General features: G+C 42.8%; 6 protein-coding genes, 1 non-coding gene and 1 pseudogene across 8 annotated transcripts; 3 read left to right on the top strand and 5 right to left on the bottom strand.

Moving 5' to 3' along the window:
• Positions 1–5401: 5401 nt before the first annotated feature.
• LOC128832520 (transmembrane protein 68-like) lies at positions 5402–19851 on the top strand (annotated as a pseudogene).
• Positions 19852–23063: 3212 nt separating this feature from the next.
• On the top strand, positions 23064–62499 carry TGS1 (trimethylguanosine synthase 1). Its single transcript, XM_054018439.1, has 13 exons — positions 23064–23759; positions 25748–25812; positions 27417–27598; positions 30368–31235; positions 33354–33474; positions 34225–34311; positions 35163–35337; positions 37958–38303; positions 39613–39792; positions 40844–40987; positions 43052–43270; positions 44229–44305; positions 62182–62499. Exons 1-13 carry the CDS (start codon positions 23659–23661, stop codon positions 62296–62298), a joined length of 2682 nt encoding a protein of 893 aa, XP_053874414.1. The 5' UTR covers positions 23064–23658; the 3' UTR covers positions 62299–62499.
• A 45941-nt stretch (positions 62500–108440) lies between these two features.
• On the top strand, positions 108441–199178 carry LYN (LYN proto-oncogene, Src family tyrosine kinase). Of its 2 annotated transcripts, none has more exons than XM_054018430.1 (13): positions 108441–108696; positions 144306–144379; positions 146072–146120; positions 146212–146317; positions 146712–146810; positions 146919–147022; positions 148685–148834; positions 150849–151001; positions 171435–171617; positions 172495–172571; positions 185682–185835; positions 187309–187440; positions 198283–199178. In XM_054018430.1, exons 2-13 carry the CDS (start codon positions 144311–144313, stop codon positions 198483–198485), a joined length of 1479 nt encoding a protein of 492 aa, XP_053874405.1. In that variant the 5' UTR covers positions 108441–108696; positions 144306–144310; the 3' UTR covers positions 198486–199178. The 2 variants fall into 2 exon arrangements, with proteins under 2 accessions (XP_053874405.1, XP_053874404.1); XM_054018429.1 differs by having other exon boundaries at positions 108442–108696; positions 144306–144442.
• A 3460-nt stretch (positions 199179–202638) lies between these two features.
• Positions 202639–226764, bottom strand: LOC128831255 (kinesin-like protein KIF20A). The gene is made up of 14 exons (XM_054017569.1): positions 226714–226764; positions 224384–224492; positions 223600–223791; positions 223404–223515; positions 220800–220871; positions 217412–217558; positions 216612–216777; positions 214939–215112; positions 213618–213757; positions 210729–210894; positions 210035–210152; positions 209888–209955; positions 207795–207914; positions 202639–203547 (listed from the first exon to the last, which is right to left on the bottom strand). Exons 1-14 carry the CDS (start codon positions 226762–226764, stop codon positions 203272–203274), a joined length of 1911 nt encoding a protein of 636 aa, XP_053873544.1. The 3' UTR covers positions 202639–203271.
• An 84-nt stretch (positions 226765–226848) lies between these two features.
• Positions 226849–232405, bottom strand: LOC128831254 (kinesin-like protein KIF20A). The gene is made up of 6 exons (XM_054017568.1): positions 232253–232405; positions 230897–230971; positions 229225–229344; positions 228037–228175; positions 227750–227938; positions 226849–226907 (listed from the first exon to the last, which is right to left on the bottom strand). Exons 1-6 carry the CDS (start codon positions 232394–232396, stop codon positions 226849–226851), a joined length of 726 nt encoding a protein of 241 aa, XP_053873543.1. The 5' UTR covers positions 232397–232405.
• Positions 232406–239966: 7561 nt separating this feature from the next.
• RPS20 (ribosomal protein S20) lies at positions 239967–244287 on the bottom strand. Its single transcript, XM_054018017.1, has 4 exons — positions 244167–244287; positions 241315–241414; positions 240631–240704; positions 239967–240190 (listed from the first exon to the last, which is right to left on the bottom strand). Exons 1-4 carry the CDS (start codon positions 244167–244169, stop codon positions 240008–240010), a joined length of 360 nt encoding a protein of 119 aa, XP_053873992.1. The 5' UTR covers positions 244170–244287; the 3' UTR covers positions 239967–240007.
• Positions 240777–240841, bottom strand: LOC128833299 (small nucleolar RNA U54). Its single transcript, XR_008444187.1, has one exon. It is a non-coding gene; the product is annotated as a small nucleolar RNA U54 (small nucleolar RNA).
• Positions 244288–273376: 29089 nt separating the features above from the next.
• On the bottom strand, positions 273377–274426 carry MOS (MOS proto-oncogene, serine/threonine kinase). The gene has a single exon (XM_054016650.1). The coding sequence runs from the start codon at positions 274424–274426 to the stop codon at positions 273377–273379; it is 1050 nt and encodes a 349-aa protein (XP_053872625.1).
• Between the last annotated feature and the right edge of the window lie 13932 nt (positions 274427–288358).

Here is a 288358-nt window from a genome sequence, read left to right as displayed (position 1 = left end):
CTTGTAAGCTTCCTTTTTGTGTTTAAGCTCACCGAAGATTTCACTGTTAAGCCAAGCTGGTCGCCTGCCATATTTGCTATTTTTTCTGCACATCGGGGTGGTTTGTTGCTGCACCCTCAATAAGGCTTCTTTAAAATACAGCCTCTCCAGTTGTAGACTTCCAGCTTTCTTTGGGAGTTTTAAATAACAAAAATCATATCTTTTTTTGGTGGGGGGGAGGGAGGAAAGGAGGACAGGAAGGGAACCCCTTCCCCCTCAAACCACTCCACTCCAAACTAAACAAGTCAAAAAGAAGCAAAACTCCCCAGTAGGCAACTTCAATCCAAATAATTAAAGGAAATGGAAAGGTTCGTTAAACTGAGAGAAATCCATTGGAGATACTTATGTAGGAGCAAGATTTTATAATTGTACTATGAGAATTAATGTATGATTTGATTTTATCCTGTCAGCCACCCTTTTTGAATAGCAGCAATGAATGACAGACCAGAACAATCCTTATGACTGATTACGGTCATCCTTTTGTTTTAGGATAAGTTATAATGTCTACTATGATTTCCTATATGTATTACATATTAGGCACTCTAGTTAAATATACATTTCTTTGTTGTAAGGTTTTAGTAAGTAAGAGACAGAATCTTGTATTGTGTCTATGATAAATAGATTAGAGAAATGTTGAGGGCCTGAAGCCCCAATGTGAATTGTTTTCGTTATAAGATTTAGCAAGGCTTGATTTACAATGTATCCTGCTGAATATAAAATGCTGTCTGTATACCTTTGAAGGTTTCTGGAAGAGATTGTTTGTGTGAATGAGGAATGCATGCATCAGGAAAAGATAAGGTGTGAAAGCCATCACAAATGTCCAAATGGTCAAGAAAAAGTGAGAGACTTGGAAAGACCAGGAGACAATCAGAAAGCATTCATTGTACCCGATGCTAAACAGGTTAGCAGCATTGACGACCTCAGAGGTGAGGCAGGCACCCCCGGAGGCGAGACAACAAATAGAAGATAACAATGGGAAGCCCGACAATAACCATCAAATGATAACACCACTTAAGGACTAATGATTATAGGATAACATTGCAAAATACATGGACTCAAATGGAAATTTACAACTATAAAGCTGGGGTGTTTTGCCATGAAACTCTGGGTTCAGTCCTGCAAAACCTTGGAGCATCGGATCGCGACCGACAAGAGCCCAGCTCCTCACTCATGCTCAATCTAACTGGCCATTAGATTGACTCGAGCTACAACAGACTGGTAACTATAAACATCAACTGGCAGGACTCTGTGTGTGTGTATGGATGTGTGTGTGTGCATGTGTATGACTAAAAAGCATATGCTAACTGCTGTATTCTCAATAAATGCAGTGTTTTTACCTTCTCCTCTATAAAGATCCCGTGTGCTTTGTATGAGCATAACACTTAACCACATGATAGCAGACAACTTTATCCTGACATAAAAAGTTAGAGCTTGTGTAACATTAGGAGCACACAGTGGAAAACTGATTATAGTTGGAAATTATCTACTTTATAGAGGGAGTCAGCATCAGCACAAAATTGGTTTTATATCTGTTTCCCCTTGCTGATGGGAGAAAGACAGCCCATTCCAGACTAGATAAAACATAGATATGTTTTAAGAAAGTTATATAATTATTTCATGTATGTATTTTGTAATATCTTGTGGGGAGAAAAATTTTAATTTTTACAAGTAAAAGTTACAGTAAATTATGTAGTTTTTAATATTTGTACAACAAAATATGTAAATTTAAACATACTGGTCATCTTTCCAAGTCAGTTGACCCAGGCTCTGAGACTCGGCACTACGGGTTTTCTTTGAGGTGTTAGACATACAGCCTACTGCTCTCAAGGAGCCAGGAGCCACAGCTCCAGGGGGGATACGTTTCTAGTACAAGAATCAGAACTGCTGAGGTACACATCAGGGGTGTGGCTTTTTCCTACAACTGAGTAATGTAGTTATACTGACAAAATCTCCTAGTGGAGACCATACCTGAATCAGTGCAAACTTGTGTTTAGAAAAAAGCCTTTGTTTCATAAAAAGTAATGGACTGTTCAACACTGATATATTTACAGAAGGATATCTCCTATTTCACCTACCTTTCTAGTGGATGTAATAACAGCTAGGAAAGTAAATTTTAAAGATAAACCTGCTTTAAAAAATATGCAATTTTGAGCTCTGCACCACCCAATATAACCGATGCCTGTCCATTCTGACCATACCACTGTGCACAGGGCTTGCTTTAGGAATTCAAGGAGGGCTGATGAGCAGGGCTCCAAGTCTCATGAATCTCACATGATATTCATACATTCAGCAGCATTGTCAGACCTTCCTGTATTCCAGCTGGGATGTCACACTTGTCTTGCAGTCCTATGGGATTTCCTCTGTAGTACTTCATCCCACACACCAGGGGATGCTGTGGCAGTGCACAGCTACAGGTAACCAGGTGCCCCCTTTGTTTCCTCTCATGCTGATGTCGGGTTCTCTGCTGGATTGCAGCCGCCAGCCAGCCATGCAGCAAGTGGGGAGGGGCGTCTGTACACCCATGGCCGGCAACGGTGAGGAGAGCACAGGCCTCGCCAGCACCTGACTCCCAGCCTGATGCTCACGCCCCCCACCCAACAGTCCTGACACCCCCCACCCAACCACCCTGACACCCCCCAACTGCCCTGACACCCCCCAACTGCCCCAACATCCCTAACTGCCTGGACACCCCCACCCAACCACCCCGACACCCTCCAACTGCCTTAACACCCCCCTCCCAACTGCCCCAACACCCCCCAACTGCCCTGACACCTCCAACTGCCCTGACACCCCCTACCCAACCGCCCCGACACCCCCCAACTGCCCTGACACCCCCAACTTCCCCAACACCCCCCCAACCGCCCCGACACCCCCAACTGCCCTGACACCCCCAACTTCCGCAACACCCCCCCAACCGCCCCGACACCCCCAACTACCCTGAAACCTCCCAACTGCCCTGACATCCCCCAACTGCCCCGACACCCGATCTCCCTGACATCTCCCACCCACCTGTCCTGACACCCCACTGCCCCAACACCCCCCACCCAACTGCCACCAACACCCCCATCTGACTGCTATCAACACCCCTATCCGATTGCCCCTAACACCCCCATCCCACTGCCCCGACACCCAACTGCCCCAACACCCCCACCCAACTGCCCTGACACCCCACGGTCCTGACACACCCCCATCACCTATTCTGACACCCGACTGCCCCCGACACTCCCCACCCAACTGTCCCAACACCCAACTGCCCCGACACCCCTCACCCAACTGCCCCAACAACCACCTACCCGACTGCCCCCGACACTCCCATCCAACTATCCTGACACCCAACTGCCCCAACACTCCACCCACCCAAATGCCCTTGACACCTCTACCCAACTGCCCTGGCACCTCCACCCAACTGCCCCAGCACCCCCCCAACTGCCCCGGCACTTCCACCCAACTGCCCCAGCACTCCCCCCACCCAACTGCCCTGGCACCCCCTAACTTCCAGACACCTCCACCCAACTGTTTCCCCATGCAACACCCCAATACTCCTACCCAATTGCCCTGACATCCCCACCCCTCTGCCCTAACACCCCCACCCACCTGTCCTGAAACCCAACTGCCCCGGCATCCCCCATCCAACTGCCCCAAAACCCCACCCAACTGCTACCCACCAGACCCTCCCAATGTCCTGACACCCCCATCTAACTACTCTCCCCCTAATTGTCCCAATGCACCCACCCATCACTTGACACCCACACCCATCACTCAAGTGTTCCACCAGATACCCCCACCCAACTGCTCCAACAGACAACCACATCCATCCCATCCACCACCAGACACCCCCAATCCATCTGTCCCGACATTCCCACATACCACCCAACACCCCCACACAACTGCCCCAACATCCTCACACACCATGAGACATTCTCTACCCACCACCCCCACCCAAATACCCTGACACCCCTACCCATCCCACCCACAACCAGACAGCCCCCAACCAGCTGTCCCAGAACCCACCACCACACACAGCCCCATCCAACCGCTCAAACACTGCCAACACAGGCTGCCCCCAAAAAACCCCACCCCTATCTGCACCAACACCCAGAGGCCACTCAAGTCAATCTGGCACCCTACACAAAACTTCACTGTGCCACCCCCCTCCTTCACCTCCTTCTTCATAGGCTTTGGGCAGCAGATTTGGCCTGGCCGCACTTCCACCATGACAGATGAGTGGCCAGGCCAAATTTGAGTGCCCAGAAATCTGCTGCCCTAGGCAGCTGCCTAGTTTGCCTTCAGCTAAAGTGGCCTCTGCCAGCACCCCCCACCCAACTGCCTAACTACCCCAACAGCCACCACTCAGACCACCCTACTACCCCAGGCACCATTCACTCAGCTGTCCCAATACCCCCATCCCACCCATCTGCCCTAGTCTTCTGCCATCTAGCCCACAACTACACAAGCCCCACCCAAGCAGCCCACCACATCCAACTGTCCCACTGCCCCAACACTCCTTCCCCACAACTGCCCCAGGCACTTTCCCACCCAGCCCACTAACATCCCCCCCACCAATCTGCCTCAAGATCCGCTCACCCAGCCCACTGCCAGTCATTCTCACATGCTAACCAACTGCCCCTCCATACTTCCAGTGATCCTAGCATTGTCTGTTCTTTTGTTTGCTTCTCTCACAACTATCTCCCACACTTCCCATGTATGTAACTCCATCCCCAAACTGTACCTTATGACTATTCATTACCTTCTCTTTCAAAACCCTCTCTAACACCCACTTCTTCTGTGAAAGCTACAAGAAATTACCAACTAATTAAGGTTAGGTTGGGGGCATTAGAGTATAATTGATGTGTATTTATCTATTATTTTTAAATAACAAAAACCTATGTATATAATATATATAAACATGAAACATATTTTGTAAATCACTTGTAGTCTTAGGCTCTTATCCTGACAATGCTTATGAACATGCTTAACTTTAAGCATATGAGTATTCCTATTGAAGTCAAGCATACATTTGTGGGATCAGAGCTTTGGACTGGAAGCTGCTTGGGGCAGAGACAATGTCTTAATATGTGCTTAATTACAGTGCCCAGTACAATGGGACACTATCTAATATAAATAAAAAATAACACATATTTATATGTAACCATAGTATTAGCCATATATCAAAGTCCTAGTTTATATAGGACAGTCAGTTAATGTTAAGAACCCCATTTAAATGAACTAAAAATGTGTGGAACTTATCTGCTAGTAGTAAGAATAAAGGATAATGTCATCTTTTCCTAGTGGAAAAGCTAAGAAAGCTGCCTTGACTATGAAGTTTTGGACTTAGATTGTTTCATTCTCTTTTTAACAGGAGATGCTAAGCAGAAGTAAATCCAGTATTTCAGAGCAGAAACTTGTAAACTATACGACCTATCTGACTTACATATTGGAAGAATTGACTGGTCTGGAGTACCTTAAGACTATCTGGATTAGGTGTTCTACTTCTTGTTGCTGTTAATTCCATTTATAATGCTGCTTGCATTTCATATCGTTCTGTTTGGTGTTCTCTACCTTTCCAGTCTTCTCCTTCATGTTTACAAGAGAAAGAATGACCTAAAGGGGGATTATTCCAGTAAATTATGGGACAATGGCAGGCAAATGGTGACATGCCTCTGGGACTTGTATGGAAAGTTATGGCATGGTAAGCAAGATTTTTTTTTCTTTAAACATGAATCCAAGCCCTCTTATATGAAGTGACGGCACTAAAGAAAAGTGGTTCTCCATCTAGCCCACAACTACACAAGCCCCACCCAAGTGCCCCACCACATCCAACTGTCCCACTGCCTCTGGTTCTCCAAACAAATACTAGCTGGTTACTTCCTACCCCACTTTGCCATGCTGGCTGCTCCTTTAACTATTCCAGAGCAAGTTCGCTGGCTGGTTCAGTGTGACAAGGTCTTTTTTATGATAAAAAAAAATTCTGTATCAATGCCCTGTCATTCATTCAGACATTTGTGTTCCAAACGGATGCTTAAGCCTTTCAATATTGTGAACACTCACTGCTATATTTGAATTGACATCTCTTTCCCTGAGAAACTAAATATTACAGAATTGAGAAGGAGCATTTAACAGTCCTAGGGCTAATATGGTATCCCTCCAGTACTGCCTTTTACAGATCGTGCCCCATTGCATTAGCTTAATATTTCGAAGGACACCAATTCTTGGGTGATCTAGTAGTATCTAGCTTTGCAGCTGTATGCCTTCCAGGTGCAGGTATGGATATCTTGCTGAGTTTGCTTATGGGGAGTAGAACACCAGCCATCCAAGTTGGGAAGTATGTAATAGGTGGTACAAACACTTTGAGCCCCAAAGAAAGGTGCTCTTGGACCTGGTTCACCACACCAAACCCCCATTTCTGTAAAAAGCAAGGCAATGTCCACCTAGATCTCTTTGCCTCCCCTGATGAATGGCTAACCCGCCCCCCCCTCCCCCGCCATCTTGTTCATGATTCCCAGAACTCCAGGTCTCTCAGGCAGGATCTGTTCTGGTCATAGGGTCATATTCATGTTTCCTATCCTTCCCCATTTCACTGAATCATAAAGGCTACAGCCCATTGAGCAGATGCCTTTATAATAGCTATTGTGAAGCCAAGACAGTTTGCTGTGCAGGTTTATTTCCCTCTTACACAGTTCCTTCGGTAACAACATCACCTTATAATCAACATTACCTTGATATCAGTGACATGGCAAATGAGAAGTTAATCTTTGGTGCAGTTTCCTTTATGACTTCTTGCTGGTATCTAGTAAGGAACTTATGTTAAATCACAGCATGACTGGTAGAAAACTAATTGCACTTTATGTATTTCACAGGTTATGAGCTTCATGGTGTGGAAAAAATCCCAGAAGGACCAGGGCTGATTGTTTATTACCATGGTGCCACTCCTATTGACTATTTGTACTTTATGGCTAGATTATGTAACCAGAAGGGCAGACTCTGCCACTCAGTAGCTGATCACTTCACCTTTAAAATACCAGGTAAAGCACTTTCATTGTACTGGGCAGGTGAAGGGAAGGGAGGAGAGTTAGAAATATTTTAAATTCAAAGATACTTGGTGAAATTCACACATTAATACTAGAGATACATACATTAGTACAGGCATTCAGATTGTTTTCCAGTATGTATTACAAAAAATAGTGTAATTTCAAATGTTTGAGGAAATCTGATGTCTCCTGAAGTTCATAATAGCTATTGGTTCACAGATTTCAAAAAAATTTGCATGTGACATTAACATAAAGAAGAGGCAGTGTTCTTTCTTCTGTTAAGTATCCCACTTAATATTTTTGGTATAATTAAGGCTGTTGTAAGTGAAAAGAATGCATTATTAAACTAGTTTTATTATTGACTTTCAAAGTTGTAAACTTAATATATAAATAGGGCCCAACGAATTCATGGCTATGAAAAACACGTCACAGCCCATGAAATCTTGTCTTTTGTGTACTTTTACCCTATACTATATAGATTTCACAGCGGAGACAGTGTTTCTCAAACTGGGGGTCCCAAACCAAAAGCGGGTTTTTGGGGGGGTCATAAGGTTAATGTAGATGGGGCAGCCCAGCTCTGAAGGCAGCAACGCAGAAATAAGGGTGGCATGGCATGGTATAGTATTGCCACCCTTACTTCTGCGCTGCCTTCAGAGCTGAGTGGCCAGAGAGTGGCAGCTTCTGGTTGGGCACCCAGCTCCAAAGGCAGTGCCTTGCCAGCAGCAGCGCAGAAGTAATATCATACTATGTCACACTTATTTCTGCGCTGCTGCCTTCAGAGCTGGGTGGCCGGAGAGTGGAAGCTGCTGGCTGAGGGCCCAGCTCTGAAGGCAGCAGCGCAGAAGTAAAGGTGGCAATACCATGCCATGTCATCCTTACTTCTGTGCTGCTGCTGGTGGCGGCGCTGCCTTCAGAACTGGGCTCCCAGCCAGCAGCTGCCGCTCTCCAGCCGCCCAGCTCTGAAGGCAGCACCACTGCCAGCAGCAGCAGAGAAGTAAGGGTATCAATAGCCAACCCCCCTACAATAGCCTTGTGACCCCCTGCACAACCTCCTTATGTGTCAGGACCCCTACAGTTATAACACCATGAAATTTCAAATTTAAATATCGGAAATCATGACATTTATAATTTTTAAAGTCTTATGACCATGAAATTGACCAAAGTGGACCATGAATTTGGTAGGGCCCTATATATAAACTATTCTAATAAATAAACTTTCTGTATCACCATGATAAAATGTTATATTTTACTTATGTAGGAATATGTCATATGTATCAACATTCCTCCCCTTAAGACATCTGTCCTCCAAGTGTACATATTAACTGTTCTATTTCTATTCTATTATTCTACTCTATTCTATAGAGGTTTTTATACTGCACTCATCACTGTAGTATCTGAGTGCCTTCCAGTAGTGCATTAAGCCACGTGACTACGTGTCTGTCACATGTTGTTTCTTCTCTCATCCTCTCCCCAGAGGGAGAAATGTGTGCAGCGGAGTGTCTTGTTTTGGTAGGGTGTGACTTTTTAATATATATATATATATATATATATATAATCTGAGGTCGTGTATATATATATATATATATATATATATATATATATATATATATATATATATATATATACACATGTTACTGTGTGTTTATATTAGAGAAGGCGAAGTCAAAGAAATGCACCTTGCACCTGAATTGATGATGTTTATGATGGTCCTTAGTTCCTGGGGGAGTTCATTCCAACATCTCAGACTCCCCCCAGAGAAAGTTTTGTCTCATGCACAGACAAGTTTTACTCTTATTGTTGAGAGTTCCATTGTGCCAGAGGTGTGCAGTCATCAGCCATGGTCTTCATTCCAGAACTTTAGATGGTTTTTCACATATCCTGGGCCCAAGTCATGGAGTTCTTTGAAGATCAGGACTGAGACCTTGAACTTGATTCAATATTCTATTGGAAGTCATTATAGAGGGTGAAGGACAGATTTGATATCTTCCCAGTAGGCTGTGTTGCTGAAGAGATGCACTGTGGCATTCTGTACTAGCTGGAGTTTCCTAAATGCTGAAGGTTTCATGCCCGGGTATATTGCATTTCTGTTAACCAACCAGGAGGTGATGAAGGCATGAATAACTGAGGCCAGGTCTTCATAGAATCATAGAACTGTAGGGCTGGAAGGGACCTTGAGAGATCATCAAGTGCAGCACCCTGTGCTAAGGCAGGACTAAGTTAGCCTAGACCATCCCTGACAGGTGTTTGTCCAACCTGTTCTTAAAAACCTCCAGTAATGGGGATTCCACAACCTCCCTTGGAAACCTATTCCAAAACTTAATGACCCCTATCGTTAGAAATTTTTTCCTAATATCTAACTTAAATCTCCTTTGCTGCAGATAATTCATTACCTCTTGTCTTACCTTGAGTGGACATGTAGAACAGTTGATCACTGTCCTATTTGCAACAGTCCTTAACATATTTGAAGACTATTGCCAGGTCTCCTCCTCAGTCTTCTTTTCTTAAGACTAAACATGCCCAGTCTTTTTAACCTTCCTCATAGGTCAGGTTTTCTAAGCCTTTTATCATTTTTGTTGCTCTCCTCTGGACTCATTCTAATTTATTCATATCTTTCCTAAAGTGTGGTATCCAGAACTGGACCCAGTTATCCAGCTGAGGCCGCACCAATGCCAAGTAGTGGTGGCCAGTTACCTCCCATTTCTTACATATGAAACTCCTGTTAATACACCCTTTTCAAAACGGCATCACATTGTTCACTCATATTCAATTTGTGATGCACTATAAGCCCCAGATCTTTTTCAGCAGTCTTTCGAAACCACCAGTAATACAGTAGAGAGGAATTTACCTGGCAATTTTTTATGTATGTCAGCACTTTTTCTGGAATAGGTATATTTCAAGATTTCTTGTATTGTATCTTTCAAGTGATGTTCTAAAAGACATCAGCTTGCACTGATCAGGGATGCTCACTACCAAATTCCTCTGGTAGTATTCCATCCACCTTAGCTATTTTATTCATTGTAGGACAAAGGCCTCTCTTAGCAGTAATCTTGTCCATCATACTATCGTATACTGTACAACAGAAGCAACACGTGGTGGGGCATGTGGGGGTCACATGCCCCCACAGATTGCTAAGTCACATGGTGCAGCCAGGCCCCCTCCCTGAGGGGCAGCTGAGCCAGTGAGCTGCACCAGGCAGGGAGAAGCAAAGGTGGAGGAACAGCCTGGGAGCTGCAGGGAGGGTCTGTTGCTTTCTGGGTGGGGGTGCAGCCTCAGGAGACATGACTCCAGCTGTTCTATGGTTGTGCCCTCCTGCCCCCATCCACAGGCACAGGCCATCTCTGCTGTTTTATACCATATAGGTTCTTATACTGACCTCACCGCCATAGTATCTAAGCGCCTTCCAGTAATGCATTAAGTGGTATGACTAACATCGCTTGTAGTTTGTCACATTTATTCTCTCACACTCTTTTCGGGGGGGGATTTTGTGTACAGTGTAGCGTTCTGTTGCAGTAGGGGTTTTTGTTGTTTCTTTTTTTTTTTTTTTTTTTTAATCTCCACAGTACTATGTTGTTTATGCTAGAGAAAGCAAGGTGGAAGAAATGCACCTTATACTTGGTGCTGAAGACGGGGAGGTCTGTGATGGCCCTTAGTTCCTATGAGAGTCCCTTCTACAGTCTCAGACCAGCCCTCGAGAAAGCCTGGTCTGCACAGATGAACTTTACCTTTAAGGTGGAACGTTTCATTGTGCTGAGGAGTGACATTGCTGACCATAGTCTTCAGCCAGGCCATTGAGCACCTTGAAGATAAGAACTGAGATCTTGAATGTGACTTGATATTCTATGGGAAGCCAGTGTAGAAAGTGGAGGATAGGTTTGATGTGATCACTGTAGCCCATGTTGCTGAGGAGATGTGCTGGAGCATTCCGTACTAGTTGAATTTCCCTAAGGACTGATGGCTTCATGCCCAGGTTGTAGCCAGAATTTTTGCTATAGTTTGAAAGTGCAAATGCCTTTCCATACAATGGTGGCTGAACATGTCAGAGTGTCAGTGCCAATAATATCAGAGGATTTTGTTATGCTAGACTTGTTGCTATTGACTATAACAAAATGTCTTGTCTGATCGATATTTAAAGTATAGCCAACTTTGGTTGAATGTGAGGACTAAAGGGGCAGATTGTGTGGACTACCAATAGGTGGCTTATTCAATTTGTCTTCGTTACTACCCTGGGTTTCTGGTCATCCCAGGTACTGATGTCTGGATAAGAAACATCCAGTTCATACAACTTTCCAATTTTATATAAACAAAAATCAAACAATAACATAAAATATAAACAAATCAAATTAAGATTGGTCCGTTGATACTAACCTGATTCATCTAATTATCAAGTTAATTACTGCCAAATACAATAATTCCTTATCCGCTTTATCTAATAATTTGGGAAGGTGGCAGACCTTTTTTAGCTATCAGCCCCAAAATAATAGGGTACTGTCAATCTCAAGGTCTATTGATATTACAATAAAAAAGCTATGTTAAAAGAACATTAAGGTTGAAAAATCAAGCAGTCAAAAGTTAGGAAATGTCAGAATTAAGGTTGCTCATGCAACGTTACTTTGTCCCCCTTATGCGTACGCATTATGATACAATCTCTAATTACATGATCATCTACTATTTTTCCACAAGACCTCTGCCTTATTCAGTGCACAAGATAGACTACACTCTGAAAATGCATTAGAGTTGTGTAGGCTGTTGGTTGTAAAACCCTGGCACTATTTGTTGCAAATGTTGGAAGGTGTGTTGTAAAAGAGGCAGAGCGCTGCAGAAAGAGAAGGGATGGTCTCATGGTTAAGGCAGCTGAATACCACTCTGGAGAATTAGATTCTATCCCTGCCTCTGCCACAGAGTTCCTATGTGATTCTGGGCAAGTCATTTAAACCAAACTTTTCACTAATTGTGTGTTTTGCATTTTCTGGGTGCCCAGCTTGAGATCCTAGGGCTGATTTGCAAAATTGCTGAGCATTCACAGCTGCAACTGAAGTCAATGGGAGCTGTGCTGTGAACATATAAAGTGATATAGAATGCTAAATACTCTGAAAAATCAGGCCATATCTTTTCCAAATTGGGCACTTCAAATTAGTGGACACTTCGGAGCTTAATTTCTCTGTACCTCTGTTCCTCATCTGTAAAATGAGGATAATAATAGTGCCTCATCTCACAGGATTATTATGAAGATATATTCTTCAAATTCTGTGCAGCACTCAGATACTGAAGTGATGAATGCCTGGGATGGGTATACAAACCTGGGACTGGCCAAGTGAGGGTTAATGAAAAGCTCTGGGCCAGACTGTTCAACCCCACCTCAATCTTCAATGAGTGGGATGGCCTAAAAGGGAGAACCATAGCTCAGGTAGTGGTGTATGTGGGAGAAGAGCATCTCCCAGAGAAGAGTTTGGTTAAGAGCAGGGATTGCCCAAACAATTACTTCCCGCTGGAGCCCTCTGAGGGGAAGGTGGGCCTGATGCAGAATGATTACTTTGGCACTATTACCAATAACTCACCCGTGGGGGCTGCACAGGCCTATGACCTGCCAGAGGCTTCCTGAAGGAAAAGAATCTTCTTGTGTGTTTGGTTGTTTTCCTTTGGATCTTTGATAGCCCAGGAAAGAACGGACTTCTGCGGGATTCAGTCAGAGGGCTGAGTCTCCCACACCCAGACCCATGCTGTTGACCACCCAGGCATTGCTGACCAGAGGCTGGGTGTATTCAACATACTGTCATACCCCAAGGGGGTGCTATGGGAGACCAACCCCAATGGCAATGCCATGAATTTTCCAAGGGCTTTTTTTATAATGTTGTATTCAGAGCAGGGTCTGAAGAATGCATGATGAGTAAGTCATGTGGCCATTAATTGAATGATGACACAGCTAAAACAAAATACTGAATAATTACCTATCCAATGAGTACCGTCTATCCTGTACATGCTGAGGCAGGAGTCCTATGGAAAAAAATAGTTTGTGGTCACATAATTCAAGCCTGTATCATAAGTATACTCATGGTGGGGGGCAAATTAAGGTTTCAGAGGCATCCTTAAGTGTGGCATTTCTTTACTAGTGCTTGACTTTGCAAACTTAGCATTTTTTGTATGTAACTCCCTGAAGTTTTAAAAATGCACAGTTCAAAATAAATAGAAATTTCATCATAAGTCATCAAATTCTGCACATAGGTCATCAGCATGGTTGGATCCTTCAGATCTACAGCATAGACTTCTGCCACTTGAGCTAACAGAGGAACTGATAGCAGTAGTAGGTTGTCATCCTTTAAGTGGACAAGCCACTAGAGGGAAATGAGACATACATTTAGCCAGAGGGTTTTAGAGATATTTACTGACAGCAGAGACATATTGAGACTCAGGAATTTGACATTTCAGTCCAGGTTTTGGTGAGGAGTGTGTTATAGTAGTAACAGATCCTTCTACGCCTAGCCTGAAACCTTCTACTTCTGTTCCCTCCAGCCTGGCCTTTCCCCAACCTTCTCCTCCACCTTCCAGCCTGTTTCAGTCCTCCCTCTGGGCTCCCTTTCCATCCTAGCTACTGTCTCTCTCTCTTTATATTTTGGTTCTCATTGACTATCAGCAATTCAACCTTAACAAAATTCCCTAACACAAATCTGGGTGAAAGGTTAGACTAATGCTATCAGAAAAAAGGTCTGTCACTCTTACAAATCATGGCTTAGGGTTCAGTTTTCACATGCAGGCATATCTGCTTCACATGATGTTTAGCCACTTTTTTTTTTTTTAGGTTCTTAATGTAAGGTGATCTAGAGTTCCATTATAATGTAAACTGGACATATTTTTTACAGGTATTAAACTGCTTTTGGATATTTTTGGTGTGATGCATGGTGGAAGAGAAGAATGTGTTCAAATTCTGAAGAATGGCCACTTATTGGGTGTCTCGCCAGGCGGAGTTCGAGAAGCATTCTTTAGTGATGAAAACTACAACCTCTTGTGGGGTAATCGCAAAGGCTTTGCTCAGGTGGCTATAGATGCAAAGGTGGTAAGTACCACCTCCTGCATGTATATACAGATGTATTTTCTATCTTGAACATGGGATCCAAAGACTAACAAAATAATTCTTTTCAAGTATTTTTTATAAGATAATGGATTTATCTTGCCCTCAGTGTCAGAGGGTGCTTCTTCAGCTACCCCATGAGCAGTGCTGACTAGCTTGTTTTTGTGGCCTCTCACTCAAAAACACACACACAATCTGTTTCTCTTCCACCACATGAACCTTTAATCCTTGCTTTCTAAACAGTATTGGACATAGCACAGGTATTGAGCAGGAGGAGCCTGTCACAAAGCTTTCTTCACCCTCTGAGATTTTCACGACTGCCTGTTCCTCCCAAATATATATCCACCCAGTTACTGAGCCAGTTGTCTCATAAGCCCAGCAGCTATCACCAAGGGTCAGTAATCCCTGCTAGGAATGTGTTGATTGACCCAGTCAAACCTGTACTGCAGCACCTTCAGTGAACAGGGGTCTACACCCAGCACTCAGTCATGATCAGTCACACAATCTGTACCTCTATGTTAACCCCTTTAACAAGAATATGATAAATTTTGTACAAAGTATGCCCTGTCAGGCATGATTTGAAAACTCATAATTTGCTGATCATTATTGTCCTAGTAAAATATGTGTGGCAACGTTGCATGTCAAGTTATAAGATTGCTCTGTATGGTATCACTGACATTCCACGTCTGGGGAGCAGCCACAAACCAGTTCCTCAGAGACAAAAGGCTAGCCAACGCCTCAGCTGGGTGTCAACAAAATCAAATGGACCATCACCTGGTTAAGTGGCCATTCTTTGGCAGGAAAGAGGATGCAGGCGAAAATTTACATCTTGACAAAAAAACAGCTGGGGGTTCCCATCCACCCAGACTTTGTCTCCTGAACCTCAGCTGGAGATGATCCTCAAAGAGGAGAAAGAACTATAAGAAAGGAGAGCAGCTGCGCCAAATTATCTCTCCCTTTCTCTCTAACCATCCACAACACCTGAAGAAAAAAGGAAATAGCTTTGAACCGGGAGAGGGATCCTGACTGAAAGAAATTCAGCCAGTAAAACTGCTGAAATGTGGTGAGAGAAACCTTGGCTTTGAATTCACTTAGCTTGTTAAGTTAGGCATTGGTCGCATTATACTTCTATTTTCTTGTAACCAATTCTGAGTTTTATGCCTCATTACTTGTAGTCACTTAAAATCTATCTCTTTGTAGTTAATAAATTTGTTTTATTGTTTTATCTAAACCAGTGTGTTTGGGATAATGGGATTTGTGCATATCATCCCATTATAGGATGATATACTTTATAGGAGCTTGTATTGTCAATGAAAGAGGTGGGCAGTACAAGACATACATTTCTGGGAAAGTCTGGGACTGGGAACTTGCTGGTGTTTTGCTGCAGTGTAATGTATGGGTGGCTGGCTATAGCACTCATACACTATAACTGGGAGTAATTTACATGCTGGAGGCTGTGTATGAGCAGACAGGAAGTGGTAACTCACACAGTAAAGCAGTTTAAAAAGCACCGGAGGGTAGAGAACTGAGGGGATACAGCTGTTCATGGACCAGATTACACCCTGGGTAATGTCAGTGACATAAATAAATTCAAACTTAGTTAACATTTTTATTTTCATAATATCAAACCTGAACAGAGATAGCAACATATCTTGAAAAATACACAACCACAACTCTGTGGCAAGCACACCAGCAGTCTTGTCAAACTCTGAGACTGCTCTTGTGAACACAAGAGCAATTTGAATAGAGCATTTTAGTGTTTCAATTGATCGTCTCCAACTAAGTAATATATTACTTATCTGTAAAGCAATAGTCTCATTTGTTATATATGTTATATATATATGAGAACCTATATAAAATGTCATCTGGTATTATCTCATACCACTATGCAGCTTTGGGAGAAAATACTTCCTGTACCAGAATACTTCTTGTACAATAAGCATAGCAAAATTTACCTGCCCCTAACGAAACAGCACTGAGGAGAGTGTTATTTTGTATGCTTCAGTCAAAGATCCCTCTCAGCAGTCAGTAGGGAGGCTAACCAACCAAAGGCAGACAGTAGTGGATAGGGAGTAGTGATGGAGAGCTCATTTTTTTCTCCCCACCTCATGTCACCTATATCGGTTCTTCTAAAATTGCAGAATCTGTGCAAATTTCCTTTAGGACTTTTGCTTCATTTGGTTTGCCTACCTGCAAGATTTTGCAGCCAATAATATATCTGGATGTTTTTTGATCTTACTATTTTAGGCAAAATTACAAAAAAGCAAACAAAATCCACCAGGATTGTGTCTCTTTGGAACGGTTCTGCACTATTTATAGAATCTGTTCTTTCTGCTTCTAAATTTTATGCTGATAACCAGTGTTGTTTTAGTGTTTGTGTACTTTGGGACCCTATCCAACACCCCTTGAAGTCAATGGAAAGATTCTTATTGAGAATCTCCCCTTTTAAGTTAGATCAGGCCCATGGTACATAACTAGCTGTAGTTTTTCTAAACAAACACATGACTTCTTTCATTTACTAATAAAAATTTACCAGTTTCATTTCAATTTAGTGAGATGGTAACATTTGCTATGATTATGTGATAGATGGAACGCCTCTCTAGTTCAGAGATGATGAAGGATTTTAAAAAAATTAGACTGAAATGTTGTCCAAATCCTCACCACTTCTTTTTTCTCGTTTATTAGCCCATCATCCCTATGTTCACACAGAATCTTCGGGAAGGATATAGGACACTTGGAAAAATATGTAAGATATAATCCATATGTATCCCTTCAAGTTTAGATTTTTTTTAATATGTGCAATATCTACTATATGTCAGAAATAAACCTGTAAATCTATGGAGACTTCTGTTTTAACTCTGGCAACTGTTTTTTTTATTGTATTAATAAGGGTGCATATCAAATATGTATGAGGTAAAGCAAGGGTAAGTAAAGGGTTTGTTTCCCCACCACCACCCAAGATTCTATGCCGTGCAAATTGTCTTGCTTATTTTGTCATGGCCTTGGTAAAATACTCTTGGCACTTTGCAAACTATTATTTGGATTCAGCGACTCAGCTAGCTTCTAACCTATTGCTCACCATTTACAATTTTTTTTTAAACTCACAGGGTCATTTAGGTGGCTTTATGAATATTCTCGATTGCCAGTAGTTCCTCTATATGGAGGGTTCCCAGTCAAATTTCGCACATATATTGGCGATCCCATACCATATGATCCAAATGTAACTGCTGCAGAACTAGCTGAAAAGGTAATTTGATTTTCTGAATAGTCAAATCTCCAGTTTTCTATATTTAAATTGTTGCTTTTCAAGGGTAAAAGGCAAAAATAAAATGTCTGTTTTCGTTTTTTATAAAGTAAAACTGTTTTATAGTCATCTGTCATCTGTTACATAGTGAACTATTGCTCCCTAACAGATGCCAGTGGCTGTAATTGGTAACTGGTGGCTGCCATCGGCTCCTGACCTCATTGTCTTAAATTGTCATAATTCTCCATAGATTTGTACATTGTTTTAATTACAGCTGGTAAAAAAATTATGATGGCACAGTTTTGTGACAGGAAATGCTGATCCAACTAAATCAAAAACTTTTGCGGGAATGTGTTGATTTCATAAAAAAAATTGGACACAAAATTACCAAAGCAACTAATTTTGACTTGATTGTTTTGAGATATATATGATTGTGCTGATGTTTCTGAAAAATGGTTCCTGGAAATTTTTGCTTTGCAGGAAAGTTTGAAACTTCTATTTTCTTCATTCCAATTGGGACAAAAGGTAGTTTTGAAATGTCCCAATTTCCTGTGGAATGGAAATTGTGGTTTCAACCAGCTCTAGTTTTAATCTCAAAACTCTCCTCCCTGCCGTTCTCCCTCAATAATTTACACCAGAGGTTTCCAAGCAGTGATACACGGACTACGTGCTGGTTTTTTATGGAGAGCTAGCACCAGTGCTAGTTGGACTTGTTACCAGCTGCTAAATTACAATGAAAGAAGTAAACATTTCATTAAAAGCTTTCCTCATTTCTTTTCCATGGAAGCAATTAGCTTGTCACAGGGATGCTATCTGCTTCCAAAAGAGAAGGGAGGTGATTCACATAATCATGACTCAGAGTGAAAGGGTTTGGGAAACCTATTCTATACTATTCAGTGGAGTGGGAAACGTGTCAGTCAGTTTCAGGCAACTTGAATACTGTCAGCAGGTAACTGGCCTCTTTAAAGGGAGATGGGGCCAGCCCCACCTGTGCAATAATGAATTAGCAGCTTCCCACACTGAAGGGTGGAGACAAGGAAGCCAGCTGATGCTCTGTTAAACACCTGAGCCTTATAAAAAGACAGAGGCATCAGTCTGGGAGTGGAACTACACAGGGCAGAAATAGGCAAAGGTTTCGTAACAACTCAGCATACTGACACATCTACTATTTAAATCCTACCTCTCAACCTCATGAATGCATATCAGAGCCCTTCAAAATGTGTAGCAAAGGATCAGAATCTATAGTCTCTTTTTGCCTTCAAAAACAGACAATCACACCTCTGAAAACATTTTTCAGTTGTTAATATATGGACCTACTGAATTCCAGCATTCCCAGTCTTTACTGTCTACCACTCAGTTTCTCCCTTAAATATTTCAGTTTTTCCTCCGAGGTAGCCTCTTCTGCCTGGGGAAAAACTCCCTGATAAAATCTGATCAGCCGCTACCTCAGCCTTCTTCAAAATCCTCCTTAAAACTCTCCACTGCCACAATGCTTACAAAAGCCAGCATGCTAATCATAGCTAGTTACAGAATGGTAGCCGTGTTAGTCTGTATCAGCAAAAAGAATGAGGTGCCACAAGTACTCCTTGTTCTCATAGCTAGTTAGATGACAAGCTGTGATTATTATTCTTCTCCTATGCTTTTCCTACACCCTTCCTATAAAACCAATTAAAAAAAAACAATCCTACAATGCACGTAACTATAAGCAAAGATGAGCCAATTCTTCATGTTATTCATTTGGCTTTGTGCATATCCCCATCCCCTATCCTTCACGTGTTTGTCTCTTTAGATAAGAAGTCAGGGAAAGGGCTCTCTCTTTTTCTGTTTGTACAGGTCTCAATAATGATTGGGGCCTTTGCGTACTACCATAGTATAAATATTTGTTGTATGGAAGTAAAAATTGTTAGAGCCATCTGTAGTAGTAAATAATCTGAATATATATTATTGTATCTTCCCTTCAGATAGTCAGTAAATTCAGTACAGCCATGGTCTTCTCCCCTCCAGACTTTCCCAGCCTTCCTTTACTTAATTTCTTCCTCCATTCTCTCGCTAGGTTATTTGCTTGTGTGCTTAGCTAACATTGGGCATGACCAGGATATAGGGCCAAATCCTGCAGTGAGCTCCCCAAAGGCACACCCCATTGCAGGATTGGGGTTATAGTCAAATATACTGGGGGCTTTTAATACCTAAATATGAAATACTTTCTCATCATGAGTTTTAAAGGATATTGAGGGGGATTCCTCCCTTCCCGCTCCTAACAGCATTTTCCACAAATTATTAAAAATATGTATTGTTAGCAAGCATGATAGTGAGTCTATGAGCTGCAGTGTTCTTATAAAGAAGTAAAATTCTCTGTTTCTTCCCCTTAACAGGCAAAGACTGCAATCCAATCTCTAAGAGACAGGCACCAAAAAACACCAGGAAATATACTAAGAGCTCTATTGGAACGATTCGATAAACATCAGAAAGATGACTAGTGTGTTTAAATATACTGAAACATTTACGCATTTGCTAGTAAAAGATCTTTACAATTGCATGTGTTACTGTAACTTGTGATTTCTTTTAAGAAGCATTATTGTTAATTCTTCAATAATTATTGCTGTGTCTCACCTGATGTGCTCTGGACATAAACAGTACCTTTCCTACCAGCAGAAACAGGCTTAAAAAAAAAAAGAAAAGTTTTTTTTGATGTTGATTTCCCCATATAAAGTAGATCACTTCCAGCTATAGTTGGTTTCTCCCCTTTGCTAAAGGCTTGTCTACCCAGGGAAACTTTCTGGATTAGCTCCACTTGTGGATGCTCTATTCTAGAATAAAAGTCACTTTGTTCCAGAATAATTTGTGTGCTGAATGCTAAATAAGTATGATGAGCAGACTAAAACTTAGCAAGTATGTTTGAAACAGCACTTGGTTGGCTAATGCTCTTCTGCTCATATTTCTCCATTATTACTGTTGTAATGCGTTTTACTGTGATGTAATTTATGTTGCAGAAAATGTTCCTTGCTGTGAATTTCTAGTTTGTAATTTATTTGTCTTTGACTTAAACTTGAAGGGTCAGAATTTAAGCAGTGAAGAGCAATATTCTTTATGCAGAAATCACAAGAATCTTAACTATATACACTTGTCTGTTTGCAATCAAGGGAAGCCAGGTACCCATATAATGACAGAAAATACATTAGATGGAAAGTATCCAATTATCCTATTGCTCTATGGAGATTTTACCCAAACAAGTAGGAATGACAACTGCCCCTACCCCTGGTCTGCCAAAATGGTTATTAAAACCAAATTTTTGATTTAACATTAATTTTTAAATGTTATCCACCATAAAGGTGTCTGTCTTCTTGTGGCTCAGTTTTGCATTCCTGTGTACCCATGAATGAATGAGTTTGGGTTGAAAAAGAAGGAAGATCAAGGCCTTGCTGTTCCTTTGTAATGTATTTAAAACAAAGAAAGTGATTTACAGTGTTTCTTTCCAGTTTCTATTATCAAACTTAAATGTGCAAATCATTTATATCCGGCTTTTGTGCACAGGGAATCAAATGCTTAACCATTCAAAATGTTTGAATATATGACAGATCAAACAGTTCCTGCAAAGCATTTTGAAATAATTGGGTTTTTGTCCCTTTTTGCTTCTTTGAGGTATAGACGCTTTAGAAGAGTTAATTTTACCAAAAAAGATTTTGGATCTATTGTTTTTTTTTAACCTTAGAAAGATCATAAAATGTAAATTCTGGTTTTGCTGGAGAACTTTTAGAGGATATCGGATGTGTTCTGTGAGTTCTTCATTGAGAGTTTGGGGTGTTCCTTTGTTGGAGTGTTTCCATTATGTTTTTATATAGGTGCTAGCAAAAAGAACAAACAGCTCCCCAACCCTGCCCCAGTGCTTTAACCAGTTTGACTTAAAAACCTTTCCCTGCTCAGCTTCCAGTGTCCTGTGATGTCAACATATTACTTCTCCAATACTGATCCATTTTGCCTTTATTTTACACAGCCATTGATTGTTAGTATCTATTAATTTTTATGCCCTAAAATTGCAGACAAATGTTTATTCTGTTGTCCTTTGAAATTTAATCTTCATGTACTAACCACTTGATGAAAATGGTAAGAGTAAAATCTTATTGAGCAAAATTAGAAATCATTTGTCTTTTAGTACAAGGTGTTTTATTTAGTATTTAAAATGTGTCCACTGAGTTTGAAAAGTCAGTGGTCATTTTGCATGAAAACAAATGCACCTCAGAAATCTTTAGATGTTGTGTCTTCTTCAAAATCTTTCCACACTTCTTTAAAGTGTGGAAACAGAACAGTGTCCTGGTGTCAAAATCAAATGCAATAACTCTTCTCTCAGTGTTAAATGTACTTGTTTAGTCATTCAAATCAATTTTGTATGTACAATAGATAAAGCCCTAAATAAAAAAGTTTCAGTTGGAGCCAGAACTGATTCACTTCCATTGAATTTATTTTATATGCATCATATGTGGATTTCTTCTCTAGATCATATACCGTGCCATTTACCAAATGTCATCCCCAATGATCACTCATTTTTCCACTAAAAATCCTGATCCAAAGCCCACTGAAGTCAATGGAAGTCTTTCCATTAATTTCAATGGATTTTGGATTAGGCCTTAAATGCACTTTTGAGTTAATCATGAGCAGTGTACCTCTCCTATACCTTCAAGTGGTCAAGAGTAAGTAGCATGCTGCTTACCCTACAAGGACACTAGAGGTGAGTCATAGCCTCTCTTCAAGTAGACCTGCTAACTCATGTTGAAAACTGAAAATTTCCTTGTCTTCCCTAGGATTTTACCCTGAGTTAGTTAACTCAAGTTTAGCACATGCCTTTTTTCCCTGAGTGAAGACAAGGTCTTAGATGTCAGAGTAGGGCTAGCCCATGTGAAAAAGGGAGTTGGCAACTTCCCTAATTTTCCTTTCCTCCCACTCAGCTTAGTAATACATTCTGTCCCTTGGCTGCTTCATTTCCTTATCTAAAAGATGTCCGTTTCTGCACAATTGTGACCAACGAGGGAGAAGTAAACAGGTAGCTAACATTCCACAGGGACAGAACAATGATGAAAAAAATGGCCTTTTTGATGAGTGACTATACTGGTCCCAAGACAGTTGAATGTGATGTATTTGGTCATCTATTTAGCCTGTGGTTTCTACCATATTAGAGTTGAGCCTTGAGTTAGGCATCACATGTCTGCTAGGAAATGGACAACTACACAGCCCCTAAATTAGGAGGAGGTGATATGAGGGAGCATCTCTTTGGCAGAGGCCCCCAGATATGCTGCTGCCTATCCATTGAAAGAGTGTAGCATATGCTCCCTCTGGGTGCTGGCCAGCTGCCCCCTCTGATGAGGCTAGAGCTGCTGTCCCCTTGGAACTGTCATTGCACTCAGTGCCAGGGATGGAAATGAGGCAGGCTCAGCATGGTGTAGTGGGAACATGTCCCCCTCCAGTCTGGTTAAAGCGTTGTGCACCATCTAACTTAAAGCTTTTAGGAAGGAAAAAATACACCATAAATATAAAGAGAGAAGATAAAATACCTATAACAAATGCAGAAATCACCAAGAGAGACCAACGTGTACTTAAAAGGCACAAAGAAGAACAGAAACAATGTGTTTGAAATATACTGTATACAAAAGGGATAAACAGGCCAGACACCTCTGCCCACTTAAGAGGACTCCGGTACTAGAACAGCACCTTATCTCAGGAGAGGAAATCACTAGTGTAGGGACTTGAGAAGCCTCGTTCAACAGTGTTCAGATAATAGAAGAACTTGTTGCTAACAGAAGAGCCTGGTAGCAATTGCCGCGCGGGAGCGAGTCTGGCAGGAAAGCAGCGCGCTGGGGGGACAATTTCCGAGGAGTGGAAGGCGGCCACCAGCTTCATCTCCTAGTGCCCGGGGGGCCGGGACACGGACTCTGCCCCAAGGGCCAGCAGGGCGCCCCGCGCTGCACATAACGCGGGAAGTGCCGGTAACGAAAGGCTCAGCCGGGCATTTTCCCAGCCGACGCCAGGGAGCCCAAGCGCGGCTCCCCCGTCGGCCCTGAGCCACGAAGAACACGCTCCTGCGACTCCGCCCGGACCCCATTGGGTGCGACTCCCGACCCCGCTGAGGCCGCTTCCGGCGGAAGGAACGCGGCGCCATTGCGTGCGCAGCGCCCCCGCTTCAAGCTCGGGCTTTCCCGCGGCCGCCGCCAGACTTGCACAGCAGCGCGTGCCTGGAGCCCTGGGGAGCGGCGCGTGACAGCTGCGCCCCGCCTTTCCCGTTGGCCGCGTGCGGGATGCCGTACGAGCCGCGGAGCCGCCTAGTGGCGGAGTTGCTGCTGCAGGCGGACGAGGGAGCTGGCAGCATCCTGTGCCTCTGTTCCCGGGCCTTTGTGGAGTGAGTACGGGCCCTTCCCCGGGGGGGGCTCAGCTCTCTGGGCGGGCCTGGTAACTAGCGCTAATGCAGGGCCTGCCTCTTTCCAGGGGGTGGGTCTCTCCCTGTGCACTGGGAGCACCGGAGCGTCACCTCTCTAGTGGGTGTCACCAGAAATGTCAGGTCAGCAGGGGAGATACCTGTGTGCTCCACAGCAGGGCTGGGCATTGGACCGGTCCAAAAATAATTGCTCAATGAATTGGCCAAATATTGGTCCAATATTTTCAGAGTGTCAAAATGATAACATGTTTAAAATTGCTGTCATATTAGAACAGTAACAAAAAAGAGCAAGTATCAGAGGGGTAGCCGTGTTAGTCTGGAGCTGTAAAAAGCAACAGAGAGTCCTGTGGCACCTTTAAGACATACCATGTATGTAAATGTTCATTTTCATTATCTGATGCCACCAGCAGACGGTTGATTTTTCTTTTTTGGTGGTTCGACTTCTCTAGTTTCTGCATTGGAGTGTTGCTCTTTTAAGACATCTGAAAGCAAGCTCCACAGCTTGTCCCGCTCAGGTTTTGGAAGACACTTCAGATTCTTAAACCTTGGGTCGAATACTGTACTTATCTTTAGAAAGCTCACGTTGGTACCGTCTTTGCATTTTGTGAAATCTGCAGTGAAAGTATTCTTAAAATGAACAACATGTGCTGGGTCATCATCCGAGACTGCTGTAACAGGAAATATATGGCAGTACGCGGGTGAAACAGAGCAGGGGATATACAATTCTCCCCCAAAGCAGTCAGTCACAAATTTAATTAACACTTATTTTTTAATGAGCATCATCAGCAAGGAAGCATGTCCTCTGGAATGGTGGCTGAAGCATGAAGGGGTATATGAATATTTAGCATATCTGGCACGTAAATACCTTGCAATGTTGGCTACAAAAGCGCCATGCAAGTGCCTGTTCTCACTTTCTGATGACATTGCAAATAAGAAGAGGGAAGCATTATCTCCTGTAAATGTAAACAAACTTGTTTGTCTTAGCGATTGGCTGAACAAGAAGTAGGATTGAGTGGACTTGTAGGCTCTGAAGTTTTACATTATTTTGTTTTTGAATGCAGTTATGTAACAAAAAAAATCTACATTTGTAAATTGCACTTTCACGACAAAGAGATTGCACTACAGCACTTGTATGAAGTGAATTGAAAAATACTATTTCTTTTATCATTTTTACAGTGCAAATATTTGTGAGCAAAATAATATACACTTTGATTTCAATTACAACACAGAATATAATATATATGAAAATGTAGAAAAACATGCAAAATATTTAATAAATTTCAATTGATATTCTGTTGTTTAACAGTGCAATTAAAACTGGGATTAATCGCGATTAATTTTTTTGAGTTAATTGCGTGAGTTAACTGCGATTAATCGACAGCCCTAATTAAGACATTTATGTAGGCTTGCTAACAGACACCATCATGCAATCAAAAGTGTAGTCTGCCACCTACATCAGGGCATTTGTGCTGGAAGATCTGACAATATTTGACTGGTCAAATAGTAGACAGTCAAGTGACTGATCAGTTGACCATCTTGCCTAGCCTACTGTAAAATGTGAGCAAGACAGGATGATGCTAGCAATGAGCTTGGCATTTTGTTAGGGGCAGCATTGGGGGTAACAAAGCATATTCCACTCAGCACCCTCTCAGAAGAAATCGGAGCACTTGGGCCCTGATAATGCCATGAATGACCATTGATCTTGCAAGGGGTACCCCGTGAACAGTTCATTGCGGAATTGGGGCATTAGATTTTCCCTCTATCTAGCAGGTGGAGGAGGCCCTTATTTCTCAGCCAGTCTTTACAGCTCCTTCTTGTTCTTGCTGAATTTTTCTGTGATTCGTCAGTGATGTTGCCTTCTCATGGTTCTTGTGTTGTTTTTCTGTTTCTTTGTATGCCCATGATGATGATGATGTGTTTTAATGTTTGGGGTTTTTTCATTTGTTTTATAGGGATCGAAAATTATACAAATTAGGACTAAAGGGGTTTTATGGTAAAGAAGACTATGACAGTACAGGTAAAGTATGCTTGATAATTAAAGACACCAAGGTTCATTTTAGTTCAAGTGGCTAAATTAATTACTAATTATGTAGTAAATATGTGCTTTGTGATAATATGTGTAATTATGAAAACAAGTGATTACATTAGTTATTCAGGGTGCGGTAGTGCTGTATAGTTGCTAACCCATAATCATACACTCATTTCTCATCCATTTCTCAATGCTTTTGCTAAGAGGACCTGCCCTGCATAAGGATAACATAATTATAAGTGTACATTGTGTTCTGGCAACTGTAACTTCCTCTGCTCTGATTGGCTACCATCCTTAGCACTCCCCATCAAGATGCCTACGTGAACATGATTCCCTTCACATCTGATTTCCTCCTTACTATCCTGTCACTCCTACCCAGCCCAGATATTAAATATTTTGTAAAGGAAAAGCTCTACTTAGAGAGGAGGCTAAACTTTCCACATACATTGAGAAAGGACAACAAAGTGGAGATTGAAAGAACGTGGAATTGTCAGAGTGGTGGGGGTCAGAAACGGAGGCAATCATATTTGTTTTAGGTATATGGATGAATTCTGGGGCCAGTCACCAACCAAAGCATAGAGGTGAAAGGAGAGAGAGCACATTTTAGTAGATGAACTTGAAGATGATCCTTGTTATCTGCATAATAAATATATTCTGGGCTAAAACTATGATTTTTTTAAATGCTTAAGAATCAATTTTCTCTACAGAATTACAAATGTCTGCGTTTAGCCAGCCTCATTAATATGCAGTGTCTACTTTGGCAATGATTTTTGTAGCGCTAAACAAATTTGTAATTATGTCAATTTTTTTTTTAAATGTAAAGACTGAGAGAAGAGCAAATGGTGACTTGATAGCTATCTGTATCCTTTTTGAGAAGATTTAGTGACATTCTTGGCATGCCATGTTGTGTAAAATTGTATGATCTTTGTTACCCCATTTATGCTACATTTGTAAAGTTGCTGACTATTTCCATGGTTTAACGATATACCAAAAGAAGTCCTGTGAAATGTTTACTTTCTGTACTCTCTCCCTTGCTTTTAGATTTTTGGCCAGATACTATCAGGCAGCATGTGTTTTATAAATATTTAAACAGCTGGGACTTGATTTTCATACTGGGTCTTCATGTTGTAGGCACAAAATTGTGCCTGTAGCGAATTGCACCCACAATTCTGTGTCCCCACTCCATTCACGCTTTTTCCTGGGAATTTATTTTTAGTGCAGTTCATTACAGGGGCAAAAATTGTGCAGGCAAAAACCAAGGCCCTTATTCTGTTATAATTAATTGAAATAATGACATCGTTCAAAAGTTCAGAATTCATGAGTGTATTTCTTGGCTGCTGTGTTTAAAAAAAGTCAGCAAAACTAGTCACTTCAGATGAGTTGGAGATAATTGGTTTTGCCGCAATGATCAACTAACGCAAGAGATGGAGAAGGCTGTGCCTACTAAGCTTTCAAATGTTGTTATGGAATGTAACAGGGGAAAGAAACTTGCGGTGCAGATCTCCTGATTCTCCATCAGAAAGATATAGAGCAGAGCTGGGTAGGATTGAAACCAATTTATGAAATTGTAAATTAATATAACTTGTTTATAGGAGAGGAGCAAACAGAGGAAGAGAAGGAGGGGAATCATCATCATCCCAATGTGGCAAAAAATTCAAACAACAATCATTCTTTGGTCCTGGAAGAGGATGAACTGGACTCAGAGGCTGAACTCATGAGAAGTATGGGGTTACCACTTCAGTTCGGAGGACTGTCAGCTCACAAGGAATTTGTGGTAAACCTCAGTTTACTGTGCTTTTTATGCGTCTGTATTTCCAGACTCTGGACTATGAAAGTAAATTGAACTCTGTCTGATGTGGGTCTCTCTGTATTTGCGAGAAGGAGCTGGTCCACAGAGCAAGTTGTAGGACTAGAAACTGATTAATTTCTTGAATGAACCAGTTTGTGAATAAACTGATCAAAACACATTATTAAAAACAGTGGTACACAAACTATGGGACAAAGAAATTGAATGGGAAATGAATACACACTACTTTTAATTTATAGAACACCGGTAAGAGTGGTGCTTTACAAAGTGTATGTTAAAATAAAGAATGGTATGAGGGCTGTGAAGGAAGTAACATCAGTGAAAGACTGGTATTCGTTCTCTGGAACCAACTTCTTGATGGTCCAGCTTTTGCCTCTGAAGTGACCACACACAATCTGAAGAGCAGGTTTGAGTTTAAGTAACTCTCGTGTTTGACTTTTTTCAGATTCATAATAGGAAAGTTTTGTTCTAAAATATAGGTACTTCCAAAGATATTTGTACAGATAACAACCCCATTAGGTAACTCTGGATGTCTTTTATCCAGCAGGTGTTAAGAAAAAATGAGTAAGGTTTGCAAAATTTGGATCACAGCATTTCAGTTCTAGCTGAACTTTGACAGCAACTGAAAATGGGTTTCCAATTTAACAACTTGAACACCGCTTGTTCTTTTGAAAGTCTCAGCCATTGATGCAAATGAACTTTGAAGCTCCTTTCCTCAGCACTATAAAGCTGAGTGAAGCTGACTGTGATTCAGAAATAAGTTTGGGGATGTACTTCTGTGCAGGATAAGGGTTTTTTTTTTTAGCTGTTGGCCCTAGTAAATTGTACTCAGTGTAAAAGAGGATTATTCTCTTTCCATCTTACTGCCAACTTGTGACAAGGTGGTAGCTCACCCCAGCGGCACCTCCTCCTGGTCGTCTTGCCTTTGTTAGGTGCGCGGACTTGCGTTGCTCCCAACGTATGGTGTCCTCTTCTGGAACACTGTCCTCCGACAGTGTCTCTTTGTCCATTCACACCCCCTTCCGGGGCGGGGGGTGTAATCAACAGCCCCACGCCTTCAACCCGATCCTTGCAGTCCCGGATCTGGCGTGGTTCCGGCCGGCCGCTCCCTGTGGCCTAGGGCTGTGAGTAGGGCACCACAGCACACAAAAGGGAAAAAGGGGGTGGGGGGACTCAGGCCCGCCCACTACTCTGAGTCCCGGTCCAGAGGCCCTCTGGTGACAGTCTCGCTGTCCTCCTTCTCCTTCCTCCTCCGACTACTCCTCTGGACCGCTTCCCCAACGGCCCTTCTCTGTGTTAGGCCTCCTCCTTCCAGGCCTGCCGCCTGGCAGGCTATGGAGAAGAGCCTTCTCCCACTCTCTTAAGCCGGCCTGCACTGCACTGCGCTGCGCTGTCCATGGAGCTGGCCTCCCAGCTCTGGAGCCAGACCTTCCCCTCTGAAGGCCTAGGACAGACTGACTGCTCTCACTCGGAGCGGCCTTTTATATGGCTAAGACGGGCCCTGATTGGCTGGCCCCAATCTGCCCTCTGATTGGCTCCCAGTAAGCCCTTCTCTGATTGGCTGCGCATCTACGCAGGCGTCTGGGCCTGCCGCAGCCCACCCTCTCTGGGCGTGGGGCAGTCGCCCCACCACACAAATTAATAATTTCATGGATTTAGCCAAAGATCCACTGTCAGGCACTAGTGAAACAATTTCTTGATCTCTGTCGATGGCTTTTAAAAATGACTACAGGCCAAATTCACTGCTTATGTAAACAAGCATTCCTGCGCCAAAGTGAATGGAGTTTCATTTTTTTATACCAATGATGAGTTTAATACTAAGTTGACCATCTTATTACTTTTTTCCTCCTATTAGTTGTTTCCCTGTCTCTTCACCTTCACCATTGGATAGTTTTGTCAGGTTTACCTTGTATCTTGGGCAGCAAATGGAAGGGTTATTTGCTGTGGCAGAAGTTCATTTCTTTCCCTGCTCCCCTCCAAAAGCTTCCTTAGTATCTTCTACCAGTGATCTCATGAGTAAGGCTACGATTTTGTCATGGATATTTTTAATAAAAGTAATGGACAGGTCATCGGCAATAAACATGGAAGCCATGACCTGTCCCTGACTTTCACTAAAAATAGCTATGACAAAATGGGGAGGGAGGAGGGTCCAGCACCCTACCCCACTGAATGCAGGGGCGGGGAGCAGTGGCTCCCTGCCTAGTGGCTGGGAGCTGGGGACGGGGGTGGGGGGAATCCTCTGTTACCCTGCAGGGCTGGGAGCTCAGGGATCCCGTCACTGCCTATGGTGGCTGGGAGCTCTGGGGGTCCTCCACCGCCCGCTGGAGCTGGGGAGTTCCAGGGGTCCCCTGTGGTGGCTGGGGCACTCTGGGGGGGAACCCTACTGCCTGCCGGGGCTGGGATGCTCCGGGGAGTCCCCCTGCCCTGCAGGACTGGGAGTTGAGGGGGAGGCCGCCACCCATGGCAGCTGGGAGCTGCGGAGAGTCCCCCAATGCCGCAGTGTCACAGAGGTTGCGGAAAGTCACAGAATCTGTGACTTCCGCGACCTCCATGACATACTCGTAGCTTTACTCATGAGGAAAAAATACTTGCATTAGCCTTCTGAGTAATGAGAGGAGGGCAGAAGCAGGAATGTCTCTGAAGACCGAACAAGGAGGAAAGAATAAATTCTCCCTTGTGAGTTACTTGGTTCTGGGCATTTTTTAAAAACACATTTTATTTCTCTTTGATTTTTAGGCATCAGAAAATTCCAGAAAGAGAAATAAGATAGTGAAGAAGAAAAAGAAGAAAAAGTTGCAGCAAAAGCACTTGAATGAGATCATGCGGGAAACCTGGGAAGAAGATTGTGAAGACCATAACCAGTCTTTTTCAGATGATCCAGCTTTACATACAGAACAAACTGAGGGAAAAAAAACATGCCAGCTTCCGAATGAGGACAACTGTGAAAATAGAGATTGCCCTATTAATGATGCTTTACCCAGTGAGATGAAAGAGAAATGGGAAAAATATTGGAGTGAGTATGGAGAAGGTCTTCTGTGGCAAAGTTGGCTGGAGAAGCAGATGGAAGTAGAATTGTCTGAGAATGTACCTACGTCTGAGCCTTGGAACTCTCCTGACACCAAGGAAAAGTGGAAGCAGCATTATAGCGAACTATACTGGTATTACTGGGAACAATTTCAGTACTGGGCAAGTCAAGGATGGACTGTTGACAGCCCACATGATGATGGCACAGAAATCAACGCGTTTAAACTCGAAACAGATCCTCCAGGAGAAGTAGACTGTGTTAGTACAGATGCTGTATCTCATCAAGTGCTGGACTCACAACTTTCTTCTTATCCTCCCTCCAACATCAGTTGTAAAGAAAACCCTAGTTCATGTGATGAGCACCATAATAAAATCCTCTCTGGGCTTAGTAACATAAATCTGGATCTGGAGGAAGCGGAGGAGAGCAAATTAGCCCTAACAATAATTTATGACAGCCATCAAAATCTGAGTTCAACTAGTAGTACAAGGCAGTGTCCTTGTGTTTCCAGCCAGAAGGAATCAGGCAATGGAGGAACCAGGAAAAGTGCATCTTCTGAAAATAAAAGCGCAAACCAGTCAGGTCCGTATAGGATTAGCTAATATTGATTCTGGTAATATTTCTCCAGATGGATTTATATAACACAAGAACTGACCTTAGCCCTGTCTCTGTTACTCAGTTTAACCCTGGGAATTGAGTATTTTGTAGAATGATTAACAACTAAGGGTACGTCTTCACTTACCGGAGGGTCCGGCGGCAGGCAATCGATGTTCTGGGATCGATTTATCGCGTCTGGTTAAGACGCGATAAATCGATCCCGGATCGATCCCGGAAGTGCTCGCCGAGAGGAGTACGCGGCATCGACGGGGGAGCCTTCCTGCCGCGTCTGGACCCGCGGTAAGTTCGGACTAAGGTACTTCAAATTCAGCTACGTTATTAACGTAGCTGAATTTGCGTACCTTAGTCCGAAGTGGGGACTTAGTGGGGACCAGGCCTAAATTTTATTTTCTTATGTCTAATTAACTCAAGCCTCATCTCTCTCCTCTTAGACCTTATTATTGAACATATTCTTTGGATAAAAGTGTTTTTAATGGAATATCTCTTTTTTTATAAATCTCTGGATGTACTAGAGAAGTGGTGGGATAACAGTATTAGTGCTTCATCATTTTAAGTTTTTCTGCTGTGCAGCTGCTATACTATTTATATACAGGAAAAGCGGTATTATCTGGCACTTTACAAACCAGAAAGCTCTATAAACTGGCATTTCGGGAGGGGTTGTGGGGTGTGGGCTCTGGGAGGGAGTTTGGGTGCAGGAGGGGTTTTGGGGTGTTGGATCTGGGAACTCCCACCCTCTTAATTAACTGGATTTTTTGACTTAATGGCACCCCTCATTTCCCCAACATGCCGGATAACAAAGCTTTTACTGTAAAAACACAGACCAATTGGCTTCCTCCTAGTATATATCTCACTCAGTAGGTTGGAGTAAATAGAACAGAAATAGATGTTTTAATAAATCTGGCCTGTGAAAGATCAATTTTGAAGGAAAGTCCTTATAACCATGCAATCCTTTCTTCACTCCATCTTCTCATGTCTGCCCCAAAATACTGTACCTGAACATCTGTTTTTGTTTGATTCAATATATGTAATATCACAAGGCATCCATTTGCTTACTGCACTGTAAACTATTAGGTGTGAACAAATCAAGTTGGTGGTACTATATAAGCCAGATGGGCAAACTACGGCCCGCGGGCCACATCCGGCCCATCAAACCATTTAATCTGATCCTCAGCTCCTGCCAGGGAGCGGGGTTGGGGGCTTACCCCGCTCCGCGTGGCTCCCAGAAAGCAGCCGGCATGACCCCCCCAGGCTCCTACATAGTACACGGATCCCAGCCAATGGGAGCTGCAAGGGCGGTGCCTGCGGTTAAGGCAGCACACAGAACCGCCTAGCTGTGCTTCGGAGCCGGAGGGCGGGACATGCTTACAGGAGCTGCTTGCCTTGTGCCTGCCTGCGCTCCCCAGAGGCAGCCCGTATAACCCTTTTGTACTGCTCTGTGGTTTCTTCTGCTTAAGAGGAGGGGTGGAATATGCAAGACCAGCAGAGGCTGAGGTGTTAGGAGGTTGATGCAGAAACCTGTAGTAGCCACTGCTGAGGACTGTAGATAGCGGACAGATTTTCCCCCTTCTCCTGGCAGCTTCACAGAAACACCAGAGGCAGGAGATTGGAGCCAACTCTCAGCAGCCTCCCCCATCCTTCCTTTCCTTCTTTATCCCCTCTATTCTCCTTAAATTGCTGCCCCTAGCCCTGGGACTGCCAGTGAGTTGTTTGAGTGCTGCTGTGAGCTCTTTAGCCAATGTCACTGCCAGGGCCGGCTCCAGGCACCAGCCTACCAAGCATGTGCTTGGGGCGGCACACGGAGGGGGGCGGCGCTCACCCGGGGAGAGCGGAGCCACAACGGGCTTGCCGCCCTCCCCAGTGCTCCGGCCGGCCAGGGAGAGCGGGGCCGCAGCCGGGCTCTCCACCCTCCTCCTGGCGCTCTGGCCGGTCGGGGAGAGTGGAGCCGCGGGGGGCTCGCCGCCCTCCCCGTGGCGCTCCGGCCGGCTGGGGAGAGCGGGGCCACGGCCGGGCTCTCCGCCCTCCCCCCGGCACTCCGTTTTTATGCCTCTTTAGATTTACAGTGCCATTTTTATGCCTCTTTAGAGTTACAGGAGCCATCTAGACCAAATTCAAATGACAAAAGAGGATCATACAACAGTGATAAGAAAGAAGACGAAGAAGAGGATGAGCCACCTGAATATAAACATGCCAAACTCAAGAGGAGGCAAGTAATAAATTAGTTTTTTCTATTTCTAAAATCCGTTTCTGTGTGTTCCTGTGTATTAGAATGGCTCCCAGCACAACGGGGCCCTGATCCTAATTGGATCAGTTGGCTATTCCTGCAACGCAAATAATAATAATTGGCTTTCCTGCCTCCTTATCTTCCCATCTGACAGCATGGAGCTTCTATGTTGGTTGGAGGTCTCTCTTTCTTTATTCCAAGGAAAGAATTTAGAGCCCCTGACTTCCAAACTCTATGGGAGGTATATACACACTTATGTCACCAGATTGTTAAATTAGATGGGATGCACCTTCTGTTGAGAATGGACTTGTTTATTTGTAATTGGCATAAAAACCTGCTTTTTTATTTTTGGGGATGGTAAGAGAAGGAATGGGAACAATATTAAGTAGTTACTAGTTTAGGTGGTATTGCTAATGTGTTAATATCGTTCCAGTAGCATAAGAACAAGAAATGCTTATGCCTTGAGATAGAAAAAGCCTATTGTCTCCATTCATATGGATAGATTGCCCTTGACTAGCTTGTGACTTGGAGGATATAAATACTTACTGATGTGTATATTAAAACTTCATTAATACTTGGGTTTCTTCATGATGTAGCCTTTAAAACCCAGAAGATAAGAGTACAGGCTGTGGAGTCTGCCAGTGTTAATGGGAATTTTCCTCTCTTACTAGGAACTGTAATAAAAATGGTAACTTTTTACAGAAAGTAACTGGTATCTGGGTTTCTTTATAGCCATGAACTGGATGCAGATGAAAATCCTGTTGCAGATCCTGAGGAAACCTGTTCTCTTCTGGGATTCAAGCATGGTACAGGACAAAAGTAATGACTTATAAGCAAATTCAGTGTTCCTCTCTCCCTCTCCCCCCGCCCTCCGAAAATTAGCTCCTTTTACGCACTAGCTTCCCCATAACTATTATTTTCAAGTGTACCAGCAATCTCTGTTCCTTTTGACTATTAAGTTATTTGAAGGTTATTTTGAAAATTAGTGTTTGTGCTTAATAAAACTGTAGGTTTATCTTTGGGTGATTGTAGAGGTGGAAAGGAGGGATGCAAAGTGTTAAAGGTGAATTAGAGAATAATAAAAGTGCTTTGAAGTGAAGGTAACAAATAACAAAGGTTTAACTTAGATGGCATCCTAAAGTATAATTCATGTTTTGCATGTGGTTTTATAGATATCTCGGTTTTGTGAAATTATGAATTAGTCTCTTAAATTCTCTGCTCCTGAGGGCTCTTATTGTTAATCAGCTTTTAAAAGTTTAGTGTCCAGTTAGGAGCCAGATAGGAACTTATTGTGCCTTCATTATATTAGGACAAAGCCACTGTCCTGTTAATGCAGATGTTGACAGTGTTTTATTTCATCATGAAAACAGTTTCCATTGGCTCATGGCATGGTCTACAAACTTGCGGAGGAGGATGTTTTAGTTTGGCTCCATCCAGTATGGAGTCCATTTTACTTGTAAGATAAGGTGTCATTAACACACATTGTGTAATATGCAAATATTTTAATTTTATGGGGAGAGCTGGATAGTTAAATTTGTATTTAGGCTGAAAAGTGTAATTTTAAGATAATGTTTGGCCTGTTAACCCTGACAGTCTCTCTCTAACATTTCATAACAGTTGAATCCCACATATTTAAACTTCTGTTCTTAATCAATAATTTTTGATTGCAGATATGGGGGAATTTCAAACTTTAGCTGCAGAAAGGTCCAGTATTTGGAGAAAAATGCAAAGCTCAAATCCCAGTTCTTGGACATGCGCAAACCAGTCAAGAGCAAAAACAAACACATCTTCTTCACAGAAGAGTCAGAAATGTTGTCTTGCCAAAAAAGTACAACTTTGAGTAAGGTATAAGTATTTCTTATAAGTTTATTTATTAGCACTGGTATAGCAAAGCACCCTAACCACAGTACCATAGATGTATCCGTGTTTGTTCTGATAACTATTATTGAACTGTGAAAACGGGAATGTTTAGGTCAGTAAAGATCAAATGAATGCACATTATTAAGCATCAACCTGGGTCTCTTTATTGCTTACACATCTTTCTTTAGTAAAAAGCACTCTAGTCAGGAAGCATATCAAAACAGTGAAAGACTCTTCATGAGTTGTTTTGAAGAATGTCATCTTAACAGCCAACTTATATAAACAGCTTTCGTTACCTCTAGATTCCTCATTTGTTCAGTAATGTGTATATATGTTTCTAATTATAGACCAATGGTGGGTAACCTGTGGCCCGCGCCGGATGCAGACCATCAGGGTAATCTGATTGCGGGCCGCGAGATATTTTGCTGATGTTGACCATCCGCAGGCACCACCATCTCCAGCTCCCAGTGGCTGCGGTTCTATGTTCCCAGTCAGTGGGATCTGTGGGACGCGGTGCCTGCAGGCGAAGGGGCCACAGGGATGTGCTGGCTGCCGCTTCTCACAGCTCCCATTGGCTGGGAACAGAGAACCGTGGCCACTGGGAACTGTGGGGGGCGGTGCCTGCGGTGTCAGCAAAATGTCTCGCGGCCTGCAATCAGATTACCCTGATGGGCTGCGTGCGTTGCCCACCACTGTTATAGATCGTTGAATTACCTGCATTTTGAAATACATGCATTTCAAAATGCAAACACATGCATTAATAGTGAGGAAAAAATATTTGTATGCTATAGTGAATTGTATACACCTGCATAACTTTTTATTGCACATAAAAATACCCCCCAAAAGCTTTATCCATTCTCCTGTCCATCACCAGGACATTTGCTATATCGTTGCTGTGATCACCCAAATCATTGGTTTAGGTTTCAGCCTGACTCAACAGAAGCTACTAGATTGTTCACTATTATAGACTGTAGCAATTGATTTTTAGTCATCACTTTTTCTCCCTTGTTATATTATTTTGATAACTTCAGTATTCTTGTTGGGTTTGTTTACCTGTACCTACTTTAATGTAATCTCAATCTTAACAGATTTTTTGCGTAGGAATTAGTAACATATTTAGAGAAACTTGTTATACAAGTGATTTTTCTAGTTAACAGCCTCCTTTTTAAGATCTGTTATCTCACATTCTTCTAGGGCTCATGGGATTTCCAACTCTCCTATTGCAAAATTTATTTTCCACACTGGTGGGTAGTGGTGTGTTGGACCTTAAACTTGTCACTAAACTCACTGATCTAAGACTGAGTATTGCCCACCCTGCACCTGAGGCCAGTGTAATTCTGGGGAAAATTCCACTTTGGGGGGATTAAGAAAGAAATATGTGGCTATTTGAAAATAACGGTATACTTCCTACGGTTTACATGAGGAGGTCTGTCTCCTGCTGATGTAAGCCCAGTCTTGCAAAGACAATAGCGGTAATGTTAAGGTTAACCATATGTGGAGATCTTTGAAGGATCAGGGCTCCAACTGTTAACATTAGATAAGGCGTTCTGGTAGTTTTTCTCCAGGGCATTTCACATTGAAGATTTCGCTCTCTCTCTCTCTCTCTCTCTCTCTCTCTCTTCTAAAGAGAGAATAAACTTATTTTGATGGAATTTCCTACTACACACAGCCTTCCTTAGGTACAATTCAGCGGAAGAGGCAGCTAACGTGGAGCTAATTTACATGCACTTTGCAGCCTTCTTTAAATGCAGTTCACAGGATGAGACAGTTAACTAAAAAGCTGTAAATCTGGCCTACATATGCCAGAAAGTTTTTCATATTATTCTTTGTTTTCATCTCTAATGAATTCTGTGAAATTGGATTATTGTACTACTTATATGAATTAATTGCATGGATTTTGTCTCCTGCATACACACAGAATGCGTATCTAAAGTTGTAAAGGAAAATTTGTGTTGTTATTTAGTATTTGGAGAATTAGTCTGATCATATATTGATTCATTGGCCCAAAGAAGCAGTTTGCACATTCACTTTTAACTGTGCAAGCTTAAGATTTTCAACAGTTTTTTTTAGGGTATATAATACGTTAATATGAACTATTGCTATATCAGTGGAAGAGAGTTTTAAACTAGTGGTTCTCAACCGGGGTACACATACCCTTGGGGATACGCAGAGGTCTTCTAGGGGGTACATCAACTCATTTACCTAGTTTTACAACAGGCTACATAAAAAGCACTAGCGAAGTCAGTACAAACTAAAATTTCATATAGACAATGAATGACTTGTTTATACTTCTCTGTATACTATACGCAGAAGTGCAAGTACAATATTTATATTCCAGTTGATTTATTTTATAATTATATGGTAAAAATAAGAAAAACTAAGCAATTTTTCATTAATAGTGTGCTGTGACACTTTTGTATTTTCATGTCAGATTTTTGTAAGCAAGTAGCTTTTAAATGAGGTGAAACTTGGGGGTACACAAGACAAATCAGACTTCTGAAAGGGTTACAGTAGTCTGGAAAGGTTGAGAGCCACTGGTTTAAACTACCTTGTTTCATCGTGATGATGGTGCAATCTAATTATTTGTGATACTTGACAATTCCAGGTAGAGAAGTTCCTAAAACAGGTTAGTGAACCTGTGGAGGAGACTATATCCCAGGAATCCTTTGCTCAGGATAAGATGCTGGGCTCCTCTACAAGCAGTGACTCAGAGGAACAGGAAAGTTCACAAAGTAATAATCTCAATGTGAAAAAGCATGACCCGCTATCTTCCAGCATTGTTAGTTATGAACTTGGAACAAATAACCTTGAAGAAAAGGAGAAGGAAGACGCAACAGCAAGTGGCTCTATCTCTCAGAGCTCAGGAAGACAGGAATGTCATTCTGGGCGACAGCTAGTTGCTCTGGATATTCCAGATTATCTTCAGGTAGAAACAGAAAGTGTGAGTCAAGGTACGTACAGTTTTTAATAACTGGAGGCAAATTGGTTATAAACTTTATCCTGTAAGGTTTCTTTACCAGTCTATTTGTCATTTTATATTTACTTTAAGAATATAGTAAGTTTCATTAAGTTTTCAGTCAAAAACTTGCAAACTGAGATTTGGTTTGTGCAATGCCAGTGCAGGTGAAGGTGGCTTTGGCATTTCTCTGAATAAATTCTGACCTTGCCACTGTTTTTAATAATGATTCTTTGGGGCTTGTAATGAACAACAGTTTGACAATCTTCTTTACTCCCAGTGAACTCCCTCATTGCTGCATTGTTTCAGTAGTGAGGGAGAGTCTTTAGTAGGGATTGATTCAATCAAAACAAATGTCTGGATTGTCAGAGTTTGGGTTCTTGGATATGTTATTGCACTGAGCCTCAAGAAACATATAATGTGTCAATACTAACATTACTTTATTTTCTAGAAAAAAAAAATCCAGTATTTTATGAGCCTTTTTTTTTTATTATTTAACACTTACTATGCTCCAAAGGAATAGGATTACTGAGGATTCCATATACATTCCATTGTTCCTGTGGTTGCAGTTTTACTTATTTTAATATAAGATTAGTAGTACATAATTCTTCTGTGTAGATCAGCTTTGATTTCTGGTTTAAATACAAAGCATAATTCAGTTGCTTATACTTGGTCACTAAATTGCCCTCTGATTTGGATTACAGTTGTTAATTATGCAGTGTCAACTATATTGCCATCTGCTGAAAAGAATGGTAAATCTGCTGAGATTCACCCCTTTGCCAGTTAACTAGTCAGCTTAACAGCTAAGTCAGGGGCAATAAGTACAGGAACCAAGCAGCCAAGATAACTAGACTTGACATTGGTGAGCAGGAGGGTTTGACGCTGTGGCGGGGGTGCAGATCAGAGAAGCTTGTCGGGGTGGTGCTCCAACTGTAAATTCACCCCAAGTTCCTAATGCCACTCTGAGCTCTCATTCTCTTCCCTTTGACCTACCAATCCAAACCCACCGCAAGACACTTCATCAGTATTCCCCTTTCTGTCTTAATAATGGGTTTGTGGCCTAGCTATATCCGTACTGGAAATTTGGTATGGAACCACTGCAGCCTGCACAAACGTAACCATGAGTGTCTCTAGCTCAGGTTACCAACCTGCAGAATTCTGCAAATGACCGCATATGTAATCCAGCAGTGTGCTTAGATAGGGCATTATAATAGTTGCCATATATTTACTTACATGCTACAGGCCTCACCCTTGAAATGAGGGATTTCTGTTTTGATGCTAACTTTGTAATTTGGTGTTTTCAGTTGTAGCTGAACCAACTGAAAGAAGAAATACCCAAAAGAAAAAAAAGAAGAAAAAAAAGAATAGAACGACACCACCATCTTTTCCTGCTGAGATTGCCGCTGATCCTGAGCTGGCCAAATACTGGGCACAGCGTTACAGACTGTTTTCTCGGTTTGATGAGGGGATTAAATTAGATAGAGGTATGTTATTAGCTGGCGCGTGCAAACATTGCAGTGTAAAGGTATTTAAACCTGCACTTTCATCATCTGATAAGAAAAAACAAAGCAGAAGTGAATAATAATTTAATCATTGTGGCATGTATGAACAAATGTATAGTGATCTGGTGCAGATCAGCATAGCTCATTGATTTCAATAGAGCTATGTTGATCTCTGCTGAGGATCTGCCACATATGTCAGACCTGATCTTTTCTGAAAATTGAGCTGTCTGTAATTATACCATATTCTGTTTGATTAATTCGTGTCAGCAGTGGTCTTCAGAAATCAGATGGCAAAAGGTGTAATCTGTATATGGCCAAATAAACTTCCGATGTTGAAATATGCTGATTACATGTCATGTTTGCATATTAAATGTTCTAAATTTAGTCAGTTGCTAAAATACAGCTTTACATAGATCAGTATGGGTTCTCCAAGGAAAAAAGTCATAAATTTGCAGAAAGACTAGTGATTGTATAACAACTTCTTGTGATTTTTTTATCATCTTATTTCAAGCAGCCCCCATTTTCAAGCGGTCCCCATGTAAATATAAGGAGAAATATTAGGCATACAGAACTTCAGTTATAAAGACCCATGTTCTGTCTTCTCTACCATTTTATTTCAGCTCTGTTTTAATTTTAACATAAATTCTGGATCTGCTGTATATTTGTTTGTAACATAATGGTGTTGTTGTGACTTAAGTAGAAACCATTATCTTTTCATCACAGTATTGTAGGGCTTGATCCTACAAGGTGCTGAGCACTTTGGCTCAATCTAGCACTGAAGTATATGTTTAGCTGTAATTACATGAGTAGGCTGACTTTAGTGGGACTACTCCTGGACTTAAAGTAAACTGCTGTATCGAATTAGTATTCAGAACCTTACAGGGTCAATCCCATAATTCCCTAGTAAAATGCATGGTGCCAAAATTGCTGGGCTTAATTTAATGTTCAGCCTCTGTTTAGTTCTTTTGAATGATTGATTTTGGAAACAATTGACAAATTTTCTCTCCGTCCCTTCCCACACTGCCTCCATCAGAGGGTTGGTTTTCTGTTACACCTGAGAAGATTGCTAAGCATATTGCAAGCCGTGTCAGGCAGTCCTTCAACTGTGATATAGTAGTGGATGCGTTCTGTGGAGTTGGAGGAAATGCTATTCAGTTTGCCTTGGCATCAAAAAGAGGTAATCATCTATTTGTATACAGTGATTTCCCCACCCCATCCCCTGTTCTCTCTATCAGTAGTCTTGATACCGGATTTCTACATGTGTTTTACCTTATTCATTATGTTCTACTGCGATATATACTATTGATGAATTTTTTTACTCCAGCATAAGCATGTCAATCTTTTTGTTTATATATTTGAAAAAAACAGGACTGCTCTTGTGTTTCTGCCATGCATATTTTAATCAGTTTATTTTAGCCAAAGATGATCACTTGTTGCATTATTCAAAGTTATTTTATTTATCACGTTTTAGTAAAATAGCTAATTTGTATGATGTGTATATCCCAAGCCCAAGTAGACTCCCATAGCTCTGTAAGGATTGGGCTGGAATAATTTAATATAAAAATAAATAACACAGGGACTACAGTACTGATTAAAATTAAAATGAATAATACAAATTAATGAAGACACTCCATTTTTAATTTGAATGAAGCTGCTGCAATATTTTCAGTCTCCCACATCAGAGTGGTGCAGAATCTAAAGAATTTGCTGTGGAAGTTAGGTTCAGCTTGTGACAGACTTCCTGGGACAATGCCTGTGACAAACTAAGGGACATCATTGACTGGCTCTGAGAAAAGTGCCATCTAGTCTCCCCTCGCCAAAAAGAGAGAAAAAGAATTTGGGAGGAAATGCTCTTCACTCCAACAGTTTAAGAAAAACAGTGTATAAGAGATGTTCCCAAGAATAGTTTTTCTCAAGAAATCATTTATCAGGTTTAATAATCCCACAGTCCCCAAGAATCTTTTAGGTTTTTTTTTTTTTTTTTTCCATTCAGTTGATCTGATTCTGATGAGGCACAGAAAATTAAGCTAATCAGCAGTGTATGTCAGAAGAGCAGTTTACAGCTTCTTGTTTCCATGACAACTATGCAGTATGCAATTGTGTGCCACTTATAAGCACATTACATATGGTCTATAAAATACTGCCAATAATAGGAGCACATGCTGGTGCAGCTAAGCCAGTTCCTGCAAAGTAATGTTAATCTATAATAAGTGTATTTTTACATTGATAATTTATTGCTACTGCACTAATGGAGTGAAAGCAACTTCTTCAGTGAAAACATATAATACTCCACATTCTGCTCCATGGAATCTCTCACTAAACGTTCATGGGTGCAAAGCAGATTCATATTCTAGTGCTGAATATTTTCTGGGGAAGGCAGATTATGATGTGATCTATGCTAAATTTGGCAGTTCACATTCAGTTATTTCTGTAACTATTCTTTTCATCTAAACTTAGTTTTTTTCTTTATATTTTGTGACTGAGTTTTGTGTAAATGTTTATACTGTATCATAACAGCTCTCATGCTGTACCAGGTGCACATAGTTTCAGTTTACTTTTCAGAAGAGTTATTGATTAGTATCATCTCTTGCAGCCTGTCTTTCATTTATTCTTGGGGTGAGATCAGCTGCCAGCCAAGGAGTTTGAGCCATGTATCCTAGGGGGTTCTGCTGGTGTCAAGGAAAGGAAAGGAGTCTTTGCCCTCCCAGAATGCATTACCTACCAGGACTCCAGCCCAGTGTTGAGTTGGTAGATCAACATAGTAGCAGATGCACAGTTCCAAATACCCCAGCTCAGGAATGCACAGGGAGCCATTACAGAACTGTGCTTCACAGCATGCAGGGTATGTTCAACCACAGCCAGCTTTCCCAGATCTCACCTGCTTTCCCTCCTTCCTGCAGTGTGAAACTCTACTGTTTCTGCAGCATCTGGGAACCCCTGCTTTCCAGTGTTGGAGGGTAAGAATTTGCCCCTTTGAGGAAATACAGTCTGGTGTGCTTTAGCAACAAGATTGAGATAATTGGCTATTGGTATATGACAAAAAGTATACATATTTATAGAAGTCCCGACTGGGAACACAAAATTAGTGGGTTTATAAATGCGTTATGCACCTAAGAACTACAATATAGCACCTTAACCAAAAGAACATCTTGTTTTGGCAAACAATATGGACATCTGTCCAATGGCTTTGTCAGCTTGTGTTTCATAGTGTTAATTCTTTTTCCTTTCATCTTCTTTTCAGTGATTGCGATCGATATTGACCCTGTTAAGATCAGTCTTGCCCACAATAATGCAGAAGTGTATGGAGTATCTGATCAGATAGACTTCATATGTGGAGACTTCATGTTGCTGGCTTCTCATATAAAAGCAGATGTTGTGTTCCTCAGCCCTCCGTGGGGGGGTCCTGACTATGCCACGGCAGAAATCTTTGATGTTAGAACAATGATATCGCCTGATGGATATCCTTTCAAAGTCGTATGCTCACAGCAATAGCTCTCACACATTAAGAAGAGCTTTACTTCTTTTAGCTTCAGGAATATTCACTTCAGGAATAGAACAATGCATGATTCTTTGGTTCTATCTTGTTCTGTTGTTACTTTGGGCTCCTTTGAACTTGATTTGGAATTGCAGGTGCAAAATGCTTGAAAATCAGGCCTTAAATGTGTGAGGTTGGATACCCAAAAATTGAGGTGCTCAGAATTAGTGGACACACGAAACTTGGTCCTTAGTGATTTGCCCATGCAGAGAGTCGTGTTAGAGCTGGGGTTAATGCTCAGGAGCATCTACCTTCAAGATCGGTGTGCAGTGGATTTAGATCACGTGTCTCCAAAAATTATCAAAAAACAATTGTTGATATTGCTTTTGATTTTTCTTCTTTCAATTAAAAAAAACAAACTATGAAGTATATTTGTTTGAAAACATGATCTTGTTGCTTAGGATTTTTCATATGTTCCCTGCCTCTATTTTCTTTCTTGAGGCCATGATCTTATGTGACATGATCATCTTCACATTAATCAGTTGTGGTGTTGCAACCAGAGGGTTATGTGTGTGTGTGTGTAACTTTCAATCTTTTATATATGTGTGATTAATTAGAAGGATCAAGCCAGAATATGGGATAGAAAATAGCTAGCAAATGAAAAATGTGTGACAGTTTTAACAGGTACTATTTTCATTTTAAGAAACAATGTTAGTGAAACTCTTAAACATGAAACACTTCATAACATCTGGGCAAATTTATGGAATGTGAAGAGTTTATCCATTTTGGTAGTGCTAGGTCTGACATTTCAAAAGAGTATCTAATGTGTAGCACCAATAGACTAAGTAGAAGAATGTAATGTCTCTAATCACTAGATGGGGGATATTATAACCTAGCAAATGAACCCATGTCAAGCTTTTTTTTCCTTTACTGGCCTCTACATTTGAAATTTTCAAGCTGTCCCAGAAGATCACAAACAACATTGTGTATTTCCTGCCACGCAATGCTGACATTGACCAGGTAAGTTATCATTCACAAGTAGCTTTTCAGAAGCAACTTTTCTGATATAAATTTATCTTTTAACCTTATTCAAATGAATCAGTTGTTGTAGTAGAGGCCTGTAGTTAATAACTTCTACCTTTACAACATATCTTAACATATTGGGAAACTGGATAGTGAATAACTCATGTCAGTTTGTTTTTCCTTACTGCATTCTAGAACAACAGTACGTTACTCTCTCAATTTTGTGTGCCGCTCTCCTCCAAACTCCTATCCTTCTGGCAGGGTGTTAACTAATGCTTCTTCATATCAATCAAACCAGTTATAGCATGTGTCTTTAACCAGCGCTGGACTTGAGGAGAGTTGTTGAATAACAAAGCTCAGTGTTCAGATTTTCAGTACATAAAGAAAGCTGAAGAAAATCATTATACATCCTGGAATACCAACTTGAGTAGCATCTTAGGTAATGTACAAAGTAAACAATGTTTTTGGGCTCTAGAATATCAGTGTGCTGCTAGAAGCAGAGCTGACATTAGTTACCTATACAATTGCTTGTTCACATATAGGCAGCATGTAACCCAGATCAGACTAGATGATCACAATGATTCCTTCTGGCCTCGGAATCTGTGAATCATAAAAGAAGCCTTGGGCAGAATCAGGAATAGAATCCAACCCTCTTCTGTCTCACGCTACTGCCTTAACCTCAAGAGAACATCCATACTCTTCTTACAACTCTCTCTCATTTGCTGTCCATCCTGTGCACTGAATGAGGCATGCCTCTTGTAGAACAAACAGTTTTTAACTACATCCTCATATACTATTATGATGCATGGTGGCTGAACCATTTGAGCTGAAACTTTAAAATAAAATACACCTCTACCCCGATATAACGCGACCCGATATGACACAAATTCTGATATAACGTGGTAAAGCAGTGCTCCGGCGGGGCGGGGCTGCGCACTCCGGCGGATCAAAGCAAGTTCGATATAACGTGGTTTCACCTATAACGCGGTAAGATTTTTTGGCTCCCGAGGACAGCATTATATTGGGGTACAGGTGTATTCACCTTGAGACAAAGGGCAAGCATGGAAAACTTCTGGCTGAAAAATTAAGCTTTGGGCGAGTTTTACGAGCAGTTGAAAATGGAATCGTAGAGTGTTAGGCTCCCTCAACTATAGGCATCACTACCAGTTCTGCCTGTAATGTGAAAAGGTCTGTGGTAAGTGTGACCCGAGGTGCCTAGGGTAGCCCACACTGAAAATGCCACGGTCAGAGCAGGCTGCAAAAAGGAGAGTAGATTCTAACTGATGGTTAACACTGTAGTTAGATTCACCAATCAATCACAAACTGTGCTCCTGATCCCCCACACTGGTTATTAAGAAGCTGAAAAAAAGAAATCACACAGCCCCCTTTATTGCATTCCAGTCTGTGGCTCCCAGTCAGCAAATAGGTCCAGTAAAGTGAGAAGTTATTTAAAACTCTGTTCTAAACTGTATTTAAAACTGTATAAAATATTCTTCTGATCCCCAGAGGACCAGATATTATATTACCCGATCAATACTAGTTTAGATCTTACCCAGAATACCTCTCTGCCAGCCAATCCTTTAGTATCTAAAACGGGTCGGCAACCTTTCAGAAGTGGTGTGCCGAGTCTTCATTTATTCACGCTGATTTAAGGTTCGTGTGCCAGTAATACATTTTAACGTTTTTATTAGGTCTCTTTCTATAAGTCTGTAATATATAACTAAAGTATTGTTGTATGTAAAGTAAATAAGGTTTTTAAAATGTTTAAGAAGCTTCATTTAAAATTAAATTAAAGTGCAGAGCCCCCCAAACCAGTGGCCAGGACCTGGGCAGCGTGAGTGCCACTGAAAATCAGCTCGCATGCTGCCTTCGGCACACGTGCCATAGGTTGCCTACCCCTGATCTAAAACAAAGGTTTATTAGAAAAGAAAAGAACAAGAAGAGAATTGTTAAATGGTCAAAGCAATCAGAGAAGCAGGATTGAAGACAAAATGGAGGTGATACCAGGGCCGGTGCAAGGATATTTTGCGCCCTAGGCAAAACTTCCACCTTGCCCCCCCGCCCCCTTACACATCGATTCATTGAGGGACAAATCCCAACGAGCCTTTATAGACCCTAGGGGCCAGCCGTGCCCAGGGGCTGCTTCCCAGAGCAGGTTCCCCCCTCCCCAACCCCTGAACTCCCCTGGAGAGTGCACAGCGCCCCCACGAGCCCTCCCTACCCCACCCCGGTGGCCCCCTCCCCGAGTCCACTCACTGGCTTTGCTGGGTTTGGGCCGCTTTGGCAGCGAGGAGCCGCCTTCCGGAGAGCCAGAGCGTCCTGCTTGCGGGGGCGGTGAGCCCCAGCCATGGAGGAGCCGGCGAGGTGCAGGGGGGCAGCAGCCCTGCAAAGGCAGCGGTGCCGCTAGTGGGGAGCAGCCGCGCCCACCGCCCCTCCTGCCCAGGCTGCGGCCCGGCGCCCCCTCCCCGGGGGCTCCTGCAGGCTGCAGTGGATGCATGCGGGCACCAGCCCCCATGCGCCCCCCGGCACTTCCCTCACCGCGCTCGGGCTCTGCGGCTCCTGGGCATGTGAGCCACTACCTCTGGGGTGCAGGGGCCCGAAGCCTGCTCCAGGAGGGGCAGCGGCGGCTCACACGGCCAGGAGCCGCAGAACCCGAGTGTGGTGAGCATGCCCGGGCTGCGGCCTGGCTGCCCCCTACGCCCCCGAAGGCTCCTGCAGCAGATACATGCGGGCGACGGCCCCCGTGCGCCCCCAGGTCCCACCTCCCCGCGCTCGGGCTCTGCAGCTCCTGGGAGCAGGCTCAGGGCCCCTGCGGCGGCGGCTCGCATGCCCAGGAGCTGCAGAGCCCGAGAGCAGCAAGGGGAAAGCCGGGGGGTGCATGGGGGCCACCGCCCACATGCATCTGCTGCAGCCTGCAGGAGCCCCTGGGTGCGGGCACTGGGCCACAGCCTGGGCAGGAGGGGTGGGGGGTACAGCTGCTTCCCGCTAGCGGCGCCGACGCCTTTGCAGGGCTGCCCCCTCCCACTCCCCCGCGCCACGCTGGCTCCTCCATGGCTGGGGCTCGCTGCCCCCACAAGCCAACGCTCTGGCTCTCCGGTGCCTCCAAAACGCGGCTCCTCCCTGCCGAGCCAGGGCACCGCTTTTTGGCGCCCCCAAGCACTTGGCGCCCTAGGCGAACACCTAGTTCGCCTAGTGGTTGCACCGGCCCTGGGTGATGCAGCTCCCTTTTTGTAAAAGCCACATGGCAAAGGATATATCCTCTGTCCCAAACACAAGCTCACAGCACATGGGCATGGTAAAGCTCTTGGGAGTCCCCTGTGCACAAACATGTCCAAACATGTCCTGCTGACTCAAAGGCATAGCCCCTGGTTTCTCTCAATGGGGTCATTATACAGCTGATTGCCCCTGATGGGCTATCAAACAGGCTAGATAGTGCTGATACCAGTGTCTGAGGGTGTCACCCAGAAACACAGCACAGGTTTGAAATGCAGATATTGTATCGTATCGTATCTCCTAGAGCTGGAAGGGACCTTGAAAGGTCATCGAGTCCAGCCCCCTGCCTTCACTAGCAGGACCAAGTACTGATTTTGCCCCAAATTGCCCCCTCAAGGATTGAACTCACAACCCTGGGTTTAGCAGGCCAATGCTCAAACCACTGAGCTATCCCTCAGATATATTATGTGTATTTATAACTCATGATACAAAGATGATACATGCATATAAACCAGATTATCTCACTTAGCAAATTATAACTTTGCCACTGATATCTTATATGGCATATCTTGTAAGATTCATTGCAATTTTGTAATATTGGTATCAATAATGTAAATGGTCACCCATATTCCATACAGTGTTACAGTAAGTACTAATGCAGAAGGATTATTCCAGAAAAATTGTGCCCATCCCAGTTTGTAAACAGCAGGTTTTTTTAGAATGTTTTGTTCAGGATATAAGAAAACAAATGGTTTTTAGTTTTCATTGCTCCTTCCCCTCACTACTTAAATAACATTACAGTTGTTTAGTCCTGGAGTGTACAAGGTGGCAAAACACAAAAAAGGAAAAGAAGTAGAATAGGCAGTCGCATCCCTCGAGAACTTCTTATGAGATTTGTCATACAGGATCAGGTCATTGGTCCTTCAAGTCTGGTATCTTGCCTACAGGAGCGGCCAATTCCTGATTTTATTTATTTTATTAACTAGAGAAAGGAGGGAAAAAATCCATAATGTACCAAGCCAATTTGTGCTATGTTGTACATGGCCAGCACATGGAGAATATTTGATAAGCAGTATTAATTCTACATGCATATATGGAAGATAACCTTTGTTGTTTGGCACACTAGTGGAGTAGACTAGCCCTTGATAAGGTGCAATTAATCAAATTGTTTCTCTTCAGTTCATTCTTCTATTTCTAGAGGGAGCAGTAGTATTAATAAAACATGTGGAAAAGTGTTAAAGAAACTGTTTTGGTTTTTTGAAATCCCATCAAATTTACCTGCCTATGATTGTGTTCTTGTTACAAGAATAATTTTTCATGTGTTGCATTTTTAGGTCAAATTGAAGATGAACAGCCCCAGTAAAATATAAAAGACCTGTTTTTAACTTTTTTTTAAAAAGGTTCTTTCTATCTGTGCTAATTATAAATCTTAATTTCCTTGTTTTTAAGCACTCTTTATGGCTGTCGATTAATCACAGTTAACTCATACAATTAACTCAAAAGAATTAATCACGATTAATTGCAGTTTTAATCGCACTGTTAAACAGTAGAATACCAATTGAAATTTATTAAATATTTTGGATGTTTTTCTACCCTTTCATACATATTGTATTCTGGGTTGTAATTGAAATCAAAGAGTATATTATTTTTGCTTACAAATATTTGCACGGTAAAAATGATAAAAGAAATAGTATTTCAGTTCATCTGATACAAGTACTGTAGTGCAATCTCTTTGTCATGAAAGTGCAACTTACAAATGTAGATTTTTTTTGTTACATAACTGCACTCAAAATCAAAACAATTTAAAACTTCAGAGTCTACAAGTCCACCCAGTCCTACTTCTTGTTCAACCAATCGCTAAGACAGACAAGTTTGTTTACATTTACAGGAGATAATGCTGTCCTTTTCTTGTTTGCAATGTCACCAGAAAGTGAGAACGGGCATTTGCATGACACTTTTGTAACTGGCATTGCAAGGTATTTACGTGCCAGATATGTGAAACGTTCGTGCCCCTTCATGCTTTGGCCACCATTCCAGAGGACATGCTTCCATGCTGCTGACACTCGTTAAAAAAATAACAAGTTAATTAAATTTGTGACTGAACTGGTGACAATTGTATGTCCCCTGCTCTGTTTTACCCACATTCTGCCATACAGTTCATGTTATAGCAGTCTTGGATGGTGACCCAGCACATGTTGTTCATTTTAAGAACATTTTCACTGCAGATTTGACAAAACACAAAGAAGGTGCCAATGTGAGATTTCTAAAGATAGCTACAGCACTCGACCCAAGGTTTATGAATCTGAAGTGCCTTCCAAAATCTAAGAGGGACGAGGTATGGAGCATGCTTTCAGAAGTCTGAAAAGAACAACCCTCCGATGTGGAAACTACAGAAACTGAACCACCAAAAAAGAAAATCAACCTTCCACTGGTGGCATCTGACTCAGATAATGAAAATGAACATGTGTTGGTCCACAATGCTTTGGATGGTTATCGAGCAGGACAGCATGGACTCATGTTCCCGAGAATGGTGGTTGAAGCATGAAGGGACATATGAATCTTTAGCGCATGTGGCACGTAAATATCTTGCGACTCCGGCTACAACAGTGCCATGAGAATGCCTGTTCTCACTATCAGGGCAGCATTATCTCCTGCAAATGTAAGCAAGCTTGTTTGTCTGAGTGATTGGCTGAACATCAAGAACTAGGACTGAGTGGACTTGTAGGTGCTAAAGTTTTACATTGTTTTATTTTTGAATGCAGGGGGGTTTTGTACATAATTCTACATTTTTAAGTTCAACTTTCATGATAAAAAGATTGCACTACAGTACTTGTAATAGGTGAATTGAAAAATACTATTTTTGTTTTTTTACAGTGCAAATACTTGTAATCAAAAATAAATATAAAGTGAGCGCTGTGCACTTTGTATTCTGTGTTGTAATTGAAATCAGTATATTTGAAAATGTAGAAAACATCCAAAAATATTTAAATAAATGGTATTCAATTATTGTTTAACAGTGCAATTAATCACAATTAATTTTTTTAATCGCTTGACAGCCCTACACTCTTTGTATGTGTGACATACTGCATGTGCTAAATCTCCTTGCATCAGGGTTTTAATGCACCGAGTACATTTTCTCTTAAAAAAAATAATAAAAAAAAAATCCAGAACTAGCATTTTCAAAGTATCAAAACTATCAATCAAACGATTTAACAACGCTTGAATTGAGAGGTCATTTTAATTGGTTGCTAGTTGTACGTTTACATACCATGGCACAAAATTTCACCTGGAAAAACTCTTCCGGAGAGACAAGTTTAAAGAAAAGGATTAGAGTCACAGCTTTAAAGAGACTTCCTTGTTCTCTTTAGAGTATTTGTTTTGTTTGTTTTACAGTTTTCAAAATCAAGCACAGTGGGAACTCTGTGAACATTCAGATAGCTGAAGAAACCCCACTAACTTCTCCTGGTGACTTTTTCACTTACAATATTTTTTCAAACCAAGTAGTAAAACCATCAGGATCAGGAGCAGAACTTGCCCCAAGGTAGTAGTGCTGGCTCTTTTCATAGCTTGTTTTTTCTTAGGAGATTTTGCTACTCTCTCTTGAAATGTTGCAACCTTTTATATTTGCTAAGAAAGAGCATATTGTTGTGCATATTGTACTTCTGGGGGAACTCTGTGCCGAAAAAATTTAAATTCTGCACATTATTTGAGAATTCTGCATATTCTATTTATGAAAATAACACAATATAATCATGCGAGTTACTAATTATTTTGTTAATTTATTTCAAAATATCTGTCAGCAAGTATGTCTGTAACAATGCAGACAAAAAAAAAAAAGATTTTTTTGACAAATAGATTCCTTACTATGTATATTAATACGGAACTTTGTACAATTCATTTAAATTACAATATAGAACTGTATTTCCTGCACCTGTCAGAAGCAGTGCAAAGGCTTGCCGGAGTCAGGGGTAACAGAGGAGCTGAGGGAGAGGGAAGGAGCCTAGGAGTGAACCTGGAGGGTGTTGGGTGTGGGTGGGAGGTTTTTCTTTGGGGGAGAGGAGATGGGATTGTTAGGGTGTTAGGAAGCTGTCCAATGCAGACCCTGTCTGACCCCAAGTTTCTCCCCTTCAGTCAGGCATGTCTTCCCCATCCCTTCATCCCCAGAGGTGTCTGTAGCTCCCCTCCCCCATCCCCAGACTTAATGCTGTCACCCCACTAGCTCCTGAGCCAATGCTCCAGGCTGTCTTCCCCCCACTTGCCATTCTGAACCCCAGTCTGTGACATCCCCTCCCAGCAGCCCTGTGTGCCCCACTCTGTTCTAACCTGGATCCGTGGGCAGGGGTCAGTGATGAATTTTGCTCCTGGGGGAATTCTGCAACACTGGGCATAGAATTTTGCATTTTCCCATATGAAATACATTTAGCCTAAGAAGTGCTGCAGTTCTGCCTTTTACCCACCAGAGGCCACTATGGCACTAGAACAGCTGGCACGAACACAGCCTGGTGGGCAAAAGACGGAACTGCAGCACTTCTTAGGCTAAATGTTTTTTATGCAGGAAAATACAAAATTATGTGAGACAGATGAATTCTGTGCATCCGCAGATGCACAGAATTCCCCCAGGAGTAATATTGACCTGTTTTCCTTTCTCTCAGACTGTTAATACCTTTGCTAAGAGTTGACCTAGGTTGGAGGAGATGCTCTTTCTGGTACACACATATATGGTCTGACTCTTGCGCTTCATCTACACTGGACTTTCATCGCTAAACTTTTGTCGTTCAGGGGTGTGAAAAAAATGCACACACCCTAAATGACACAAATTTTACTGACGAAAGAGTAGCTACACTGTGCACCTTTTAGCGGCACAGCTGTGCCGCTAAAAGGTGCATAATGTAGACATAACCTTAGAAGGAGAACTTATCACAGTTAGGTCCTAACATGACACATTCATGAGGTTTCTGTCCAGTGTTATTTTAAACAACACAAAAGTTAACTTTGAGACATCTATTCTATCATTAAATGGTAAAAATGAAATTGGTTTTGTGGAGTGGCCCTCCTCATATGTTCTACTGAAATCCTGCAGGTGACACCTCTGATTAAAACTGTGTAGGATGTTTAACCTGGCAAAAAGAGAGAGAATTGGAATAGCTTTAATAAAATGATGGGAGAACACCTAGTGCAAATCACCCACAGGGGGTAAAATTGGTTTTCCAATTCAAGTATCAACTTACTTAATATGATTTTTTTACCAGCCCAACCAATATTGTTAGAGGCTAGTTACCAAGAAACTTGTGGAATTTGGATTATCACTAGCCACTCTTGACTCTGCTTAATTAGCTTCCATGATACTATATTCTGAGCACTTGAGTATCCTATTTTTAATTTTAAAAATAATCAAGTTGCATACAAGGTCAGTAGTTATGAGTGAATATTTACTTTAGAAAACACATTTTTTTTCCCTTTTAGCAAAAAGACCGTTTATAATATGCGTTACCATGAATTGTCCTTATTTCTTAACAGGGTCTCTTTTCAGTTCTGTAAATAAGGCATGCAATTATAAAACAGTTAAAAACAACTGTTACAAAGTGCCCTTAGTCCAGTAAACAATTTTCACAGGTTAAAATCATTTGGGTCAAGTTTTGAGAGAGTATCTATTTTTGGGAGCCTCTGTTTTTGGGTGCTCAGCTTGAGATCTTGAAATCTGATTTTCAGAAAGTGCTAAGCATTCACCTTCTGAAAATTGGGTCCCTTTAAGGGAAAGGTTCTCCAACTGTGCTCGCCCACTCCTCCCCCCCCCCCCCCGGAATATATTCTGGGGGAGAGGGCGTGAGAAGTGTTACGGGGGGGGGTGTACTTTACCCAAAGCAATGAATAATTATCCAAGCTGATTCGTCCAGACATATCAGGTTCCTCAGCTGGGGCTGTGCATTTTGATGGATTTCTGTTAAGCTTGCACAGCGTTATACAAAGTTGTTGCCATCTATATGTTAATCCGTTTGCTAGGACGGGGTGTGCACATTTAATTGTAAGCATCGACCACAAGCAGTTTTGCTTTTCCTCTTATTCCAATGGATCATTGGCTCTGTTTGAATCAATGCCTTACTGTTTTTAATATTTAGTGAGAGTTGCATTTTGATTTTTTGTTTATCTGTATATGTACTTATGTGGCCGGGGGGGGTAAACTACTACAGACACAAAGAAGGGGGGCATGAGCAAATAAGTTTGAGAATCACTGCTTTAAGGTGTTTCAAATTGGAGACCCAAAATCACTAGTCCCTTTGGAAAATCTTGATCTCAGCATACAATAATTAACCTGCTGTAAATTGTCTTCCTATCACTGGATTTTATTCAACCTACTCCACATTATTTCAGCAAAGGTGATTGCAATCTTTAACTATCAAGACTAATAACAATTCTGGGTTAGCAACCATGAAAGCACCCTTGTTATTCCCAACAAGCAAACTTTCATTGGCCTTCTAAAGTAATATGCACTGATTATTTTCAACAGTGGTTCTCCTCTCCCCTCTCCCCTCAATGAAAATGTTATGGGGGTGAGAGAGGGAGCAGGATTCTTTTCAGAAAACATTAGTAATAATGATTTCCCATTTTCCCTTCTTTGTTACAAATGGTGAGGGTGAAGGTAGCCTCAAAGCAGAGTACAAATGGTGATTTATGTTAAACCATTATATTGCTTCACAGAGCTCTCTATTAGAGCTTTTTAGCTGATAGTTAGGAGATAAGTTTTCTCAGCATGCGTCTGTTAGGATCGTAAGGATGAGCATAGTATATTCCTCCATAAAGGTTAAGCCACAGATGGATTTTCCATACAAAAGACATTTTCCCAAATAACTTTGTGTAGCTTTGCTATCTTTTAAGCTGTATAGAAAGCCAGTTTATCCAGATATTTTCCACATCTAGCTGTAATTCCTTACTTCCTTGGCAACTACTAGTGCCCTCCCATTCCTTCTATGGTCTCCTTGCTCCCTCTATAGTTTCCCTTAACATCTCTGCAGCTTTCACCATCTTCAGAAAAAAAATTATATTCTAGAAGGAAATAATGGGGTAAGTGGGTTTTGCCCATCGTGACAGGGCCATGCTCTGTCCTGATGCCCCAGAAACTGCTCAGACCCACTTTCTTCTTGTATGTAGGCTGCATTTTATTCTAAACCCAATCACCAGCCCCAGTACAGTGCAACATCACAGTTTTAACCTCTGCTTCTTTCAGCCCTTCTTTGCTAGGGTCCTAAAAGGAGAGGAGGTCTCCCTCTCTCTAAGGAGAGCCTTCATTCTAGGCTCAGCTAGCCATGTCCTCCTTCCCCCACATAACACTTCCTTCTTGGCTTTTATCAGGTGGTTCAGGTCTAATTGTTGAGGTCTAATTAGTTCCTTACCTCCCTAGCCTCTCCTTCTGATTAGCTAATTATTCAATCAGCCATTACTAGGGGAACCAATTCAGGCTACAGTGGTCAGAGTGCTGCCCCACCTGTCACATCTCAGCACTCTGTCTAACCATCAAGTTAGTCTTAACTGGCTTTGAGTGCACTGCTTCGAATAATGTGGAGTCTACGCTCGCACTGCATTGACCAAAGTAGATTGACCATGGCTCTGTGCTGCTCAGGGAGGTGCTTTCACTGTCTCTCTGTCATGGGATGCTTATGTTAGCCGGAGACAAATTTTGAACATAGACACATGCATAAATAGGTTGACGCAAGGCGACTTACATCGACCTAACTTTGTAGTGCAGAACAGGCTTAGATCTCCCAGTCTTATTACTCAAATAATTTCACTTAAAATAGATTATTTTGATATTAAGCCATATGGAGCAGAGATTGTCTTCTTGTTCCATGTTTGTACAGTACCTAGCACAAAGGGGGTCTTGATCTATAATTGGGGCCCCTGGGTGCTATGTTAATACAACTAATATATAATAATTGGTGGTGAATTATGTGGAGTTACACTCTGTAAGTGATTGACATTAGGATCAATCATGTTAGGTCTAGAAACATATTTTTCATGAAAGTTTTTGCAAAGATTAGAGTGTATTTATCTACATCCCAAGAGGCTTCTTATTTGGTTTGAAAAAATAAAATTAGGTGGCTTGTTCTCTTGCAAAAGCAGCAGGGTACAAAAAACTTCAGATATGGTCTTTCACCTTTATGATATTATCCTAATAAGCCAAATCAATCAAGATAGTATTGAGCTTCTATATGATATGTTAAGACTAGGCAATACAGGGTATAATGATATTGTTAAAACCTGTCCATAAAAACTACAAACAAAATGTCTTATATTGTTCAAACAAAAAGGAAACCAGTAAAAACTAATTTGAGAATCAAAGTGGGTTCCAGACAGAAACAAATCTCTCTGTAAATTGAGTAAACATGTGGTTTCAGAGGGAAAATGCTTATACGTTAAATTGGGAGGCCAGAATGTAACTCTTTCCTGGGGTTCTGAAGGGTTTCAGGTATGTTGCCTTTGTGCTGATGATTCATATTGTCCACTAAAGATCTTCTGAGCTTCAGCAAGTTAAGATCTTCTTAACTTGCTGTTTGCTATTTACGTTGTAAGATATTTGCACCAGCTGTTTATCAGTAAATATTGAAGTATCTAAAAAATAGTGGTGTGAAATATTCATCAAGAGCAGGGTGGACTTTTGCTTTTAACCATAAAGAGTCTATTTTAATTTCTATATCAGTGGCTTCCCAATGATATTTTAACAGAACTTTGGCTTCCATAAACTGAAATGTTGTGTTGTTGTTTTTTATTAAGAGGAAAGGTCTTTTCCTGTTAGTTGCCACAAAAACATTCATCAAAAATTCTTCTCTTCAGCTGAGTTTTTTGGTACAGCATATTAGTTTAATACTACAGAAGAAAAGGAGCAGTGCTACTTCTGTTTTTTGGGGAACATCTAATGACTTGTGCTTTAGCTTTTAGCACTTAAGCAAATCTCATTTCACTTTAACTCTGCTTTATAAAAAAAATATTAAACTTCACAAGCAATTAGATAAGGTGAGGAAAAATGAACACAAAAAACTTTACTGGAAGGGGAGCTATTAATTGGTGATTTGTTGGCCAAATGAATCATCATTGTGTAAAGCTGACAGAGCCAACAAAATACTCATGTTTGGAATAATAACCGGAACAGCACGACAAAAATTCTCAGGATGATGGTTTATAAGATGGCTGCAGATAAGTTATTACTCAGTGGCTGCACGGGAGTTCCCTCTGAATTTAAGGAAAAGATTTAGGCAAACTGCCCAGGTGTCAGCTAAAGTCTTGTGCAAAATAAAATCCAATTCTGTTTCATTAAATGTGCAGTGAAAGCAGGATTTCTTTTACAAGCATAAACCAAGACTGTAGCTGTCCACAGCATTTCACTTCACATTTTCCATGGCAACATTAATCTCTAAAGCATGAAATATCAAATTCTAGGCATGCACCCACTGCATTTTTTCATAGAATATTTTTCCATAGAGTTTAAGTCTAGAAAGGACCATCACATCATTTTGTATGACCACCAGTATATCACAAGCCATTACATTTCCTCCATATACCCCTATATTAAGCCCAAAGGCTTTTCTTAGAATAAGGCATTTCAGTCCTCAGGAGACTAAACTGGCAGAGAACAGGACAGACTAAAGTATCACCAATGCTTGAGGCCCCTGTAATGACAGGAAATTGATTAGGTCAGAGATGTCTGCATGATCCCAGCACGCAAACCACACCCCACAATGCAGGGGAAGGAGGAGAAACTTCCAGGGGTCCTGCTAGTCCTTCCCAACCTAAGTCTGGCAATCAGTATGTGAGCAAGACGCACCATCCAGGCATCTAGAAAGAGGAATTTCTGAATACCTTAGGAGCACTGGTCCATCCTGTACGGTGTCCTGTCTTCAGCTGTGGCCAATCCCTGATGCTTCAGAGGAAGGGGAGAACAAATAAACCCAGAACACACCTAGCCAATTATGTGTTGGGGGAAAAATTCCTTCCTGACCCCTGCAGACAACCCGCTGAAGCATGAGATTTGATTATAGCAGGGGTCGGCAACGTTCGGCACGCAGCTCGCCAGGGTAAGCAACCTGGCGGGCCGGGCCAGTTTTATTTACCTGCTGACGCGGCAGGTTCGGCCAATCGCGGTCCCTACTGGCCGCAGTTCGCCGTCCCAGGCCAATGGGGCGGCGAGAAGCGGCGCCGGCGAACGATGTGCTGGCTGCGGCTTCTTGCCACCCCCATTGGCCCGGGACGGCGAACCACGGCCAGTGGGGGCCGCGATCGGCCAAATCTGCCGCGTCAGCAGGTAAATAAAACTGGCCCGGCCCGCCAGAGTGCTTACCCTGGCGAGCCGTGTGCCGAACGTTTCCGACCCCTGGATTATAGTCTCTCTCATGACCTACCAGGCATAGACAATAATGTTAAGTAGCTTAACCCAGCTTTCAGATGTTGTATGACATGCATTTCTATCTCTGTAGCTTTGTGAGGAGCTGGTCCTTAAAACTGCTGCTGATCCCTTTGGTTAGCATTGCTTTTTAGACAAGGTCCAAGACATAGCAAAGTAGGATGACCAGATGTCCCGATTTTATAGGGACAGTCCCACTTTTGGGATCTTTTACAACTTCCCTTCCGAATAGTTAAAGGCAAAGAGTGAGAGACAGGGAGATTTTATGTTAATTTGAATGTGCACTGATTGGCATAGGAGAAGAACTTAGATTCATAGATTTTGCCAGGTAACTATACTTACTGTATTTTGCTTTTAAAATGCATCTCCTCTATAAAACAAACTCAGCTTCTCTAGTATTTAATGAAGACTCAAGACAAAATAGAAAGAATCACAGGATCAGTTCTGGATTTGCTAAATTTCAAGGTGCTTGGATCTGGGATTTTGGTTTGGGCTTATCTCAGTTTTTAAATGACACGAGTTTTGAGGGGATCCCATATGTACACCTGTACCTCAATATAACGCAACCCGATATAACACAAATTCGAATATAATGCTGTAAAGCAGTGCTCTGGGGGTGCGGGGCTGCACACTCCGGTGGATCAAAGCAAGTTCGATGTAACGCGGTTTCACCTATAACGCAGTAAGATTTTTTGGCTCCTAAGGACAGCGTTATTCGAGGTAGAGGTGTAGTTGTCATTCTTCATTGGGTCTTTAAAGTATTTACATGAAAAATGCTGCCTAAAAGGATAGCGAGTAATCGGAATTTCGTTGTATTCTGTGTAAAGCCCAAAGCATTTAAAGAATATCATCTTTCCTTAATAGGTTAGGATTTTTGTTCGCTTCTAGGTTGTTGGAATATTAATTTTAATTTTCTATCTACATATTGTATAAATTGACATGGGTGCCATAGCACAGTTGTAAGACTGATTCTTTAGAGAAAGCAAAATGGCAGTGTGAGCAATCAAAGAAGTTGGGCATTTTAGGGGAGTCTATGCATTGTAAGTCCAGCTAGTGGAGGAAATTGATGCCTAGATTAGCTGTTTTAAGGAATTTAGGTCTGAAGAAAGTAGGAGAAAAAGAAGAGGACAGAGAAACATTCCATGATGGATCGTGTACTCTCAGCATATATAGTAAGTTTGCACATTACCTTAATTGCTAACCTAAAAAGAGCCATAATTTTTAATCATTGTCTAAGATAACGTAGCTATCCAGATCTACTTTCGTGCTCATATTTCCTTTTTCACATCCCCTTATATTATTTAAAATGTAACTACAGTAGAAAGGAGAAATGTCAGAAAATTCGGGTTGGTTTTTTTTAAATAATTTTACTAAGAATAATGGGAGGTGCATATTGATATTTCTAAGAATAATGGGAGATGAAAGAACAGAATGTTTTGAAATAACAAAGGGGGGAATAGGGATTGAGGAAGGCAGTAATTGAAGTTTTTAAAAGCATTTGTTAATTACTGTGTAGTTAGTCTTGTGTAATGCTGTGTTTTTTTCCCCTCTATAACTGTCAGGGTTCATTGAACCCTGCTGATTAGAATTGCTGGCAAGTATCTTGTATGTAATTACATCTCCAGTACTTTGTACGGGAACATAACTGGAAAATGTTCTTAGATTTTTTTCCTGCATGCAGGTTGTTCCATATGAGCGAGCAGCACTTCTGTACTGAATTCTGTTTGTTTCTCTGGACCTCCCCTCAACAAAAAGAAGGTTGAGGAATTAGCATAGAGTGTGGGTGGGATTTGAGCAGACAACCTGTGTAGTTCATGGCATTCTGGAATCTTGAGACTTTTATACTACATTTTGTTTAATTTCCCTATATTGTTTAAACTTATATATTTAATTGGCTTAACGGAATCTTGTCACACTTTGTTTAAAGTATTTTTAGTGGTTGAATGAAATTGTAACTATACTCATCCTCGATCTAATAGTATGAAACTATAAATAGCCACACACAGTGTAATTGTTCAAATGTGCTTCAGTATGTGCTATCTTTCTTCAACGCATATGTCCTGCATTTCAGCTAAGTCCAACATTTTATTTTTCTTTGTATTGATACACTGTTGTGTAGTTTCCATTTGGCTTACTAGGAAGCTGAAAAAATTAAAGAAATCAGTCTTTTTTTTTTGACTTTATCAAACACTTTTATTAAATGCTTCTGTTGTTTAGTAGGAATTCATTAGTCATGCACAGAAACATTTCTGTAAATTCTATTCCTAAGTGTGTTGAAATTATATTGAAATGCCTTTTTGCTGGCATTGTGTAGGTACCTGCTCTCATACTGAGTAGTCTCTTCCAAAATATTTATGTATTAATTTAAACAAATCTAATTATAAAACATACGTATTCCAACACTGTTGAAGGGATGATTACTGCTTTTTCTTATACAGAATTCTTAAAGAAGAGTAGCACAAAACTAACCTCCCTAAATTTGTTTTGCCCTTAGATGTTAACAACTTTGCCATTAAAACTTCAAGTAAGAAAAAATAAGTCAGAACATTTAACATTCCTGACCACTTGCCAAATTCAGATTCTTGTGCTATTTATAAATACTTCAGTCAGCTTCTGCTTTTTTGCCTTAAGTGTTAGGTTGCATTTTGACAAGAACAGTGTCTTTTCTTATTAACATTAAACTGTGGGATGAAAAAGCTTTTAATGCTTTTGTTTTTGTCTGCTGCTGTAAGTAAGAAAATAAATGTCTGTTTCAGATTAATATGTAGTCATTGATTTGAATAAAAAAGTTCACAAGTAGAATTTAAATTAATGTTATTTCCTCTCTATTACAGTAGCTGGTTTTTTACTAATACAAAAATAAGAGGAAGTTCAGCATGTTTAAATATAAACTCACGTATAAGTCTCAAAGGAGTTTAGAAGAGGTAACAGTGCATACTTAATTTTGCATTTTAGCAGCTGCTGCCATGGACTTCTTGGTCTAAAGGTCAGTTGAAATTTACTGCAGGCTTGCAGTCCATGACCTTCACATTTTAGTCAGCATAGAATCACTTTGTACCTTTGCTTTCTTGGGAGCAATTTGAATGCAAAACTGAGGCAAAGACAGTAAAGTATATCAGTTTATCACATTGGGTGCCACCCAGTCGTTGAACCGCTGCAGGCAGACTGCAGCACATGCGTGGAACCACACTGAAATCAAGGAGGCCTTGCATCGGCACAGCTGCCTGCCCATGCACATTGCCAGATCAGGGTCTTCAAGGGTACCTTTGCTTTTTTTTCTTTAAAGATACATTTTCAATTATCTTCCCTATATTTTTTCTTTCCTTCCTGTGGTAGTGCATCACAAGTACTGCTGTAATAAACAAGTATTTCCGATTGCTCACACTTGACACAATGGTACTGCTGCATACTGTAAATATAAAGTAGGAAGAACACAATTGCTGAATGCTATCGTCCTAGAATGAGAGCACCTGCTGCACCAAGTTCACTTTGCTACTGGCCTGTAAATATTCCTTTAAAATTAGTGGAGCATTAAGGATGTGCAAAGCATAGTAACTGAACATCAGTAGATTCAGTAGACGTTTTGTCATTGACTTCAATGGGACTAGGATTTCTATCTGGAACATTCAACAGCAGCCAGTCAGTTTGCTAGCTGTTTTATTCTAAACATTGTGTGAGACTTTAAAATAAAAAAAAAAAAAAGTGTCTAGTCAAGGGTTTTTTTGTGACACGTTTTTCTCATCCCATATTTTTTCTTGAGCAGTCAACTCCCGTGCAATCTTTCATCCTTTCCTTGATTCTTAAGATTTAGCCCTGATAATCTATAAAATTTCAGGACTGTCTGGCATTTTGGTGCCTTACTGTTGCTGTTTGCTGCAAGTGAGATGGGCGAACTGCAGTGCTCTCAAAACACTGAGGGTCCTGTACCTCAGAATTAACATTTATGGTAACCTGTTTTAAATAACACTGAAGTGTGAAACAATAGCAGGCATTTTTCCACATATGTAGTCCTACTGTTTTAATAGCTATGAAGGGGGGAGATTTTTCAGAGGCACAAATGGCACATAGACACTAATCAGCCATTGTTTTGTTGTTTGTTCGTTTGTTTAAATATTTAGGGGGAGATTTTTCAGTGTTACTGAGGAATGTGTCCCCGTTTTAATAGTAGCAAAGAAAACACTTTTGATGATGTTTGGTTTTGTGAGATGAATGAAAGACATGTTTTGAAATTGCTTGTTTTTCTGTTTTTATTTGTTTTTATTCTTTTTAGGTTGCTTCCTTAGCTGGGCCAGGAGGTCAAGTTGAAATAGAACAAAATTTTCTCAATAACAAATTGAAGACAATAACTGTTTATTTTGGTGACCTAATCAGACGAGATGTATCCTGAACTCAGTGCATATATACCCAAGTAAGAAATGGATCATGGTGTTTTAGACTTCCTAATAATATAGACTTGATTTCCCTTTGTCTCTAATTGTTGGCTTTGGTTAAATTTCTTCTGTTTAATTTTTTTCTCCTTTCATTTTTTGTTTAGAGAAATATGTTTTCATCCTGTTCGTTGCAAATATGTCAATAAAATACTTTTATAATAAAATTTTCGACATTGATGTATTTCTTTAATTAAAATAACAAAAGAAACTTTAGTAGTTTTCATTACCAAAGATCTTATTGTAAATCTAGGGAAAGCTGCCTTCAGAATGATACATGTCACAATACCAGTCTAAGAGGAGTTCAAGGCTCTGTTCAAATATGCATGCAGAACCTAAATTATATTTTATAATAGGTATTTTTGTGTTTATCAGTTTTCCAAACCTGCATAATATTCAAAACAAATTGAGAGATATCTAGTACTTAGTACAAACGAATTCCAGAAACAAATAATGAAAATGGAGTTTCTCTGGGGAAAAAAAAAAATTAATTTATAAAAATCTATGGTCCATGCTTAAATAATTAAACATAATAAGCTACTATATGGGAAAACCTACCAAAGACTTACCAAAGTCAGAGTTAAGCAGCTCTCAGTTCAGCTGGAAAACATTTATGTGGTCATTGTTCCTCATGCTAGGGTCCACAGACCTGTTACCAGGAGTATTTCAGCCTGCTTGAGGCTTGTGGGCAGGACCAGATTTGTCAGTCCCTGGCAGCAGGGCAATAGCCTTCCCCCTGAAATTCCCTCCCGTCTATTTGCCTTCCCCGTGGCTGGTTGTTCACCCAGCTCTTGCTGCTGCAGAACCTTTCTGAAGGAAATTCCAAACTTTATTTCAAATTTCTAACTAGCAGTGTGACTCACTGATGTGTCTGTCTAATTCCCATTTGTGTCCCTGGGCTCCGTTTTGCTTTCTGGGAAAACTGTCCCCTAACTCAGCTTCCCCTTCTGTGGCTGGGGCCCCTGCAGGCTTCAGAGAGAAAAGCCATAAGCATAAGGAAAGATCCATGTCTTATTCCCCTTTATTAAATGTCTCATTGGGGAGCTCAGCTGACTCTGTGGGCAGAGTGCGGTCCCAAACCAGGTAGGGTTGGGCCCTCTGCCGTGGGAAGGGAAAGAGCCAAGCAGGACTGGAAATGAACTGGTTCCAGGGCAAGCAACTCCCCTCCCCCAACTCTGAGGGGAGAGAATCTAGAAGGGCAGTGTGCCCGATAGAAGATTGCACCTGAGTCCCTATAAACCACACCAGCAGCCACATTCTGTGGAGCTCATCCATCTACTCCCCCTTCCCTCAGGCTGTAGATGGAGGGCACTGGACACCCCATGGAATGCTGCCAATGCCAGGAAGTGTGGTAAGGGGCCTTTGGGTCCAACTCTGTCAGCAACTCTTGTCAGGCCCAACATACTCACTACACTTGCCACACTGTTGTCATAATCTGTATCTAAAAAGATGTCACGTAAGGCCCTGGTTCTCAACCAGGGGTCTGGGCCCCCTAGGGGCCCACGAGCAAGTTTCAGGGGGTCCGCCAAGCAGGGCTAGTGTTATATTCACTGGGGGCCAGGGCCGAAAGCCTAAGCCCTGCCGCGCAGAGCTGAAGCCTCTGAGCCCCACCACCCAGGGCTGAAGCAGACGCCTAAGCAACTTAGCTGTGGTGTGGGGCCCTGGGCAATTGCCCTGCTTGCTGTCCCTTAATGCCGCCCTGGCTTTTATATGCAGAAAACAACTTGTGGCACAGGTGGGCTCTGGAGTTTTTATAACATGTTGGAAGGTAGGGCTACCATATGTCCGGATTTCCCCGGACATGTCCGGCTTTTCGTTCTATAAATAGCCGTCCGGGGGGGATTTTTAAAAATCTAAAAATGTCCGGGATTTCCCCAGTCGGCTATTTATAGATCGAAAAGCAGCGGCCAAGTGCCGCTGGGCAGCCAAAGCCCCTTCCCGGCTCCTCCCATCCCCTGCAGCCTTACCACTCCGCTGGCCCCGCAGCTATCTTCCCCCTCCTCCCCTCCCCTGAACGCTCCGCCCCCTGCTCCCCTGATTCCCGCGAAGCTCGAAATGAAGCAGGGGCAGGCCGGCGGCAGCAGCAGGTAAGCTGGGGGGGAGGAGGAGGAGAGCTCCGGGGAGGCGCGGCCCTGGCCAAGCGGCGCCCGGCAGCCCCAGCAGCACCGGCCAGGACCCGACCCGCGCCCCAGCACCCCCGGACCCGGCCCGGCCCAGGCCCCAGCAGCGCCGGCCCCAGCACTCCCGGACCCGGCCCGGGCCCCAGCAGCGCCGGCCCCAGCACCCCCGGACCCGGCCCGGCCCAGGCCCCAGCAGCGCCGGCCCCAGCACCCCCGGACCCGGCCCGGGCCCCAGCAGCGCCGGCCCCAGCACCCCCGGACCCGGCCCAGGCCCCAGCAGTGCCGGCCCCAACACCCCCGGACCCGGCCCAGGCCCCAGCAGCGCCGGCCCCAACACCCCCGGCCCCGGCCTGGCCCAGGCCCCAGCAGCGCCGGCCCCAGCACCCCCGGACCCGGCCCGGCCCAGGCCCCAGCAGCGCCAGCCTGGCCCGGGCCCCAGCACCCCCGGCCCGGGCCCCAGCACCCCCGGCCCGGACCCCAGCAGCGCCGGCCCCAGCACCCCCGGCCCGGCCCCCAGCACGCCCGGCCCGGGCCCCAGCACGCCAGCACCGCCGGCCCGGCTCGGGCCCCAGCACCCCCGGCCCGGACCCGGCCCGGGCCCCAGCAGCGCCGGCTGAGCACCTCCGGCCCGACCCCAAGCCCTGCAACCCCGGCCGGAGCGCAGCCCGATTCCTGGGCTCTTTAAAGCTGGCCCTGGTCAGGGGACATGGAGGGGGGGTTGGATGGGTCGGGAGTTTTGGGGGGGGGGGCTACCAGGGGGGCAAGGGTGTGGAGAGGGGTTGCGACAGTCATGGACAGGGAGTGGGGGGGTTAGATGGGTCTGGAGGGGCTGTCAGGGGGCCAGGGGTGTGGAGAGGGTTTGGGACAGTCAGGGACAGGGAGCAGGGGGGGTTAGATGGGTCTGGGGTTCTGGGAGGGCTGTCAGGGGGCAGGGGTGTGGAGAGTGGTCGAGGCAGGCAGGTAGCAGAGGGGGTTGGATGGGTCAGGAGTTCTGGGGGTCCTGTCGGGGGCAGGGAGCAGTTGGATAGGGCATGGGAGTCACCAGGGGTCTGTCTGGGGGCAGGGGTTTGAATATGGGGTGGGAGTGTGGATAAGGGTCGGGGCAGTCAGGGGACAGGTAGGGTAGTAGGGCATTTTCAGGAGGGGGCAGTCAGGGGACAAGAAGCAGGGGGGCTTAGATAAGCGGTGGGATCCTAGGGGGCAGTTAGTGGCAGGGGTCCCAGGAGGGGGCAGTCAGGGGACAAGGAGCGGGGGGTTGGGGGTTCTGAGGGGGGCAATCAGGGGGTGGGAAGTGGGAGGGAGTGGATGGGGGTGGAGCTGGGGCGGGGCTAGAGCGGGGCTCCTCCCCCCCCCCAGTGTCCTCTTTTTTGCTTGTAGAAATATGGTAACCCTATTGGAAGGGCCTCAGAAAGAAAAAGTTGAGAACCCCTGATGTGAGGTATCCTTTACATACTAGTAACACACTGGTTCTGAAAATCTTTGTGTGGTATATTTACAGGGTGTGTACAAAGGTATAAATATGTGCTAGAATTATGTTCTTAAAATGTATGGCAAGCAATGCATAAGCCAGGTCTACCCTAGACAAAAGAATGTGTATTTGCTTGTCTGACCAGCCTGGTCATCAGGCAGAGACAATGAAGGGGGACACACTAGGCAAACAAAGCTATCAAGGGGGGAGGAAAAAGCATAATGTCTGCACCCCAGCAGGAAAGAGAAACTTTGTCTGGGATTACTTGTCAAAGTACCTTTGACAATGGCTTACTAGAATATAAAAAAGAGATAGAACCCCATCATTATTGGTCACCTAAGGAATCAAAAAACCCAAGCACTTTGAATTCCATGTGTGGGTCCTGGCTAAAGAACGGGCCAGCCATTCTGGAAGAATGACTGTGGTGAGACAAACTGCTTTGAACAAAAGACACTGAGTTTTAGTCTTAGAAGCATATTTTTACTTTTGTTTGTAACCATTTCTGTCTTTATACTTGGTATCACTTAAACCTATGTCTTTGTTAATAAAACTTGTTTTACATTTATCATAAGCCAGCTTGATGGAAGTAGAGGGTTTGTCAATCCTGTTAATAAGCTGCTGTGTACTGTCTCTTTAAAAGAGAAGTGAACTTGACAAGGTTTTGTGGGTGCTACAGTAAGAGGGGCTGAGTGTGACAAAGAAAGATTTTTGGGAAGAACTCAGGGCTTGGGGGAGGGTGTTGGTGTCACCCTGCAAGCTGGTGGAAGTCAGAGTGAGGCCATTGTGCTATGTGCACACTACTGGTGTCAGGGCTCTGAACCAAAACTGCACAGCACAGAGGCACCCAGTTACAAAACCCCTTTCTGGTCTGGGTTGAACCTCACGATATCAGAGGAACAAATTCCAGAAAGACTAAATAAATGCTGGTTCCTTTGTTCACCTTAATGTAGTGCAACATGGTAAATAATTCTCAGTGAATAGTCCCCCTGCTCACCTTTGAGTGCAGTATGGCAGATTAATAGAGAAAAGACTAAGCAAGAGAGCTGTGCTAATTCCGCTGGGTTCACAGAGATTAGCTGTGTATAGTACATCAGTAGATCGTCTGCAGGTAACACAAGTCAGTACTATGGAAACCAGTGCTAGGGGAATTTTGGATAGCTATTGCAAAAAGCTTTATAGCCTAAATAAATAAAGAAGAGAGAAAACCCCAGTTTAGTCTACGCTACCAATAGGAGCATATCCTTGGTGTCTCTGAAAAGAAGGGGGGAGCTAAGAGGTTGCCACAAATATGAATCAAGTATCAGGGGGTAGCCATGTCAATCTGTATCTACAAAAACAACAAGGAGTCTGGTGGCACCTTAAAGACTAACAGATTTATTTGGTCATAAGCTTTCGTGGGTAAAAACCTCACTTCTTCAGATGCATACAGTGAAAGTTACAGATGCAGGCATTATATACTGACACATGGAGAGAAGGGAGTTACTTCGCAAGTGGAGAACCAGTATTGACAGGGCCAATTCAATCAGGGTGGATATAGTCCACTCCCAATAATAGATGAGAAGGTGTCAATTCCAGGAGAGGAAAAGCTGCTTCTGTAATGAGCTAGCCACTCCCAGTCCCTATTCAAGCCCAGATTAATGGTGTTAAATTTGCAAATGAATTTTAGTTCTGCTGTTTCTCTTTGAAGTCTGTTTCTGAAGTTTTTTTGTTCACTAATAGTGACTTTTAAATCTGTAATAGAATGACCAGGGAGATTGAAGTGTTCACTTACTGGCTTTTGTATGTTACCATTCCTGATGTCCTATTTGTGTCCATTTATTCTTTTGTGGAGGGACTGTCTGGTTTGACCTTGGGAGGCAGGCCAGTCCTCGCTTACAGACAACCCCCCAACCTGAAGCAAATACTCACCAGCAACTACACACCACACCACAGAAACACCAACCCAGGAACCAATCCCTGTAGCAAACCTTGTTGCCTACTCTGTCCCCATATCTACTCTGGCGACACCATCAGAGGACCCAACCACATCAGCCACTCCATTAAGGGCTCATTCACCTGCACATCTACTAATGTTATATATGCCATCATGTGCCAGCAATGCCCCTCTGCCATGTGCATTGGCCAAACCGGGCAGTCCCTCTTGCTGTGTGACTCCTCGACGATACCCTGGGTCAGCATATTCTGCAGTTCCTGCCACACTGTTGCCCACGTTTTCCTGGGTATTGGTCACACATTCTTCCATGGTTTTCATCCGGGTTTGGTTTCTATATGGTGAGACACCAGGTGAGGCCAACCTTGGGTTGCAGAAAATACATCAATTCCTCAGCACCTTCCCATCCATATCTGCTGGTCCTGTTCAAGTAGTAACTCTTATCTGATTGTTACTGTCTATGCGTGGGGAACCATCATAGCCTGGGGACTGAACTCAGGAGGGAATGGAATGACAAGGAGTCCCTCCTGTTCTTTCCACACTTGATATATTTAAGTAGTGTGACACTGTACAGAATATGGGTGACCATTTATGATATTGTTGATACCAATATTATAAAATTGCAAGGAATATGACCAGATATGTCATGTAAGGTATCTGAAAATGTTATGATTTGTCAAGTATGATGATTTTGTTTATACGTTTGTATCACCTTTGTATTATGACCCCATTAACCTGCAGTGAAACCACGGATTTTTTTGTCCCTTCTTTTGGGCTCTGGATTCCACCACCCAGATCTGCCCTGAATTGCAGTTCATGTATAGGCAATCCCATTGGAAGTGGCCCAGTTGTCCACACATGAAGCAGTTGCTAGACAATGTAGGGCCTCTGTTGCTTGTCTCCCGCATTGAACGGTGTTCCTGTGGAAGTGCCTCTAAACTAGGCTGGAGCCTCCCTCCTGTTTTATCTCTCTGTGGGGTTGAATTCCCAAGGGCAGTCTCTGGTCAGTTGGCCATCCCAACCTTGGATTGGGAAGCCAGGTTTCTCTTGCACCTCCCCTCCTTGCCCTTCCTCTGCATTGATCATGGTTGAGCTAGGTTCCACTTTTGGTATTTCCCGGACCAGGTGCAGCAGACTGCATGTAATTTTGTCAGTGTCACTGCTTTTGGAAGACTCTATGGTTGGTGTCACACCACCAACTTCCATACTCTGGGTGGGAGAATTTGGAGAAACTGCTCCAGCTTGACCCTTTTTGCCACCTGCACCCCTCTTTTATTTCTTCAGGCCAGAGCAACCACCAGCAGTGTTCCTTTGGAGTCTGGGCTACCACCTGGGCCCGAGGACACCCGCTCGAATTTTCCACCAATTTTGTAGTGGTGGAGTTTGATAGCTAGCCGGCTTAGTGGTCAGACCGTGGTTTCACGTTTCTTTTCAGTCTGCCCTTGGGACAGAGGCCTCGGTCTCTCCTGTGTGTCCCTCTTTCTCTCAAGACGGGGGCAGCATGGTTGGGGGACCCAGGCCCTCCCACTCCACCAGATCCTGACCCAGGACCCTGTTCCCAGTATCCAGACTGCTCATTGGTCCACCAAGTTACACTCTTCCCCCCCCCTCCACCCCGCCCCCAAGTCACTTCCTATCGGTCTGTGGCGCCTCCATTTGGGGCATGGTCAGCCTTAGTAGTACCTGCTTTGTCTGCCAGGGGACAACATCATCCCATTCTTTGGGGCCTCTCGTAGGTTCTTGGCTCCAAAGAAGTGTGGGAGGAAATATGGACCACTGCTCCCAGAGTGGCCTTACCAAGGCTGCAATTGCTGTGCTACAACTCTAGGCATCAGCCTCATTTCCTGGTGCAGCCTGTAATTCTTTCCTTCCTCTCACTGGGCTTCCAGCTATAGAGGGGCAGTGCCTCCCTGACCCAGTACCACGCCATGCCTTGCTCTGGATTAGTGTGGGGTCTGTAAACCCCGTCACATGGACAAAATTTATTTCTCAGTGTTTCCTTAATTACTACCTCATTGTCTTGACTGCAGGAGTTTGGAGTGGGAAACAATTGCATGACCTATCAGCTAGCAGTAACACTGGTATCTGCTGAAGTAAATCAATTGTGTAGCATAGTAAAATCTGCCAGTAGGATCTGGGATTCATGAGGATATAATTGGAGATCTGAGCTAAATGCAAACAAAACAATGGTATCTTTGCAAGTGTGTGTCAGGTTAGGAAAGCCTACAGTACATTGTTTAAACATTTTTATAATTTAAAAACAAATGACAGAAATAAATGCTGTAAAACAGTACTTGGAAATTATATTAGCTTCATTCATTTTTTACTTGTCAAATGCATTAAGATGTCAAGTAATATATTCAGCTCAGTGAAGGGTATAATCTATTCATACAGTATGCAAGTGTGACACTGTACAAAGTCAGTCAGGTGCAGAACCCTCAAAACTCCTCAAATAGCCACATATTTTTTCCACCAACCCTCTCCCCATTTCTAGGACATGGCCACCTAGAAGAGGGCCTAATCTGGTGTTATGGGACCTGCAAAAAGGCAACTAGATTTGTCTGTAACTGCAGGGAGTTCTTTACATTGACTAATAAAAGATCTAGGATATTGACCTCAGAGGTTTACAAAGACGTGGCCAAAGCCTAAGCTATGGCCAAGCAGTGGTCAGGGAAGTTGAGGAAGTGGGAGCAAAGATGTCCTTTGCATACCCTAATCCTGGGTTCATTCACCCACTGGTCTGGTTTCCAGCATAAAGAAGAGGTGCTCTTCCTTATGCTGGCTTTCAAAGACAACCCCGCTCCACCCCACCCCACCCCGAGCTGTTCCAGCAGCTAAGAATTGCCATGGCCGTGCCTGTTCTCCTCAGCCCTACCTTGACACAGGTGACTAGGAAGGATAGGGGGTGATCTAGGAGGTGCTACAGCAAGTATACTCCACCCAAGGATTCCCTGAAACTGGAGGGGAGATTGTCCAGTGACCTGCTGAGCTGTGCAAAACAGCTGTAATAATGTAGAGTAAGATCTGGCCATTTGACTATTCTTCCTATTAACCTGGCAGTTAACCCTGAATTGTTGTGTATCTTTAACATTTACTCTTTCTTTTAGCTAATGTAACAATAGTAGTGTTGTCTACCAGTTATATCTGGTCTCTGGGGAGCAGGGCTCCTGGCTCTGCAATCAGCTCTTTAGGTGCCTTTGTACAAGTCAAACACAAATGAATTTTCAAATGCCTTCCTTTTGGCAGTCAGTGGAGGTTTTGGCCAGCCACTCTGTGGTTCTCTGAAAATGGGGAGTTTTAAAGCAGTTCTAGCTACCCGTTTTTGTTGAAAATCTGCTGTACTGTATGCATGCTATGTGGGTGTGCAGCCAGTGACATATTCAAAAACTCACCAGTATATGATTTTGGGGTCTTCTGACACGCATTCTCCTTCTCCCTAAATGTCACAAGTCCTTCCCCTCCCCTTCCAAAGTCACCCCAGACAATACAACAGCTTTCTCATGGGGACACCTGTGGTCTATGGGGACAGCACGATGAACGCATCAACAGCTGGATGGAAAGAAATTCATCATAAACATGGTCTGTAAGGTGGTAATAAAGCATTTTCCCCATTCTTTGTCCTAACACTGTAAAAGCAGAATGTGCAGTAAAGAGACGGATGCTTCTCTGCGTTTATACCACAGATTGATACACTTTGAATAAATTACCCTTGTCACATCTTAGGACACTGCCATCTAGACCTCTGAGGACTTGTCACTTTTTTGTGCCAGGACAACCAGCAGTTCTTATTCTGGTAAATAGCTTTAGTCCCCACTCAGCTTTACTGTGAAACAGAGTCATGGTTTGAGAGCAGGACAGGTCCCAATGGCTTAATTATCTTGTACCAGGTGCTGTGACCTAGACAGCTGACAAGTAGGGCAAAGGTGGTAACTAACTGCATGGTATAAATTCTTGATATATAAGTACTTCATATTAAACTCTCCTCAGAAAAGGTTAAATGCAGAAAGCCTTGCCCAGCAACTCTACAAGAGCTGATTACAGCAATCACACCTGGATAGGGGATTGTGTGGATTACACACTCTCTGGCAGGGCCGGCTCCAGGGTTTTGGCCGCCCCAAGCAGCCAAAAAAAAAAAAAAAAACGTCGCAATCGCTATCTGCAGCGGCAATTCGGTGGGAGGTCCTACGCTCCGAGCCGGAGTGAGGGACCATCCGCCGAATTACCGCCAAATTGCTGGACATGCCGCCCCTCTCCGGAGTGGCCGCCCCAAGCACCTGCTTGACAAGCTGGTGCCTCGAGTCGGCCCTGCTCTCTGGTCCAGATGTAGACTCAGAGAAGCCAGTTCCAATGGACATTAGTTATCACTGAGCCTAACGGTGGAGTTCCTTTTTACTATAGAACAGTTGGACCAGTGGAAGGGGGTATGTTCCTGGCAAACAAGTAGTTAATTACAACTCAGGCTCAAGCAGATGCTCCAAGGAGGGGTCAAGAAAACAAGTGTTCCAAGAGCAGGAAGTTGGAGGTTTCCTGGGAGAAGGCCAAGAGTCTGGGTAAGAAACCTTGTGCTGAGAAATAATCTTTAAATTGGTTTTTTTTTATTATTATTATTATGCAATTCTCCCTGGGAATGGGATCAACCTTGTTTTTAATGCTGAATTGCAATGTACAAGGGGTTAATGCCCCAAGCATTCACCACAAGTACAACTAGTGAAGCCTTGTGTAATGAACAACAATTTCCATGTGACTATGCTATGTGACTTATGGCACAGGGCTTTCCCATCTGAGTATATGGGGGAGCAGGCAGGATGCAGAAACAAATTGTATGGTGAGAGCAGGGCACAGAGACCCAGCTCCTAGAAGGAGCTGCTTGCTGGCTAACACTGAGCACAGTGGTGCCTGGGCTGTGGCAAAGAATCCAAGATGACTCTGTAATATCAGCTATGCCTGGTTTAGTAAAGTGACCTTTAGAAGTGACTATCAGTTTGATCACCATGGACCATGTAGTTTTCTAAGAGAGACAATTGAACCAAAAAGCGTAGCCAGCTGGGAACTTGTGAACAGAAATGAGCTGCAATGAGGATATACGGCCCTGGTGAAGAAACTCCAAGTGTCAGGAGTGAGAATGTGTAGCTCTGCTTGCTGGGTCTCCTGGCAGCCTATGAGCACAGCTGAGCTGCAGCAGGGGCTCCTGATTGATGACACTGCCTGATTGCTGGAGGGAGTCAGCAACTACTGCTCTCTCACCTGCAGCTGTGCTCTCCTGTGGGCCTGCCTTGCTCTAGTCCTAATCCTGCCTTGTTTGTAGCCTTGCTCCTGTTCTGCTCTGGCTTCCTGAATCCAACTCTGACCCCTGGCTTTGGTTCCTGACTCCGGCTCTGGTTACTGGCTGCCTGGCTCTTGCTCCAATCACTAGGCCTAACAGCCTACATCCTGGTTTGTGACTCCAAGGACCAATGCCAACCACCCTAGCAGTCAGCTGGTTGGATGAAGAATGAAAACAACTAACCTGCATGGGTAAAACAGATTCTTTAAAACTCCTCCCTCCTTTGTTTGTAGTTCAGAGGCTCATAGAGGAGAGTTCAGATTATTCCTGCTAGAATGATACAACCTTTGAGGGGAAAGATTGGGGGCAGGGGCATATTTGGACCACTTTAAAGTGGTGGCTTTTATGTTGGAGGCTGCCATTTTGTACAGCAGACTCTTAATTCGCAACTATAAACTCATGCCAGTGTCATCTTCTAATAAATAAAACAAAACACTGGACACAATCCACACCGTACTAAGCGAATGCTGGGGGCAGGGATGTGGAGGGAGGTCTCTCTGTCTCTCTCCTGCAGGTCTCTTTTTTTTTTTGGACAGGTTGCCTTTTGCTTTAGATCATTCCTGAAGTCATTTAATCTCCATCAGCAGCGTTAGCTATTCATGGCTATCAAATAGCGAGAGGCAAAGCCAGCATCACTACCAATTATATAACAAAGCTTATCACAGGAAAACAGTGCCATAGTTCAATGTCAGTCATATATATTCAATAAAAACCACCACTGAGTGACTCACACAAGTAGATGTAAACAACACACAATTTACAGCAAACTATTCTTCTTCACTCCTGGGAAGGAAAATACAGAATAGGGTGAAAGTTTTCAAAATATTAATATATTTAACGACTTGTTACAGAAATCTGATTATTCTACCTTGATGTCAGTGGACTTATGCCAGGGATGATTCTGGCTCAATATGCATATTCTGGTAGCTAAAAAGAGTGTCCTGATTCGGTCACCCAAGGGCTCCAGACTTGCCACACTCTTGCAAATGCTGATACCAGGCACTAAATTATGCTGGATATAGCAGGTGATTACATGTCTAGTTTGGGTTTTCACATAAAACCTACCACTGTTATGTTTAAATGCTATGGCAGCTAATGGCCCATCTCCTCCCTTATCTGACTGGGGCAGATCCCTAGGTGTTCATGTGCATTGTCCTATGTGTATAATTATTCCTGTCTATGCATGCTTGGAGCAGGAGTGGGGGAGAGAAGGGAGCTTTGGAGTGATGCCAATGAGGTTGAGACTTTACACATAATTCAGAAAAGAAATTATGCAACCAAATCTAGATTAACAAAGAAGTGGAGCAAGTAGGGCAAAACTGTTTTGAAGTGATAAATTAACATTACATGTTACGCTGTTTGCACATCTGGGCTGATGAGTACAGCAGGGGTGGGTAGTGTACCATTATGCTCGGGAGAAGCTAGTCACATGGCCTGATGTATTCAGTGTGTATATATGGCTGGTGGCCAACCAGGCTGTTTACCCTATCAGTCCAAAGAATACTGTAAATGTGACCAATGTCAACCAGCTGGCCAGTCAGGAAGGACAGATGGGGAGCACAAAGTGTAAAAACATTTCTCATGGAAATAAATGGACTGCTAGTTTGTCCACAGCCGGAAACTCACAAATCACAAACCTTGTGTGAGGCTACAGAAATACTAGCATATGCAGTTCCACTTAGTCTCCTCAGCCAAACCAATGGTCAGTACTAGGTGCTGATCTCCATTATAGCAGCATAAATCCAGAGTAACTCACTGGGCCCGATTCTGGAGCCTTACCAAACTGCTCTTAATGCAGGACTGACAGAAGAGGTTGGAGGAGGGCAAAACTGGCTTTACACCTGTGACCCTGGGTGCCTAGGGCCGCCCTCACTGGAAATGCCAAGGTCCGAGCAGGCTGCAAAAGGGAGAGCAGATATTCCTAAAACTGGTGGAAAACACTGAAGTTAATCTCCCCAACCAGTCACAAACGGTGCTTCTGATCCCCACACTGATTATCAAGAAGCCAAAAAAAGAACTCACACAGCCTCCTTTATTGCATTCCAGTTCTCTGGCTCCCAATCAGCACCTAGATCCAGTAAAGTGAGAAGTTCTTTAAAAAAACCTCTGCTCACATATACAAAATGTTCTTCTGACTCCAAAGGGTCAGCCACGTTACCAGATCAGTATAGGTTTGGATCTTACCCAAAATACCAGGCTGCCAGCCAATCTTTTAGTGCCTAAAACTGTAAGTTTATTATAAAGAAAAAACAAGAAGAGAGATGTTAAATGGTAAAGCAATCACATAAATACAAGAATTCAAAGTCCATGTATCAGATTCTCACCAATATTGGTGAGTTTGCTGGCTTGAAGAAAGTCCCTCTGGAACACATCCACAGCTTCGATGGGTCATTCAGTCCATTGTTCAGAGCTTCGTTTGTAGAAAGGTTACTCCAGAGGTAAGAAGCAGGACTGAAGACAAAATGGAGATGATGCAGTTGCCTTTTATATTCCTTTTGCCATGTGGCTTGTACTTCCTTTGTTCCAAACCCAAGCTGTCTAGCACATGGCATGGAAAAACCTTAGAGTTCTGTCCATTTGCATGCCCCTACATAAAGTAGGGTTCATTGTACGGTTGATGTCCCTTGATGGGCCATCAAGCAGGCCTAGTGCTGATGCCAATCTGCCTCGGGGTGTCACCCGGAAACACAGCACAAGTTTGGAAATACAGATATACTGTATATATCTATAACTCATAATACAAAGGTGATACAAAAATATGAACAAGATCATCATATTTGGCAAATCTTAACATTTCCACAGATATCTTACATGGCATACCTGGTCAGATTCCTTGCAATTTTACAATATTGGTATTTATAATATCCTAATGTGTCCCCCAGATTCCATACAGCATCACAACATATTCCTGGCAGCTTCTAGTTTTTTGGGGGGTTGGTTGGAGGCAGGTTCAGCTCATGCATTAAGTTCCGACACCCAAAGATGGCTCTGAGTCTATTCCTGGAGCTGGAAATACTAGAATACACTGGATGTGGCTGGAGCACCTTTGTAAGCCCTATGACCACAGGGAAAGGGACACTGAGAGGGTGGGTGGCACAGACTCGTTCTACTCTACCTACAGATTACTCTTGGGGGAAGGGAGATTCCCAGGTAGCTGTTCAAGCAGACTTCCTGGCTGCTTTGCACTGCCCATAAATTACTCTAGATTTTCATCGGCGCAGTGGAGATCAGAATCCATCCAAAGAAACTTATAGGGCCAGGTTTTGAGCCTAAGCAAGATTTATTGTTCTCTCATCTGGGCCCAGAGGAGATGGGAGAAGCCTGAGAGCCCTTACAAACATCTTAATGGGACACCAAGTGTCAAGTGCTTATAAAGGCAGATGTTGGACAGTTTATAATTACTTGGAACAAGAACAAGTTTCCAGCCTGTTTCCTGTTTGAAGCCAAAATGTGATAGTCTCTTCATTTTACTTGCTTCACTCCATACCTCTGAACTAGCCCTGACCTAACCTTGACTGCTTTTCCTAGTCTAGGCACATCCATGTGGGGTTAGGTTTTCCCTTCCTAATCTAAACTTACTTTAAATGTGTGTGTGACATAGGTATCTTGCATGTAAACACTCACCTTGCTATGCTCATGTTTAATTCCCAAGAGTACCTAAGATTTATGTATGTGGTGAGGAGAAAATAGATTCATTAGTGTCAGATCAGACTGCTGACTGATAGCAGAAGAGACCTGTAGTCTCTCTCAGTTCAGAGTGAAACTATCAAATATGCTTACTTTGTATTTGTATTGATGTAACATCTAGAATCTCCCGTCGGAATTAGTGGCCCATACTCCCATGTGTACAAACACAACCCCTGCCTTGATGGGTTCTAGGGTTGCCAATTCTGGTTGGACGTATTCCTGGAAGTTCCATCACATGACATAATATTTAATTTAAAATTAATCTTTAATTCCTGGAGACTCCAGGACAATCCTGGAGGGTTGGCAACTCTATATTAGCCTGAAATAGCAGCATGAATCACATTCAAGGCTCACGTGCAACTCAGAGGGTAAACCATTCAAAGCAACTGGTGTTCTCTTCTTTATGTGATATCTTAATCCAGCAACAACAAAAAGTTCAGATTTAGTTGCGGATGGTAGAATGAGCTAATTAGAACAACATCATCATAGAGTTGCAGCCCGTCTCACCAGGTCTGGATTTGGTTTATAGTGTTTTGATCAGTGATTCATTTTATGGTGAGCACATGCCTGTTGTTGTGCATCATCTATGCGGAGTTTGTCATGTTTTTTAATGCTTTCTGTAGCGGAGCTCTTTAAATGACACTTGGGTGCGGAAGTTTGTCAGGGTTCTGGATTAGTGGAGAGGTTTTATACACAGATTAGTGCAGTGCAGGAGCTCAGTCTTCTAGTGGGTGGTTTTTGTTTTTGTTAAAATTTGCTTGGATCAGATAGTGTAATCATTTCTTTACAGTAATTGGTATTCTGAGTTTACTTCTGCAGCTTGAGATCCATTCAGTTGCCTGTATAAGCAGTGGGGGCTGGTTGCCACATGTGTAAAGCTTTTAGGTCTCTTCCCTAAATAGTCTGTAATGTCCCGTTTTTAATTTATTGCATCCCACAGAGATCTATTTCTATCTTGTCTTTTCTGCTACTTTTTGTTGACAATAGTCTTGGTGATTCATTTACTACACCTCTACCTTGATATAACGCAGTCCTCGGGAGCCAAAAAATCTTACCGTGTTATAGGTGAAACCGTGTTATATTGAACTTGCTTTGATCCTCCGGAGTGCGCAGCCCCGCCCCCCCGGAGCACTGCTTTACCGCGTTATATCAGAATTTATGTTATATTGAGTCGCGTTATATTGAGGTAGAGGTTTTATTTTATCTTCCATCCATTTTTACACTATTTTTCTGTGTATTTGAAATAACACTTTCATTTCAGTGAAGAAGGGGTTACCAGCCTTTGGCATGTGCCAATTCAACCTCTTGTGAGGTGGTGTTGAGTTTACTCTAACCTGCTTTAACGAGAGGCTCCTGTGCTGGGCCCTCATGCAATACTATTCCATTTCCTATTCAGAGGTGCATGCATTACACAATGCATCTTAGCCTACTCCAAATCCCAGTAGGGTAAGTATGAGACACTTCAGCTAATTGTCAGACTGCTACTGAGCAATCTAAAATGTACTGTAATTAGCACTCAAGTAACTGAAATGGTGAGCCCTGGGCTAGCACGACTGAACTCTTAACTGATAAAGTTGCTTGAAAAGACTGTATTTGGCAAACATAAAAGTAGGCAAGGTACAGTGTGAGATGGCTGGGGAAACATTGTACTAGTCAACACACATTTGGGTGTAAACACCAAGGATGGAGAGGATTTATTCAATGGGCAACGTAGTAGTAAAAGAATGGAACTAAGAAAATAAAAATGTATCTGACTAGCAGGAAAACTGTATTGTTTTGTGCTGGGGAATGGTTTCCAAAGGGAAGATGTCCTATCACTTGGGGAATTCAAAAAAATAGACTAAACCAAGCACTAGCAAATGTTTTGTAGGGAACATTCCTACTTTGATCCTGGAGAGATGGACTGTGTGGTGTTTTTTTTTGTTTGGTTGGTTTTTTTAAACCTTATGTGCATTTTATTATCATCTCCTATATGTGCATGGGGATAAATTTCTATAGGGCCTCCAAATTATGATGTTGTCCTGCCCTATTTAATTAGATTGGGGTAATGCACTTTGTGCAGGGCTATGCCTTGAGACTGTTCACAAGCTGAAGCTAATGCAGAATGATGCAGCCCACTTCTTAAGTAGAGTTCCATTTGCAGAGCATGTTAGACCAGTGCTCCGTGACCAGCACTGCTTTCCAGTAAGCTTCCTACAGAATTCTGGGCCTTGGTTTTGGCCTGTGATTTCCTGCTGGATTGCCTGTCTCCCCATGATATACTGAACAGAGCTGGAGTTCCCTCAGTAAATAGGAGGGAGCTGCTGGCAAGATATTCTCTGCAAGGTGTCCTCAAGTTTGGAACTTGCTCCCCACCCTTGGTTTGCCAGAGCCCAGGTTAGTTAAGCAGTGTGCCCGGAAGGTTATCTTTGCTGAGAAGGATGTGGGTAGAGCTAGATATACTTAGGGGCTTTTGTTTATGTGGTGTGTTACTTTATGGGACAGGTACCCAAAGCACTAGGTGGATGCTTATTTTTAAAAAATGTGAAGTAATAGTAAATAATATGTAACTGCTATGGCATTCTGGGAAGCCCTGAAGAAAAGCTCCGTGTAAGCTCACAGCTTGTATCTCTCACCAACAGAAGTTGGTCCAACAAAAGATATTACCTCACTCACTCAGTCTCTCTAATGATAAGCTCAACACTTCTTCCCATGTTTGGCTGTTCTTAGGAGTCCTCCCTCAGGACTGCTCAGCTCACACTTTAGGTCCCCTGATCTCTGCAAATTGCTTCCATCCCTCACTTATATGCAGGTGGCACATGCCTCAGTGAGTCAACAGAAGCCCTTTAACTGTCTTCCATCAGGAGCCATACTTGCTAACCAAGTTATATTTCCCAAAAACACTACCAGCCTGTTACCCAACTACAATTTCAGTTATCACTATAGATCTAATGAATAATATGATGGGGGGAGGGGAGAAGGTTTAATTAAAATGTTTCTGTATCACGGAGGATGATTTCTTTCAAGATTATATATAGCTCAATGTTTTGAAGTTGTACTTTGAAAGTTTTGAGTGGAAACTTATACAGTAGGTGCTGTTTTTCCTGGCAGTGAGTCAATAGGCGACGCTTGCTGTTTTTATTACTCTATGGAGTAAGGAGCTCTGAAGTTTGCCCTGCTGTGAAACACTCAGTGTCTTCTGACTGGCAGCAATAATCCCTTGCTGGGTTGCTGTATCATTTGTAAGTGCTTGAGCACATTGTGATTTCTGAAAAACAGGATAATGGGGAATCATCAAACTTTTCATGTACACAAAAACAAACGATTGTCTGTGTATGAGACATTTCAGCCCATGAGATTATTTATCTGGAAAGTGTCTGAAAAGAGGAAGACTGACTGAGTCTTAACTGTAGTACAGACTAACACGGCTGCTACTCTGAAACCTGTTAACTGTAGTATTGTTACATTGCAGAGTACTTTTTGTATAAGAATGGCTTTTTTAAAAAAAAAAGCCAATCTTGTATGAGTGTGGCAGCAAAGTCTAGTGCACAGGGCACTGGACAAGCAGTCAGGAGAATGGGTTTCTATTCTTGGTTCTGCCACTGACCTGCATGTGACCTTAGACAAGTCACTTCACCGCTCTGTGCACCTCTTTGCCCTCCCACCTTTTGTCTGTCTTGTCTATTAAGACTGTAATCTCATTGTCTCATACTGTTTTGTCCAATGCCTAGCACAATGAAGCCCTGACCAGGAATAGGGTTTATTATAATACAACTAATTAACATGCTATAACACACAAAATTACATTGACCGCAATGAGAAATGTTAGCATAATGATTGCTATGTAAGATATCTCAAATAATTTGATTATTTTAAGAGTATGTCATCATTTGTGTATGCCCAAATCCATAGGAAGGGGTGATATCAGTAATACAGAGGCAGGGCCAGGGGAAAAATAGACTGTGTTCAAATTGTAACTAAAAATTACAGGGGAAGTGGGCAGCAGCTTGTCAGCAGATATGCTAGCATGGACGATATGTATGTGGATTCAGTGGCTGGCAATCCCTGCATATTGGTTATGCAGAGGCAGCAGCCACTATTCCAGCTCACGGGTTGGATTAGCAGCCGCACAGGAATTACAGTGAAACCCCATAGCCCTCTGCACAGACTAAGGGTATGTCTGTACTACCCGCTGGATCTGCGGGCAGCAATCAATCCAGCGGGGGTTGATTTATCGCATCTAGTCTAGATGAAGTTGTGTAACTAAGGCCTTGTCTACACTACGAGAGTAGTTCGATTTTACTTAAATCGAATTTTTGGAATCGATATTGCAAAGTTGAACGTGTGTGTCCACACTAAGGACAGTAATTCGACTTTGTGAGTCCACACTAACGGGGAAAGCGTCGACATTGGAAGCTGTGCACTGTGGGCAGCTATCCCACAGTTCCCGGAGTCCCCGCTGCCCATTGGAATTCTGGGTGGAGCCGCAAATGCCTTCTGGGTAAAAAAAATGTGTCCAGGGTGCTTTTGGGTAACTGTCGTCATCCGTCCATCACTCCCGCCCTCCCTCCCTGAAAGCGCCGGCGGGAAATCAGTTCGCGCACTTTTCTAGTCAGTGACAGCGCGGACGCCACAGCACTGCGAGCATGGAGCACACTGCGACCATCGCTGCAGTTGTGGCCGCTCTCAACGCCTCGCAGCTTATCATACACCTTTCCCTGAGGCAGATGCAGATAAGTCAGGCGAGGAGGCTACGTCACCGCGGTGATGGCCTGAAGTCTGAGAGTAGCACAGACCTCTCAGAAAGCAGGGGACCCAGCGCCGAGGACATCACGGTGGCAATGGGTCATGTTGATGCCGTGGAACGGCGATTCTGGGCACGGGAAACAAGCACTGAGTGGTGGGACCGCATAGTGCTGCAGGTCTGGGATGAATCCCAGTGGCTGCAAAACTTTCGCATGCGGAAGGGAAGTTTCCTGGAACTTTGTGAGTTGCTGTCCCCTGCCCTGAAGCGCAATGACACCCGGATGCGAGCAGCCCTGACTGTCCAGAAGCGAGTGACCATAGCCCTCTGGAAGCTTGCAACGCCAGACAGCTACCGGTCAGTCGCGAACCAGTTTGGGGTGGGCAAATCTACCGTGGGGGTTGTTGTGATGCAAGTAGCCAAGGCAATCGTTGATGTACTGCTGTCAAAGGTAGTGACCCTGGGAAACGTGGAGGCGATCATAGATGGCTTCGCAGCGATGGGATTCCCAAACTGCGGTGGGGCCATAGATGGAACTCACATCCCTATCCTGGCACCGGACCACCAGGCCAGCCAGTACATTAACAGAAAGGGCTACTTTTCCATGGTGCTGCAAGCACTGGTGGACCACAGGGGACGTTTTACCAACATCTACGTCGGATGGCCGGGCAAGGTTCATGACGCTCGTGTTTTCAGGAACTCTGGTCTGTTTAGACGGCTGCAGCAAGGTATTTACTTCCCGGACCACAAAATAACTGTTGGGGATGTGGAGATGCCTATAGTCATCCTCGGGGACCCAGCCTACCCGCTAATGCCCTGGCTCATGAAGCCCTATACTGGCGCCCTGGACAGTGAAAAAGAACTCTTCAACTACCGGCTGAGCAAGTGCAGAATGGTGGTGGAGTGTGCTTTTGGCCGTCTCAAGGGGAGATGGAGAAGCTTGCTGACTCGCTGTGATCTCAGCGAAACCAATATCCCCATTGTTATAGCAGCTTGCTGTGTGCTCCACAATCTCTGTGAGAGCAAGGGGGAGACCTTTATGGCGGGGTGGGAGGTTGAGGCAAATAGCCTGGCTTCTGATTACGCACAGCCAGACAGCCGGGCGATTAGAAGAGACCAGCGGGACGCGCTGTGCATCCGGGAGGCTTTGAAAGCTAGGTTCCTGAGTGAGCAGGGTAACCTGTGACTGTAAAGTTTGTGTACAGAGAAGCCGAACCTGCCCCCGTTTCTTTACCCAGTTAATGTTGACTATCCTCTCCAGTTACATACCCCCTTCACCCCCCCTTCCAACACACGTTTCGAAATAAAATCAGTTCTACTTTGTTAATGAACACCGTTTTCTTTACTACTGTTTTCGTGGGAATTTTTTAAAACTGGGACGCAGATTGTGGTGCGGAGCGGGTGTAGTGTAGTGACGCAAAGAAAGCTTCTAAACTCAAGGATTGACAGGCTCCGCTGTGGTGGGCTGGTTCTTTCAACGGAGCCTGTCACCCCTCCTGATCGGGACTGTGTGTATGGGGGGGCTAAGTGACTTTGTGGCAGGGGGAGGACGGTTACAGATCTCCTGCTGCGTGGCTCTGTGATCCTGCATAAGGACCGCCGCTTAAGATCTGTAACTGCCCTCCCCCACCACAAAGTCACAGAGCAACCCGCCCCCCACTACAGAACATGAAAACCACCTCCCAGACTGACCAGGGCAACTAGTCACTGCACTGTGTATGTGCCCTGCTGCTGTACCTGCCCCCGCCTATGTACCCTGCCAAAGGTGACTGTCCTGTCCAATTACCATCCCCCTTTCCCCCACTCCTCCAAAAGAACATGATGGAAACATTAGTTAACAGAAACATATTTTTTATTATCAACTACACATGGAACTGGGAGGTGAAACTTGGACGGGGGCTTGTGTCAGGCGGGAAGGAAAGAACTTGTCAAATTTTGGGGAATGAGAGCCTTCTGCTACTAGAGCTCTCTGCAGGGGTGGAGTGAGAGTTTGCATGGACTCTGCCGCCTCTCCTTCTGTGCACTTTGGGTGAGGGGGGTATGGGACTTGGTGGCGGGGGAGGGCGGTTAGAGATGGACTGCAGTGGGGCTCTGTCCTCCTGCCTCCGTTCCTGCAGAACATCCACAAGGCGCCGGAGCGTGTCCGTTTGCTCCCTCAGTAGTCCAAGCAGGGTTTGAGTCGCCTGCTGGTCTTCCTGCCGCCACCTCTCCTCCCGATCCATGTTTGCTTGGTGCATTTGGGACAAGTTCTCCCGCCACTGGGTCTGCTGTGCTGCCTGGGCTCGGGAGCAGGCCATAAGCTCTGAGAACATGTCCTCCCGTGTCCTCTTCTTCCTATGCCTAATCCTCGCTAGCCTCTGGGAGTGTGATGCCAGGCTAGGTTGTGAGACAGTCGCAGATGGGGCTGTGGGAATGGGAAAAAGGGAGTGAATTCCTCAGAAAGATAAATGTAGTTGTGAACAAAGAACATAGTCTTTCTCTGTGAACAAGACCATGCACAGCACCTATCACATGCGCACTCAGCACAAGGTCGAATTCTCGGCCTTTGCATTCAGTGCCTGGGGTCTTGCACAGCACATTTGAGAAGCGTGTCAGGACAACGGAATTTCTGTTGCAGGCAGACATGGTAAGCCGTAGACTTGTGGCAGCTTAAAACTTTAATATTAGCAATGGCCTCATTTCACATTGAAATCAATGTCGGTCCCTGCTGCCAGCAATCCGGCAAGCAGGAACTCTGCTCCTGTCCCACACCCTCGCGGCTGTCCCCGGGAACGATCCCTTTCAGCTGCCCCTCTCCCGCCTCCACCGCGTGGCTGCAAACCAGCGGTTACAGTTCTGTAAAGGAACGGTAAAGCAGTCCCAACACTAACATTCCCCTACCTCATTCAAAGCAGGTCACCATGAGCGACATCACCCTCATGAGGATCTCTGACAGCGAGAAAGAGAGAATGCTCCGGGAAAGCCTCCAAAGACCAGGGCCGTATGCCGCCCTGCTGTGCAGAGCAATGATTCCCGAGTACTTGCTTGTCTCGTGGCGCGGCAACGTGTCGTACTACGGAGGACCCAATAAGGCCGCTCTCCCCAGGAACCTAATGCAACGGATTTCCAATTACCTCCAGGAGAGCTTCCTCGAGATGTCACAGGAGGATTTCTGCTCCATCCCCGGACATATAGACCGCATTTTACTCTAGCTGCTGTAGCAGTGACTAAACAGTAGAGCGGCTTGGGCAGGACAATCATGCAAAACTGGACATTGCTAGATTTTTTTTCAATAGTTGCACTGCCCATGACTGAACCGTTAAGCGCCTAGGGCAAACTAATCATGAGAAACCCATTTTTTTAATTGTTAATATTCCTGTTCTGTTAAAAATAAATGTTTAGATGTTTACAACACTTACTGGCTGATCCTTCCCCAGATTCTGTGTCCGGGGTAACGGCTGGGGACGGTTGGTAGGGGATCTCTGTAAGGGTGATGAAGAGATCCTGGCTGTCGGGGAAATCAGCGTTGTGAGCGCTGTCGACTGCCTCGTCCTCCTCTTCTCCTTCCTCATCTTCCCCGTCCGCTAAAATGTCCGAGGATCCGGCCGTGGACAATATCCCATCCTCAGAGTCCACGGTCACTGGTGGGGTAGTGGTGGCGGCCGCACCTAGGATGGAATGCAGTGCCTCGTAGAAACGGGATGTCTGGGGATGGGATCCGGAGCGTCCGTTTGCCTCTTTGGTCTTCTGGTAGCCTTGTCTCAGCTCCTTGATTTTCACGCGGCACTGCGTTGCATCCCGGCTGTATCCTCTCTCTGACATGTCTTTAGAGATCTTCTCGTAGATCTTTGCATTCCGTTTCTTGGAGCGCAGCTCGGAAAGCACGGACTCATCGCCCCACACAGCGATGAGATCCAAGACTTCCCGATCAGTCCATGCTGGGGCCCTCTTTCTATTCTGAGATTGCACGGCCATCACTGCTGGAGAGCTCTGCATCATTGCCAGTGCTGCTGAGCTTGCCACAATGTCCAGACAGGAAATGAGATTCAAACTGGCCAGACAGGAAAAGGAATTCAAATTCAAATTTTCCCGGGGCTTTTCCTGTGTGGCTGTTCAGAGCATCCGAGCTCGTACTGCTGTCCAGAGCGTCAACAGAGTGGTGCACTGTGGGATAGCTCCCGGAGCTATTAGCGTCGATTTCCATCCACACCTAGCCTAATTCGACATGGCCATGTCGAATTTAGCGCTACTCCCCTCGTCGGGGAGGAGTACAGAAGTCGAATTAAAGAGACCTCTATGTCGAACTAAATACCTTCGCGGTGTGGACGGGTGCAGGGTTAATTCGATGTAACGGCGCTAACTTCGACATAAACGCCTAGTGTAGACCAGGCCTTAGATCGCTTCCCCCACCCTAGTGTAGACCAGGCCTAAGGGAGTAGATTCTGAGCCATTAGTTTCTTAGCCAAAGTTCATTTACAAGGGCTTCATGTTTGTTATCAGGGTCGTGAAACTCACTTTGGAAGAAGAGGACAGGAGTAATTGGTGACTATGTCAGCAAAGTTTCCCCTCTATTCATCTCCTCATCAAAATCTTTGTTGTCCTGATATAATGCTTTCAGCACCTGAGGTGAATAGTGAATGCATGTTATATCATTTAAAGAAGTAATGGGCCAGCTCCCTCATTCCTTGCTCACTTAAAACTCCCATTAACTTCAATGAAAGTTTTGGTGTATGAGAAATGCTGGCTCAGTTTAAGCAGATGTTAGCCACAGTGATATTCAAGGATATGCATTGAGCACTATATCTGAGGGGAGAATAAAGACCCCTGTGACAGAAACCCAAAAATTAATTACTGCCAGCTGTATTTCCGGTTAATCTCTCCAGTGTCAAATGCTACTATTCTGAAGAAATTCTGCCATCCAGTAATAATATGCAGCATTGAGTGCTAAAATAATTCAGCCTGTCCAGCAGATATTATTCATAGTTTACTGACTTGTGCAGGAAAGCCATGGATGCTAGTTTTCCATGTAGTGATGGGCAGGCTTTATGGCAAGTTGGAAAAGAAACCATGAGATTTCCCATTCTCTTGTGCTTTGCAGCCCCCTATGCTTGGTCAGTCAGTCACCTAAGACTGAGTTTAGTGCTTATGAAAGGAGGTGGCATGACAGCCCTGAAAATGGATCTACACTTAAAGCATGGATGGGGCAGTGTAAGCTTCATATGTGCCTCAATTATGTTTTTGCATAGGAAACACGAGTAGGGAATGAAGTCCACTCTAGGTCCATTCATTCCTTGTCATCTCTGAGGTTGTCAAGAAGGATGGCACTTGTGGTCATGGTTTTTCATGGATATGGACTTTTGTATTGAACTACACGGAGGCCATCAATTCCTTCCATATATGCTGCTAAACAGCCATGAAACCACAATTACTCCTGGTTGCAATTGACCCGAGCAGGATTTGAACTGGTGACCTAGAGGTAAAAGACACACATTCCCATTACTAACCCAGAACACTTCCAGCCCGCTCTACTCATAGGAATTACTACTCCTTCCTGGACAATAACTTACAAGTACATAATGCTTTTCATTCAAAAGCTCCTCAAGTGTTTTACTGTTTGTACACATTCAGCACCACTAGCACACAGCATACGGCCCAACACTAGGAAACAGACTTTGGCTAAACATACTAGGACACCAATCCTCCCCTTTCAAATAGAGCTGGTCAGCGTGCAGGTGGTTCTACAGACAAATTTGATTTTGCAGCAAAAAATTGTGGCTGACAACCAATTTTTCAGAAATGATTCTGAAATTTTCAAAAATTCAGAAATGCTGCTGAGGCGCCTCATGGGAGTTGTAGTTTGGGTGTCTCATGTGCCAGGATGAACCAAGGTCTCCTCTCTTGCTGAGCTCTTTGGTTCATCGTGGGAGTGAGATGGGCACTATGCATCATGGGAGATGTAATCCACCTGGGGAGCCCAGCCCACAGAGGAGAATGGGGGTGTGAGGCATCCCAATCACAGCCCCCAAGAGCCACAGCAGCATTTATGAAGGGAAGTTTTCAACAAAAAGTTTTTGGTTTTCAGCTGCAGTGTTTTGAATGGTCTGAGTCTTTTGTTTCCCCCTCTCCCCCAAAGTTGTAATTGTTGCATGGAAAGCAGACTTTTTTTGTGAAAAGTTTAGTCGAGGGACGTGGGGGGAAAAAGATGGAAAATTTTCAGCCAGCCCTACTTGCAAAAGCTGCCACGTGATCTCTAATGTCTATTCAGGGCCAACAGGGCCTTGGTATTTAAAATATTCATCCTAGCAAGGTCCCAACAAGATAGATGGGCTGATACAGGACTGAAAACAACTTCAGCTGAGTTGTGTGGAGATGCTTCTGTATGCTTTATTATGTGTTGCCAATGTTTTAATAATGGGCTTCCACATATACTTTCTCCCTTAGAGGAAAGATGGCCCTGTGATTAAGGAATTGGACTGTGACTAAGTAGATCTGAGTTCTCTTCAGTTTTGCCGAAGACCTCCTAATTTGACTTTGGGAAAGTCACTTAATCTCTTGCTGCCTCCATTCTCTCTCTCTCTTTTCCCGCCTCTCTTCATAAAGTGGGGACAATGATATTTTCTTTGTCTTGTCTATTTAGATAACAAACTCTTTGGGACAGGGACTGTTTCTTACTACATGTACATACGGTGCCTAGTACAATGGAGCCTTGATCTTGACTTAGCTGGTGCTTCTAGGTGCTACTGCAACTACAACAAATAATAATTAGCCTTTAATAACCCCCGTGTCCCCAGGTTGCAGGTGCTTTCATGAGGGAATGAGAGGGACTAGGAAATCATTCATTATTGTTTCTTTCCCATTTAAACAAAAATACTTTTTCGTAACCACAACCAAAGAAGGAAACAATACCACTGAGCAAACATACTTAAATTACACACGTCAGCAGGAGATGTTTATACTTAGTCCCTAAAAATTGTACTGAGTTGAAAATTTTCCAAAATGATCCTGACTTTAGGCACCCATGAAGAGCGAGTATGCCTTTGGAATCCACTAGCTTGCACCACATAGCAGATATGTGTGCACGCATTTAAAGGGGCCAATAAAAGTGGATTCCAAAGTGGATTACTTGTTCTTCAGAAGTGTCAGCAGAGGTGAGGGGGGTGGGATTGAGCCACAGAAATAAGTTATGTATCAGAGGGGTAGCTGTGTTAGTCTGGATCTGTAAAAAGCGACAAAGAGTCCTGTGGCACCTTATAGACTAACAGAAGTATTGGAGCATAAGCTTTCGTGGGTGACATGTCGTCGCGAAGTGGATATTCACCCACGAAAGCTTATGCTCCAATACTTCTGTTAGTCTATAAGGTGCCACAGGACTCTTGTCCCTTTTTAGAGATAAGTTATGTCTGCAAGAGATGATTTAGTAGTAGCTACTACATCAGAGGCCAGAAAATCAGCCCCAATCCATCCTTCTTTACTGTGGTAGAATTTAACAAGACTCCCTGCAGCATATACTGTCTGTGTGAGGCAGAGCAGGAACAGCTGATGATTGCATTGATGAAGGGTGGCAGTCTGCAGGTGTGTAGCATTCCTGCACCAGCAGCCAGATGGGAGGGGAGAGAAAAACAGGGGGGTGGATAGGGTTGGAGGGGGATGCAGAAAAAGGTGGAGGAGGGAGGAGAGAAGAAACAAAATCCCCATCTTCCTGCAGTCCTGTACAATCTCCCTCAAACCTCTGGCTAGAATTCTTCAGCTTTGTTGCTGACTACTAGGTGCCCATCCATTAGTTTTCCTCTGAATGCAATTGCAAAGGAGTTTAGACTTGCTTACAATTCTATCAATGTGGGTATTACCACTGCCGTATTCATTTTCTTCTTTAAAAAATAAACTCTATTAAAACAAAGAGCAGGTTAACCCTTTAAGTTACAGACAAAGAGTACATTCTTGGTCAATGTTTTTGTTTCTCTCCCCCCCCCCCCCCCCCGCCCCAAGCTGGACATCATAGTTTGCTTTCAGACGATGCATGTAACTGGAGTTTTGGAAGACACAGATGCATGTCATGTCAAGCGATATTATTCTGGGTTATCATAAAGTATGTTGTTCAAGACATAATAAGTTCCCTTATTCTTTTCTCATACCGCATTAGCTTTAGGACTTCTCCAGTTAGCAAAGTTTTGTATTTTAAAACTTGAATACTTCATATTTTCAGGAAGAAATTTTAAAAGGAAACATACACAATAGTTTCCGATCATCAAATTTTTTGGGTGAGTCATGCGCCTGCCTAGCTAGATAAATGCACAGGACATCCTGTAGCTGTTGTACAGTTTTTCTTTAACTTATAACACTTAAAAAAAAAAAGTAACACAAATAGTGAATCAATGCAGAGATGAGGGCAATGGAATCACACCCCCATCCCAGGACTGTGCACCCTTCTCCACTTGAATCTCCTTGCAGGAGGAGGAGGTCAGTCAACCCTGTAATGTGGCTATACCACCCCAGTCCCTGCACCCATGCAGCGCACTCCGGGAATGTGCATGTGTGTAGTGTGGGGACAAGGACATTTATATGTGGTATCTCCCTGGCAAGCAACGGAGAATCCAAAGACAAATGCAACGGGAGGGAGATGAGAGAGGCTGTGTTCACTTTTCTGTGCCCTCCCCTCCTGCTGAACTGTGGAAGAGATTTCAGAGACAACCAAAGGGGAGGGAGTCTGCAGTTGTATGTCTTTCCTGGAGTTCTGCTGGCAAGGAACCAATAAGAGATCAGAGGGCCCCTGAGGACATGTGGATGTATAAGATGTCTGTGCCAGGGGTTCTCAAACTGGGGGTTGGGACCCCTCAGGGGGTCGCAAGGTTATTACATGGGGGGGGTCACAAGCTGTCAGCCTCCACCCCAAACCCCGCTTTGCCTCCAGCATTTATAATTGTGTTAAATTAAAAACATTTTTTGTATATTTATAAGGGGGGGTGGGTCACACTCAGAGGCTTGCTGTGTGAAAGGAGTCACTAGTACTAAAGTTTGAGAGCCACTGGTCTATGCCAATGATTCAGTCCCCTCGCAGATCTTGTCAAATGTGTGTGTTTGGGGGGAATCCATGGATTTATAGAATCGTAGAAATGTAGGACTTGAAAGAGACCTTGAGAGGTCCCTTTAGAAGCTAAGCTCCTTGTTTCTTCTGTGTAAGGAAGAGAATCCCTACCCCAGTGGGAGAATCTACAGGAGATTCTGTGAAGCGGATGTTAGCGTTTTCCATCTATGTAAGCCTTTCTCTGGATGCTGTTAAACAAGATATTGTCTCATGCACCCAATAGGGGTAGGGGGGAAAGGGCAAACTCTAAGAATTTCATCCACATACCTGGTTTATGTATACATAACAGAGGAAGGAGAAAAACACCATGACAAGAAAATATCTTCCTCATTCCAAACCGACTGCAAATACAAATAGTTTTGAACTTCACATCAACAGAAATCCAGCTACCAGTATTTCCTCAAGGCCTTGCAGAAAATAACTGGCATCAGGCAGATGATGATCTAGTCAGAGATTTTTGTAATAGATTTGAGGCACAAGTAGCTTTCATTTATGTATAACACGATGTCAAAAAATTAGATAAGCTGTCTCATAAATAAAATGGTGATTTAAGAGGGGCAATTACAGAAGAGTGTCTAACTATAAAGGTTTTCCTCCATGCCATCTACTTATATCACTGCTGTGAATGTTACTGTCAAAGAACACCAGGAATTTGTCATCTTAATATGCAGTTTAAATGCTTCCTCTCTCAAGTGGTGTTGTGCCCACCTTTGAGTTACAGGAAACAGTATCAATAGGTGGGAATGATTGTTTCCCAGTACGTCCAGGGAGAGATGTTGTGTGTAATGTGTGTTTCTATCTGTTGGCCTTTATTGATAAGTGGCTGTTTTATCTTGAATCTTGGGGGGAGGATTCATCCAAAAATACCATCATATCAATAGCTGCTGATTTGTTAACAGTTTGCCAAGCTACCACCTACCTCTGCCATGATGCCGGCAAGTCACTACTCATGGGCATTGGTTAGGCCGCTTGTAAGCCAGTGGTCTGAATGAGCTCTCTCTTGCCATCTATTGTCATATCCCTAGACCAGGAGTTCTCTGGGGAAGGGATTCTTTGTTTTTATTGTTTGTACAGTGTCTAGTACAATGGGGCCCTGACTCCTGACTGAGACATCAAGGTCCTACCGCAGTAATAAACGATATGTGGAGAAGGAGTTTTAAACAGATTATCCTGAGCAGGACCAGCTCCAGGCACCAGCAGAGGAAGCATGTGCCTGGGGCAGCACATGCTAAGGGGCGGCATTCCGTCCATTCTTGGGGTGGCACAGTCCGAGCGGCTTTTTTTCTTTTCTTAGGGAGTTCGGGCGGCAATCCGAGCAGCTTTTTTTTTTTTTTTTGCTTGGGCGGCAAAAATGGTAGAGCCGGCCCTGATCTTGAATGAGTGATATTGGTTTCCTAACTTCTCACTAACAAGAGAAGATCCACTGAGGAATTTCCTTCTGGCCTTAATGCAGCCTCCCTCAGAGCTTTTCCCCTCTCTGCTCTTCTTCTCGTTCCCTTTGTTCATCTACCACCAACCTCCATCCAGTCCGCTCATATTGTGTCACAGTCTTCTTCTATCTGGGACAGCCTTGTCAGCTTCATTATCTCCGTTTGTCTTCAAACCTCATCTTAAGATTTACCTTTCTTTTCCCTCTTAATTTTTCCTCACACTATTCTTAACCCTCTGTGTTAGTTCTGTAAAGTCTTGTGAAAGACACTAAAGGAAAAACTTGTACCCTATTTCAGATGGTATTTTTTCATAAGATTACTTATCCAGCTGGCTGTGAATGTTTTATTGGTTACTATACTGGCACTTTCATTATGCTCTCATCATTTAATAGGTCTAATCACACAAATCATTAATTCTCTTTATACATCAGAGAGCACCTAACAAAACTGGTTTAGGAATGTGTTTATGAACAAAAGATTCAGGCTGCTTGTATGCAGTGGTGACCTGAAAGTAATCTAATTGGCTCACAAAAAATAAGCATGTTTCCTTGTTCCTTAAGGGAAAAAAGCTTCTAAAAATTGTCATGCATGTCACACACAATGCAGATTATTTAAAAAAAAAAGCGTATGGTGTGATGGGCTTCTCACAGCTATTACATTTCTTCTAGAAAGGCACCATTCTTCAGTGCACCTAGAATATACAGAAGCACATCATGCATGCAGTACATCTCTACCCCGATATAACGCGACCCAATATAATACGAAATCGGATATCATGCGGTAAAGCAGTGCTTCGAGGGGGCAGGGCTGCACACTCCGGCGGATCAAAGCAAGTTCAATATGATGCGGTTTCACCTATAATGCGGTAAGATTTTTTGGCTACTGAGGACAGCGTTATATTGGGGTAGAGGTGTATACACAGAACTTCAGGTGTTTATGCCTTCAGAATTTTGTGAATTGTTTTAGTGTAACATATATGATAGCATATACACTGCTAGGGCTACTGCTTAGTCCAGTTAACAAACAGTTATTACCACCTGATGGTTGGTTGGCTTATGTGAAATAAACTGTCACTGCCCAGGTCCCAGAGGTCAATGCAAACCACCATCATGACTGGCAGCTTTGTTAACAGTCTAAGCAGAGAGACCAACAGCACAGAGACTGAATTGTACTCTTGTTCCAAGAGATGGCCCCAACATGAGGCATCTCAGTGGAGAAGCTTGGAGCTTCGCTCTCCAGGGCTGTTAATCCAACATCATTCATAAGTGGGTATTAAGATTTGCCTTCCATTTTGTGGAATTCTTCCAGGTGCTGTTCACTTCTGCAGAGTGTCCAGTCAAGCTCAACTAGTCCCTGACAAAGCCTGTTAGCATTGGTGTAGGAGTGCACCAGGCCTGCCCCTTGTCTGGAGAACTCTATGCTATCACCATTGAGTCCTTTATCCATTTCCTCTGAAAGAGGATAGTGGGATTGGTGCTCTGAAAAGCAGACTTGCAGGTGTCCCTGTAAGCATGTAGGCCAATGACATGATTCCTGTGGCCCAGGAGCAGGGAGACTGGAAGCAGGTGGAGACTTGCTATGCATTCACAAGGCTCCTCCACCAAACCTCTGAGCTGTCTATCTTTATTCCAGGCCCTGAAAGTTTATTTCAACAACCAAGTGCATGATGGCTACTGGGAGGAAGACCCAACTTCCTGCACAGGTGGTGGAGGTTGTCTTAATGCACCAGATGTTGGTCCTTGCTGATGTTACTTTAATGAGAGACCTCCAGGTCTCTGGCAGGCAGGACTAGGTGGACCCTATGGTGCTTACCCAGTGCATGGGGTTGTCCACTCAGCCCATGTACCACATCGTGTGCTCCAGAGATGAAAACTGCCGTACCTCCCTGCTTTTCACAAGTGAGTCCTGCAAGAAAGTGCTTCCTGCCAGCCCTGTGCCATGATCCCTCCTGACCATCCCAGCCAGCTTAATGATAGTCTGCACCATACCTAGATACCATCTCTAGGTGCTCACACCCCAGGCAGTGCATTTCCTTGTCTTCATGTCCCGCCCGGATATCAAGTGGTGGGATGTTCTACACCTGCGAGGGTGAGGAACCTTGGTGCGCCATCCTCTATTCCACCCCAGTACCTCAGCGAGCTAGGGATATTAGTTAGCAGCTCCTGCATGCAGTGAGGAACATGGGCATGTGGCTGGTGTGGTTCAGATGTTCCCCAAACCTCTCCTTTTCTTAGACTGATGGAGACCCTGGCATATGCTTGTCACCAGTGCACTATGTTGCAGCTCCTCTAGAACCTCCTGCTGAGGTTCTAGGTGGTCTTTTCCCCATGTCTTCATTGAAGCACCCCTCATCTATGTACCACAAAGTCATGATTGCTCCTCCTGGCACGGGCCACCAAGATGGACATATCACCATCAGTTTAGGAGGAGGAAGCTCTGCAACTCTTGTGTACCCAGGCAAAGTTCCTCTGGCCAGCATCCACTAACTGATTGGACTCCTTCATGGAGCAGTGAGTTCTGTTTGGGGTTCTCTGCTTGGTATCTCCGTCCAATAACCTCATTTTGAATTTACGACCTGCATTCCCATTCCTGTGTGTTTCATTTGTTGTCCCCTGTAAACACGTGGCCTCCTCCCAGGCACTCCCTTGTGGCTCCAGGGCAGCCCTGAAAGTGGCTCCTTGCCTCAGTTTCCCTCTTCATTCTTCAAATAAACTCAGTACAACCTTCCCAGTCTCCAGCCTCACTCTAGTCCCTCTATCTTGCTCTGCCCTGTTTCCTTCACTGTTTTTAGGATTCCAGTTCCTGCCTGGAGACATCAGCAGGATCAGCCCTCCATCATTTGCCCAGCCTTCAGCCCTCTCTGGCCCCCAGCCAGCAGACATTTCCTTCTGCTGGTCTCAGCTTTCAGCACTTTCTGGCCAGGGCTCTCTGGCCTGGAGAAGTTTGTGGGTGACCTCCTGACTGCCTTCACCATTCCGATCTGGCTCCACTGCTCAAGCAGGGAACTCACCACTCTCTCCTTCAGGGGCATTTCCTCCCTTAAGCTCTCAGCTGAGCCCAGCTCTTCTCTTCCTCTGAGCTCTTTTTATTCTCTCCCTTACTAGACTCTGGACCCCATCCTAATTTCTGTGGGCCCTCCCACCACCGCCTCCTAAGATTCAAACAGGTCAATATCATTAATAATAAAATACCTAGCTCCCATATAGCACTTCTATCAGCAGCTCTCAAAGCCCTTCAGAATCTTTAATGTAATTATCCTCACACACCTGTGTGAGGTAGAGAAGTGTTGTTATCCCCATTTCACAGATGGGGAACTATGGCACAGGCAGGCTCAGTGATTTGCCCAACCTCATAAAGGAAGTCTGGGGTAGAGCAGGGACTTGAACCCAGGTCTCTAAAATCCTAGGCTTGTCCACTAACCACTTACCTATACTTTCTCATTCAGAAGTGCAAAAGTCACAAAAACTTTGAAAAAAAAAATCACCCAAGAATTTAAATATAGCAAACACTCTCATTAGGTACATCTTGACCTTTATTTAAACAAATAGTGCTAACCTTGTTTGCATGCCTTACAGGATATAATTCTAAATTACCATAGCTGTGTGATCACTAGAATTAGTCAATACTGGACTCTTGCCAAAACTACAATTAGTAATTCCATTCAAGGACCCATGCTTTGTTGACTAAAGCAAGGGTATAGTTGCTTGGCGTTCAGTCTTTAAGTGCAACACAGATATTTTGCTCTGGCAGGAACTGACCACAGCAAAAGTTTAAACCCCTGTAATTAATGGTGTCCCTTTTCGTATGCTGTACCTTAATTGTACACTTGTATGAAAACATAACTAACATTTCCTTATTAGAACAATGAATTTAATCATTTACTAAAGCGCAACTTTGGAAATCAAGATCATGTTTCCAAAAATGTTTTTCAGACCCTAAAGAGCTGGGTGGAGTTTGCACATGGTGGGACATGTGCTATGCATAGGCTGACCACTGTATCAGGGCCTGATTAGAGGCGTGACTTCACACCAAACATCCTGTTTGTGGCTCTTACCATATGGGGTGCTGTTGCTGCATGATAGATTTCTCCGCATGTCCAACCTGCAGGTCAGTTAGGAGTCAATGTAACTTCTGCTCCTACTGTAAAGTGGGTGACTAGTGGGTATTAGAAGGAGCCAATGAGCAATTGCAGCACATGGTGCATTAGCGACACCCTGATCAGAAGCCTTGTATGGGACCCACTTTGGTTCTAGCTTGGGGCTAAGTGGAGCATATCTGCTGCTGATTGATGGCAAGTGGGGGCAAAAGGGATGAATGAAGGTTGAACATGGAAAGGGAGAAAGGAAAACTTATTTAGGAAGTGGCCTGGAGGAGGGCCAAAGTAGATTATGTGGCACAAAGGCCACCCAGGAGAAAAATGGTGTGAGAAGGAAGTGGACCAGGGGGGAAGGAATCGATTGTCACAGAGAGGTAAAAGGTTGAGGAGGATGGGATGAGGGGAAAGAAAAGTTAATTTGAAGGAAAACAGAGCCTGAAACCTGAGGAAGCAAGGTTGGCATGTGCAGAAGAAGAAAGTGGAGGGGAAAAGAACAAAATAAAGGAGCCACAGTAGTCCAGTTTCATCCCTGTTGAAACTCTGCTATAATGTATGAGTTAAACCAGTGAAGAGTTTGGCTCACTAAGTATGGTCCTGCTGAGACATAGGGATAAGGTCAACCTGGATCTTTTTGAAAATGGCTAATCTAACAGGGTGTGTGACATGTGAGGTTATACAGTCTAGTCATAAGATCATCTGATACAGATGTTTTCATTCAGCCTTTTTTCCTCTCTCACAAAGATAGTTAAATTAGGTAACACAAACAGATGTGGCGGTGGCATGGAGGAACACCCAAGATCTGATTCCTTAGCTTTCTGTCTTGCAGCAGACATGGTCGTGAGCTTGTTGTGTGGTCAATTGTCTATTTACTAGCAAAAACTTTAAAGAATTCTGAGCCACATGTGAGGTGCAGAAGGCAGCCCTACCACTTAGTGCAACAACTGTCACTTGGCAGTTCCTTGGTTGTCAGTGCTGTTTAACAGTAGCTGTCACTACTAGTAATAAATGTCTTCTACTGCAGTGGGAGAGTTGTGAACTATTCCTCTGATCATGAGCTTGACAGACCCACTGGTTGTTGCTCAGTAACCCCCTCAGCATGCTTGACAGATACTGATTTGACACTTCAAGGCGTGCAACTACTTCAGAGGTCTGGTTACGTCTATCTGTGACAGCATTTTGCATTTATGCAAAGACGGTGGGAAAGCATAACGAGGCTTTAAGGAACATCACTGAGCTACGGGACATCATCTCTGACTGTCTGAGCAGTCTGCACATTTTCAAAGGCCTCGGACTTTAAACCAAAAAAAAAAAAAAAAGAAAGAAAGAAAAGTGTGTAACAATCCACCAGTCTAACCTGTGACAGAATTTCTGGGATTCTTTGACAGTTTTCCTCTGTTACGTTATAACTCAGCCAAGCAGATATTTACCCTGAACAATAGGCTGCAGATTACGAGACACAGACACCTGGTATTTTTCTGACCAATCAGTGTGTTTGTTATAATAAACTGGAGAAAATGTCAGCTGTTGATGAGTCCTATAGTCTACATCCAAATCAATGTACATTTAATAAAAAGCATTTAGAAATCCTTGAGAAGAATGAAAATAATTCATAACTTTTAAAATGTTCTTTCCAGCCTAAATCCACAGTTGAGGGGAAGACTAACCGTCTGACTGCAGTATTTATGAAACCAAGAACTATGAAAACAAGTGGGGCTAGATTCTCTGCCCTGCTCTACCCCATTCAAGTTCCTCCTGAGACCCAAAAAGGATGGAATCTAGCCCTAGCTCCTTTGCTGGGGATATCATCCATGTTAGGGGAGTCTCTCGTGGGTGTAGTCATGCTAGCCAGCTCCTATGCCAACCTCCCTGAAGCCCTCTGCCAAATGGCTTTGATGGAAAGTCAAGAGGTAGGGAGGAGTAGTGGTCGGAGCTGTGCCTTGACTATAGTAAGTTGGAATATAGTCCTTTAGGGTCCTTTGCCTGCTGGTACAAGTTAGAGCAGTTTCCAGGCCAAAGAATGGCTCCTTGATGCCACCTCTGTGTTCAGCAGAGAATCTGGCTCACAGTAATATTATCTGTTCACTTTTAGCAGAAGCAGTAGAATTGGAAAAACTTAGGCAAACTAGATTAGCCAAGAGGTTTTAGTTTATTTGAAATGTATATAATGCATATGACAAGTTTTCAAAGAGGGGCTCAAACATTTTATGCTCAAAAAAATGCATGTCTGGCCATGAAACCCCACAGCTGCATGTACACCAATATCAGTGCTCCCCATAATTTTATATCTTCCCTTGGCATATGTGGGGTTTTGCACAGTGCATTTGTGGACACCCCGGTTACACTTTGAATATTTGATCCTTTGAGTTTCTCTTTTTATAATGAGTAAACAGATTTACCAAAAGGAGGGCAGGAAATCTGCTAGTTGGTTATGCCAATAATTTCATCCCAGTAGTGTGTAATGTGTGACCTCTTTGTGGAAAGCTGGAATGAATTGAATCTAACTTTAAAATATAATCCACAGAGAGAGCGAGTCAGCATATTTGCCAGTTAGAAACCTATGTATAGCAGACATTAATTTAGTTGCTCAAGTACCTCTTGGAGTATGAATAAGTCACACATCTTCGACAAAGGCCTCAAACTGGAAAATAAGGAGTTCTTTTTATCTTTGTAACCCTTCTGCCAGGTGGAGCAACAAAGGCAAGGTTCAATATCTAGGGGTTCATCTTTACCATACAAACAGAACCTGCTTGAGGCCTCACCTAGTATTCTGGAAAAATTACACACACACCCCTACCTCTAAGAGGCAATACTCCCCCAGTTGCAAGCACTGAGTCTGTGTATAGTAAAGAGAACTTCTTTAATAAAAAGGAACCCAGCATTAACTTGGGAAAACATCACAAACATGATTTGAAAGCACATGATCATGTGAAATCACCCACCTCAGAGTACATTGGGCAGTGTCCTTTGCCTCAGTTTCTCACTTTGCAATGTGAAACTCCAACAACAGATGTTCCTTTAACATATTACTCCCCTCTCCCTCCACTGAACCCCACTCACAGTTGCTGTCCTTGGTCAGTGAAGACCCAGAGTTCAGAGATACAGTCACTTGACCTCCCACCATAGAGTGTTGAGCGATGCCTCAGCTGCTGTGCCGTTCACTCTACCACCACACTCTGCTTCTGCTGTCTTGCTGCTGCAACAGCATGTTGTGAGGTGCCACTACTTAACCCAGCTCTCGGTGATTTCAGAGGATAGTGGGGAACCTCATTGCTAGTGCAGGCTGTTTCATTGCAACACTGTCCCACAGCAGGTCTAAGACTCACTGTCACTTGGTTGCCAGTGACTTCAACTCTACTGATCACTGAATAAAACAAGGACTCTCAATTGAGTCTCACCAGCTCTGTCTTTAAACAGTGGAAAGGGGAGAGTCAAATGGTGTCTAGGGTTAGGTCTACACTGGGGCGGGGGGGAGAATAGCGTAGCTGAAGTCGGCATATCTTAGGTTGATTTACCTGGCCGTGAGGACGGCAGTGAGTTGACCACTGCTGCTCCCCCATAGACTCTGCTTCCGCCTCTCGCTGCGGTGGAGTTACGGAGTCGATGGCAGAGCGATTGGGGAATCGATTTTATCCCGTCTACACTAGTAGACAGGTAGTGTAGACGTACCTTAAGACTCCTTAGACAGAGCCCATACCAGTAGGAGGAAAAAGCTGTACCCACACTCTCTCTGGGATTTGGCATCCCTACGGCCCTTGCTTAGCGAGTGAGTTTCTCTTTAGGGGGAATCCCTCAGTCAGGACAGGCTAAGTACAGTTCTGCTGTCCTTTACTCATAAAAATAAGGATAACATTTCATTACCCCTGCACTCAACACTAAAGTTACTTGTAACCCAATACCAGCCAAAATTGATCACTTTGGCAAAGCAGCTCTCTCTCCTGCATACCTAAGCTATTTAGGAGTGTTTATGCAAATATGGTCTGTTCCTGAAGTCCTTTCACACATTACCACCACCCTAGCTCAAGGATGTCAGGGAAAACTCACTCAGACCCTGCTTACATCTTCTTATGCACATCATGAGTGACATATGAATACCCCTTGGATACAGCTAGTTTCCTCTGTTTCTTAGAATTATATTCATGTGAACCAAGAAACGCAGGGATCCACTCCTTAGTTTCTAATGGATCCCAGGTGTGGCATCAATTTTTTTTATGGTATCCCTGTTCTACCAAAGACTCTTCAGTTAATCTGACATGCCTAGAAAAAGGCAAGTTGTATGTACTGTAGGACATGTGCAGGCAGCTTCCTCTTTCTTTAGGTCTATTTCACTAGTGCCATGCCACCAAAGCCTAGCTCATGGCAAGAGCTTTTAAAGCTGGCTGCTGGTGCTGGAGGGATTGCTTCAGATAACCAACAGGCTATCCACTCACTTTGGAGCGGGAAGAAATAAACATGAAGAATTCCTGGCCAACAAAAAAGATGGGGGAAGTTGAATCCAATATTAAACATACCCACAAAATCACAATCTAACCAAGAAGCTAGCTTTTTCCTCAAACCTCAGAACTAGGGTCGGTCCCGGTAAGCATTTTTCTATTAGGGAGGAGTGGTACAAAGGTAACTAGAATTAACAAGGTGAAATAATGATGTGCATTAGGAACATTTCAACACAATGAAATCTAAAAGGCTGTGGATTAGTCCCACCATTGTCTGTGGGAAAGACGCCAACTTTTCCTGCTTTAACCATGTAGAGTGTATATAATTTTAGTCTGTCTGATGTTCAAAAAGAGATTGAGTCAATATATAGATTTTTTTCCTCCCTGAAGTATTTAAAAATGGAGTCATTTTAACTTCTTAGAGCATTGGTCCAGAATATGAACTAGTAGGCTGCAAATTTCCATTAAAAATAATCAAAGCCATTTTAGAGTAATGGGAGTACAAATTAACAGCTGGAAAACTAACTGTTTATACTCCTAACCTTTTAAAAACAGCTAAATAGATTCACTCCCCACCACTACTGATTTTTACCTAGAAAAAAAAATCTGTCTGATAGTCACTGCAGAATATCCATGCAAGTGTGTGTGTGTGTGTGTGTGTGTGTGTGTGTGTGTGTGTGTGTGTGTGTGTGTGTGTGTGTGTGTGTGTGTGTGTGTGTGTTATCCCCATAGTGTTCAAGCTTGAAAATAACATTTCTTTACTAGATTATTTTTCTCTTTTCTGTTTTCTTGCTTGTCAAATATCTCCTCTGTCATATCAACGGCACATTTAGGAATAGTATTTGTAAATGGTCTTGTGCTTTTTGTTAGCTCGATGGCCTCCTCTAAGATAGCCACACCAAAATTTTTGCCATGGAAGAAAAAAAATGCCAAAATACATTGCTCTTGCCTCTTATCTTTCGTATTAAAAGAGGGGGAAGAAAAAGAAATCTTGGGGAAAGACTGGATTTTTTTTTAAATTGAAATCCAGAAGACATTTTCTATCAGACTATGAAAACTGATTGATTATAAAACAGGCTAACAATCTGGACATAAACTACTTGATAATTCTTCAATTAAAAATAAAACTAGGAGAAATAATGCAACCATTAACCATGCAAATGGTGGATTTTCTACAGGAAAAAACGTTTCCACTTGTTGGCACTGTTGGACTCAGATTTCAAACCCCTAGCTCAGTCTCCCTCTCTCCAAACCCATTCATTTTAATGTACCCTTTTATTGAAGCCCAATCCACAAATTGAGATATGCAAGTACTTCATCAGATTTGCTGACCTCTTTATGAGAGGTTCTTTAAGCCAATTTTATTTTCCACTCTGCCTTTCATTTAATAGCATGTTTTAACTGTCGTCCTTACATTTCCAAGTGCTCTGCATTGCTTCTGACTGCCTGTACTCTTATGAAGACCTTTCAATCTTTGCACTTTTGTTCAATACAATGATTTTCCCTCCTTTTTAAATTAAAGGACTAGCCAGTCTAAGTGATCTCCCTCAAATTATTGCTTTGCCTATTCCACATATGGTACTATCACTAATATCCTATGTGTTATTCAGTTTTCCATATTCAAGGACACCCGCAGAAGGCCCTCAGATGTTCTGGTGATAGAGGGGCGATATAAGACCTTAGACAGACCTTTTCAATTTTTTTTTTTTTTTTTTTTGCCTGTATTCAGGTTCTATATTGTCCAGTACGTTCCTTCTTTTTCTTCCCTGCAGCGTGTACATTAGCCCATAAAGCGACATAATGTGGACAATAATAATATCACTATCCCCTTTTTTCACACCTTATATAAATGTTTACAGTCTGGGGGCTTAATCCAAAGTCTATGGGAGTCTTACCAGTGACATCCAGACCATCAAAACATAAAATCTATTCTGGAAAACGAACACTGACTCCTCAAATATGACAAAGCGACAAAGAGTCCTGTGGCACCTTATAGACTAATAGACGTATTAGAGCATAAGCTTTCGTGGGTGAATACCCACTTCGTCAGACGCATGTAGTGGAAATTTCCAGAGGCAGGTATAAATATGCAGGCAAGAATCAGGATAATGAGGTTAGTTCAATCAGGGAGGATGAGGCCCTCTTCTAGAAGTTGAGGTGTGAACACCAAGGGAGGAGAAACTGCTTTTGTAGTTGGCTAGCCATTCACAGTCTTTGTTTAATCCTGAGCTGATGGTGTCAAATTTGCAAATGAACTGCATCTACTCAGGACACTCCCTACACTAACACAGGAACAAATCAACATACCTTTAGAGCCCCAACCGGGGTTATTCTATCTACTACCCAAGATTCACAAACCTGGAAATCCTGGACGCCACATCATCTCTGGAATTGGCACGCTCACTGAAGGACTGTCCGGATATGTGGACTCTCTACTCAGACCCTATGCAACCAGCATTCCCAGCTATCTCCGTGACACCACTGATTTCCTGAGAAAACTACAATGCATTGGTGATCTTCCAGAAAATACCATCCTAGCCACCATGGATGTGGAGGCTCTCTACACAAACATCCCACACACAGATGGAATACAAGCTGTCAGGAACAGTATCCCTGATGATGACACAGCACAACTGGTTGCTGAGCTCTGTGACTTTATCATCACGCACAATTATTTCAAATTTGGTGACAATATATACCTCCAGACCAGTGGTACTGCTATGGGCACCCGCATGGCCCCACAATATGTCAACATTTTTTGGCTGACCTGGAACAATGCTTTCTCAGCTCTCGTCCACTCACACCCGTTCTCTACCTAAGCTACATTGAGGACATCACCATCTGGACCCATGGGAAGGAGACTCTGGAAGAATTCCATCATGATTTCAACATCTTCCACCCCACCATCAACCTCAGCCTAGACCAATCTACACGGGAGGTTCACTTCCTAGACACCATGGTACAAATAAGTGACGGTCAAGTTACCACCACCCTATACCGAAAACCCACCGACCGCTATGCCTACCTTCATGTCTCCAGCTTCCATCCTGGACACACCACACGATCCATCGTCTACAGCCAAGCGCTGAGGTACAACTGCATTTGCTCCAACCCCTCAGACAGAGACCAACACCTACAAGATCTTCAAGCATTCTCAAAACTACGATACCCGCACAAGGAAATAAGGAAACAAATCAGCAGAGCCAGACGTGTACCCAGAAGCCTCCTGCTGCAAGACAAGCCCAAGAAAGAAACCAACAGAACTCTACTGGCCATCACCTACAGTCCTCAGCTAAAACCTCTCCAACGCACCATCAGTGATCTATAACCCATCCTGGACAACGATCCCTCACTTTCACAGGCCTTGGGAGGCAGGCCAGTCCTCGCCCACAGACAACTTGCCAACCTTAAGCATATTCTCACCAGCAACCACACACCACACCATAGTAGCTCTAACTCAGGAACCAATCCATGCAACAAACCTCGATGCCAACTCTGCCCACATATTTACACCAGTGACACCATCACAGAACCTAACCAGATCAGCCACATCACCGGTTCATTCACCTGCACGTCCACCAATGTCATATACGCCATCATGTACCAGCAATGCCTCTCTGCTATGTACATCAGTCAAACTGGACAATCCCTACGTAAAAGGATAAATGGACACAAGTCAGATATCAGGAATGGCAATATACAAAAACCTGTAGAACACTTCAACCTCCCTGGACACACAATAGCAGATTTAAAGGTAGCCATCCTGCAGCAAAAAAACTTCAGGACCAGAGTTCAAAGAGAAACTGCTGAACTTCAGTTCATTTGCAAATTTGACCTCATCAGCCCAGGATTAAACAAAGACTGTGAATGGCTAGCCAACTACAAAAGCAGTTTCTCCTCCCTTGGTGTTCACACCTCAACTTCTAGAAGAGAGCCTCATCCTCCCTGATTGAACTAACTTCGTTATCTTTAGACTGATTCTTGCCTGCATATTTATACCTGCCTCTGGAAATTTCCACTACATGCGTCTGATGAAGTGGGTATTCACCCACGAAAGCTTATGCTCCAATATGTCTGTTAGTCTATAAGGTGCCACAGGACTCTTTATCACTTTTTACAGATCCAGACTAACATGGCTACCACTCTGAGGCTACGTCCTCACTACGGGGGTGGGTGGGTGTCGATTTAAGATATGCAAATTCAGCTACGCTTCGACGTATTGAAGCCGACTTACCCCGCTGTGAGGACGGGGGCAAATCGACCTCCGCAGCTCCCCCGTTGATGGCGCTTACTTCTACCTCTGCTGGTGGAGTACAAGAGTCAATTCAGGGTTTGATTGTCGCTTCCCGACGAGATGCGATAATTCGATCCCCGAGAGATCGATTTCTACCCGCCAATTCAGGCGGGTAGTGTAGACGTAGCCTTATACTCAAATATGACAGTCTTTCTCTCCAGCATTTCAGTGGTAGATTTGGGGTATCTCTTTTCATGTTTTCTGACCTACACAAGTTGTTTTATTATTTAGACTTTTTGACTAGCTTCAGATGGGAGACCCAATTAAAGTGCACCGTCACCAATAAAATGCCCCTGAGATGCAGAGTTGGCCTGAACAAAAAAATTATTAAAGTGTTTTCATGTGGTGAATATGTTTGTATAGGCAGTTTCTTGCCTAGCTATAGTTCCTGAGATAGATATGCATCTACCTTCTTTATCTTTTACTTGAACTGGGAAGATTTTTCTGCTAAGGATAACCACACATCTTTTTACTTTTCTTACAAAACACAGAATATATATCCCAAATCCAACCGCTTTTCATGTTAGTCAAATCTTCTTGAAAAGATGTTTCTTGTTGATAGAACTATGGAAACGTAGGGGCTGGAAGGGTCCGCAACAGGTCATCTAGTCGAGCCCCCTGCACAGAGGCAGGACAAAATATCATTCCCGATAGGTGTTCGTCTAACCTATTTGTTAAAATGACAGGGATTCTACAACTGCCCTTCCGTTGATGCCATGGTAGCATAGATGCCGCCTAGAGGGCCCTAGCTGTGCTGCTGCAGTGTAGACATACCCTGGGTGGCAGTATAGATGTCAGGGATAAACATCAGCCCCAAATTTTGAGTTTCTGCATTCTTGTGCTAAGTGAAGGTATGGAGGAGAGGAGGCAAAGGTGGCTTTAAGACACCTGTATTTCAGCATCATTAGGGAACTGATTTGGACCTGCTTGAACTTTATGCTCAGACTGCAATTACCTTCCAGGGACCAAGCAACAGAAAATAGCTGGAGCTCAGTGTGGTCCGGATATATCCCCTCTCGTTGGTGCTTTCTGTTGGCTGAGTGTGATGCTGCAAGCTGTCCTGCCCCAGGAGCCTCCCATAGGTTGTTGACCTCTTTAGGTGGATCTTCAGTACTTCAGCCCTCTGGCCAAGTCACACAGTCTAAAATGGATTAACCATTCCAGAGTAGCAAAAGTCCCACAAACTGTCGGCCCTCACCAGGGTCTTCAGCCTCATTTCTGGACCCTTTAAATCCAGCCCTGTGCTTGGGCTTCTAAAGGAGATTTGTCCCCTTCTCGGGGCTTAAACCACTTACCCAGTGACTGTGAGGGAACCCAGGCCTGCCCACTACTTCAGGTCCCAACCTAGGGACCCTATAATAACAACCATGTACCACTGCTACTATTCCCTGGGGCTTTTCCCACCTTTTCTCTTCACCCTTACCTCAGGGCTGTGTCTCTCAGATCCTCCTCCTCCTCCTCACTGAATGCAAGTGCCACCAGAACCTGTCTTCCAGGTCTCTCTCAAGCACCCTTCCTTGCTCCTCTGGTCCCAGCCAGAGACTGAAATGCTCAGCCCCTGCACCTCCTTTTATCTGAGCCTGTTGGCCTCTGACTGGCTGTTTCTATGCGGCCTCTCTAGACAGGCCTGACAGACCCACCTTAGCTGCTTCTTTCTTGGGGCACAATGTGGTAGGACCATGGGGTCCTCAAAGAGGCCTCAAAGAGACTGGTACACCCTGTCACACCCCCTCCCTCCAGTTCACTACCCTGACACACATACGCATGCACATACACACAACATGTGGCTAAGGACTATGTCATAGATTGGCATGGACTTGCTCCTCCAACTGTACACCAGCAGGTAGGCCCCAGACTCAAGGGGCTCAAGCTGTGGAGCTAAAAATAGTGCTGTTGTTTGGGGTCTTGTTTGGCCTCCAACCTGAACCCAAACAACTACACTACTATTCTATAGCCCTGCAACCCCAGCCTGGTGAGCCTGAGTCAGCTGACCCAGGCCAGCCACTGCCATGCTGAAGGTCTTCTATTGCAGTATAGATGTACCCCTGGAGGCTACTCTACCTAGCGTTGAGGGCTGAACAGGCCCTTAGCTAGCTTCAAAATCGGAGAACTGCAAAGAAGGCATAAAGGTACCTTTGTTTCACATTGTGTCCTGCACCTAATACTGCTACTCCCAAGATTTGGGCCCGCTGTAGTCAATACCCCAATTTAGTGCTCTGCTTCTGAAATTCTGACTTTGAATTCTCATCACTTTTAATATTATTTAATCTTTTATGCTCAGAAGTCGGTTACTCAGTAAGTAGACTTATGCCTTTCTCCACTTTTAAAGTTTGAGTTGCAGCTTCTGGATTTCTTGTCCAGACCTCCCTGCTTGGGGCTTGATGGTCTCTAGGGGCTGATTCCACATCAGAACAATCGTCTAGTGAATCCTAATTAAAAATTGGTAATTTTACCTTTGGGCTCCTTTCCAAGCCTGCTTCTTGTACATCTTAGAAATTGCCATGTTTAAATATTTGGCAGGGTTGATGGTGGATTTCTAGTGCCCGTCATCAGAGCCCTCTGCCTTATTGGGACATGTGACATCCCTCTCAGATCTTTCAATATATTTTTTATTTCTTATTAATAAATAAGAGCGTATTATGGGAGCAGGAGTTTCTACTCATGCTGATGAAGGAAGCAGATTAGGACTCTGACCAGTCTTGGACATAACAAGCAGAATCATGATCAAAGCAGAAATGTTTCTGTCCTATTACCCACCATAGCCACCTCTTACATTTTTCCCTTCAGATTCATAAGATGTTGGAGCAAGGACTGCCATTTACTATATGTGTGTACAGCACCTAGCACAATGGGATGCTCTGCTGGTTAGCCTCTAGCTATTACTGCAATAGTAGTGTTTAATAGTGTTAACAGTGCGGCCCTGCTCAGGCATACCTCACAAGTTTCCCTGGCTCAGGAGGGACAGTCATTACACTTCAGCAAAATATTTAACTTGCATTCCTTCTAAACTCTCCCGGACTCCTATATGCTCCAGTGGAGCTAAAATAGTTTATTATCCACCAGGTGAGAAAGGGAATAGGAGAAACTGCCTGGACTTCCCTTACTGCCGCCTCCCCCCATGTGTGTGCCTCCTCCTCTCATTTAATAGGTAGAAAGAGTGAGGGAAATAGATGGTTGTGAGGGTCTCTAAGAGCAGAGCACAGCCAGAGGAAGGGAGGGTTGAGGGCTGCTCTAGTTAAAATGAAACCAGCCAACAGTAATGATCTTCCTCCTCCTGAAATCCCTTCTCATTTACTCCGTAGTTTATTGCTGGTGGAAATCTCTCTGGGGATCTTGTTTGTGTCTCTGCTTCATCCCCTCCTATGAAACTCTCATCCATTGTTTTGATTTGTTAATCAAAAACTGAACAATACGTTTTATTTTTATTAAAAATCCTCCCTTCTCTTCCCCCCCCCCCCATACCCTTTACTGATATTTATGCAAATCTCCTAATACCAGGAAGTAAACTGAAAACTCTCAGCCAACCCACTGAAACCAAGCGAAGTTCCTTTTCTGCAGCGCACAGGGTGGCCTCAGGCAGACTAGCGGCTTGGCTGCTCTGGAGTCTTTATCCCTCTCTCTCTCTCCCAGCTGCAAAATCCTGTGGTCTTCAAAAAAATCAAGCGTGTAGCTTTTCCTCTTCCCGAGGATAATCAGCTAATTTAACTCTGAACTACACCCTAGCTCCTACCCCACCTCTGTGGCTGAAGTAACCGTGGAGTTTACTTGCTGCTTCCAAAGTTTCACACTCAGGGAAGTAAGTGTCTTTCTTTTGTCTCCTAATTTGGAAGTGGGTAGCTTGTTCGGGCTACTGTGGCCAGCGGTAATTTCTGTGATCCTTTCAGACCAGTGGGGAATGTAGGGAACAGCCCTGCGCTGGCAGGGTACGGATTAATGGGACTTCCTCTTTAATTCATACAAATCATGGGCTTCCGACATTCCTAGAGTTTGTCAGAGGGAACGCGTGCTTCTCTCTGGTGATGAGAGGAAAGACGTCTTGGAACCTTTTTGGCAACTGCCCCTGTTGCTTTGGTAACAGTTTTTTCCCACCTGGATTTACCTTGCAGATCAGAGGGACTAGACACTTGTTCATAATAGACACTTGTTTGTCTGTTGCATAAAACAGCTTATCACAGGAGGTTGGGTTTTAGTTATTTTTTATTGTTGTTAGCGCTCATATAACACACTGTCTTTAATTACATTGGAATTTTTGAGATTTAACCTGCCCTATTGGCATACCAATCATTTTAGGGAAAGCTAGTCTATAAATACTTGTTGACATCTTCCTCTAGTCTGCTCCCCCCTCCCCCCCCCCCCAAAAAAAATGAAGAGAAAAGCAAAGTTTTCAGGCAGGAGAAAGAAGGGGCTGATTGAGGGCATTCTAGAATTATTACTGAATTAGCTAAAGGGTGATGATTGATTTGTCAGGTCATGGAACCTGATCTCTCTAATTCATTGAAGTGAACAAGAAATATTAAATGAACCATGTGTTAAGGATATAGCCAGTTCAAAAGAGGAAGTGTGACACTAATGGGCAGCTTGTGTTTCTACCCCTTCAGGGAACAGTTCTTTGAACCTCAGATACAATTTATAGTACATCACTTAAAAGGAAGTGAGAGTTCTTTTCAGACTGGTTAGCTTTTCCTTTAGCTCAGGGGAAGGGGTGTAGTTGCAGTCTAAGCTTTCCTGTATAGTTCAGCTTTTAAGGAAATACAGCAATTTATTTGAGAAAAACACTTTAAAAAGGGATTACAGATGATGGTTTGTTTTGATCTTCAAGGCTATATTGTCTTCAGATAATCTTGACTATTCCTAATTAAAAACAAACAAAAAAGTTGGAATGCCAGAAGAATTTTCTTAGTCACTGTCACAAGCCAAGACAATAGACTTGGTTTAACTAAGAGAGAAAATATGGCCTCTGGATATTCTGTGTTTAAACTCTGGATTTTAAACCTACAAGTGTATAGTAAAGTAATTCCTGGAGCATCTTCAAATTAAAACTGCTTCCTCTTAGCTAGATATTAAAGTGTGCTCCTGCTTTGAAAAAAATGAAAATGGTATTGTGATTGTTCCATGTTTAATGTCTCTCACTGGCTTCCAGTCCAAGTCTGCTCAGTTTCTAAAACAAACAAACAAACAAAGAAAAAACACTTTTTACTTTAAACTGCCAGACCTGCAAATTCTGTCTAGAATCTGAAAGTCAAGCTGGTTCTTTCTCGGTCGAACATCAGACAGTTCCTGTTTTTTCTCAAGCAAGAATAAAATTCAGCTCAATAGTTAAAACTAGTTTGTCATTAAAGTAAGCAGATATGATGACTCTGAATACACAGAGGGAACAAAAAAGTTACAGTAGAAGTTGCTTTCATTTCTCACAATGGAAGAGCACTTTAGATATTTTTTTCAGCCAAAAACTAAACAAACACTCTTCTCTCCCACACTTCCTGAAATCCCCTATCTCATCCCATCCCACCATTTTAAAACAGCACAAATTGAGGGGGAACTTTTTACCCTTGTACAGTATGATTCCTGCACGACCCTTGGAATGCCTGAACGCTGGATGCAAATAGTTGTAATGTAATATCTGTTGGTAGATAAATTGTGGAACACTTGCCAAATTATTATAAAAAATATGCAATATAGAACTATTTTAACAAAATAAAGATTAAATTGTGTTGGGGAGCCTAGTTTTCAAGAAGGGATAATCAAATTGCTTTAATGTGAATCTTTCCTGTTCTAGTACTGGATGCAGAGCAGATGTGATAGTTTTATAAGTTTAATAAAGTGGGGACTTCACATCTTTATAATAGGTAGTGACAACATTGCAACTATGGACTGGAAGAGCCAAAGAATTTTCTCAGTAAAAGTAGAAACAGGATGAAAATCTGACTGATAATGCTCTAACAGGAGTGTATGGAATCACAGGAGACAATTAAAATTCATGGATTCTGGAGCCAATAGTTTCACATTCTGTTGACCTATTCCAAGATTGATTTAGAGGCTGCTGGAGGTCCCATCTCTTGAATGACACGAAACTAAGGTCCTCCTGGCCACCTGTGGCCAGTAAAGATTACATGGCACAAGACGAGAGGCATTGTACTTGGTGTTCTGGCTAACGTGCAACTTGGGGAGTAGCATTCTACCTAAAGATACCCTTAGATATATTAGATAATGTACTCTTCATGTCTTTTCACATGGGAATGCTGCACTAGGGTTGTGGAGAGTTGAATAGCTAATCCCAGAAGTCATTGCATTTTTGTGGTGGAAAAGAGGTGTGTGTTTCATACTTCATTTTGAGTATTTAAGTGTTTTGATCTTTAGGATGAGAAGTACTCACTTTGGGCCAGATAGTACCTCACCCAGAGGTGGGTATATGGAAGGCAGCAAGCACCTTTCCCCTCTTTATGTGGCCTGTTTAAGGGTCAGACATAATTGTAGCCCCTTTGCTCAGGGAAACTCAGGGTCTCCTCCCTCTTATTTTTTTTTCTCCTATATGAGTTGATGCTGCTCCTGTGAAGCTGGGCCAGTGCAGCTGGTGGGCAGGCAAAGGGTGATGGTGAGTAGAGGGGGGGGGGGCGGTGTAAACTCCACCTAATGCAAGGGTGAGACAGGATTCCTTGCAGCAGCCCCCCTGAGGTAGCATGGTGCTATGCTGCCCCCAACATGAGGCCAAGCCTTGATAGTATCAATAAGCCCCAACTCCGTGTGAGACGGTATTGCTATAAAGTAGAAGAAAAAGAAGAAAATCCATAGGGTGTGTTTTGTAGAATTCCTGCTGATAACTCATACTCATAGTGCAGATATTTCCATGAAAAAGTGCTGAGCACTTGTTTGAAACATTATGCTAGAGATCTATTCTTCACCTCTGTCTGAGGACTTTCAGCTACCCATAACCCCAAGCCAGATCGTGCCTCTAGATGATAATAGCCACATGGAGTGGGAAGGAAGCTCCCCAAGAATTGCTTCATGGCGCTTTTTCCTGTGTTCTTCAGTCAGGAGAATGGAGGGTCTGGCCCCACAAATCCTGAGGATCTCACAGGGTTCATGTGGAATGGGCTGGACTTCCACTTGAGGCCAGGGAATCAAGTAGTATAAATGTATTTAAGCACAACCTTAACAAAACAACAACTCTGTATGAAATTGGCTAATGCCCCTTTAGGCTTTTGAGTAACCAAATGCCCTTTTGTGAAATAGTAGGGTTGGGTGGGGTTTTTTTGTTTTGTTTTTTGTGCTGATCATGCTCCTGATGCCATCAGTGACTGCAAGTTTTTTCCCCCCACAAGAGTTTCTACCCTTCTCCAAAACATAGTTATGTATTTATGGATATAGCTGGCAAACACCTTCCAGACAAAATAAGATCAGAAGCAGGTCACGGCCAAGTGAATTATGTAAATTATTTTTAACAACATACGAGTTTTTTAGATCAACCCCACTGCTGCAATTGTCAGTACTCATACATGATGTAGTAACCTATTAACTATTTCAAAAATGTTTTAACAACATTCCAATGATGGCATTGAACATTTTTAGTTAAATTGTCCTTCAGAGAAGGATGGGAAATGCAGTGATCTTTTTAGCCTCATTCAACTATGCTTCCGTTAAATTTGATGTCTAAAGATAGTCAGTCTCAACAATCTTCAGCATCTTTCTTGAAGATTACTATCCTAGCATAAATATAGAGGCAGAATCAGTCTTGTGTGGTGTTTGTATGACAGATATGAGAGCTGCTTGGTCTGATATTCATAATGAACCTCTATTTAATGTCCAGACCTAAAGAACTACTCATAGGGATCGGGATGCTAAATACATTACTGTGGGAAATAGCCTCTACCCTCATGGATAGAGATGACATTTTGACAGAAGCACTTGGCGGGGAGATGAGAGTACTGCCAAATTCAGTGTTTGGGGAGGAGGAGGAGAACAGCATTATTTGAAATGAAGACCTTCAACCTATGTATCCTATATGTTAGGACTGTATTGTCTGTCTTATTTAGACTGCAAGCACCTGGGGTAACTATAATGTATTCCTTTGTACAGCATTGAGTACCCCATCATACACTGTCCCAGGTATAATGATAACTCCCAGTCTAAGCAACATGTTCTCCTGCCTCTGAGGCCTTTGGTACACATAACGTAAGGTCAACACTGCTCTTCCTGTCTAAGCTGTGGGTGATATACTAAAAAACTCACACCCACTTTGCTCACTTACATCTTCAAGTTCTATTTTTCCTTTATACATTCTTTTGATTGACCCCATCGTCTCAGTAACAATAACAATTGGATTTTTTTAGTTCTTCTGAAGAATACCAGTTACAATATAGTCATTTTGTGAAATATTGAGCTGAACCATGCTACAGTACATACTAGGAATTAGTGTGCATGGTCAGGGCCGGCTCTGGCTTTTTGGCCGCCCCAAGCAAAAAAAAAAAAAAACAGGGCAGCCAGAACGGCAAAGCAAAAAACAAAAAACCAAAAAAAAACCTGCGGTGCGGCCAGAGTGTGGGTGCAGGGGGACCGGCTGGGGGGTGGGGGGGGCGGGAGGGGGAGGGAGCGGCCAGGAGAGAGAGAGAGAAGGGGGCGGCCAGGGCTACAGCAGGGGTGCTGCCACGCGGCCCCTCCCGCTGCGCCACCTCCTGCAGCGAGGGCTCCGCTCCGGTCGGCGGGGAGGGAAGGAAGAGGACTGCCCTGCAGGGCGCTCTGGTTCTCCGTGCTGCCGCCCCCTACAGGGCGGCCGGAGCGGAACAAGAACAATAACAAAAAAAAAAGGCAGCTGTGCCGCCCTAGGATTGGGCGGAATGCCGCCTCCAACAATCTGCCGCCCCAAGCACCAGCTTGCTCAGCTGGTGCCTGGAGCCAGCCCTGTGCATGGTACATTTGCACTCTGAGCTTGGCATTTTCTGTAATTTTGTTTACATTATCTACATCCGTTTATTTACAATTCAGACTCGATATACATACAAAGGGGACTGATTATATCTGGGAAATGTGTTTTCCATCTTCTTTAGTATTTGATTAGTTGAAAGCAATTCAGGGACTTCAGCAAATGTACATATTGGCACAACAACCCTACTGTTCATGTGTTCTGGTGTGTGTGGTTTTCATTGTGTACTTTTAGTGCTTTTTACATCTTATTCATTGTTTGGTGCAGGCACACCCATCTAGACCTGTTTGAGCAATAGACTTTTGACCATGCTTCATATGCTAGACTTTTTTATTAGACAAACGCTGGAACAATAAGGTTCTGCAGAAGATAATGTAGAAATATATTCTTTCCCTCTCTGTATACTGTAGTATGTGACTGCATTATGGCCTTCCAACAAAATAAATACTAAAGAGCAACAAGTGCCATTCCCATGGATACATGTATAATTAATTTATAATGGTGAAATTTGTAAATCCACAGATCTGTATTACTGCTGCTTTTGACTCCTATCGTTCAGATTAGATCTTGGTAAAGAAAATATTCAAGCATAAGTTTTCCAGTGGTATAAAATTGAACGGGAAAAGATGACAATAAAACTAGTATATCTGCCATATTTATCTGAAGTGAACGTTCTCAAACCATGCCATCAGCAGGACCTGGAGCATCATGGAGATTATGCCTGTAAGGTCCAAATGGAAGGGACTGTACTACGCTGGAGCAGCCCCTACACACCCATCTTAGCAGACTGGGAGTGGCCTGGCCAGCCCTTTGCATAATAGGTTGAGTGCTTTTGTGTAATGGTGATTCAAGTATGAGAGGAAAGGAGATGGGGAACATAGTTTAAGATGACTGCCAGGATTTGAGTCTTTGTCACTGAGGAAGTGAAAATTTCTTTGGTCAATACTCAGGAAGGGGAGGGAGGAGAAAGAGGAAATTCATCATTTGGATTCGTGGGGCTCAGCTGTTTCAATACAAATTGCAAAAATTATTTGAATCTGCAGACAGCAGGATAACACAACATGCAAATTAAATTCAAAATAGGCTTTTGAAACTGCAAAATACTAAGGAACTTCTAAACTCTAGGCAGAGGCTAGACAGAAGTTCTTATAGTGCTGGAGGGGGATTTGGAGATTTTGTTCCCCCTTTGCTTCTCAGTGTGTCCCCTGCTCTTTACACCTTGTTTTTGTCACCATTCTGTGCTCTCCATCTTCTTTTTCCTCATTCTGACCTTGCAAGTAGCCTGGCAGCTCTTCTTCTCTCTGTTGTATCAGTTCCCCCACATTGCCTGAAAAATATGATCGAAGCAGGGAGACCAGCACCGATCTGGGGAGCATTAGCATTCATTAAGCAGAGAGGGGAGCCCATCTATTCTTGGTGCTTGGCTGTCCACTCTGACTAGTTTTTAGCACAGTGGCTGATTGAAGTGGCTGAAGGAGAGGGGTTGACTTGCAGTGTGCAGCATTCCCATGCTGCTGGCAGGGCCAGGGGAAGCAGAGATCAGCAGTGTTATCACTAAGGCTGATGAAATGCATGTGCCTTGCTGTAGAACTTGTGACAGAATCAGTGTGCTGTAGTGGAACTCTATCCTCTCTGCCATGGTACCTATCAATACTGCTTGCTTAGCATCCTTAGTGCTGTGCTGCTTTGAGTCTTTTTATGAGTTGATTTTATTTTTTTTTTCTTGAAAAACTACATCACCCGTTTGCTTTTACCCAGCTATAGCGGTCAGGGCCGGCTTTAGAAAGAGGGGGGCCCGATTCCCGGGGGTGGGGCTTGCCGCAAGCCCCGCCCCCAGGAATCGGGCCGCGTTCCGGCTGGAGCTCCGGCCAGGGTCGCGGGGCTTGGGTCTGGCCCGGAGCCGAGCCGCGGGGTCCAGGCCAGGCCGGAGCCGAGCTGGGTCAGAGTCGCTGAGGCTGGGGGTGCTCGACCGGGGCCGGGCCGGCGCACTCGGCCAGAACTGGGACCAGAGTGAGCTGCTTGGCCGGGGCTGGACTGGGCCGCGCCACGCCTCACTGGAGCCCTTCTCGCGCCCCCCGCCACCCCAGCTTACCTGGTGCTGCCAGCCTGCCTGCCCGCCCCTGCTTCTTTTCAGACTTCCCGCGAACCTCTGATTTGCGGGAAGCAGGGGAGGGGGAGGAGCAGGGGGCGGAGTGTTCAGGAGAGGGGAGGAGGGAGAAGTGAGCTGGGGGTGGGGTGGAGAGCTGCTGCGCGGGGCCCTCTTAGCGCGGGGCCCGATTCAGCCGAATCGGCTGAATCGGCCTAAAGCCGGCCCTGATAGCAGTGACCTCTTTCTGCTGTCTCTCTTGGTGTTTTTTTGTTTTTAAACTCTTTCCCCATTCCTGGTCTATTATTTTTCTTTCCCATCTGTCTTGGTCTTTTATCCTCTTATGGCCTGTCTACAGTACAGGTAACTCATCTGACACAGTTACAAGCGTTCTTGATTTATACCCCACACTGCAGCTCCCCTCTCCTCTCCTCCCCAACCTTATCGACCAAGTTTGTGTATTAACATCTACCATACTGCCTTATTCTATGTGTATCACATCTGTGCAGCAATTCCAAAGCCCCACAGAAGGGGATAAGGGGCCTGAAGGAGGTTTCATCTTGTGTGACCCTGCACCCTAAGATGACCTAAGGAGAAAGGGAGACCAACCAAACCAGTGACACAGTCATGATGAAGAGGTCCTAGTGACACTGCAAGCAGACTGTGCACTGAACCTGTTACAGAAAGGTAGCTATGTGCCATTATAGCCACTGGTAAGGGCAGAACACTTTCAACGGGGTATTAACCATGTTGTGTGAAGGCACAAGCCAACTTTGGAGCCAACCGTAGCCTGGACTATTTATAAGCTGTTAAAAACTGTGTGCAGACAGACAAGGCTTTGTCCAATGTCTGCTGCCTCTCCTATTTCCCTCCTATTGCTTCCCCCTTCAGGAGTTGCTCTGGTAAGTTTTGCTTTACTTGTTCACAGTATTTTCTGTCCTCAGGGCAAAGTGAAACTTACCAAAGCCGGTAATTGCCCTGTGAAGTCAGCTGCTGTTTTACAGTGCCAGCACCCTGAGAAGCTGTTACTGGGAAGGGGAAAAAGAGGAAAAGCAGCAACAAGCAGAAAAAGCACTGATATGATGTGGGAGAGCTGAAGAAAGGTGTCTTATATGAGACACTTCTGCTTCAGTGGGGAGGTTGGCATATCTGGCTGTATTATTCATTATTTTTATTACCATAGTGCCTAGGAGATGTAGTCGTGAACCAGAACCCCATGGTGCTAGGCACTGTACAAACACAGAACAAATAGGTGCAAAAATAAGCATAACTGAATTAAGTAAGAACGTATGAAATAAACATTGGGAACATTAGACTTTTCTGTGACAATAATGACATTAGGCTGTATTTGATTATGTACAGCAGAGTTTTCAAATACACTTGAGAAATGTGTAACTTTATTTTCACTTGAAATTGAGCTGATTTTTTTGTAAACGTTTGAATGCAAGTTTTAATGTTCTAAAACCAGACTAAATTAGAAAAGTTATTCTAATGGAAATACACCCGACCCTTCACTGCTCAGTGACATAACCGGCTGCCTGTAATGTATTAGTTACTGGAAAGCATGCAGGGCAAACTCTTGCTCTGTGTTGCTTAAAATCTTGCTTTAAATTGCTAGGGGCACTAAGTGGAGTAAATAGGCAGAAGGAGTGTCTTCTGCCCCAATGGCACCTGCATACAAACAGGGAAAGCTTTCAGGTGAGTGCTTCCCTTAGCCTTGTTATGCCCCTACTAGTTCTCTGCAGTCCTGTCATATGACAGAATCATAGAAAGAGCCACTTTCTTCTAACACTGAATATGGAATATTTTTAATAATCACAAAATTGGTATTATCCCTATCACTAATCTGTCTCATTGCTTCTGCCTAGAATCTTCCCAGTCCTGCCTAGCTTCTTGGTACAGATTTAAAGAAACAGTAGACATAGGCCTGGTCTCCACTTAAAAGTTAGATTGACATAGCTATGGTGCTCAGGGATGTGAAAAAATCACATCTCCGAGCACCATAGCTACGCCGACCTAACCCCCAGTGTACATATGGTTAGTCAATAGAAGAATTCTTTTATTGACCTAGGTAATGCCACTCGGAGAGGTTACCTACAGGGATGGAAAACCTCCTTCCATTGCTGTAGGAAGCATTTATGCTACGGAGCAGGATGGTGCGAGAACTGTGTCGCTCCAGAGCCGGTAGTGTGGAGATAACCATATTCTCAAAGAGGCATGTTCTACTTGCTTGGAGGCATGATCAGGTCCCTAAAACCTACTTTGCAGGTTCCTGGCCTTCTTAATAGTTAGCTTATTGGAGATGCTACAAAACTACCTTTAAACAAAATAAATAATATAATCAAATGTTAACAGTCTCAAAATATTTTTATCACCAAACAAACAAAAAAACCCTTAACCCATTCCTAAAGTTTTACTCTTTAACCTTTTGATTAGTTGTTTTTGTGGAAAAACAAAAAGTTTCCAGTAACTCTACTAGTAACAGCTTTCAGCTGGCCTTCCATTTCAGAACTTACTGTTTACGAAGTATGTAATGCATAGGGAAAGTGTCAAAGTTGATTCAGAAACTAAAATCAATTTGTATCAGGAAAACTTTTAAAGAAAATTCTTCAGAATACTTAGTCATTTTCTAGCATGTCTGGAAAGAAAAAGTCCTTTCTTTTGCACTTAGTTGTCAAAGCAAAAGTAGTAGTGAGGTACCTCCTGTGCTATTGTACGGACAGGCCTTTGCTCCTTCAAACACAGGAAATGTCAACCCTCTGAATGTCTGAAAAAGACCAGTGATGTCAAATTCATTTGGAGGAGAGGGCTAGATTCCATGTTTAACAATTATCTGTGGGCAGCAATATAAACTCAGGATTTCTGTCACTGCCCTGGTAAACCCACCTGCTGGACACTCACTAAGCTACTGTGTTTAGGTCCCACCACGTGGGACCCTCTTAAGCTTGCCTTTCCCTGGTTTAAATAAGATCCACCATTATCTCTTTCTTTGGCCTTGCTGATATCTTCCTGAGCACAGACTCGTTTTGACCACGGCCGGCTCCAGGCACAAGCTTAACAAGCAGGTGCTTGGGGCGGCCACTCCGGAGGGGGGCGGCGCGTCCAGCCATTCGGCGGCAGGTCCCTCACTCCGGCTCGGAGTGAAGAACCTCCCGCCGAATTGCCACCACTGATCGCGATTGCGATCACGGCTTTTTTGGGGGGGCAGGGCTGCTTGGGGCAGCAAAAACCCTGGAGCTGGCCCTGGTTTTGACTGTCTGTAAACCATTCATGGAAGCGGGATCTTACAGTCCAACTGCCCAGGTCCCCAAATTCACTGAAGTTTGAAGTTTATTAATATAGCTTAGTAGGGTTGTGGCTCTGGGCAGGGGGGGAGGGGTTCAGTGTGTGGGAGGGGTCTCCGAGCTGGGGCAGGAGGTTGGGGTGTGGGGTATGTGTGGGTGCAGGTTCTGGGAGGGAGTTTGGATGTGGGAGGGGACTCAGAGCTGGGGCAGGGGGTTGGGGCGCTCGCTCTGGGCAGCGCTTACCTCAAGTGGCTCCCAGGAAGTGGCAACATGTCCCTCTGGCTCCTAGGCGAAGGGGTGGCCAGGAGGCTCTGCGCGCTGCCCCTCTGTCTGCACATGCAACCCCTGCAGCTCCCATTGGCCGCGGTTCCCAGCTAATGGGAGCTGCGGAGCCGGTGCTTGGGGCATTGCTTGCGCCATGGCAGGGGCAGCGTGGGAGCTCCCCAGCTACCTCTGTGCCTACAAGTTGGAGGGACATGCCAGCCACGTCTAGGAGCCGGCTGCTGCAGCCAATCCCACCCTTTCCTAAAGCCGAAAGTTGTGAGTGCTCTGGTTTATGGCTTACCTCTTCAGAGATGTGATAGTTGAAGCACATAACTCACAGGAATTTGTAAAGATTTCTAACACAATTACTCTTTACTATAGATAGCCCAAGAGATATACAGATCTAGACAAAACAGTAAAACACCTATGTGCCTTTACTTGTTTCAGTTTCCTTATTACTCTTGATTGTTCTTTGGATTTTGCTCATAGTCCTCTAGAGTGTCCAGGATCACTTTTCCTGCACGTGGCTTCTCCTCCAAATTGTCTCTCTCCCCCATGCAGCCAGCTTTTTTCTTCCTTGGTCCTGCAATCAAAAATGACCCCTCAATTAAAAAAGCATGCCCCTTTTGTTCTTCCCTGCCCAAAGCCTCCTGTGTCTTTTTAAACCAGCGTTGTCACCTCTCTCCCTTTTGTTCCCGTTAGGTATTTTTCACTCTCCACTCCCCACTTTCTGCAGATAAACTTGGTTAAACTAGTTTTCCAGCTCAGGCACCCTTCTTAGCATATCCATTATTTGGGCAGTGCCTAATTGTTAAGGTTAACCTCTTTGTTTGTTGCTTATCTTCTTCCAGATAGGCTGGGTGATATGTGTTAAGGGAGCTCATTAGCTTATAACTGACTCACTACACACTGAGGCAATTAATGACAGAGCAATTTCATAAAATTAGAATTAATGAATTGTAGGTAGACAGATTCCTCAAATTGTCATATTTCCTACTCCCTTTCTGTAGCTTTCACTCTATGCATCCGAAGAAGTGAGGTTTTTACTCACGAAAGCTTATGCCCAAATAAATCTGTTAGTCTTTAAGGTGCCACCAGACTCTTTGTTGTTTTTGTAGATACAGACTAACACGGCTACCCCCTGATACTCTATCTTGGCTCTCTCACTGGAGCCAATAGGAAGTTTGTACAGAGAACAAGAGGCAAATACTGCCTTTACATAGTAACTAAACTTTTATTTGTTCAGTACCTTATTGTCACACTCAGTAAGAAATTCTGCTCCCCTTTAGGCCACCACTATTTCTGCCCGTTGTTTCTCAACCTTCCCCATCTTCCTTTACCTGTTTCGCTCCCTCTGCTCTGTCTTTTTATGTATCTAATCTATTCTTCCCTCTACATTTCCTTCCCAGCAGCAACCCCAGTTCTGATGCTTGAGGACTTGTGATTCAGGGGGGAGGGATAGCTCAGTGGTTTGAGCATTGGCCTGCTAAACCCAGGGTTGTGAATTCAATCCTTGAGGGGGCCACTTAGGGATCTGGGGCAAAATCAGTATTTGGTCCTGCTAGTGAAGGCAGGGGGCTGGACTCAATGACCTTTCAAGGTCCCTTCCAGCTCTAGGATATGGGATATCTCCATTAATTAAAAAAAAAAAAAAAAGTTAAAAAAAGCTATAAAACTCACTCTCTTTATGTACCCTTGCAATGCAAACTCGAGGATTAAGCCTGCAAACACTACTGAGCCTACTTTACTATTAAGGCCCTGCTCCTGCAATTTGTTGTGGGTAGGCAGACTGCAACTAATGAATTGCAGGACTGGGCCTAAGTCAATGGGACTATTTGTTGTAGTAAGTGATTGCAGGAATAGGCCCCTCGAGCACAAAAAATCATCCAAATCAATACAAGCTATTACAATAGCATTGAATCCAATCATCATAGCTTGTGAAAATGGAAATAAAAATATTCAAAGACTGAAAACAAGAAATGGCCAGTCACATTCAAAATCGTAACAGTGGAGTATTAAGGCCGATTCATATTAAATCCATCTGACATATGAGTGCTCTAGTTTCTGCAAATGGGAAAAGAATTAGCATCTTCCAATGCAAGAGAGAAACATGTGTGATCATTACATTAAATCCTGAATCTGGCTGGAGAGAGTTCCATGTAATTCAGAACTATATTTCAGAGCCCTTTATTTTAACCTAGCAAAACCTCGTGTGTAGTTTCGTAAGCCTTTTGTAAAAGCCAGGTTTTGTGCTTGCTAACTAGCCTGCCAGACTCGAGGCACCAGAAATTTGCTGTCCTTTTGACCTGCCTTTATGGCTATTTAATAATAAAACTTGGCACTTAACACAGTTTTGCAAACATTAATCACCATAAAATAGTGGAGGTCCTATATCTAGTGATTGGAGCCTGGGACTGAGTCACAGCTCTTGGATTTTATTTCTAGGTCTGCTAATGACTCCATAAGTGACCGTGTACTTCACCCGTTTGTGCCTCCATTTGCCTGACTGTGAAAAGGGTGCAATAATACTTACTCCCCTGAGGATGGCTGTGAGAGTTAGGAGTAAAACCAGCCGCCTCTTTCTTCCTTCTCCACCACCATGGAAGGCTCTTGTGCAGTGGAGATGATGTGGGAGGATTGCTGTCCACCTACCCCCAGCACATCTCACCAGCACCTGGCTGGGCATTGCTTTGCAAGCGCGGGTAGAGCTGGGTATGGGTGGGAGATACACAGGCTGTGTGCACATTCATTCTTAAATCCCAACTCTTAAAGAATTTCAGGGGGTTTGTTTTAATATTTTGTTGTCCTTTGTCTCATTTGGCTACATTTGTACTGAACTGGTGGCTGAGACAACTTCCAAAAGATCATTACAGCTTACTTAGCTGAGATAAACAAGTTATCAACCTAAGCAGGCTACTGTCTCATGCTTTCAAGGGATTATTATAAACACAGTTTAAAGTTGTGCAAAAAATGAGCTTTTTACAAATTAACTCCCCTAAAAAGTCATCATATGGAGCTCAATCTTCCTCCAATAGAATTCAAGGGGAGTTTTGCCATTGACATCAATGGGGGTGAGATCAGGTGCCTCTAACTTGAAAGCTTGCACAGTTAGTCAATACTCTGTATATTTATGTTATCAGTAACAAGATGGAAATTGCATGAGATCTTTTCTCTATGGTTGTGTAACTTACGGTCACCAGATTCAGCACTGTCGTATTTTCAACTACTTTTCCGGTTTCCTCCTAAAACAATTCTGATTTGCAAAATCAAATCAGAGTTCACAGAGTTCCAACAGGAATTGCAATCTAAAATAATGGTGTTAGTTTAGTTCAAACTAGACAACTTAGGCCAAAATGTTCAAACCTGAGTGTCTCTTGTTAGGGTCCTAAATCCATATTGGGCACATAAATACAATGTCCTGAGCTTCAGAAGTGTTGAGCATGCCATTGACGTCAATATAGTTTTACTGAGAAGCCATATAAAGAGGTCCACTAGAAAATGAAAGCGCCTTCCCCTTGTCTATAATAGAATTATATGTTGGATTTTATTTTCAGGTGTGATTGTTTTTGCTTTTTGAAGTGGGTGAAAGAGTTTGAGAATTTTTCATTTGCTAAATCTATCAATCTGAATGTCACTTTCAGCTCTAAGTACTTTACGTATTTATAAATAGAGATTTGACAAAATAGGTTTTCTGCAGGCTTATTTCTTTTTGACCCCAGCATGTCTTTCATTAAGCCTTCCATTAAAGAATCCATCATGGACATTCTTCAAGGAATTTTCCTCCTTCGTGTCATCACTGGCATGTCATGATGTAGCTTGATGATATTTAATGGGCCCCATATCCATTTTCAGATAGCTGTGGAGCACTCCTTGCAGGAAGCAAGTTCATTCCAAGAAAATAAAAATTATCCTAGAAAAGACACGGTGGGTAACCTATCAGAGATCTCATACACTGAAGTAAGAACAGATGACGGATTTGCAGTAGTGTCCATTAAGGATCCACCCTAATGAATAGTCAAAGAGAGCACTCCCTGAGACATGTGCAGGTGCCATATTTGGTTGGATTGAAAATTTTGGGACCCATAGATACAAATTTACATACACACTCATGAAGGGAGGAGAGGGTTCATTTTAATCATCACTTAAGGTGCAAGCTGATAATGCTCCCCTGAGCATTGACTAGGCCACAGGTCTTACTAGCTTGGTCTACGTAGGAGGGGTGAGTAAAATGGGTGAAGAAACTTCTTGCTTAATCCTCCCTTCCATCCATTCTTCTTGTAACAATGAGGCCAAGTTTCAAATAAATCCAGACAAAAGCTTTATATTTGTTGGAATCAATACCAATGTTTTGCATGTTTATAAATTAGGCATTTTGCCCTGGTATAAATATTGTAGATGCGCAAAGTTAAACTACATCCTGCACTGGGAGGGTGTGCATGCGTGCGTGGGAGTGTGCATGCTTGCATGGTGGGATGGGGTGGCCAACCTGTGGCTCTTCAGAAGCGGCTCCTTGTATAGGCACCGACTCCAGGGCCTGGAGTTACAGGCGCCAACTTTCCAATGTGCCGGAAGGGGATCACTGATAAACCCCTGGCTCTGCCACAGGTCCTGCCCCCACTCCACCCCTTCCCATCCCATCCCTCCCCTGAGCCTGCCATGCCCTCGCTCCTCCCCCACCCCTCCAGAGCCTCCTGCATGCCACGAAACAGCTGCTGACGTATTACTGTGGTTCTTTGGCAATGTACATTGGTAAATTCTGGCTCCTTCTCAAGCTCAGGTTGGCCACCCCTGGGGTAGGGGTTTCAGCACTGTAATTCGGACAGAATAAAGAACAGACTGTGTGAAAGAGAACCAGCATTAAGTTCACTTTAAGCAGGAAGTGCTTAAGTTTCCACAGAAACTTCAAGGAGCTCTATCCATCCACCTTCCTATAGAGTAGTGGTTCTTCAACCAGGAGTATATGTACCCCTGGGGGGTACGCAGAGGTCGTCCAGGGGTACATCAACTCAGTTAGATATATACTTAGTTTCACAACAGGCTACATAAAAAGCACTAGCGAAGTCAGTACAAACTAAAATTTCATACAGACAGAATGAGAAAGTAAGCAATTTTTCAGTAATAGTGTGCTGTGACACATTTGTGTTTTTATGTCTGATTTTTGTAAGCAAGAAGTTTTTAAGTGAGGTAAAACTTGGGGTATGCAAGACAAATCAGACTCCTGAAAGAGATAGAGTGGTCTGGAAAGGTTGAGAACCACTGCTACAGAGGAATAGTTTATTGCTACTGGTATTTCATGAAGTACTCTCAAGTTCTACAGAACACCACAGTGCCTTAAGGCCCATAAATTGTGATTTCTGTGGCCAATTTGTCACAATGATGATTAGTTTAAACATTTAAAAAAAAAATAAGGACCATCTCGTGAACCCCTTAGTCCCATTGGTGAGTATTTACATGCATAAATCTCAGTGTGACTTCTTGTATGTTTAGGTGTTCACCAATAGGAGTAAGGTATTTGCAATTACAGCCAGATTCCAGTCTGGATAATCCAGTGCCAGGAATTTACTTTTCAATCTCAGTTGGAAATGAAGTTCTCAACCTAATCAGTTGTGTAATGTTGCTGTGTGCCACTAAATACAGCTTTATTTCACTTCAGTGCTGGATGCATTTTAGTGGTGGGGGAAGTGATTCCATGTGTGTGTAAAGTGTAGTTTGTATGGCACTTTAATTCTGTAAAGTGCTTTGGGATCTTTCCTAAACTTTGTTAGTATGATGATACAATTTTGTTTTTACCCGTAGTCCATTTTATCTGATCCTTTTAGAAGATTCGGCTAAAGTTGTTAATTCTGTTATGACAAATTAATATCTTATTTCCCCTTCCTTCCTCTTCAAGAACATTAAATACAAAGGAAAAAAGTGTTTAAAAAAAAAAGGTGCAATTGCCTAGAGACTAGTGAAACTGATTAATTCATTGGTGCTATTGATTCAAAATCCTGGAGGATGCAGTTCAGGCAAAGAATTGCAATAAAATAAAGCGTGATTACATCAGAAAACAGATGTTAGCTTATCATAAAACAAGTTTAATATTGGTGCCAGAAATGACTACATAAAGCTGGAACATGTTCCTAATTCTTTAAGTCCATAATTCATAAAATCCATTATGTAATTCTTTACGAATTTCTATAATGTTAAAATGGCAGCCTCTCTGCGGAGTGATGTTATTTTAATATTTTATTAAAATAAACAAGGAAAAGCTGAATGTATGATTTCATATAAATTCAGTCATCCTTCCCTTGAATTAAAGCTACTTTTATTTCATTTCAAAATAATCTTTCCATCTTTCAAATTGTAGTAATGACATGATTATAGGTCCTATTTAATATACTCCTTGTTTATGTTTTGACTGGATAAGGAATGATATGAGGCCAACTTTCTAATGAGTCTCAACAAAAGGTGAGAGGGATTTATGGAAAGCCAAAGGAGTTTTGCCTGGGAAGGAGTTTTCTTTAGGTCCTTGTAAGAGTTAGGCTAGGTCTACACTACCCGCCTGAATCGGCGGGTAGAAATCGATCTCTCGGGGATCGAATTATCACGTCTCGTCGGGATGCGACAATCGATCCCCGAATCGACGCTCTTACTCCACCAGCAGAGGTGGAAGTAAGCGCCGTCGACGGGGAGCCGCGGAGGTTGATTTTGCCGCCGTCCTCACAGCAGGGTAAGTCGGCTCCGATAGGTCGAATTCAGCTACGCTATTCGCGTAGCTGAATTTGCGTATCTTAAATCGACCCCCCCCGTAGTGAAGACCTGCCCTTACTTTCCCGTAGATGGTCTTGTTATTGATTTCTATTATGGTAGTGCCTAAGTGTCCTAACCAAGATCGGGATCCCATTTTGCTTGGTACTATATAAACATAAAGTACGTGTATGAGTACTCTGCAGTCAGGAGCTGTGAATGCAGAACTTGTAGAAATACCTGAGTTTACTGTGATCAAAACTAGTTCAAGTAGCAACAGCAGTGAAGTTGTGGCAGCATGGGCAGAGGTCACCTGAGTACATACTGAGGGTCGTCACTGGCTGGGCTAGCCTGTGGAGCCACTTCACTGCTATTGTTACGCAAGCTAGTTTTGAGCTAGCTAGAAAGATAGCTCAGGTATGTCTACAAATGTCGCAATCACACCACCCAGTTGCACGGTAGCGGGGAGAGAGTCCCTGTCCCAAAGAAGAACTGTAATTTTAGATGCAAAGCTCTCTTAATAATTAGTGTCCCAAATGTGCACATAGCTTCTGCTGGTAGTGTCCCTTACATACAAGACATAGTTGGAAAACTAAGTCAGTCTTTGAAATGAAAATCATTTATTTTATTGTGTGTTGAATGAATTGTGAGCATTATAGTGCACACACCTTTGCTGCTTTATGTGTGATAGAGGTTTTCTGGTTTATAAATAGAAATTATATTTCACTTCCTGATTCACTAATGAATAATCCTCTGTCTATGCTATGTTCCCATGAACTGTTCTTTGCTCTGTTCCTTTTTAACTGCTAAAAACTCCAATTTCAGCAATCTTCAGCTTCTTCCTATGTGCAACATTGCTCAACTCCAGGTTATGCAAGCTTAAAAAAATATTTAGCAGTCCAGTGGCTCCTTTTACCTTAGTAAGCACAGTGGAGGACAGCCTTCCACTGTAAATATTTGATCAGGCTTTTTATGAGCAAATGAGTGATTTGTTAAGAATGATAAGACTATAGCTTGAATCTTTATTGTTTTGTATACTGAGCTTTATCATATCCTCCATGCTGCCTAGAAATACATAGTAAATTATCAGAGGGGTAGCCGTGTTAGTCTGTATCCACAAAAACAACGAGGAGTCCGGTGGCACCTTAAAGACTAACAGATTTATTTGGGCATAAACTTTCATGGGTAAAAAAACCTCACTTCTTCAGGTGCATAGTAAATTGTGGTCCCTGCCCCAGACAGCTTACAATAAAAAGGCCCTATCTTGTTCCCAATGGAGTCAGTATGAATTTGCCATTGGCACAGGATTGAATTTAAATGAAATGATACTGTCGAGTCAACAGGAAGAACTTTGGTTTGCAATCAGTGCATATATCATTGGGAGATCATCATGGAAAAACGAAGTGTTTAGATATTGTAGTGATGGGTTTTATGCAAGTATCAAATAATTGAGTAGACAGATTTGTTATTTTAAAGGTCCGTAACATGGGAATTTTGGATTTTGACTTGAATGTAGGCAAGTTTAACAAAATCCCATGGTACCTTCATAATTTATTATTTCTCAACCTATATAATCCTTTACTTTAATGGAGTTACACTAGGAATTAATATGTCCCATTGTTTTTGGCTAGCTCCAAACATATGCATATTAAAATATAATTTGGTTTCATCTCATTTTTCCCAGATAAAGATTAGGAAAAGTGCAAGAATTTTAGAAATGTTGTTGTCAGAAGGGAGACCAGGTACAGCAATGGACTTGAGAAAGACTCTAATTCTCACTAAGCCCTGGTCTACACTACGGGTTTAGGTCGACTTTAGCAGCGTTAAACCGAATTAAGCCTGGACACGTCCACACAACGAGGCCCTTTCTTTCGAATTAAAGGGCCCTTTAAACCGGTTTCTTTACACCACCTCCGACGAGGGGATTAGCGATAAAACCGGCCTTTGCGGGTCGGAATTGGGGTAGTGTGGACGGAATTCGATGTTATTGGCCTCCGGGAGCTATCCCACAGTGCTTCATTGTGACCGCTCTGGACAGCGCTCTCAACTCAGATGCACTGACCAGGTAGACAGGAAAAGACCCGCGAAGGTTTGAATTTCATTTCCTGTTTGCCCAGCGTGGAGAGCACAGGTGACCACGCAGAGCTCATCAGCACAGGTAACCGTCATGGAGTCCTCCCAGGATCGCAAAAGAGCTCCAGCATGGACCGAACGGGAGGTACGAGATCTGCTCGCCATATGGGGAGATGAAGCAGTGATAGCTGAACTCCGTAGCAGTAAAAGAAATGGAAAAGTATTAGAAAAGATCTCCAAGGCCATGAAGGACCGAGGCCATAACAGGGACACACAGCAGTGCCGCGTGAAAATTAAGGAGCTAAGGCAAGCCTACCACAAAGCCAGAGAAGCAAACGGAAGGTCCGGGGCAGAGCCGCAAACTTGCCGCTACTACGCGGAGCTGCATGCGATCCTAGGGGGTGCAGCCACCACTACCCCAACCGTGTGCTATGACTCTCTCACTGGAGAAACACACAGGGAAGACGGTTCGGGGAACGAGGAAGATGACGATGGAGGTACTGTAGGTAGCTCACAGCAGCAAGGAAGCGGAGAAACCGGTTTCCCCAACAGCCAGGATATGTTTGTGACCCTGGACCTGGAACCAGTAACCCCCGAACTCACCCAAGACCCTCAGGGCACACAGGAGACCTCTGGTGAGTGTAACTTTGTAAATATTTGTAAACATTACAAAAAAAAAGCAAGCAAGTCTGTTAACGTGTATGGGGATGGGGCGGAAATCCTCCAGGGACATCTCCAGAAAGCTCTCCTGGTTGAAATGGGGTGATTTTATTAAGGGGGACATTCAGAGGCGCCCGTTCCTGCTCTTCTGACCAGAAATGTTCCCCGCTGTTAACCACGCGGTGGGGGGGAGGGGTGAAGTGATCATCCCAGAGAATCGTGTGTGTGTGTGTGGGGGGGGGTGGTTTACTTGTGTTTGTGCCGCATGTTAACCGGGAAACCGCAGCCCCCTCCTTTTACATTGAAACCCCATTTTAAATGGACAACCCAATTCATCCTTGATATGGGAAATGCGCTGCTGTTTGCAACCTTTCCCGCATGTTAAGAAGGTTAAAAAAGCCAAAACACTGTGGCCTACGATGGCTGCCTGCAAGCCGAAATATGCGACCTTGTAATGAAAGAGTGTACCCATTGTTCCCTAAAATGTGTCCTTTTTAACCACCTCTCCCTTCTCCTCCACCAGCTGCAAATGTTTCTCCTTCGCAGAGGCTCGTGAACATTAGAAAGAGAAAACGTAAGACGAGGGACGAGATGTTCACGGAGCTGCAGATGTCCGCCCAGGCTGATAGAGCACAGCAGAATGCGTGGAGGCAGTCAATGACGGAGATGAGAAAAGCCCAATATGAACGAGAGGAGAGGTGGCGGGCTGAATCGCGGGAAGAACAGAGCAAGTGGCGGGCTGAAGACGATAGGTGGCGTCAGCTTGCAGACAGACGGCAAGAGGCAATGCTCCGTCTGCTGGAGCATCAAAGTGATATGCTCGAGCGTATGGTTGAGTTGCAGGAAAGGCAGCAGGAGCAGAGACCGCCGCTACAGCCCCTGTGTAACCAACAGCCCTCCTCCCCAAGTTCCATAGCCTCCTCACCCAGACGCCCAAGAACACGGTGGGGGGGCCTCCGTCCACCCAGTCACTCCACCCCAGATGATCGCCAAAGCATCAGAAGGCTGGCCTTCAATAAGAGTTAAAGTTTTAAAATGCAGTGTGTCCTTTTCCATCCCTCCTCCCCCACCCATCCCAGGCTACCTTGGCAATTATCCCCCTACCTCTGTAAGGAACTAATAAAGAATGCATGAATGTGAAAAAACAATGACTTTATTGCCTCTGCAAGGGGGAGGGGAGGGTGGGGTGGGGTGGTTGGTTTACAGGGAAGTAGAGTGAACCGGGTCGGGGGGGGGGGTTGGAGGGTTCATCAAGGAGAAACAAACAGAAGTTTCACACAGTAGCCTGGCCAGTCACAAAACTCGTTTTCAAAGCTTCTCTGATGCGCACCGCGCCCTGCTGTGCTCCTCTAACCGCCCTGGTGTCTGGCTGCGCGTAATCAGCGGCCAGGCGAGTTGCCTCAACCTCCCACCCCGCCATAAAGGTCTCCCCCTTACTCTCACAGATATTGTGGAGCGCACAGCAAGCAGCAATAACAATAGGGATATTCTTTTCGCTGAGGTCTGAGCGAGTCAGTAAGCTGCGCCAGCGCGCTTTTAAACGTCCAAATGCACATTCCACCACCATTCGGCACTTGCTCAGCCTGTAGTTGAACAGGTCCTGACTCCTGTCCAGGCTGCCTGTGTACGGCTTCATGAGCCATGGCATTAAGGGGTAGGCTGGGTCCCCAAGGATCACGATAGGCATTTCAACATCCCCAATGGTCACTTTCTGGTCCGGGAAGAAAGTCCCTTCCTCCAGCTTTCGAAACAGAGCAGAGTTCCTGAAGACGCGAGCATCATGTACCTTTCCCGGCCATCCCACGTTGATGTTGGTGAAACGTCCCTTGTGATCCACCAGGGCTTGCAGCAGCATTGAAAAGTACCCCTTGCGGTTTACGTAGTCGGTGGCTTGGTGCTCCGGTGACAAGATAGGGATATGGGTTCCGTCTATGGCCCCGCCACAGTTTGGGAATCCCATTTCAGCAAAACCATCCACTATTGACTGCACGTTGCCCAGAGTCACTACCCTTGCTATCACCAGGTCTTTCATTGCCCTGGCAAATTGGATCACAGCAGCCCCCACCGTAGATTTGCCCACTCCAAATTGATTCCCGACTGACCGGTAGCTGTCTGGCGTTGCAAGCTTCCACAGGGCTATCGCCACTCGCTTCTCAACTGTGAGGGCTGCTCTCATCTTGGTATTCTGGCGCTTCAGGGCAGGGGAAAGCAAGTCACAAAGTTCCATGAAAGTGGCCTTACGCATGCGAAAGTTTCGCAGCCACTGGGAATCGTCCCATACCTGCAGCACGATGCGATCCCACCAGTCTGTGCTTGTTTCCCGGGCCCAGAATCGGCGTTCCACGGTATCAACCTGCCCCAGTGACACCATGATTTCCACATTGCTGGGGCCTGTGCCTTGTGAGAGGTCTATGGCCATGTCAATTTCCTCATCACTCTCGTCGCCGTGCTGCAATCGCCTCCTCGCCTGGTCCGGGTTTCGCCTTGGCATGTTCTGGCTCTGCATATACTCCAGGACAATGCGCGTGGTGTTCATAGTGCTCATAATTGCCGCGGTGATCTGAGCGGGCTCCATGATCCCAGTGCTAGCTATGGCGCCTGGTCAGAAAAAAGGCGCGAAAGTAGTATCTGATGGACCAGGAGAAGGAGGGCGGGAGGGAGGGAGGGAGGGAGGGAGGGCCAAGTGACGACATGGCGTACAGGTACAGGAACAGGGAGAAACACAAACAACTGTCACACAGAATGGTCCCCCCAAAGATTAAACTGGAAACCCTGGGCTTAGCAGGCCGTTGATTTCACGGAGGAAGGGGAAGCAAATGAACACAGAATAAATCTATTTTTTACATCTTAAGGTGGCAGCCGACGCTGCAGCATGAGTGACAGCCATACCAGTATGATGATGATGGGTACCAATCATAATATACCATCATCTGCCAAAAGGCAAGGGGCTGCTGCTGTGTAGCAATGCAGCCCCATGTCTGCCAGCCCCACGTCCGCCAGCACCCAGCATCGCCCTCGGCCTCTTCTGGGTGCTTAGCAGACAATATTGGGCAATTGGCAGAAAATAGTACATTATGACTGGTAACCGTCATCATCGAGACAGTAGCATGTCTGCCCAGGTGGCCATGATTGACAGCCACTCCAGTACGACGACGACGGGTACCAGTCATAATATACCATCGCCTGGAAGGGGCTGGTGCAATGCAGCCCTACGGCTGCCAGCCCCACGGCTATCACTCATGCTACACCGTCTACTGCCAAAAGGCAGTTAGCAGCTGCTGCTGTGTAGCAATGCAGTCCCACGTCTGCCGGCACCCAGAGGACATATGGTGACGGTGAGCTCAGCTGTGCTGAGCGGGCTCCATGTTGTCTGCACAGGTAACCCAGGTAACCCAGGTAAAAAGGCGCGAATCTATTGTCTGCCGTTGCTGTGACGGGGGAGGGAGGGGCCTGACGACATGTACCCAGAACCGCCCGCGACACTGTTTTGCATCATCCGGGCATTGGGATCTCAACCCAGAATTCAAAGAAAAGGCGTGAACCGCTTCGCGGCTCGAGCTGTGGCGCAAACGTAGTATCTGACGGCCTAGGGGAAGGAGGGAGGGGGGCCGAGTGACGACATGGCGTACAGGCACAGGGAATTAAAATAAAGAACGGTGGCTGTGCATCAGGGAGAGACACAAACAACTGTCACAGACTGGTCCCCCCCAAAGATTAAACTGAAAACCCTGGGTTTAGCAGGCCGTTGATTTGACGGAGGGAGGGGGAAGCAAATGAATACAGAGAAAATCTATTTTTTACATCTTAAGACGACGGTGCAGCGTGACTGATAGCCCTCGGCATCTTTCTGGGTGCTTGGCAGCAAATACGGGGCGGTGTATGACGATGGTCTTCAGGCCTATTGCACGAGCTGCTGCTCAGGGAAGACTCTGCTAATGTGCGATGACCCGACTTGTAATAGGCCGGCTAACAGTCATAATACACCATTTACTGCCAAAAGGCAAGCCCCACGGCTGCCAGCACCCAGATCGCCGATGAAGGCTACCAGTCTACTGCACCGTCTACCGCCAAAAGGCAGTTAGCAGCTGCTGCTGTGTAGCAATGCAGTCCCACGTCTGCCGGCACCAAGAGGATATATGGTGACGGTGAGCTCAGCTGTGCTGAGCGGGCTCCATGTTGTCTGCACAGGTAACCCAGGTAACTAACCCAGATAAAAGGGCGCGAATCTATTGTCTGCCGTTGCTGTGACGGGGGAGGGAGGGGCCTGACGACATGTACCCAGAACCGCCCGCGACACTGTTTTGCATCATCCGGGCATTGGGATCTCAACCCAGAATTCCAAGGGGCGGCGGAGACTGCGGGAACTGTGGGATAGCTGTGGGATAGCTACCCATAGTGCAATGCTCCGGAAGTCGACGCTAGCCTCGTACTGTGGACGCGGTCTGCCGACTAGAGCACCTAGAGCATTTTATTGTGTGGACATACACAATCGGCTGTATACAACCGATTTCAATAAAACCGGCTTCTATAAATTCGAACTAATTTCGTAGTGTAGACATACCCTAAGGTTGCCAAGTGTCTGGTTTTTGACTAGAAAGTCCAGTTGAAAAGGGAACCTGGCAGTCCAATGAGGCAGAAGGAGGCATTGGATCATTAACCTGCACCAACCCCTGCTCAGCCAGGGCCACTTCCTCCTACCTGCAGACAGGCTCTGCATCAGCTCCTGTCCCAGTCCTGGAGCAGAGGGAGCCCAGCTGGGGGACGTGGGGAAGAGGTGGAGACAATCTAGTGACAAGTGTGGTGGGGAGAGCAGCAAGTGATGGGGAGGGGGAAAGAGGAGCGGGTGGGGGGCAGGGCCTGGGGAAGAGGCAGAGCAGGGGCGGGGCCTTGGGATGAAGTGGCGGGGTGGGAGGGCAGGGCCTCAGGGGGGGTCTGGTTTTCAGCCAATAGAAAGTTGGCAACCCTACTTCTCACATCAGTGGGACTGATGTCACAGGGAAAAGGTTCTTGGGACCAATTCAGATCTCATTTAAAATGGTGCAAATTCATTAATTTCAAGGGAGCAGCCCATACTTGCACCAGGTCTGTATGGTGTCTTTGTTCATTGTTCTTCACACATATTAGTATAAGCTATAAGAGGTCTGAGTATGGTTCTCTGCCTGGTAAAGTTTGAGTAGAGTTCAGCCTTCACTAACACTTCACATGTTGAATGGACTGCTTGTGGGGCAGGGGGATGGGAGAAGCATGATAGCCTTGGAAATGCAGTGCCCTTCAGTGTGGTGTTCTATGGTGCATGTGTGTCTGCCAGGTAAGGGATTGGATTAAAATGAGGAGGGAATATGAGGGTGGTGGGCTGGACCAATGAATTAAATAAAGAGGGGACTAAAATAGATGACAGGAAATGAATAATATATGCATAAGGATTTCAGCAGAAAGTCAGTCTATGTTCCAGAGGCAATGTTCTGGAAACTAGTGTAAAAGGGAGATGTGGGAAAGGAAACAAGGTTAGGGTGAAGATTGACTCAAAGGTTTCTGGGCTTGGGAGCCCAGGGAATGTCCTGAGTTAATGAGAATGGAATCAGAGACGTGCAGTAGGCCAAAAATCCTTTTTATGAGCAGTGGTGGAATATAGAATCATAGAAATGTAGGGATGGAAAGGATCTCGAGAAATCATCTAGTCCAGCCCCCTGCGCGGAGGCAGGACCAAGTAAACTTAGGCTGGGCAAGCGCCTGTCAGGGATGGTCTATTTCCAATGATTCCAAAACCTCTATTGGAAGCCTATTTCAGAACTTAACCCTTGCAGTCAGAAAATTTTTCCTAATATCCATACTGTCTTTATTGAATTTCATCTTGTTGAATTGAAACAAATTCTCCAATTTGTCAAGGTTCTTTTGAATTCGAATTCTGTCCTCCTCCAAAGTTCTTGCAAGTCCTCCCAGGTTGGTGTCATCTGCATATTTTATAAGCATTCTCTTAGTTACTCAAGTCATTAATGAAAATATTGAATAGTAACAGACTCGGGACTGACACCTGCTGGACCTCACTAGAGAGACACTCCCAGTTTGACAGAGAACTATTCATAACTACTCTTGGAGTGTGGTCTTTCAACCAGTTGTGTATCCACCTTATAGTAACCTAATCTAGACTTCATTTCCCTAGTTTGCTTATGAGAATGTCATGTGGGATTGTGTGAAAATCTTTACTAAAATCAAGGTTATCACAACTACTGCTTCCCGCACCATCCACTAGGCCAGAAACCCTGTCAAAGAAGGAAATTAGGTTGGTTTGGCATGATTTGCTCTTGACAAATCCATGCAGGCTATTCCTTATAACCTTATTATCCTCTAGGTCAGATGTGGACAAACTATGGCCCACGGGTCACATCCGCCCTGTGGGACCGTCCTGCCCGTCCCCTGAGCTCCCGGCCGGGCAGCCTAGTCCATGGCCCCTCTTCCACTGTCCCCCCTTCCCCGCAGCCATGCCGCCGTGCGGGCCGCACTCTGGTCCGCTGCTCCCGCTGGGCAGGGTGGGGAGCGCAGCTGGCTCTGGCTGGGTGTCATGGCTGCGAGCTCCTGCTGCTGGTAAGGGGATGGGGAGCGGGGGGGGGGTTGGGTAAGGGAGCGGGAGGTCCTAGGGGGCAGTCAGGGAGGAGGGGGCGGTTGGATGGGGAGGAGGTTCTGGGGGGGTGGTCAGGGGATGGGGAACAGGGAGGGTTGGGAGTGGGAGTCCCGGGGGGCCTGTCAGGGGACGGGGATGTGGATAGGGGTCAGGAGAGCAGTCAGGGGACAGGGAGCAGGAGGGGTTGGATAAGGGGGTGGGATCCCGGGAAGCAGTTAGGTGTGGGGGGTCCCAGGAGGGGGTGGTCAGGGGACGAGGAGCAGGGGGGTGGATGGGTTGGGGATTCTGAGGGGGGTAGTCAGGGGGCAGGAAGTGAGAGGGGGCAGATAGGGGGTGGGGGCCAGGCTGTTTGGGGAGGCACAGCCTTCCCTACCCAGCCCTCCGTACAGTTGTGCAACCCCGGTGTGGCCCTCGGGCCAAAAAGTTTGCCCACCCCTGCTCTAGGTGCTTACAAACTGTGGCCTTGGCTACACTTGCGGATTCACAGCACTGCCGCGGCAGCGCTGTAAAGCGTGAGTGTAGTCGCGCCGCCAGCGCTGCGAGAGCTCTCTCGCAGCGCTGCAAGTACTCCACCTCTCCGAGGGGAATAGCTTGCAGTGCTGCGAGCGAGCGTGCAGCGCTGCAGGCGCTGATTACACTGGCGCTTTACAGCGCTGCACTTGCTGCGCTCAGGGGGGGTGTTTTTTCACACCCCTGAGCGCAGCAAGTGCAGCGCTGTGAATTGCCAGTGTAGCCAAGGCCTGTGTGTTTAACAGTTTGTTCCAGTATCTTTCCAGGGATCAAAGTTAGGCTGATTTGGTCTATAATTGTTTGGGTCATCTTTGTTCCCCTTTTTAAAGATAGGTACTATGTTTGTTTGCCCTTCTCTTGTCCTCTGGGACCTCACCCATTTTCCATGAGTTCTCGAACATAATTGCTAACATTTTTGAGATTGCTTCAGCTAGCTCCTCAGGTACTCTAGAATGAATTTCATCACACTCTGCTGATTTGAATACATCTAAATATTCTTTAACCAGTTCTTTTCCTATTTTCCCTTGTGTTCCTTCCCCCTTCTTGTTAATATTAGTTGTGTTGAGTATCTGGTCACCATTACCCTTTTTTTTTTTTAAGGCAAGCAAAACAGGCATTAAATGCCTCAGCCTTCTTGATGTAATCTATTATTAGCTTTCCTTCCGTGCTAAGTAGAGGACCTACGCTTTCCTTCATCTTTCTCTTGCTCATAGCATATTTAAAGAAATCTTCTTATGCCTTTTATGGCAACTGACTTGAATAAACAAAAACCTAAATGTTTTTTAAGATTTGAATTCATGAATCCCCAAATTTACTCCCTCCCTCTGCCCCCCCCCTTCTAGCTAACATTGTTTCTTACCGTTGTGTTAGCCAGAGCCCCTGCCCTCATCATGACCAGCAGGTTTAAAAGTATGCTGCCAGATCCAAGTAAATCTATGCTGAGCCCTAGTGCTGTGATTTAAATTTTTCTGCTGTGTTCTCTGGAGGCAGATATGCTACAGCAGGGGTCGGCAACCTTTCAGAAGTGGTGTGCCGAGTCTTCATTTATTCACTCTAATTTACAGTTTCGCATGCCAGTAATACATTTTTAACGTTTTTAGAAGATATCGTTCTATAAGTCTATAATATATAACTAAACTGTTGTATGTAAACTAAATAAGGTTTTTAAAATGTTTAAGAAGCTTCATTTAAAATTAAATTAAAATGCAGAGCTCCCCCGGACCGGTGGCCAAGACCTGGGCAGTTTGAGTGCCACTGAAAATCAGCTCGCATGCCGGCTTCGGCACGCGTGCCATAGGTTGCCTACCCCTGTGCTCCAGACTGCATCAAGTGACAGTGTACCAGAAATGTGGTATTTCTAGGGCCCTCAAAGATGGAAGTGTGAGCCCTTACTGTGGAGTTGGTCGTTACAACACAGGCAGGAGATAGTTGCGGTACTGAAAAACAGGGTCCTAGAAAAATACTCTGGTGGTCTTGCCAGGCTGGATGGGAGAAAAAGGGTCATATGAACTGAATTTAAAAAACCATTTAAGGTTTTTTCCATAGCTACTTTTGCCTAGAAAAGGAGGCGTCAGTATTTGAATAAATCTGTTTAGATGGTTATGATGGAGACGCCAAGGAAACAACGGTCATCGCTGGAAAATTTTAAAGCACGTTTGGATTTTTTCCAAAAGACATACTCTAGTTCAAACTTGAATTAATTCAGGGAAGTCCTCTAGCCTGTTCTTATACAGGAGATCAGACGAGAGAGTCAGGCAGCCTGGGGAGGCAACTGGCCCAGTAGTCTGGAAACCCTGGGTTCCCAGGCCCAAGGGCAGTCTGTATGGCAGGGCTGCCCCAGAGCCCTAGACCCTGGAAGCCCATTGCAGGACTTCCAGGCTCCCAACTCTGTGGCATAAAGGGGTTCCAAGCTCTGTGCTGCAGAACAAGGAGCCTACATTCTGAGAACCCTGGCTAGAGCCAATTCTCCCTGGGCTTTTGGGACTTCAAAGCACCTGGACACACTGCAGGGAGCCAGAAAGCCCTGGCATGGAGAGGCTTCCTGGAAATATGGATCCTGGAAACCTGGAGGACCCTGGCTCCAGTGCAGTGTGAATGGTGGGGCTCTCAAGCAGCACGCCACGTGGGCTGGCAGGGAACCAGGCAGATTTCTGACAGAAACCTTCCTGTGATTCATTAAAATTCATGGAACCTGATTTGCTTTCATGAGGTATTTTAGGTTTGATAAACCAGCATTTTCTAATAAAATTCTGTTCTGTTAGAAAACTTCCAACCAGCTCTATGTCTGGCCTTATAAATTATGAAAAAAGAACAGAACAATCAGTGTAAAAAGCCACACTGAGAGAAAGTGGGATGAAATTGGAAAAAGACTAAAGAGAGAGAGATTTTCTTTTCAGCTTTCTAAGGGAGTACTATACAATTTAAAATTATAAAAAGACTGACTTACCTGTCATTTTAATTTTAACCTTTTTGGAATGTGCAGGTGAAAAATAGGTTGTTTTCAATTCTAGATTCAGAGTTCTAAATGCAAAGCATTTCCCAATGGTGACTTTGTGGATCTTGGTTTTTTTAAAAAAGCAACGTTGTTCCTTCACAGCAGATTGCACAGTTAAGATATGAAATATAATTTACAAAAATAAATATTTCAGTCTCATACAACAGGCAGACGGTATAAATAACTGTTTAGATGATTAACTCTTTATTGTTTAAAGTTCTATTCTACCACCTATAAAGCTTGCAATAATATATAAACGTTTCATTTATACAGTAAGTATCCATATATAGAGATATTTATTAAGAGTTATCTATATCTTATCACAGCTTTGGGATTGTTTAGTCAGCTCCTTGAATAGCTATTATTAGGCAGTTTGCATACTGTATGTTAGTGTATTTTACTAATCAGAGGATATGGATTTTATAACAACTTTTTAAAAAGCTATTATAAAAATATTTTAGTCAGTTTTGAAAATTAAGGTTATTCTCCAGTTTATACAAAGATTAAACTAAAACCACTCTAAGTGATTGAAAAATGTGTTGGGATTTGAAGAGCATTTTAGTAAAAAGTGATTGGTTAAGAAAAGTCCAGGCATTCAAGTTGATTTATGAAACAATTGCTAACTCACAGCATAATTAATATGTGTAATAAACATCACTAGAAGAGGCAACCATGAACAAATTGAAAAAAGTGATAAGATATAGATGACTAAGATAGATAAGCACTTAGAGGAAGCAAAACATCACGGGCTACAGACGCAGTAGTGGATGGACCTGTAATGGTCACGTGATCTTCCACTATGAGTATTAGGCTAAAATACTTGTGGTTTTAGTTAAATTACATTGCTGGTACTGAAGCAACAGGCAGATAAAACAGCTGTGTTTGTCAGAAGGACAGCAGCTTTTAAAATCCAAACAAGTACATTGCAGGCAGTTTCTGGTACCTAAAATCTACTTGAAATCAAAGAGAAAGCTAAGCAAAGAGAAGAGACAAAATACTACTGGAGTGAGATGATATGCTGGCAGATGATGATTGTCTTGAATTCTGTTTGAATCCTACATCTTTGTAGTCATCAAAAGAAAGGTTGGTGATTATGAAACAACATGTTGTTAGAGGAAGCTCATAGTTATCTTTGGAGAGAGAGAGAGAAAGAGAGAGAGAGAGTGTGTGTGTGTGTGTGTGTAAAGGTAGGTTTGTAACAACAAACCTAAGATGTTAATCAAGACAGCAGTCATGTCTTTAAACTTCATTTTACCTTTTAGGCCACGTAATAAAATCAGATGCTTTTATTCAATGATAATTTAAGTCAAATTACTTAGGTGTCTGCTTATAGAAGTTATCCTCTCTTATATAGTTTCTTCTCCTCTACATGTACAGCATCTTTCATATCTAGAAAAGTGGATAGGAAAATTGATTAAAAGCATTGATGAAAAGTAACATATTGCCTACTGTAAAACATTGTGGGAATGAGAAACATCTGTAAAGGGACTGAAAGTACAGTATTTCCTTTGTTGTACAATTATTCTTATCTCAGAAGAACAAATACTCTAATCTGTAACAATCTGAACAGCTGAAAGCTTATCAAATCCTCCTTTTAATACCAGCAAAAAAGCACTTCCCTGTCACAAAAGATTAAACATACCCAATGTTGATTGAGGTAAATGGGGGAAAAAGTCATGCAAATAAACATTTTACACTAAATGCAATATTCATGCATAAATCCACTTTCCCCATACTTTCTACAGAAATATACTATAAGTTAAGAAATAGATATGCTTCATTCATTACATATTTTCAATATTTTTTCAGTAATGTATTTTTACTAGGGTTGACTGTTTATATTTTAAGAGTTAAAAGAGGCAATTGCATAGTATAAATATTTAAAAATCCATCACTTTTAGCATATGGCTGGTCAAAATTTATCTTACAATGTCTGCTGTTAAGATTAGCTTTATGGAGTTTTTATTCTCATGCCATTCTAAGGACCTTCCTGCCCAGGTGCAAGAAGTGAATTTGCTTTCAATGTATAATGTTTATCAGAAATGCATAAAGTACTGGGAACACCCATAGAAGTATATGATCCCAAGGCCGTGGGAGAATTCATAGAAACTCTAATTTTACCGTTATAGTATCAGAATAAAATGCAATAAGTGGCAAAATACCTAACACGTCTTAAATATTTTTCAGTTGCTTTATGTGAGACGAGGTTTTCAGAATCTTCATACACTTAATTAGAAATCCTGTAAATTAATTTGTCTGAAAGTTAAACATGCACTTCATTTACCTTAATCTATTGCAGTTTTTCCAAGTGCTTCTTTAGAAAGATTTGAGAGAGTAATTAATAAAGGACAGGTAAAGAGCTCAATCCGATAAGGAACTGAGATCCAGATCCATAGAGCTATATAGGCTCCTAACTTCCATTGGATTGGAATTCCTTTGTGGATCTGGCCCAGGGTACCCCTAACCCGCATTGAAATCAATGGGAGTGAAGAGTGCTTAGCGCCTCTTTGGAGGAGATTAGTATCTTGCAGAATTGGACCCTCAATCTGCAACACATTCGTGTTCTAGCTTATCATTGCTGTGAGTTTAATCTTGGATGATGCATCTGAAGTATATGTTACTAGATGGCTGAAATTTAGTTGTGTGTGCAAAATATACATCAAATGATTTTACTGTCACCATTGTGAATGACACAATTACAACTAAAGTTAACATACTTTTTTAACTTTTGGGGGGATGGATCTTCAATCTCTCTTCTTTCCCCTTCCCACCATAACTTACATTTAAGGTCCCTGCATCACGTTAATCCTTTCCATCTCCAGTGGATATAAGGCTCTGAACTGGGAGTCGGGGTTTCTTTTCCCTGTTCTGCCACTGATATGCTATGTGACCTTGGGCAAGTCACTTTATATCTGTTTGGTTCTCTCATGGAATAAAACCATCGGACTCATTCTTTTGGACTTCATCCCAGTAGTGAGGGAGGCACTTTCCTGTCTGTGATTTAGGCCCCAATCTAGTAAAACATTTAACCACATGTTTAACTGTAAGAATAGGATTAGTCCTTTTTGAATCAGTGGATCTACTCACCTGCTTAAAGTTAGGACATGTGCTTGACTACTTTCATGCCAGTTTTTTATGAGTCTTCAACTTCAGGTTGTGGTTTTGTAGGTGCAAATTTGTAGGCACTGGTGTTAACATGTAAATTACTGAATACCTGATTTATTCTAGGTGCAATCCAGGTAATTAGACATCTAATAAGCAAATATGCACACACAAACCCCAGCTTGCATATGTGTATACGGGGGTTACCCATGTACATGTTTGTCATGTTCAAAAGTGCAAATGAGTTTTGTATGCCCACAATGAATTGTGCCTGAAAACTTGGAGGGTGTTCTTAAATATCGGAATCCTAAAAGCTTCTATTAGTGTCTCAAATGAAAGACTGTGTGTGTGTGTGTGTGTATCTCCCATATGGAATTGGAGATCGGGAGGATTTCCAATGGGGTTTTCACAAAGCAAAAATGAAAGCATTAGAGGTTTCCTATTATAAGAAAAGATCCCAACAGAAATGCAGCCTCTCCACCTTACACTGGTGAGTGGAAATGCTGCAATCATAGATTCATAGATTCTAGGACTGGAAGGGACCTCAAGAGATCATCGAGTCCAGTCCCCTGCCCGCATGGCAGGACCAAATACCGTCTAGACCATCCCTTATAGACATTTATCTAACCTACTCTTAAATATCTCCAGAGATGGAGATTCCACAACCTCCCTAGGCAATTTATTCCAGTGTTTAACCACCCTGACAGTTAGGAACTTTTTCCTAATGTCCAACCTAGACCTCCCTTGCTGCGGTTTAAGCCCATTGCTTCTTGTTCTATCCTTAGAGGCTAAGGTGAACAAGTTTTCACCCTCCTCCTTATGACACCCTTTTAGATACCTGAAAACTGCTATCATGTCCTCTCTGTCTTCTCTTTTCCAAACTAAACAAACCCAATTCTTTCAGCCTTCCTTCATAGGTCATGTTCTCAAGACCTTTAATCATTCTTGTTGCTCTTCTCTGGACCCTTTCCAATTTCTCCACATCTTTCTTGAAATGCGGTGCCCAGAACTGGACACAATACTCCAGCTGAGGCCTAACCAGAGCAGAGTAGAGCGGAAGAATGACTTCTCATGTCTTGCTCACAACATACCTGTTAATACATCCCAGAATCATGTTTGCTTTTTTTGCAACAGCATCACACTATTGACTCATATTTAGCTTGTGGTCAACTATAACCCCTAGATCCCTTTCTGCTGTACTCCTTCCTAGACAGTTTCTTCCCATTCTGTATGTGTGAAACTGATTTTTTCTTCCTAAGTGGAGCACTTTGCATTTGTCTTTGTTAAACTTCATCCTGTTTAATTCAGACCATTTCTCCAATTTGTCCAGATCATTTTGAATTACGACCCTGTCCTCCAAAGCAGTTGCAATCCCTCCCAGTTTGGTATCATCCGCAAACTTAATAAGTGTACTTTCTATGCCAATATCTAAGTCGTTAATAAAGATATTCAACATTGATATGCCAGAACTGAAAACTGCACTTACTTTTCTTGTGGAATGAGGGCCCTTGGGCTTTTTTGTTTTTTGTTTATAATTTAAGAGAACACAAGTGACTAGGTGGTTTGGAGATCAATGAGCTCTCAATTGATGACTGAACTCGATGGTGCAATGACCAGTGAGTTTATTCATGGACACCCAAACTTTGATGTCAAAGGGCCACATCTAATTTCCATAAAATGGGGCAGACAGCAGCTACCCTCATCTCTAATGTAGAGGAAGATGTGCAGCCCACAGAGACTATAGGTCCCAACGTGCAGTGCTCCATCTTGACCTGGGTGGAAGGCTACAACTGGTGGGAGCATAACATGTTGTGGCTATATTCCTTGAGGGCTGCTTCTCAGGCCAGGTCTACACTTGATAGCTGTACTGGTATTACTATGTTGGTTAGGGGTGTGATTCTTACTATACAATGATTTGTATTATAAAAATACATAAGTCCTATTGTGGATGCAGTTGTACCACTATAAAAGTGCCTTATATTATAGGGTGCCCTTGTGGTATGGAACTGTTATGGCACCTTTGCACGGATATAACTGTATCCACATTAGGAGAGTTGTATCTCTTTAACCATATCAGTATTGTTAAAGAGGTACAACTTTCTAGTGTGGACAAGGCCTCTGTACTAAAGGTGTGGGCAGACACAAGACCTGGTGTAGAATTCAATGGGCTGCTTCAGCTCCTCAGCCTGTGCTTTGGCCACCCTGGTTTACTTGCACCTGTAAGTGCCCCAAGCCCAATCCATTAGACTGTTTGACATGTAAGCACTTCTTTTTGGTGTCTTCAAAGCAGGTCCTGTGACAAATAAAGGTAGTTACTGCCCTTCAAAGGAGGAAGATAATTTGTTGTAGGTGCTTTCTCAATAAATGCATAATTACATGGGTGGATTCCTGTTAGGTAGATACTAGCAGCTGTACCCAGATCGTCCTATCTTGAACGCACACACTTCCATAAGGATTACCTTGATATAGAATGTATTGGGGAACTACTAAAGCAGTGGTTCCCAACCACAGGTACATGTATCGATACTGATACTTGAAGCTTTCGTAAGTGATGTTCAGGTATTGTGAATGGAAAGAAAGTTTTTGTTACATAGTCAGATGAGTGCATGAAAAGCTACTTGGTTATATAATAAAACATTTTTGTTTTATACCTTTTTATTCCAACAGGAAATATGGGATGTATAAAATCAAAAAGAAAAGAGACTCTGCCTGGAGATGGGCTAGATTTGAAGAACCAACCAGTACGTAAAACTGAACCAACTATTTATGTGAGGGATCCAACGTCCAATAAACAGCAAAGGCCAGTAAGTAGATAGTCTCAGGGGAGAATTCCAATAGCAAGATCAAAGCATGACTGGCATGATTTAAATTTAAATCAAAAACACATGCCTGCAGAAGCTATAATTATTCATTTTTGTCTACAGTTTTGCTTTGCAACTCACCGTCAAAGAGTATGCAATATTTTAAAAAGCCCTTGGCGGTTTATTGCTTCGTAAATATTGGCACAATATTTTATATAGAAAAAATACTCCCTGACATGTTGTTGGGTTGTGGGGAGGTTGGGGTGAGGGGAAGGGAGATTTGGTATGTTTGATGCTTTAAAGAAATTCTGAGTGACTCTAAGGAAGTCTGAAATAGTTTCGAAATACTGTAGTTCTAAAAGCACCAGTATTTTAGAAGAGTTTTGCACTTTTAAGCTCATAAGAACTGTAGAGCATCAGAATTTCTTTGTAAAAGCACCATCCCTTTATTTTTAATGTGTAGTTCTACACTGATAAGGAGTGTACTGTCGCATGTAGTTACAGTGCAGCAAACCTTGACTTCTCACCTCTCTCCATAAGCATATATGGACTGAATGGCAAAGGGCAAAGCAAGCCAGTGGAAAACCCCTGTGTGCTGTGTAGCAGTGCTCCATCCACAGTAGCAAAGAGAGGGTGTTGAAGGCAGGCCACTGGTGTAACTCATGGGTCTGCTACCATGCAGGTCCACTAGTAAAATCCCTCTCCTGAGTAGGGGGAAACACAGCATCACCTGCCAAGTATTTCTGCAGCCAGGAGGGGGAAGGATGCCATGAAATCTCCTGTGCAAAACCCTATAAGATGACCTTGTACAGAGGATATAAGCATTTTTCACACTAAATTGGCAAAATATAAGGATTGTCACTGCCTGGATAAAAATGAAATAATTCCTTTTTCTCAGCTGCTCAGTCAGCAGTAAACATGTTTCCCCACATCCCCACTCAGTAAACTAAAAGTAAATATATTTTATAGGGCTGTCAAGAGATGAAAAAAATTAATTGTGATTAATCGCAGTTTTTATCACACTGTTAAACAATAATAGAATACTATTTATTTCAATATTTTTGGTGGGTTTTTATTTTTCAAATATAGGTGTGGGGCTCTGGGCTGGGGCTTCTGCCCCCTGCTGCCAATGCCTCCCTCCCTGCTAAGTATGCAGTCAAGGCATTAAAAAAAAAAAAAAAGTAATGCATTCATTTTTGTTTTCAGTTAATTGCAGGCGTTAACTGTAATTAATTGACAGGCCTAATATTATTTTTAGCTTTCTGAGGGCAGATCCTCACACTGATAATTATTGCTCTGTTGCCCTGTTAAAGTAGCTTTGTCAAAGGTCAGTGCAGCAACAGCAAAGCTGTGAATTTTCCACTTCACTTTTCAGCTTGGTGAGCTGTGAGCTGCTAAGTTCAAAGTCTAGTTGGGACTTCTTCAATGTTTACTTTATCATTTGCCTTTAAAATTGCCCAGGAAAAATAGCCACATGCTTCTTTTCAATTAAAGTTTTGTGGATGTTGTCCTAGGAATATGTAAGATGACTCCACACCAGCTGAAGAATCTTTTATATATTATTTACTGTGCATATAATATATATAATCATAGTGATCTACAACTGCTTAATTAACAAATATTTTGTTGTAGGGAAATACAGAAATGCACCTTTTACCAGGGCAGAGATTCTGTAAAGAAGGTACGTTTCCATAAGAATGTTAACAACTTGTGATAGCTGTATATGAACAAATATAATAGTAAGAATGTCACTTGGCTTTCTGCATTAATAGATGCGGAGGAGCATGGGGACATTGTAGTAGCCTTGTATCCTTATGAGGGAATTCATGAAGATGACTTGTCCTTCAAGAAAGGAGAAAAAATGAAAGTTCTTGAGGAGTAAGTATAGTAGTGTTGGCTGTACTGTACCTTATCTCTAGATATTACTGCATCCCTATATAGATGTTGGTTTTCTCTCTGTCTCTCTCTTACACACACACACACATGCACACTCACAAACTAAAGGAAAAAGGCTCCTTTCCATGTGAAAGTGAAACTGTGTCCTTTCCCCCAGCCCCTGTAACACTTGGGCAGCTGATCGGATGAGGGTTGTAGCAGTTTGCTCTGAAGCTGACCCTCTAAAGTTTCTGAGATGGCTGAACTTCAGAGAGAAATGCTGTTTTTTCCCTGCCAGCCCAATCAAGGTTCTCAGCCTCACCACAGAAGTAGCTAAATAACCTTTCATTATTTTTTATTTGCATGTTGTGAATACTGTTGTTGTTTTGTATTTCAGGCTTGGAGAATGGTGGAGAGCTAAATCTCTCTCAACAAAGAAAGAAGGCTTCATTCCAAGCAACTACGTAGCAAAAGTAAACACCTTGGAAACAGAAGAGTAGGTTCTTCTATATTTCAGTACATTTGAAACTTTCTTTTCCACCCTGTTGCATATCCTTAGGGGTAGAGCAAAAAAAACCCCTAACTCTTTCAAAATACTTTTCAGATGGTTCTTCAAAGATATAACCAGGAAAGATGCAGAGAGACAGCTGCTAGCACCAGGAAACAATCCTGGGGCATTCCTTATCAGAGAAAGTGAAACATTAAAAGGTAGGCAATGGATTACTTTGGGATTGATATCAGAGTTAAAAATGAACGTATATCATCAAGATCTGAAGTTGGCCCAATATGTTATGTTTGCTGCATATATCAGTGAATTGAATTAGACTGTGGTAAAGTCTCCAAAGGAAGTGAGGGAGTCCTATGGCTTTACACTTAAAACCTACTCAGAAAACTGACTCCTAGGACAGGTTAGATGATCATTTTAAATGTGAATAACAGTTGTCCTGTTCTGTATAGCTCTTTGGCGGGAATTCGGCAGAGGGTCCATCAGTCGCTGACAGTCTTTGGCAGCATTTCGGCGGCAGGTAAAAAACCTTGCCCACCAAAGACAGAAACACTTGCTGCCGAAATGCTGCCAAAGACCATCAGCAACTGAAGGACCCCCCGCCGAATTGCCGCCGAAGACCCGGATGGGTGAGTGTTTAAAAAAAAAACAAAAAAAACGCCCGTAACAAAATATCGGGACAAATGGCGCCCCAACCGTACTTCGGTCGGGATGCGGGACAAACACCTCAAAATCGGGACAGTCCCAATTTTATCAGGATGTGTGGTCACCCTAGCCTGGCCTGATTTGAGTAATTAAACATGGAGGAGGCTTCATTTCTTGGAAAACAGAATTAGGAAGGTAACTAGATTAGCAGACTGAAAATGGAATGCTTGTGCTAAAATAAGTAAATGGGTCAGTAAGCTAAAAGACAGACTGAGCTAGCTAAGATTAGAGGGGGAACACCCAAGGCACCATTTGCTAAGAACAGGATAACAATGGACAAGAGAAGTTGGGAGCATAAAGATGAGGTAAAGAGTAAAGTCGAACATGGGTAGCACATGGACAGAGCATTCTGCACTGGGATTGGTTCCTGCAAAGTAACCAAGCCAGTCCCAAAACACGTAATGCAATGTATAGTGAATGTAACGCAATTTCTAAATGTATATAAAGACAGGGAGTTTGTGTAATTTGGATGTGTGGTACGCCCTATACCCAGCCCCTACGCTTAAGCCGGATCAATTCAAGTGTCAATTATATGCCAATAAAGAAACCTTGGTGACAAGTTTGGAGTCAAGCTGAGTTCCTGGATACATGTGGATCTTGTGATTCTTCCCTTCTGCTTGTCCAAAACCCCCTCCTCGCTAGCCTATTTGCAGCATGCAGGGGCTTAAGGCACACAGATTCCTCGTACTGGCCCTCGTGCCAGGGTGAATTTCAGCCTGTATATCCATTAGTGAGGTTGGGCTAATCTTGCAGTTGCTTCTGGACATGGTCCTAATGAAGTCAATGGGACTATGCCCAGGAATAGGAATAGCCATGTAACGATCTGCCCAACTGAGCCTCAGAATATTGTCAGAATATTACCAAAAAAGAAAGAGAGAAAATTCGTCTGAGCATCTCCATTGGTACTGAAGCAGAAAAGTCTGACAGAAAATTCGCTTTCTGGATAAATTTAGTACCAGCAACAGAGCCTGCAGTTGGCTAACTTCTTCATGCCAATCATTTGGGATGATTGCAGAATGCTTTTTGGAGTAAATAGGAGACAAGAGAAGCAGGCAAAAAAATGAACATGTTTGTTGCATATATTAATATTGAACTACAGCAATGTGTGCAATATAGATGTCCTATCTACTAAACAACATCTTTGCACTGTTTGTCCACAGGCAGTTATTCTCTGTCCATCAGGGACTACGATCCACAGCATGGTGATGTTATTAAGCACTACAAAATAAGGAGTCTAGACAATGGAGGATATTACATCTCTCCAAGGATTACATTTTCCACCATCAACGAAATGATCAAACATTACCAAAGTAAGTTAACTCAATCAGTGGCTTGCTTATCAAACATTAGGCATTGTTTTCATTAAAGCAAATGATCAGAATGCTTTCCTTGTTCTATTTCAAGTCTTTCCACATTTTTTGTAAAAATCCAACCACTGAGAATTGTAGCAAGATGAATATTAGCCTTGATTCTGACCTCCCATATGCCTGTGTAAATGAAGAGTAACTCCATACAAGTCAATGTCAATGTTACACCAATGTGAAACTGGTACTAGAGAAACAACAAGGAGTCTGGTGGCACCTTAAAGACTAACAGATTTATTTGGGCATAAGCTTTCGTGGGTAAAAACCTCACTTTGCATAGCTATGCATCTGAAGAAGTGAGGTTTTTACCCACGAAAGCTTATGCCCAAATAAATCTGTTAGTCTTTAAGGTGCCACCAGACTCCTTGCTGTTTTTGTAGATACAGACTAACACGGCTACCCCCTGATACTTGGTATAGAGAATAATCAGGCCCAGTGTCAATAAGTGCTGTTTTTGTAAGTGTAAACAGATATATGTGGACATTATGATACACTGGAATTTTAAATATTTTTTATACATGAATGTCTTCCAGTATCGTATCTGGTGATTTATATGAAACAAAATCAACGCTGTAATTTTCTTGTGCCAACAATGACATTTTTTATGAGTGACTTTGTGATGGGAATGCAAAATTCCTGTTGACTTCAAAGGGAGAAGGGATTGGGTCCATCAACAGTAACCTCTTATAACAATGTTTACAGCTGCTCATTGAGTACAAAAGTGACTTTTCATTGCCTATACCTTCTTGAAGTCAGGAAAAGGAGATTTGGGGCCCATTCTGTAGCTGAAAAAAATACAAGGTTGAGGTTTTCAAAGCCATACTGGAGGTTTAGCCACACAATTTCGATTAATTTTAATTTATGATGTGTGGTAAATCCCCTGCACTGACTGGAAAATCTCAACCCTACTTTATTACATTTATTTTTTCTCTGTAAGTGTGTAGTGACTGGAGAAGTAATTATTATCTGTTTAGTGGGTGGGTGGGTGGCTACTGTATAATTTAAGAGCTGCACAGAAATGTAACAAAATACTAGGCTCAGTCCTGATTTTTATTGAAGTCCAGTGGCAGCTTTTCCATTATCTAGATTTCACAGGATTGTAGCCAATATTTCCTCTAAAGGGAAAGGAGAAAACACATCAGCATCCTTCACCATACAGCACTTAGCCTAGAAAATACTACGCGTGTAGATTACTTGTCTATAGCTTGGCACGATGCCTTTTGGTATGAAACACCTCACAAGCTAACTAAATCACTCTTTCTTAACTGACTGAGCCAACATACTGTGTTCATTAATGACATCAGAGATACGCTGCTGTATCAAAAACTCTCCCATCTTAAAAGGTGTTATGCTCTAGTGGCCTAAACATAGGACTCAAATCAAGAAATTCCTGAGATCTATCCATAGACCCTCCTTTGTGAACTTGTGCAAGTTACATAGTTTTAAACTCAGATGCCTAAAATTAGGCACCTTAATAAGTGAGTCTGTGCTTTAGAAATGCTGACTGAAGTCAATGGAAGTGGTATGTACTCAGAACTTCTCCTGATTTGAATCACATACTTTACTAAGCAACAAGATCTTTTCTTTTTCTTAAGCAGTATTTCCCATTCTGTCTTCATTAACATACTTTCAGCAGTTCAAACATACATTTTATTTACCTTGGCACTATTTATCTTAGTGCACTGTTGAAGTAAAGAAAAGAAAATCTAATGACGATATGAGCAACAACGGTCTCTTTGCATCTGCAGATCTATGGCATCTAATGCAGATCACACATGTTATAAATTGGCTCTAGAATGCAAGAACTCCCAAATCCCAGTATGGAAGGTTAAAAATAGTATGAAGATTGTAGTGAAGTTGGTTCAGGTCTGCAGTTGCACATGCTTTACTGTAGGCACATAAATGTAATGTAATTACAAAATGTAATAGATTTTCTACTTGGTTTTTCTTTAAAAAATAGAGCAGTCAGATGGTTTATGCAGAAAGCTGGAAAAAGCATGTGTTTGTCCAAAACCCCAAAAACCTTGGGATAAAGATGCCTGGGAGATTGCACGGGAATCAATTAAATTAGTGAAGAAACTTGGAGCTGGTCAGTTTGGAGAAGTTTGGATGGGTAAGTTTACAAGTCTTTGTAAATATAAATATATACAGTGCAGTTTCAAGGATCCAGATTCATCCCTGGTGTTGTTACTTAGATTTGATTGGAGTAACATCAGGGATAAATTTGGCCCAATATATATATTTGCAATCAGCATATTAAGTCCCCAAAAATGCCCTGTCTGGGCAGTCAAACTCCTTGTAGAATTTTCTCTGATAGCTTTTGTGGGGAGTGAGTTCCCCTATGGAAGAAACTGTGGTTTGACTCTCAGATTCATGGGTCTCACAGGATCTGCAGGAGCCTTCTGTACTGCCTCTTGATCCCCTGTGAGTCCCCCTGGTTCCCTGTCAGCGCAGCTGTAGGAATTGTGCTGACTGCTTCCCTTGCAGATAGAGATCCCTGGAACTCTGCCCTAACGCCTTATACTGTATTCATAAGGGCCTCCCATTGACTCCAATAGGACTCTCTTAGCTTTACAGACTGCATGCTACCTCAGGATTTGGTCCAACACGTTTTGCTAGATGTCTCTACCTTTACAAAATACTCTCTTAAAATCAGGGTAAAGGTGTTTATTTGAACACTTGAAATACGAAACAAAATGTGTGTTTTAGTGAATAATGTGCAGAGCTTCAGCATCTCTTGATAAAGAGAAGACTGGAAAGTAGCACATAGGAATTATCATATTGGATCAGAACCAGTGGTCTATTTAGTCCAGTATCCTGTCTCTGGCTTTGGCCAGTACCATCTGCTGTCCAGGAAGGTATAGAAACTCTGCAGTAGGCAGATTTGAGAGTAATCAGCTCCAGTATTGTTTCATCTTGGTCTCCAAAAGTTAGAATGTCCTGAAGACCCAAAAGTATGAAGTTTACTATCCCTTCCAAAAAATGTTTAGCATTAATTATGATAACCCTAGTTATTCTTGTTATCCATCTAAATATACAGTTCTTTGTTGTTCTTGGCTTCAATGACTTCCTGTGGCAATAAGTTCCACCGTCTAATTACATGTATGTGAAGAGTATTTACTTTTGTCAATTCTGAATTTTCCACCTTTTAAGTTTCATTGTATGTTCCCTTGCTTTTGTGTTATGAGAACAGAAGTTCCTGTTCTACCTTCTCTATGCTGCTCATTATTTTATATACTTATGTCCCTTATTATTCATCTCCCTTCGGAGGAAAACCAATCCAGTCTTTCAGTCTCGATGTCCCTAATGCTACTCCTCACCCTTTCCTGACTCTCCTCTTCACTTTCATGGGTCACCTTTAAAGAATAAGCATTTTAACATGTTTTTAAATAAGATACAGCGGGCAATGTATTTCTGAGCAATGAAAGTATGCCTGAAATCTAGTCAGGAGGTACAAAGATAGGCCAGAGTGACTCTAGCCACCCAAAATAGCATAACAGTCTCATCAGAACACACTATTTGGAATATTATTGTTTTGAAATGGTATGTGTATATATAAAAGTAAAGATCTAGATCTGTATATTGCCATGGTCGTGGCATCCTTGATAGTCAAACAGAAAGGTCTAATTCAGTGATCCATTTAATCTTTGACTATAAAACATACTACTTGTGCTCTGCTTTTATAACTGTATTATACGTTATGACTGAATGCAGCTTTTATCTTCTCTCATGAGAAGAAGCTTGAGGCCTCTAGCTGTGAGGCTCATGAGTGATGCTTACTCACTAGTTAAGACAAGGGTCAGCCATTGTGCATTTTTTCCCTGTGTAATACACCAGGTCAATAAATATTGTGACTGACACTGAACTGCTATAGAAAAGTCAGTGTGGTATGTTGTCATCTGTAGAAATTGCAGCTAATTTCAGGAAGCTACTAGTTCTGCATACACATGCACAAAAATTAAAAGGGGGTGTTTCTGGTTCAAGATGTTTCCTCTTGTTTATGTGATGATCTCTCTACATGGGCTTAACATTTTCCTCTGTGGATTGTTGTTACATTATGTGGGAAATTACTGTACTGTGAAGTTGAGTAGCGTGTTTCCTCTCACTCTCTCTGCATCTTTTCTGAAGCAAGAGAAGCTGATTTGCATGGTGGGGATCCTTTCTGAACAAGCGTGTTTAATCTTAGAACTGAAGACGTTATAACTGAAAAAGACCTATTAGATCATCTAGCCCAGGCCCATGCCAGGACAGGATTGTAGTAAGCACCACGGCCTCATTTATTAATAGTCAGCTCCTTAACGCTTCCCTTAGTTTGGAAATAAGATGGTTATATTCTCTCAATGATAAATTACTTCTGCCTTTATGGGACAAAGATGATTCTTTTAAGCAATACTATGTACCAGGTACAAACCACAATTGATGGCTTGATTTCTGAAGAACTTTCTGTTAGTAGAAGGAAAGTAACTAGTTTTATAGTTACAAAAGGGTGGGAAGGAAGAGTGGTGTGCGAGAGAGGGAGATCACATCTGCTAGCAGCAGTATAGTTATGGATCTGTCAGCATCTCTTCATGTTTCTTTTTTTTTTCCAAGAGTTTATAGTTCAGTCGTAAACATTCCTGGAGGGATTGAAACTTGATGTAAAATGCTTCATCTATGATTTCTTTTGGGTTTAAAAGAAGTTGCCTTGATTCATAGGACGAGTCAAAACACACAGGGATCTGCCTATATCTCCTTTTGAATATGTACCTGAAGTGGTGCCCTTTGCTCTCTTTATATGCCAGTGTGGGGAATAGGTAAAACTCTGTTGCTTGTGTGCCAATGGTGCTAACCACTCCAACGTTTGCATGGCTGAGCTGGGTGTGGAGGTGGAGTTGCTGTTCCACTTCCCCCCCCACGGTGGTTAGGAGATGACGACTGATGTTGAGGGAAGCGCACGCTCTAGGCATTGAAAGGAAGTAGAGGAGTCATTGCTCACTGTGGTCCCGGCCAGTGCCCAAAAAGTATTCTGCCTGTGTCAGCCGCTATATAGCCTGAGATGTTCTGTGGTTTCAAGACAATTTTTACTTCTATAACTCAGAGTAGGCTCTTAAGATATAATTTTGCAGGCAATTATTGTTTTGGAGCAGGGAATGAAAAGGTATATTGTACAGATTAAAACAACGAGGAGTCCTTGTGGCTCCTTAGAGACTAACAAATTTATTTGGGCATAAGCTTTCGTGGCTCTAACCCACTTCATCAGATGCATGCAATGAAAAATACAGTAAGCAGTATATATATTACAGCACATGAAAAGATGGGAGTTGCCTTACCAAGTGTGTGTGGGGTCAGTGCTAACGAGGCCAATTCAATTAGGGTGGATGTGGCCCATTCCCAACATTGACAAGAAGGTGTGAGAATCAACAGAGGGGAAATTATTTTTTGTAGTGACCCAGCCACTCCCAGTCTTTATTCAAACCTAATTTGATAGTGTTGAGTTTGCAAATTAATTCCAGTTCTGCAGTTTCTGGTTGAAGTCTGTTTTTGAAGTTTTTTTATTGAAGAATGGCCACTTCTATGTTTAAGTCACATTAGCACTGACCCCCGCCCCCCATGGTAAGGCAACTCCCATCTTTTGATGTGCTGTGTATTTATACCTGCTTACTGTATTTTCCACTCCATGCAGCTGATGAAGTGGGCTGTATCCCATGAAAGCTTATGCCCAAATAAATTTGTTAGTCTCTAAGGTGCCACAAGGACTCCATGTTGTTTTTACTGATACAGGCTAACACAGCTACCACTCTGAAATCTTGTACAGGTTAGTTCACTAGTCTTTCATCTCTGGTTTTGGAGCTCTGTAATGAAAATCCCTTTGGCTTATAATGGATATCACAAATCCATATCACAGTTTGCTATGACTGAATGTGTGCAAAAGTCTAGTGGAAGTTTGGGCACCCAAGCCCTTGCTCCAGCCAAAATGATCATTCTCTGGGCCATATTTAGTTCTGAAGTAAACATGTACTGCTCCACTAACTTCAGTGGGATTGCATTCTCACATGTAGAGACGTCGGTGGCCTTTCATGTAACTGGATTAGCAAATTCCCCATGCCTACATGTCATTTTGAGCTCCACATTTCATTTTAAAAAGCATTAACTGTATGCGGAGTTACTACTTTCCACCATACAATTGACCAAGATTTTTAGAGTGTTGCGTTAGTGCATTTGTGCAGCAGGTGCATTGACATGATAGAGCTAAACAGCACTATAGAACAGTGTGTCCATGTTTTATGCATTATTGTCCCCGGGTATTTACTGATATGAATCATAACATACTCTGGCATTAATAATTGAGTGAAAGAGTTCTCAGCTAGGTCAAGAGAAAAGTTAATATAAAAGGAGTCCTGATAGTTTATTTTATTAATGAGACACATTGTTCTTGCATCTCAGGTGTAAAGGATTCTTGGGTTTGAGGTAGTCTGGATGAGAGTGTCTGTCTGTAATATTGCACTATTTGTAGTATTTTTTATACAACTATTAAAGAAGAGAATGGAAAATTTCTTACTGATAATTTCCTTTCTGCTAGTAGCATTTCCTGCAATTCTGGACATCTGGGTTGCTCTCCTCTCTCTGAAGCTCATGGAGGCAGATCAGTGTTTTGACATCACAAGTCTGGCCATGCTCATTTGTTCCTGCTTGCTATTGTATGAGTTATTCCCAAGTTGTAAAATATGCATATCATTATTAATGAATTTCCGAGATAATGAAATAACTATGTATACTAGACCAAGGAAGATAGTCATATGGTAATGATTCCACTTACATCTGACCCTTGCCTTTGTAAGCCATCCAGAGTGGGTGGAAGATGCTGCTAGCAGAAAGGAAAGGATCAGCAAGCAAGTTACCATTCTGCAATCCAGTGTCTCCACTGTTTCTGGACATCTGGGAAGTAGCGAGCAGTGAACAGATGTAGAAAGGGTTATGAACCAAAAATCTCGTAGGAAAGCAGTACCCCCCTTTTTCTGTGCTTGCTCAAGAGTCTCTAATATTTCTGGGCCATCACCTGCAGCATGTTCCCACCAAAGAAGACCTCTGCAGAAGTTAGAAGATCCACCTTGTAGAGCTTGCCTGATGAAGGTGTTAGCTGTAGACCAAGTGGCTGCTTTGCAGCTTTCCAAAGTGGACGCACTTGCTCGTTCCGCTCTGGTGATTAAGTATGTCATCAGATGCACCTTGATTTCTTATGGGACAGGAACCTCTGATTTTAGGCTTCCACAATACATAGTCTAATCCACCTAGCGATGGAAGACTTGCTCTGAGTTCCTGGCATTTTGGGTGGAAGGACATAAATAGGGAGAGATTTTCAACACTCTTTTGGTGACTAAGGTCTCCTACACCTTTTCAGTTGGATGTTGTGATTTTGGATAGAATGAAGGATGCACAACCTCTTAGGAAGTGTGGGAGGAGGCACTTACCATAGGAAGAAAGGATTCTGGTGTGCTGAACGCCACCTTGTCCTCTTGGAGCATGAGGTAAGGCTCCTGTACAGATAAGGCTACCAGCTCCAACACTCACCTGGGGGAGATGCCAGCTACTAAGAAACCAATCTTAATGGTTAAATAAAAGGATGACTGGGAGGAAAGATCAAACCAGTATCTTAGATGCCTATATACAAATGCGAGAAGTATGGGTAATAAGCAGGAAGAACTGGAAGTGCTAATAAATAAATACAACTATGACATTGTTGGCATCACTGAAACTTGGTGGGATAATACACATGATTGAAATGTTGGTGTGGATGGGTACAGCTTGCTCAGGAAGGATAGACAGGGGAAAAAGGGAGGAGATGTTGCCTTATATATTAAAAATGTACACACTTGGACTGAGGTAGAGATGGACATAGGAGATGGAAGTGTTGAGAGTCTCTGGGTTAGGCTAAAAGGGGTGAAAAACAAGGGTGATGTCATGCTAGGAGTCTACTACAGGCCCCCTAACCAGGTGGTGAGGCTTTTTTTAAACAACTAGAGGTGGATGAGGCTTTTTTTAAACAACTAACAAAATCATCCAAAGCCCAAGATTTGGTGATGATGGGGGACTTCAACTATCCGGATATATGTTGGGAAAATAACACAGCGGGGCACAGACTATCCAACAAATTCTTGGACTACTTTGCAGACAACTTTTTATTTCGGAAGGTTGAAAAAGCTACTGGGGGGAAGCTGTCCTAGACTTGATTTTAACAAATAGGGAGGAACTTGCTGAGAATTTGAAAGTAGAAGGCAGCTTGGGTGAAAGTGATCGTGAAATCATAGAGTTTGAAATTCTAAGGAAGGGTAGAAGGGAGTACAGCAAAATAGAGACAATGGATTTCAGGAAGGCGGATTTTGGTAAGCTCAGAGAGCTGATAGGTAAGGTCCCATGGGAATCAAGACTGAGGGGGAAAAACAACTGAGGAGAGTTGGCAGTTTTTCAAAGGGACACTATTAAGGGCCTAAAAGCAAGCTATTCCACTGGTTAGGAAAGATAGAAAATGTGGCAAAAGACCACCTTGGCTTAACCACGAGATCTTGCATGATCTCAAAAATAAAAAGGAGTCATATAAAAAATGGAAACTAGGACAGATTACAAAGTATGAATATAGGCAAACAACACAGGAATGTAGGGGCAAGATTAGAAAGGCAAAGGCACAAAATAATCTCAAACTAGCTACAGGAATAAAGGGAAACAAGAAGACTTTTTATCAATATATTAGAAGCAAGAGGAAGACCAAAGACAGAGTAGGCCCACTGCTTAGTGAAGAGGGAGAAACAGTAACAGGAAACTTGGAAATGGCAGAGATGCTTAATGACTTCTGTGTTTCGGTCTTCACCGAGAAGTCTGAAGGAATGCCTAACCTAGTGAATGCTAATGGGAAGGGGGTAAGTTTAGCAGATAAAATAAAAAAAGAACAAGTTAAAAATCACTTAGAAAAGTTAGATACCTGCAAGTCACCAGGGCCTGATGAAATGCATCCTAGAATACTCAGGGAGCTAATAGAGGAGGTATCTGAGCCTCTAGCTATTATCTTTGGATAATCATGGGAGACGGGAGAGAGTCCAGAAGACTGGAAAAGGGCAAATATAGTGCCCATCTATAAAAAGGGAAATAAAAACAACCCAGGAAACTACAGACCAGTTAGTTTAACTTCTGTGACAGGGAAGATAATGGAGCAAGTAATTAAGGAAATCATCTGCAAACACTTGGAAGGTGGTAAGGTGATAGGGAATAGCCAGCATGGATTTGTAAAGAACAAATTGTGTCAAACCAATCTGATAGCTTTCTTTGATAGGATAACGAGTCTTGTGGATAAGGGAGAAGCTGTGGATGTGGTATAGCTAGACTTTAGTAAGGCATTTGATATGGTCTTGCACGATAGTCTTATTGATAAACTAGGCAAATACAATTTAGATGAGGCTACTATAAGGTGGGTGCATAACTGGCTGGATAACCGTACTCAGAGAGTTGTTATTAATGGTTCCCAATCCTGCTGGAAAGGCATAACGAGTGGGGTTCCGCAGGGGTCTGTTTTGGGACTGGCTCTGTTCAATATCTTCATTAACGACTTAGATATTGGCATAGAAAGTACGCTTATTAAGTTTGCGGACCAAACTGGGAGGGATTGCAACTGCTTTGGAGGACAGGGTCATAATTCAAAATGATCTGGACAAATTGGAGAAATGGTCTGAGTTAAACAGGATGAAGTTTTAACAAAGACAAATGCAAAGTGCTCCACTTAGGAAGAAAAAATCAGTTTCACACATACAGAATGGGAAGAGACTGTCTAGGAAGGAGTACAGCAGAAAGGGATCTAGGGGTTATAGTGTACCACGAGCTAAATATGAGTCAACAGTGTGATGCTGTTGCAAAAAAAGCAAACATGATTCTGGGATGTATTAACAGGTGTGTTGTGAGCAAGACACGAGAAGTCATTCTTCCGCTCTACTCTGCTCTGGTTAGGAGTCAGCTGGAGTATTGTGTCCAGTTCTGGGCACCGCATTTCAAGAAAGATGTGGAGAAATTGGAAAGGGTCCAGAGAAGAGCAACAAGAATGATTAAAGGTCTTGAGAACATGACCTATGAAGGAAGGCTGAAGGAATTGGGTTTGTTTAGTTTGGAAAAGAGAAGACTGAGAGGGGACATGATAGCAGTTTTCAGGTATCTAAAAGGGTGTCATAAGGAGGAGGGAGAAAACTTGTTCTCCTTAGCCTCTAAGGATAGAACAAGAAGCAATGGGCTTAAACTGCAGCAAGGGAGGTCTAGGTTGATTCATAGATTCATAGATTATAGGACTGGAAGGGACCTCGAGAGGTCATCGAGTCCAGTCCCCTGCCCGCATTGCAGGACCAAATACTGCCTAGACCATCCCTAATAGACATTTATCTAACCTACTCTTAAATATCTCCAGAGACGGAGATTCCACAACCTCCCTAGGCAATTTATTCCAGTGTTTAACCACCCTGACAGTTAGGAACTTTTTCCTAATGTCCAATCTTGGACATTAGGAAAAGGTTCCTAACTGTCAGGGTGGTTAAACACTGGAATAAATTGCCTAGGGAGGTTGTGGAATCTCCGTCTCTGGAGATATTTAAGAGTAGGTTAGATAAATGTTTATCAGGGATGGTCTAGACAGTATTTGGTTCTGCCGTGAGGGCAGGGGACTGAACTCGATGACCTCTCAAGGTCCCTTCCAGTCCTAGAATCTATGAATCTATGCATCTATGACCCTGAAGTCAGAGGCTCAAAGGGATGACTAGTCAGGGCCCTCAAAGCTGGAGGAAGGTCCCATTTTGAAAAGAGAGGCCTGACCACTTGTCTGCTAATTGTACTGCTCAAAGGAATGGAATTACCTGTGGATTGTCTGCCAGGGAGCCCAAGAATCCTGCAGATTGCATGCTACTAAGAGTAGACACCTGACATACATTTAGTGCTGGACTGAAGGCCTCTATCTATGCCTTCTTGAAGAAAGTCCAGAATGGTTGGAATTCCTGGATTTCTGGGAATTTCATTGTACTCTTTGGCACCAGTAGTTGAATCTGGACCAGAAACAGGAGTATGCTCTTAATGTCAATACTCTCCTAGACAAAAGCAGTATCTTAATAACTATGGAGTACAGACTGAATCCTTCTAGTGCTTCCCTCTGGGCAGCCAGGCTATTAGTTGGAGCCGTTTTGGTTGCGGGTGAAAGAGATGACCTTGTGAGAGGATGTCTGGTTTCCATGGACACTGGAGTGGGGGCTCTAGGGTCATCTCTGTCAGGTCTGAGAAGCAAGGACTCCTAGGCCAATGAGGCGTTATCAGTAGTAGAAAAGGTGGAAACACGTAAAGTAGGCTCTGTGGCCAACTATGCGATAAGGCATCTGTCTCCATGGATCTGGGGTCTGCCTTCATTGTGAAGTATGTTGGCCATTTTGTATTCGTACAATTTGGAAACAGGTTGATTGAAGGGGGGGCCAAATGTCTGAAGGATGAAATCAAAAACCTCCTGATTCAGGTACCACTCAGAGTTGTTGACCCTGACCTGAATCAGTGGCCTTGTGCACTGCTGACTGTGATGGGGCTCTGATCAGGATATTGCCCAGGAAAGGGTGCAGATGAATCCCCTGCAATCTGAGTTTGGCTATTACCACCTACAACCTCTTTGGGTGGGAGGACAGGGTGGGCTGAATGGGAGTGTTGGGAATCGATAATGTTTCCTGCCATAGATGAACCTCAAAAGTCTGCAGTGGTATGGTCTGATGGGGATGTAGAGATTTCATCTGCTATATCTACTGAAGTAAATAAGTCCCCCTGGAGCATGGATGACACCACAGATGCCAGGATCTCCAACCAAAACTTCATTGTCTTCATCACTTGTGGAGTCTTTTGAGGTTGGGAATGGCTCTGATACCCATTGTGTGCTTCTGTACAATGAAGACGATGGAGTAGAACCCAGAGAATCTCTCTTCTGAGGGAACACACTCTATCACTCCCACATCCAGAAGATATTTTGTTCTGTATCAGGCCGTGTGGTTTTTGGCATTGTAGGAGCTGGGTGACTGGAAGAAGATCAGACGGGATGGAGTCCACAGCTCAAGGAAGTATTCCCTGGCTCATTGTTTCCCTGACCCACTTGTCTGTGGTCAATGAAAACCCTTCCATGAGGAAATGGGAAATCCTGCCCACTAGCTCCAACTCAGGGTAGAGGTCTATGCGATCTTTATCGTTAAGTGGATTTTGGGGGGTGGGCCTGAGGTCCCTCTGGACTTCCCCCAGACCTCAGCTCTATTGTTTTTCCTCAGAAAATCTGTTGCCTCTGTGCTGGTACCTCTGTGAAGATGAGGAGAGAAAGCAGCACCTCTCTGTGAAGGCTGATCTATATTCTCTCCTGAGGGCCTTTAGTGGGGAAGGGAGAGACTGTTTTGCCACACTGCCAGCCTCCATCTTTTCTCCAGAAAAGGAGGGAGCCTGTGAATTTGGCTGAGCACAGGACGTGTTTAGAGTGAGTATTCACCTTCCAGGGTCAGAGCCATAGCTGGCTCCCGGCTACTGAGCCAGAAGCCATGGCTCAGGTTGAGAATCTCATTGCATCCATTGAGGCATCAGCTACAAATGTGATTGCTAGGGAGACTTTTTTTTTTTTTTTAAGTGGCGCCAAAGTCAGGGTGATCTCTATCCTTGAGGCTGTGAGATCTTCCAGCCAGGAAAGAGATGCTCCTGCAAAGCAGGTAGCTGCCAGGGATGCTCAGAGGGTGGCGGAGGAGGTTTCAAAGCCCTTTTTGAGAGTGGCCTCCATCTTTCTGTATGTAGGGTTCTTAGTGTAAGCGGGGGAATGGTCCCGCTATTGTGGGGAAGTTTCCTGGCTTCTGCACTACCCCGGTGAAGTGGGCTAGCGAAAGGATCCGAGTCCTCGCTCCCACTTTCTTTACCCAGAGGCCTCCCTGCCCTTGAGGACTCCCCTTTCACTCTCCTGTCTGGCAGAGTCCTCATAAACCCCGACAAGGCTGGGCCCAGGATTCCTGGGGGGCTCGACCCCCAACCCTGCGGTGGTCACCCAGGACAGGGCCTAGGGTGTCCCCACTCCGGGGTACTCTCTCTGCACTGGGCACCTCCCTGACCCACTGATCATTTCATACAATTTAAAGCAAATACAAGTTGTTTAATTAACAATTAATTTTAAAAAAGAATAAGGAAAAATGGGAAAGGTTAAAGGAAAACACAACACCCTGCTCTGTGGCAGGGAACATTACAAACAGTGTCTCTGGAACGTCAGGGCAGTTCAGTCTGTTCTTTGTAGGTCCCAGGCCTGCTTCTCAGGCCCTGTCTGTGCTGCAGGGACGCTGTGGGTTGGACACTTGCTCCGGTGGTGGCCACACGCTCTCAGGCTCTAGGTGGCAGGACCCTTTTTCCCAGCGTCGTCCCCGCCCGGTCGGGGTTATGATCCCCCTGCAAGTCTGGCTTGCAAGGCCTCTTGGCTGAGGCGTCTCCCTGTGCTGGGCCCACTGCCCAGGGTCCCCCTCACTCTCCCCAGCTTCTCACCACACTCGGACTGCACACGGCTCCGGACTGCCCCAGCCCCAGCTCCGGACTGCTCCAGCCCCGGCTCCAGCTCCACTCTGCCTCAGCACGGCTGCTGCTGCTGCTCTGCCTTCAGCTCCCTGGGCTGCTTCTCTGGCCTCTCTGGCTCTGGTTGCTGCAGCTCTGCCCCCAGCACAGCTCTGCTCTGCAGGCTGCTTCTGTGACTCTGCTCCCAGCTCTGACCTGCTTCCTGGCTGCTTGTCTGGCCCCTCTGGCTCTGGTTGCTACAGCTCTGCTCCCAGGGCAGGGCTGCTCTCTCTGGGCTGTGCTCTGGCTTTGGGGCTGCAGCTCTGCTCCCCAGCTCAGCTCGGGCCCCTGCTCTCTCCTTAGCTCGGCCCCACTCAGTCTGACTCAGGCCATTCCAGTTTACAGGGAGGACGGGACCCCCTCTGGCCTCCTGACTCCCTGATTAGCCTGCCCACCCTGTCAATCAGGCTCATCTGGAGCATTGGCCTCTCCCCATGGTTCCTGGGGACTGTCAGTCTCAGGCTCCTGATTTGCCATCGACCCCTCCCCTTTTAGTGCTGGGAGCTAGCAACCAAAACACCCCCACTGAATGTTAGTAAGGGGGCAACAGTCCCCTTACATTAGGGTAGAACTCGCCTTCTGAGCGAATAATCATGTCGCTGGGGAGGGAGGCTACAGTGGCATCAACATTTGGTGTCTCAGCAACGGAGCCCTTTGACTGCTGAATGTTACAGAGCCTGAGGTCACTCTTGCTAATAGCTTGCCCTTATCAGGCTTGTCCATTCATTCCTAATCAGTTCCTCAAGGAGGAAGAAGGGGTATTGCAGCCTGAGGGAAGGATTTTGAGGAGAGAAATTTGAGGCTTACTCTTAGGAGCCTGCTCAGGTTTCACAGCCAGACAGTTCACCTTTCATCAGTGGGGGGTGAAGGGGAGAGAGAGGATGTGGAGGAATCGAAGGCCTAGTATTGCTGGATTTTTTTTGTACATCTTTTCTTTCCCTTATATTTAACCTTTAATAGGTCACTTTGAGAGTATAGAAGTTCTGTTGTGGCTTTGGTAAAACCTTGTTTTGGTTTGCCTTCCTTTAGGCCTCTCGAGAGATCTGCCTCAGAATCTTCCCACTGCTCCCATTCCCTCCCCCCCCGGATTGCAGGGGAGAGGACATCCTTGTTCTTGGGAGGGAAGGAGGGAGGCAGGCTGATTAGAATCCCTATTTCTTTCCTCAGGGTGCACAGGACCCACTTTAAGATGTGGCAGAGTGGGGGAGACAGGTGGTTGCACAAGACTCTCTTCTTTGTTCTGCAGGGATTCCCTGGGACTTACCTGACTCGAGTGGTCAGGGTCCTCCTTGCTTTTGGAGCCTCTTCCTCCTCCACACTGGGGTTCTTGGTCCTTTTTTCCCTGGTGGGAGTTGCCACCTTGGTGGGTTGCGGACCTCTGCCTATCCAAGCTGCAGCCCCAGGACCTAACACAGTTAGGCACTAACGACTGGGTGCAGGCTGGGCACAACTCACCCTCTGCTGAGCCTAGGAAGGCTGCCTCCCATGAAGAGAGAACTGGTTGAATTTGACCCAATGCTTTCTTGGCCATTCCACCATGCCTGTAAGGGGCAAAGGAGCCAGCAGGGAAATGCTGCAGTGGAGGCTTAGGGAGTGTTAAATCCTTGAGGGGTTAACCGACCCCGGGAGGAAGAGGAAGGCTGAGAAGGAAGAACACTGCTCCCCACTGCCCAAAAAATGTGCAGAAAATTTAAAACAGAAGGAGTAAGGGTGGGAACAAAAGGAACCACTGCTGTCGGCTGCTGTGGAGGCAGAGAATCTGGCCACAAGCAGAAGCTGAGGGGGCATGGCTATACACTAAAACTCTGTTCCGCTTCTGTGTGCTGCTGAGAGGAGAGCAGCCCAAGCGTCCAGAATTGTGGGAAATGCTGGGCTGCAGAAAATAAGCTGAGCCACAAAAATGCCTTCACTAAAATGAAGGATTCTAAAAATGTACCAGCAAAACTTGTTAGCACACCTGACAAAGCAGTATATAATTTCCAGTTTTACATGCACAGATGTGGGATTTTGCAGGCACCAATGGACGTGTTTGCAAATATCACAGGTGCATTTTTACAATTTACACACATGCTGAAAATTTATCAGATAGGGTCTGACTTAAACTTTAAAAAGGAAGAAAGTTTGGAGTTAAAGCAGGAACTTCATTTATCCATCTCCTTTATATCTGTTTAATGAAGATAGTTAAAAAGAGTGAGTGATCACTCATATCCTATAGATCACAATAGCAGGACACCCTGGGGTGTGTGGTAGACCTTGAGCCAGATAAACTTCAGTCAGTGAAGACAGTGGAGGAGGGCCCAGGGTAGCAGAAAGTCTCCTGGGGGTGGAGGAGAGGAGGCATTTCCAGTAACCCCGGTTGTGGCTGGGGAGGAAGTGGCATGATTAAGCTAATTCCCATTATAACCTCAGCCGGAGGAATTCCTTTGCAGCCTCTGCTGAACTTTAAATCTGCTGTCACCTGGGGCAGGCCCTAAGGAAAGGCAAAAGTGGAAATGCCACCTGCCCACCCTCACTGTGTACACGGAAAGGTTTATTCAAATTCAGGTGGCCTGTGCAGATAGAGCACAGCTGCAGAGCAGCCAAAACTATTATGTAAATGGTAGAACCAGGAAATTATTATTATTTACTATTTGTACTGCGGTAGTGCCTAGCAACTCTAGTCGTGGACCAGGACCCCATTGTGCTAGGCATTGTGAAAACACAGAACAAATAGACAGTCCCTGCTCAACTTGATGTCACTGGCTTGTACAGACCCAAACCTGAAGTCACTGTGTAATCCACCATTCAGTGTGTATTATGTGTCACATTCTGTGCCAGCTACAGGTCTGTCAAACTGTCTTGCAGTGATTCAAGAGCCTGAGAACCAGCCTCAGGGCAGACTGTTAGGAAGCAGGGCACAACCCCAAATTGGTTGTGAGCAGGGCCGGCTTTAGCAGGTGCAGGGCCCCACACTGGGACACAAATTGTCTCGCGCCCCCCCTGTCACAACTCCGCCCTGGCCCCCCCTGACTCCGCCCCCACCCTGCCCCATTGGATCCCTCCCCAAATCCCCGCCCCGCCCTGGCCCCGCGTCTTCCCCAGGCATGCCGCATTCCTCCTCCCCACCCCTCCCTCCCAGGTTTGCGCTGATCAGCTGTATGGCGGCGCAAGCGCTGGAGGGAGGGGGGAGAAGCAGGATGCAGTTTTTGTTTTTTGTTTTTTTTTTTCCACTCCGCCGGCAGCCCCAGATGTTGCGGGGCCCTCTTAGGCACGGGCCCCATTCCGGGGAATCGGCTGAATCGGCTTAAAGCCGGCCCTAGTTGTGAGTTCTATACTTAGAATTCACCAATTAATTATCAAGTGCATAAATGTCAATATTACCTTACAATATGGGATACAGCTGCTATAAGAGAGATTAATGCATGCAACAACTCACCAGCTTTCAATATAGTCTAAACACAGTCTGATAATTCTAATACCTATTTTAACAAACTAACACACAGGTGAGCCAGACTGATTCCCGCTGTGTATCTGTGAGTGTTCAGTTGAGACATGGGGATCTTGGCATGAGCTGGCACCTAGTCTGCCAGTTTCACATAGGCCTGCTGCAGCTGCCAGCTAGGTGACATCGTCCTTTAGCTCAAATCCTAAAGCCTTATGCTCTTAACTTGGGGGGAACTGATTCAATCCCCAGCAATGACCAAGCTGACGGTCGGTCATTGCACTTAGGGAAAAATCCCTTCAGGATTCAAGTTGTCAAGAGTGAGGGGGTTTCATGCATTATACACCCCCTGGATTTGAAAGGAGTTTTGCCTGAGTAAGGGGTACACGATTGGATCCAAGCACATTCTGAAGTAGTTAGGAACACGAAATCTGGTTATTGCAACATTTCTCTTTCATCTGGTTTTCTTAGCTCTATTTGACGAAACAAGTGATTTTTCTCTCCATATTTAACAGAGGGCTAGAGAGGACCTACTGGACAAATAACTGACCTTGCCTCTTTATTGCCTTGGTCAGGCTTTTGTTTTATTCTGTCACCACAATAGGATTATGCTAAAACAGACTTTATTCAGGGAGGTGCTGAAGTCAAAGAACCATAGAAATGTAGGGCCAGAAGGGATCTCTAGAGGCACTGAGGCAGGACCAAATGTATCTAAACCATCCCTGCCAGGTGTTTCTCTAACCTGTTCTTAAAATCCTCCAATGATGGGGATTCTCCAATCTCCTTTTGAAGCCTGTTCCAGTGTTTAATTACCCTTATAGTTAGAAAGCTTTTCAGAATATCTTTCCTAAATCTTCCTTGTTGCAGATTAAGACCGTTACTTCTTGTCCTGCCTTCGGTAGACATGGAGAGCAATTGATCACCACCCTATTTATAACAGCCCTTAACATATTTGAAGGCTGTTATCAGATCCCCCCTCAGTCTTCTTTTCTCAAGGCTAAACAATGCCCACTTTTTTGTTAACCTTTCCTGAGGGAAAGGGAAAGGTTCAGGTTTTCTAAACCTTTTGTTGGTTTTGTAGCTCTCTTCTGGACTCCCTCCAGTTTGTCCACATCTTTCTTAAAGTGTGGTGCCCAGAACTGGACAGAGTATGCCAGTAGAGGACTCCACCACAGCTGAGTAGAGTGGGACAATTACCAACTATGTTTTACCTACAACACTCCTGTTGATATTAGCCTTTTTTCTTGTAACTGCATCACATTGTTGACTTGTAATTGATCTGTGATCCACTATAACCCCCAGATTCTTTTAGCAGTATTACTGCCTACCCAGCTATTTTCCATTTTGTAGGTCGTGCATTTGATTTTTTTTCTTCCTAAGTGTAGTACTTTCTTTATTGGATTTCATCTTTTTAATTTCAGATCAATTCTCCATTTTGTCATCATTGTTTTGAATCCTAATCTTATCCTCCAAAGTGATTGCCACGTTTGTTTCAATATAGCAGAAATTGTAAAAGTGCAGCATTATCCTCTTTTAGCTGAGAAGAATATTTAAGACCCATTTTCCTAAAGATGGGATCCATGTGTCTGCAGATCTAATGGAAGAATTTGACCCTTAATTATATTAACAGGTCATCTTGAAGTGCTTGTTTCATGTTTTTTGACTGCTGTTCAAGAGACAATCTTTCTTATATTCTCAGCTGAACTTTTTTATACAATGTGACTGGCCTTAAGACTGCTTTCAGAGTTCCTTCTGTTCTCTGCGGCGGAGGAGAGAGCCAATGTGGTGGTTAGAGCATTAGCTTAGGACTTTGGAGATGTCGGTTCTATTCCTTGCTCTCCCATAAACTTCTTTTGTGCCCAATTGCAAGTAAACTTAGCCTCCCTGTGCCTTAGTTCCTCATCTGGAAAACAGAGATAATAGTACTTCACAGGAGTGCTGTGAGGACAAATACACATTAGAATGTGAGGTGCTCAAATGCTACCATGATGTAAGTACCTCAGATAGATAGATAGACTAAGGAACCCTGACTAAACACACACCCTGGAAAAAGCAGAGCTTTCCTAGATTATTCAGACTCTGAATGTTAGAAACTAAACAAAAGTCTAAATAGGAAAAAATATTGTTCAATATAGATTACCTGTTGTCAAGTCCCCTAATGAAAATAAGCTTTCACCTTGTGGTGGAAGAGTCAAAAAATTGTTCAGGTGTTTGTCAGGAATAAGAATTTGACTCTGGGGGATTGAAGGGAAAATATCCACTGACTTCAATGGAAGCAGAATAAGAGAGAGCATTTTATATGTGCAACTACTGCATATGTAGTAGTTGATTTTACAAGATCACAGTCATATGGGATTGGTCCTGCTTTGAGCAGGGGGTTGGACTAGATGATTCCCTGAGGTCCCTTCCAACCCTAATCTTCTATGATTCATATATATGAAATCAGAGCCTGTTGTAAAATGAATACACAACATGATGACAGTCTTTATTAGTGTATATTACAGTGCTGGTTTTAAGTTTACAGTCTGAAATACTTGGGATTTTAATGAAGCCACATACATAGAATTAAATATTTTTATTGAATCCCTGCACTAGAATTTGGCATTCACACCTCAAGTGACACAAAGACCTAGCGGAGATTAATGAAGCAGGGTGACCTTTAATTTTAGTACAAATATTGCGCCCCTTAAAATAGAATGGGTGAAATTCTTGCTCATTTGAAGTAAATGAAGAAACTGCCATTGATTTCAATTGGGTGAAAATTGTATCCATATTCTCAGTGATGTGATATATTCTTTCCTCCTGCCCTTCCAAATGGTGGACATTCCGGAGTAGGATTTCAGCTTTAGGCACACACAGTTGGACAGGCAGATTTGCCGGCACACTAATTGAATATCTTTGCCTGCCCATGGCTTTGCAATTTGTGCACAAATATTAGATGTCTGCATTCATAAGTGAGGCATGTACTTCAATGTAAGTACATAGTTGCCCATATCTAACTTTACAAATCTGGGTTCTTAAGGGTTTTTTTAAATTAATTATTCTGTGTACTAGTAACTTGTACTTTCAGAGCAAATGAAAGTCTCATGTTACTATCCACACATGCTATATAATGAGATTACTGCTTTATCTCATACTGAAAATGTTAAATGAAATGAAAACTAAAAAATAAATAAATTGTAGGACCCAATTGAGAAGGGATACATAAAATGGTGTCAGATCTCCTTGGATTAATTTTGCCCCTCTTACACTCAGATTCTCTTAGATTTACTTACTTTACTTGCACATTCCCCACATGTAGAGTCTCCAAGGAGTGTTAACTTATATAAGAAGGAACCAGTTAAAGATATAAGGTGAAGTAGCCCCCAGCTTCTTTAACGTTCACTTTCTTCTGGCTCATCACTGTGCAAAACAGACTGAGGGCCTGTCTACACAGTGAGTTAGTGTGCTGCAAGCCAGGGTCTGAATCAACAGCACACCACTTTGTTGCACACTAACTTGCCACATAAACGCCACAACAGTGCATTAAAAGTCCTGGAGTATGGCTTAGTGTGGAAAGCGCAGAGTTAGTACATGGGATTCACATAATGGCTTTCCATGAACTAACTCACCATGTAACAAGCTGTGATTTACAGTCACACTACTAATGCATAAGGGAGTTTAAGTAGAGATTAAGGAGTTGCTGACTTTCAGGTAGACACACAAACTGTGTTGAAATTGTACAGATTGTTGTTGAGTAGAGAAATGTAGCTGGTGGGTTGAGTCATGAAAGTTTACCTCTTCCTGTACATATTTTTTCAGTGTTGAAATACATAGATTGCAGCACAAAGAGTTGAGGTTTGGTTTTATTAGTGCACTTGTGTTAAGAATGGCATGTTTAGAAGGATACTTTTTTATATCACTTCAGTAAAAATTAAATAACACAGGCTTTTAAAGATTGCTACACCTGAATAAAATATTATTTTATCACTAAAGTTTATGTATTAAGAATATTCTACATTGATTCCATCAGAAAATATTCCTTTATCTTCCATATCCATGTACTAATCTTTGTACATTGATATATGGGTAATTAGCATATTTCATGAAATCTCAGCACATACAGTTCAATACATCATATACTTATTTTATTCCAAATTATTTCTCCAACTGATGCTGTTTGTACCTTTTTAATGTAGTTTAAAGCAGTGGTTCTCAAACTTGGGCTGCTGCTTCTTCAGGGAAAGCCCTTGGCAGGCCAGGCGGGTTTGTTTACCTGCCACGTCCGCAGGTTCGACCGATCACGACTCCTACTGGCTGCGGTTCGCCGCTCCAGCCAATGGGGGCTGCAGGAAGGGCGGCCAGCACATCTCTCGGCCCACGCCGCTTCCCGCTGCCCCCATTGGCCTGGAGCTGCGAACCACAGCCAGTGGGAGCCGCGATCAACCGAACCTGCAGACGCGGCAGGTAAACAAACTGGCCCAGCCCACCAGGGGCTTTCTCTGAACAGGCGGCGGCTCAAGTTTGGGAACCACTGGTTTAAAGGGTATTGAATTAAGACAAAGCTGTATCTGACCTTAATATAGGTTTGCAGGGAGGCTCGTTAGGACTTTCCCTTTATTCTTGGGCACTAGCATACTTTTAAAGTAATTAAGGAAAGCAAAACAATCCCCCCCACCTCCTGGGCAAAAGATCACCTGACAAGCAATAATGAGGTTTTAAACCTTCACCTGAGTGCTACAGTGTTGCATTCCTGAAACATAATTTTAAAAATGTATTTGGTCACACTGAAGGTTCTATTTCTGAATCATTTATAAGGGTTAATAAATTATTAATAACTGTTCTAAACATCGAAGAGTCCTGTGGCACCCTATAGACTAACAGACATATTGGAGCATAAGCTTTCATGGGTGAATACCCACTTCATCAGACGCATGTGGTGGAAATTTCTAGAGGCAGGTATATATATGCAGGCCAGAATCAGTCTGGAGATAACAAGGTTAGTTCAATCAGGGAGGACGAGGCCCTCTTCTAGCAGTTGAGGTGTGAAAACCAAGGGAGGAGAAACTTTTACAGATCCAGACTAACACAGCTACCCCTCTCGTGTTATAAACATGTTACAGGTATGAGTAGTCTTCTTATAGGGACATAAGTTAAAGATGTGATTAGAAAGTTATAAGCAAGCTAGTGACTTGCTGAATTCTAGTTAGACATTCATTAAACTATCTAGTGATCATTTATTTACTTTTTATGAACTATTTATAAATGAAACCTTACTACAGAGAGTGGTTGCTTATTTTTAATTTGAGTTTTCAGGTAAATGACTTACACAAATAGAACATTGTGCATTAACAGACCCTCTCTCCATACATTGATATGTTTTATTGCAAAATATGGTATGATTATAGTACAAGTAATTTAATTGTGCTGTGTCTGGACACTTCTCACCAGGTTTATACCATTCATGAAGTCCAGTCTGGTTTCTGACCTCTCCTAACAGTCAGTGCGCTGTGCTGAATGAGTTCTGTGCCATAATAATCCCTTCCTTTTTAGGTTACTATAATAATAGTACAAAAGTGGCTGTGAAGACCCTGAAGCCTGGAACGATGTCTGTACAAGCATTCATGGAGGAAGCCAACCTCATGAAAACACTTCAGCATGACAAGTTAGTAAGGCTGTATGCTGTAGTCAGCAAAGAGGAACCTATCTATATTATAACAGAATTCATGGCAAAAGGTGAGAGTTGTTGGACTCTGTGAGCACTTCCTAATTAAATGTCAAATCAACCTCTAGTAACAAAAAAGGGGAGAAATAATTGTGTTAATTTTACTTTTTTGTAGTTTTTATATTAAATGATCAAGTATCTAGCTTAAGAGAGGACAAGAGTTTTCATTTTATGCTCATGTGTTTTAAGATGCATCCTTTTAGAAATCACTCAAGCACTCTAAAACTAGTTTAACAAATAATAAACATATCACTTATAATATCTTGATGACCTTGCGTTATGCATCCAATACTTATGTTTTCTGCCAAAGTGGGTGAATGCTTTGAACCATATGCTGCTATCCTGCAGTTAAATTCATGAAAAGTCCTGTTGATGGGCCCAACAGGAAGGACTTCTGTACCATGCTTTTATGAATAATTACTACACAGTGCTAGTCAGGCTGCAGAATCAAATCCTGTGTAAATAGATATTTTAGTTGTATTTTACTACCAAAGGGCTTTGAGTTAGACATGCTTTTTGTGACTTTTTAAAATATTGCCATTGATAACTAGGTTGATAATTGTGGGCAACTTTGCTGATATTCCTTAGAACGGGAAAAAATCAATCACTCAAATTTAAAAACAAACAAACCTTAAACAATGTTGAACTCGGGAGAAGCCTGACCATTTAGTTTTCACCACAGAAAGCTGCATAGCTGATCAACTCAGATATTGGATCGGCATTGTTGTTATAGCATGTAAAGAACCATATAACTAATTGTGGTCGACTTAAAAATATGTTAAAACAAAACAAAAAAACCATGCAGAAGGTAGTGAGGCTGGCTATAGACTTATTAGTCTTTATTTTACTTGTGAACTGTGCTGACTTATTCTTTCTGCATTGAAACAGGCAGTCTGCTGGATTTTCTGAAGAGTGATGAAGGAAGTAAAGTACTGCTTCCAAAGCTAATTGACTTCTCAGCTCAGGTAAATGGTTATATTCTAAAGAACACTAAGAAGCATTTAGTATCTTGGAGGATGAACCTCATATCAGGCACTGTTGAAAAAATCTGTTTTTGTAACAGTGGTCTTCCAAGACTTTTTGGTGTGACGTTTAGAGCTATTTTTGTGGGAGATAGAAAAAAGAATAGATATTTCACAGAGTGTGTGTATGATTAAGCCTACACTTTAACATTAGTAACATCAATTTTATTGTCAGTGATATGTCTCTTTGTTTGCAGCAGGGGGGATTGTTTTCAGTTCTAGCAGATATGTGTAAGATGGTAGTACTAGTTCCAGATGTTACATGCATTTGCAAATCTTTAAAATAAGGCTAATGCATTCTTTTCACCTTTCCTTGAGCTGAGTCAGCTAGTAAAGAAATTCTGTTTAGCGTCAGAGATCACTATCACTTTCAAACTGATTTGGGGATAATTTTGTTCTATAACTGAAATGTATGTGAAGGATGGTTCAGAATGCCAACACATGATTTACTAAACCAACTGGCAGCCCCCAGCTACAAATGATACATGGGATACCTTGTGCATTGTGGGTAAAACTTTCAAAAGCACCAAAATGACTTAGGAGCCAAAAGTCAACTGAAAAGTCAATAGGGCTTATGCTCTTAAATCATCTTCATGCTTTTGAATATTTTAACATGTGCTACTAACTTACAATAGTTGTTTGCTTCTGGTAGGGTATTGGTTTTTATGAGTGTTAGACTGGTACGGACTCTTTATTTTGTAGCTTGCTGTACTGATTTGTTACAGTGCATGAGAAAAGGCAATAGAAATGTTAAATAATGTAATACGGTATTGGTAATGACAATCAAAAGTTTAATGTAGCCAATATATAAATACATATGATTTGGACTTATTATGGATACACAGGCTGGTACAGGCCAATGCAGTGAAGCCATTAAGTTGTAGGCCCCAAGCTTAAAACAGACCTAGTATTTGGGACTGCCTTACTCCATAACCATTGGTCCAAGGTGGCTGCAGGTTTGGTAGCTTGTCTGAACTATCTGTGGAAGTCTCTTTTGGGTATTTTTCAAGGAAAAACTATTCAGGTATGAGAAATAGATTGATACTTAGCCTTTGTAGATAACAGAACGGGACCAATAGAGATTAAAAACATGAGCAGAAAATAATAAAATGAAAAACTGGAAAAATATAACGTAGATGGGAAAACGTACTAGAAAATACATGTACTCTATGGGAGAGGAAAAATGTGTGAATTGGTAAGGCTAACAGAGACCCAGTTGCAGACATCAAACCCCACATGAATTTATAATCTGCCAAAAAAAACAATGCAATTTTGGACTGCATGTGCAAAGACAACAGATGATGGACTGGATAGATTCTGGTGTATTTGGTGTATTTGGAATATTGTGTTCAGTTCTGGGCACCACCTTGTGACGAGTTGGATCACAGAACCCCCCTTGGGAGTTGCTACCTGATTACCAGGACTACCCCTGCTCCTGTTTTCCCTGCCGGCTCAGGATTCCAGCACCCTGTCTTGCTGAGCCAGACACTCCCGTCTGTTCCAACACAGACCCAGGGTCTGAATCACTTGTCCCAGAGCTGCAAGTTTACCCAAAAACAGCTCACAGAAGTGTGCTTGTCTTTAGCATTCAGATGCCCAACTCCCACTGGGGTCTAAACCCAAATAAATCTGTTTTACCCTGCATGAAGCTTATGCAGGGCAAACTCATACATTGTTCGCCCTCTATAACACTGATAGAGAGAGATGCACAATTGTTTGCTCCCCCAGGTATTAATACATACTCTGAGTTAATGAATAAAAAGTGATTTTATTAAATACAGAAAGTAGGATTTAAGTGGTTCAAAGTAGTAACAGACAGAACAAAGTAAGTCACCAAGCAAAATAAAATAAAATGCGAAAATCTATGTTTAATCAAACTGAATACAGATAATCTCACCCTCAGAGGTGGTTCAGTAAGTTTTTTCTCAGACTGGACACCTTCCAGGCCTGGGCACAATTCTTTCCCCTTGTACAGCTCTTGTTGCAGCTCAGGTGATAGCGAGGGGATTCTTCATGATGGCTCCTCTCTCTCTCTGTTCTCTTCCACCCCTTTATATATCTTTTGCATAAGGCGGGAACTCTTTGTCCCTTTGGGTTTCCACCCCCCCTCACTGGAAAAGCACCAGGTTAAAGATGGATTCCAGTTCAGGTGACATGATCACATGTCACTGCAAGACTTCACAGCACACACATATACAGGAAGACTAACAGGTAAACACAGCCATCTGCAGACAATGGTCCTTGTTAATGGGAGTCATCAAGATTCCAAACCATCATTAATGGCCCACACTTTACATAATTACAATAGGCCCTCAGAGTTATGTTTTATATTTCTAGTTTTAGATACAAGAATGGTACATTTCTACAAATAGGATGATCACACTCAGTAGATTATGAGCTTTGTAATGATACCTTACAAGAGACCTTTTGCACGAAGCATATCCCAGTTACATTATATTCACTTATTATCATGTTTTTATAAAACCATATAGACTGCACAACATCACAGATGATGGACTGGATAGGTTCTGCTGTATTTGGAATATTATGTTCAGTTCTGGGCACCACCTTATCAGTAATTCAGAGCCTGGAAAAATTGATTTATAGTGAGGAAAGAGCTAAAAAGCTAATTGTGTACAGCTTGGCTAAGCGACTACTAAGGTGATGGGACAATGATAACTGTTTACAAATATCTGAAGAATGAAAACACCTGTGGAGATGAAGACTTAAACCTGCACCCAAGCAGAGCCCCATTGAAGTCTGGGCCTCAGAGACTCAGTGCCTTATTTACCCTCCCCCCAGATAGAACTAGCTGTGAAGATGAAATTTTCAAAAAGGAAAATTCAGGGTGAAAATCGGGAAAAGCCTCTTGAGGCTGAGATGTGGAACAGTCTCTGAAGGGATGTGCAGGAAACCCTATGAGGACTTTTAATACTACAGTGAACAAAGCACTAGAGAAATGTACAATAGGGATTGGTACCTGGAAGATGGAAAGGATGATGAACTATTTCTGTTGCTAACTTGTTTGATTAAAGTCCTTTAATAAAATTTAATAATTCTTTAGGGCCTAAGACAGAGACACTTTATTTTCAAGCTGTGTTGTTCACCTTCTTAGATATTCAGTTTTAAATAATTGTAGCTTCACAGCAAATCTGACAGTAAATCCAGTGATACAAACTCCGTTTTCAACAACACAGACTGTACTAAGAACAGAGGGGTATGAAAAACATGTTTAATAAATTTTTCAGGATGTGCCTGGCTTGTGCATTAGCTTATGCTTCATGCATTGGTTCATATCTCCATGCTTATCCTGAGGGAAAAGAAATTGGAAAGCTGTGTCTCAACATAAATAAATAAAAGGAAATTCCCATTCAACTGCTTAAGCCAAGACCAGCACATTTTGCTTTGGTTGACACAGACTTGAACTGTGTGTGACAGTCTAATTCACACCACTCTGGCAGGCTCTGTGCCAGCTTATTCCAACTTCCCAGGAAAAAAAGAAAAACCAGCAATAGCATGAGGTTTTCTCTTTGCTTGTACATTCACTTTGCTGTTGCATCGTGTTGACGTTTGTCACAAACACACAGCTCTTGGGGGGTACCATTGTTTTGTGAATATCCTGAAATAGCTGTGCATTGGTGTTCCGTGTGTGGTCTGCACAAACTATTTGAGAGAACCTGCACTCCTTGCAGAATAACAAATTAACCAAGGGTTTATGGTGCAACAGGAAGAAAGTAAACAGGAAGCATCCAGAGGAATGGTCATAGTGATCTGAAGTGGCCTGTCAGATAGTGGGGTGTAAAAAAGAGAGAGGATGTGGTCATTGTGACCGACTGACAGCACAAAAATAGATACAGCACTTAATGGCCCTTAAAACCAAACACTTAGTTGAACACTGCTGACTTCTTACAGCATTATTTGGTATAAATTTGAATTGGCATTTCCATCACAACCCCCACTTTCAGGGCTTATAACCCTGCAAGTTTAATTCACAATTGTTCAGGGGAAAAATCTTCAATCATTGAAAAGAATGGTTTAGATCTACAGAGGTTATAGTGTTTTGGTTGTTTCAGATTCTTTTTAAAACCAAACCAAACAAAAACATCTATCTAAAATAGCCTAAATTTAATAGCTGGCATCTTTCACACCTGCTGTAATTGTACTGAAGCCAGTGCTAATAAGCACCAACATCAAATCAGGGTACAGTCTTTTGTTGAATTCAGCAGTATAGAATTGGGCACCAAAGATGTAGAGTACACCAGAAAGGATGTTTGGAATAATAATGGAGAACCAAAAATCAGAACTGAATTGTCTTTCACAGATTCCCCTGCTAGCTCCTTGTTACACCACTATTTGTCTTGCACAGCTAGTAACTAACACATCAGCTGATTGTATAATTTCCTTGGTCTGGTGCTCAGGAGCTAACAGAGTTTACAAGAAGTACCACCTCCTGTAAACTCTTCTGCTTGTCAACTATGTGATTGAGCAATTCCAAGGTGCTGTACATTCTTTAGTCTCCATTCATCAGTTTGGAAACTATATATATTCCACCAGCTTCTTTTGCAAGCTATGCTAGCAAAGGTTGTTAATACAACAGTTCAAAGCTAATCAGCATGCAAAATGGTTATGCTCTCCTGTCTCCATTCACAACTGACAACAGCTCCCTGCATAGCAATTTAACTAGCACAGCTAACGAGCTCTATTTGCTTCATTAGTGGATCTTGTCCTTGATCCAGAGCTAATGGGCTCCTGAAGCTGCCAGGTGATGAAATTTCCCTAGTTTAAGAGCTCTTATGTGCTTGTGTTTACAAGCTCCATAACCTCTTGCTCCAAAGCTAGTGACCCAGTGTACTTTATAATCTCCTTCTGCTTCAAGAGCTGAGTTTCCAAATTCCTGTAACCATTTACTACAGTTAGCTAACTGCACACACATACAGTATCCATCTTTAACTGCATAGTTAACTCTTAACAGAATTTCTACTGAATGTGCTTAATCCTCCATTTTGAAATGCTCAAAGCATTGTTATTGTAAAAAATAATCTTATTCAGGCCTGTTTAACCCAGTCCGAGCTTGTAAATTCATTGTTCTATGCAATGTAGTTGTAGCCGTGTTGGTCCCAGGATATTAGAGAGACACGGTGGTGAGGTAATATCTTTTATTGAACCAGGTTCTGGTCATGAGAGAGACGAACCCAAAATCCAGGGTCAATGTTCTAGCCCAGGGGTCGGCAACCTTTCAGAAGTGGTGTGCCGAGTCTTCATTTATTCACTGTGATTTAAGGTTTCGCGTGCCAGTAATACATTTTAACGTTTTTAGAAGGCCTCGTTCTATAAGTCTGTTACATAACTAAACTATTGTTGTATGTAAAGTAAATAAGGTTTTTAAAATGTTTAAGAAGCTTCATTTTAAAATTAAATTAAAATGCAGAGCCCCCTGGACTGGTGGCCAGGACCAGTGTGAGTGCCACTGAAAATCAGCTCACGTGCCGCCTTTGGCACACGTGCCATACGTTGCCTACCCCTGTTGTAACCCTTTTTCAGTAGGAATAAAATAAACCAGAGACATGTAGCAATTATTTTGTCATAATTCTTATCCAGCATTGGAGGTCTCAATTTTTTTTTCCAGTTCCTTTTTTTTTTTTTTTTTGGGTAACATTACATTCTGGTAAATGATTGCCCAACAAACTACTCTGTTTCATCTTCCTTAGTTTTGTGTGGGCGTTTTGCACTGTTTAGAATACAAAGCAGCTAACTGAAGCTAAAAGCCTTCCCTGCCCAAGTTTTTGCTCACATCTTTAACATAAACATTGATACAAAATGAAAAGAAATATTATATAAGGCCTCTTTAATAAGTTGTAAAAACCAAAACCAAACCTGGAGTATGTTTCTGAAGAGTTGTAGACTGCCATCATTATTCATCATGCTGCACCAATTAACATTTTGGTCACATCAGGATTAAATCTTAATTTTTTTTTTACATAAACGCAGGGCTGCCCGGGGGGCAAGTGGGGCTATTTGCCCCGCCCCCCCACCCCACGAGAATATAGTATTCTATAGTATTGCAACTTTTTTTTATGGAAGGGCCCCCAAAATTGCTTTGCCCCAGGCCCCCTGAATCCTCTGGTCAGCCCTGCATACACTGAGTCCTCTTGATCACTATTTCTTCCATTGGCTAGACATTTGTGACCAGAATCCCAGGGGAGCCAGCTGAGGTCACTCAATTCTGGTGAACTGCACAGAAGGGGCAGGCAATCCCAAAAGCTGGTGGATATTCCAATACTTAGATTTACCAAGCCAGCACAAAGCAGCTTTTATTATTTAATTTTATTTAATTTATACCTCACTGGTTATGAAGTCAACAACACAGTTCCCTTAATGTAACCCAGCCTCAGACCTCCACCTAGACATCCAAGTCAGGTATGAGGAGGATTTCTGAAAATCTTATTCATCATATAAAAAAGGTTCTACCAATTCCAAAGGATTGGGCACATTACCTCCCAGGTTAATGAATATTCCAGACCTTTCCCAAATATACGCTTACAGCCAATTCTTATTAACTAAAATTTATTAGAAAAGAAAAGGGAAAGAGAATTGGTTAAAAGAACAGCATACATACAGACATAAGTCAATCTTGAGATTCAGATTCATAACAGAGATGGAGAGCTTTGTAGATGCAAAGAGTTCTTTCAGAAATAGTCCATAGGCTATAGTCCAATGTTTGTATTCAGGGAGGTCCAGTCAGAATTGGGATCTCAGTCCTTATGGCTTAGGCTTCTGCTGCATGAAACCTCAAGTAGATCTGAGATAAAAAGGATTGGGACCCAAAGGTGTTTTATACAATTCCAGGGTAGGGTGACCAGAGGTACCGATTTTATAGGGACAGTCCTGATATTTGGGGCTTTTTTTATATAGGCACCGATTACCTCCCACCCCCATCCCGATTTTTCACTTTTGCCATCACATTTGATGGGTGAGAGTCCTTAATCGAACAATAGGCACTCATGTGGACTTTGAAGTGGATCCATTTCCTAAGCATAGCCGGTAATTATTCACATAGATCAACATAAGGCAATTGCCTGTTTTTCCACCATTCCCAGATGATTTGCTATACATTTCAAAAAGAGATGAATACAGTGATATCCTATGTTTACAGTTCATTTAAATGTTAAAATGTTCTTTTGATCTCTGAATTAACAGAATACAGCATAGACAGGGAATGTTTGGTTACATTAGTACTTGTGGCACTTTAGAGACTAACAAAAATTTATTTGAGCATAAGCTTTCATGGGCATCCGAAGAAGTGGGCTGTAGCCCACGAAAGCTTATGCTCAAATAAATTTGTTAGTCTCTAAGGTGCCACAAGTACTCCTGTTCTTCTTTTTACAAGTACTCCTGTTCTTTTTGCGGATACAGACTAACACGGCTGCTACTCTGAAACCTTTGATTACATTGTTGACCTCTACCAATGTATATGTAAATACACAAAAACACAAACATTATCTCCCCATATGTTTCTAAGGGTTGAATTTGAGTCATTTATCCTGCAGGATGCTTAACCCTTTCTGGTCATGCGTCACAACATTACTTAAGGAATCTGGTTATGGTTAATTCTAGGCTAATAAAAATCCCATTTAGTGTGATCAGTACCGTGGCCATTCACTAAAGGCCCTTCAGGACTGGAGAGTGCTCTTAGAAAAAGATAATGATTCTCTCCCTCCCAACCCCCTAGCCCAAAATAGAATTCTTCCAGGGTTATACCACAGACAGTTTAAACCTCAAAACCCCCTGCACTATTGGCTTCTTTTACAGCCTAGACACCAGATTCTCCCTGTGTAATGTGGCTGCTTTGCATTGCCCTGTCAGTTCAATCGGGCCCTGAAGTTTGGTATATCTGTCCCAGGAATATGATCCCAGTTTGTGTGTCTCTAGTAGTACACAGCTGACAAGGGCTCTTAGGCCACTCCCTGCTGCAACATAGTAGGGATGAGGGAATATGACTGGGATGCCCCAGTTCAATACTGATCCCCAGCTGTGGCTTCAGACCCTTAGAGCAGCTAGGGCAATTCAGAGCAGCTCTTTGGTTACTCTGTCTCTGCAGAATCAGGATAATGTAGAGGGAACAATTGAGCCACCTTTACACACACATTCCTGACTTGCGCTCTACTGTTTGACAGTAGCAGAGGATAAGAACCTTAATTTTAAGCTTTTTTTTTTTAAAAAAAAAGCCGTTTATTAAATCTAAGAGGGAAAATTTAAAGGTTCATCTGAAATATGAGGTTCACATAGGTGCAGTGGCTGATTAAGGTGCTTGTAGGTCAGGGGTTTGAGTCTTGCTTGATCTCATGCCGAAAGGTCACCTCAGGTTCATGCAGCTGCAAAATGAGTATCTCATTCATAGGGCAGTCAGAAGCAGTTGGGCACGATCCTGGCCACATTGCTCCCTTGTGTACCCATGGCTCTGAAACTGATGTGTCTTAGGAGTGTCAGCCTGAAGAGCCATTGACTTGGGGGAACTTTGAGATGAAACAACAATACTGAGCCCAATCAAACACAGTTTGGTAACACCAGGAATTTGTATTTTTACATGCAGCCAAGAAACAAAAAGGAGCATCTGTTTAACGTGCCATTAAATGCACATTCTCTGTAAGTTAACACACAACAGACAGCATTGCAAACCATGCTGAAATCACATGTTAGAGACAAAACGACTGCGGAAAAGATTCTACACCTTTCTGGAATGGAAACCATAAGAAAAGAAAGAGGACTGTGTGTGAGTTGAAATACAGCGCAATCAGGGCTCTGAGGTTCTTCAGTCATGTCTGCTCTTTCATGCTACTTGCTCCAGCAGCATTCAGTACTGTCTGGTTTAGCTACCATTATCTTTCAGCAGTCATTTTATTTAGCACTCGTAATAGTGCTTTTCATTTTGAAATTACTCTACGTACACTTACTAATTAATTTTCCACAACGCTCCTGTGGCTGACTCAAGCATCTTCCCAGTTTTACAGAGGAAGGAACTGAGACAGAGATTACAGTATAAAGCTAGTCTAAGATTACAAAACAAATCAATGGCAGAGCTGAGAAAAGAATGCTGGCTCCCAGTCCGATGCAATGTTGAGCCTGATTTACTGTGTATTTTTCTATGTAGCTTTGCAGTAGAGAGGCTGGTTTATGGAATGGTTTATTTCAGCGATGGGATGCTGGATCATTCAACATTCTGATGCTACGTACATAGTTTTACTGTTTGGAGATTGGATTTATATATATATGTGTGTGTGTGTGTATGTATGTGTGTGTGTGTATATATATATATATATATATATAGTCCTGGTAATCCTGGAACCCTGGCAATAAATATTTAAAGGGGGGAAAATAGAATATTATTTGTTTAATAATCACAGTCATGCAGTAAATGTAGAAAGTGTGGAGCTACGCTATGTCCTAACTAGGGTTGCCAACCCTCCAGGATTGTCCTGGAGTCTTCAGGAATTAAAGATTATGTCATGTGATTAAAACCTCCAGGTTTTATTGGCAGCCCTACCTACCATATAGGCAATAAAATCAAAACCAAAACCAAAACCAACCTCATAGGCCTGTCTAGAGTTTGCATGTAGCTGAACAACAGCTGTTTGGTTGCTGATTTTTGTGTGTAAACTATCTTTACGTGAATGGGCGAGAGTGACTTCATTTTCATGCTCATTACTTGATTTTTACATATAATCAATGATTTGTGATTTGTCAATGAAACTCAGATGATGATTATTAGAATATATAATTATTACAATGCACATGGAAGCTCCTGTTTAGTGGTTGAACCTCTGTGTCACCCCTTACTATGGAGAGTGGCTTATGCCACACCTGAGCATTGTTTATTTGTGTAAAAGTATAAACCAGTTTTCAGTTACTTTGCTTCTCACCCCCTCTTTACTCCTGGGGGAATTCTGCACCAAAAAATTAAAAATTCTTGCACAAAATATTTTAAAATGCTGCAAAATTCTGCATATTTTATTTGTCAAAATAACACAGTACAATCACGCCAGTTTCAATTATTTTGGTAATTTATTTCAAAATACCTGTCAGCAACAGATGACAAAAAAGATTCAGGAAATGTTTTTTGACAAACAGATTCCTTACTAGGCATATTAATACAGAATTCTTAGTAATAATTCATTTAAAATACAACACAGAAATGTATTTCCCACACTTCTCAGAAGCAGTGCAGAGGTTTGGGGATGTCCAGGGTAATGGAGGAGCTGAGGGAGAGGGAAGTAATTGCTGGGATGGAGTCTGGGGGGCATGAACTTCCACCTGATTCAGTGCAGACAAAAGATTGTCCTGAAATGTCATGGAAAAAGAGTAATTTTGAGTTCAAAATTGCTCAAAATGTAATGGATCCCTTTTTTTTTTAAATAAAGGGCCAGATCGTCAGCTGATGTAAATCAGCTCTGTTGATGTCAAAGGATCTGGCCCAATATTTTATTGTTTCTTTTTTTTTTTTTTTTTTAAGTTCTTTCCTACAGCTTTACTGGGATATTGGTGGCAGGGTTGTGGAAGTACATATAGAAATTAAAAGTAACCATCACAGTCTGTATCCCATAGTGTTGTCCTGTTCACTATGCCACATTGACCGTTCCTGTTAATGTGTGCAGGGGAATGATGGGAAAGTTGATTCCTTCAGTGCACTTTTCTGCCTATCAACTGAGTTATTGTCAAACCAGATAAAACCGACATCAGTACCAATTATAGTTTGCTCTCTGCTTCCTCCCCAAACCCAAGTAATCCAACTTTGTGTGGGGCTAGGGGCACAGAATTCACTATCCCATCTTATGGCCAGTCTGTACATCCCCAAAAAAGACCCTTCGCAGCAAGTAGTGCAAGTCATAGCAGCTACTCCTTTCATGTCATTTATGGATATAAAAGATTCACACACATGCATTCTGTTCATCACAAAATATTGGTAAAAATCCTTTTTTTGGTTCAGCCTGAGAACCTTTATTTCTGTTTTACAATTGGAACTGCACATGCTTGTCTGAAGAAGCTGCACTGCCGCATATATTGGTTTATAAGAAAATGCTCACGGGGAGGGAGGGGAAGGAGGAGAGGGAAATGCTGTTGTTTTTCCATTGCCTGCCTCAAAAAAGAGGAACAAAGAGTGTGCGGTAGCTGTTATAAATGCTTGCCAATGCACTTGGGTTGCCTGTCAGGGACTTTTTTATGACATTAGCGGAAGTGTCTACTTTTTTTTTTTTTTTTTTAATTAGAGTCAGATGCTCTGTCTAGCACAAAATGGAGCAAGCCCCTGTACACCTGTGGCAGTGCAAAGGCAGCCACACGACATGCAGACTGGTGCTAACTTCTCCTGCACTGACAAGGAGACCGCTAATGCGCCGGTGGATTGGGGTTTGAAAAAGTTTCCTATGTTCTCTTCCTACCCCAGCATATCCACAGAACAGACAGCAGTGTTTTCCCCATACAAGAGGAAGGGTATTATAACATACCATCCACAGGAATTTTGGAAGAGCAGTATCAGAGCAGATTAGTCTGTGTAGTCCGGGTTCCTTGTTTGGCAGTGGCTTTCCAAGTGTGCAAGGTTTATTGTCCCGTACAGCAACTCGGACATGCTTTGGTGGTATATGAGTATATCACCCTATGTTTTCACACACCATTTTAAAAATGAAGTAATGATCTGGGCAAATGCTGAAAAATCATCTCTGATAACTGCCAAAATATTTACCACTTTTAATTTGGTTTGGATAGTTATGAAATAAAATTACAATTTTTTTCTTTGTTTACGTATGAAATTAGGGTACGTAAGAGCAGGGTTTTGCCAAACATTCCTAGTGTATGAACAGATGCATACAGTAAATGGGAATAAGCACAAAGCTAATTGACCTCTGTATGATAATTTTCTTGAAAATGTTCAAATTTGTATTAGATACACCGCTACCTCGATATAACGTGACCCGATATAACACGAATTCAGATATAACGCGGTAAAGCAGTGCTGCGGGAGGGAGACCGGGGGAAGGGGGGGGCTGCGCTCTCCGGTGGATCAAAGCAAGTTCAATATAACGCAGTTCCACCTATAACACGGTAAGACTTTTTGGTTCCCGAGGATAGCGTTATATCGAGGTAGAGGTGTATTATATTAGCAACCTGTGGAACTCTTTGCCAGAGGATGTTGTGAAGGCCAAGACTATAACAGGGTTCAAAAAAGACCTAGAAAAATTCATGGAGGATAGGTCCATCATGCCCATCAGCCAAGATGGGCAGGGATGGTGTCCCTAGCATCTATTTGCCAGAAGCTGGGAATGAGCAATGGGATGGATCACTTGATGATTACCTGTTCTGTTCATTCCCTCTGAAGCACCTGGCATTGGCCACTGTCGGAAGACAGGATACTGGGCTAGATGGACCTTTGGTCTGACCCAGTATGGCTGATCTTATAATTTGCCGTTTTGCTAACACTTCAAAGGCTACTTTCTTGCCTAATCTCCCCTTTAAAAGGGGGACACTGTAATAGGAAATCCATACAAGGCTTTTATTTATTTATTAATCCTATTCCATTTTATTATTTGAACATGTTAATTTATCACCAGTTTTTCTATAGGGAATTTTTGGGGAAGAAATCCCACAACATAATTTTAATATTTCTTTATTAGTATGAAGGCCCTGATTCAGGAAGGCTTGTAAACACATGCCTAACTGAATCAGTGGGACTTAGCATGTGCATAAATTCTCTGCCCAATCAGGGACTGTAATGGATGTGGGTGTGGAGGGCCCAATCCTGCAAACACTTATTCACCCAAGCAGTCCTTTTAGAATCACTGAGATGTCTATTTTGAGTGAAGATTTGCAGGATTGACCCTTACGCTAAAAGCTTTTCTGGGCAGGGACTTTGCCCCCATATATATGTAAAATGCTCAACACAGTTGATGCTATAGTAATTAATGAAGGTGTACTGATGTGGTAAAGGAGAAGAGCTCATAGTAGCTTAGGATGATACAGTGTGCTGCAAAAATACCAAAAATGAAAGCACTACTCATTTTACAGATTGCAGAGGGAATGGCATACATAGAAAGGAAAAACTACATTCATAGAGATCTGAGAGCAGCTAACGTTCTGGTTTCGGATTCACTGATGTGCAAAATTGCTGATTTTGGACTAGCCAGAGTAATTGAAGATAACGAATATACAGCACGGGAAGGTATGTATCAATTTATATTTTTCAGCTCTGTAAAACTCATTCTGTTAAGAGACACAGATTTAGGTATTTGTTTAACATAAAAATGAGAAGCACATAGCACAGTGTGAAAAATGCCAGAATAATATGTTAAATACGGTGTTCTAATGACAAAGCTGTTCTTAAAAATTACTCTCTCCCCTCATTCCAGATTGTTCAAACTAGAAAGTTTATGAAAAGTACAGTTTGTACCTTCTTTAAGCAACACAATACATTTTACAAATCAAACTAATTAACTATTTGGCATAACATAGCAAAGCTTTTCATCTAGTTGAATTAGACAATGAACTGAATTTTTCTTAATTGCTAAGAGAAAATGTTAGTATTCGTTTTTATCCTCAAACGCATAAATGAGATGTGCTCGAGCATCCTTTCCACAATAGAGGTGGTAAGTAGAAGTGAGAGGATTTTAAAATATGGTTAGAATTCGCTCTGCACCAGCTTGCTTGTTTCGTTTAATATAGTTGGACATGAAACAAAGGATTAAATCAATTAAAAATTATATTGAAGGTAGACTTGTGCCTAATTCTGCATTTCTTACAAAGGCAAAACTCCCAGGGAAGTCAAGATTCTGTATATGGAATGGAGTTAGTTAGGGGTAATATTAATGACAGCGATGCAAAGTATTTGAGTGGCACAACCATTACATGAAAACTCTCATCTTTTGATTCTGAACTGATAAATATAGAGGACAATAGAGGATAGACAATGGTGGGTTGAAAAGCAATGTATAACTTTTATTTTTTCTGTCTAAATTTGTAAGTAAATGTAGTAGTTGTGAAAGGTGTTGGGCTCACAACACCTTAGAACGAAGTCTTCAGTTCACTCATACAAATATGGCATTTCGTGTCTGTGAAAAAGTTTTCCCCACACTATCATTCCAGTTGGTCTGAAACAACCTATGGGGTGAGAGGAAAAAAAAAAAATATATATATATATATATAATGTAAAAGGAGACTAAGGAAGTTAGAAACTGAGTTAGGTTCCTTTGAAAACCCCAAATTCAATTCTTAACTTCTCTGAGACTTCCAGGAGACACACAGGGTGTGTGAGAGTACATCGTGGTGGTTCCATCTGATCCAGCTCTTAGTACATCTGTACAGTGCTTAGTTTGTAATTAAAGAGGTTCCAGGACTCAAGCAATTGTTTTACATTCATAACTGATGCAGCAAGCCCAGAGGCTATGAACTGCCAAGCCTAGAGGTGCCGGGGTTCAGCCCTGGCACAAATTAAGCACTGCATCTGTACAATAACTCTGGGACAGGAAGAGCAGCTAGTACCTTTTAAGACCCCTAAGATAAAGACAGGATTTTGTACTGAATACTCACTGTATACCCTATACTTAATGGAAATAATAGATGTCTATAAGATATGTTAGTAGTTATATTTTTCAAGCAACTTATATACTTGGTTAATTGAGAATATATTGTTTCTTAGGTGCAAAATTCCCTATTAAATGGACAGCACCAGAAGCAATTAACTTTGGTTCCTTTACTATTAAGTCTGATGTGTGGTCCTTTGGAATTCTTCTGTATGAAATTGTTACCTTTGGAAAAATCCCTTATCCAGGTATGGACATTTGCTTATATATCATTACGTTATTTATATTTTGATGCTCTTTTGGAGAGTCACAGAAAAGAGTTAACTGAGGGGGGAAAAAGTGAATATCTTACAATAATGGCAGCACTGTAGATCTGAAGTGTGCATACTGCAGGCTACCTCAAAGAATTTTGAAAACTCTCAGCCATTTTATATGTACCTAACACTGCATGCAACTTTGGGGGAGCTTTAAATCAGCAAGTTATGTGTAATCTAAAATACAAATCCTGCACTGCTGTACTTAGATAGTATGTTTTTGTACTCAAATGATGTTAAAATTGTAGCAAATGCTGAATTCCAATAATTGTCACTGAGCCTGATTTTCCAAAGCTCACTTCAAATGGTTTAATGATAGACTAGACAGCTATCATTACGAGTTCTAAGATCGTGTATCATTGCTGTTTGTAAGTAGTGAAATGTAGCTCCTGAATAGGTGGAATTTCAAATGAAACCAACTAAGCAATTCGGCTTTTACATAAACAGCCATAATATTTTGTCAGCATTAGGCGCTACAAAAGAACATGAAAGCGGAATTTAGAGAAGTACTGATTTTCCATTGGAATATTGGCACTTCGGTGATAAGGTAACTGGGACATAGGGCTACACTGGAGGTTTCTTACATTAGGCAGACCTGATTAAGCAACCTAATGTTGATCTATTTTTCTTTGAAGATATTTTTACAGGAAAACGCATGTGTTACGTAGTTTCCCTGGCTTAAGCAAACGGAAAAACCTTGTAGGTGATAGATAGATATGACCAACAAAAAACTTCGATAACGCAGAATTAAAATTGCCTGGTGGTATCTCATGCCTTTCCAGAAGGTCAAGCACAGCTGGTCATACAGAAGGTCATACAGCTGAAAACCAGTAAAGAAAGAGTGAAAGTAATGGAGATGCTAACACAACCTTAACTCTGCCACTCTGGAGCTGGCAGGAGCCACTGGGAATTATTTGCATGCACCGCAGACCACAGTATTGGTCTAGCTGTGTAGCATGGTGGCAGGATTAGTTGGACCAACTTGTGGGATGTGTGATTGTGATATGAGGACACCTGGGGGGGCTTTTTTTGGGGGGGGGGGGGCAGCTAAGCCTTGCTCCCTGCCCTCTTCCCGGTGTGAAAAGAGGTGCCTTGAGAGATCCAGTATGCCGCATTTCAGCAATGAGCTATGTAAGTTATGCCAATAGTGGGACAGAAGTGTCTTCTCGCCGTGGGGACAGTGAGGTGGGGTACGAGCATGGTCTATGGCAGGGGTTCTCAAAATGGCAGTCGGGACCCCTTAGGGGGTTGTGAGGTTATTACATGGGGGGTTGTGAGCTGTTAGCCCTCACCCCAGACCCCGCTTGGCATCCACCATTTATAATGGTGTTAAAATTATTTAAAAGTGTTTTTAATTTATAAGGGGGGGGTCACACTCAGAGGCTTTCTGTGTGAAAGGGGTCACTAGTACAAAAGTTTGAGAATCACTGGTCTATGGGTAAATGGAAGTATAGTATTAGATGGCATCCTGTGTATAAGGGTGAAGGGGCTGTAAAATTTAGCAGAGGTAGGGTTGTTTATGTGGCGTGGGCTATGTTTGAGTAAAGGGCAGGCGTAGGTAGGTCTCTTCAGTACATCACACCTCAGCAAATAGAAGGTGTTAGGCTCTATCCCACATGGTGACGTGCCTTGTCCCCTGAGTGTTCTGCACGGTGTACAAAAGCGGAGTGCAAGTATAAATGGTATAGGGGTATTGGGGAGGAGCTCAAAGAGGGCAGATTTAAGGTTGCATTAGCACAGACCATATTTCCTGGTTTTTCAAAGGTTTAAATTTGTGTTATTTTCAGGGTTTCTAGATTCTGGTACACAGACAGGAGCAGGGAGAGGGGTTCAGACCATGCCCTGGAGAGGCAGAGACCCCAGATCCCAGGGCACACACAGGGGCAGGGAAAAGGTCTCAGACCACCCAGAAGGGCAAGCCCAGGAGGGGCCAGGGAGAGAGTGGCAGGACCCCTCAGGTCCTGGCACACACGAGGGGGGGCAGAGGGAGGCGCTAGGGGCCCCTCCAGATCCCAGCACACACAGCAGGGGAGAAGGTGAAGCTGACAGCCCACTTGCTCCTAATCCTCCCACTGCCACCTACCCCCTGTCCCAAATCCTAGTGTCCATCCCCACCCGGACTTTAGCCCCCAAGCCCCGCTCCCTCCCCTTGCCGCAGCCTTAAACCCCCCTACCTCATTCCACTCTACTCTTCCACCCTTTAATCTTTTCTCATCTCCCTGCACTCCTCACATCCCCAGCACTCTGCCACAAATGTATGTGTCATTTCTTTTTGAAAATAGTATGATCCACTTCTGAATTATCTGCTGTAGTCAGATTACATTTCCCAGAAGTTAAAAACAAAAAAACCAAGAACTATCACTTTGCAGAAGCAGATAGCAGCAGCATGCCTACAGATCTTCTTTGGACTTCTGCCAAGGGTACGGTCTGAAGTTACAGTGCTGGGATGTAGCTCAGGTTCTAGGGCCACCGGAGGTCTCCTCGCGCCATCAAGGTCATGTGAAAGTTGGCTGACTGGAAACCCTCTTGCCTGGTCTTTTTCTGCATGTGTACATTACAATCTGTTTGGCATGCGAGTGTTTGTTACATTCCATTCTAGAAAGCTAGACTCTTCCTTTAATAATGTTTTCAGTATTGCTTCCCCAAAGGGGCAGTGGGTGCCGTGCACTAGCTGAGATAAATTGTTGAGTGAGTGAGAGCAGCTGGGGGATGATCAGATCCATGGTTTGAGCCCCAGGTGTGTGCAAAAAAAAAAAAAAAAAAGAAAGAAAAAAGGGTAGAATCTGTGGACTTTATGAAATGTTTTTTTTCCCAAGAGGCTGTATCGAGGGAGCTCCTTGCTCAAATGACCCCACATTTGGACCATTTCCCTACCCCATACGTCCATGAGGCACAGCAAATTTCAAAACAATCCAAATAAACAAGCAGCATTTAGAACATTTAGAAAAAGTTGTCCTTTAAACAGGAAGAGGTTCTCAGCCTTAACTATAGCTGAACTGGCACTCCACAATGATACATAACATCTATTTCCCCTGGCTCAAGCATCATTTATCAACTCCCACAAGCATTCCAGGAAGTAGAATGCCATCATGTAAATACACATTGAGCTTCACCTTTGAGGTTCTGAAAAGTACACTTAAGAATCACCCATCTTTCTGAGGGAAAGTTGGAAGGTTTAACCACACTCCTATATACCCACCATCTGCACTTACTGGATGGTATAATTTTGAGGACAAAGAGTCCTAGAGGCCTTCCATCTTCCCTCTTAATATATCCCAGGGTAGTTGACGGCTGCATATACCCATTCAAGCGCAGGAGTTCCTAGAAATGCATTCTGCTAGGGCCTACAGCTCTGGCTGTTTAAACTCTGAAAACACTCAAAGCACCACTGTACAAGCAGTTTGGAGGTTTGCATCCCAGATTGCATAAAGCTTCAAAGGGCTAGAGCAGGGAGTTCAAGCCCTGCTGGGCTAGAATGGTGGGAGCAGGCCTGCCATCCCCAACTGGATTGGGGGGGCCAGACTTTCCAGTTGCTCCTCTAACGAGAAAGAGGGGAAGGGTGAGTCTCCATCAGATTAGAATAGGGGAAAGTGTATTGACCAGGTCACCTCCAGAAAAGGTAGAGTGAATGTAGGTATGTTCACTGCTCCTGAAAACTCTGATCCAGCAAACCACTTAAGCACGTCAGTACTTCTTGACTTCAATGGGACTACTCAAGTCAGTGGGACTGTTCACATGCTTAAAGTTAAACATGTTTAAATGCTCTGATAGGTAAGGGCCTGAATATGTGAATGGGTAGCAGGCCCAGCAGACACCCACTCAACATACTAGAGTGAGTTAATCAACCATTAGGTGCCACTTCCTCAAGAAAGTATCAGGTGGAAGTTGTGTGTGGTGGGAGGGTGTGTGGTATCCTCCCTAAAGCTGAGGTAGTCTGATATACATGCTTATCCTAACTGAATCCAAATGCTTAACATTTTGAGGGTCACCCAATTTACCTATCCGTGGGTATCTTGAAGTTTGCTATTAAGAATTATAATTGTGAAATGTAAAATGTGTGCCTGGGTTTGTGCAGAGATATTAAAAGAAAAACCTAGAACCTCACAAAAAACATTTGTTTTAAAGTTTTGCAACAAATCCTATTTCCATCTTTACTTCCATAAAAGCAGTGCCATGCTGCCATTTATGCTTTGTTCCAGGAAAATATGTGGAGTATATTGACAGTACAGTACAGTGTTCCACCTGTTTGATTTTAAACGAGTGAGAGAAAGGGTGTCCTTTGAGAAAAGTCTGGGCAATATCCTCCCCGAGGACTTTTTTTTTTTTTTTAAAAATACCTAATACCCAGTGCAGTCTGAGGCATCCCACCGGAAAAATAGTAATTCTCTGCAGAGTCCCACACTTAGTCCCATGCATTGCTACAGAGTAGGGACCGAGTGGCTAGGCAGCAGTTCTGCAGAAAAGGACCTAGAGGTTACAGTGGATGAGAAGCTGGATATGAGTCAGCAGTGTGCCCTTGTTGCCAAGAAGGCTAATGACATTTTGGGCTGTATAAGTAGGGGCATTGCCAGCAGATCGAAGGACGTGATCATTCCCCTCTATTCGGTATTGGTGAGGCCTCATCTGGAGTACTCTGTCCAGTTTTAGGCCCCACACTACAAGACAGATGTGGAAAAATTGGAAAGAGTCCAGCAGAGGGCAACAAAAATGATTAGGGGGCTGAAGCACATGACTCATGAGGAGAGGCTGAGGGAACTGGGATTATTTAGTCTGCAGAAGAGAAGAATGAGAGGGGATTTGATAGCTGCTTTCAACTACCTGAAAGGGGGTTCCAAAGAGGATGGATCTAGACTGTTCTCAGTGGTACCAGATGACACAACAAGGAGTAATGGTCTCAAGTTGCAGTGGGGGAGGTTGAGGTTGGATATTAGGAAAAATTTCTTCACTAGGAGGGTGATGAAGCACAGAATGGGTTACCTAGGGAGGTGGTAGAATCTCCTTCCTTAGAGGTTTTTAAGGTCAGGCTTGACAGAGCCCTGGCTGGGATGATTTAGTTGTGGATTAGGTCCTGCTTTGAGCAGGGGGCTGGACTAGATGACCTCCTGAGGTCCCTTCCAACCATGATATTCAATGAGCTACATAGATAAATTCATATACGTCAGGGATGAATTAACTGTATCCAGAGATTGGAAGGGGAACTCTAACCCTTACATCACTCTGTTGGCAGGTTTTAAGAGGCTTTCTCCAGCACGAGAGAGAGAGAGAGAGAGAGAGAGAGAGAGAGAAATATGTTTCATTTGAAGAATTTAAAATACAAAGTTAAAATCTCCTGCTTTATACTGAAAATGTAATACATGTAACCAAAATAACTGTGGGACTGGCAAACAGCTGTGAAAACACAGCTTAGCAAGTTAGATGGGTAAGAACGAGTCTGGGACATAGTTTTCTTCCTGGAGTGTTATGTCCTAACTTTGTCCTACCAATATTTAGTAGCCAGGCAAAATGAGTCCCTCTAAAGGAGAAATAATAAATAGTATAAAATAATAAATATATAGATAAATAAAAAATAATCAGCTCTAGTAAGAATACCTTACAACATTTTTTTACTAACAGTTGAAAACTAGCTAACTAAATCGAAGGTCTTATATGCAGTCAGCTTAAAGCTCTGTGAAATGGTTTGAATTATATTTGACAAGGGGTTAACACCAGCATGAAGGGAGTATAAACGTACAATTTGGCAGAAAACGTTTACAGTCAAGAAAACTAAGTTCAACGGCTGTTTTTCTTTCTGATAATCTTGAAGTGATTAGGGGGATTTCTAGTTACAGAAACTAGTTTGAAATATAAAATGCAAATATCTGATTTTGTAGGCAAACAATCTGAACCAGTTGTTGAGAAACTAATTTCCAGCTGATCATACAATATGTCAAATATTGGATACATTCAAACTCACATTGCAATGGCATCATCTGCTATTACATGTACCTCCTTTCAGATCTAGATTCTACCTCCACACCTGTGATCAGTTACTCCTAACAATACTGGATGTTAGTAAAATAAGAGGGCTCAACATAAGGAATTAGTTCTGCATCCTATCAAGTTTAATGGCTAACTTTTGTTAGCACTGCCTCAAACTCGTAAGTTAGCATCCCGTACAAGATCATGAACTGTGTAAGATGTGCATTCAGGCTGAATTTCAATTAAGTAATATATGGTTCTGGTGAAACTGTTCATTAAGAAATAGTCTACCCATAATAATGTCTTGGAAAATTAGAGAGACACTGCTACTCCTTTGTATCTTTAACTTGTACCAGAATCTATGACAACCAATCAAGCTGTATAGCTGGGAAATATTTATTCAGTATACACATTTGTATACATGCTCATCATGTTGTGTCTTGGCATGTGTTCTTAAAATGTGTCATTAATAAATGTTGCTTAAAAGAAAGAACTCCCCAGTATTCTCTTGAAAACTAGAAATCATTTTTACAGTTGGGATTTTCACAAAATTGGCTGAAGCACAAAATGGGCATATTTGCCCCCTGCGTTCAGAATGTAGCAGAAAGAACGGTAATGCTGCAGGGCTTGATCTGGCAAAATGCTGAACATTCTAGCCCTGATCAAGCAAAGCACTTAAGTACATGAACAGTCCCATTCAATGGCACTATTTACTGCTTAAAAATAGGAACATGCTTGCATGCTTTTTGGGATTGGAGCTAGCGTGCTTAACACCTGGCAGGATGAAGCCCCTGGTGAGCACCTGTTGTTCTTGTGCACTGACGCTCATCAGATAACATTATTAACTCTACAAAAATAAAGTCATTGTAATAGAGCATCGGAGCATTTTGTATGGCAGATAAATGTCTCATTGACTTGCTCTCTACTTTTATTTTCCATAAGTGCCTTGACCTTTGCTCTGCATTTGCGTAGCAGCAAGCGACTCTTGTCCTATGACGACATCCTGTTCCACTGATATTCTCAAAAGCTACTTTGATGCCAAAGCAAGTGCATTTGCACTGTTGTAACTGGGATCATTTCAAGGCTTTTCACCATATGGAAAATTGAATGCAAATATTAAACATGGGCCCAAATGAAGAGTTCTGATCCAGATCCAGATTTCATACCAGAGATCTATTTTTGTGCTGGGCTGAAACCAAAACCCTGGATCCAAACATCTCTGAAGTTTGGAAATGTTTGGAGCTGGATCTAAATTCTCTGACTCAGGCTAGTTTCCAGTGTTAATATTTAAGCAATTATATGCAGGGAATTAAAATATAAATGTTAAAAAATATAAGACCTCACCTTAAAGCACTGCAAGAGTGGACACCCATCACTGTTTCTTTTAAAAGGAAAAAAGCATTGGCTTATTCATCCAATAAGGTACTGTGGATGGCAGAACTTTCACAAATGTTATAATTGTCATTCATAGAGACATTTTGAATATATAAATGAAGTTGCCAATTCAGTTGTAAAGTGCCTGCACAGCTTCCACTATCTTGTTAGACACTACGTCCTGCTTTCCCAGTGTATGTTGGCTCACTTTATGGAGATAAATGGATTTACCTCCTTTCTGCCCCTTTGAGACTGTGGAGTCCATAACTGACACATGGAGAGAGCAGACCCTCTTCTCTGTGCATCCGCAGAGAACCAGGCATAATTTGGTTCTCCCTTAGCAAAGTAAAGCATTAAACTCCCCTCCATATTCTCATTTGAGCATATTTCCTTTGTTCTGTCCTGTTGCCCCCAGCAGCCTTGCTGCAGTACTCATCCTGTAGTTTAGAGACCAAACAAGTGCTTTCCTTTATTTCTAACACTACTGTCTGTAAATAAGCTGGCCAAATGTGCTGTTAAATACAATGTAACACTATCCCTTCCATCTAATGACTGTGTTAGTCTCGGAAATGTGCTTAGCTTTGTTCACCACTTCATTCACATCTGCCAGTTGACAGTATGGTTTACTGACGCACAGTTATCTTCTCCCCCGCTTGTTGAGCGAAAAAAGGAACTTTTTATTGGCCGCATTCTGATCGGCTACACCAGAATAACTCTTGGTTCTAATGCAATTACTTCAGAAATACACGGGTGATCTGAATCTGGCCCAGTAGATGTTATTCGCTAACTTTTGCGTGCACTTTGATGTTTCCTCTTTACTATTCAAGCTGCCTTTTCCTCTTGCATTTCAGAGGTGATGGTCTTCTAAGCTTATGCAGAATAGAAAATAAAGCATCTGATTCTTGCTCCCCTTTCTGGTAGGTTTGATGTGATAGGAAAAGCAGCTTCTGCACAGACTGCTGTGGGTATAAAGCACCTTGCAGTTCTTGTTAGTTCTTTGAAAGTCACTGTTCTATCATCCAGATTCCTTGTGCTACATCTGGCCACTCTCTCTTCTGTCGGACTAGTTTACAGCTCCTGGAAGCCTTCCTCAGGCGTCACAATTTTCACAAGAGGCTTTGGTTATTTTGTGCGTTTTAGGGAAAGAGGGGCAGCTGCAAGTTTGAGGGAAGATGGAAGCATTCCCTGAAAGCTCTTCTTCCTGCTTTTCTGGATTTATCCTGCTTCCCCCTTGCTTTGCTTCTGTCAAGGCTGTATAATGGTGAGAATGACAAAGACTGTTTGCCTCTGCTCCTCCAAATACAATTATTCTCTATCCTATGCTCTGAAACAAATGGTAGTGAGTATAATGTAATAGGTATATCTCCATATTATCTTATCTCAGAGACTGGAAGGGACTCTGAAAGGGCATAGAGTCCAGCCCCCTGCCTTCACTAGCAGGACCAAGTACTGATTTTTGCCCCAGATCCTTAAGTGGCCCCCTCAAGGATTGAACTCACAACCCTGGGTTTAGCAGGCCAATGCTCAAACAACTGAGCTATCCCTCCCAAGAATGAATGATCTTGTAGTTAAGATGCCAGACTGTCACTCAGATGATCTGGGTTCAATTCTCAGTTTTATCACAGATTGCTTGTATGTGACTTTGGCCAAAGCATTTAATCACACTCTGCTTCAATTCCCTTCTGCTGATACTACTACACAGTACCTTACTCTCAGCTGTTGTCTAGCAACTCTTCAGTAGTCACGGTTGCAGCAGGGTTTCTGTTCACAGCTGATTTTTCTAAGTACTCTAAAATCCCCATACATAGGCAGAGTGCCTTGAAACTTACTGTGCCACAGCAAAGGTAGGAGTAGAGTGTGTGGCACAAATTTGGGGGCATTTGCCCAAGGGGTTACCAACATACAGGTCTCCTCCCAACATAATGTGCCCACAGATTGAGTGCAAAGAGAGAGGGAACGAAGTATCTGGTACTAGGATGCCACTCTGAAAACCCATTAATAAAAAACTTGGCTGGTTTACCCAAGTTGAAGATGTCATTAGGATCCAAACCAGTGAGACCAAGTTTGTAGGGTTGAGCATTCAGTTCCGAAGGAGTACACAGATGAAATTACCATGGTGCTATTTGAGAGGCCCCATGGGTCTGGGTATACAGAAGAGAAAGGATGTAAAACAGAATAAAGAGGAAACAACTCCTCTGGGGAAACGTGTTATTACACAATCAAACATCTAGTCTGGTCATGAAGTATTAAGAAAGGCATCTGAGCTCAAGGATGGCCTCAGAATTGGTGTGTCAGTACTAGGTGAGGAGTAGGCACGATGGTTACTGAGGCTTCTGCCACTTTAAAAGGCTGTGCCAGTTTGTTCTTCAATGTTGCTTTAGATTTAACCAAAACCAGATTGTGCAGGGTGAGGGAATGTCTTGCAGGTTAGGGCTAAAGAGATGATTGAAGGTAGTGCTGAGACCAGACTGGTAAAGTGTCTCTTGGGTCCTGTGTAAGAGAAGCTCTGCACAGAGGGTGGTGTTGGTTCCATCAATGGGCCCATTGGAAGATCTCCCCCTTTAGGTGCAGGCAGTAAAGGTGTCTCAAAAACAGTAAATAAGATTACTGAGTGATCAAAACATGGGATTCTGACTCCAGTATTATCAATGGGTAAGAGGTGCACCTCTTGAAGGCCTTAGGGGTTTCAGGCTGGACATAATCCAGGTAACGTACTAAGGTCTCCTGGGACAATGGAAGGGCTGCTTACACTAAACTAGCCTAGGCTACTCTAAACTATTTACAAAGCTGAAAGCTAGGCTTGAGAAAATATAGTCCTGAGGACACAAAGGTTTATTCCATTCATTGTCTGCAATGATCATGAAGGAGCAATGGCCATGGAGTCATATCCCTTATGGAGAATAGCGTATCTCCCTCGTGAAAGAGAGCGCATGACACAGCTTTTCAAAGTAGTTACAGAGCCTGACATGTCACAGCTCACAAGTTGTGAATACAGAGAGGGCCTTGAGGAAAAACCCTCTATATCCTGGTTTTCCAGCAGTTGGATTTTTGGAATTTAACTTGTGTTCTGGAAAGGCATGAGGAACACAGAGCACTCTCTACAACCTTAACCCTACATTAAAGGGTTTTTGCATGTGAATTTATATTTAAGCTCTGTGAGGCAGAGACTGTCTTACTGTGTATATGCACAGCATCTAGTACAATGGGGACCCTGACCCCCAAGACAATACTGTAGTTCGAGTAAATTGCCAGGAGATCGCAAAATATTTCTCATTTACCGTGTCTCTTTGCTAGCTTTAATTAAAAAAGGTAAACAAAAACTTGCCATGTCCCCTTAGATTAATTAACTTGAGTTTTTGGGGTGTGGAATAGCAGCAAAAGAAGGGGCTCTAATCTGATCTTTAACACACAAATCTGCTTCTAAAATCATTTTTTTTGTTTTAGGTATGAGTAATGCTGATGTGATGGTTGCTCTTCAGCGTGGGTACCGCATGCCACGCATGGAAACCTGCCCAGCTGAGCTTTATGATATCATGAAAACATGCTGGAAAGATAAAGCAGAAGAGAGGCCAACATTTGATTATTTACAGAGTGTGCTAGATGATTTCTACACAGCAACAGAAGGGCAGTATCAACAGCAGCCATAGAACAAAGGAACACTTTGCCAGTTGGCATAGACCATTGTTCGGACAAAGTGAGCAGATATCATGTATTTGGATATCCTAACCGATTGTGGCTTCTGAAAATGGAGGCTGAAACTCCACAGGAAGAATCATTCTGCTTAGAAATAAACCATGTTTTTCTATGGTTAATTTAATTTGAATGATCACTCTGCTTGAGGTTAGAGTTCTCTTTAGATGTTATCTTTTTATTTGCCTAAATAAACATCCAAACAAGACAAGCTTTGAAAACAAAGACAGAGTGCAGTTGCACCAATACAGACTTACAAAGCATTTGAAGCTGCAGACAGAATTTGGGGAAATCTCTAAAGGATAGCTTGCCTTACAAGAAAATGTATGAAGTCTGAAGATAAATATGAACAATTTATGAATGGAAAAGTTAAAGAATTTCTGCTCCCAAATTAGCTTTTTGAAAGATAGCACATCATGAAAGTCGTGCTTTGTATTTTTATAGCCTCTGGTTATCTTACATCAGTATCTGGAGAACAGTATCTTGTTGCAAGATTCAAATATTTAGGATGTAATCATCCTCTTTAAGAAAGGGTTAAAAGGTAATTTTTACACTTAATTTAATTCTCTTTGGCATATATGCACAGCCCAAGCATTTACACTGTTAAGGTTTGAAAAAAGTGTCTTTTACAGGCACCAAGGTAAGAATAAGACCTGCAATATTTTGAAATTGCATTATTGTGCTTAATGTGTCAGAAAAAAAAAAAAGACAGCATATTGTCTTGCTCTGCATATAGAGCACCATGAATTTAAGCCTGGAACCACCTGCTCAAAATTCATTTTTTCCCCTGGGTTAAGTCAGTGGCAAATCTCCCCTATATTTTGAAGGGAGCAGGATCTGGCCATCAGTAGTTTGAAACACTGTGATCCATCTATTAACCATGAAAATGCTTTCTATAAGTATCTTAATAGGAATTTTAGAGTGATTCAGTAATTTATTCCTAACATTTTTTGCTGTTTCAATTAATTTAACTGAAAGACATTTTAAAGATTAGCCAAAATTCATGTTTTAAAATGCACCACACCTTATAAGCATATTGTAATCAGTGAAATTACATTGGAGTGTTAGCACCCTGGTTTTGCTTTTCAGTATGTAATTATTACTAATTCATAACCAACAGTTAAAAACCATGACTGATTTACTTGTTACATAGTTGGTGTTCTTAATGCATATTCTGTTTGGATCCAGGCATATTAACAAAACTGTATTTGAACTAATTCTCATCTTGATAATTCACTTCATGACTGAGTATTTTTTAGTTATCAAAAAGCATAACTAGTGCAATTACAATGTGACTGCCTGTTTCTGTCCTCCCTTACATAAAGTGGGACTGGGCTGTTCTTACAACCAAAACAATTTATGGTAAAGGGTACTTACGGAAGCTTTAAAAAGAGGCTAACTACTAGTGAGGCTTTAGTATACCTGCAGTCCAAACATAGTGATCAGTATAGACATTCATTGCTTTTCTTTTTTAGTAAAGCATAGCAGGTTTCTGAATGAAGGAAGGCAGTCAATGTGCAGATTAACCACCACAGACTGTGTAAATATTTTTACTGTATGGTGATTTTTTATTTTAATAAACAAACTCTTTAAATTTAAAACTTGTACCATTGTAGTTTGTCCTTCAAATTACAATAAATTGCCAATTTTATAGGCCAGGCTGACAGTTTTCTGTGTACAAGGAATGCAGGATCAGACCCTGTCAGTGTTCAGATGCTATACAAAACAAATAGTTCTTTTAGTTAACATCGCTTAAATGAATCTTGCCTCTTTTATACCCATTCATCTCAGAGGAGCAGTTCAGAAATCTCAAGACAGCCATTTCACCGCTGAATATTTTAGCAGAAATATTCATCTAAGTGGTTCTTATCCTACAATTCTGAACTACCCACCACAGTAGTAAATTCCAAAATATCTTCAAAATAGCTGCTAAAACCTCACTCTTCTGCAGTGCCAGCAGGCACCACCATTTACTGAGACATTTAGGAAAGCCTGAACATGTGCAAAATTTAAGTTAGCATTTGGAAATGTGAAGTCATCTTAGTTGCAGAAAAAGTCTAGGAGCCATACATTGGATCACATTATTATGTGCTTGCAGAGCTAGGCAGGTGTGCTGAACTGTACTCTGTTACTTGTTCAAAACATAGGTGAAAGATGGAAGCATGTTTGGTTTAACTTAAGCCATTTTATGTAATGTTTGGGGGGGGGGGGGGGAGGAGGAGGGGAGAAATGATACAGACTGAGCTTTGTCTAGCCTGAAATCTATTGACGGGGGTTTATCAAGATTCCTATTTATGTTACCAGATTACTGTAATAAACCAAAATATTTAAAATGAGAACTTCCATTTATTATCCTCATTTCTGATCTTGTCCTGAGTGCCCATGATGGACATAAGGTGATCTGTCTAGCTAGTCTGTTTAAGGACTGAGCTAGAGATTGATCCAGATGGCGTTCAATCTGCAAGAAGGCTGTTTCTTTGGAATTTGCCATGGTTGTGATGAGTTAATTTATAAACCAGTGGACACCTGTTTTGATAGGACAAATAACCCCGTTGGATATTGCTTTTTGGGAGAGTACCTGGTGCTTCTGAGATCAGAAAATCCCAATTCCTAGTGGTATTTACATATTTATATGAAGTCCCTGAGCACACATTGGTGTGAGAGTTTTAACAGACAAAGACTCACTTAACTAGTTAGGAGTATTTGATACTGACAAAGGAAAGCGGAAATTTCAAGACCAGGGCTTTGAATTACAGGAACATGATAGCGTTGCAATAGTAATGCTGCTCCATCTAGTGGTTCACAATGTTAGTGACAACCTCTAACTCAGGCCTGGTCTACACTTTAAAACGTAGGTCGACAATCACAGCGTTCAGGGGTGTGAAAAATCCACACCCCTGACCACCCTAGCTATGCCAACCTAGCCCCACTGTAGATGCAGCCACGTTGACAAAAGAATGCCTCTCCACCTAACTACTGCCACAAAGGAACGTAGAGTTCTTACAGCAATGAAAAATAAAAAAACCCTGTCACTGTAGGCTGCCTCTATAGTACAGGATTATGCCACTGTAGTCCCTGTAAATATGGCCTCAGTCAGGAGGTGGTTTTTTTGGTTTGTTTTTTTGAGGTGTATAAACTTCAAAACCTCTAATCTTTGTACTCCAAATATAGGCCGCTATTGTTTTGCAAGCCTAGGTTTCTCTGACCACAAGAATTCACCTAACTCTCCAACTATTCAGCTTCCCTTGCTTGAAACCCTGTTTCATGACTTAATTGTAATGTATTGCTTAATTCCTACATAATCCACCTGCTGCATAGTTTAGCAACTCAGATAATACTTTCCTAGTTAGGGGGTAAGGCTAAATCCCAAATCAACACTATTTACATCCACCACCATCCCCAGACACCAAAATATCACTTGGATCATTTCTAGTTTTCTGTGTGGCACTGCTTGAAAGCTGAGAACTTGCCAAAAACCCTCTTACATTTCTCATGGGTTCCTATACGTAGCTGTGTAATGCTGACAACAGAGCACAACAAAATCAGCCACCATTAAACCATGCAAAGGCAATTGCTCAACGCCTACAACCTTGTGACTGGCACATTTCTGAATTAAATGCATCTGATGAAGTGGGTATTCACCCACGAAAGCTTATGCTCCAATACGTCTGTTAGTCTATAAGGTGCCACAGGACTCTGTCGCTTATTTCTGAAGTAGTTATCCTATCATCTGGCTAAAATAACTCAACTCTTTCTGGTTATAATCACCAGGCAGTCCTAGCCCCACCACATTTCTAGACAAAGTTTTCTTTTAAGAAGAAGATGAGGTACTGGCCCTCTTGATCCTAAACTTTGATTTCAAGTGCATCATATTTTAATAGAAACAAAAGTTAAGACACACAGGGACTTGCAGCTCAAATTATCAAGTGGTATCTCATGACCTAATCACTGTAACACCAAATCTTAAATGATCTAATATTTAATTGACTTGAAAAAACCCAAGCTTTATTATAAGTAAATTTTAAGAAGACTACTGCATACACAAGTCAGTGAAGGATTTTCAAATGGACATTCCTTTCCAAACCAAGACAATTATGATTGACAGAAGCATTTAAAATGAACAGTGGCTCCTTGCCACTCCATCATCTGACTAGATCATTAAATGAAATATTAGTACTAAATCTCTCATTTTAATTCCACAATAAACTGACATCAAGTATAAGATTACTAGTTCAATTCAAATCAAGCAGAAGATTAACTGTGAGGAAGCCAGCTCCTCTACAAACAATATCTACTAGCTAATGAAACAGCTAAAGTGAACAAGCGGTTTGGTCGAGTGCAAATGCCATTTTCAGTGTTGGAAGCAAGTGTAAAAAGAAACAAGGAAAGTAAAAGACAGGAATGTACCACTAACCTTGACACAAGGCACCCTTTCTCCTGTTATATGGAAATCCATACCTGCTGTGTTGCCACAGCAGGTGATCACATCTCACACCAACTGTTGCACAAGAATCCCAATTTATGTTTACATTTACATGTCTTTAGTTACTAAAGAAGACACTTGACAGAAGGAAAGTTGTCATTCCTATTAATAGCTTATCTTCCCAGTTACATTGATGGTAAGGCTGTGTCTATACTACCCTTTTTTCCTCCACCCAAATTCCAATTGTTGCTAACATCAGTTCAAAATTACAGCTGATAGGCCTTGTCAATACAGACATGTTAATGCATCAAGGATTAGAGTTATTCTTTTACTTTACGTGTAAAAGTAGTTTGTTTTCTTGACATGGTTGGAGAGTCTTCAGATTTCCCCAAGGTTTTGCCAACAGGTGTTTTAGAAGTGCCTGTTACTGTAGATTTTAGATTAGCAAACAAGCCTCTCTTGGGTTTTTGCTCCTTACGATCTTCTGAATACAAGTGCTTTTTGCTCTCATCTAGTTCTTCTTGCAAAAGAGACACTGTGGCTTCAAGCTCAAGGACACGTTTAGCCCAGTTCTGAAGACTTCTCATTTCTTGTTCCTATGGAATTGTTAAACCACATTAGATAAGTGAACACTAGCGAATGGTACTATTATTTTGTTCATTTTCTCCAAGTAAAATTTAGAATGAGATCAGGGTGCTATATAGTAGAACTGTGCAAATACATTGATTTTTTTGGTTTGCTGGCAATCTTAAGATCCGCCATAATAGGTCAGACCAATGGTCCATCTAACCCAGTATCCTGATTGGCCAGGTGCTTCGGAAGGAATGAACAGAACAGGCAATAGAGTGATTCACCCCCTCTTGTCCACTCCTAGCAGTCAGAGGCTCAGAATGCCCAGAGCATAGATTACATTCCTGACCATCTTGGATAATAGCCATTGAGAGACCTATCCTAGGGTTACCATTCGTCCGGATTTACCCGGACATGTCCTCCTTTTCGCGCTAAAAATAGCGTCCGGGGGGAATTTGTAAAGCACTCACAATGTCCGGGATTTCCCCCTCCCCCGGCAGAGTGAGCGGCTGGGAGGGCTGCAGAAAAATCCCGGGCTGGACTCCTGAGCAGCTGTAGAGGAGCCGGAGCCGCCCTGCATTCTGAGTTGGCCTCTCCTGCAACCCGGTCCGGCAGCACTGTGCAGGGCCAGGGACCGGGTTTTGTTGTGCTGGGGAGCTCAGCCACGTGTCCGGCTTGCACAGAGCCCAACACCCTGTTCTGAGCAGCAGGGTAAGGGGGACCGGGGGCAGGAAGGTTCTGGAGGGGGCAGTCAAGAAACGGGGGGGGGGGGGGGGGGGCTTTTGGGGGGGGTGGAGAAAGTTTTGGGCAGTCAGGGTACAGGTAGGGGGTAGGGTCCTGGGGGGCAGTTGGGGGGGTCTTAGGAGGGGGCAGTTAGGGGACAAGGAACAGGGAGGCTTAGGGGTGGGGTTCTGGAGGGCAGTTAGGAGCAGGGGTCCCAGGAAGGGGCAGTCAGGGGACAAGGAGCAGGGGGGGTGGGGAGCTGGGAGTTCGGGGGGGGGGCTGTCAGGGGGCAGGAGTGCGGAGAGGGATCGGAGCAGTCAGGGGACAGGGAGCAGAGGGGTTTAGATGGGTTGGGAGTTCGGGGGGGGCTGTCAGGGGGTGGGGAGTGGTTGGATGGGGCATGGGAGTCCCAGGGGTCTGTCTGGGGGTGGGGGTGTGGATAAGGGTTGGGGCAGTCAGGGGACAAGAGGCAGGGAGGCTTAGATAGGGAGTGGAGTCCTGGGGGGCAGTTAGGGGCAGGGGTCCCAGGAGGGGGCAGTCAGGGGACAAGGAACGGGGGGAGGGTTGGGGGTTCTGGGGGGGCAGGAAGTGGGAGGGGCAGGGGCGGGGCTAGGGCGGGGCTCCTCCCGTCCTCTTTTTTGCTTGCTGAAATATGGTAACCCTACCTATCCTCATGAACTTATCTAGTTCTTTTTTGAACCCCTTTATAGTTTTGGCCTATACAACATCCCCTGGCAACGAGTGCCACAGGTTGACTGTGTGGTATGTGAAGAAGTACTTCCTTATGTTTGTTTTCATCCTGCTGCCTATTCATTTCATTGGGTGACTGCTGGTGGTTATGTGAAAGAAACTTCACCTTTTCTATACCATTCACGATCGTATAGACGACTATCATATCCCTGCTTAGTCGTCTCTTTTCCAAGTGAAGAGTCCCAGTCTTTAATCTCTCCTCATATGGAAGCTGGTCCATATCCTTAATAATTTTTGTTGCTCTTCTCAGTATCTTTTCCAATTCTAATAGATCTTTTTTAAGATGGGGTACCAAACTACACACACTATGAAAGGTTTGGGTGTACTATGGATTTATATAGTGACATTGATATTTTGTATCTTATCTATCCAACCCTTTGCTAATAGTTCCTAACATTGTTAGCTTTGATTGCCACTGCACATTGAGCGGATATTTTTAGAGAACTAGTCACAATGACTTCAAGATCTTTCCCGAGTGGGGATCTAAGTTATTTGTTAGCAAAACTCTACATTTTGAAAAATGCCATTTTATATGGAAAGTAATGCACATATCAGCACTGAATTTCATCTGCCATTTTGTTGCCCACTCACCCAGTCTAGTGAGATCCCTTTAACTCTTCGCAGTCTGCTTTGAATTTACAAAGTTACTCAAGATAAGAGTCTGCAAATTTTGTCATCTCACTATTTACCCCTTTTTCCAGATCATTTATGAATATGTTGAACAGCACTGGTCCCAATACGGATCCCTGGGGGGACAATGCTATTTGCCTCTATTCTGAGAGCTGACCATTTATTTCTGCTCCATGAGAGGACCTTCCCTCCTAACCGAGCACAGCTTACTGTACTTAAGACCCTTTGGTGAGGGACCTTGCCAAAGGCTTTCTGAAAGTCTTAGTACAATATAGTCACATATTTGGTGACCCCCTCAAAATTCTAATAGCTTTGTGAGGCATGATTTCCCTTCACAAATCGTGTTCCTCTGTCAGATAATTTGGTTCTTCACTATAGTTTCAACCAATTTGCCTATCAGACAAAATATTTTGTCTTACCCAAAACAACACTGTTTGCATTTAGCGTTTAAGGTTTTTGTTTTTTTAAAAATTGAAGGAAGTCTTAACACAGCTTTGGAGGAAAACATTCTGACTCCTCTCCCGCCCCCCCCCCCCCCCCAATTCAAACAAAGTGTCAAAATGACTGATTTTTTTCAAGTTTTGTTTCTCCTTCCACTAATTATTTGGCAAAAACAACATGAATTCACGAAGTGTTTCAGTGTTGCCAAATCTGCATTTTCTGCTAAAGAAGTTTTGGCTGAAATTTTACCTACTCTACTGTACAGGCAATTATATTTGAAGAAAAATGGGCAAAGGCCATTAGCCAAAATTTAACTTAAAGTTTTGGCAGTATTGAGACATTAAATTACATTGTCACAAACACATGCAATACCACCTCAGAAACTAAATAGAGCAAGATGCCTGAATACCACATTTGGTATGCTAATTAACTTCAGTTTCCAATTTAGGTCTCTATTTGGCCCATTAAGACAAGAAACTCAAAATATTGGGGAAGTAAGGATTACAGGATCTTTATTCCTTAGGTATTCATCTGCTCCTGTTTCAATTTCAAACCTAGAGTCAGAATTCTCTCCACGGCAACTAATTACAGCATAATTTTGTTTGACTTTAGACTAGAATAAGATATAGATCATCAAGGAGAAGTTCCTGTTTTTATGTAAGTGTTCAAGTAGTAAGAAAGAGGAAGGTAGTTTTCAAAGTGTTTTCCATGTGGCATAAATGAGTCCTCAAGTTCAACCCAGGTTGTTACTATCTAAATTGGCTATTCAATGGCCAAGAAATGGATTACTGGGCCCAGTGCAATTCCTACATAGCAGATATTTGACCACAGAGAACCACAATGGCATCAAAATTGGTCAATGTTGTTTCTGGTTCTTATGGTTGCAACAAAAGCCTTTTAAATGTGAACTGATGTATCCCAGTGAAATGAATGGGCTATAAACTCAAGGCCAGTGCATGTAAATTGCGTAATTTAATGCTCACATGGGCTAAAAGCAAAAAGCTCAGTAGTCCTAGAAGTATCTTGCATTGTTTTTATCTGTCCCTTCCAAACCCAGCGGCCAAATTCAAAAGATAGCAACTAAATTAATACTGCTATCCAAAGAACATATTCTACTCTCTGTTTAAGCCTCATGGTCAGTGGGAGAGTCACTGCAGCTAGAATAGGGCCTTAATTGAAGATCTTGTCCAGAGGCTCTAGTTAGATATAATTTAGTCTGTGTTTCACAGTAATCAACAGTAGCGTACAGGTGTTCTGCTGAGGTCTAGCAAGCCACAATGGATTATATTTGAGCATTCAAGAAGAGCTCTCTGAATACTGCATCTTTTATTTATATTTGAAAGTTTCTAGTTTCTAACCAATGTTTTATAAAATCATTTCAAATGCAGTCAGATTTACAGTACAGTCTCCTCTAGTTTTCCATATCTACTCCCCTCTACACAAATCAAATAAAATAAACCTTTTTACATATTACCAGTTTAGAGAATACAAGCACAGGGGTTTGACATTTGAAACCATAGTACAAGAAGTGTCCTCTATGGTCAATTCATACCCTAAAGACCATAAAAGATTCAGCAAGCAGCCAACTCAAAGACAAGCTTTATGCTAGCACTAAAAGGAACAAGAACCAAAAATAAAATTGCTATCTGCTATTCAGAAATAGCCTTGTAAAACCATCAGCTGCACTACCTTTAAATTAATGGTTAGTTTCAATACTTGTTTGACAAACCTTGAGCATTACCATGTGTGTCAGTCTACTGTTTTCCTCAGTTGTTTTTCTGCAGACTTCATTCATTTCTTGTAAGGTTTCATTTAATTTGTGTATTTTAAGCTTCAGAGATTTTATAAGCTGCACAAAACAATATTAAAGTTTAAGAAATCCTTGAAAGTTTTAAGGGTATATATACTTAAATGCATGGAGAGGTATTTAAACATTTGAGGGTGTTATTAGTATTCCACAGCAAGAGGCCATTAAGACCCCAGAATGAAAAAAAGTGGTCCCATGGTAGAACAGTGGAATTTTACAAGTGTATCTTAACCACAATAAAGTACAACCAGCACATATTAGAATTGTTCGATCAGGTGCACTGCAGGAATAAGCAGTTGCCATTCTACTAAAGACAGGAGAGTTGTGACCACTTACACCAGCAGTAAGAATGGAAGGAAGGACCACAGACTGCCCCTGGAATCACCTCACAGGCTGGGGAAAGGGGCAGTTTAAAGCCTACTTTCTCTCCTCCCCCTTCCCCCCCTCCTTTAACACGGTTCTATTGATTGTGTTTATGTGTGACTAGTTGTGAACTATCTGAGCAGGAGCACAGTTGAGATAGAGGCTCAACCTCCTAATCAAAATAGGTTTTGAGAATTAGTGCCCCCAGCTATACTCCACTATAAAAAACAAAAAAGCCCAACTATTAAACTAGTTCTCTAACAGGCTTTGAAGTTATAAATACTTACATTAAAAAAAATCCTTGTGCTCACTACGTTAAATGGGCAAATGTGGGAGGGGAAAACTATGCAAAGTAAGAGCTGAGCCACTGAGTAGGAATGTATGAGAGAAGTGAAGCAGGATAGAAGAGTGGGATTTCCAGGAGAATTAGTAATTCCTTTAGACTGTCTCCACTGCCTGAAGTCCCAGGCTACCATTCCAGCAATAGCTTGCTGCTCTTTTAGCCATTTTAAATTTGAAATGCTGAACAACTCACAATTAAGCTTTTGCACTAGAAAGCAAGTTTAGTTTTCAGGCCAAAAAGTTGAAATTGGCTTCAGGGCCAGAACTTGCTGCTGAGATTCTGGAGACTGGGTATAAGCAGATGAGTGACTAGTCCAGGGACTTTAAATAAATATATTATATACTCAAAATTAGAGCTAGTAAAATATAGAAAGTTTCTCACAAAAGTAAAAATGTCTGGTTTTCAGCAGAAATTGATGAAACTCTCTCTACTACATGAGTATGTTTATTAAAAGCTGGCCAAAAGAGAGATTTCTCCTTTCCCTAGTGTGCTTTTAATTTATTTTTTATATACGGTATATAAAAATTAAAAGCATATGTGTGTGTGTGTGTGTGTGTGTGTGTGTGTGTGTGTGAGATATAAATATATTTATTACACACACAGCAATAAGCTACTCCAGGGTGTGAATTAGTAAGCGACGGGTACATATGAACGGTTGAAGGAATTCTGGTTTGGGGTTGTGCTTAAACGTATACCAGTAAGCCTAATGCACACTCTGGATATTACAGCAATGAGCCATTTAATGTTAGACTTCCAGATCTGCACTCCATCCAGAAAATAGCTTTGACAACCAACCAAGTAGTTAGTTTCACTTCACTGTTACTTTAGTGCTAAAAAAGAGAAAGGACTGCTTTTTTAATGGCACTGATCTGAAATTCAGTATCTGGGCTGTTACCCAGCATCCTTGGGCAAATTATTTAGCCTACACCTCTGTTCCTCATCTCTAAAATATGGGGCAATAATTATTTCCTACCTCAAAGGATTGTTGAATAAAGTGTTTGTGATCCTAGGCCAGATGTTTTGCCGATTCTAGTTTCCACCGCATCCCGACTATTAGAGAGGATATGTAATTGTCACTACAAGATGACATTCAAACCAGTGACAAGCCAGAATGTAAGAGAGCTCAATTCCCATTTTGGGCACCAAAGAAAACTCAGCATATTGGGTAGGAACACTTTTGAAAGCTTTTCCCCAGTTGAGAGAGTTCTATTGCTGAGTATTTGAAGATCTGGCCCTTACAGGCTAGAGCCCTCAATCACCAAAACAATCCCCCACTCATCCAAGTCTAGGACAAGGTAGAGAAATTTACCTCATCTTTCTCATCGCACTGTCTCTGCAATACTTCTGAAGTTCTCTGCATCTCCTTATATTTAAGATCTGTATATGACAAAGAGAGAGAGTTAAGCTGGTTTATACTCTACAAGAAGAACATACTGGAAGAATATTAGATGCTTACCTGATTTCACTTTATCTTCTGCAGTCAACACATCTGAATTTGGGATTCCCAAAGCCAACAATCCATCTGACCGCTCTCCAAATTTTTGTTGCAACTCTAATATCTTCCTATCTCTGTCCTGAACAGAGGAAATGCACACTGATATTTGTGTAAAGAGAATATACACCTGTGACTAAAAGGTTGGCCTTTAACCAAGTTTACTACTGTAAATGTTGATCATATTGAACATTGGAAACAGTTGCCAATTGATGGGTTACTTTTAAAAAGTTAGTCTTACTGAGTCTTCTCTAGAAATTTGTGTCACTCTCTTGCCAAGGCAGATGTGTATTCCACTTAGGAATGTGCATGCTCAGCACGCCAGAGCTGGAGACTTTTGCCTAGCAAAGCTCAGTGGTTTGAGCATTGGCTTGCTAAACCTAGGGTTGAGAGTTCAATCCTTGAGGGGGCCATTTAGGGATCTGGGGCAAAAATCTGTCTGGGGATTGGTCCTGCTTTGGGCAGGAGGTTGGACTAGATGACCTCCTGAGGTCCCTTCTAGCCCTGATATTTGATGATGATGGATGGCTTAGTTTACAATGTTACAGTTAGAGGGAGAATTCCTGGAGGATACCTTTAAGGAAAGGCAATGTTACATAGGCTGACAATTTAAGGACACTGCAATTTAAAACAAACAAAAAAACGAAATGAAGTCTACCTCAACTTTCTCTTGTTCAACTACGAACTCTTCTATTGGAACATAGTGGTCTTCAATTTGTTTCATTGCACACATATATGCATGTTTCTTTATAGCTTCCTTATACATTTCAAATTTATTCTCCAATTTTTCCTCATAACTTTCTCTCATATCTTCCAAGCGTTTACTGAGAATGATAAATAAATCAAGTTAGCTTGCTTGAGTGCTACATTTACACAATTTTACAGGAGTCAAAGTGTTAATATTTCAAAACTACACGTGAAACCTAGAAAGAGTTGGACAAAGATTCAAAGTAAATAAATTAAGTAAGTAAATTAAGAGGTTAAGTCGGAGACTAGCAGAAGAAATGTCCAGTACTCTAAGTTCTACTTTTTAAGCCTGTAGTAATTTCACTTAGTCCTTTAGTCAGTCTTGTCAAATTCTATTTTTCACTATCAGAAAAATAATTCTAGTTATCTATAGTACTAGAACATTGTAAGTTAAGTAACAGAGAAATCAAGAGAAGCCAAAAATTGTTGTTTCTGGCTCCTTTACTGTCTAGATATTAATGCTAGCAAGGACTTTTTCTGAGCTACTTACAATGGTGCTATAATGCAAGTCTATGGGACAACTATATATGCAACAGGAAGTGTTATGTGCATATTTAATGCTGCAAGTCAGTCAAGTTTGGTTGGTCTAGTTTTCTATACTACTTTGGTTTGGTAACAGATATTTGCCAGTCCAGGAAAGCTAAAAACATGTTATATGTCACTGCTTTGATCTATCATTCAGCCGATGCAGTCACAGTACACCAACTGGCAACACTGAAAAAGGCTCAGAGGTATTTATATGGTCCCCATTTTGGTGAGGCACTCAAATACTGCAATCTTTAGTGGATTTATACTCACACCACCACAGAGGTTGGGAAGGGCTATTATCCCCCATTGTACAGTTGCAGAACTGAAACACAAGCCTAAAGTCACACAGAAAGCCAGTGGTGGAGAAGGCAATCGAACCTTGGCTCCCAGTCCTGAGCTAGCACTCTAAATACTGGACCATCCCTCCAATCCTTAATATCTAAGCTCAAACCCATTTGAGATTGAACTCCTATGAATTTGATCCACTTTTAATCTTGAGCCAATCTACAATTTAGGTCTTATTTTGGCATATAAGTGCAGTTTGAGGAACCAGCATAAGCTATACTGGTACAAGCAGTGGTGAGTTGGAGCCAGTTCGCACCGGTTCATGGGAACCAGTTGTTAAATTTAGAAGCCGTTTTAGAACCGGTTGTCCAGTGAGAGACAACTGGTTCTAAAAGGGCTTTTAAATGGGGCAGGTGTCGGGGGGGGAGGGGCATCAAGGAACGCAGGGGATTGGATGGGGCAGGAGTCCCGGGGGGCGGACCATGACCCCCTCATGGGGTGAGGAGGAAGGAACCACTTGTTAAGATTTTGGCAGCTCATCATTGGGTATAAGCACTTCTATGCCAGTATAAACTGCATCTACATCAGGAAGGTTTTGTTGGTTTAACTGTGTAGATTAGCCTACCACCCTCACACTCCAAACAGAACTACATTGATAAATTTAAGTTTAAACCAAGCCTTAGATGGGCTATTCCAGCCTTAATTTTTGGGGGGGGCAGAAAAACCCAGCAAGTTTCCATCAATAGGCAGTGACAGACCTGACATATTAACACTACTGTAAGACCTGTCTAACCAATTGTGTCCTATTTTACTACACTACAGTACAATACATTTCTGTGGCATTCCTATTAGGCTCATCTCGGCACCAATCATAAATACAGGGGTGAGGTACACAATCCCATTGTGATTTTCGCAGGTTTTTTTTTAGAACTCCCCTAGAAAAACATGGGACACCATCCCAAGAAAAGATGCAAAAATGCTACAAGTAATTTCAGTTTTCTTTAGTAGCATGCAGATGCCTACAACCTCAATGCATGCTTGATTTCTCTGTGTTTAGTCACCTGCAAGAGAGGCCATGGTCTATCATGGCTAGCCTCTTAAAATGTCAGACAACTGTACTTTAGTGGAACAGAAGCGGAAGCTGAATGAAAATGAATAGCAGAGAGAAGATGAGAGAACTAAGCAGATGATTTTTCTTGCCATCCAACTGCTTCTACTACCTAACATAACACCACACACCTGGGGATGGCAAAAAGAGAAGACTGGTGAACGGTTGGCAGGAAAGAGGAGGTCTGAGAAGAGTGGGACAGGGCGAGACTATTTTTCATAACTATTTGAAAGCAGTCACTCATTGTACATGAGAGAGCTCACACCCTAGGTCACATGCAATAACATTTGAAATACCCATCAACTTTGCAGATTCCCAAATTATTGAACCAATCCCTGGAGTTACCACGACCATTGCTCAGAACCAGCTCTATATTCTGTGTGCAGTCACAGTATTTTAGCCACCAAGAAGTCAGTAATGGTTCGTGGAGCTGGAAAAAAGCCACACAAAACTGTGTGCTTACAAAGGTGTTCTACCACTAATGTAGCAGTTTGTATTCTACAGCAATCTAGGAGAGTGTCCTCAGAGGTACTGAGTGTATGTGATTAGATCCAGTCTGTCTTACCTGGTCTGGTAGATTCTCATGTACGGGAAAGTCAGAATGAGATATCCTCCAGTAATTTCAGGTTAACCATAGAATAAATTCAGTGATGCATACAGAGGACACCACCACTTTGTTTTGTTTGTTTGTTTTTTGGAAGCATGCAACAGTAGTCTGATCACTGAGACATTTTCTAGTCTTTTGCTCTTGGGAACAATAGAAGAGCTTTAGAGTTGGCCAGCCATTATTAGCTTCCTCTCTAAATGGTGTATGCATGAGATGTTCCTATTCTATTCCATCCCATCATGTTATATATTTTTGATGGTCTCATCACTTACCTCCAAGTTTCCTCGGTTTCCAACAGTTGTTGAAACATGGCTTCTGCCATCTCTTTACGTATCTGCACCTCAAGAAGAAGTTTACTCTGCCTTTCTGCAACTAGCATCTTCTTCAGGTTCTCAGTAGTTTTCAAGAGCTCCTGCATTTAAAATACTTCACTTCAGAAACCAAGCTAAAAGCAAGAACAATATGCAATTAAAATTAAAAAAAAAAAAAAAAAGTGTTATTTACCAAGCAATGGAGTTCATGAAAGCTCTCTCTACCTGTCCACTATGGAACATGAAACCCCATCTCATGGGCCTTTCTATGTTGGTTTTCCTATTGAAATACTGAGGTTTCATCAGAACTGAGGCATGTGCCCAAGAAAAATGATTCTGAGCCCACTCCCACTGAAGTCAATGGGAAAAACTGATATTTACTTCAATAGTTGTATCTTGCTCCCACAGGGGGGGGGGGGGGGAAGAGAGAGAGTGTGTAAGTTTTAAACAAATAAACTAATACCGTACACAGCAATGATGATTGTGAAGCTTGGTTGAGGTGATGAAGTCAGAGGGTGGGATATTTCCCAGGGAATGCCTTACTGCTAAAACAATGAACTATAACAGCTGAGCCCTCAAGGGTTAATACATTGTTGTTAATGTAGCCTCACAGTCTACAAGGCAGCACAAATGGAGGGAGGGGAGACAGCATGGCAGACAGAGACACACCCTGTGCATGAGAGAGACAGAGATGCGCATTGCCCCTTTAAGTACGCTGTCTGCACTCTAAGTACATTACCTTTTTAATTAGATCAGCATGTTGAGACAGCAGCTGCTGCCAGCAAGCTCCCGCAGTCCTGAGCCCTGTCGAGTTCCCCCCTGCTCCACGGAGATGGGGCAAGTGGGAGGGGGGACAGGAGAAGGGGGAGGAGGACACCCTGACATTAACCCCCCCCTCTTCCACACACCCCTCCACCCCCCCCAACCACACAGCAAGCAGGAGGCTCCCGGGAGCAGTTCTAAGGCAGAGGGCAGGAGCAGCACATGGCAGTGGGGGGAGGGACAGCTGAACTGGCAGCAATTGATAGCCTGCTGGACAGCTGCCGCACAGGGAACTTAGGGGAGCGGGGAGCTGATAGGGGGCTGCCGGTCCACCCTGGTTCTAAGCCCCCCCACTAGCTCGCTCCAACAGGCTCCTCTTTCTGCAAGCAGTGGACAAAGCAGGCGACTGCCAAACAACATTATAAGGGAGCATTGTGTAATTTTAAACAAGCATGTTCTCTAATTGACCAGCAATGAAACAACGTTAACTGGGACGACTTTAAGTGAGGAGTTACTGTACCTCATGGGTCATGATGGTGATGTCCACTTCCTCTTCAGAGGAGGTATCTATATCTTCATCAGGAACCTCTTCAGCAGATATATTGGCATCAAAATGTACTATAGGCTTGCCATTCTTCCCAACCAGTTTTGGAGCAAAATATCCAAAGGTTTGGGGGTGGATTGTCTGAATAACCTGAAAAATTGTCAAAATTATATGTACTGTGGGGGAAATAGCATTTCTTTCTGGTATAAATATAAAAGTTATGTTAACAAGCCTTCCATCTTGCGAAGAATCTGTTAAAATACATATACTTTTAAGACAGAAACAATGATGCTGTCCCTCAGTTTTTATTTAATAAAACAAGATCGTTTTCCTTATTTTCAGAGTTGCTGTGGTTAGTTATCGAAGCAGAGATTTGGAAAAAATGTCCAAGAATTTTAACTTTTGGCACATTTGCCCTGAATGACCAAGAGCAATTACCTAAGGTGGCTATTGCCTCATGTGGGATGTAACTGAGAGGTTCAGGTGTACACCCTGATGGGCAAGATTAAGATTGAGTCATGGGACTTTGATCAGAGTGGCTCAGGGATTATGACAGACAAGCTCTATCCATCCAGAGATGGAAGAAGCATGTACTACGAGAGAACTCAAACAGGGAAAGCTCTACATTGAGAGCACTGTCAGAAGCCCTGACTTAGGAGCTCTAACAGTTTAAGAGTGTAATAGAGTTTTACATTTAAAAGTGGGTTTACAGCCCCAAACTAGAAATAAGATTCTCCTTCCATGAAGTAAAGGCTCCCTCATGAGAGCAGCAGGAGGTGGACAGCAAGAGGCAGCCCAGCAACTGATTCTGTGGGGCAACTGTCAGGAAGAAATAGGAAAGGGAGTAGAGCAGGGTAAGATAAAATACCACCCAAAATCCTGCATTAAGTGATGAGGCAGGGAGGGTAGGAACTAGCAACCACCTAGGAGGGGAGGACAGGGGGCACAGGGAAGAGAGCATGCATGCCAGCCACTCCCAAAGAAAGTAAAGATTGAACAGGATTCTCCTCCGGGGTTGTGCACACTGCCTCCAAACCACTCCATGCCCCTACTGACCAGAAGGCAAGACCAGTAAGAAAAAAATTAAACCCAGGTCATGAACATTAAACAAGAGGAATTTGAGCACTAGAGATCTTGTTTAGGATATTGGTTGTAAGATACTAGAGATAGCCTCCTCTTACTGCATCTCTTGAATCTGCTGTTAAAAAGCTTTGGGACAAATGGTCAGCTTGTGCAACTCATTTATACATTCATAACTTGTGCATGCAAATAATTAAGTTGTAATCACACATCGTGTGCATGTGCACAGCTGGCATAACATGGCCAACACTGTCTGGTCACACTAGGTAACTGTACTTAGTTTAGTGCATACTAATATAGGAATGCAATTCTGCATACCTGATTGAAAAATGACAATTTCAAGAAAGTTAAGACTATTAAAAACTTTTTGCAAACAAGCAATAGCATTTTATATATAGGAAGTAGTATGGTATATTATAAGCCCATAAGAGACAAGCCAGTTGCACTTCAAATCAAGAAGTCCTAAGTACATTGAGACCATATGATCAGGAGTTTCAATATATAGTCAATCTAGGCAATTCATAAGTTAAGTGTAAGAATGCTTCAAGGAGAAGTAGACTTCTACTTACCTGTTTGGCTGTAGCAGAAAATTTCATTACGTGCAACGTCTCACTGTGGGTGGAGGCACACTGATTAACGTTGACAATCATACAAGCTTTGCCTTTACCACAGAAGAACGGTTGAAACAGGCGGGTGAGTTTACTCTCTCTGAATGGAATATAGCTGTGTTTCACACTTAAAGAGAAAATTGTACAATTTCCATTAAGGAAACTGAGTGAGTTGTAATATCATACGCATAGCTTTTCTAGATCCAATCTTTGAGGAAACATATGTGCTTTTCCATAAGAACACTCAACTTTGAATGTAACGTTCCTATCCAACAAAGCTGAACATATTCCCAAATACTCTCCAAGAAATGATCTATAGAAGGTATTTTAAAGAGTCAAGAAAAAAAAAATATGGACAACAAATCTGTATTTTTGGACAAGTTCCTACCACTCACAAAAAGGAGATACTTGAATAATTTCATGCTGAGTACAGTCTATTTCTGAACTCTCAAGTGAGTCTACTTGCACAGATTGAGAAAAATCTGAATTTATGAGAGATACTGGTTGCTCGCAGTATAAAAGTCACTGGTTTTGCAGTTTCAAGTCTCTTCTACCATACTCGCACATACAAATTTAAGTCTTCTACTTTTCCTGTGGAAAAATTATTGTTATTATAGTGATGTTTGCAATAAACATTGCTAAACGTACATGTTAAGTGAACCACTGTGCAAGTTTGCAGAACCACTACCCAAAGCTGTGCACTGCATGATTAGTCTTTTAGCTGAACTAAAACTCAAGTTGTTTTAAGTCTTCTCACTTACTTAGGATTCTGCTTCTGCTTCAGTGCTGCAATGCATTTCCCAAGAATAAAAAGAGAATTATTAATATTCCCTGCTTCTTTTAGTCTGTCTCCAAAAGTTTGTGTCTTATTGCACCGTTCAGACCCAGCCAAGTCACAGAGAGACATTCTAAATGAAAGAATTAATCAATAATAAAAATATTGTACAAGTTAAACACAATTTTTAATATTGTTTACTTTCAGATATGTTGGTGCGATAAAAATCACTAACTCTTAACATTTCTGGACACACATCTAAGATGTAGACTACAGAGTACCTTCTTTCCAATGTTTGATTCTTCAGTGGCTTTTGCAAACAGAAGGTAAGGAACATGGTTTTGTACAAAGCCTTTCCTTCAATACAAAGTCCAGAGTAGGGCATCAGATCCTCATAATTAAGGCTGTGAGTTTGTCATGGAGGTCATGGATTCCGTGACTTTCCGGGATCTCTGACACTTCTGCAGCAGCCAGTGCAGCTCACCTGGGAGCCGTCTGAGGAGCTTGGGCAACCCCTGGGCCAGCCGCGCCAGCCATTGCTCGGGCAGTCTCGGGCCACTGCCCCCCTCCCCAGCAGCAGCAGGAGTTTGGGTGCATGTGGGAGGGAGCTCAGGGCTGGGGGTTAGGGCGTGGGAGGGGGGTGAGGACTCTGGGAAACGCTTACCTTGGGAGGCTCCCTGGAAGTGGCGACATGTCCCTACCTCAGCTCCTAGCTCTGCACGCTGCCCCCACCTGCAGGCACCATCCCTGCAGCTCCCATTGGCCATAGTTGGGGCGGGGAGCTAGGAGCTGAGGGAGCCGGGGGCGGGGGGGGGGGGGAAATGTTGCCGCTTCCAGAGAGCCACATAGGGAGTCTGCCCGCCCTACCAACCCCCACCAGCAGGGGTGCCAGACTACACCCCACCCAGGGCATGCTGCAGCTCCCCCAGGCTGCCCTTGCACCCAAGCTTTAGTCAGGGGTATATTGTACAACTCACGGACAGGTCACAGGCCGTGAATTTTTGTTTACTGCCATGACTTTTACTAAAAATACCCATGACTAAAACACAGCCTTACTCATAATACAGCTATAGTTAAATACACTGCGATAGCTTAAATATTGCCACTAGTATTTCCATATTCCATGGAGAGTTAGTTAAGCCAACGTCACAGCCCTTATTTTAAAATCAATTAAACACTAATGGGAACTAGTGCATTCAGAGAATACAACACAACACTCTAATTCTTTAGAACCAGCATTCATAGGAACCCAGATCTTGGTGTGGGACTATTCCACATCCACCTGAACTTAAATGAATGATACCAATTGAATTGCTGAAGCACTTTCCCCTAGAGGAGAAATACACTATGGAAAGTACTTTGATCCTAGTCAACTTCAGTGCTGTGAGAACTGCAAGGAAATACTAATGCAGAGCATTAGTAATACAATACAGATTGATACTTTTGGATGCAGAGTACTTTGTTTCTTTCTGCAGCTTCCAACATCTGTGCAGAGGACAGGAGTTCCCCACAGGTTGACTCATACAGCCAAGTAACACTTAGCACATAATGCAACTTTTGTCATCAAAGTTTGAATTAGGCCATTGGATTGCCCCCACATGGCCCACCAGAATACTTAGAGAAATATTTGTGCCAGGAAAAATAACTACATTTAAAAAAAGCAGCCTTAGGAGGACATTTAGGTTGCAAAGTCAAGTACTCAAAAAGTTGTGATGTGCTTAAATGTAGATTGCCCATGCAACCTAAGCCTATGCAGATTTTAGCCCTTTGCATGTATATGTTTAATTACATGATCACATACCATTTCCACAAGATCCTACATCATTCAATACACAAGATTAATGCTGCTCAGGGAATGAGGCAGTTGTTCAATATCATTCAGTTGATGATCTTACCTTGTTTACTGTACACTAACCAAAGTGTGCAGGCAAATACAGAACACCTCATAGGGCAGGCATAATATCAGAGTGCCTCACAAATGTTAGTGCTCTTATCTCAGTGGAGATGAATTTATCTTCCCCACTTAGGAAAATAAAAAACTGACTCACTGGCAGAGCCATGATTTGAAATCATAACATCGTGATTCAACTCTATATTCATGCCTCCAGATCACGCTGCCTTACTGCCTAGGCACCCACAGCTCCTGTTAACTTCAGCTGAAGGTCTGAGTGCTCAGCACTTTTGCCTATTCAGGCCCCAAGTGGCTCAAAAGAGGCGCCCAGAAAAAAAGGAACATCATTAGTGGCACTTGCCCAAAATTGTGTCTTAAAAGACTTCCTCAATAACACACGTGAGCTATGGCAGAAGCAGGGATAACAGGGCTCTCCTGTTTGGCATTCACCTGCCTTAAATCACCATTCTTTCATCTTCCTGAAGTCCTCTATTTTGTTCTTTTCACTCCTACCAAAGGGGAAAAGGGATCCTATAGACATCTTTCACTACACAACCCTGATTCAGTCCCTGAGCACTGTCCATTCTGTGCACTGCAGGAAGCAGGAGTCCTGGGGGGGGGGGGGGGGGGGGGGAAGAGTTAGTATGTGTATAATACATAATGATCACAAGCAGGCTAAATTAAGGTTGCACAGGCAACCTGACATTCCCCAACTTCCAAGAGCTTGACTCTGCCAGCTAAGCATTCTTTTAACAATGTAGTTTCCTAGGCTGTTTAAAAGGAAATACATAAAGCAGTAAAAACAAAATAACACCCATCTGCCCGAGATCATGCATCATTGGTAGAGTCTGGACTCTGAACCTTCTGCAGTGTATAACACTTGAGGTGTGAGACTCACTATATTATGACAGCAGAAAAAGGCAGTTACCATTAGGGGAGGCTTGATGGGGTCATGTACTGAGTTGGGGGGAAAATACAGCCAAGCCTAGCTCCCTCCACAGAATATAGGGGGCGCCTTCCCCACATGGTGCCCCCAAGGAAGGGGATGTCAGGGGAAGACTGTCTTGCTCTCCCACCCCCAGAGAGGCTATTGCTACCTGGGGTTCCCTGAGCAGTACATTCTATTTTGCATTGGGGATGGCTTGGGCACACTCTTAGATTAGAATATTCATGTTCCGTTATTTCAATAGGCTACCAAAAGTTTTCTTGAGGAACGCAAGCTACAGATGGAAAGTGGCAATTTTCATAAGTTTCTCTCAACCATATCTTAATGGAATTCAATGAGACCAATAAAGGCAGATTTCTGGCCTCAAGACTCTCCCCTTACCAAGTTTTAAAGGTCTGCTGCAAACATGGCTCTGAAATACTCAAAGGTCAGAGAATAACTTATAATTCAGAGTGTTAGGCAACTTAGCATAGGTTTCACTACTAGCTCCCCCCTAATAATTAATTTTATTGTAGAACTGAGAAGACAGACACTTACTCTGAAACTCCAAGAATACAAGGCTCAGCCTCATCACTTAGTCTTAGTAGTCTGATAGAAAATATGCTGTGACTAGAAGGGAAACAAACAAGTTTTCATTATCAACAATCTGACTTCCAGCTAGAATTATGTTCAACTTTACCTAGTATTTTTTTTTAAAACACAAGTTGAGTGGGATTAATATGTACAAAAGAAAATTAATTTTTATTTTGTCTGACACTTAAGGAGAATACTTGTAATGCATTAATTTGAACAGCCAATAAAAGTTGATACAGTATCTGATAATACCATTAAAAAAAAACAAAAGGTAAAGAGAAACAAATAGAGGTTACTTGAAGTTTGGGAGTTAAGGGTGGAATTTTAATTAGCTGCTTCAGATGGGAAAAAAATGGTTTTCATGATTCACATAGGCTGTTTGGCTTAAGCAGCATAAAGAAATCTACTGATCCAGGATTCATTTTTGGATCCCTGAACGCAAGACCTTCACACAGGAACTAGACCTTCCCCTGTGTTTGGAATATCAACTCCCTGAAAATAGAGGGAGTAGATTTGGAAGGGAGTAGGAGGAAAGGAGGAATCTGTCAGTCTGATCATTCACCCTGGTTTCTAGCATATGCATCATTTAATTTTTGTTCAGTTTACCCAATATTCTGTAAAGTTTTCCTGGTGCATTAACAACATTTTAATATGACAAGAAAATCCTAAATCAACTAAATCCCTCTGAAAGAACCAGCCATTAGTGCTCTGACAGTTATACTCTGGCTGTCAGACCAAAGAGGGAAACAAAATTTCAGAGTTAAGAATGTTCTACTCCCAATTCCTCCTGCACAGTCTGAGCATCACAGTTAATCTCTACTAAGTAGTTTGGCAGAAAGGCACTCCAACAGTCAAATCACAATTCCTGAAGGAATTCGTTTTGGTGTGTACAGGTCATGAATTACACTCAGAAATTAATTGAAGTCAGTGTATTCTCTGGAACACCAGTGTAACTGTTCCATGCATGAAGTTTTGCTAAGAAAGCAGATACAGTAACTCCTCACTTAACGTTGTAGTTATGTTCCTGAAAAATGCAACTTTAAGTGAAACAATGTTAAATGAATCCAATTTTCCCACAAGATTTAATGTAAATGCGGGGGGGTTAGGTTCCAAGAAGATTTTTGGGGGGGGGAAGACAAAAGGCATTATATACACTGTACAGTACTGTACTGTGGTGGGGATGTGCCCCTGGCTTACCCCTGGGGCTCAGGGTCTGGAAGGGAGTTAGGGTGCGGGAGGGCATTCAGGGTGGGGATGCGTGAAGAGGCTCAGGGCTGAGGCAGGCAGGAGGTGCAGAGCACTTACCTGGGGCAGCTCCTGTTTGGTGCAAGGGGTGTGCAGGTGGCTCTGCGCAGCATGGCACTGCCCCCATGGCTGCGATTCTGGGAGGGAGAGGGGAGGCAGCTTCCCCTCTCGCTCCCTCCCAGAAAGTCCTAAGCTGTTTGGCGGTTCTGCTTGGCGGGGGAAGCGCTGGGAGGCAGGGAGGGGGAGGAGGTGGAGGTGGAGAAGGAGAAGAGGAACTTGTGCAATGCTCCCTTGTAAAGTCAGCCAAACGACATTCTAAGGGAGCATTGCACAACTTTAAACGAGTATGTTCCCTAATGGAGCAGCGACGTAACTTTGAAGCAACGTTAAGTGGGAGGACATTAAGTGAGGAGTTACTGTAACTTTGTTCTGCATTAGTTTAAGGGGTGTTCAAGTGTAGCCTTCCTCTGTAGGTGGATACAGACTGCCACTGTTCAACAGAAAAGATCACAATCTCCTGTTGAAGACACACTGAAAAAGTATCCTTGGCCAACAGACAAATGGACATAACGCAGCAGAGGGTAAAAAGAACCCTCCCAAGTTATAAAACTGAGTAACAAGTGGGCATACCTTTTCAATACAAGATCCTCAGCCTTTTTCCCCTTAACCCAATATTATCTCAGTCTTTTCTGGACTGAATTATAACCAGCTAGCTGTTATCCATACAGACTAAATGGAAAGCGGAATTGCAATATCTTAGTCTGGCAAAATGTAGACAGTGGAGTATCAGCATAAAGGTTGTACTGCAGGTTAAAAAATATTGTTTCTGGCCCTGCACACACATTGAACAAGTGGAATGACAAGGAAATCCTGAGAAACCCCAGCTGGAGACAAGCAGTTGCCCAGTACTATCTTTGAAACCCAAGAGAAAACATCCATTCCAATCCTGTTCCATTTATCCTTTACCAAGAACTGTATTGATCTAATTAAATTAACATGGATGCATGATTTGATCTATTTTGCAGTAAACTAGTGAGACCAGTGCAATTTCTGCACCATAACCAGGCTTAAGAGACTGAAGAGGTAATTAAACAAGGACTCCAAGTATTGGTAGATCTTTTTTGCCATAACCTTCTCAGTTTTCCCTCCCAAAAAGGGATATTAGTGACCGGTTGATACACTGGCAAGAATACAATCAAGCAGAGTCTTCAGCAATCAACTAATAATTGCTCTTTTCAGAAGTGCTTTCGAAGTGGTATAATTTAAATTTTTTCAACAAATCTGTAGAGTACAAGGACATATCTATAGTTATAGGCAGCAAACCTTCTACTTGAGTGCTGGTTCATTCTAGTGCAAGCCAAGCTTCGGTTCTTGTTTCCTATTTTTAGTATTTTGCAAGCCTCTTCAGTGCTCTGAACGTTGATCCACTTTAAGTCTGCAGAAAGAGACTTGTTTACAAATACATCAAGTCATTAATATTTGTACAGGACAACCAATGTCACAAAAGTAATGTTGTTACCTTTTATATAAGAGTTTCCTCCTTGATCCTCACAGATTTTTAGAACTTTGCGTTTTTGATTTTTTGATATAGCCAATATATCCATAAGATCATACACATACTCATTATAAATTTCACAGAAGGAAACCCACACTGAAGACCGCGTTCTCCGATGCTTAGTCCCATCGGCGTCAAGTAAAACAGAGTCCTCCACTATTAACCATAAAAAAAAAAAAAAAAAAGATTACTCAAGCACTTTATCAGCAAGTCTGAAATTGTTTAGTAGCCTCTGAAATTCAAAGGACAGAAAGTCCCTATTATACATAATTTTGTACACAAAATTTAGCTTTGTTACTTCTCCCAATTTTTTTGCATATACCTAATTAACAAAAATGCACGAGAAAACATGTCAGATTAGTCCCAAATATTTAACATGGCCCATCAAATCATCTGCAACTCAAAAACAGACTCACAGATACTTCCTGGTTTTCCTATTTTCTCCTCTTACGCCAACCACCAATTTGATGTTTCTAGCCACAAGTTCTGACCAAACCTTTCTTTTTGCCTAATAAACTAAGCCACTACTTAAATGTGGCAAAGATATCAAAGAGGATTTTAAAATTTCTTGCATCTCTTCTACATTTCACACTTTGAAAGTGAGTTAAATCTCCAAAGCTTAGACTTTCCGAAGAAAATTTTCTACTGGCCGCCAATTACAAGATTTTCTGCTTCCACTCCCCTCCATTCTTAAAACGATTCCAGCAGACACTTTCATTTTCACCACATGAATTCCAGTGTATTTTACCTAGCGGGTCAGAAGGCAGACTTGTTGAAGTACAGCTGCTAGAAGACACAGATTCCAAGACACATAATGAATCACTCTGAATTGTAGATTTCGAAGTATCTTCCATGTCCTTGAGAAAATAAAAAGTTGTTATAGCCAATTAACAATATATTATAGTTGAAGGAATAGTGCAACAGTGACGATGTTACTCTGGGCTTATCTTCACCTCCAATACTAGTTTTTGAAAGAGGTTATTTAATTACAAGCTACAAAAACAATTCAGAAAGATCATAATTGTCGTTTTTGCAACTAAGAAGAAAACTGTAGCCATGAAGCAAAATCAGAATAGAACTCTTGAGTTAAGCTAAAATTTATATTCAAAGTAATCATTTCTTGGCCCCCTGCTGGCAGCCACTATTTTTACTAGAAGTTTTACATTTGCAACAGCAGCAATCAGCATCAGATTGCCACAGCCTCTTTTCTTAAATATTGTCCCCACCTGCTCCCCCATGCCAATAACTTGATCTTCAGCATCCTGAATGGAGCTCCAGGCATCTCCTTCTCCTCCCACAATTAGATTTCATCCTCCCCCTATTTTGACCCAGCTTCAGTCATCATTCTTCAGTTAATATTTCACATAGATGGGAGTAGACAGGTAAGTATATGTAGACTAATTGCTGTTAAAATATGAAAGCTTCCTCTACATGTTCAAGAGTAAGTAACAGAACTTCAGATTCTGATTTCTCACATGAAGAGTATAATTTGTCACTATTGGGAAGGTCCGAGGTGTTTCATCTAACAAAATGTAAACAGTGAACTCTTTCAATAGTAAACCAGTAAGCAAAGTGAAAATTTACTTGAAAAAAAAGTAAAGATGTCCACTTGTTTAAAAAAAAAAATGGTTAAGTTACATAAATTCCATTCAGGTAGGTTTTTTAAGTACAAGACTGTAGACACATAGAAGCAATACTCTTCATAATAAAGTAGTTAGAGATGGGATGGTATCGGGCCATTCAGATATACATGTCAACCTATGACTGAACTACAAGGAGTTCTCAAGGAGTTCAGAAAAAAGCTTCACCAATAACAGACTAGATAATTTAGTGGTCCCTTCTGGCCTTTAACTCAATGAACAGGACAAGTGCCTTGAATATACCTGCTTTGAACATAGCAATATTACAAATTTGAGATGTTACCAGAACTTGATCAATATCAGTGGTTTTCAAACTGCGGGTCACGACCCAGTACTGGGTTGCAGAATGTAAGGCACTAGGTTGCGGCGGCTCTGGTCAGCACCACCGACTGGGCCGTTAAAAGTCTGGTCAGCAGTGCTAAGGCAGATTAGTCTCTACCTGTTCCGACAACACTGTGCCCCGAAAGTGGCCAGCAGCAGGTCCAGCTCCTAGGTGGGGGGGGAGGGAGGAGCGGGGAGCAGCGCAGGGGCCCACGGGGCTCCACACACTGCCCCCGCCCTGAGCACCGGCTCCACACTCCCATTGGCAGGGAACTGGCCAATGGGACGGTGCCTGCGGGCGAAAGCCGCGCGGAGTCACTTGCACACCTCTGTCTAGGAGCCAGACCTGCTACTGGCTGCTTCCGGGGCACAGTGCGGTCTACAGTGCCAGGACAGGCAGGACAGACACCCCACTGAGCCCCAAACAGTTGCACCTGGGTCCTCACCCAACTGAGTCCCACTCCCCCAGAATCTGGCCAACGGCCCCCCCCCCCCGAGCCCCAACTGCCTTCACCTGGACTCCCCTGCAGAGTCCTATTACCACTGCACCCAAAACCCCACAACATGCCCCGGTGCATCCAGATCCCCACCGCACCCGGATCCCCCACTGAGCCACCCACACCCAGATTGCCCTGCCAGAACTATCTCAACCCACACCTGGATCCCATCACACTAAGCCCCTCCGTACTTGGATCCTGCCTTGCTGAGCCTGCCTGCCCACACGTGGTGCACCTGGCATGGATGGGGAGGGCCCTGGGGTGTATCTAAGGCAGGCCCTGGTCCTTGCACTGTGACAGAATTGGGTGCAGCCTCACCGCTGAGTCTGTGTCCCAGGGGGAAAGGGGGAAAAAGTTGCACAGTGATCTCCCACCTCTGTTCAGCCAGTGGCATGTGCTCCCCAATGCCATACTGGAGCCTCCACATTTATTTGACAAATAAAAATTGCAGAATTTTAAAATGTGTGCAGAATTTTTTTTATTTTTGATGCAGAATGCCCTCAGGAATAAAAATTTGTCTACTAATCCTACCTGGAAAAACTTCTGATTACCTCAATTTTCAGTAGTACAAAATTTCCTCTAACGATTTAGTACTCCTTTGACACCAGTCTGTCACTGACCTTTTCTCCTCTGTCTTTCACATTTTTTTCATTTGGTGTTCTCTGATCCATATCTAACATTTTATTAAACAAGATTCTGATCCATCAAGCTTAGATCTGCAGGGTTTGAATGAGCTGCTAGAATAATTTCTGTTCTCATTTGTTGAGGAATAGGTCTCTGATAGTTAACTGGACTGCTTCAAAAGCAGTCATGGCTATTGGAGACAATGGAAAGGACAGTTGGGAGGGAAGATAACCCACTAAACCACCTCACTAATCTCATAACCATCCAGGTATATTTTGGCACAAGACACATTGGGCTGAACATAATAGATTTTTAAAATGGAAGAGTGAGTGCACATTTTGGGTTTATCAGACTGATAGTATTCACAACATATATCAAAGATGAGCTTTAGGTGAAAGTTCTGAAATGCACCAACTTGTGAGCTTTGACTCCCCAATGAAATTTCATTGGGACTAGGATACTTTTGATTTTTTTTTTAAACCCAGAATACATTTCTATTCTTTATATAAAACCTTAATCATGCTGGAACTGAATCATTTTGGTAGCCTGATTTCAACTTCACATACATTTTGAGAGCAGGGACCAAATCTGTACACTACTTTTTTTATTCAAGGGATGTTACAGCCAGACACACATCTAAGATGAAGGAGATCAGGGTTCTATTGATGTTATCTTTGGAACAATTACATAATAAACTGGAGATGACCCTCAACAGCATAACAGCAAGTTTCAAATTTATGTTTGAATATTTTTCCACTTCTGTTTCCCGTCTGTAGCAAACTTAGTTTCCACAAAGTTCTCATTAAAAAGCTTAACCTATGCTGCATGTATGACCTGCTGCTCTTATTCTTTAAAGTCTTCATATCTTAATTGACACTACAGAGGCTGCACAAACCTGGAAATGGAATTCACTACAGCAGCAGAGCCTTGTAAGAAAGTACTAAACAGCCTCTTTTTTTTTTTTTAATATATATATATAATTAAGGGGAAGATCTAGATGTTAGCTTAGGTAACAAGGAAATATTTTGTTACCGACCTCTTTCAGAGAAGAAAGAGCAGCAGCTTTTATAATTTCCTCTTGTTTAACCTGTGTCACATCTAGCTTCTTTACATCATTGCTTAAGTATGGTTTCAAGTTCATCTTCAGATATTGTCTTCCTCTTATGTGGTGAAAGATCATATCAAGAGAACGAGGCAAAATACCACCATCTTTTGGAGAACCTGTGAAGAAAAGTAAGTGTATTATACATAGTTAGTCTCACTAAAAGTGTTAATTGGATTTTATGAAATTATGGAGTTTACATGATTGCTTTTGTTACCTTGAATAGTGAATGTTTTGCCTGCATTAGTAACCCCATAGGTAAACACCAGTCCATTTGCTCCATCAATGTAAGCTTTTACTATCTCTTTCATTGTGCCTTCAAAAAAGTCACTTTGAGTAGTTTCTGGACCAAAGACCTAACCAAAAAAAAAAGAACAAGAGTTTTCAAATGACATCTGGAGCAGCTGAAAAATGGATTACTAAATGGTCCAAAGAACTTTTGTTTTTACCATTCACTGTTGAGTAATAAGGTAAGTTAGCTGTACAGAGAAAGTTGAACAAACAATACAAGCTTCATTGTCTGGATCCCCTATAACTGATCACAAGTTTCTGTTCGGCTCCAGGTCATGCATGTTTAATTCCGGCTACTGAGATAAATGCAGGCTTGCATTTATTTCTGACCACCATTCAACTGGCAAGAACCAAGAATAGCCTGAGCTCCTCATCCTGGAAGAAGACCTATACTTGTATTGCAGAATAGGAGGGAGACATATGGAAATATGAATCTACAATTCAAAAATTACTCAGAGAAAGACCAAGTCTTAAATATGAAGCTATTTAACAAGTTATGCAAACCACTTGCTCTTGATACTGGGAGAACAGAAGCTCCTGTAGTCCTTACTGGATTTTGCATTCATGTGTCAAGTAAAGAAAAGCTAGGCTTCAGGTTTGAAATGGATAAGCCATAAAGCTTCCATACTCTCGAATTGAATATATACCTTTCTAGATGCCAGTTTTAAGTAACACATTCTTACAATACCTATACATCCAATTGTGATCTAGGAGGATAGTGAAACCACAAAAATTTATGTGGTCACACTATTTCCTTGTGCTATGTTGTTTCATATAAAATTGCCTGCAAGAAGCTTTTTTGTAAACACCATTTAATCAAAGAAAGCAATAGGATTACTGCATAAATTTCCTTCTCTCGTCTAATTAGTATTTGCATGAAAATATAGCCTTCCTGATGAATTAACAGTGAATACGAGTCCTATACATTGTGTTTTGTTTCAAAGGCAGTTGAGAAGATACCACAAGTAATTCAAATTTGAAAGGTCATAGTTAACAAATGATACAAACAAACACTTGCACTATAACTAAAAATGGAAAAACAAGCCACAACTTTAGTTTCCTATAGGGTAAAATTGCTTTCCTAGTAAAGATCATGGCATGAAAGTTAGCCTACCTTAGTGAAGGTGAACTGGTGTACAGACTGTCCAATCCCCTTTTCACTGTTTTTCATTGTAAAGGATTCTTTGGGTGCCTGTAGAGTTACTGTTTCTGGATTTTCAATAATTACACAGTCCTAAAGCACAGACATAGAAGTTCTTCTTTCTAAAATAGCTTTCCAGAAGTGCACACCTTTGTCTACCAAAGGTTTAACATTGTAAAAAAATAGGTTTTAAAATATTTAAGAGGTGAATTACAACTTTAGAGGGACACTAATATAAGATTTGAACCAAAACATGGGCTTTGTAAAAGGTAAGCTTTTACAATATCCAAGACCATTAAAAATGTTGCCAGGAGCCCCTCCACCCACTCCTATTTGCAACACACACACCAAACACCGGTAGAGCTCATATACCCAGTAGCCTAGTGGTTACAGCACACAGCTAGGATGTGGGAGTCCCAAATTCGAATCCCTAATCTGGAGCAGGGACTTGAAGTCAATCTCCCCGCTGAGGGCCCTAACCAGAAGGCTACGGGCTATTCTGGTTTGGCTCGGCTCTTAATCTCTCCTGTTGAAGCTGTTCCACTTTGTATAAATAATTCAATATTCATTGGAGCAGGAACTTGAACATGGATCTCCCACCTCCCAGGGAAGTGCCCTAACCACTGGTACAAAAAAAGGGGGGGGGGGGGAGGCCCTAAGTAACCATATGCATCTAGACCAGAACATCTTTTGGGGGGTCCAAAACTATTTGACAAGTTTGTCAAAATAGTTTCAATCAACCCAAAACTGCATTTTTTGGCGAACAAAATATTTGTATGGAGAATTTCACCCAGTTCAAGTGGCAAGAGAACATGACTTTGTGACTGATGTAGCAGAAGTAATTACCTTGCACGACACACAACCCATGGAATATTACCATTTATTGCAGGGGTCGGCAACCTCTGACGGGACGGGCCAGTTTGTTTACCTGCCGTGTCAGCAGGTTCGGCCGATCGCGGCTCCCACTGGCCGCGGTTCGCTGTTCCAGGCTGCGGGAAGTGGCGCGGGTGAGGGATGTGCTGGCCACGGCTTCCCGCCGCCCCCATTGGCCTGGGACGGCGAACCGCGGCCAGTGGGAGCCGTGATCAGCCGAACCTGCCGACGCGGCAGGTAAACAAACTGGCCCGGCCCACCAGGGTGCTTACCCTGGCGAGCCGCGTGCCAGAGGTTGCCGACCCCTGATCTATTGTTTTCCTATTACCTGGACAAGTTCTACCGGTGCATAGCAGATATTTATTTTCTCTCTGTTCAGCCTTTAAGTTACCTGTCACATATTTTACTGTAACTGAAAAAAACTCAGGGATTAAGGGTCAGACTTCATACAGCAGCCACATTCAGAACAGTTTATTGGACAAAATTAATATGCTGATCTTGTTCTGGTTTGGCTTTCCACATTTACCAAAACTGTAATGTAGGAATCAGTGAGACTGTAAAGACTGCTGATATAAGTAGCATATTTCTAGGAGATAGAATTAGCACTTTTCCTCACCATTAAAGTTAAGAATGCCTCAGAAGTGACATCTATTGGTTACAGAATTTAGAAACTGAAAACTTACAGAAGCTTTTTCTATTTTAGAATTCTTGAGATGAAATGCAAGTGTTTTCCATGGAGGGCAAAAAAATAAGTCATTAATGAACAACTAACCTGAGATTCATTGCTTTCAAGCTCTGCTTTGGAGAAGGGTCTGACTCTCAAGTAGACTTTCAAAGGTTGATATATCTGCTCATTTGAAAAAAATATATATATATAGTTACATCTATAGGCCAAAGACTCAGGATTCCAGAGTTTTTGTTTGTACCTGCTTACATCTCTGATGTTTTTCCCACCCCCCACCATTCCATCTCATGCCACCCACATTACTGTGACTTTTGTACTAATATCCTTCCATTCATCTTCATGTCTTCTCCAAGCTGTCCCTTACACTTAGAACACCTACTGTGCTAAAACTATCCACCCCTTTTCATTCAAATTCGTTAAAATGTTTATTTGACACAGCCAGCCCAACGTTAATCCATCAATAGCACATTATATATTTATTTATTTTACACAAAAAACTGCACTGCTTCCACCTTCTGGTCACTCTGCACATTGTATCTAAGTTGTGTTGCTCATATAATAAAATGGAAAGTTTGTACTCTAGTTTTATATAGTGCAAGGCACACTACTGGGGCTCAATAAACAAAAAAACATCTTGCCCCTATCGCCAAGCCACAAACCCTTTACCATCCCTTCAGAAACAGTCATGGAGGAAGCCTTCTTGGCTGCTGGGAAATCGGGGACGTTCCCTAGCTGCTCCTATCTCCCCTCTTAGCTACTAAAAGGAAAAAAATAACCCAAGTGGGTCTCCCCCCTGTTCTGTATTAGACAGAGGGATCCCTATGAGCCTTCCGTTCCCACCCAGCTATGTGAACAAAAGAGGTACACTAGAGTTTTCCCAACTGCTGACCTGTCCATTTAGCACCTTTCATTACCACAACTCTTCCAACTACTCCTTTCATCATCACTCTGCCAAAAAGGTAGAATGGAAGGAGTGCTGACCAAAAGGTACCAAATCAGTAGACCTGCTGCTGTAAGATAGCATGACCAGTAGAAACAGACTCCAAGGCCAGATCTTGGCATAATGCAATAGTTATATAACAATGTTAAAAGGCTTGCAGGTCAAGTGCAAGAGTGTATAACAGTTTGGGGCTCATGGTAACAGTGAGATAGTAATAAGAACACTGGTTTGAACTAGGCATACTCCAGATGGGTGATGTGCAAACTTCCACGTGTATTTCTGCACTACACTGCAATCCTTTAGCTCCTCAAATGCTTAAGACAAATGTTGTAAGTACCGTTTAAAATGTTAATTTGCTGCAGGACATGATCTGTTTCTAAGTAAAGGGAAAAAGAAACAGACTTGGAAAAAGGGAGGGAGTTCAAATACAGAGATAAACTTGTTATTGAATTGTTGCTACTTAAATGCAAAGGCATCATTAGAAAAAATGATTACAAACACACCCCCTCCTCCTGCTGCTGTTCATCAGCATTAGGTATCACTGGCAACTCCAGGGGTGAGGTTTTACCCATTAAGTCCTCATAACAGGTGAAGTCCAACACATCACATACTGGTGAGGATGCATAGCTTCCCACCTCATAGTCCATTCTCTTATCCTGTTCACACTGAGAGGAATAAAAAATAAACACACGTGTTCTCACATGCAAATAGTGGAGAGTATGCAACAAACAAGTAAGGCTTTTAATATACACACACCCCTCCTGAAGGAGGGGGGGGGGCGAGGAGAAGGGGAGGAAGGAAGGAGATCTAAAGACATGACCCCCAGAAAACTTGTAGTTATTTACCCTTTAAAAATGCTCCGCAATGTAAGAACCACATTTTTAAAACTGCAGATAGCATGAAAAGAGTCTGCAGGGAATCCAAAACATTTACTATCTACAATACCAGACCAGTGACATGGGCAGTCCTGTAAATAGGTACATCTGAAGGTGATAGTTAGCGCTTTTATCATTCCCTTTCCTTCGCAGCTGTCAAAAGGAGTTCCCAAAATGTTGTGACTCACAAGGCGAGGGTGCTCAGCACCCTAACAAGATCAAACTCACAGTGAGCTCAACTCTGCCCCCCTCCTATCCCTATGCAGGGCTCCCGCTGACTGCAGCTGGAGCACACGTGACACTAGGATGCCGGGGGCAGAGTTTGGCCCTAATGAACAGAGGCATAAATCTCTTTGGTTCGCCTCTGTCCGTGGGGGCAGAGCGGGCTCTAGAGGCAATGCCTTCCCCAAGGGCCCAGTGAATCAGTGGCAGAGCCAGGAACTGCACCCAGAGCTGCCTGTGGCAGAGGGAGAGCAGCTGGCCACCGAGTCCACGTGAGAGGAGGGAGCGGCCCATGGCCAGGGTTTGCCTCATCACAGGCATAGGCTGGAGGCGCGCGAGGAGCTACTAGTTTCTCCCTCAGCCGCCCCGGGAGAGCGGCGGGCTCAGACACGCGGGAAAGCCGCAAACCCCAGCAGCCCCGGCCCGTGGCCGCTCCGGAGCCCGGCTCCCTGCGCGAGGGAGGGGGAGGTGCGCCCGCTCTCAGGGTGGGAGGGGTTTCCCGCACACCACCTGGGGAGCGGCCGATGACGCCGGCCGAGCGTCGCGTGCACCTCGCAGGCTTTCCAGCCCCTCCGCCTCCTCACGCGCTCGAATCACCGCTGCCTGGGCCTGCCCCTACCCGCCGCCTTTTTTAGCGCGCGCGGGCCGGCAAGGCGCTGGCACCGCTGGGCGGCGGCGCCTCCCCTGATTGGCCGCGGGCCCGGCCCGGCGGTGCGTGCGGGGGGAGTCCCGCCAATGCTGCCGAGTGCCGCCCGAGGGGTGGCTCGTCTTACACCTGCCAGCGATAAGCCCGTTGTGACGGTTGGGGACTGGGGTGGCTCTAAGCACCTGGACGCCCGCGGACTGGGCTTCCAGTTACCGGTTCCTCTTTCCAGGGCTGACGGGGGGAGGGAACAATTGTGCCGGCCCGAGCTCGGGGGAATGTCTGTGACGGGGGGGGGCTTTAGGTACCCGCCGCTAAGGTCCCTCCAGGGCCTGCCTGGTACCGATGGATCCGCTGTTCGGACAGGCCTGGGGGCTGAGCCCCCCGTTCACATGGGTACAGCATGGGCGGCGGCAGCACCCGGCCGTTTCCCCAGCCGTGGAGTCACCCCCCGCCCCAGGGCACCGCTTCTGGCCTGGAATATCATTGGTCTCCACCCCGCCGCGGCAGGCTCGCTCGTGGGGCTACCAGCAAGGGAGCAGTGACTTGAAGTGAGACCGCCACGCGGCTCACACATGAGATATCATCAAACGCTCCTGCGAAGCGACAGCCAGGCAATGCCAAAGCGGGCTGGAGTTCAGTCGCTCCCCGACCACGTGGCGACCAGGCTGGATGTCTAGCAGAGGGCACTGGCGCACAAGCCAACCCTTCGTAAAGAAAACGTGAGGTTGAGAAGCCCTAACACTGGAGCTTCCCAGCCATTGTTTTCAAACAGTCTGGTTAAGCCTGCATTTTTGAGATCGTCTAAAGCTAGTGGCAGCAATATTGTGGTTGCAGGAAGGATAGGGGAAGTAATTGTTAAAATGCAGGACTATAGATTGAGATTACCACTCTTTGTTCCTGGGTCTGTTATTGACTCTGAGGCCTGGTCTACAGGTTGATGTAAGGCAGCTTACCTTGACCTAAGCATCTACACTACAGTGTTCTTCCTGCCAACTTAACTCCCCCGCTATGCCAACTAGGGTGACCAGATGTCCCGATTTTATAGGGACAGTCCCGATTTTGGGTTTTTTTTCTTATATAGGCTCCTATTACCCCCCATGCCCTGTCCTGATTTTTCACACTTGCTGTCTGGTCACCCTAATGCCAACCCACTGCTCCAAGAGGCTTAGGTAAGTGTAGTTAGGTCAATGCAGTGTCCGTGTAGACATTGCGTTGCTTACGTTGCCCATTGCTGCCTTTGACAAGTGTGTCAAGCCAAGTGTGACAGGGCTCCAGCTGTCAGTCCCTGGTGCTGAGGCTCTGACTGTCAGTACCCCATAATGCCCCACTTAAGTTGGTGCAAGCGCTCCTGATGAGGCTGTGCACTGCTGACAGGAGCATAGTATGGACATAAAGTGCTGCTTTAATTACTGCAGTGGCTGTAGGTCAACCTAACTTTAGTTGATTTAATTTTTTAATGTAGACATGCCCTGACCCACACTGAAAGCACTGTTATGTAGGAAGCAGAGCCCCAGAGCAAGCAGGTAACTTTAATTTCAATATTGTTCGACATTTTCATCAGTGATCTGGCAGTAAATATAATATGGCTGATAGAATTTGCAAATGACAGATTGGTAGAGTGGTAAATGATGATAGGGTAGCCATACAGGTCATTCTGGATTGCTTGGTAAGCTAGGCCCATTCAAACAAAATGTGTTTTAACACAGCCATATACAGTTATATATCTGCAAGAAATGTAGGCCATACCTACAGAATGGGGGATTGTATCCTGGAAATCAGTGACTCTGAAAAGGATTTAAAAATCACAGTGGAAAAGCACCTCAACCTGAGCTCTCCCTGTGATGCTGTGGCACAAAAAGGGCTAATGCAATGCTTGGCTGTATAAACAAGTGAGGAGGAGCACCAGAGGTGATTTTACTTCTATATATAGCACTGGGGAGACCAATACTGTATATAATTCTAATGTCCATTTAAAAAAAGAAAAACTGAAGCTACATAAAAGGCACAAAAAGTATTTGAGGACAGAGTGCCTTACTGTGAGATTTAAAAAGCTCAACCTGTTTAGCTTATTAAAAAAACCCGAGAGAGGACTTGAGTGTACCATGTAAGTACTTTCAGGGGGAGAAAATACCAGGCAATAAAGGGCTCTTTAATCTCGCAGAGAAAAGTGTAACAAGAACCAATGGCAGGAAGCTGAAACCAGACAAATTCAAATTAGAAATTAAGCACAAAATTTTAACAGTAAAGAAAATATTTGAACAATTAAGGTAAGTGGTGTATTTCTCCATCTCTTGATGGCTTCCTATCAAGTTTGGATACCTTTATGGAAGATCTAACCAAACAATAGTTAGTGGTCTCAATACAAGGCTGCGGAAAGGGATGTGGGGGTCATAATGGATCACATGCTGAATATGAGCCAACAGGGTAACGCTGTTGCAAAAAAAGGAAACATCAATCTGGGATGTATTAGCAGGAGTATTGTAAGCAAGACATGAGAAGTAATTCTTCTGCTCTACTCTGTGCTGATTAGGCCTCAACTGGAGTATTGTGTCCAGTTGTGGGTGCCACATTTCAGGAAAGATGTGGACAATTGGAGAAAGTCCAGAGAAGAGCAACAAAAATGATTAAAGGTCTAGAAAACATGACCTATGAGGGAAGATTGAAAAAATTGGATTTGTTTAGTCTGGAGAAGGGAAAACAGAGGGAACAGAAGTTTTCAAGTATATAAAAGATTGTTACAAGGTAGAGGGAGAAAACATTTTGTTCTCAACCTCTGAGGATAGGACAAGAAGCAATGGGCTTAAATTGCAGCAAGGTTGGACATTAGGAAAAACTTCCTGTCAGAGTGGTTAAGCACTGGAATAAATTGCCAGGGGAGGTTGTGGAATCTCCTGTATTGGGGATTTTTAAGAGCAGGTTGGACAAACATGTGCCAGGGATGGTCTAGATAATACTTAGTCCTGCCTCAAGTGCAGGTGACTGGACTAGATGACCTCTCAAGGTCCCTTCCAGTTCCACAATTCTGTAACTAGGTGAAATTTAATGACTTATGATATAGGAGTACAACTGAATCATCTAGCAATCCTCTGTGGCCTTAAACTCTGTCAAGGCCCGGCTTGACAAAGCCCTGGCTGGGATGATTTAGTTGGGAATTGGTCATGCTTTGAGCAGGGGGTTGGACTAGATGACCTCCTGAGGTCCCTTCCAAGCCTGATATTCTATGAACTTATCTATGGTTCAGTTTATCCTTCTGTAAAATTTGTTTATTAAGACTTGTATTTCAGAGGAGATTCTCATAGCAAAACTATTGGTTTTTGGTAAAATGTTTTGAAAACCTCCGATAAAAGGTACTTTTATAAAAGTGCAAAGAATCATTAAAAAGTCATTTACCAGCCCATCTAGAAATGTTTTACAACATAAATTGGATGGTTTAATATCTTGTAGCTGGATTTGGGCTTTTATAAAATACTGGAGTATATGTAATGAGTAGCTGTTTCCACAATCAGTTGGTTTAGGAATAGATGAGAATACAGTGAGGTAGACACAGAAACCTGTAAATTTGTGTTATTTAGGAGAATCATTGTAGATGACTGAGTAAGCTGTAAGAGATGAAGTACTTCTTAATATATTGGCATAATTGGATTCTGCAGAATTTTAAATTTTTGCTTAGAGGACAACATATAATGAACTACAGCAACAGCTCATTTAGTTGGTTTATAGCAACAGAGGGTCCTATGGCACCTTTAAGACTAACAGAAGTAGTGGAGCATAAGCTTTCATTGGTGAATGCCCACTTCATCAGACACAAGTAATGGAAATTTCCAGAAGCAGGTATAAATCAGTATGGAGATAACGAGGTTAGTTCAATCAGGGAGGGTGAGGTGCTCTGCTAGCAGTTGAGATGTGAACACCAAGGAAGGAGAAACTGCTTCTGTAGTTGGATAGCCATTCAGAGTCTGTTTAATCCTGATCTGATTGTGTCAAATTTGCAAATGAACTGGAGCTCAGCAGTTTCTCTTTGGAGTCTGGTCCTGAAGTTTTTTGCTGTAAGATGGCTACCTTTACATCTGCTATTGTGTGCATAGATATATTGCCATCCTGGGTTGTACAACCCATCCTGGACAATGATACCTCACTTTCACAGACCTTGGGAGGCAGGCCAGTCCTCACCCACAGACAACCCGCCAACCTTAAGCATATTCTCACCAGCAACCACACACTGCACCATAACAACTCTAACTCAGGAACCAATCCATGCAACAAACCTTGATGCCAACTCTGCCCACATATCTACACCAGCAACACCATCACAGGACCTAACCAGATCAGCTACATCATCACCGCTCATTCACCTGCACGTCCACCAATGTTATATATGCCATCATGTGCCAGCAATGCCCCTCTGCTATGTACATTGGCCAGACTGGACAGTCACTACGCAAGAGGATAAATGGACACAAGTCAGATAACAGGAATGGCAATATACAAAAACCTGTAGGAGAACACTTCAACCTCCCTGGCCACACAATTGCAAATGTAAAGGTAGCCATCTTACAGCAAAAAAACTTCAGGACCAGACTCCAAAGAGAAACTGCTGAGCTCCAGTTCATTTGCAAATTTGACACCATCAGCTCAGGATTAAACAAAGACTGTGAATGGCTAGCCAACTACAAAAGCAGTTTCTCCTCCCTTGGTGTTCACACCTCAACTGCTAGCAGAGCACCTCACTCTCCCTGATTGAATTAACCTTGTTATCTCCATACTGATTTATACCTGCTTCTGGAGATTTCCATTACTTGTGTCTGATGAAGTGGGCATTCACCCACAAAAGCTTATGCTCCAATACTTCTGTTAGTCTTAAAGGTGCCACAAGACCCTCTGTTGCTTTTTACAGATTCAGACTAAGACGGCTCCCCCTCTGCTACTTAGTTGGTTTATGGTGCTCAAAGCACATTGTTGTCCTCTCTCTCTCTCTCTCTCTGTAAGGCACTTCACTACTGGGTTGCTTGACTACTTCACTCTGTGGTCATTATTAGTTACGGGAAGAAGGGGAAAATATTTAGAAATGTTTTCTAACAGTAGGCTGATTGGGTATACAGTATATTTCAGTTAGAAATACTGTACATCAGAAAGGAATTGAAGTTTGAAGACATTAGGTGAAGCCCGGTCTATTCTCCAAGCATCCTGTAGGAACAAGCATTTTTGAATTTGACTTCACAGAGCAACAGGCCCTCAGAAGTGCACTAGAGTGGTGACATGAACATATCTACAAGGAATGAAATTGTCAAGCATTTCTTTCAGCCCTTAACTGAATTATACAGGGGATTGAATCAAGTATTACGGATTTGTAAAGCTTGACTTTAGTTTTGCAATTAAAGCTTTGTTTTTACCCTTTTACTGCTCTTTGTTGTAATAACCATAAGCCTAACATTTGAAATATCAGGTCCTTCCTCCTCTTGAAGATTACTACAAGATCTTTAAAGGCTATACAAACCAAAAATTGGAACTGTGCTCTTTCATCACTTGATACACAAGGGGGAGGGAGTCCTGAATTTTTTTCCCCTAACTACACTAGGAATTCAGGTTCTATCTAACTCGGAAGACTTAGGCCAGGTCTATGCTACAGACCTCTATCAGTGTAACTAAGTCGCTCAGGGGTATGAAAAATCCACACATCCCCAACTTAACCCCCCTACACAGACAGTGCTATGTCCATGGGAGAGCTTCTCTCGTTGACATAGCTGCTGCCTCTTGGGTAGGTGGATTAACTATGCGAATGGGAGCTCTCCTGTCAGCATATTAGCATCTTCACTAGAGCACTACAGCGGCGCAGCTGCACCGCTGTACGTGAAGACAAGCCCCAAGACTAGTGAAATATCACAAGAGAAATAGTTACGCTTCGGAGGGGAAGAGTTTAAGTCAGCCTGTTTAAAAGCTTTTAACAGCTAACTAACTTCAGTGCTGAATTCACATTTGAGATTAGAGGTGTTTGTTAGATATTTAATATGCTCACTGCTTCAAATAAAGTCTCACAATAAATATTCCCAGGATCCCTTGGTCTTCCTTAACAAGCATGATTTTTAAAAAAAGTTTATGATGTATAAAGAAAGGCTAAAGGGGATTTGAGCCTTTGCAGTTCACTGTTAAACCAGACTTTATCTGAGAAAAGTGACCGAGTACAGCCTATAAGTTGTTTCAGGCAAATAAAATTCACTATGAAAAATTTTCTTCCTTATTTTAATTTGAAACATTACATCACACTGCACGCCCTTCTTCAAAATACATTAAAGCAGTTATATATCAATGGTAAAAAAGAAAGAAAGTAATGTAACGTTCACCTCTACTCAAGACTTGGCCAACCATTCCCCTCACAATGCCTAGATTCTTGATTGTTATGCCACTTTGTTTCAGTTCTTTATTCTTGAAAGTTTCTAGTCGAGATTCTATTTCAGAAAACACAAAGCAACAGTAAACAAACTTTCAAATCAACTTTTATTAAAGTAGATGACAGGTGTTTAGGCATCAGCAATAGTAACTTCCACTTCTACACCTGGTTCAATACTGATAGAAGTGATCTGCTTAACAATCTCAGAGGGACTGTGTAAATCAATGAGACGCTTGTGGATACGCATTTGGAAACGATCCCAGGTCTTAGAACCTTCACCGCAAGGTGTTTTCCTAGTAGTGATTCGCAGTGTCTGTAACAGAAAGTGGAATAGTAACCAATAGATGAAGACAGATTGGCAGAGGTTTTGACTAAAATCAAAACTTTCTATAGCTCTAATGTAATTAAAATATTGCTTGCAGTATTTTTTACATAGTTGTCAAAAATTAACTCTACTTATATCTTGATGGCCACCATCACCCCCTTTTCATAGCTGCCCAAGGAGTCTTAAGTCAAAAAGGGGAATGCAGGTAGGAGGCAGGTCAAAATCCTCTTCCGTATTTCTCTTCAGCATGTTTTGTATTTAACCATTTAGTCATGTTTACGCCAGCTACTAATTCATTAACTGGTTAGAGTTTAAATTGGATTTAATATATTTAATCAGATTGCACTCCTCAATTTTACTATTTGTAATTTACAAATAAAATCTTGTAGAATTAATCATGGTTTTCCTGCCTCCTAAAATGTAAGTACCTTTGTAGGCATGCGAACAGGTCCCTTCACTTTTAGATTCTTTTCCTTGGCACCTCTGATCAAATCAGCACAGACTGTAAAAGAAAACAACTGTTTAGAAAAGTTTTTTTTTTTTAATTGAATTAGATATTCCACTTCACATAAAATGTTGGCTCAGAATAGCGTAAATAACAATCATAGTAATTCAGTTTACAATTTATCCTCATAGCCAACTACATATGGAATAAACTGCTTACCCCAGAATTAGCAAGGTCACTTGTAATTTTACTTTTTAGGCCTGTCCACAATGGCATTTATATAGTGTTAGATTAACTAGTTAAAGACTAAAGAATTTAAACTAACATGGTTTAAACACATTTTGCTTTGAGAGCATAGCTATTTTAGAATAGTGTTCACAACACATGGCTAAAACATTGTTCAAGAGAGTTCATAGTTAAACAGTTTGGCTAGCATGGATAAAGTAAGTGTTTAACGCAGGTTAACATAAGTTTATTCCTTAGTTTGTTTTAAGTCATTGGCAGAGTAGGTCAATGGCTGTGGTAAAGAATTTTAAACACAATTGACAACTTCTGGGCTAATAACTTCAGTTGGCAACTTCCCTAATTGACAGGTTATGTTTTGCAATATTTGAGACTTCAAATCATAAGCAACCCCCCCCCCCCCAAAAAAAAAAAAACCACTTACCCTTCTCAAGGGACTTTACATTGCGACTCGTCAAGGTAATTCTAATTCGGTGAATTGCTACTTCCTGTTCCACAGGTGCTTTGCCACTATCTTTAAATGCCTGAAACATTAACATTATGAATATTAGAAGGGGGGGGAGGGATAGCTCAGTGGTTTGAGCATTGGCCTGCTAAACCCAGGGTTGTGAGTTCAATCCTTGAGGGGGCCACTTAGGGATCTGGGGCAAAAATCAGTACTTGGTCCTGCTAGTGAAGGCAGGGGGCTGGACTCTATGACCTTTCGGGGTCCCTTCCAGTTCTAGGAGATGGGATATCTCCATATATTTAAAAAAAAAAAAAAAAAAAAAAAAGTTACAGCCAAACTGGTCAGTATTGCATGTATGCTCTTTAAAGCATTCTAAAATTGAAAATGTAGTTAGACATAGTTAGTTTTTATAAAACTTTTATTAGAGTTCATATCAAAAGGATGTAGGTATGATTCTGAATTGGGGGGGGGGACGGGACGGGACAGGAAAGGGCAAGAATCCAGTTTCAGAGATGGCATTTTGTACAGTTACTCTAACAATTATCCATCTTGGAAAACAACAGAAGCGCCCCACACTGGCTTGTGTCTATATTGAACAGGCCATCTAGCCATTGATACCCCTCCAAAATAAATACTTTAATCATATAGGGCAAGTCTATACTACAAAATTAAGTTGATGCAAGTTATGTGGACATGCAGCCACTGCAGTAATTGAATCAGTTTTACACGTATACACTATGCTCCTTGTGTCAGCTATGCGTATCCTCACCAGGAGCACTTGAACCAATTTAACTGCCAATGTGGGGCATTGTGGGATGGTTTCTGAAAGGTAGCAGGTCTGTGTAAGCAACAGTGTCTACACTGACACATCATCAACCTAACTACATCAACTTAAGGGCTATGCCTCTCACGGAGGTGGAGTTATTAAGTGGACGTAGTGGGAGAGTCACGTCGATGGGAGATATATTTTAGTGTAGACACAGAGCAAGCTACTTTACATCAACCTAACTCTGTAGTGTAGACCGAGCCTTGGTACAGGGGTGAGCAACCTGTAGCTCCAGAGCCACATGCGGCTCTTCAGAGGTTAATATGCAGCTCCTTGCATAGGTGCCAACTCCGGGGCTGGAGCTACAGGCACCAACTTTCCAATGCGCTACAGCGTGCTCACTGCTCAACCCCTGGGTCTGCCCCCGCCCCTTCCCAAGTCTGGTGTACCCTTGCTCCTCCTCCTCCCCTTGTGCCTCCTGCACACCACAAAACAGCTGATCGCGGCTGGCAGGAGGCGCAGGGATGGAAGGTTAGGTTCTGATCGGCTGTGCTGCTGGGAGACACTGGGGACAGGGGAGAGGGGAGTTGATGTGGGGCTACTGATGTATTAGTGTGGCAATGCACATTGGTAAATTCTGGCTCCTTCTCAGGCTGGTCACCCCTGCCTTAGTATGTAGTGTTGTAGTGGTGTCAGTCCCAGGACATTAGAGTTGTGTGTAGCATGAGGGCTTGTCTCTCTCACCAATAGAAGGTGGTCAAATAAAAATATTACTTCACCCACCTTATCTCTTTAAGCATATAGCGACATACAAATCTGCATTACAGTTTAACCAGTGTTTGTTTCACAGAAAAAAAATGAAAAAGAAAAATGCCTGTATCATGGGCGTAATCCAGCCAGGCGATAAAGAACAAAGGTGTGTGGTCAACAAATTAAAGATGTGCATCTATCAGGAGGCTGAACATCAAATTCATTTGGGAAGTGACAGCTACACTAGTATACTTGCTCTGACTTCTCGTGGTGGAAAAAGTGAATAATTAAGTAACAATAATTTAAAAAGAACCATTTAATGTATAACTTCTGCAATGTGCTACTTATCAGAGGGATCAGAAGACAATCCCTGTATTAACTGATTTAGGGCACAATATACAAGTATTTTATTGCAGCTATATTTTTATATTACTGGCAGGCACCCTTTCTTTTGATGGTAATATATACTAGGATTTTTTAGAAATAAAGTACTTGTATTTATTTTGCAAATGGCACGGTGCTGTAATCCCATTGATGATATAAAGTTTAACAGCTAATGAAAGAGGTTTCTAGGGGCAGCAGAGGTACACCACATAGAACCCACCAATTTAATTTTTAAGGGCTATTTCAGGTTGACTTCCTAAAGCAGGTAAAACTACAGTGAAAACACAAGATGCAAACACAAAAAGATGTTTCCATGATTTTCCAAGAATCCAACCCCTCACACACACACACTTGGAACTGGTAGCGGTTTGCAGGGAGGGGCAGAGCTGGCGAAGCTCAGCCTACAGCACAGGGAAGCCATTTCCCCAGCGCGGGGGGGGGGAGGGTCTATTGACTAGTGTGACCAGATGTCCGGATTTTATAGGGACCGTCCTGATTTTTGTCTTTTTCTTATATTACCCCCCACCCCCTGTCCCGATTTTTCACATTTGCTGTCTGGTCACCCTACTATTGACCAAAGCTGGCAGGCGCTAGACGCGTGAGGGTCGTGGCCCAGAAACATGCCCAAAGCCCCCAGCTGTAAAGTGCCCCGGCCGCTCCGTCGCCGCCGGCCAGTGTCTCCCGCCACTTCCCCGTTAGCGCCGGCGGTCGCTAGGGTCTTGCCCGCCCGGCACCTCTGTCGAGATCAGCGCCAGGTAGAGGAGGAAGGCCCCGATGTAACAAACGACAGCGAGGCCGGGAGCCGCCGCCCCGGGGGTTCGGGCGACAGGCTGGGAGCACGCGGCGAGTAGAGGCCTAACAGAGCGTGAGCAGCGCTACGCGCCCTTCCCCGGCCCGCTCCCACCCCGGCCCTGCTGGCACCGCTCACCATGGCTGCACAGACTCCTCCTGACCGACTTATTCCCGGGCGGGGCGCGGCGGCCCAGCGAACAGCGGTGAGTCAGGAGCGGCGCGAGGGGCAGCGGCCGCGACGGAGTCACTCGCAACAGAGACAGAGAGGGCGCGCGCGCGGCGCTTATATAGCAGCGCTCCATACGGGCATCGCGGGACCTCTGACGTCAGCAGGGCCGCGCTGCCCCTGCCTTGCGCTGGGGTCAGGCCGGCGAGGCTGCCCGCGTGAGAGACAGACTAGCCCGCGGGGGCAGCGGGTCGGGGAGGGCGCTGCGCCCTCGGGCTGGGTAGGGCCGCCGGGCTCCCTCCGCGGTGTGGGGGCCGCACGCTGAGCGGAGCAGCAAGACTGCCAGGGCATAATGAAGTCCGAGCCCGGGAGGCAGTTGTACTGCCTGTGTCATAGCGCAGCCCAGCGCCCTTGCCCGCCCCTGAGCTCGGCGTCCTCCCTGAGCCCCTCTCCGCCCGGGGCTGCGGGGATGGAGGCGACTCGTAGTTGGCAGCCCCAGCACTGGGGTTGATAGTGGTGGCCGCAGCCAGGCTCGAGCCGTTGCAGGCAGGGCTGAGTTCGTGACAAAAATCTGTAAAGGCTGGGGTTAGTGAGGGCTCAAAGAGAGAAATGCCCAGAGCCTCACTGCCGGCTTTTAAAAAGAAAATAACCTGAATTAACTAAACACGTGAATGTTTGGGGTGATTTGTGATTAGAGTTGGCACTCAGGGGATTGTTATTACATCATAGCTTCAAACAGTTGATTTCGCCTAACATAAAGCAAGGATGGAAAGATAAAAAAAATTGAACACCACCTCAGCCAGTCACAGTGCCTTTGTTTGCTAGCGAAAAGTCGGTGGCAGGAGCCACTGTCAAACTGACAGCTTTTAAATACAATTGGTCAACTTTTCCCACTTTTAAAAGGCCAAATCCTGCCCCCTTTGCCCAGCCACAGTATTTCAGTTTGGTGCTGTGGGTGGCTACAGAGGCAGGAGGACACCTCCTCTACCTCCACACCCAGTACAAAAGCAGCAAGTACTCCACTCTCAGCCTTTGTACCAATCCTCACAGGGTAGATACAGCATGGTTCCTTGAGCTTTAAATGTGTAGGCCTTTGCAAGATGGCAGTCTTAAATTGTTAAGATCTGGACTTTAAAAGTAGTAATTATAGCAAAAAATAATTCATTAAAAAGTCTCCCTCATGTAAAGTAACACATTCTTTAAATGAAAGAACACTAGGCAAGTGTTATTTGTTTGTGTGACAGTAATGCCTAATGCCCCAGTTGTGGATCAAGGCCCTTGTACTAAGTGCTGTTCAAACAGAGCAAAGAGGCAGACCTTGCCCCCACTAGCTTATAATCATTTTAAATTCCATTCTTGCTGAATAGAGTTGGCTGTTGTAGGAACAATAACGCCTTGCTATACATGCTAACTTGCTTTAAAGGGTGATGAACCTGTTCCTATCTATTCATGCAAAGTATTTATATTATAGCCACTACTATACTATCTAGGGGCAAAAAGAAATATCAGTTAGCATCAAGTTAAAGCCCAGCAGGACCCTGTTCCATTTAGTCTTGGATTTATCTACTTATACTTGATTTTTTTAAGTCACCTTTCCCTTTTAGTATCCTTTTGCTTCTGATATTGTAAGAAGATTTCTACTAAAACAAGAGTTCTGTGGTAAGACGAAGTTGGTCAGGCTGAGGCTCCACAGGCTCTTACTCATGTACAAATACTTATTACTGAGAGTATTCCAGCTTCTGAAAACCTCACTAGGGACCTTGGTGATTTTATCTTCCTTATTAAGTATAATCATCCCACGTCATGAATTCTTGGATTTTTAAGGCCCTGCAGAGACCATTGTGATCATCTAGTCTGACCTGCATAACACATACCATAGAACTCCGTAAGAACACACTTCCTTGAATTAATTCCTGCTTCAAGATCAATAGCTGTAGTTGAACTAGAGCAGGGCTGCGCAACCTACAGCCTGTACACAGCCCACCAAAGCATTTCCTAAGGGCCTAATACTGCTTCAACACCGTATACTAACAACTGATTCAGTAGGGTTTTGTCATCACGTTTACATCATTTTAGTTTACACAGGTGTGTAAAAAGACAGACAATACTGTACATAGAAACTATCTAAATAAATACAAAACAAGCTGAACTTAAACTATAAATCAATATAGGTGACTAAATCTTACTAAAGTTTGTGGAATCTGTTTGACTCACACAAGGTTGTGCTTAGGTTTATGTGGCCCTCCTATGTAATGAGGTTAGGCACCACTGAACTAGAGCACATCTTTTAAAGAAACATCGAGTCTTGATTTTAAAGTTTCCAGTGATGGAGTATCAACAACATTTGATATTTTATTCTACTGGTTAATTACACTCCCTTAAAAAATTGCACCTTATTTTGGTATGAATTTGTCTAGCTTCAACTCAGTTGGATCTTGTTACACCTTTTATACTGAATTGCAGATCCCTCTAGTGTAAAATTTCTGTTCCCCCTGTAGATACTATAGACTAATCAAAGCACCCCTTTGCCTTCTCTTTAATAAGCTAAATAAATTGAGCTTCTTAAATCACTATAAGTCCTGCTTTCCAATCCTTAACCATTCTCCTGGCTCTTCCCCAAAACCTCTCTGAGATATCAACAGTCTTCTTGCATTAACACCAGAACTGAACACAGCATGCCACTAGCAGTCACAACCCTGTCAAACACAGAGGTAATATAGCCTTCTTATTTGAAATTCCACTGCTTATACATCCCAGGCTTGCACTGGTCCTTTAGCCACAGTGTTGCCGTGGGCACTTATGTGCACCGATTATCCACTATGACCCACACATCTTTTTCAGAGTGTCTGCTTGCCAGGATAGTGTCCCCCCCGACCCCCCCCCCCCCCGTAAATGCAACCTACATTCTTTGTTCCGAGATGCCATACTTGGTGAGGACCTACCAGCACCCAGAATGTGATTTTGACACTTTGCGAGATCCAGGTGCAGAAACCTCTGAAGTGCACAATGAGGAGGGAGTAGGGGAGGACAAAGAAAGGGACACAAACCATTCAGCGAGCCAGGTGTTGTTCGAAACTCAGCTGGCATCAAGACAGTCTTGCTGGGTGAGCACTGATGAGCTTGATGATGACAGGGAAGGGAACTCAGCTAAGTGTAGAGATGTATTTTTCTTTATAAGCAATTTTTTTTTAACTTTTTTGTGCCCAAAACCTCCCCTCCCTCCATCCCACCCATCCACCCTTCTCTTTATTAAAATGGTACCCATCCCATTCATGATTTAGATAACTTGTAAAATGTTAGAAATTAATAGAATAATAATAATATGGCAGTCCAAGTTACACAGCCTGCAGCATCAGATCACTGTCCCGTGGTTGGGTAGAGATGGCATCCGCTTCTCCTTGTTAAGCTAGCCAGGGGGCCATGCAAAGTATTTTGCTTATCTCAACCGGGTGCTCCTTGTATCCTCTTGAACAAACTCAATGAAACTTTCATGGAGATACTTTGTAGCCCTCTCCTGAATATTGTGAAGGATGACTATCACAGGGGAAGAAACAAGGCAGAGACATTCCCACACCATTCTGCAATGAATTTTGCAGACACCATTTCAACAGGCTAGCAGCATATGGGCCCAGGCGGCTTCGCGATGTCAGTGGCAGCTGGGTCCTCTGGGAGTGAGATATCAGACAAAATCATCACTGCCTATGAAAATATTCAATATTCACTCCATTTTCCCATTACTGACACAGAGGGGCACCCAATGTCTAAACCTTCCATGTAACAGCCCTCCACCACTCCCACTAGTCCATTCTCACCATTGCTTGAGCTGCAAATTTATGTAACAAGGGGCTCTGAAGCTAAAGTGAAAAATAGCATTTCTTAGAGGTCTTTTTTAGGAATCATGTAATGGAGTTTTTAGACATCTTTTACTTTGTTGTGACTGTAAATCTAAATCTAATTCTGTATCTGTTTGTTTTAATCAGCAGTCTCTGGCATGGTGGCCTTAAGAGATGCTCCTTCTACGTCTGCTGAAGATTTGACCTTGATCAGGTGAAGAAGCAGCGGATCAGGAAGGATATGTTCTGTGAGATCCTCCAGTCCTGTACAGCTACTGATCGTGAGCACAGGGATTGGAGGGGCCAAATGGCTGAGAGTAGGGGGAAGAACCAGGAATGGACAAAGTGGTTACTGACAGAATGACAAAGGGGTACTTCAGTAATTTCACCAGGACATAATAGCTTTGCTCAAGCAATAAACACAGATGTTGCAGAAAATTATTGTGCCAACTACCCCAAGACTCCATACATAGCACTGCCTTTCCGACTCATGGAAAACTCCATTTGCTGCTTCCTGTACCCCCAACATCACAGGTTGCAGCAGGACATGAACCCTTTCCTCTAATCACTCTGTGCTAAGGGAAAATAAGGACAACCATGACTTTACACTACAGTGTACTACTTGTTTTTAACATTAAAAACCATATTACAATGTTTCATTCATATGCAAACATGTTAATTGTTTACTTATTTTTTATAAGTTTGGGTCAGCCTCTTACAGTGCTTCTGTATTTGCACTTGAGCTTTGTTTCCTGTTTATATTCACCAAATAAAATTGTTTCTGAAATTCAACGTATACTTGTTTGTACCAAGCATAAATGCCACATTACAACATTATAAGGGGAGTCAATAACCCTTGACCATGCAATGACCATATTCAAGCTCTGTGTGCACAAAGGCACACAAGTTCAGAAAAGTATCACACAACACTGCTATGGCTGACTGTTAAAATGTTATTTTATAGCCTCCTCAACCATATAACTCCATCATTGGCTCTTAATAGCCCTGTCTGCCTGTTCAAATTCAGCAGAGAGCCAGTCCACCTCTCCCCTGATGGAAGCCTTTTCCCCTTTGCCTCAGAAATATTATGTAATACAGAACATAAAGCAATAATGATAGGAATGTTTGCCTCACTGAGATCAAATCTAGCCATTAAATATCACCACTGAGCTTTAAATCTACCAAAAGCACATTCAACAGTCATCCTGCACCTGCTGAGCTGGTATTTAAATATTTCCCTGGGTCTGTCGAGGTGGCCAGTGTAGAATTTCAAGAGACAAAGGAGCAAGGAGTAGACGGAGTCCCCCAAAATCACTATGGGCATGTGGGAGTCAGGGAAAAATATCCCCGCTAGCAGCCTTTGGAAAAATCCTATGTTCTTACAGATGCAAGCATCATGCATCTTCCTTGACCAGCCCACACTGAGCCACTAGCACTTGCGTAAATGGAAAAGTGCCCCTTTTGGTTTAGATACTCACTGGCAAGATGGGTTGGGGCCTCCAGCTCAGCTCAGGCTGCTGCTCTCTCCTTAGCTATGCCCTACTGTGCCTCAGGCAGCTCCAGCTCCATGGAGGACAGGCCCCCCGGGCTCCTCACTCCCTCATTGGCCTGCCTACCCAGCCAATCAGGCTGACCTGAGCCCAGGGCTGGCTCTTTTTTGCTGCCCCAAGCAGCAAAAAAAGCGCCGCCCTGCCAAGCCCCCCCATCATGCCGAGCGCCGTGCCACCAGAACCCCCCCCCCGAGCGCCGTGCCGCCCCCCACCCTCCCGAGCGCCACACGCCGGAGCGCCCCCCACCAAGCATCAGAGTGCCCCTCCCCCCCGCGGAATGCCACACCGCTCCACGCTGCCCCCCGCCACTCCAAGATTGGCCGCCCCTTACCAGATGCCGCCCCAAGCATGTGCTTGGTTGCCTGGTGCCTGGAGCCGGCTCTGCCTGAGCCTTGGCATCTCTCCATTGGCTCTGGGGACTGCAAGTATCAGGATCCTAATTCCAATTTATCCTTCCCTTTTCTTTTGGTATTGGATGAGGGCCAAACAAACCCACAAAGTTTTAGTAAGAGACCTTAGGAGACAGCCTGCTGCCTTTTTCACCATCTGGAGTTTTTGTGACCTTGATCACAAGCTTTGGGTAAAGAGTTATAGTCCCATGTTGAGGTGACCAGTCACAGTAGTTTGGTCTTTAATACTAAGTAATATAATTGCCTGGCACATCAGATGTGGAAGAAGGTATTTCTTGATATTTAAAGTGCCTACCTATCAAGAAGTAGCCCAAGGCATCACACTATCTTAATGACTAGAGGGCTAATGCTCTCAATAGAACATCTCATCTAGCTTCTCTCAATTGTTTTCCTCAACTTATCAACATAACTTCCCTATTTGCTGCACTTACTTGAACCAGTTGTTTTTCAGGTCCTGAGCATTTTTTCAGGCACTGGGACCTGTGTGAAAGTGTTGTCTGTGGCTGATGAGAGGGAGATTTAAGATAAGGTGTCACGAGCACATTGGTGCTACTGGAACATTAGAGCAGCATATTGGTGGCATCTCACACTTACCTAACATGTAGATGTTAATAAAAAGAAAGGGGAAAGGTTTGTACTCTGAGATTTAACATATTATCCCCTTGAGGAAGAACAGTGGGTACTTTTCCTAACTCTTTGGAATCTGGTTGAGAGGAGAGATTGAAGCCAGGTCAATGATGCTCCACCTTTTGTGACCTATATTACTCACACTATGGCTTGACAGAAGCAAGCAGGAATAATAAAAAGGTCAGGTAAAGCTTAGGACTCAGAAGAAAATGAGATGTGTTGGTGTTCAAGATCTGATTAGAAACAGGAACTAAATTGAAGAAATCATTACCCGGAACAGCTGTCTGGATCAATGTAGCATGAAAATGATCCAAGAGGCATCAAATATTAAGAAGTTTGAGTTTCAGAGGGCTTACCCACTTCTCTCTGAAAAGTTAATATAGCAAAGAAGCAGCTGTAGTCTACCATTTAAATTAAGAGATTGTGGTTAGAAGAAAAAGCAACTGTAGAGTCTGTACTGTGGTCTCACACAGCAGTGCAGTTAAGAGCATCTGGATCTGTATAGCACACTTCCTAAGCCTTTCTTTGACTTACACTGAATCCTACCACAGTAGTTCAGAAAATGCATACTTAATAAAAGCATATTTTCTACATTCTCATGCACACAATATACAGACAATTCTGTTTCTACAACATGAGAGAACATGGATTATTTAGCATCTCACGACATGCATCAATGTATTTCCCCCTTTTATTTTACCATTTAAACTACCATTTTAGTTGTCCTGCAAACAAGAACTACAAGAAACACTTATGCCTTCCAATTCCACATGCCTGCCCCTACCTATATAGAATTAAACTGATGACAACAGGAGTTCCATCCACAAAACAGGATGAAATGTTGGGTTTGCACGTTTATCACTGAAAGAGAAGTTATCGTTGTCTTAAGGGCTTACAAGACTGGTCAACTTATTCAACTATTTAATCAAATAGAGCTAAATTCTGAAGTATCTGTAGAAGGTCATTTGGGGCATGATAAGCACTTACTGACATCTATAAAAAAACTGTTGCTCACTTTTGCTCTTTTTTATTTTTTGCAAGCCTAATATTTGTCTTGATGAGCTAGCTCTTGGAGTGATGCAACTACATAATTTTTTAAAAGCTTTAATTTTAAAAGAATTTCTAACCCCCATGGCTGCAGAGAAAAGCTTTGGAATTGGACAACTCAAAAGCTAGTAAGAAAATAAGAACTGAAAAGTATGCTTGCATATGGCAATGCTACATTAACTGTGAACCAGGACAGTCAATTTCCACATGCAAGGTGAGGAAACTGCAGAGGTTATAAAACTTACTCCCCAATCTATAGCAGCCCGATACATAGCCTAGGATCAATTCCTGCAAAGACTTGCAAACACTTAACTTTACATACAAGCAGTCCCAATGAAACAGAGCCTATTCACAGTGCATAAAGTTAAGCACGTGTATGTCTTTGCAGAATTGAGGCTCTGCTCTGGCTACTTTTCCATCTGGATCTTCAGGCAGTACTGCAGCTGCTATGCTGCTCTACACTGCACTAGTTGAGGCTCAGTTCTTTAATGTTCTCTTGAGAGAAATTGCTGTGAGGGTTTGTCCTCCATTTATAGGGTGGGGCATATATTGATCTTTGGGTTGTTCTCACTGCCATTCGCATTTTGAAACAGCTCAGAGATTGCTTTATACACTGTGTGAACCATTCAGTTTCACTGTCAAGGGAAGGGGGGGAATCTCCCATACACTCTCCCCCTCCCCCACCACCTCTCCTCCTCCTCGAATTTAGGATGCACTGCCTCCCAGCTGTGGTTCCTCAACACCCTACTGTCAGTCACTGGCTGTCAGGGGTGATGGAACAGTTTTTATAGTAGGGTTGCTGAGAGCCATTGAACCAAACTATAAACCCTGTATACAATGGAAACCACTTCAAGCCAGGGGGTGCAGCAGCACCCTTAGTTCCAGCATCTATCTAGCTGGGTTTGGAGGAAGCTGAACCTTACTTAAGCCTCCTTATATTTCTGAAGTTTTAGAAGATTTTGCTGTGCAGAAAACAAAACAACTGTTAAAAGAAAAATAAAACAAATGAAACTATGACAGGCAACCATCTCTGGGCACCTCATTGTCACTCTATGTGGTTGTGCAGCTGCAGTGCTCTCGGATCCCTGTTGGTTCTTATAAGAATTTACTGTCAGGCCAGAACACTAAAAAATCCCACTCCCTCCTTGCCCCAATCCACTCTCTTTGTGGGGTCCATTTATTAAGTCTCTTATGGTATTTCAAGTTAGCCCATAGTGCCTCAAGTCCAGCCTTTATTCCCCTTGAATCAGGGTTCCCACTGTCCTTTGTCTGGGCCTGTGTGATTCTTCGGGTAGGTTTCCCCTACTTGAATCAGTAGAGCGGGACAGGTTATGGACTTTTTTGTTCCCTGCCACTTCCATGGAAAAAAAAGTTTTGTTTTGGATCAAACCAAAAATAAAATTTTTAGAAAATCAAAAAAAGGGAACAATTTTTTTTAAATGAGGTCACATAACTTAGACCAGTGGTTAGGGCATCTATGGGGGAGGCCTAGGTTCAATTTCTTTGTCAGGATTACTGGCTTAGTGGATAGGGGAGAAGCAGTAGATCTGATATCTTGATTTTAGTGAGGGTTTGACACAATCCCACATGACATTCTCATAAGCAAACAAGGGAAATGCGGTCTAGATGAATTTACTATACGGTGAGTGCACAAGTGGTTGGAAGACCACAGTCAAAGAGTAGTCATCAATGGTTTGTTGTCAAACTAGGAGAGCATATTTAATGGGGTCCTGCAGGGGTCAGTATTGGGTCTGGTATCATTCAGTAGCTTCATTAATGACTTGGATAATGGAGTAGAGGGTATGCTTATAAAATTTGCAAATGACACCAAGATGGGAGGGTTTGCAAGCACTTTGGAGGACAGGACTAGAATTCAAAAGGACCTTAAATTGGAGAAATAGTCTGAAATCAACAAGATGAAATTCAATAAAACAAGTCCAAAGAACTTCGCTTAGGAAGAGAAAAAAATCAAATGCTTAACTACAGCATAGGGAATAACTGGAGAGGTGGTAGTATTGCTGAAAAGGGTCTGGGGGTTATAGTGGATCATAAATTGAATACAAGTCAACAATATGATGCAGTTGCAAAAAAAAAAAAAAAAAAAAAAAAAGCTAATATTCCCGGGTGTATTAACAGAAGTGTCTTACATATAACACAAGAGGTAATTGTCCTTCTCTACTTAGCACTGGGGAGGCCTCAGCTGGAATACTGCAGCCATTTGTGGGCACCCCCCTTTAGAAAAGATGTGGAAAAACTGGAGTCCAGAGGAGACTAACAAAAATGATAAAAGGTTTAGAAACTTGACCTATGAGGAAAGGTTAAAAAAAACTGGGCATGTTTAGTCTTGAGAAAAGATAACTGAGGGGGGAACCTGGTAACAGTCTTCAACTATATTAAGGGACCTTATAAAGAAGAATTTGATCAACTGTTCTCCTTGTCCACTGTAGGTAGGACAAGAAGTAATGGGCTTAATCTGCAGCAAGGGAGATTTAGGTTAGATATGAGAAAAAAAACTTTCTAAGGATAGAGAAGCACTGGAATATGTTTCCACAGGAGGTTGTGGAATCCCCATCAGTGGAGGTTTTTAAGAACAGGTTGGAGAAACGCTTGTCAGAGCCATCTAGGTTTATCCCATCCCACCTCAGCACAGGCAGCTGGACTTGATGACTTCTTGATGTCCCTTCTATCCCTACATTTGTATGATTCTACGAATTCCCCCCTCTACCTGATGTGGAAGAGAGATTTGAACTTGGGTGTCCCAAAACTAGGAGTGGCCTAGCCACTGAGCTAATCTGATGGGGGTCTTTTTCCAATCTTCCCCGTGCACTTGTTTCACTTTGTGTACACAGTCATGGCTCTAAGGATTAGAACTAGGGTCTCCCACATCGACAGGGCCAGACATTCTTACTCTTTCCATGGTCCACATGACTAGTCCTTGACATTCTAAATGACTATGAATTGTAGTGAATAGGCATGTGAGCCAGAGAAAGAAAGAAAGAACCTAGCTATCCAGGTTCACAGTGCATTATCTGGGTTCATAAAGATACAACATTTTCACTCCACCTGCCATGGCCACATCAGGATTTGAGCCCATGACCTCCTGCATTAGGAGCAAGAAGCCATACCCTTATGCCACTAGCAGCAAAACTTTAGATAAGCTTATTTTTTGAGTAAATAGAAGTTGGCTGCTGGTCTCATAGAATCATAGAATATCAGGGTTGGAAGGGACCTCAGGAGGTCATCTAGTCCAACCCCCTGCTCAAAGCAGGACCAATTCCCAACTAAATCATCCCAGCCAGGGCTTTGTCAATCCTGACCTTAGAAACCTCTAAGGAAGGAGATTCCACCACCTCCGTAGGTAACCCATTCCAGTGCTTCACCACCCTTCTAGTGAAAAAGTTTTTCCTAATATCCAACCTAAAGCTCCCCATTACTCCTTGCTCTATCATCTGGTACCATTGAGAACAGTCTAGATCCATCCTCTTTGGAACCCCCTTTCAGGTAGCTGAAAGCAGCTATCAAATCCCCCCTCATTCTTCTCTTCTGCAGACTAAACAATTCCAGTTCCCTCAGCCTCTCCTCATAAGTCATGTGCTCCAGCCCCCTAATCATTTTTGTTGCCCTCTGCTGGACTCTTTCCAATTTTTCCACATCCTTCTTGTAGTGTGGGGCCCAAAACTGGACACTGTACTCCAGATGAGGCCTCATCAATGTCAAATAGAGGGGAACAATCATGCTCCTCGATCTGCTGGCAATGCCCTACTTATACAGCCCAGAATGCCGTTAGCCTTCTTGGCAACAGGGGTACACTGTTGACTCATATCCAGCTTCTCGTCCACTGTAACCCCTAGGTCCTTTTCTGCAGAACGGCTTCCTAGCCATTTGGTCCCTAGTCTGTAACAGTGCATGGGATTCTTCCATCCTCAGTGCAGGACTCTGCACTTGTCCTCGAACCTCATCAGGTTTCTTTTGGCCCAATCCTCTAATTTATCTAGGTCCCTCTGTATCCTGTCCCTACCCTCCAGCGTATCTACCACTCCTCCCAGTTTAGTGTCATCTGCAAACTTGCTGAGAGTGCAGTCCACGCCATCCTCCAGATCATTAAGACAAGTAAAATGCTTAAGAATTCTATGGAATGCCCATTCTTAAAGTTACCCAAGTTTCTATTTAACAGGGTACAAGATAGAATAACCAGGACAGTTTGCAGTTCTCCAGTAATTTCTTTTTGCCATATACCTATCTGCTCAGTACACGTAAGTAAGCAGTATTTTAAAAATAAGGCTTTAGTATATGAGAGATGAATAATAGATTAGTATGCCACCAGCAATACCTGGATATTGCATTTTTCAGTCTGGATGTTTGTCTCATCACCATGTTGCTGAGACAATTATCAGAGGATTTTGTATCACGTTTCTTATTTTCATAATATTATAACCCTAATAAACATGCCACAAAAATATTTTTTCTGATCAGCAATTTTAGGGATACCAATACTCAATATTTATGTATTTTATGGTATTCCTAGAGCTTTCAAACAGGACTTTTTTCTGGAGTCTTCAGTTCTGACTCATTTAAAAATGAGTCTCCCCTCTTCCCAGACAAAAGCAAAAGAAAAAAAATACACAAATCCAGTCTTACAAAAATCCCATTACTCCTTATTTTAGTCTGTCCACTTTTTCATAGTAAACCCACATGTTTTCTTTTATAAAAAAAAATTAAAAAGGGAGGTAAGGAATACTCCTGTTCCACTATAACCTTTCACTAGTTGTGACTGTTCTAAGGCTCTCCTTAGAGACCACCCAGAGTGTACTTCATTTCTTCATTGACCTCCTTTCTGAAAACTTCCAGCAGGCATATTTCCTGTTCAAAAGAGGAGTCCCTTGTGTGCTCACATGAAGAACTGCTTTAAATATATTCCCGTTAAAAGATTCTGACTATGAGAAGAATTCTCTAGTTTTGTTCTTAAAGGCAAATATGCATACTAGACCATGTAAGGATACAAAGCTTGAGTCACCTTTTCAGATGGAAGTAGAACTTTGAGTTACTATAAATAAATAAAAGGACTTTAAGAGTTACAGTTTCACCAACTGTCACTGGTCAGGGCAACTGCATCCCTCCACCCCCCACCCCCCATCCCTCAGGTTTCCAGACCCTCAGCTGTCACCTCTCTTGGTGAGAGACCCCCCACCCCATCTCTCCCTATCCTGATCAGGATTTACTGAGTTGCACAGTACCCTGCCTACACTGCTACTCCCATCAAGCCAGTCTTCCTTAACTGGCCAGCCTCTGCATTTTACTGTCCTCCCAGAGGCTATAAATGACATAATTGCCCAGTTATAAGCTGCCACACAATTCTTTCTAAGCAAGCACATCTATTCTAAAGGTGAAAGCTTTAGAGAGAAAACATTTAAAGCAATAAAAACCTACACACATACTAATAAGCTTACTAGAGATCACCCTCCTCAACCCAGAGGTCCAGAAGGGGCTCTGGTAGGCGTCAGTTCTTCAACCCCCACCAAGGGTTTTTCTGCAGTTATGAATTCATAACAGCTTTATCTCAGAAAAAACACGCCCCTGAATAGATTAGTTTTTCCTTTATATAGCTTAGGGCTTTGATTTTCGGATTCTGGGAATGAGGAATCAGCAGACAATCATCCCCTCTTCAGGGCACAGCTGCAAAAGTCTAGGTTTTTTTGCATAACTGGAAGTGGGAATCTGCATTCACCTCTACTAGAGATGCCACTAGTCAAGCATCTCTTGACCCTGTTTATCCCCAAAGTCCATTCTTATCTGGCCCTTCCTGATCAATACAGTCCTCCAAAGTTCATAACACTTCCCAGGGCTCACACTAATACGTAAACTTTGCATTTAATACAATGGACTCCAAAGATACTTAATTCAATAAGGTTTTTCAAGGATATTGCAGGAAATTGCCATATCTATCACACTAATGTCTTCTATTAATTGGATGGGCTACTTCGAGCGGTATCTGAAATTCAGGTATGGGACACCACACTCTTACGATCCACATAAGTATAGCTTACTAATTAATTATTTCTGGCTGTTCTGATTACACTGCTCTACAGCCAAAATGCTTCTGAAATAAATGTAGTCAAACTTTACTAATTCTGGGCCAGTGAGAATGAAAATGATGCTTAAAATTGTTGATTGGCTCTAGTTTTCAAGATACGCTGTTGGGTCAGTATATACGACCCTTGACTTGGGAATGGCAGAGGATAAGTGAGTTATAAAGGGAAGGGATCTCAATTTAAACCAGAAATGACTAAAATACATCTTTGACTGGATCTATGAATAAATCTATGACTGGGTTTGGACAGTACTTGCTTTTTAGGCAAAACAATGAATGATGCAATCTGAAGCTGGTATTGCGTCATACATGATGTGAATTGCATCATGTTATTCCTAGAAGTCATGGATGATGCAATCATAATGAAGCTTACGTCACTCTGCTGAACAAATTGCCCTATATCATCTCTAGAAATCATACAGTGTCGTGCTCTCTTATTTGTCAGTGTTTGATTTTGCAAAGGGACACATTTCTGTTTAGTCAAAGTGAGCAGAGATGCCGTGTACTTGTGTGAAGAGTGCAGATAACTTCTGCTATGTTTGTGGTGAAGTGACTTTTGCATCACAAAAGCGCAGTACAACCACTATGGTTAAGAAAGCCTATCCCCTTTATTTTGGCTGCAAAATTGGAGATCAGGACAAGAGGTGAGCCCCACACATATGCTGCAACACTTGTGCAACAAATCTTGGCCAGTGGTTGAACAGGAAAAGGAAATCTATGCCTTTTGCAGTGCCAATGATTTGGAGAGAGCCAACAGATCATACCAGCAATTGTTACTTCTGCATGGTGCCTCCAGTTGGGAAAGGTGTGTCAAAGAAGAAAAAGTGGACTGTGCATTATCCAAACATTCCATCAGCTATACGCCCAGTACCCCACGGAGAAGGACTGCCGGTTCCTGATGCACCAGAATCATTCTCACTTGAGATAGACGAGGAAGAGGAAGAGGATGAAACTTCTGGTCCTGAACCATCAATGTCACAGGACCCCCATTTTCTCCTATCCTCCTCCTCTGAACCACACCTCATAACACCCGGTGAACTGAATGACCTTGTCAGGGACTTGGAACTACCCAAGAGTAAGGCAGAGCTGTTGGGCTCCAGACTACAGCAGTGGAATCTCCTGGCAGGTGATGTTAGGATTTCCATATTCCGTGACCATCAAAAGGATCTTGTCCCATTCTTCTTCATGGAAGGTGATCTTGTAGCCTGCAACAACATCGATGGTGTGATGGCAGCCCTCAACATCGTTCACGATCCAGATGAGTGGAGACTGTTCATTGATTCATCGAAGACGAGTCTGAAAGCTGTTTTCTGCATAATGGCAATGTTTTGCCATCAATTCCAGTTGGTCATGCAGTCCATATGAAGGAAACCTATGACAACATGAAACAACTTTTGAGGTGCATAAACTATGACCAACATCAGTGGCAGCTTTGTGGCGATTTGAAGGTTGTTGCTCTCTTGCTTGGTCTGCAGACTGGATACACAAAGTGCTGCTGTTTTCTGTGTGAATGGGATAGTCGTGCAAGAGATTCCCACTACATCAAGAAAGATTGGCCACTCCAACAGTCATTGGAGCCTGGGAGGAAAAGTATTCAGCATCCACCACTTGTTGAATCAAGGAAGATTTTGTTACCACCCTTACACATCAAGCTGGGTCTGATGAAGAACTTTGTCAAGGCCATTGACAAAACACAAGCAGCTTTCAAGTACCTCCGTGGAAAATTTCCCAGGTTAAGTGAAGCTAAGATAAAGGAAGGTGTCTTTGTTGGTCCTCAGATTCGTGAACTTCTTCGAGATGATGCATTTGACCATGCACTGCGTGGCAAGGAAAAGACGGCATGGAAAGCCTTCCAGTTAGTGGCAATAAATTTTCTCGGAAACAACAAGGCAGACAACTACAGGTTGTTGGTGGAAAACCTCCTCAAGGCATACAAAAGCCTTGGTTGCAACATGTCACTAAAGATACATTTTTTGCACTCTCATCTAGATTTTTTCCCACCGAACTGCGGAGCAGTGAGCGACGAGCACGGCAAGCGATTTCACCAGGACATTGCAACAATGGAGAAACGCTATCAGGGCAAATGGAGCCCATCAATGCTTGCAGACTATTGCTGGACAGTGACAAGAGATGCTCCATTTAATGAATACAAGAGACAAGCCAAGAAGCGCTGAGTAGACACTGAATAGGACCAAACTATGTACATAATAGTTTTTTGCCTTTTCTTTCATAATCAATTTTATTTATATAACCCTTTTGCTGATTTTTAAAGTGTTACATAAACAGGACAGGTGAAATATTATCATGTGAAGCAACCATAAACACATGAAAAGACCTAGGTTTACAATTTATGATTAAACCTCTACTATCTACACAATATACATAGACATAAAATGTCAAAACTTAAATATCTTAGAAACAGTAGCCAATCAGTTGTTTTAATTGTCATTTGAATTCAGCACATCAAAATACATAATAAATAGCACATTTTATCTCTGACGCAGATGACTTCTCAAAAATTGTAGACCAGTGATTATCCATTAATATTTTGTTTCTACTACATGCATCATTATATTGCTTGTAGGTCTCACGATTAATAAGGTGCATTCTTTACATTAATTGGAAATTTGTAATTGACCACATGAAAGAGTTAAAGTGTGAGATTTGCAGAAGTGCTCAGTTTTGACCTAACTTCTCCTAATGCTGATTATGGTAAAAAACTTAGATCCCATATGTAGGCCCTGATCCTGCCAAGACTCACAAGAGTCTAATTTTACTACTGTAAGTAGTCTAGTTGAAGTCAGTGGTGGTAAATTTAAGTATGTTTGCACATCTTGGCAGGAGCAGAACTTCATGCATACTGCCTCACGAGCACACAAGATCAAGGAAAAATAATTTATTGTTCTTAAGCAACAGTAGATTCTTTACAAGGTAAAGTTTCTAGTTATGGTATTTATATCCAGGAGAACCCCCTGAAAATTGTATATTGCTTTAACATGACATGAAAAAGCAGAAGCTTAGTCCATTAATTCCAGCTGATCTTGGTTACACCACCAATGCAGATGCCAATTTTCACACTTCCATGTGAATACACCACTTGGTACATTTTCCCCAAAACAAAGTTGATTGATACATTCACAGCAACTGTTAGCTCCAATTGTACCCGCTGCACTTCTGCCTCACAGAAGGAACACAGGCAGGTGCATCCCCTACAGTAGTGAGCTGCACAGTATCAAAGTGAAAACCACATGTGGTGCAGTTAGTCTGTAACACATGCAACTGTAACTTAATGATTGGATGCCCCCAATGGAACTATAGCACATGATGATTTTTCCTTTGTCACTATGTACTAACAAAGCCAGTTTGTTGGTTTTATCTTAGACTGCAAGCTTTTTGGGGCATGAAAGGTATTATCTACAGAAGGCATCATGTAAATCATAGCACTTTACCAATAAAACGTTTTAAACTATTTTAAAAGATTGTGTTTCTCTTAGAGGAAGAGAGAAATTTAGGTTTAAAGTGTTTGTCTAAGCTTCAGATGACAAGATCCATTAGCACAGAAGAGAATTCACAGCAGTGACTGGGGAATGGAAGAGAAAAATATGCAGTATTAGATCTAGAATTAGGGATTCATAATGGAATACAGAGCCTTCCACCATTCTGCCCAGATTAGTAGTGACTAAAGGCTATTACTATCTGATGGCAGTTAGATGACCTGCCTGAAGCAAGTCTGATCTCAGTCCAATCCCCAGTAGAAAGGAGTCCAAGGAACCCGGTTAGTTGGAAGGTTTGCATAAGGACCCGACTCTTTCCTATGGAAATGTACCTACCCCACCCACATAACAGAAATTCCAATTTGAAAATTGTATTTAAGAACCATTCTGAAAATATACTTCCAATAGGAGAGTGTTGCTGGCTTGTACCACCCTATATGACCTGGACAATTTTTTTTTTTAAATGCTGCTTGTACTTGCAGCAGTTAAACATTTTACTTTTTCAAAGTTCAGTACAAGCATTACATATTCAAACCTAAATAATATGTTTTACAAAAAAAGTTTTGGCTTGTCTAAGAGTTTTAATCCTTGTTAATAGGACTGGTTTTATTTAGTAAATTAAGAAAACCCTTTAATTTCTCACTTCATTCACTTTATTTGCAGAAATGACATAACCAGGTGTGTTCTCTCAGGGACTGGTTCTTGGATGTATACTATTTAACATTGTTATCAATGACCTGGAAGACAATAAAATTCATCACTGAAAGTTTGTTGAGGACACAAAAATTAAGGAAGTGATAAATAATGAAGAAGAGAGGCCACTGATATAGACCGATCCAGATCACTTGGTACATTGGACGCGCACAATATACATTTCAATAGGGTTAAATGTAAATATATACATCTAGGAACAAAGACTGTAGGCCATACTCACAGGATGGGAAACTTTATCCTTGGAAGAAGTGACTTTGAAAAGGATTTGGGGGTTGTGGTGGATAATCAGGCTGAACATGACCTCCCAGTGCAACGCTGGGGCCAAAAAGGCTAACACAATCTTGGATCCATAAACAGGAGAATCTCAAGTAACAGTAGCAAGATAATTTTACTTCTGTATTTGGCACTGGTGTGACCACTGCTGGAAGCCTTTGTTCAGCTCTGATGTCTACAATTCTCAAGGATGTTGATAAATTGGAGAGGGTTCAGAGCAGAGCCACAAAAATGACTAAAGGATTAGAAGACATGCTCCTTGAGTCTAACAAAGAGAAGGTTTTGGGGTAACAATTACAGTCTTATAAATATCTGCACAGGAAACAAAGATTTGATAATGGACTCTTCAATCTAGCAGAGAAAGGTTTAACACAACCCAATGGCTGAAAGTTGAAGCTAGACAAATTCAGACTGGCAATAAGGTGTACATTTTTTAACAATGAAGATAATTAACCATTGGAAGAATTTACTAAGGGTTGCGGTGGTTTAAAAATTGCCGGTGATGGAAAATCCAAGATTATATATATATATATATATATTTTTTTTTTTTTAAAGATATGCTTTAGGAGTAATTTTGGGAAAGTTCTATGGCCTGTGTTATACAGCAGATCAGACTAGATCTGGCCTTGGAATCTATTAGTTTTATTACCTTATATTGGTTACATACTTCAGTGAAATGCCAGCAGACAGCTGTCAGCTGAATCTCTCTGCAGTGACACATTCAACACCACAAACTTTTTTTTTTTTTTTTTTTTTTTTAAAAACATTCGTTTTCACTGTGGTTTAAACTGAACCACTGGAGGAAACATGCAAGGACAAGAAATTAAACTATATTTTATTACATGTTTTGCTACCAAAATCAGATACTGTAAGAAAGCAGTTCTCACTTTATCCCCTCCATTTTTAAATTCATCTTTTCAATTGAAGTTTTCCATGTTTGTCTCTGAAGGTGTTTGTTGCATAAGTTTTTGAATTAAGCAGGAGGGAAAAAACAACTCTAAAGTAAATACGTAAGATTATATAATATTTCTCACATCCCTTAGTCCCCTACTCAGGACAATAGCTTCTTAATAAACAGCTGAACATATAAATTTCCAACTTATGTACTTCATTCTTCATGGCCCTAGCACTTGTGCAATAGAACAGTCTGTTAAGTTATGAAATATGCTGTTAGCACCACATGTACTGCACCAGTGGCTCTCAGCCTTTCCATACTATTGTACCCCTTTCAAGAGTCTGATTTGTCTTGCGTACCCCCAAACTTCAACTCACTTAAAAACTACTTGCTTATAAAAATCAGACAAAAATACAAGTGCCACAGTACACTATTACTGAAAAATTGCTTACTCTCTCATTTTTACCATACAATTATAAAATAAATCAACTGGAATATAAATATTGTACTTACATTTCAGTGTACCGTATACAGAGCAGTATAAACAAATCATTGTCTGTATGAAATTTTAGTTTGTACGCCTCTACCCCGATATAACGCTGTCCTCAGGAGCCAAAAAACCTTACTGCATTATAGGTGAAACCGCATTATATTGAACTTGCTTTGATCCACTGGCGCAGCCCCCTCCCCCCTGGAGCACTGCTTTGCCGCGTTATATCCGAATTCGTGTTATATCGGGTCGCATTATATCGGGGTAAAGGTGTACTGACTTTGCTAGTGCTTTTTACGTAGCCTGTTGTAAAATTAGGCAAATATCTAGATGAGTTGATGTACCCCCGGAAGACCCCTACGTACCCCGAGGGTACAGGTATCTCTGGTTGAGAACCACTGCACAAACAAGTGCAGCCATTGAACTCCTTAGCAGAACATTTGGTCCATTTTGCTCCTTGTCAGGCTGGGCTGCTTAACAACTCAGGAATGTATTTTGGGAAATTTAGGATCTGAAGTTGCTTTCCCAGTCAAAATACTCCATGTCTTAGATGGAGCACTGGGTGAGGAGCCAGTAGACTTTTTATTCCCACTTCTTGCCTGAACTGACAAACTAACCAACCCCTATTTCACCATGAAGTGGGATAACAGAAGCACAGAGGTGTTGAGATGTGTCCAAGATTACACAGGATATTTGTGGCAAAAATGGCTGAAATAATTTGCCTTTTAACATTTTATAAATAAAATAGTCATTGTTCCCCCACCCTAGTCCCATTATACTTCTAGATATAATGGAAGAGTTAAAATTAGAAACCAGAACCATGATCCTGCATACGTTTTTGTACAAGCTTAACTTTAAGCATTCAAGTAGTCCAACTGAACTCTCAAATGATATGGAACTCTACAGAATAAAAACATGGTGCCTATCCCAAAGAATTGATGCCTAAACTTTGTTTGTAAACATAAAAGAGTAGCAATAGCTACAGAAGAACAAGTCAAAGTAATACAAAGTGACAAAATTCACTGTATTCAGTATTGTTGTAGCCCTGTCAGCCTCAGGATATTAGAGAGACAAGGTGGGTGAGGTAATATCTTTTATTGGACCAATTTCTGTTGGTAAGAGAGACAAGCTATTACTATGTGATGGCAGTTAGGTGACTTATCAAAATCAAGTCAGTGATCTCAGTCCAATCCCCAATTGAAAGGAGAGCATCTCTCACCAATAGAAGTTGGTCCCATAAAAAAAATATTACCTTACTCACCTTGTCTCTCAAATTCACTCTAGACACTATTTCCAATTTGATCTCTTCTTCCATTCACTCTCATTCCCCTTTGTCACTGCAGTTCAAGATAACCCAGGGAGTAGCCATCTTTTCCTTCTGGTCACTTGGCTGACCAAGTTAACTGCTGAAATCTGGAATATTTCCAAGCTCTAAAGGGCTGATTCAAAAAGGAAAATTAGAGTTGTTTTTTAGACTGAGAAGAGTTTTCATTTTGATCCAAAACACTTCCAGAGCACTCCTGACTGGTTTGGTCACATACACTTGGATCTCATCTTCCACGTACAATGGTTGTTGAGGCTTCAACTTGACAGCACCAGGATTAAATAAAATCTGTTTCTTAATTACATCATGACTTTCTTTCTAAAAAGTTTCAATGGAAAATTTTCTATTAATCCAGCGTTCTGCTTAGTCTTTCTATGCTAGAGCAGCTCTGCTTTGCAGATCTTTACACTAAATTGTTAGTTACTTGATCAGAAAATTTCTACAGCACACACTCATATTGACCATTTTCTCCAGATATGGAGATATTCATCAACATTAGGGATATATTACAGCTAAAGATACATGAGATTGTCCAATTACAGGACAAAATTGGAAACCAGTTCCATAGAGAGTCTATGAAGTGGTATTAAGATTTTGGCCCCTGTGGAATCCAGGGTGACCAAACAAGTGTATAACGTCTGTTGTAATTAAGACATCTAACTAAATTTAATTGCTGTTGGCATGCCAGAATTAAGTGAAAGGCTATTGTTATATCCCCAATTTATGGTTAATTATGTATTGATAATTTGGGGGCATGGCTTGGGAAGTAGATTATCAGAACAAAAGTGTTTTAAAGGATCTGCTATCCACTTATACGGATATAGCAAGATGTGGACAAAGGAGATAGAGCCCCACAGAGACAAAGGGTATTTGGTAAAGTAGGGTGGGAGTGGACAGTTTCCAAAAATGAAAAGAATCTAACAAAACTTTTAGCTGTTTATGTTCAAACAATGTAAGTCTCAAACACAGCCCACTGAAACATGTATCCTGCCAGAGGATATCAGAGATAAAGTTGCAGTTGCATCACTTTGTGGTCATGGTACAGTTGTTCACACCAACATAGAGATGGCAATAGTGGGAAGTCCCCTTAAATAATCACAAGTCAAACTGCTATAAACCACCCCTGAAGTTTCTACAAAAGCTAGTAAAGGCCTTTTAAGTGACCACTGGCAGCCCCCTCAGGAAATGAGAAGTTAGATTGAGTCACCATATGGCCTCACCACTCTCAAATTGAGAATACCACCATTCTCCTTGTTGACCAAGCCCATAATTCCAGAGTCATCTCAGACTCCTTTCCCCATGCATCCATACTGTGTCTGAATCTTGTCACTTCATTCATAAGATTTCTAATATCTATCAGATCCATCTTTCTTTCTGTTCAGGCAGCCACAGCGTTTGTCCAGCCCCCTCATCATCTTGCCACACTGACTTGAAATACGATTTTTTTGAGAGAAAAAAGCTGCTTACAGTTTGAAAGGTTTTTGTTTTTCAAACTTGATACCTATATACCCTGGACACTTCAGTCTGTTTAGACAAGTCTTTTTTAAAAAAAGACTAGTAACCATTTGTACAGTGCCTACTGCAAGGGAGCCCCACTCCTGATACAAACTATCAGAAGCTACTGTAATACAAGTTGAGATCCATTAGTCTTATGGTGTTCTTCTGCATTCAGAACACTAGGTAACAGAGTCCCGTAGCACCTTTAAGACTAACAGATGTATTGGAGCAACAGGACTCTGTTGCCTTTTACAGATCCAGACTAACACGGCTACCCCTCTAATACAGAACACTGGGTGTCACGGTCTTAAAATTTGATGTCTGCAGACCATTAGTCCCATATGTGGATATTTTGGTGGGGATTATATTCTAAATTAGGTTTTACATTAAATGCACTCTGGTCAGCACGTTTCCAAGACAGCCAATTGACTCAATATGGTAAACCCATGTTAAAATTCATAAGACAATCCCAATTTATAAGACATAAGTTGTACAGTATTATAGGGCAAGCAACAGTGATCGTGGTACATTGTTTTTTCTTCATGCTTCTTGTTTCCTTCAAAAAGTGCTTTATGGAGGTTGTGTGTGGCAATTTACAATCTAATATTTACCTTTAGGATTTTCTAGACTTCAGTATGCTTTTCAAAGCCCTCCTTAATAAAAAAAAAAATCATTTAAAAGATTTAGGAGTACCTTTTAAATATGTTCATTCTGTGACCAACAAACTATAGACGTTTTCATATTGAAGAATAGAATTTCCACCTCAAAATTCAGAATTACCCCTTTCCAAGACTTCATGAGACATGATCAGTCATTTTCTGACTTGTGATCAGGGCCGGTTCCAGGGTTTTGGCCGCACCAAGCAGCCAAACAAACAAAAAAAAAGCCGCAATCGTGATCTGCGGCGGCAATTTGGCGGGAGGGCCTTCGTTCCGAGCAGGAGTGAGGGACCATTCACCGAATTGCCACTGAACAACTGGACGTGTCGCCCCTCTCCGAAGTGGCTGCCCCAAGCACCAGCTTGGTACGCTGGTGCCCGGAGCCGGCCCTGCTTGTGATACATTAATCCTTTAAGGAATGGAGAAAAAACAAAATTGGACTGAACCACCACTTTCCCCCTTCCATCTTCCAAAAATGAGACAAAGGGAAGAGCTGAAAAAGCTCAAACTATAGCAGTCTAGTCTTCATAGTTCTAAATAAGAGTTACATTCTGGACAATTAGTGCTGTAATCATCAGTTACAGTGACACCAATCAAGGCTCCATTATGCTAGGCACTCCGCAGACATAGTTAAAGACAGTCTCTGCCCCAGAGAGCTTACAGCATTGGTTATGAAAAGACAACAGTTGGATAACATGATCACTGTGGCTTTTGCGAACAGGGGCTGCTAACAGGGAGTTTCGCAAAGGAGTTTGGGAAGGGAGCGGGAAGGGGGTGAGGGTCCCTTGCTGGTTCTGTTATCCCTTTATTCCCCTTAAAACCTATAAACCAACTACATTCAAAACTTCTTGCTTAAACAACCCTTTCAGTGGGCAGGGGGCTGCAGACAGGGGAGTTTGAGAGGGAGTTTGACAGAGGGAGGCTTACGATGGTTAGGAAGACCTGCAACACCTGTGCCAGCACTGCTTCTGTCTCCTCCACCTGCGCCTGTAGCCAGACAGAGCGCCTGAGCATGGATGCTTCTACCCAGATCCTGGTGTGGTTTTTTGCAGAGACTGTAACTTGCAATTTCCACATACTGATATCCAGGCTGGGGGGACCATCCAATGTGAAAGGTGCCTGCTGGTGGAATCTCTCAGGCAGCAGGTGGGAGAGCTACAGTTGAGGAGCATCCGAATCCACGAGCAATTCCTGGACAGTGTCCATGTGGAGACAGCTGAGGTAGCTGTCCCAGTACACAGGACTGCTGATACACCACTGGTGGTGGAGGAGATGGCTCAGGGTGGACACTGGCAGCTGGTTAATTCTGGCAGCAGTCAGTGCTCCACCCCTGCTCTGAACCCTCCCGCGGTGGTAATAGGTAACTTATGCTCTTCTTGATACAGGAGAGAAAGAATCACCCCCTACAGTAAAGGAGGAGAAGCCTCGTACCCCTAAGGCTGGGAGGTCTGCTGCCACCACTGCAAATAGGAAACATAGGGTAGTGGTGGTCGGAGACTCTCTGTGGAGGGGGACGGAGGTGCCCATCTGTCGCCCTGACATTTCATCTCTGGAGGTATGCTGCCTACTGGGGGCCCATATCCAAAATGTTAGGGAGACATTGTCAGAGGGCTGGATAATCCTCGACTACTACCCCATGCTACTCATCCATGTGGGCACAAATGATACTGCGCGGTGTGACACTGAGCAGATCAAGAGTGACTACAGCGGTCTGGGAGTACGGGTGAAGGAGTTTGGAGCGCAGGAGGTATTCTCTTCAATTCTTCCTGTCAAAGGTAGGGGCCTGGGCAGAGACAGATGCATCATGGAGGTGAATGCCTGGCTGCGAAGATGGTGTCGTCAGGGACAGGCGAGCAAAGCCCACAGGTAAGTGGGGAACATGGAGACCTGGGAGATGGGTTGGAAACTAGAGGGAGCGTGAGCTATAATGGCAGAGAGAAAGGAGGGTTAGGGCAAAACTGGGAGGCAAGGTAGAACCAGTATCTTAGATGCCTACATACAAATGCGAGAAGTATGGGTAATAAGCAGGAAGAACTGGAAGTGCTAATAAATAAATACAACTATGACATTGTTGGCATCACTGAAACTTGGTGGGATAATACACACGATTGGAATGTTGGTGTGGATGGGTACAGCTTGCTCAGGAAGGATAGACAGGGGAAAAAGGGAGGAGGTGTTCCCTTATATATTAAAAATGTACACACTTGGACTGAGGTGGAGATGGACATAGGAGACGGAAGTGTTGAGAGTCTCTGGGTTAGGCTAAAAGGGGTAAAAAACAAGGGTGATGTCATGCTAGGAGTCTACTACAGGCCCCCTAACCAGGTGGTGAGGCTTTTTTTAAACAACTAGAGGTGGATGAGGCTTTTTTTAAACAACTAACAAAATCATCCAAAGCCCAAGATTTGGTGGTGATGGGGGACTTCAACTATCCAAATATATGTTGGGAAAATAACACAGCGGGACATAGACAATCCAACAAATTCTTGGACTGCATTGCAAACAACTTTTTATTTCAGAAGGTTGAAAAAGCTACTGGGGGGAAGCTGTTTTAGACTTGATTTTAACAAATAGGGAGGGAGGAACTCATTGAGAATTTGAAAGTAGAAGGCAGCTTGGGTGAAAGTGATCATGAAATCATAGAGTTTGAAATTCTAAGGAAGGTAGAAGGGAGTACAGCAAAATAGAGACAATGGATTTCAGGAAGGCGGATTTTGGTAAGCTCAGAGAGCTGATAGGTAAGGTCCCATGGGAATCAAGACTGAGGGGAAAAACGACTGAGGAGAGTTGGCAGTTTTTCAAAGGAACACTATTAAGGGCCTAAAAGCAAGCTATTCCGCTGGTTAGGAAAGATAGAAAATGTGGCAAAAGACCACCTTGGCTTAACCATGAGATCTTGCATGATCTCAAAAATAAAAAGGAGTCATAAAAAATGGAAACTAGGACAGATTACAAAGGATGAATATAGACAAACAACACAGGAATGCAGGGGCAAGATTAGAAAGGCAAAGGCACAAAATGAGCTCAAATTAGCTACAGGAATAAAGGGAAACAAGACGACTTTTTATCAATACATTAGAAGCAAGAGGAAGACCAAAGACAGGGTAGGCCCATTGGTCAGTGAAGAGGGAAAAACAGTAACAGGAAACTTGGAAATGGCAGAGATGCTTAATGACTTCTTTGTTTCGGTCTTCACCGAGAAGTCTGAAGGAATGCCTAACCTAGTGAATGCTAATGGGAAGGGAGTAGGTTTAGCAGATAAAATAAAAAAAGAACAAATTAAAAATCACTTAGAACAGTTAGATGCCTGCAAGTCACCAGGGCCTGATGAAATGCATCCTAGAATACTCAAGGAGCTAATAGAGGAGGTATCTTAGCCTCTAGCTATTATCTTTGGAAAATCATGGGAGACAGGAGAGATTCAGAAGACTGGAAAAGGGCAAATATAGTGCCCATCTATAAAAAGGGAAATAAGAACAACCCAGGAAACTACAGACCAGTTAGTTTAACTTCCAGGGCCGTCTCCAGGCACCAGTTTCTCAAGCAGGTGCTTGGGGCGGCCGCTCCGGAGAGGGGCAGCAGGTCCAGGTATTCGACGGACGGTCCCTCACTCCGCCTGGGAGTGAAGGACCTCCCGCCGAATTGCCACAGCAGATCGCGATCGCAGCTTTTTTTTTGCGGGGGTGGGGGGGGGTTTGGCTGCTTGGGGTGGCCAAAACCCTGGAGCCGGCCCTGTTAACTTCTGTGACAGGAAAGATAATGGAGCAAGTAATTAAGGAAATCATCTGCAAACACTTGGAAGGTGGTAAGGTGATAGGGAATAGCCAGCATGGATTTGTAAAAAACAAATTGTGTCAAACCAATCTGATAGCTTTCTTTGATAGGATAATGAGCCTTGTGGATAAGGGAGAAGCTGTGGATGTGGTATACCTAGACTTTAGTAAGGCATTTGATACGGTCTCACAGGATATTCTTATCGATAAACTAGGCAAATACAATTTAGATGGGGCTACTATAAGGTGGGTGCATAACTGGCTGGATAACCATACTCAGACTTGTTATTAATGGTTCCCAATCCTGCTGGAAAGGCATAACGAGTGGGGTTCCGCAGGGGTCTGTTTTGGGACTGGCTCTGTTCAATATCTTCATTAATGACTTAGATATTGGCATAGAAAGTACGCTTATTAAGTTTGCGGATGATACCAAACTGGGAGGGATTGCAACTGCTTTGGAGGACAGGGTCATAATTCAAAGTGATCTGGACAAATTGGAGAAGTGGTCTGAGTTAAACAGGATGACGTTTAACAAAGACAAATGCAAAGTGCTCCACTTAGGAAGGAACAATCAGTTTCACACATACAGAATGGGAAGAGACTGTCTAGGAAGGAGTACGGCAGAAAGGGAACGAGGGGTTATAGTTGACCACAAGCTAAATATGAGTCAGTGTGATGCTGTTGCAAAAAAAAAAAGCAAACATGATTCTGGGATGTATTAACAGGTGTGTTGTGAGCAAGACACGAGAAGTCATTCTTCCACTCTACTCTGCGCTGGTTAGGCCTCAACTGGAGTATTGTGTCCAGTTGTGGGTGCCACATTTCAGGAAAGATGTGGACAATTGGAGAAAGTCCAGAGAAGAGCAACAAGAATGATTAAAGGTCTAGAGAACATGACCTATGAAGGAAGGCTGAAAGAATTGGGTTTGTTTAGTTTGGAAAAGAGAAGATAGAGGAGACATGATAGCAGTTTTCAGGTATCTAAAAGGGTGTCATAAGGAGGAGGGAGAGAACTTGTTCACCTTAACCTCTAAGGATAGAACAAGAAGCAATGGGCTTAAACTGCAGCAAGGGAGGTCTAGGTTGGACATTAGGAAAAAGTTCCTAACTGTCAGGGTAGTTAAACACTGGAATAAATTGCCTCGGGAGGTTGTGGAATCTCCATCTCTGGAGATATTTAAGAGTAGGTTAGATAAATGTCTATCAGGGATGGTCTAGACAGTATTTGGTCCTGCCATGTGGGCAGGGGACTGGACTCTATGACCTCTCAAGGTCCCTTCCAGTCCTAGAATCTATGAAGGGGAGAGAACAGTAAAGCAAGCAAACAAGTGTGATGATCTAGTGGTAGTAGTTTCTCAATTAGAATATCACTAAAAATGTTAATGTTGTTAGGACATCTTTTCCCCAGCTGTTTTAAACGTCTTCCTTAGTGACAAAATGACCTCAACTATTTAAAAGTTGAGAGTCAGGCCCCCCAAGTCATGAGTTTGGCTTTTAAAATGTTGGGTTCTTTTTATTTCCTTTCAGTTTTTTGAGCCTTTAGGGCTTACCATTTCCAAGCTCTCTCTGCAGCATGGTGACTAGAAACGAACTATTTTTTAATATGTGAAAGCTGTGATTCTCTGATGACTCCAGGGGTTGGTGCTTTAAGTAAACCATCAAATACAGATAGATTCACCATAACCATTGGCAACACTGCATTTTTTTCTTAACCCAATACACCTGCTAATACAGCATTTGTAGAGCCCATTTCTTATCTTGGCAACCTTAGATTGATGAAAAAGCCACCTTATTTCATTGGGAAATTGCTAAATGGGCACACAAGCTACACAATATCTTTAGTCCTAACCCATTTCACATAAAATGAAACTACATTTGAGGAAGTGGTGGAAGAAAGATTTCAATTATACTCAATATTTCATTGTTCTCTGTACATCTGTTCATAGGATGTATGATCAATATCTGTTTGAGGAAATTGGGAATGAAAAGGAAGGCCATTAAACAGGAAGTTTCTTTGAGGCAATTTAAAATGCTACCCCAATCTCACATTTTGGAAATAGTTAGCCAGATTATTACACGATTCGCATCACTCTAGTTTGAGGCATTTAAAAAAATGCCCCTTTAAAAAAAAAAAAAAGACGACAAGGAGGACTTAACACACCCTTATACTTCACCCCTCAAAAAAACAGTTTGAAACAGACTAGAAGCCCAGATTCATTCTCTAGTTTCTCCTGAGCAAGGCAGGACAGAGCCCAGTCCCAGGACAGCAGACTTATTTCGAATAGTCTTACCTCCATTCTTTTCTTCAACACTGACCAAGCTGGGTTTAATCACTTTATTTATAGAAATCTCACAACATAGGTTTTTTTTTTTTTAAACCCTTTGGAAGAAACAAGGGTCAGATCCAGAACACACTAATGCAGCCACACACAAAGAAAGAAGGAGAAAGAGAAAAGTCAGCAATAAAAGAGAAAAAAAGAAAGACACTGCAGAACCTGTTGCATTGCTACAGTCTATCCTGCAGGGAGTGGAGGCTTTGAAGAAGCAGTTGTGCGCTGGGACGCTCCTCTGCATCAGATCTCCAGCAGCTGCAAATGACAGTCTCAAGTCTTTGGCCCGAGGCTGACTCGGAGAAGACTGCAGCAGCCAGAGACGGACGTAAGTTATAGGCCACCACGGCATAGAGCACATATTGGCGCTCACCCAAATAAGGCTGCTCTCGGGTAACCATTTGCCATAAGGTGATAGCAAAAGAGTAGATGTCTGCTTTGGGAGTGACCTGCTCCCCTTTCAGGAGCTCAGGGGCACGGTGGGTATATGTGCCCCCCTGCTGGTAAAGCTGGGGACCTGGAGACACACGATCCTCCAGCTTTTGGGAGCACCCGAAGTCTCCAATCTTACACACACCGTGCTCAGTGATGAACACATTAGCAGGCTTCAGGTCCAGGTGCACAATGCACTGTGAGTGGAGGAAAGCTAAGCCAGTCACAATGTCAGAGCAATAACCCAGGGACTCCGCTATGCTTAGAGGTTCTCTGCCACATCCACCCCCATCATCCTCTCCCTTTCCCTGCAGGCAGCCAGTGCCATAGATGACATGGTGCAGGGTAGTGCAGCCCACATATTCCATTATTATGGTGCCCAGGCTGTTTTGGCTGGCAGGGGCACATGTGCTGGCAGCTACAACACGTACCACATTGTCATGGTGTAGGCGGGCCACATTCAGCTCAGCCCAGAAACTTTGCCGTGATGCCAGCCGGTTCTTGCTACACTTCTTCACCTGTTTCACAGCCACTGTCTCCCCATGGTAGGTGGCCTTGTAGACAGACCCAAAGCCCCCAGAGCCCAGGGGCTGTAGTAGGCACAATTGTTCCCAGTCTATAGAGCACCAGGCCAGGCGTGGAGGCAGCCGACGAGCCCTCGGTGAAGGAGTTCCCCCCAAGAAGAGTTTTCCACCTTTTCCAGGGAGTACTAAGGGGCTACTGCAGGGCCGCAGGTCCACAGAGGGGGAAAACTCCAGGGGCAGGAGACGATTAAGAGGGATAGGGGATGGCATAGTGAGTTGGGAATAAGAACAGGGGCTGCATTAACAATAACAAACAAAGAAGGGCTGAGAGTCTCCTAAAAAAAAGAGGAGCTAAGCAGTTTTTTTTTCCCCAGAGCCTCTTTTATGCTCTCTCTGTCTCTCCAAATGAGCTGCATCTGTCACCAGGTAGCTAAACCCCAATCAGTTTCAGCTGCAAACATTTTTCTCCAACACTGAAAACAAATTGCACTCAGGAAAACAAATCAAGGCTTTTAAAGAAAGCTCCTTGATACAAATGAGGTTTAGGCTAAAATATGTTAACTCACATTATGGGATACTTGCCTTTTGTATCATTTCTCATCACAGGATAAAATGTTATTTAAAATATTCCCAACTGAATGTCATTAGAAAATATCCCAAGAGTAAATGGACCACAGTGATCAAGTAAAATATTTCACTGTAGGCAAGAATGATAGTCACCAGGTGCATTAAATACCTCTCAGCTATTATTGGTGGAAGTAGTTGACACTGAGAAAGCCAGTATTGATTAGTTAGTTAAGAGAATGATTAGTTGCCACCTAAATATAACTGGTACAAAACAAAATTACTTGGATGCCCAAGTCAGTACAGAGAGAGACAAGGATAATATCAGGGTAAAAGCAAAATGTTGTAATATTTCATCTATTTATAAGTAGTAAATAATAAATGTATAGTAATTCCCTCTAGTCTCCCCATAACATTTCAGCCCACCCAGTCAGCTTAGTAGGAGGATAAATGTTTTATTTCTAGATCCTGTGTAGTAAATAAGTTGGAGAAGTTACTGGAGCTGCTCTGTCAGAAAAATAAAACACTTACACAGAATTATAGTTAATAAATACAATAAAATGAACAAAAAACTATAATTGAAAAAGAAAGAAAAAATCATTTCTCTCAGGATACAGTTGTGCTGGCTCCCCACTCTGTGTCCTTGGGCACAAAGTCAGGAATGCCTCAAGCTTGAAGTTCTAGAACCACTGGTTTTAGCACAAGGCATCTTATATGCCCTGGAGTGCATGAAAGCATCCACAAGTGTTCCCCACTAGTTCCTTTTGGACTTTGGTTAGTGAAGGTGCTCCAATGGGTAGCTATGACAAACTGGGCCAAATATTCTGCAGTGCCTTGGGGCTTTGACTCCCTTGCTCTCATTTCTTCAGAGCATTTTGTGCCAACTGTTTCTGTTCTAGACACCAGCTCTATTCATTGATGCATTGGGGCGTCTTGGGCCAGATTTCCAAAGGGATTTAGGTGCCTAAAGTTGCAGATAGGTACCTAGTGGGATTTTCAAAAATGCCTAGGTGCCTAACTCCCATTGGTTTAAATTAGAATTCGGTGACTAGGTGTTTTTGGAAATCCCACTAGGCTCCTATCTGAATCTTCATGTATATAAATACCTATGAAAATCTAGCCCCTAGTTCTTAGCACCTACTTCCTTGAAGTGCTAGCTCCTGCTTCCTCTGAGTTGGGCTTTGGCCTGCACTAACTCTGTTGACTGATGCTGCTCCAACAGTTGTCATTTTTGTAACCCTTTTTCTTTTCAGGATGCACAGGAAGCAGCCTAGTGTTCAAGGGACATTCCAAGTGTGGTGAGACCATGTCTTTCTCTGACAGGTACAACCATGCATTCTCTCCCTCAGAAAGGACCATGACTGCATTTACAGATGTCCCTGTGAGCAGTTGGGTCCAGGAAAAGATCTCCGTTATTCACAGCACATATGTAATGGAATCCACTGGCATAGCTGAAGCAGTTAGACAGTTTGAATGTAGAACAGGAAAGGATCAGAATTAATAACTCATCTCCAAAGGTGAATCAAGCACGTTTGATAAGATATGCTCAGCTGGTTCAGATGTGTGTGTACCATCAACAATATGTCCAACAGTGCTGTATACACAATATTCCTTTTATTGTACCCTCCTCTGTCAGCTCTGGAATGTTGTTTTGTGTGTTCATCAATGCATGTTGTTGGAAATGTAATGTATGCTTGAAACAGGGGTCATGCCCCTCTACCCAATAGAGAACTCTCCAGCAGCCAACCCATGGTGCTACAGGTAACTCCTGCCTCAGTTTCCTCTATTGTCCCCAGGGCCAACCAAGTTGCCCATCTTCTCTACCACAGAGCAGACCAGTGGTCATTTCCCCTCAACTGGGAAAGGGATGTTGTCCCTCTGAGTCCAGTTCAAGCCCTGCTTCCAGGCATAATCTATCAGTATAAGTGCCACCATCAGCAGACCCCTCAGAGTAAGATAGGTTAAAATGCAGCAGTTCTTTATGCCCACTGCAGGATCACTATCTCCAGGCTCCCCACCCAAGAGTCAACCCTCCCTCTTGTCCAATTCCTATGCCCCTACCCCAGGGCCTTCACATCTCCAGAAATTCTCCATGCTTCTTGCAGCTTTTCTCCCACAACCCTCAACTCAGGTCTTTTGCAAGAATATTCCCCATAGCATCCCACTCCTCAGGTCCCTTTACTTGCCAATCCTACCTCTGCTCATAGGAGCCTCCCTCCAAAACCAACCTTCTTGTTCCTGGGCTCAGCCTGCCCTTCCTGAGCTGGTTCTTCCCCTTTACCTAAGTGCTTCTGCACAAGCTTTCTACTCAGCACAGTTCCCCCTATTCCCGCCAGTTCTTTCTAACAGCTCCCATCCATAGCACTCTACCAACAGTTCTCTCTATACATGAAGGCCCAGAGCCTCAGAAGTATTTAGTTACATAGCACCCATTGAAATCATTAGGAGCTCCAAGGATTTAGGCCAAGGTCTTTTAACCAGTTCCCAACGATTAATGGGCAACAAACATGCCCATTTCCTCTGGGAATGGAGCTCACTACTGTCTTCCGTGCCTTTGCCACCTTGCAACAGGCTCTCTGAGAAGCGATGTATTAAATCCATCGAGCCACTGAAGCTGATGTGAAAACTTGGTGGTTCACTTGTTGAGTATCATCATCACTTGTTGAGCATATAACACCAGTGCTCCACATTCTGCAGATCTCGATTAGCTTCTAAATAGACTTCAAGGTGTTAGTTATGACCTATAATGGCCTAAATGGCCTGCCTATTTGTGAAATTACCTCTCCCACTGTGCCCTGCTGCCACACGTGTGGTCAGTAAAGTCACTTGAGCTCATTATAAAATATAGGAGGCTGGGTGCACAGTGATCTCAGGGTGGGAGTTGCCTTAACTTTGGAACTTTCATTCAAAATATCCTAAAGCTATGGCCTTAGGGCATGCTGCAAAGCCTATCTCTTTCCCCTGGCTTTTGGTGAGGGAGAAGAATTAAGTTGGTGGTGAGAGGGTGGAGTGTGTGGGAGGGAATGGGAATGTGGTTTTTGTTAGGGAATAACCAATGATAATAATAGTGTCGGGGAGCAATGGTTCTATGCTTTTATTTGTGTTTAAATAAAAATAAAATAAACAACAGCAGACAAATCAACCCCCCGGCAATGTGTATTTGACCCCTAAAGCAAAGTCACAACCATTATAACTCTTCTCCTCCTCTTCCCCTAGCCCACTTCCTTTGAGTTTTGTTTTCACTTGTCTCATGGTGTGTTTATTTACATGGTAAGCTCTTTGGGGCAGGGATTCATAGGTGCTGGAACTAGGGATGCTGGGGGTGCTGCCACACCCCCTGGCTTGAAGTGGTTTCCATTATATATGGGGATTACTCAGCAACCCCACTATACAAATTGTTCCAGCACCCTTGTAGGAACTTGTCTTTTATTTGTCTGTAAAGTGCCTAGCAGACTTTGGGTGCAATTAATAAATTAGGCATGTTAGGTTACCTTCTGGGTGTTCAGGTAGTGAATGCCACCTCCTGGGCAGATACCAATTTTAGCCATATTGAGGAGATAAGGTGGAAGAGATGTGGCACAGTAAATAGAGGAATCTATAATGTAGACAGGAGACTTTAATTAATTAATTAATTACTATTTTTCTCTTAGGGCAGCCCTTACCAACTCTAGTAATGTATCATGGTCCCACCGTGCTGTCACCTATACAGACAGTCCCTGCTTTTGGTTCTCAGGGGACTTTGGCATCTTTTAGGTGGGTGAAACCTGTTTGCTAGAGATGCTTTCCAGCAGACCAAGACAGGCTCTTGAATGCTGGATGAGAGGTTTGGGGGTTATATAGAGGAATATTTAAATTAAGAACATTTTCTTCCTCAACAATGAGGATTTCCCCTCTCATGTGAATTCTTCCACTCCTCTTTGTCCTCTCCCCTCACCCCCATGTTTCTGTTTTTCAGAGGTACCTGAGCAGCCACACCATATTGACCTCAAAGATCACTACAGGCACTCAGCACCTGTAAAAAAAAAAAAAAAAAAAAAAAAAAAAGTCAAGCTTCTGGTTTTTGTGCCAGGAAAAGTATTAGACTGAAGAACAGGAGGAATAAATTGAAGGGCACCAATTTCTTTAAATCAACTCATTTAAACACATTACACTTTCTGATTAAGCACCTTTCAAATAGTACACCCTATTTTTTTCTTTTAAAAGTCCTTTTCAAAGTAATTTTATAAGGGATTTTCTGCTCGGGTGTTGATGGTTCAGGGTCTTCTCCCCTCCACTCACTTCTTTGATTTGCGGTCATCTTCAGTGTAATGTTAGACAATTATGATTTCCACATTGATGATGTCCGTTCATCCCCAAAACATGAACACACAGAGAAAGCAAACTGCATTCTTCTCTAGGTGTTCATTGCAGTAGATTTTGGTAATGAAGGGGTATACGCTAAAGCTCTTTAGGTCCCCAAATGTATCTCCCCTTGAGGAAACTAAATCCTATGCATGACAGTAGTTGCTGGGGGGAGGGTGCAGGGAACGAGGAGGGATACTTGGCCTCTTTCAGTCTGAATGTAATTAAAGCAGATTTTTTTAGAAAGAGAACCGACTTTTAATAGCTTTGATTTTCATATAACACAGTAACATTGCACAATACATTACATAGCACATTACTGAAGAGTGTCTTTTTTATACTTATTGCCCAAACCCCTCCATTGTTTGGGCCCAGTTACCCAAGTATACAGAAGAGAGAAAGAGATTGCACCCGCATGAATATGCCTATCTATTCAACCATTTTCTATATCTGGTGGCATGATCCTTATTGACCAGGAGGGGGAGCACTCCCCTTTATTTAATAAAATTCCCAGTACAGCAGTTCTACTGTATCCAATGCAATTCCTCCAAAGGAGCCTTTCATAGCAACCTATGTCACCACGTTAGTGTACGTGAAGAGGAAGCACAACCAGACCACCAACAAATGGCTTCTCTTTCTAGATTCAGGCAAAGAGAGAGGAAGCTGCATCAACTGCAAAGCATCAGTGGAAGTTGTGGGCACAATTCAGCTTTAAACTCTTAAGGTGTCATTAGGAACAGATATGTAACAAGGGATTTTAAAAACAGGGTTTCATGGTTCATCTTTAAAATGACAATATTGCAATATATGTCCTATTTCATGAGAGCTGCAGTATCATACGTGTGAAATCATCTATGGCAAAAAATATTTACATCTGGAAGATCAACCCTTAGTTTAGTGCAGTATTTCTAAAAAGTAACAAATGATACTGCATTTGGGGCACACCCAAGCCTCCCTCACGAGTCAGGGAGAGTTCCAGTGCAAAAGGAATGCAGGATCAGCCCCAGTGAACATTGCTGTTTGCCCTCAGTCATATCAAGGACATGTTTATATTTGTTATTACAATTAAATTCTGACAATGTGCTTGTTGCTGTACAAGAGAAAAACAAACCACCACAGTCCCTGCGTGGAAGGGCTTACAGTCTAAACAACAGACCCAGATAAGACATGACACTCTAGGGAATCCATAGGGAGTTATTAGCAAACATTTTTTTTAAATGATCAATTGTTCCCTTTCTTTAGGTGGAGTTGGAATTTGATTAATGTGCACTAGTGTTTGTGGGTGTAGAGATGTGCGTGCTTTAGATGAGTATGAAATATTTTAGGCCTCAAATGTGAAAACGAGTACAAAACTGACATTTAGAATTGATTTTACCTCAGAGAATTTAACTCTGTATAGTTAGTGGTATTTCCCTCCCCAGAAGAACTCTCTCTGCATTTCTAATACACCCAAACCCTATAGTATCTAGTTGCTGTATAACTTCTAAGAAGAGATTTATAGAGGTTTCTACTGAAAATCATGCACAATTATTCAGATTTATCATTTTAGGACTTGAATTAGGATTACCAACTTTGTATTTGTAGAAAAATGAACACCCTTGCCTGCCCCTTCTCTGAGGCCCTGCCACCACTCAATCCACACCAGCCCCCCGTTGCTCGCTCTCCCCCGCCCCTCACTCACTTGGTCATTTTCAGGGGGTGGGGGTTTGGGTGCCGGGGGAGAAGGAGGGCTCCTGCTGCGGGTGCAGGCTCTAGGGTGGTGCTTGGAATGAGGAATTTGGGGTGCAGGAAGGGGCTCAGGGCTGGGGCAGGGGTTGGGGTGTGGGAGGGGTGAGGGCTCTGGCTTGGGGTGCAGGCTCTGGGGTGGAGTCAGAGATTACGGAGATGGGGTGCCAGAGAGGGCTCCAGGCTGGGGCAGGATATTGGGGTGCAAGAAGTGGTGAGGGCTCCAGCTGGGGGTGCAGGCTCTGGTGTGGGGCCAAAGATGAGGGGGTTGGGGTGCAGGAGAGGGCTTCAGGCTGAGGCAGAAGGTTGGGACATGGGAGGGGTTTTGGGGTGCAGGATCCGGGTGGTGCTTACCTTAGGTGGCTCCTGAGAAGCAACACCTTCTCCTTCTGGCTCCTAAGCGGAGGTGTGACTATGTGGCTCTGCGTGCTGCCCATGCCTACAGACACCACCCCCTCAGCTCCCATTGGTCACAGTTCCTGGCCAATGGGAGCTGCTGAGCTGGCGCAGCGTGCAAAGCCCCCGTGGCTGCCCCTTCACCTAGGAGCCAGAAGGAGATGCCGGAAGCTTCCTGGGAGTTGCATGGAGGCAGGTAGGAAGCCTGTAGGGTGACCAGACAGCAAGTGTGAAAAATCGGAATGGGGTGGGGTGGGGGTGTGGTAATAGGAGCCTCTATAAGTAAAAGACCCCAAAATCGGGACTGTCCCTATAAAATTGGGACATCTGGTCACCCTAGAAGCCTGCCTGCACCGACACCTGGACTTTTAACAGGCCTGTCAGCAGTGCTGCCTGGAGCTGGCAGGGTCCCTTTTTAACCAGGCATTCCAGTCAAAAACCGGACACCTGACAACCCTAACTTGAATTGCAGTTCTATTCTGAAAATCCTTTTGTAAAAAATGTCTGTAAGGTTCTACATTTGTGATTCAATTATTTCTATATCAAATTTGCTCAGTTTACAATTCAAAATACTTTTTTTCTGTCAGTCCTTGCATCTTCAGTCTGGCATTTGAAAGTCAAGCTATGTTCTTTCTGATTCATGTATCATCACCCTTAATAAACATTTTACAGTCCAAATACTGCCCTCAGTTACACCTATGCAAGCTCACGGGCCTCAGATTGTATACTCATTTATATTCATGAAATCTTTTTCCCATCAGTAGGATTGCAAAAGTGTAACTGATGGCATAATCTGAGGACAATGGAGATACACAGGTTATCTTGCAATTGAACAATTACAATTGTTATCAAATTCTGTGGATGAACACGAGCCAGTTCAGTATTCCAGAGCTTGAGTGCTTCTGCAGGACAGATGGGATGGAGAAGCAAATAGTAAAACATTTCAAGTAGTTGTATGTGAATTTGAATGTGCTCAATGAGCACATCTGCTACAGCTGTCACTACTTTATTTTTTAACAGCCGTACTTGTTTTTTTAAAATCCAAAGTGGATGTTTTTCAAAAACGTATGCTCTTGTTCAAACAGAAATTAATACAGGGATGTCCTATGGCCTGTGTTGTACATTAGTCAGACTAGATGATCCCAACTGGGTTTACAATTCATGAGTCATATATGTTGGGCCTGACTTTCAGTCAAGGTGTTGCCTAATAGATGTCTGTTTGGCTTTCTCTCTCTTTGTGGCACTAAATGAACACTGTGCTCACAGAAGGCTGATCCAACCCAGGTTATTCTTGGGAGCTGATGACCCTTTTTCATCATCTCCTCCTCCTAGCCTGAGAATGGAAGAACATAAGAACACCCTTATTCATGTTCAAAAGATGACTTATAACATAGAATATTTTGCAGGCCACTGCAAGAAAAAATTACAAGCTCGTTTGTGTTGTAACTATCTTATAGGTGACCTTGACATATATTTAGGTAGCCCTTTGCTTTTCTACATTTCTAAATAATTTATTATGTGTCTGTCATGGATTGCACACCGGTCAGATTCTGTGGAGACAAGCCACAATAGTGTCAAAGCCTGTTAACTGTAGGAAGATGGTATGATGTGAAATAAGGGCATTGTATGGCAGACAAATTCAGATAACTGTACTGGAAGATTTAACTGCTAGCCCAATGCAAATATTTGATAATGGACTTCTCAGTGTAGCAGACAAAGGTATAACAAGATCTAATGAGTGGAAGTCAAAACTGGACAAATTCAGAGCAGAAAGAACATGTAAATGTTTAGCAGTGAAGGTAATTAGCCTTTGCTTATAGTAGATTCAACATCATTTGAAATTTTAAAATAGAGATTGGATGTTTTTCTAAACGATCTGCTCTGGTTCAAACAGGAGTTATTTCAGGGCAGTTCTAAGGTCTGTGATATACCAGTCACACTAGATGATCCTTTCTGGCCTTAGAATTTATGGCCCAGATCCTCCAAGGTATTTTGGCACCTAACTCCCACTGAAATCAATGTCAGTGAGGCACCTAAATACCTTGGAAAGCTAATTAATAGCCAGTGGGTCCCCTACTTTTCCAATAGGGCAGCTGAGGGATAAAGGGCAATGCTGGATTTTGAAGCTTGTAGTTCAGGGATAGGATCATGGTTTTCCACAGAGCTGAGTAAATATGGCACACACACACTATAAGGGCTTGGGAATGATGTCAACAGGCTTCCATCACTTACTGATTGCTCCTTGTCCTAGTACAACAGTAATAATGGTGGTGATTGGGATCTGAATATTGTATTGTAGGTGAGAGGAAGTTGGATAGTAATGAACAAAGTGTCACCGAGGCCTACCATCTTCCACAGTCCTATGAACAACCATGAACACAGGTCCATCTCCTGCTTCAGTTCCAGCACTGTATCTATATCACAGACAATGAACATGATGGCTCCCTTTAATAACTGTACAAAGTATTTTGGGATGTCCTCTTGCAAAGAGATGGAGAGGTAGGAACACTGGCTAATCCCATAATACATTACTGGCATGACAAGCATTCCACTGAAATGTAAAAAAGGAGAGAGCTTTCAGCCATCTGTCAGAGGTAGGTAAACCTGCCCAGCATAGGATTTCAGTGAGTTTGGGGTTTTATTCCATGGCTACTTGTCTTTAGTGTCCATTACATTAGTGTTCAATTGAGCTACAATCCTCTGCCCTGGCATATTTTGCTGGTCTGTTCCCACTTTAAAATTGAACACCGATTCTGTGAGAACAGGGATAGAGATGAACTTACCTATAACAATATCATGTAATGTCCCTTATATTTAATTTAGTTATAAAAGCAGTAAGCCAGAAGGTGGGCTTATGTTCAAAGTCACTGCCTGAAGAACTTTCATGCTGAAATTGTATCCGTCAAAACGTGTAAGGGTCTGACAGGTACCTTCCTGGCAGGACTCAGTATGCTCTACAAGTAGTTACCATCTCTCTTTGACAAATCAAATATTTGTGAGAAACTCTTCAGCCTGCTTGGAAATCAGATGTAGAGGCTTAACCCGTATGAACCTTTAGCTGTCTTACCCAGCTTGGGCTTGTAACAAACAAAACAAAAAACCAACCATCATTAATTTTTTTAACAAAAAAAAAAAAAAAAGCCCCAACAACATAGCTGGTGATAAATTACTTTTCCAGGGTTGGTCTGTCCGCATGGTAATTTTTTTTGTTTTAAGTTTGAGCAAACAGTTCTAAATTTATATATATTCTATGACATCAGTGTGTATAACATCTTCTAGTACCCTGTACTACTCTGTGTATATCAGAGTCCACAGAAGTGATTTATATGAAAAGGACACACTACCACCATTTTTATACAACATATTATAGATTAAGTATAACAGTTTAGAGCAGTGATACTCTGCCTGAAGCTCGTGAGCCGCAACTGGCTCTTTAATGTGTCTCCTGTGGCTCTTTGCAGCACAATATTAAAACACTGTGTGATTTCATTACTAACCACTCAGGATGCTTTTACTATGTTATTAACCAATTGTAGCTGATAAAATATTTGGTCAGTCATTTTGCTTGAGAATTTACCTCTCTCTCTCTCAGGTAATATTAATCCCTAATTTGGCTCCTGAACCACTAAGGTCTGAGTATCACTTGTTTAAAGTAATAGTGAAAGTTAGTGGCATATATAGCCCACCCAGGGGTAATGCAACAATGTGGTGTGGTCTTCCCAACATGTTTAAATCTATTTTAACCATCAGAAGCCACTTACATTTTTAGCTAAGTGTTTTCACAATTAACTGTCTTATAACATGAGCTGCATAAAAAGAAGGCTGGACTGCAGGTTGAAAAGAAATTGTACAGTGACTGGCTGTTGATTACATTTTAAAAATATGCATCACAGAATTCATCTTCCCAATTTAAGTCCTTGAAGACATAGTGAACCATTATGCCAATGAATTAATATAATTATGCACAAATGAAACATTTAGAAGATGCTACACGTCTATCTAACGCAGTACGGAACATCTGATACTGGATTACCTGATACAGGGTAAAGATCATGAAGAGACTGGATTGTAATGCACATGCAGAAGGGGGCAACCTTGCCTTTGTTACTTCTTGACTTGAATATATAATTGTTCAGCCTGAATACTCTGTTTTATTACAGAACATGCACACTAGGCAGAACTATTTTATTTTGGAATCAAAATATTAAATGCTTTTATCATTCTTTCATTTTATCACCCTTCACACTTCTTTTCCTTTTCTTATTATATATCCTAGTGTCCTTCCCTCTGCTTCTCTACACTTTTCCATTCTCACCCTTCAAAGAATGTTTTTTCTTCCTTCATGTACTTACTTTCAATTTCTTTCCCATGGCTTCTCATCTCAATCTCTTCCCCATTTCTTTCCTTTCCCCTCATCTTCTCTAAACCCCCACATTCCAAAACCCACTTCCTCTCCACACTCCCAAACCACCCTTTCTATCTCTATGACACTCCACTGCCCCAGGTCCATTTCCATAGTACTAATCCTCCCACGGCATCCCGTCTTTTCAGTTCTCCACTGCTACTTGTCTCAATGTTCAGTGTAGTGCAGTGAGGGGAAGAGACATACACATGGAGTGAGTCCAATGACACCTCTCTATTCCTGGTGAGAGAGAAGAGAAGGCTTACTCCTCACAGCACATTCATTCCTAAGTAAAATGGGTTTTCTCTTGCTTTGTGTGCCTACAGGGGTTAGCTTGGGGCAGGTGGGCGGGGGAGAGGAGGAAGCCTGCGATCCTTGCTGTTCCTGGAGCACTCTGCCTCTCCAGGGCGTTCTTACTCCTATTGGTGTTCCATTTCCAGACAGAGTATCTGTGAGTCAAGGACACTGTCATGTAGAGATGCATCATGTGCCTTTTAAATGACCAGTTTTATTAGCACCTTATTAAAAAACAAACCCCTGTCTGTCTGAAATTTCAAGAAGGCAATGGGGGGAGAAGATACATGCAAGCAGCATCGCTGTTGCCCACTAGAGGCCTATGAACTATAAAGACCACTGTGCTGTAGCATATGCTACTCCAAAGACATTAATTCTTCTGCCCCCTCTCCTCCCCCAAAATAAGGGTAAAATGTATCACAAGATAAATGCACAAAAAATGCATCAGTCACAGGAAGTCAAAAGCTAGGATGGAAGCTAACACCACACAAGCCTTACGAAGGACAAAATGCACCCAGGCCTTTCACAAGTCATGGCTTCAGTGAGGAATACATGAGAAATGAAGATAACACTGTTGCATCTACTTCGGATCTATGAAGAAAATTGCACTGCCTTCTCTGAGGAACCCGGGTACTTATGCTCTAGGACTTGGAGATGGTTGCCACGCTTGCGCTAACTTCTGAGTGACAATGATCAAAGTAGAAGTATGAAGAGAGAATGCCAGAGAGGATTGGCTAGAACTTCTACCACTTTCTTGCATGCTTATAGCCTCAACATCTCCATCCCCAGTGCAGTTATAAATCTGGGGATAAGGCATCACTGGTTCTTTGCCTAAAGGCTCTGCTCAATCACGATAAGCAAGGGTTAAATCATTTAACACGCTGTCTCAAACTTTTACATCGCATGGACTGTACTTTATTACCGAGTATCTTGTAGGCCTCCTGCCCATTTATGACAACATAACATTCCTCTGGCAATTGCAATTGGCAACATGGAAAATTAAAAGTACACTTACACCTGACAATAGACTATAGCAACTGAAAATGGAGAAGCCAACATCATGTGACCAGTCAGCTCGCTCTCAGACCATAGTTTTGGAAACGTGTTCTAAATCCTCCCCCCCAAGCAATTTTCTTCATATTAGGGAATCCACGGGAGGGAGGGGGAAAAAAATGGGCTTTCCCCTCTAGTCACAAGGAAGATAAGGAAGTCACTAGATGTATTGCTAAGAAAGATAGTGAGCCCCCATCTCCTCTCCTCTCGTTTACCATAGATATTGCCTGCTAAAATAGTCGGGAGTTCCAAGCTACCTTTTAGTTTAATATAGCTGAAGTGATAATATCTCTGAGCTTTCCACAGGGGTCACTCAGTAATCCCTTCTCTGTATGTGGGGAAGAAAGAAGACAGCTGAGGGACTCAAAAAATAAAATACATCCCATATCACCAAAGTTGGCAGTGCTAATACTTTGCAGGAACTGAGATGGTGGCTGAACATAGTGCCCATTTGGTACAACACTGCAAGTTAGTATTTACTCCCGCACTCCCCAAGCTAAAAATGAGGACATACTGAAAGGCAGGTGACAAAAAAAAAAAATACCCTCCCCAGCTGAGAGGTCTTTAGCAGTAGGGCCAGGCTCACAGGAGGCATAAAAGGGCTCCAGCATCTGGTTACTCTAAACAGTAGTCCCATGACGAAGTAGAACCCTTGGTACCTATCCCCTACCCTTGGAGAAGGTAGCTGGAGCTGCCAGCCAGAGAAGGGATCATGCCATGGGGCCTTTGGAAAATATTATTCTATCATCCATTTTACAATACCAGTCAACCATCTGGGCCCCACCTGTCCAACCATTTATACATCTTGCTCTATTTCTCTGGCACTGTCAGGTTAGAAAGGAGGACATGTTAGACCAGCAAGGGGGGAGAATACTAAGTGAGGCACGTGGACAAAGGTTTTTTTTTTTTTTCAAATGGGGGAAAAGGGTGGTTTAGGGGGAAAATGTGTAAAAAAAAATGTAACTAATGTGACATTTTGTTTCTATGTTGCCTGTTTAGTTAATTCAGACTGTAAGCTTTTCAGGGAAGGGAACATATCTTTCCATGTATATAGAGCTGGGCCCAGATTCTCATGTGTCTCTTTTGGCACTACTTCACTATAAACAATTCTCCCAAGCAAATGAGGAACCCATGGTACAGAAGTGATTTTTTTTTTTTTAAATTGGCACTAGCCAGTGCAGGGGGGAGAGATAAATATGAGAATGAGGTTAAAAAAAAAAAAAAAAAAAAAAACCCTCTCAAAGTAGGTGAAACATCTACGTCCATAGTTCGCAGGAGCAGAATCTCTTTCCAATTCCTTTCTGCCTTTTCTTCTTTTTTCCCCTTAATATGGGAAGAGAAAGCAAAAACAGGAAATGTAGACAGTGGTGAGGGTTAAGCTATATATTCCCAGAGACATAAACCCAAATACACTGTTGAGAATGGAT

This window comes from Malaclemys terrapin, chromosome 2 (genome assembly GCF_027887155.1).
Source record: "Malaclemys terrapin pileata isolate rMalTer1 chromosome 2, rMalTer1.hap1, whole genome shotgun sequence".
Lineage (NCBI taxonomy): Eukaryota > Metazoa > Chordata > Testudines > Emydidae > Malaclemys > Malaclemys terrapin.
This window is presented reverse-complemented; position numbering and strand designations above follow the sequence as displayed.

Excerpts from the sequence above, each read along its gene's own strand:
- LYN (XM_054018429.1), top strand. The coding sequence starts at position 144,311 with ATGGGATGTATAAAATCAAAAAGAAAAGAGACTCTGCCTGGAGATGGG. Across the intron at positions 147,023-148,684 it reads AGAAAGTGAAACATTAAAAG|GCAGTTATTCTCTGTCCATC; the intron begins GTAGGCAATGGA and ends GTTTGTCCACAG. Across the intron at positions 172,572-185,681 it reads TAATTGACTTCTCAGCTCAG|ATTGCAGAGGGAATGGCATA; the intron begins GTAAATGGTTAT and ends CTCATTTTACAG.
- TGS1 (XM_054018439.1), top strand. The coding sequence starts at position 23,659 with ATGCCGTACGAGCCGCGGAGCCGCCTAGTGGCGGAGTTGCTGCTGCAG. Across the intron at positions 23,760-25,747 it reads TGTTCCCGGGCCTTTGTGGA|GGATCGAAAATTATACAAAT; the intron begins GTGAGTACGGGC and ends TTTGTTTTATAG. Across the intron at positions 33,475-34,224 it reads CATGCCAAACTCAAGAGGAG|CCATGAACTGGATGCAGATG; the intron begins GCAAGTAATAAA and ends GTTTCTTTATAG.
- MOS (XM_054016650.1), bottom strand. The coding sequence starts at position 274,426 with ATGCCATCCCCTATCCCTCTTAATCGTCTCCTGCCCCTGGAGTTTTCC.
- LOC128831254 (XM_054017568.1), bottom strand. The coding sequence starts at position 232,396 with ATGGACTATGAGGTGGGAAGCTATGCATCCTCACCAGTATGTGATGTG. Across the intron at positions 229,345-230,896 it reads TTGAAAGCAATGAATCTCAG|GACTGTGTAATTATTGAAAA; the intron begins GTTAGTTGTTCA and ends TCTGTGCTTTAG. Across the intron at positions 228,176-229,224 it reads ACCAGTTCACCTTCACTAAG|GTCTTTGGTCCAGAAACTAC; the intron begins GTAGGCTAACTT and ends TTTTTTGGTTAG.
- LOC128831255 (XM_054017569.1), bottom strand. The coding sequence starts at position 226,764 with ATGGATCAGAGAACACCAAATGAAAAAAATGTGAAAGACAGAGGAGAA. Across the intron at positions 213,758-214,938 it reads TCACCATCATGACCCATGAG|GAGCTCTTGAAAACTACTGA; the intron begins GTACAGTAACTC and ends TTTTAAATGCAG. Across the intron at positions 209,956-210,034 it reads AGAAGATAAAGTGAAATCAG|ATCTTAAATATAAGGAGATG; the intron begins GTAAGCATCTAA and ends TGTCATATACAG.
- RPS20 (XM_054018017.1), bottom strand. Across the intron at positions 240,705-241,314 it reads TGTAAAGTCCCTTGAGAAGG|TCTGTGCTGATTTGATCAGA; the intron begins GTAAGTGGTTTT and ends TTTCTTTTACAG. Across the intron at positions 240,191-240,630 it reads CTGTTCGCATGCCTACAAAG|ACACTGCGAATCACTACTAG; the intron begins GTACTTACATTT and ends TTTCTGTTACAG.